The 244,042-nt window shown below is 32.3% G+C and overlaps 1 protein-coding gene across 1 annotated transcript; it reads right to left on the bottom strand.

Annotated features, from left to right (window-relative positions):
- Positions 1-11,255: 11,255 nt before the first annotated feature.
- LOC143239027 (protein turtle-like) lies at positions 11,256-223,845 on the bottom strand. Its single transcript, XM_076479760.1, has 17 exons — positions 223,527-223,845; positions 92,514-92,849; positions 90,443-90,553; positions 80,221-80,424; positions 74,305-74,598; positions 63,525-63,815; positions 60,973-61,260; positions 47,161-47,463; positions 40,289-40,417; positions 39,306-39,336; positions 38,322-38,425; positions 36,056-36,243; positions 27,188-27,429; positions 25,948-26,069; positions 25,326-25,369; positions 13,017-13,148; positions 11,256-11,501 (listed from the first exon to the last, which is right to left on the bottom strand). Exons 1-13 carry the CDS (start codon positions 223,636-223,638, stop codon positions 27,235-27,237), a joined length of 2,586 nt encoding a protein of 861 aa, XP_076335875.1. The 5' UTR covers positions 223,639-223,845; the 3' UTR covers positions 11,256-11,501; positions 13,017-13,148; positions 25,326-25,369; positions 25,948-26,069; positions 27,188-27,234.
- Positions 223,846-244,042: the final 20,197 nt, after the last annotated feature.

Here is a 244,042-nt window from a genome sequence, read left to right as displayed (position 1 = left end):
CATTTAACTTGCTCTCAAGGAACTCTTGTTATGTACTACAAGCTGAAATTGCCTGAAACTGAGTTAAATTGCAGTTTAAATTTAAAAATTAAGTAATGTCGATATGTATTCAATTTGTGAAACTTGCCAACAAAATTGATACACACAGTTTCTTTCTTTTTAATATAAATATATTTTAATATACAAACAATAATACAATTTACAGTGACGGTTATTACAAATAATGATTTTTATACAAAAGTTTTACAAACTTACAAACAATATTGAGTCTTCTATTTGTTTTGAAATTGGATATCTTTTCGAGGGCTCACAATGAGCGTATTAATTTGGAGTTGATATAGGTACAGTTCACCTAACGGGGAGCTAGCTAACTCTTCACTGATCACACGTGAATTTTTTCACAGCTGAAGTTATTTAATATATTCTTAAAAATGTTAACGACCGTTGTTAATCCACTGAAGTTAAGTGATTTTTAATGTTCGAAATCTATGAATGTTCCTGTCAAATATCTCATGTTCCCCATGAATAAGTGTTACTCACAGTTATAATTTCCGAGTTTTATTGTATATTAACTATATCAATAAACTATGTATGCTATCTTTTGGTGCGTCGCCTTATTTGCATTTACAGGCGTAAGAAGAGTGTCTACAAACTTCAACCTGTACAACAATACTTACGATACACTAACGTTTACGTACACTAATATGTTTTTATTCTTACACTCGAGAATCTTCTACAAATTTAGTGAATAGGCTGGAATTTCAATACAGATTTAACAGTATAAGTTATTTTCTTTTTTAAATATAACTTTAACTTAACCACACATAGATATTAAAATAGATATGTAATATTAAATATGTCACACTCTGTAAACTGGATTTTGATTCATTTGCAAAGTCAAAACATTTATTGTACATAAAAGTTTTATTAGCACTGAATTGCCAGCCGCCAGTTAAAGAAAGGAGAAAAAAAAAAAGAATTCAAGATGAATTATGCCGTGCTTCTAAAACCCTAAGTCGTGTTGCAATTCAGTTTGCCTGAGCTTTCAGTATGCTACTAAATAAGTTATTTGTGAGAACTTGATGTCGAAACACTTTTACGCCTTTTATAAATGTTAAATGGGATAACCCATCCATTAACTTTAAATCAGTAGAAAAACAGTCCATAAAACGAGAACTTGAAAGATAAAGTTTGATAAGTATTGCTGTACTGTTTGATTGAAAAATGTTGAATTTACTATCTAACTTATTTTTTGAAATGAATCTTTAGTTCGTAAAAGTCAAACAAAAATGAATTTTATGTTTTTTGAATGCATTTTATTAAGAATTAATGCTACCTTCAATTTATTTCGATAGATGGCAATAAATACCTTACCTGAGGAAGATAATTTGTTAAATCTTGCTTTTGAACTTGATAAAAGAGAAAGTTTTATTATTTCGGTGTGTCGAAGGAAAAGTAGCTTAAATTTCTGTTTTATCTAAATGATTTCAGTGCATCTGAAATTAAGAAATTTGAAGCGAAATGACATACAGGTAACTTTAGCTGCATGAGGATTACTTGTAGTTTAATATAAAACCCAGTTCATAAATAAAGCCAGATTATTTTGAAAAAAATACTTTGGATTTATTTGTGTGCACACACACACACACATACATACATATGTGTATACATACAGGACGGAGCCAAAGATGCTATATATTTGGTAATATACGATTGATATTAAAGAAAATCGTATGAAGATAACTGAAACCGACCTAATTTTTGTTTATTTCGGAGTAATAGTTAGGATCCAAACTATATTCTAAATTAAAGAACCGTATACTGATGCATATGTATAAATGTGTATATTTACAAAGCGAGATGTGTATGTGGGTGTGTACGAACTGATTATAACACATAGATTTGTATATGTTTATATGTCTGAAACCTTAAATATATTTTCTTGGTGTTACAGATGCTGAGTTCAAGGCAGTTAATTACGCTGTCTACGTGCTTACCACATACGATTGTCAGGGATATTTTTTATATATGTTGCTTTCGATCATTGGTTCGTCAGGTATACAACGAGAACGACAGACACTAATCTGTTATGTTTAATCACAGAACATTTTTGTTACAGCTTGTTGAAGATACTAAAATTTTGTAGGTATTTGAAGCTTAAGGAAATAAGCAAGTTTAACCATGAAGAATTGTAAGTTTAACCATGAATAATTGCAGCATAACAATATCAAATTAGTCATATAGATTTTTTTATAAAAGTTTTTGTTTTGCTCGTGACGTCTAAATAATTGTTTAGTATTTCAGTTATTATCCTCAATCTATCAACTAGCGTTATGTATGAAAGTAGTTGACCATACTGAAATAAAAAATGGCTCATAAACCATAGTTAAAAGTGTTGGATTGGTTGGGTAAAAGGTAATAATTATTAGGATTTGGTCATAGTTGATGAAAGATAAACATAAAGGGTCAAGGATTGTTTCTAAAATAATAATTGATGATACATTTAGTAAGATTAAATTGGATTTATTTCGAAAACAATCTTTAGGTTTAAGCAATGTTGTGTTTTTTTTAAAGTAGTAATTCCTTTAATATAATTCTTATGTGATATTAATATTCAAGAAAATCTTTATTTGAGACTCTTTGTATGTCTACTTATGGTCATATTTAATATACTCTAATTCTTATACTGAAAAAGTGAGAAAGGTACATTCACCATACAAACTCTAATTGATTACATTCAATATACCGTTTTTATTTTATTTTATTACAGAATATTAGGAGCACTATTCAAAAAATTATAAACACTTTTGATAGAAAATATGGAAATCACAAAACTGATACAAATGTAAGGGATATTAATGAAATAGATGTATCGGTCGAACAGTCTGGTCTGTTCTTCGAGCAGTAACAAATTGTTCTAATACGGTGGCACAGCAGGTACTACAGAATCTCCATATTTTCTAATCTTAGAAATAAATGTCAAACTGTACTTGCAATACTAGAAAATGCAATAAAAGCAATCCGGATTAGTAGTGTAAATAAACTCTGAATGAATGGAGTGATGTTTGTTAGTTTTTAACTAAAAACATTTTGCATAATGATTTTACCAATATAAATACTTTGTAAAACTTTACTGACCAACAAAAACACAATCAAAAGTATCACTTTTTGCCAGCCACGATGTTAGAACACAGCTCAAGTAAAACCTACTCTTATTTCACATCGAACAAGCGGAAAAACCTCAAGTCTGGATTTTACTTCACGACATTCGACTTTAGGATACAGTGCAAAATGAAAACAATTTATTAATGATCTAACTAAAGTTTTCAGAGCTCGAAATTTGATCAGTAATACCTTCCTTACAATAGCAACTCAAACTTTCATGATTGTAATATATATATAGATATATGTATATGTGCGTGTAAAAAACCATCGTTTACAAAATTTGGGGTAATTGTAATTCTTTAGCATTGTTTTTGATTGGTTTTTTTCTTACTTTCACAATAGAAAGCAATCGGTTTGTATCCATAATAATTATAGTGATTGGCTTACAATTAATGTTGGAGTACCACAAGGTTCTGTTCTGGGCCCTTTATTATTTCTCATTTATATAAATGATATTCTTTACCAACAGTTTTTTGGAGATATCCAAGCCTATGCCGATGATATTGCTGTTGTTTATAGTAAGCCAAATCTAATTAATGAAGCCATTATTTCTAGTGATCTTAATAAAATTAAAAAATTGGCTTTTCTGTAATGACTTATCCTTAAATATATCTAAATCTTTTCTTCTTCAGTTTAACCTTTATGGTGTCATTCCAGCTTTTCCTTCTATTTTTTATCATTCTAGTGATTGTTATACTTACCCTAATTGTAAGTGTCCCAAATTGACTCAAGTTTCCTCTGTTAAATATTTAGGAATTATTTTAGATCGAAAATTAAATTGGCAATTTCATATTAATTCTTTAGTTAATAAATTAAAATATAGTTCTATGCTAATTTTTGAACTTAGTCATTGTGCTCCTTATCATATTTTGTTAAGTGTATATTATGCTCTCTTTCAATCTTTCTTACAATATTGTATTTCAATTTGGGGTGGCACATATAAGACTTTTTAATTCCTATTCACAAGTTGCAAAAAAGTGTTTTCTCTCTTATTTTACTCATAGGCTTGATACCGATTTCAGTAAATTTAACTCCCCTCTTTCATATGATAAACTTTATTTATATTTTTTAGCTTTATCTACATTGCATGTTTCTTTTAATAGGCCTTTTAAAGTCACTTCATATTTTACACGACTTCAATCTTTTTTTCCAATTAATGTACCCACACCACGTAAAACAGTTACACTTCATCAATATCTTTATTTGGCACCTCGTATTCATAATTTTATTCCTTATAGTATAAGATCTTCTATTAATCATGTTAATCAAAAGAAATACTTAAAACAATGGATCTTAAATACTGATGATAATATTCTGGGAACTTTATATTGATTTTGTAAGTTTTGATTTTACTTTACTATGTGTTTGACCATCACAGGACGAGTTAACTCTTTGTTGATGGTTTTATATTGATATTTGATTTTTTGTGTCTAATTTATTGCTTAATAAATTTATTATTATTATTATTATTATTAAATTTTTAAAGCCGTGTATGAATATAAGACAATTATTAATAAAATATTTTGAATGGTAATAAAATAAGTTCTGCCGAAAATATATTTTCTTCCACAGAAATATATTGTATATTTATAGAAATAAATCCTTCTATTAGGTATTCATTTTAGTAATAAAATGGGAATGACTGTGCTCTTAAAGGAAGATTAGTAGATTAAGTGAATAAATTACGAAAACAATACATGAAATAAGTTAAACAAAGTGTTACTTTACGGAAGAGTGAAAATGAGAGTGCTGTGTTTATAAGGGTACACAGTATTAAAAGGTTAAGGTTATACTGACATGTTCATTTAGCATACAAGTACCATTTGAACCCATGGCTATTTGTAATGAGGGGCTGTTTTTATTAAGGACATTGTTAAGGGTATTTGTAATAGGGAGCATAGAACTATTAAGACTAATATTTGCTTGTCGGGTGCTAAAGTATAAGACACAGAGTGTATTGAAAATGTAGTTGCTGTTTCCAAGGGATGTTGTGTTTGTTTTTTTTTGCAGTGCATGTAAGAGCAAATAAAGAAGGAAAAATGTAAAGCAAAAGTTACTTAAAAGCCATAAAAATATTTTTAGAGGTTCAGGGACATTAAGAGACGTGTGGCCCTTTCAAAAGTACTTCCCAGGGCTAAATGCTGAAATAATTATTTTACAAAGTCTGTTTACTGTTAGGCACAAAAATACATAATGGGCTAACTGTGCCATGCCAATCACAAGTATCGAAACACAAGGCAAAGTGTTATAAGTATATTTTGAGAGCAATATACGAGCTGGTTGAACTTGTGGGATATAGGACCCATTTAAGCAGGTTAAACTGTAGGATGTTTGGGGCAGCTCTAAATATAGTTCTCAAAAGATAGTTGTTAGGTTCAACTAAATTTGCATGGTGTAGTGGAGCTGTTGATAAACTAAGAATAAACAGGATGATAAGATAGCTAGGGTAACGAGGGGTCCAGAAATCAGAGGTTTAGAGCACGGCAAGTTTTACAATAATTTTAAAGATCCAATAGGTTCTAATTTTTGGAGTGTTAAAGCAAAAGTGAATAAGTTCAGAGATATAGTGAAAATGATATAATGGAAATTACTGTGACTTGGTTAGACAAGGAAAACACTGACAATAATAATTATTTTGAAATTACAAGTTATACGTTTTTTAATAGTGATTCTTTATATACGAGATAAACTGCAGCTTTCAGTGATGTCGAGAAACCCACTTGTTGAGAAATATATATGCAAAAACGGCTCGTTTGGGTTGAGAAAATATTTTACGTAGAAGAGCGAACAACGTTTCGACCTTCTTCGGTCATCGTCAGGTTCACAAAGAAAGAGGTAACTGACCGGAAGCTGACCACATGTTTGAAAGGGGTTGTGTAACTGAGTGTCGGAATGTAGAGGGCGATATTAGATGTTTGAATATATAATTTTATTTATTATATTAATATAGGTATAAAGGCGTTCCTTTATATTGGTTTATTTTGGGTTTAAGTTGTTGTATAAGTAAGGCTTCTTTAATTTTGCGTTTGTTTATGTTTGTTTCTTTATTTAGTATTTGAGTGTTTTCTATGGTTATGTTGTGTTTATTTGACTTGCAGTGTTCGAAAACGTGTGAAGGTGACTTTTTATGTTCTTTGAATCTGGTTTCCATTTTTCTACTTGTTTCTCCAATATAGAAGTCGTGGCAGTTATCACATTGTATTTTGTAAATAATGTTGGTGTGGTGTTTGTCAGTGTAGTTTTTACATAGTATAGACCTCAGTTTTGAGAAAATATTTTACATAGAAGAGCGAACAACGTTTTATATATTTTATACATAATTTTATATATAATTATATATATAAACATCTAATACCGCCCTCTACATTCCGACACTCAGTTACACAACCCCTTTCAAACATGTGGTCAGCTTCCGGTCAGTTACCTCTTTCTTTGTGAACCTGACGATGACCGAAGAAGGTCGAAACGTTGTTCGCCCTTCTATGTAAAATATTTTCTCAACCCAAACGAGCCGTTTTTTGCATATATATTAGACGGAGATTAGAATCCACAACCCTCATATTGCGAGTCAAGCGCCCTAACCACTTCGCCATGCTAGGTATTTGAAATAATAGACTAGGAGGAATTTACTTCTAACCACTGGACCTCTCTCGATTATTTAAGAGGTACAGTTTTTAAACTAGCAATCTTTATAGGCGTACTGATCATACAAACGAGGTCAATAAGAATTTGTATAATAGGAACAGAGTTGTTATTAATAAAGATATTGTTGTAATAATTATGAAATTCTTCAATTATAAACATATTTACTAAGATCAAATAGAGTCAGAGAGTGAGGGAGAGAAGTATACTGAAGTGATTTGGAGTTTGCGGACTTGTGCTTCTAGAAACCGGGATTCGATACCTGTGATGGACAGAGCAGAAATAGCTCTTTGTGTAGCTTTATCCTTAATGCAAAAACATCAAGTCATTTGGAATATTTTTTTCTATAACAAATAATTAGATAGCCAACTAGGGATGCAATGATATTTTAGATGTTTGTTAAACCATTAATATGTTATTTTTTTCTATTTTATTTGGTGTTAGCTACAAAACTACACAATGGGCTATCTACGCTGCCCCGCTGCGAGTGCCAAAACCCGATTTTTACTTGTGATCCACCGGGGAACAGTCATTAATGAGGTTGTGAGAGTTGAAATAGGGACGTATTTGAAGAAAAGTGATCATTGTATTATTTTGTTTGAAATTAGCATATGCTAAGATAAGAATAGATGAAATTTTATTCCGCAATTTTCAAAAAGCTAATTTAGAAGTCATGAGACAAGAGTTATCATAAGTGAACTGAGATAATAAATTAAAAGATTATTTAAGATAAAATTTGGAAAAGTTTCAAAATACATTACTTTTAATTCAAGACAAGAATGTTAAAAATGAGGAATATATCAAAGGAGATTTGAAGAAAAAAAGGTTACTGTACGTTTTTTTTGCAATTGTGTAATTATGGTGCTTAACTAGGTACTGAAGGTTTCAAGTATCAATTATATATCAAAGAAGACTAGACCTAATTAGACTGCTAATGAAATAGTGGAGGAAACAAGGATGAATGGCATAAGTTTAATAAGTCGAAACTGAGAGTGTGAGAGGAAATATAATATTTGTAGAGCTATAGAAAAAGTAGGATTATGATCTAAATACAATAAAGAAGTACAATTAGGCTTATGAGAGACATCTGTTTCATAATGGTAAGGGCCTGGCATGCCCTAGCGCGTTAAGGCGTACGCTTCGTAATCTGAGGGTCGCGGGTTCGCGCCCGAGTCGCGCCAAAGATGCTCGCCCTCCCAGCCATGGGGGCGTTATAATGTGACGGTGAATCCCACTTTTCGTTGGTAAAAGAGTAGCCCAAGAGTTGGCGGTGGGTGGTGATGACTAGCTGCCTTCTCTCTAGTCTTACTCTACTAAATTAGGGACGGCTAGCACAGATAGCCCTCGAGTAGCTTTGTGCGAAATTCCAAAACAAACAAACAAACATAATGGTAAAATTAAAAGTAAGTTAAAATTAATCAAAATGTTAAAATGGGAACGGAATCCTTAAAGGATTTTGGTGGCAAAGGTTTTGTTGAAGGTTATTAAATGGTTTATACGATACTATTTTTACGAAAATAGATTTTATCAATGTTTCTGACCATGACCATTCTATGAGAAATAATGTAGTTAAAATAATGTAATTATGTAAACGTGAATAATATATCTAGAAGTAACGCAATTAATAATACCTTGCTTACGAGTTAAAAAACTGAGATATTAATAATGCATAAAGAAGGTAATCAGATGAAATTTCTTTCAGAGTTTTTAACAATGTTAAAGGTCTAGTATGCGAGATTATTTCGTTTTCGTAGGTCAGTAGACACTGAGAGGGCGCCTGATTCTTGGAAAGTTACTAATGTTACTTCTATTTTTAAGAGGATGATAATATTTGCCCTGGAAATCACATATCAGTTATACTCACTTCTACAGAAGAAATACTATGATGAAGGAAGCAAGACAGGATTGCTTGGTGAAGTAAGACACTAAGCCAACATCTATTCAACAAAAAGAAATCATGTCATTATAACATGTAATCTTTTTTCGAGTGTGGTTCTTCTTCTTTGAACGATGATTAGGGTGTGGATCTGGTGTACGAGAATGTGAAAATCATTGTAAACTGGTAAATGGTGTGATTGCAGATCTTTTATGGTCAGTAATTATCACCTAGTTTCCTGTTTTGATTGGCTCCTACTTCACTCTCGCGAAGTCATGTACGGATTACTCAACCATGTATCTGTATGAAATACATGCTCATTATACGGATTATTGATTAAATTTCCCGTTGCGAAGATCAGTCACAATGAAAAAACCATCGATATCTGGACTAATGAGGGTTCATTGTTATTGGATTTTCAAAAGGCTTTTGATAAGATGTCACAAAAAATTAATCAAGGAAATCTTATCGGTGGGGGTTAAAGAAAGACTAATCACTTATATTGTAGAGTAGCTGGAGAGAAGAAAGCAAACGAGACCTTTGTTTCTAGTGAAGTGTCTTAAGGGTTAATGTTTGCCCTCTTATTTAATTAATGATATTGATAGGACAAAATTAATAACTTAATGGGCCCGGCATGGCCAAGCGTGTTAAGGCGTTCGACTCGTAATCCGAGGGTCGCGGGTTCGAATCCTGGTCGCATCAAACATGCTCGCCCTTTCAGCCGTAGGGGCGTTATAATGTGACGGCCAATCCCACTATTCGTTGGTAAAAGAGTAGCCCAAGAGTTGGCGGTGGGTGGTGATGACTAGCTGTCTTCCCTCTAGTCTTACACTGTTAAATTAGGGACGGCTAGCGCAGATAGCCCTCGAGTAGCTTTGCGCGAAATTCAGAACAAACAAACAAAAACTTAATGGTGACACTTACTATTGTGGATTTCTCCTATATAATTGAGAATATTAAAACATTACAAAATAATTTTTATCAACTGGCAAATGCATCTCCAGCGGACTAAAGCGGTAAATTTTAAGGCTTACAATGTTAAAAAAATGAGTTTCGATACTCACTGTGGGCACAACAAAGATAGCTCATTGTATAGCTTTGTGCATAACAACAATGAATCAACTAACAAATTGGACATATATTTTGTAAGTAGCCCTTAATGCATAGTAACTACAAGGGAATGCATTTGGTATGTCATAATTTGGGTCACACAATAACTTACTCGATAGAATTACAGAAAAAAAAGGATTTTGGTATAGAGATGCTAAACTCATTCAAACCGCTGAAGCAGCGTCCTGCTCCTGTAGAATGTTGGAAATATTTATAAACATAGTGATCACGAGTGAAAATATATAATTATCTCTCTATACAAAAATCTAGTTAAACTTTACTTGGAAGACTGTGTACAGTTATGGACCCATTATCTAAGAAATGACACTGAATTACTAAAGAGTATTCAGAGGAAGAGGTATTTGAATGATTCCGAAGTCAAAAGGTTTATGTTTTGTAAAAGGAAGAGCAATAGTTGATGCTGTTGAATTTTTTAAAGATTATCTGTTGATCGATGGGATAAACAAGCATTTGTATTTTATATGCTATATTCAGAAAGTAACAGAAAGAGAGAAAACAAGTTTAAGATTTGGAAACAACAGTCAAGACTTCCATTAAGATAACTCATAGAATAAATTGCCATAGATAGCATTGAAACTAGCACTGAATAGGAGTGGATCTGATAAAAGGATGAGTTTAAACTTGTACTTTTCTCAAGGGTGAGTTGGAAGGATTGGTTTGTTTTGAATTTCGCACAAAGCTATCTGCTAGCGTCCCTAATTTAGCAGTGTAAAACTAGAGGGAAGGCAGCTGGTAATCATCACCCACCGCCAACTAATGGGCTACTTTTTTACCAACGAATAGTGGGATAACCTGTCACATTATAATGCCTTAACGACTGAAAAGGCGAGCCTGTTTGTTGCGACGGGCATTCAAACCCGCGACTCTCAGATTACCTTAACTACCTGGCCATGCCTGGCCGAGAGTTGGAAAGACAGCCTTAAAGAACTAAATGGTCTATTGTTGTCTTAATGTTAATAGGTAGCAAACAACGTATTTTTAAGGCTGTTATTTTGAACTGTAGAATAATCAGGAAATTACTAAAAAAGAAAGTAATTTTTATTAACGTTGAAATTTTACTGTCTTACTTATGTTTTACTTAATATATGAGCAGTATTCTCATACGTAATTCAGAAGAAATATTGGATTAAAACAAATTAGAGATTAAAATACAATGAGTGATCATTTCACCTGTTAAGATAAATTATCTTAAGGTTTTTAAAGAATGTATGAGAGTCATTTAGTCCTGAATTACAAAACTTCTTATCTTGTAGACTATTATCAGTAGTAAATTTCGTACTCTATATTTACTAAATATTCTTCAAAACCATAAGTAACAAAAAATGTACATTTTACTATCAAAATCACTCAGGTATTCATTAAAGTTGTCTCTTTCACATTTACTTATATTATTATGTATAGTATAGTTTTTAAATATGAAATTAACGAAATATTACAAAAGAATGGTATAAATATACCTACTTTATTATGCTAAATACAAGGAATACGATACAAAAAAGGTTATTCACAAGATACCAAGGGATTCAGAAATAACTAGAAATAGGTATGATGATCGGTTATATTTCTGCGCGAGGACATTCCACAAGCAGATGAAGAATTCATTAAGATATAAGCACACAGTAAAAACATGTCCATCACACTTGAGCCAAAATAAAGCGTGCACTTTTATTTTTTATAAAATATTACTCTGAAAAAGAAATAAACAATTATTACTAAATATAAAGTCGTTTCACAAAAACAGGGTCATTAATTTATGATAAAACTCCAAACATACGGATAAATTAAATTGAAACTTATAAAGTGCACTCCAAATACACAAAAGAAATTGTATTTTGCTGTAGCTAAAGTTAAGGAAGATTCAGTAACAGTTTCCCTTAGTTATTTTTTATCATATTAATACAAAAACAACAATATCAGAATATCTATACAATTCCTTTGTCAAACGTTAAATTTTAAAAAGAGCTTTTATATCTATATATTGGAATAATCATTGTCTCTTTAAACAGTGGATAGAATACTTAGTGGAAATCAACAAACTATATATATACAGTTTCTTCAAGGAAAAATATATACACAAGCAACGCTGTAGATATCGAGATAATGTTGTAATAATAGACTGTAAGACACAAGAGGTAAGCCAGATAATTCGCAACGACAGTTTTTGTCATTAAAATACAAAAAACAAACAAAACGAGCACATCAACAGAAACAATGTAATGTGTAGCATATAGCATTTTGGGTTTAAAAATTATTATAGTCAATTGTAAAAGTATATCGATCACTTAGCCTATTTCTTCCAACAAAAAGTAACATTTTTTTCGTCGTAAACATTTTTTTTTTTAAACTTAGCCTAAAATAAATGACTAAAATAAAATGTACAAATAATTTTATCGGAGAGAAACAACCTATTTTAAGCTTTAGTTTTGGAAACAACAACACGATATCTTACACCTTTGAATTAAAGCACATATATTTAAAATTATACGGCACACAACAGAAATATAAGTTATCAATAAAATCAGTTTTATATGATATCAAATAAGCATTTCAACAGAAAAATGCCAGGGTTAATATATTTTACTTTTCTTTTGAAGTTATTTTCTAAGATTGTATTCTTTCCATCTCATTATTTTTTTCATAATTTTACAATGTAAGGTTATTTATATATTTTATATCAATAATTTATACATTAAATACTCTTTCCAATAGCAAACGTATTTATATTGATACGTTTAATTGAAATCATTATAAAATTGTAATTGTATTTGAATATATTGAATTTTACATAACAACATAATTGAGGACTAATTATAGTAATATAATGCTTAAAATTAACATGCAATGAAGAAGTGACTAAGCGACTTTCGAATGTTGGAAAACTATATGGTATATTATTTCGAGCTAATTGTGAATAATTAAATTTCATAATGATATCACTTCAATTATCATTTTTCTTAAAATAATAAAATTATCACTATTAGTATAATCGCCCGTTAACTTATTTTATAGTTAAGCAAAAATTGGCCTTTTTAGTTGTTTTTTTTTTCATCTTTGATATTAATGTGGTTCTAGAAAGAAACCTCCGGTGTGACTAACAGGAAGCATAATTACTACTTTTGTTCCGTCATTCATGTCATTATTGTATTGTAATTTAAGAAATATAAGTTTATCAAAATCGTGTAAATTCTGTAATCTCAAACACCTTAATTGTTCCTTCGTGGATAGCATCTGACTTCCAATAAATATTTCGCTTGGTCAAAATCATTATGGAAGTCAATCCCTCTTCATATCCTTCTTCTAAGAACAAAAGTTTTGTTGTTTTCAAATATATTTCCTGAAAATATGAATAATTTTCACGTGTTTACAAGATATATGATAGCTATGAAAGGTAGTAATATCGTTTACAATACTGATACCACACACTGATTAATGAGTAAGGACGAGAATGAACATATTTAATTTTGAACTTTTAAGTATTTAATTTTTAAAATGTTAAAATATGAAGTTATTATAAAACATCGATATCGCTGGTTGTTATCTTATTACTTCTGAAGTAATTTAAAATAACTACATTGCATAAATAGTTAAAGCAGTTAGGTATAAAATGATACAGAGATAATTTGTACGAGGTCTTAAAAATACATTTGCATAGTAACTTATGTGAAGCTCTATACTATCAACTTATTTCTAGTAATCAATATAAGCATAAGTAGTAGCCGAAAAATATAGTCTCGCATAGATGATAGATCAGTGGTTTTTAACCTTGTTGGAGGTACTGAACCCCGGAAGTTTCGTACTTGCATTCACTGAACCCTTCGTAATTGGAAAAATAAAATATGATTTTTTTCAAATTTAAAACATGAATAGATATTTCATTAGTGCACAAAATGACCCATGCATCAGTTGCACACAATATCATTGTATTCCAAGAACAAAACCAACAAAACATGAATTTCACACAAAAACATAACTCAATAAACATTTACTGCAAATCAATGTGACTTTTGCTGTTGCCTTTCAGAGACAAGTTCAGAAACGCGCGGCTTCACCTTTGCAAGTGCCACTCTCATATAATTTTCGCAACAAAGTCTGTTCCTTTTCTTCGTTTTTATGTCTACCATCCTCGAAAAGGATTGCTTGCAAAGATATGTTGTAACAAACGGTATGAGTATCTCAAGGGCTTTCTTAGCAATAAGAGGGTATGCTACGATTTGGTAACACCAAAACGTTGAGAGCGTTGTTGTTCTGAAAAGTTGCTGCTGAACCTGGCTCTGCTGAAGTTCAGTGATTTCGTCAAAGTATTTATCATTGACATCTGCTGTCGCAACACTAAACGTGAACGGCTGTCTCACCCATGCTTGAAATGACTCTCTGGTGGGGAAGTATTCGTCGAGAGACTTTGCGAGTTCATCTAAGTGCATGGCAATTGCTTGCTTCAGTTCCCCGGGTACAGAAATGTCTCCGATTTCAAACACATCTTCGATCTTACTTACACAGTCGTCCAGCAGGGGAAAGTTTGCGAAGTTATCATTCTCTGTTCGTCGTTTCCATAACGGTAGCTTTTTTTGAAAAGCCTTCAGGTTTTCTTCCGCTTTGATGATGTTGACTCCACTGCCCTGCATCTGTTAATTGAGAACATTGAAGATATTGGTCATGTACGCCAAAATGAGAATGAACTCAGACTTTTCGAAGCAATCTGCATGACAATGTTGGTGCTCTCGCAAAAACAGGGCTAATTCCACACGCATGGCAAAAACACGATTCAGCATCTTTCTCCGGGATCACCACCGAACGGTAGAATGGTACAGAAGTACCTCGAATTCAGAGCCCATTTCATTACACAGCTCTTTGAAGATGTGGTACTTCAGGACACTATTTCGCACAAACTTCACACATTCCACTACAATTTTTAATACTTCTGCCAGTTTTGAAGGCAAGGTTTTTGTTGTCAACGCATACCTGGGCAGAACACAGTGCGTTACAATGATGTATGGTGCATCGACTTTCACCAGCGCACCAAAACCAGAGTTTCGTCCCAGCATGACTGGAGCTCCGTCTGAACAAACTGCAGAAACCATATCTCACGAAAGATCATTCTCAGATGTCATCCACAAGTTTCTTCACGTCGGCTGCCTTAGTTGTTGTTGTAAGAGGCTTGCAAAATAAAAAAAAATATTCTTTTATCTCATCGTTCTTCACATAGCGCATGAATACAACAAGCTGGCTTAGATTGGAAACGTCGGTGGTCTCGTCGAGTTGAGGGCTGAATTTTGCTGGGCTTGAACTCAGATCTGCAACTACTTGAGCCAGGATGTCATTGCTCATGTCATCTATTCTGCTACTGATGGCGTCATTTGAAAGAAGAATTTGGGATAAGTTATTTTCAGCAACTTTTCCCAGCATGATATTCGCCATCTTCAACGCAGCTGGTTTTACGAGTGCTTCACCAATAGTGTGTGGTTTGCCCTGCTTTGCGATCAAGTACGCAACTTCGTATGATGCTGTGAGGATCGGTTTGTCGACGGGTACAAAGCCGAGAACAATCAAAGTAGCCTATTCATCGAACCTGGCTCTCTTTACCTTGAATTCAGCAAGCGTTGTGTTCTTGTATTTCACATCTCCATGCAGTTTTAGGGAGTGTTCTCTTAGTTTTGCCGGTGCCAGACAAGAATTGCTCAATTTGGCATTGCAAACCATGCAATGAGGACGCTGACTCCCATCATGTTCCGTTATAACGTGAATCCATATTGTACGTATTCGTCCGACCACTTTCTGTTTTTGCTCGACATAGTTAGTATGAAGGGATTGAAAGATTAGGGAAAAAATCACAAATGACGCACGACTACTACAGTCACAGGTCGACTGCTAAGCGCACAATGTTTCCTGCAGCACAGATATTAAGGCCAAGTGATGTAACGTGATCAGCCGCAGCCAATGATAGCCAAGTAAAGCATGACGTCACGAATCATACGAGAGGGGTGAACGGAACGGACACACACACAATGTGTGTGTCTTGACCTCAGCCGAACTCCTGAAACTGACTCACCGAACCCCTGGGGTTCCATTGAACCCAGGTTAAGAACCACTGCAATAGATCAAAGAATCTGCAAACTTTCTTCTTGCTATTCTGCTGTCCATGTTTGATTAGCAAAATAAATTATGAGTTTTTCATTCAGTTTTTATTATCTTGAAATGAATTTCGAATCTACCTACCGTTGAATTGAAGTATATAACAAACGAATTTCAATTTCAATGAAAAAGCCACTTTTTCTAACGTTCAAACGCTGTTAGAAGTCCTGAATATTTTTGTGAAGGCACACAGTTTTACAGTTTCTTTGAAAAATAATTTAAAACACTTCTGACATTGACGCTCTGTATGGAATCAGGTAAATATTTCTTGTACTAGTATTTCTTTAAACAATCAAAATGAGCCCGACATGGCCAGGTGGTTATGTCGCTCGACTCGTAATCCGAGGGTTGCGGGTTCGAATCCCCGTCAGACCAAACATGCTCGCCCTCTCAGCCGTGGGGGCGTTATAATATGACGATCAATCCCACTATTCGTTGGTAAAAGAGTAGTCCAAGAGCTGGCGGTGGGTGGTGATGACTAGCTGCCTTCCCTCTAGTCTAACACTGTTAAATTAGGAACGGCTAGCGTAGATAGCCCTCGAGTAGCTTTGCGCGAAATTCGAAACAAAAAAACAAACAAACCAATCAAGCAAAATAATATATATATTTATGGTGTTTTTACTTTACGTTTGTTTAATGCTAATAATAAAAATCTAATAATAATAATAATAATAACCAAGAAATGTGAACCTTTCAGTCGTCAAGTTAACGCGTTCCAGCATCAAATGAAAACAAACTTAATTGCTAAATGTTCGATTGTGGTTTTGCTGTGTTTCATTAACTCCCGTTTCTCAGATAATATGTATAAAAATAAATGTATTTAGGGCATTCAAGGAAAAAATAAATTAACTTTACTAACTATATATAGTTTAACTTCAATTAAATATTTGGGCATGCTTTATCTCGTCTGCTTTTTTTCAGACATTAAACAAATTATACTTTAATTAAAAAAATAGTTAAAAGAAATACAAAGATGGTGAAGTGAAAAAGTTAAAAATTAGCGTTAATAGTGTTAATTTAAAAGCAAATTCTTAAGAATTAATATACCATATAGCAAACGTTATTATATTTCAAATATTCTCATATATTTTGTCAGCAGAATATTATAAAAACTACTTGTTTTATAACTGATTTATCGAATTTTGTTATTTGAAAACTGGACTCAAATTAAAAGCTATTTTATGTAATAATCTTAAGTCCTTTGTTGTATGTGGATATTCAGAGCAGTCCAAGACAACAGAATTTATTCATTTAAAGTATTTTGTTTTTGAATTCCGCGCAAAGCTACACGAGAGTTATTTGCACTGGCCGTCCCTAATTTAGCAGTGTAAGACCAGAGGGAAGGCAACTACTCATCACCACCCACCGCCAACTCTAGGGCTATTCTTTTATCAACAAAAAGTGGGATTAACTGTAACATTATAACGCCCCCACGGCTGAAAGGGCGAGATAGTTTGCTGTGACGGGGATTCGAGCCAGCGACCTCGGATTACAAGCCGAGTGTCTTAACCACCTGGCCACGCCAGGGCTCACTGAAAGTAGCTTGTCAGCAGTGAAGGTTTTTTTTGCTACAGTGGAAAGCTACACAGTTGGTTGTCACCGCTTTGTCCACTACGAAAAATCGAATCAAGGATGTTAATGTTGTAAGTCAGGCAACTTACTGCTGATCCACTGGGGAACGCAAGGAAGGAATTAGTTATTTTGTTGTTGGCGATGAAATTCTTCAACATAGAGACATTCATTGAATTCAAGCATTTGTATCTTCTTTATATGTGCTAATTATTGCGTGAAAAGTACAAGTACATAATAATATTATTTATTAAATGTTATTCTATTCATTGGATGACAAACAGTAATTTGAAATTGCGCTCTGCGTTTGCGCTTTTTCGTATAGCAAAGCCACAAAGGGCTATCTGCTCAGCCCACCGAGGGGAATCGAACCCCTGATTGTAGCGTTGTAAATCCGGAGACATACCGCTGTACTAGTAAGGGGCTTGAAATTGTAAACGCGTGTAAATAGGTAAGATACAAAATTACGTTTTTTGATTATATGAATTTAAATTTTTGAATTTCGCACAAAGCTACTCGAGGGCTATCTGTGCTAGCCGTTCCTAACTTAGTATTGTAAGACTAGAGGGAAGGCAGCTAGCCATCACCACCCACCGTCAAACTCTTGGGCTACTCTTTTACCAACGAATAGTGGGATTGACTGTAACATTATAACGCCCCCACGGCTGAAATGGCGAGCATGTTTGGCGCGACGGGGATGCGAACCCGTGACCATCAGATTACGAGTCGCACGCCTTAACACGATTGGCCATGCCGGGCCTTGATGGTATGACAATTATGTGAAAAAAATTACTTAAGAATACTGTGATTTCAGTTCTGATTAATTTCACAAATCGAAATCACAAATATCTTACTTATCACGAGTTCCATAAACTGGACAGAGAATCAAATCCAATTTTCTGCAAACTTTTTTACTATTTTGTGTTTATAATTCATAATTTTTACTTTTGCGCCTTCTTTCATCTACTAAATCATAAAATACGTAATTGACATCCAGCAGACAAAAGTGTAGAAACAGGTGTTTTGCATCAATGTATTATTTTATTTGTACACTAATAATTCATACTAGATCAATCAAAATACGTAAGAAAAGCTCATGCATATAAGAATACTATCGCTTTTACACTAGAAAACTCCTACAATTTCCATTATCATTTATAGGTATTTTGTAAAGAGAATATATCCTTTATTTTTCTAGCTTTTGTAACCACTCAGTGCACGTAAAATTACCAGGCACCTGTGGTAGGTTAGATTTGAACGCCAATCGCCTCTCCCAAGTCACTCCCCAAGGTGCTCTATGCTTACATGTTGAGTTTGATAATAATCGGCTCAGTGTTTCATCAGTTTTAAGCGTACATACAGTCTTTTGTCAAATAAAGGTTTAGATTCATCTTCCATATAGTACTCTGCTTAGTTGAAGACATTATTCAATGAAAATATCTCGGTACATAAAAATAATATAGAAAACACGAAAGCTTAACTTTCAGTTGTGGATATTTATATTTCTTGAACTCTATATGACATTGAAGGTAACAAGTTTCATTACACTGCCAGATGTAATCCTTAAAAAAAAATTATAAACGAATAATCACAAAACGTAGTGCACTGTATTATTGATCTTAATAATTGTACATTTTGTATTTACTTCAAGCGATAAGTGAATTTTAGTTGTCATTAAAACTATTTGTTCATTCAATGAGTTACTTAGCATGAAAAGTTAACTTACATCACTCACACGTCTTTTTTTTTACAAAACTTGTCTGAATAATATAATATGTTTTTATTCTTTCACATGTGAAATGCAAAAACACATTTTCGATAGATAAGATTAGCACTTAAAATATTGTGTTTTTGTTGAAATTAAAGCTTTAAACTTATTCGCCATGTTTTTATATTATTTGGTATATACGAATAAATAAATATTTAAAGCTTTAATTTATGTTCCATAACATATATATATATGTTATGGAACACATGATGATGACTTTAAATTCTTAAGCTTCGTAGCCAGAAGTCTTATTCTTTTCATACCTAAAGCACCAAAACATTATTTACTTGAGGTTAAATTATAAATATTATTTTTCGGTCCACGTTCTGTTAACATCAATTCACTTTTAATGTTCAAATAAAATAAAAGTGAAACACATACAAAAAGTGTGATTAAGAAGTTAGCACACAGGATCACATACAAAAGTTGTCATGGTTTTCAAACGAGAACCAAAACCCGAGAGCTTTCGAAACCTAACGTTATTCTTCTAATGTTTAATAAGTGTATTAAAATGGATAGGCATGGTTGTCAACATCACGTAAACCGAATGTTCAATATAAGTTAGTCTTGAGAACTAGTCAATCATAACCTGGAGTTTTTGGTGTCAGGTTTAGTTTATGCCGAAGAAATGTGTATACATGAAATGTTAACCAGTTTTTATAAAGATAAACATTTCAATAACTACAAAAGGTGGTGGGAAATAGGAAAAATGCTAACGTGACGTAATATATAGGAAGTAATATCAGTATGGAGAAATTAAAGCATGAATAACGTTAACGATATAAAGTAAGTTTAATTATGAATTTAGTTTTGAAAATATTTTCGGAAACATTCGAAGGTCAACAATCCTGAAATTGAGATTGATGTAATTTGGTGTTACAGTTTTTATTAGTGATATCCACTAAACTTCGTTAATTGCTATCTTTCTTAGATGTATAATTTGTCTCTATACCCGTCAGTTTAATGTCTTCAAGAGTGTCTAAGCATGTTAAATTGTTTTGCGATTGGAAGTTCTTTGTTTTGATTGTTGACTGGTGGTTACGAAAACGTTCCCCTATAGTTGTGTTGGTTTAATCTACATACTGGAAGTTGCATTTTCGCCATTGGATAAAGTAAATAACGTTTTAGTAGAGCAGATTATGACTTTAGAGATTCTCAACTGTTTTTGGTTGTCTACACAGGAAAGTTTGCCCGTTTTCGGCATGAATTTACAACCATGAAAATATCTAAGTTTTTTATCTACTGTGCACTCCTCTTTAACACAAACTAAACCTGAGACCAACAGCTCTTGGTTATAACTAGCTAGTTCTCAAGGGTAATTCATTTTGAACGTCCAGTTTAGTGACGTTGACATCCAGGTCTATATATTTCATTACATTTATTATACACGACACTTTGTTCTTCTGAAAAAGTAAAGTGATGTATTTGAAAGCCCTTGAATATCGGGTAGCGCGTGAAACATATACAAAAAGGATGGTCACCATTCGGATCGTTTTAGCCCTAAAAATCTATTGAACAATAAAATAATGAGAAAGGTGCTTTTGTTAGTTCCTGAACCAACAATTCTTCTATCGAGACCATATGAACAGTTGTGTTTGTGTGTACTGAGTGTATATTATAGGCATTATATCGAATTCTGCCAAAAATCAGACATTTACACACAATTGGAATTGTTTTAACCTCTAACACATGCACGTACTACAACAATATTTGCCAATGTAATGAGACCAAAGAGTATGTTATACGCAAACGAATTTGGTTTGTTACTACTTAGTACATAAACAGTCTGAATACCTCTCACGAACATATATAACAGAATGATTATAACGTAACTACAATAAGAAAGTCACGAATGTTGAGAACCTCGGCCACTGTGAGATGTATGACGTCATATATACTCAGACATTTTAAATACTGTGACATTAAATAGTCATAATGCTTTGTTTTTCAAGACTGACCAGCAGACATGCCTAAATATGGGAAATGCGATACCAGTCTACCATGATTTTTGGAGACATTCAAGATCACATCACTAATGCGATATGGTAAAGTAATATGAAATATACGTTTGGATTTGAACATTTCATAATGTATGTACTCTTTAACATCATATTCTTTCTTTATGTTCTCTAAAGTTTCGTATTCTGTGGTTTACAGAAAAACATAGTGATTTTACCTGTTCGTTTCTTCTGCAGTGTCTCCATTAATAATATTTTGACAAAATGATCAAAGACTTTTTGTACTTGGTACATGCCAGTTTATCACATGTGTTCAAGTTATTGAAATTTATAGTAGGGAATAAAAACAGTTATTATAGTGACCCATCATTTATAGGCCTAAATTCAGATCTCAGATAATTTGACTATTTCGTACTTTGAGTTGTTGAAATAAGAGATTGGTCCTGGAGTGTGTTGCAAAGTTTACCACGTGTTGCTAAACACAAACGCACATATGTGTATGGGTAAGTGTGTATCTATATAGGTTTGTGTGGTGTATATTACAGCAACATGATTCGTGCATCAGTCAACAGTGAGCAATAACCTAGCAATATTAAATCTTTAAACCTATCAAGTTTTTCAACGTTAAACATAACTTCAATCGAGAATTAAACTAGATAAATTCACCTCACTTTAGGCAGTAGGGAGAAGTTTGCATTTAAAGACACACAGAATGAATTTCGAGAAAATAGTCCTTTGACTTAAGTATCACTTGCTAACAGCCCTTTAACGTACTGAAAAGATGCATGTTTTTTCGTTTGTTTGTTTCAATAGGCTTTCAATCAAGATAATTACTTTAATTGTCTAGGCCACAGAAGAGAATACTGCTCTGGCTGTTTTGTAATTAGAATAATTATTATTAAGTGAAGTAGGATTCCATTTCTCTAAAAGTCAACTAAAAATTACAGATAAAATTATTCGAATGAAGTTATATTTTTTAAATAACAATTAAATGATGTATAATTTTTGTTAGCCCACGATATTAACTGTTCAACATACAAACTAAAGCAACGGTTCATTTGTTTGTAATTAAGCACAAAGGTACACAAATGGTTATCTGTGCTCTGATCTCTAACTTCAGGTTTCAGGAAGTTTATATTCAAATTTGTTCGAGAAAAATTCCTAGAAAACTTCTAATGATTCTTTTTTACAAACAAAATACACCAACTCTAATAACAGTAATATATTTTGACATTGTATTGGAATAACATTTCGGTATCATAGGAGCGTAGGAGAACGTACGAGAATTTGGTTGAAACCTTAACTAAAAAACACTAACACGCAACTTGGTATCCATTTAATATACTGAATGTCATTAAACATTATAAAATGTTAAATCAACATTTATGATCTTATGTCTTTTACTATGAAAAATAATAGACCATGAAAATTGTAGTATCTCTTAATAAAATTTGAAGTAGCATTTAGGGACATGTCTGTAAACACATTTTGGTAAGTGCAATATAATTAAAAACCTGTTTTCTAGTAAGTTCCAGTTTTATATTAACTTATACATCAAACAAGTGTTTACGTAGTGGATAATCAAAACAATTATCTGCATTACCATCTAATGAGCTTTTTTTTTAACAAAAGCTATTGTCCAAAAGTAGGGGAGCAATACCTGTTATGTTGAAGATAAGTTAACAGATGGCCCAGCATGGCCAGTTCATACCAAACATGCTCGCCCTTTCAGCCCAAGGGGCGTTATAACGGTCAATCCCATTATTCGTTGGTAAAAGAGTAGCCCAAGAGTTGGCGGTGGGTGGTGATGACTAGATACCTTCCCGATAGTCTTATACTGCTAAATTAGGGACGGTTAGGGCAGATAGCCCTCGTGTAGCTTTGCGCGAAATCAAAACCAAGCAAACAAATAAGTTAAAACATTTATTTCAGATCTGCCAGTATGTTACTTTCTGCCAGGTTAACGGTGATTTCAATCATTAATTTGCACAATATAACAAATATATTAAACTTATCATGGCATCAATCATGCACATTAATTAATTATTAGTTTCTGGTTATAATCACTTGTCTAAAATTATATAATTAAACAAGTAAGGTGTGTGCGCTCGTGGGAAGCTTTTTGAACGCCATTACATTACGAGCACTGGAAATTAGAATTAACAGGGAAGAACAAACGATATCATCATATGCGTAAGGGAAGAGTAGCTGTAGATAGCACACTATGCTTTAGGCTTCTTAGTTTCGCTAGCTGTGAAGCTTCTTACTAAATAAGTCTATCGGTTTGTCATTTGTTTTATCAGATTATTCGACTCAGAGTGTCTTTTGTACTGGAAATGTTTGATTGGTATCACGTGTTGTAGAATAGGTTTAACCAACTTAATTTTAATCTTTAGTCACTGAGACGCCCCGCACGGCCATGAGATTCATTCAGGACTATAACTAACCTCATACGTGAGAAATCTAAGTAGGTTACTGAACGGAACCGTTAAGTGGACCCAAAGAACCATATTAAATTATAACTAGGTGAAGCGTTGTGCTTCATTTACGAAACATATTTTGATTGAGGTGTTTTGTTTTTGAGCGCTCAAAGTTGTTTAAAATTTAAAATCAGTATTGTACATTTATAATAATTAAAACAATATTTAATAATGTTAGTGGTATTAGTAGTATTCCCCTAACGGAAAGTTAAACTGTATACCCTTCTCATGGAATTATTGAATAAATGAACAAAATTCTGGCTGTGGTTTAATGACTTTTAGTTTCTTCATGGTTGACTAATTAGAATTTAACTGTTAATAATCTTGTGATTATCCAAGACTCGTGGATATGAATTTTAAAGTAGTCTTTAGAAAGAAAGTATTTGTTCTTAGGACATAGTAGTTGAGGGTTATGTGGAAAAATAAATATACAGAATTTTAGGTAGGAATTTTTCCAATGAAATTTGAATCAGGTTTGAGACAAAAAGTCATTGTAAGGTTAAAACCAAACTGTTGCAGTTTTGCACACAAACATTTTGTTTTGTTTCGTTAATTAACTTTGTGAGACATTATTTTGTGAATTAACTGAAACATTATTTCCACCAAACTCTAAATTAGTTTACGTTATTGTTTTAAAGTGAATTAAAAATATTTATTACCAGATATATTAAAGGAATAGGCTAACTCCTATCTAGGCAAACTCCAATAAACGTTATCCATATTTGTAGGTTCGTCATTATCTGATAACCAGTAACAGATATGTTAATACAAATCTGGTTAAAAGAGTCTGCATAATTAACTCTGTTCTCCATTATAGAAATGACGTGAAATATTTTAAAGAACCAAACAGGTGTCAAAAGGGTCGACTTAGATTCGTTTAACTTTTTCTAATCATCAGCTGAGTAAAATGCCTATAGAACAAATAACAAATGAAGTATTTTATAGATCCAATCGATTTAGACAATTTCATTTCTACGTTGTTAAGGCTTTTATTTGGTAGGTTGTTAGACGTTAGGCAAGCAAAATCAACGATACGTAACAAATCAAATTCTCTAAATAATTACCAGGTTTAAGAACCTTCAGCAATAAAAAAAAGTGTTCAACATTTTTGCCTGTCAGGGTTTTCAGTACCTACTATTAAAAAGCAACATAATGTGGAGATTAAGAAGTAAAATATTTAGAAGATCTAGTCTGGTTAAAGGTGTAGCAAACCAGGTGCTCATAATAGAATTACAAAAATGCTTGAAGTGATTTGTGGTAACTGAGCCCTGTCGTTAGCTGTCACTTGATCACAGTTCTGAAGCACTGCTAAGAGTTATTTTGCTTAGCGAAAAACGAATGGCGTGAATGATTAAAATAGGACAGTCCAACAATTTCCTTGTGGAAGGCCAAAATGCTGAGGATGAAATATTGGAGGACCATAATTTTATATTTAGATGAGTAACTAAATGAAATTTTTCTTTTAAAAATGGATTTTTGAGTAGTCTTAAAATCACCTTCACAAACACCCACAAATAACGTGAAATGAATATTCAAAAAACGATCCTCAGTGGCTCAGCGATAAGCTTGAAGATATATAACGCATAAATGTGTGGTTCGATACTTACTATGGACTCAGCATTGATACCTCATTGTACAGCTTTTTGATTAACTATAACGAAAACAGAAAACATTCATATCTACAAAATTCTGAAAATAAATTATAAAGTTGATTTTTAAAATCACAATGTACAAAAGTGCAAATCGATATAACGATCGACATTATTATATTTTCGGAAGATAGAACTTGTTTTTAAGGTAGAAAGTTATATTTTAAAATTTTGGCTTTCTCTTGCAGTGAAACCAACTAAAGTGCGTTAGTTTAAACATTTTATGAATGTTCTCTGAAGTCTTGATTTCTATGAAATATATTTATAGTTTTAGTTAAAACATCGTTTACTTTAAGATGAGAAAAATATTTCATCGTTATAACACGCCATTAAGTCTTCTAGTGCTCACGAAAAGGTAGTAAAAGTTCAAATATTTTTACTACCCTTCATCAAGATTTATAATAAAGTATGATAGATAACTAACAACGTAGTAGGTAATGTCAGAATCACAATGAAATGAAACTAGGCATACTTTTTTAGTATTAAACTTATATTATTCCCAGTCTTAATTAGATAATGCTTTGTTTATTATAACTAACATTTACAGCACAAAACACAGAAAACATATAAGTTTACTTACCTTGTATATTTAATCCAATGGCTGTTAATTTGAAGTTAATTTGATACTGGTTGCACAAGATTCTTTTACGTACATTTATTTCACCATACACATAGGAGAAATGTTGAAATCTGTGAAATATCCTGGAAATGTTAGAAATTTTATCATTTTTAACAGGTTAAGAATTTACAGAAATAAGCACAGGAGGGTTTTATACGTAACATGTTGATACAATTGAATATTGTATTACTATATGGGTACTTGTAGCTCCTTTTGATTGAAGAAACGGCTATCGTATTGTCTTTTGAAAAGTTATATAACTTAAGATGTTTCGCTGTTTTACTCAAATACTACTTACACGAAGACAAACGCAGAAAGACAGATGATGCAGTGACAGTGGTTCTTATACATATAATTATTAGAATTATGTGGAAATGAAGGATTTAATTGAAAATCTATACATTTATAAATAATGCAAATATCAGATTAAGTTATTTTACGATGTTATCATTCATTAAACACTGCAGGGGATGTTTGAAAATATTCTTTGGTTTAACGTATCCAATTGTAAATATCTGAAAAAAATTAAACTGAAGGTGATAAAACATGAAAAACAACTTGTTTCTTATTAAGCGCAAAGGTACACAATGGCCTACCTGTTATTTATATATCTGTAAGTTCACTGCTTAACCATCGGAGAAGTCACCTTTTCTTTCTAATTAACTACATGTCTTTAATGTTTTACAATGCTCAAATAATATATAAAAGCTTTACACATAACTGTAATTACTCGGTGTCTTTGTCCTTTCCTCCTCGTGAAAATTTAATCAACCGTGACTTAATTATTGTTTAGATAAATTACGGTTGATATCCAACCATATTAAATACCACACTAACGCATATACAATTACAATAATCATCGGTTGTTCTAGGTAATATTAGTTTTTTACAAAATGAAATGAATCCGAGCATTATAACTGAATAAAGCTGAATAAATTACAATTGGGAATATTTTTACAATAAAGTACCATAATACTCGAGAAGCCATTTTGTTTTTACTTATTTAAGATAATAATAACAATAACGTGTTTCATAAGTTATCAAGAGAAATATAGCTACAAAAAATGAAAATAAAATAACTGAATGTGAAATTTAAATACCATGTGTAATATATATACCTTTATGAGTTAATAACCAATAACAATTTTCAAATTATATGTACAGTAATAGCTTTTTGGAGGTCTCAACTTAATTCACTTACCAAAATAAGGCACTTTGAGCAATAAAGTTAAAACGAACTAGTCTTCGTCACACTGAACTTTCTTGCCTGCTTTCCATTAAAGGTGTTTCACAGGTGGCGCCACTTTCCTCGTTGCTCTTCTCGGAAATGTGACGTCTCAATCTTGTCTCAGAACATTCTGGTCTTGAATCATGTGATATGACGTTTACAAAGCAATGCGTCGCTATTGCTGGTGTTAGTCCTTCGTAAGTAATGTCGTCTCTCTAGTAAAAAAGAACGTCCAAGTAGTATCCCTTTGACCTCGACAAATATAAACTTGAACACATCACTTTTAAGTTAGTTATTATATTTCTGTTTACGTTTGTTCATGAAACCGTTTACAAAAGATGGATCGAATTTTTTTTTTTGCATATTATTGTAAAGCTAATCAAGGGCTATCTTCGCTAGCCACTCCTAATTTTAAATTTACGGACTGAGTACTGACTACATAGTTGTTGAATATTTAGATAAGTTGACACAATGCACACTTCATCATAGATGTACACTTAATTATAGATCTGAACAAGACTTATTGCTTACAAAGGTAATTCGTTTTGCCTTATGATAAAAATTATTGCGATTTGTTTCATATCAAAATGCCTTGTAGATGCATTTGTTCGGATTTTATATGAAAATATGAAACATAAAGGTGTTTAAACTGGAATAAAAGAAATATCAATTTTGAAAATTATCTGTAACATTAAAGTGTTAAACTAAAATAAAAGGAGTTAAAACAGAGAACAACAGAGTAATTCTGATATTTCATATTCAAATTGTATGGTCAGTGTAAGAATTATTAGTGATAATTAAATTATATAATATGTAGTTTGTGAATTAAATGTAAAGTAATCATACTTCAAACATTTTTGTAATAATGTGCATATATGCATAATCTAATTTAACCATTTTTATACGTTCACAGTGTGCTGATAATTATTGAAATTATTTTCGTACAAAATCGTTTATGATGTTGAAAATGTTAATTTCCTTTACTTTTAGAAATATTTGACACTAATAAGAAATTATATGAAATAGATGACACTAAATATTTTACTTTGTGATCACAGCAGAAAGTTTATTCAGGAATCCATTTCACTGCAGAAGCGTAGATTGATTAGGAACTTTCCATGTAATCTTGGAAAAAAATCTTTATTTTCAAAGAATGATATGGATAGGAAGACAATGCCGATAAAATATATTAGTACATTATACATGTTTCTGTGTGTGTTTGTAAATACGTTTTAGAAAAAGAATAAAAACGAAAAAACTAGTAATCAGTCCACAAAATCAACTTCTTTCGAAGTATCATACAAAAGTAAATTGTTTTTTAGTTGCATAATGCTGTTGAGTATAGAATAAAGATACGGTAGAAAACTAATTAAATTACAAATAATTAACCCGTAGGTAACGGAGAATTATTTAATAAAGTAAGTTAGTAACTGGTAAAATAAATCATATTAATAAGATTTTGATAATTATGGTTAAAATAGTTTTCGAATATTTAAAACTAATCCACAGCACATGCATATAAAATTACAAAATTTGAAAACAATATAGTAGGTGAAAACATTTGGGTAAACAAAAGGGAAACATCTATGAAATTATCAGCAAAGTGGTGCATAAATGTTCTAAATCGTTACAAAATATTTGAATTAATACAAAACATTAAGAACTGGGAAATTAATTTCGAAGTTAAAATGAAACTGATTAAAAAACTAATCTAATGTGTTTCAATAAGTGTTGAAAATACAATGGAACTTAGAAAAGTACTATAAATGAAAATTTTGCCGATTAAGAAACTCGTGCAAAATTGTAGTAGAAAAGTAAAACTTCAGTGGTAAGGAATGAACTTCTTTTGTGTCTAGAATAATTTTAGTTTAAACTTGAGTTCACGTTAAAGTAATTGACATTATTATGAAAAGATGAAACCATTAGTTTGTTTCACGATGCTTGTATGATTCATTGATATTCATAATTTACTTGAACGGAAAACTTGGTGTGATTCATTCGAATTCAGAATATTGTTATTTAATTTCAGCTCAATTACTGAACAGTAAGTGTGCTAGGTGTAGAATTTCATTAGATTAGTGAATACGGAAACAAGGTATTTCTTCATTCTCTGCTATTTAAATTTGTGCTACAATTCGAAAGTAACGTTTCTAAAGCACTTCCAAATGAAAATAATTATTATCAGCAATTAAAAAGGTAGTTGATGTTGGTCTGGAGATTTCGGTGCAATGAATACAAATATATTGTTGTTTCCCTTTAAGATACTAACCATTTAGTATCATGTTGACAGTTACCGTAAAAGAATTACTGAAATCATGTTTTGTGTGCAAACTTAAAATGTTTCATGAACTCAAATTTATTTTAAAATTAGCAGCTTAACTTACGCGTATTTTGATTGTTTGTTATTAAGCCCAAAGATATACAACTGTGTTGAGCCACTGAAAGACAAGTACGTATATTTATGATTCACCAGACAAACTAAGATTTAATAAACTCAAGTTAGAATCACTCACGCACATCTCTTAATGCATTTTCTTAGTGTAACATATTTTCCAATTTTAAACAAGAAAGAATCATCAATAACCATAACACTTAAAATTCGTGCAGGCAGGACCAGAGTAAATTAACCTACGAGACTTTTTTTTTCTTATCTATATTCTTGTGCGCTAAGAATCCCAAACGTGGGTTGAGTGTGATTTGATTTTATTACTATCCAGGATCTCTATTAGCTCAACTTGAAATTAAAATTATTTTAGGCACGATTAGAGTAAAAACAAAACTGCAGTGTGCTATTTTACTTTCGATATTACATGAATGATTCTGTTTTGAAGATTATCGAAAAATTGTGATCGAAAGGCTTTGACATGCTGAGTCCAAAAGTGAAATTAAATCTCAAATAGGTCAAGAGATAACGAAGTTTAAAAAGCCAGAAAAGAAAAAAAATTAGAACTAAATTTATTAATCAAAACTGATAATCTCTTATCAGTTACAAATCGTCTAACTGAACTGCGAAATGGTTGATCGTCAACAGATTTAACGATAAAGCTGATAGAAATTTCGATATGCATTCCTGAAATGCCATAATTAAGACGTGAATATAAATTTTAATCAACACACAATGAAATGGGTTAACGTTCACGTTGAAAGATTTCATTTAACAAGCTTTCTCATGATAGTCAACTGAACAACCCTGAGAAAACTATTGACCGCAAAATGCAGGTCTAGAGGTTGAGTGACAAGTACTCGAGACCATTCGAAACAACAAAAAAACAAACGTTGTTCAAGTTGTTGAATAATGTTGCTGAGGCAAGATCGAAAGCTTGATAATTAAGAAAATTTTAACGTGAAGGTAATCCCGTTTTGTGTGTAATAATTACATTTTTGATTTGCATGTGCTGGATCAAAGTAACTGAACCCATACATTCTTTAACAATAATATTATCTTGCTTTTAGTAACGCTAGAGGATAATTCATATGTCCTATTGATTAACTACACTGACGTCTCATTTCTGTAAGTATCACGTATTAATTTATACACTTTTGACTTTTACAACAATCTCAACCAAAATGATAATTTCCCTCCTCTAATTATTTTCCACATAAACAAATATTCAAATGACCCCTCGCTCTAATATAATCCTGCAGTGTAGCCACAGAAAGTGAGAACAGAATACGTAAAAATAATGTTTATAATTTCGAAACCTGTTAGTATAGATTATTTGAGATCCAGCATTTATTAAAAACAGAAAATTGCTATAAAACGATATGAACAAAGAAGCATGAAAATCTATATTTAAACGTCTGATCAAGATTAATTATTGATCAAAGCTAACTAGTTAAATTAGTGAGGCGGCATCGATTGCTCCAGGAAAAATTATAATTAATCACTTGAACGCCTTGAAGGAAACGTAAGACGTATTGGCAGATGATAAAAAGTGAAAAACGTTTTGTTTTTTTTCACAAACTTGTATCTGCAATGTGTTAATTTACTTTCGACATTATATGAGCGATTATGCTTTTGAAGATTATGAAAAGTTGTGAATGATAAATTTATAACAAAAATATAAAAGAAAACTGATTTTTTTATAATACATTAAGTGTAAATTAATGCAATTCAACACGAAAGAACAATCAATAACACATAGAGAGGAATGTACTAAAATAATGTTGTTATTATTTCTGTTTCATTTTCAAAAATTATAGAAAATAACTTCTTATTTCATCATATACCTAACGTTGTTGTCAAAGAATCGAATATTGTTATTTTTACCACATTCATTTACAGTTAAGTTCTGATAAGTACGAGAATAAACAAGAGCAACGAACTTTTTTAACGATCATTCTGAAAGGACGAAAATGATGATAATAATACGAACTTCCGCAAATTGTTTTTTTTTTTCTTGTTTTAATGTGTTTAACAGCCAATACCCCAAGAGCGACTGAGAAGATTATTAAACACATTTTCCTCGTAAATTATTTCAAACGTTTTTGTTTTAACATTCATGCACACGCCATTGTAATAACTGTATTTCAGGAACCAATTTAGATAAATTATCATTACTTGGTGTGAGTGTTAGAACATAGTTTGTGTTCACTGCCATTTAGCATATGTAATAAGAATATATAAAGAAGCAAAATAAATTACCACCGTACAGTAATGGCTTAATTTACTGCTTCTTACGGGGTCGCATCTTGAGGATACTTCCCTGATATTAACATTGTAAGCGCGAAGAATTTTCATAATGTATACAGTATTCATAAGCCACAACAAAAACGGCGAATGTTTTGTCTTTTTTACGTGAATTAAACGACAGACAGTCGAACAGTAATTGAGGAATTACTTGTCAGATTTCACATGTAATTAAAATCAATTACATGTCTTTAAAGTAAAATTTATGTGATTTTGAATAAAAGTGGGCAATGAGTTTCTATAGAGATGAGAACCAGTATATTCAGGTAAATAAAGCAATGAAGATTCGTCTCTAAGCTATCACCGTCCGAAACCAGACAATCAATATATTTTTGAGGTACTTGATCAGAAGTCAGTGATGGGTGTAAAATTAGAAGAAAGTTTGTATGTGCGAGAAGTAATGAACGGTGTTTTGAAGAAATAAAAATATATTTACAAAATTTAGCTTGTTCGATAAATTGAAACTTCCTCAGCTTATACTAAAAAAAAAGATTGTAGTATTGACTATTTGCACGAAGGATTACAGACAGATAAACGACGTCTTGTAAATATGATAAACAAACGTTCGTATACTCTTCGCATATTTGATAGTAATAACCGTATAGACTGACAAATTCCATAATTGTCATTAATGTACGATACGTAGATTAGCGTTTTAGAAATCGTAAAGTAATATTTAAAACCACTTATACCAAGTAAATATGAAAACAAATTCAAAATAATCCAATGGTTATTTATGAACTATTTATTAACTATGAATACAGAATAAAACTCCTATAATTATATATACACACATATTTATATGCTTATATATTTATAAACTTAACAGTAATGTTAATTCTAAAAATCTGAAAAGAAAGAAAATGTAATACAACAATGACTACCTGCTTTAGATGATTTATTTTTAAAATTCGAAACAAATGGCTTTAAAACAAAACGTTGCACATGCATAACAGACAACCAGATAGAAGAGAGAAGTTATAACGTGGGATTGTATAATAAGAGGGATCCCAGGAAGGAGGACCCTACGTAACATTTATCAGATTTAAACTTTATTTGAGCTACCAAATGTTAAATGAAATACTAAAACAAAAGTAGAACCTACAAATTAGAAACAGGCGTAAATATATATAAAATATTGCATTTAAAATTGTTTATCACCGGCTGTAGTCAGATGTTATTAAGAACACACTAATGGCCCAGATTCCAGCCCCAAATTAGCCACATATCTGTGTAGACTATAATAAAACCTGAAACGTCCAGCTAGATAAATACTACCATTAAAATACAGGAAATTTATTCTCTTAAGTCTAACACTCTGGTACATCACTCAATTTAATCACTAATTTGTATATGTTTCTAAAAGAGGCTCTCAGTGGTAATAATATTAAGTTGTACGCATGCTGTTCAACACGCATGTGTTTAATATCCAATATTACTTTTATCCGTAGGAAAAGCAAAGTTTCATAGTTTTGAATAAAGTTGATCTAACATCATCGGTTCGGAACTGCGTAATATTTTAAAATAATTACCTTTCAATAGTCAAACATATCTTCAGAAATCATACTGTCAAAAATTATTACATTTATGTATTATAAGATGTACGATAGAATAATTTGAAATACATTAAGAAATCATTTGTACATAAATGTATTGTTTATTTAAGTTTTTTAATTAAGAAATCGTTTGAAATCCTTTTTTTTTGTGCACACAGCTAAGACCTATTTTTATAAGTCGATAACTAAATATCGACAATCATATAAACGTTTTTGGTATTGAAAAATGAACAGATATTGAATATGAAACCGATAACGAAAAGTATTTGTATTTATTCAGTGCAATAGAGAATAATACGATAGTGTCATGGTGACGTGCGTAATGCGTTAGTTCTCTTCAAATCAAATAGAAGTCTCAATATTGTTTGCAAGTTTGTAAAACGTTTGTATATAAATCGTTTTTTGTAACACTGTTATTATAAATTATATTATTGTTGGTATATCAAAATGTATTTGTATTAAGAAAGAAACTGTGTGTAACAATCTTGTTGGCAAATATTATAAACTGGATACATAACAACATTTATTTAACTTATTTATTTAATAATTTAACTGAGGGTTAGGTTCTTTGAAATCGTATTAATAAAATAATAAATTGGGAAGGATCATCTGAGAAAAATCGTAATATGTGACAAGAGACACAAATGATTCCCTCCCTGACGGTAAGATGAAATTATAGGTCCTGAACTCAACAGCTTATAGTCTTTCGTGATGACGAAAAACTCATTTGAAGTAAAAATGTATTTCAGAATGACTGGTATGGGTATTACACTTTTACTTTATTAGTAAAATTGTAATACCCATACCAGCCGTCCTAAGATACAGCTTATAGTCTTGTTTTAAAAGTATATATTTATTTAATTAAATAACTAGCTAGCTAACAACCTTCCATGATGACAAAAAAACCCAGTTGTAGAGAAAATTATATATTTAAAAACGGCTGGTATGGGTAGAGAATGCACTGGTAGAGTGAACACAAAAAGTTACCTTCACACGTTTTTGAATACTGCAGATCAAATAAACACAACATAACCGTAGAAAACACCAAAATACTAAATAAAAAAACAAACATAAACAAAAAGCCTTACTTATACAATTCAAGCCCAAAATAAACCAATGCAAAGAAACACCTTTATGCCTATATTAATAAATGCATCCAAAATTTAAGCACGCCCTCTACATCCCTAGACTCAATTAGACAACCGCCTTCAAACATGTGGTCAGCTACCAGTCACTAACCCTTTCTGTAAAAAAAAATATGTAAAAACAGCTGGTATGGGTAGAGAAAGCACTATGTAGCACTCGATCATCGTCAGGTTCACCGAAGAAAGTCGAAACGTTGTTCGCTCTTCTACACAGTGCTTTCTCTACCCATACCAGCCGTTTTTACACATATATTTTTCTCTACAAGTGGGTTTTTGTCGTCTTTAGGGATCCATAAAATGAATTTGTGATGTATTCACATAACAACTATTGGTAAAAAAAATCAGTTATAATTAACAACTTCTAATATATAGAAAAACCAATTCGTTTTAGTAACACTACGTTACAACAATGGTTTTTATGTCAAGTTACTTAGCGAACAAAAGAATAACTAAATATTGTTGTTATGCTACGCTCTGAAAATATAAAAAGAGATGTATAGATAATAAAACTGGAAAAATATTTGTTGATTTTCAAAATTTAGAATCGCTGTTGATTGAATAGTATTTGACATGAAAAACGTTGGTAACATAACAAATATATATAGACTAACTTAATAGAGAAAATATTTAAATTTAAAGTTCAATCGATATTTTTACTTTTGTAGTAAATGTTATGCATTTGGCTCTAGATTAGGTGATTTCACATCAAGTCTTTACTTTAGACTTATTATAACAACACACATTACACTTACAAGGTTTCATGCTCTCGTCACTAAACTCTAATGGAAAAACAGTAATAGAAAAATTCAATCTGGACACGTGCATTTTTGTTTTTTATTACAAAGAATTTGGTTCCAAACTTAATGTATCGAATGACGACAGCTTTGTGTTTTCAACATTCTTCCAACAGTTGAGCTAGTGTTTAAGGCAAATGAAATACAGCTGAATTAAACGATAGAAAAAATATAAAACGATAATGTGTTTGCTTGTTTTGAATTTCGCGGAAAGCTTAACGAGGGTTATTCGCGCTAGCTGTTCCTAATTTAGCGGTGTAAGACTAGAGGTAAGACACTAGTTATCATCACCCTCCATCAAATGTTGGGATACTCTTTGCCAAGGAATAATGGAATTAAGCGTCACATTCGAAAGCCCTCACTATAAATTACTAGCTCATAACCAAGAAATGACAACACTTCGTATACACATACTGAAAATTTATAAATTTTATATAAATTAAAAGTTGGAATTTATCATTTTCAAAAGGTTTAGAAGTATGCTAATATGTACAGTGAGAACAAATGTACTAAGTTACGTAAATGATAACCCATTTCTATTTAATTCAATCACAAGCTTTTAGAATTTCATTAAGAATGTGAACAGAATATGGCATTTAAGCTCTCTTTTCTTTCAAATCAAGGAATGATAAGGAAAATGCTAGAAAAAATCTTACTTTTGTTGATAGCGTAAGGGGATGAATAGATACACTTTCCGCAGGAGTCGAAATGCTGTAACAAGCTTCTTTTGGTGAAGAAGTTCCTTCTAACAGGGAAGAACTTCCATAAAAGGTCTCCATGGGGCTAATTAAACTTATGGATTTTTCTCTTTTTTCGTCGTCTTCGCCCGTCATAAAAGAAGTATCTGAAATGAAATGCTCTTTTTTTTGGTAGAAAAAACATTTGAAAACAATTGGAACCAAAATTGAAAATTTTACTCAGGGAGTAGATTATTCATATGGAAAAGATTAAGAGAAGAAAAATATAAAACTACATTCATAAAAACAAACAAAAATGAAAACGCGATATCAGGACAGAAAAAAATTCTTTAAATTGTTATTGCATGTACGTGGGTTTATTAATAAATGAATAAATTCAAATAGTTTTTGTCTTCTTGAAAGCGTAAAGAAATATACTAACCTTTTAATTAATTAAAGTATTATATTATAAAACACGATTATTTTTAAGCAATAAGTTGGAGATAAACATTATACTGTTCTTTTTTGTGTGCAATTAATGTTTGAGTTATACTAGCATCATATATATTGACATTGTCAAGTTAACTTTCTGTTATTCGTAGCTTCTTTTTCGATAAGTAAACCCAAGTTATTATTCACCAAAAACAATGTCGATTTGAGTATTTTCCCTTGGACTTTCACATGAAATAACGCTATTTCCTTAATTAGGTTATAGCCATGTTGACTCTTACGCCAGGAATGAATAATCAGACAGAGAAAATAACTACATTTACCCCTATTGACAAATAGTTCTAATATGTACATAAAACTTCTTCATTCAATACTTCACATGGATAACTTCATTAGTCACGAACTCATGCGATGCCAATAGAAAATACATATGCATATGAAAGGTAAGAAACATGCTCAAGAAAAAAAAATGTTACACGAAATTTGTGTTATCCATAGGAAAATGTGTCAGAGAGTCTTGTTCGTTTTTAATACTTGTCTGACACACGTGCCTAATATAATCAAAGACTGAATGAACAGCAAAGTTTTAATAGTCCTTGGAAAGCTAAACTTTACTAAAGAAAAATGTGTTTTCATTTTTTGTATTTTTTATTAAATAACAAATTTGCTGCGGAATTATATTGAAACAAATTCAAGAGAGAGTAAGTAAGGGCAATGACGTGTTAACAATATGGCTTAAATATTAGTTTATTTTTAGCTTTGTTGATAATGAAGGATATTTTGTAACATTTAACTTAGCACCAAAATTAGGCTCTCAGTTAAACTTACACAGAGAAAAATTGATATAAATTTAACAAATCAACCAAAATATGGTAGCATACTACTGAACTAAAACAATCAATAATATTGCAACATTCTATTTATTTATTATAATGTAAATAACTAAAATTTATTTTAGTAGTGTATAGTTTAACACAAGTTTATTTAAATACATTTCGTAGGAGCTCAATATTTACAAAACAAAGGTTTTGATTTTACAACATCTTGTATATATATATATTAATTTTTTTATGCAGCTTTAATACAAAATATTCCAAGAAAAATAAAATTCAGACACTTGTATAACATCATACTGCCTAGATAGTCTTTGTAACTTCTAACCTAACGACCAGAGTATAACGAATTCTTTTCTGAGTACTTTATTTTCAGTGACATTCACAGGGAAACCAACTCTCAAATAAGCTTTTTCACGTTACCTCATTTACATACGAATACGAGAATTAAAGCGAAAGCTTTGTTCTTGCTATACCTTCTTATTTCAAGTTGAACCTCTTTGTTCGAGAGTGTTAAGAATGTGTAGATGAAGATATGTTTTATTTATTCGTAGTGATGACTGTTTGTTTTTCTCTCTAAAGTCCTATAGTTCCTACGTTTCTTTACAACAGATTGAAGCCATCATTTTAAATGCAAAATGACACTGGCACGCACGTGAGCTGTGTTGTGTGGATAAAGAGTTTTCATTGTCACTTTATTTCTTAGAAATTAAGCTGAATTGGAAATGTATTTTTTTTCCAAAATAAATAATTAAAGAGAAACTAGTGTAAAAATTCTCATCTTAAAAATAGTTGAATGGTGCCTAGATAACTTTTTATGGTCTGCTTTCTGTCTAGATAAAATGGAATTTGCGTTAGAAACTATGGTTATCATTGTTTCGTATTTAAAAATCCATTGCTTTTTTTTTTTTGGTTAAGGAATATCTTATAAAGTTGTATTACATGGACGTATTTATTATTACCTCCAAACGTTGACCTGCTGAGAGTTTTTGCTGGGATTATGTCAGGTCCTTTATCATCTAATTCACTTAAGTCACTCGCTTCTTTCCACAGAGGAGTTTGAGACCTGAAAGGGAAAGAAAAGCAAAACATTTAGAGTGGAGTTGACAAAAAATTATAGAACAATATAAAGTCGCGACATTAGTAGATTACTTAAGAATTTACAAAAAAACGTTAAGTTACTGTAGCTCTATAGAAATATATATTTAGTTGGAATGGAAGGTGAATAAGAGATACAAATATTTCTTTTCTGTTAATAAGCTCTACTACTAATGTCTAACTGTACAAACTAATGCTATTTTTATTTTTTGTTTTAATGTGACTGGTATTAGTTGTTCTAAGTTCTTGCGTAAGTTTTATTTAACTGATTTTATTAAACTTCACTAAAACACTACCATAGAGTAACGTTTTCCAATAATTAAAAACAAGCTTATTTTAAACGTAATTCAGTTTTCAAAATAGTCATATTTTACGTTTACGTATTTGCAATAAAAGTTATAGCATCTTCTCAAATTGCAGTTATGCGTTTAACAAATGTTTTGTAGTATATACTGTTTGTTTTCGAAACAAAAGTCAAGATTAATTCTTTTACCAGTCTTTTATTTTCTCCTTCTATTAGTTCTGTTGTCTCTAATTATTGGATTTACTGTCATAACTTGTTTACATAACTTTACTGTAAGTTATTATTTTGAATAAAAATGTTGACTTAAAGAAGAGCTCATAAAATTACCTTACGTAACTTATAGAGAGTATATTAAAACAGTAAGTTTTTTTAATTTCACATTTAATTTCACATCATGAATTCTTTACGTTTCACGCAGCAATTGGGATAAAAATTTAAAAACCTCTTTAGCATCTGAGGTGAGCAATACCTTCAAATTTATGTAATTCTAGTTCACATTTTTATTTTAATCGACCAGAGAACATAGAAATATCAGTGAACTTACTTATCTGGATGAGTTCTCCTAGTCTGGCCAGCTTGGAATGATAGATTAATGTGAAAAGTGGTCTGAATTTTTCTTCAGTGTCATTTTTCATGTTAGATTGAAACAAGAACGAGTTAAAAGCTATAATCTACGACCTCTGAGTAAAAAAGGAATGACATCTTTCGTCCTTCCTTTGCTTCTGACTGATGATTCAAAAACACATAATAGCAAACTATATAAAGGGAAAGAATATACTGCAAAGTTACATTGATTTTCTTTGCCTCTATTATTTAGAAAAGACCTTGAAATACTAAAAAGGTGACACTTTCTATTTTTCCTTAAGAAAAGGTTTTTGAAGTTTGATCTGCAAGAAGAAACTGATGAATGTTTATAAAACGGAACGTAGTAGTCTGTTAATACTCAGCCATAACATAATATAATCACACTGCCTGCCTATTATGTTACAGAAATTTGAAACTACATTTTAATGTTGACAGCAAAGGTTTATAAAAGACTACTTACACTATTATACACATTAAAGATGGAAGATTGTTTCTGATTTTTATCTCGACGATATAATTTTTTTTTAATTTCATTTTTTTCTAATGTATAGGTTAACTTATTGTAAGCACAAAATAATTTACTCAAATATTTTGGTCACGAGTTACTACTTTATCAAAATAAATATCTGTATTAAATTTCATTTTTATTCAAATTCTATTACTAGTTCCGTGATTGTGCTATTATGTTTCACAACTTAACGTTTGCGAAGCTAATTGCTTTTAAGCAAATAAAGTCTATCAGTCAATCATTCTATCTTTTTTCTTCATATCAACAATCTTAACTACCAATAAATCTGCAGTAGCCTCATTGTTATTAATACCATAATTATAATAACAACTAAGTCTGATTACTGATCATCCAAGTCTGTGATACCTGCTAGTTTCTGTATTAACTCTATATCAACAAAGAGTTTTACTACATATTTTGAATCATGTACTAACCTTTTCCTTTGCGCATATTTTTATACTTGATAAGGATGACAACAATGACAGCTGCTACAACAAGAGTAGCTACAACAGCAATAAGAGCAACTAACACAGGTCGAACAATAACTGACTTTCCTGTCTTTCCTAAACCAAAGAAAAACATTTAGAAACCAAAATCAATGATTTTTGTAACATCCTTTTTCGATGATATATACAATGACATCCCTGCTCAACTAATAAGTTAGGTTTTTGTAAAAAGAGAACATTGTTTTTCTCATTACTGAATTAATATATATATATTCTGAAATTTGCTTATGTTATCTATTCTTGCTCTTACAGAAAAAATAAGTGTGCAGATAATGCAAAGTATCCACTACATATGTTATTTTGTCTAAAAATCAACAACAATTCTAACTTTTACCATCTAAAAGTTCTCACTTCTTGTTTTTGCAATAGGTTTCACTCATCTCATAACTTAATTTGTAAGAACAAAGGATTATACATTTATTTCGGAAGTCAAAACGATCTAAAAACGAACCGACTGATTTCCTCGTGTTTGGTGGGAAGTTTCAATTGAAGAGAAAACTTATAACTGTAGCCCAAGAAATGCTTAGTTAATCTTCAAGTGTGTAAACAATACGAACTACATAGAAAGAAACATACAAGTGAAAGTAGGGAAACATGCCGTTGTTTAAATACAGATACTTTTATAGTGTATATATTAAAAGGAAGACTTGTGTTTATAGTGTATAAATATTAAAAATCATCAGTATGTGCGCATTACACTTAAAGTTACTGACTTTATTTTAGAACTATTCCTGTAAGGTGATAAACTCCCATTTGACTAATGTATTTTCTCACATTTCTCTTAATTAATCCTTAAGAGCCACACAATAGTGGTCAGGAAGTTTTTTCCTTTTTCAATACCAGAAGTCATCAATATCATTTTGTCTATGACGGCCAAACTTATATCTAGAATTACACTCTTGTCGTAGCACAAGATATTTTATGCAGTGGAAAAATAAGCTACATCTCGAAATAAGTAAAAGATTAAATAGGGTAGCGGAAGAGAGAGAGTTATCGGCATCCAAATGTGATTGTAACCACATTGAACTTGTGTGCAATGCATATACATCTCCAAAGCAATTATTGGTGTCTACATCCACATAGTGTTTCTGCTAATAGGCCGACAATTATACGAGAAATTCACACAATTTTAAATGTCATCGAACATTTCATTTATTAGATATCGATACTTAAATTAAATAGTGGAATTATAATTTTTTTAAAATGAAAAATAAGATTAAAGACGTTTGCGAATGTCTTATTATTGTATAAAAGTCTCACAGCAGGAAACGGTCTGCATTCTACTCCCTTCCCAGAACTATACCAATGGTATTTCTAGTTTATTAAGCTATTGAATTAGATCTCACACAAACTGCCTTGTACGTTGCTTAAGTGTTTTTAAGAAATCAAAAACGACTGAGTACGTCTGAAATTTTGTATCGTGAAAGGTAGAAATATATAAAATACATGTCGGACATTCGTCTAACTTAAAAACTTCATAAATACTTTCGTATTTATTTGTTGAGCATGCATTTATCAATGGTTATAGAATAACCAACTTTTCCGCATATTTCTCTGATGGTAAAATTTCTCATTATTATGGAGAAACATGCTCAGAAGTGTTCAAGTAGTTTTGAAAACGAAAATTCATATTTCTATTTTATGCATAGAAGTGCTTTTTAATCTGTGTTGCATAAATAAGGATGCATTATATAACAAAAGTTAATTAATGCTCAAACTTTTCAATAAACTTCGGGCGTAGAATATTTCGTTAATTAAGACAATATGTAATAGAGTAAGCAACAGAAGAAAAATAATTTAAGGGTCGAAGATATAATTACACTACAGCCTCACGTGATGCAATCATTTGTTTATTTTAATTCGTTAATTTGGGCACTTAAACAGATTAATTCGCCTCACTACAGAGGCAATGTGAACTGAATAGCTCTGACTGAATTAAGTAATTTATTGCAATAAGATATATTTAAGTAAATTTCTGCGAATTATGTAAATTGGTTTTATTGATGACTCACTTCGCTTACTATATGGTTTGAAACCTTCAAACCTATAGTTACAACGTTACCTATTGAACTGATAAACAGCAGTAAAGAATAGAACAAATGAATAGAACCCGCGACCCGCAGATTACGAGTCGCACGCCTGAACCGACCTGGTCATGCCGGGCCGTATGCGGCAGTATAAGATTTTATAGTGAATCTGACGATGACCGAAGAAGGTCGAAACGTTGTTCACTCCTCTACGTAAAAAAATTTTCTCAACCCAAACCAGCCGTTTTTACAAATAAGGTTTTATAGTACTTGTTTCTTTGAATTTATTATTATTTTGTTTGTTTGTTGTTGGTCTAGGCTGTGCTTATAATTTTTCAACTATTTTTAAAGAAATTTTGTTGATGTTGATGAAGTGTTGTTTTATTTTGTTGATTTCATCGTTAATTTTATCGGGTGAGCAAAATTGTGTGTTTGTGTTTATTTGGTTTCTTAATATCTTGAGGTTTTGTTTTGTTCCACGTGTTCGTTCCCAAGAAATGTATAGTCCGGTACAGGTGATTTTTCTGTGAGTTTCTGTTTTGAATTGTGTATCAGTTCTTGTGATTTTGAAGCTAAGAAATGTTATTTGGTTAGTTTTTTTTTTCCATTTCGCAGGTGAACTTAATGTTGGAGTGTATAGAGTTAATGTGTTTGAAAAAAATTAAGTGTGTATTCTGTAGTTGTGAATCCATCAATTGTATCGTCAACATATCTGTACCAGTATAGTGGTGGGCGTAAAGCTGAATTGATCGCTTGAGATTGAATTTGTGTCATAAAAATCTTGGCTAGAACTGGTGACACGAAATTGCCCATACTTAGGCTATTTATTTGTAAGTAGTTTTGGTCATTAAACATAAAGTTAGTTTTGGTGGTAGTGAATTCTATAATGGTTGCTAAATGGTTACTGGGGATGTGTATCTATATTGAAGAAACAAGCAGAAAAATAGAAACCAGATTGAAAGAATACACACACAAAAAAACCCACCTTCACAGGTTTGTGAACACTGAAAAATAAAATAAACACAACATAACCATAGCAAACACTCAGATACAAAGTAGGGAAACAAGTATAAACCAACAAAAATCAAAGAAGCCCTGCTCAGAGAACAACTAAAACCAAAATTAAACCAATATAAAAGAACACATTTTTACCTATACTAATTAATAACCTAACACCTACAATCCCGCACACCTTTAACACCTTTACACTCTCGTCCCTAAGACATGTGGTACTTTATGGTATAGCCGATGGATATAACTTTATTACACAAAGTAGCTCAAACAGTGAACAAGATGTCAGTATAAAATAAATCCTGACAATAAAAAACTCAAATCTACACTGAATTCAAATTAATCGGGCATATAAAATATGCTATTAACTACTTTTTTATGAGTCTCGGTGAATATCAGTTTACACCACCTTTTTCTTCGATAATGTTTGATTTGAATGTCAACGACTATTCTAAAAAAGTTATATAATCCACATTCTCCAACAGAAACGTTCCCCACACAATTACACCCCTTCCACCAGCCTACACCGTCGGTACAAGACAAGAAGGATGACATATCTCAAATGATTCTCTTCATGTTTTACCTCATCAGACTACACAGGATGGGATAAAATGTCACTAGTAAGGCCAGATCACGTTTTCAATCGTTCATTAACCGCGGTTTTTCTTTTAAGCATCATTAAAGCTGTTCTTTCTTTTTTGCTTCTGAGAAAAGTGGTTTTTAGGCTTGTCAGTTACCATGACAGTTTTGTAAAGTCCTTCGCAAGATGTGGTTAGGCATAATAGTCCTAATGACTGTTGAAGTTATCGATCAATAGGAACATGCTCTAACGTCTGTTGTACTTTACAAGCCCATCCATTGGCCTTTTATGTCGGTTAATTACTAGCAGCTGATGACATAGTTTTTCTAGTGACAGACGCATTCCCTTTGCATTGACACTCTTAATAGAATGTAACGACAGATGTCTTTGAACAGCCAGTTAGAAAATGGTCTTTGATAATAAATATACTTCTAGACAGACAGCTGCTAACATACATCCTTCAATAATTGAAAATCTTATTCATTCCATATTCAAGCAAAATATCGGAACACTTCTACAATTATAGTGCTCAAGCGATCATATGATACATCACTTGATTTGTCTATACTGATTGTAGATCACTGTGCATATACATACGTTTGTGTACTACGCTTTTAGTATCAAGTATGTCACTGGCTTTGAAGTTTTGGTGTAGTTATTAAGTGTTTTCACTTTGTATGGAATACGCTAGTCAAACACTTAAAACTTCATTATTTGTAGATGACATTGGTTCACTGATGCAGTATATGTATAACTGTTAGAGACTTCAGGATACTTATCGAATCTAAAAGAACGTTAAAACAGATCAAATATCAAACAAAGCACGTTATGTTTTTATCAGTGTTTAGAGTATATTATGATATACGTTAAAGAGCATTTAAATATTTGTTTGTTTGTTGTTGAATTTTGTGCAAAGCTGCACGAGGGCTATCTGCGCTAGCCATCCCTAACTTAGCAGTGTATGTCTAGAGGAAAGGCAGCTAGTCATCACCACCCACCGCCAACTCTTGGGCTACTCTTTTACCAACGAATAGTGGGATTGACCGTAACAATATAACGCCCTCACGGCTGAAAGGGCGAGCATGTTTGGCATGACAGGAATTTTAATCCGCAACCCTCAGATCACAAGTAAAGTGCCTTAACCACCTGACCATGTCAGCCCAGTATTTAAAGAAATGTCATAATATTATAAAAGAAAGAACTAGTATTAATTCATTCATTTTCATAGTTACTTCTATTGAATGTAAAACTTTGAGTAAAAAAAATAAACTTTTGATTTTAGTAATCTTTACACAAGTTTTCCTACATGTAAGAATAAAAAAATTTATAAGCATTTTCGGGATATTTTAAAAATCCCAGTAAATTAATGTTTTGCGTTAGTAATCAGAAACCGTTCTTATTATATTATTATTGATACAAATTATTACTGTTTGTAATAAATCTAATAAAGACTACTACAAATATTTGCACATTAATTGTGCTTGTAGATATATCTATCATGTTCTTCACTGAATTATCATCGTTTTCTTGACATAGCCAAATACAGTTGTTTACCAGATCTCTCTATGGCAACTTAAAACGTTAGAAACCGGGTTTCGATACTCGTGGTGAGTAGAGTACAGATAGCCTTGTGCTTAACTACAAACAAAACATATGACCTGGATATAAACGTTGTCAACCAAGCGTGGAAGATTAAAAGTTTAACAAAATATACTTTTTTATTTTGATGTTATAAACTTTCCACTTCTGAGTCAGCTATGCTACAATGTCTACCATTACATCTTATAAGTTGCAGCAGAATTTATACAACATTACAATATTTCGTTGACAAAGCTCATAAACTAATTTTCACATTTTTTTTACAAAATGTTTACATCAAATAAGTTTTTATTTAGTATGTAATTTAAATTAGAATATTTTAATATTTAGATGACCTTATTATTTATTTAATTGTCAACTGCATAACCTTTATCTTTTTGCTTTACAATCTGTATTGTTATACTACCAGACTATAATTCGAATCATATGTGTCACTAAAATTTATCTCAGGAGATAAACTATTCAACAATTACACTATTGGAATCGGTGAGAGTGTGTTTTCTAATAGCAAAGCCACATCGGGCTATCTGCTCAGTTCCCCGAGGGGAATCAAACCCCTTAATTTTAGCGTTGTAAATCCGTAAACTCATCGCTGTACTAGCGGGGAACTGAAATGTGTTAAGGAGTTTTTTATGGTCACTAGAAGTTGTTAGGGGAGATTACAGAAAGATTCGCTTATATGGGTGTTTCACGTTTAAAGGGACAAAGAATCGGTGATAATATGTGAAATAAATTTTATGTTTCTTTTGCAGTACCTTCTCTTTATCGTTAGTGGCCCGCCATTGTAATGTGGTTATGAGAGCTTGATTCATAATCTGAGGGTCGTGGGTTCGAATTCTCGTCACAGACAACATGCTCGTCTTTTCCGCTGTGTGGACGTTATAATGTTATGATCAATTCCACTATTCGTTGGTAAAATAGTCGCTGAAGATTTGGCGGTGAGTGGTGATGAGTTCCCTCCAGTATTACACTGCTAACTTAGGGACGGCTAGCGCAGATAGTCCTCGTGTAGCTTTGCGCGAAGTTCATAAAACAAACAAATTTTATCTTTTGTTTCATTTAACAGTACAGGTCAAATTCTTTAATATACACCAAATGAATTTTATTAGTATCAATTTTGTGTCATTTATGATAATTTTTCAGCATTATTAGCTTAATATATGAATTTTGGGCTAACAAAGAGCTCCTAAACTGGCCAAATTTATTGAAACATTACCGTTTTTACGACTGAAAATATCCTCACTAGGGAAGGTTTTTTTCATGTGATAAAACAATGCTGAATAGTTAATTACGGTATATTAAATAAGCTGTATTCATTATCAAATAATTTTTTTGTAGATTCACTTTATGTGGAAAGTCTGTGTTGATTAGGAATTAATGATAAACTTACACGGGTTATTATTATTTCTTGATTGTCGTAATTTTACATTGTTCTTTGATTTACGTGTAGTTTTTAACTATGTTTTTGACAGTTACTATATTTTAAAAGGAAGGTCTCATTACCATTACTTTTTGTTCTATGGATTCGAAATACTGATGAAATAAAACTAAAGAAAGTTAAAGCATAAAAGCAGTTTTATTACCGTTGTCAGTAAGCTTCTCAGCCGGTTTGAGGGTACTGGCTGAAATGATGACAACACTGCTTCTTCCCTTCGCGTTCCATGCGTATACATGCAGTCTAAATAGTGTACCAACAGACAGGTTAGAAAGTTTGAAGCGCGGAGACTTTGAAGTTAAATTGGCTTGTAGACTGTTGTGTTCCACAGTGTACACTTCCAGAGAGAATTTCTGAGTCATCCCTCCGTCGTAGCCCTCTAGACATTCAATAGAAATCTGATCTTGAGTTTGATTGAGAACGGAGCAGTTCTGCAAAGGATTTGGTGGTCCTAATTGTAACGAGAAAAGTTTTGTTGTAAACAACAGAAACAGTCAAATAAACAAACTTATTCGATTTCTCATGTGTGTTTTCCCATGCGTTAAACTATAGTTTCAATGTTTCCAGTTTCAGTGAATTATAATTATAAACAATCATATTAGAAATAAAAAAATATCAGGTATAAAGATTTGTTTTACTGGCCTTCGTACATACCTACTCAAGAGTTATTTGTATTAGCTGTCCTAGTCAACATCACTTATCGCCAACCTTAGGCCTACTCTTGTCGTACAGAATAGCATCTAAGATGCAGAGAACGATTTTTTTTTTTATGATAAGGGAACGTGAACTATGAAATTTCTGCTCCACAATCTGGAAAGTTGACGATATTACAGATTATCCACTGAGTTATGGCCAAACCAGACTCGTACAGATAATCTGTTTGGCTATGAGTAAGATATTAATACTGTATCTCTGTAAATTATAGATCATCTATTGAGTTATTGCCAAACATACGAGACTCTTACAGTAAGTAGTCTGAAAGGTTAAGAGTAAGATGTTGATATGTTATCCCTGTAGGTTACACACTACCCTTTTGTTTCCAGGAAATGTATATGAATGATTAGACTTTTCACTTCGAACACTAGTTCAAGTAATAATCAGTAACGCTTGTCTACACAGTACCGTATGGATAGTTGAGGTTCAGTTTTCAGCAATAAAGCTATTAAAAGGACAGGGACTAATAATGTATTTTATTTTTTTATTGTTGAGAGCTTAAAATTAAATAAATGTTGTATTTATCAAAGAGCAAACTAATAGATTTAAAGGTCGAATTAGCCCATTTAAATATCTTTAAAAAGAAATCGTAAAATGAAACTGTTTCCTGTAGCAGAATATTTAACATTATTTTACATTTTAAAATCATTAAACTCTTTTAATTTTATTTTCTATTTATAACACATGATTATTATGATTAACAATCTTATGTATTCATAAATGTATTAAAAAACTCGTTTAAGATTTAACATATTCTTCTTCTCCCTTTGTTTAAAAGTTTTAAAAGTGGTAATGTTTTAACCTTTAATTTATATCTGTTATCCATACAAATAGACATAGCCAAACCTGATTTATAACTTCTAACTATAAACAATGATCACGGCGTCAGGAACGCATATGCAAACATACAAAACTCTTTAGCACAAAAATTGAGAAATATGTCGAACTTCGGATCCTCAGTTGTCCATCGGTTCATTATACGGTGTTTATTTATTGCTTCGTCTTAAATTATTGTTCGTGTATTCGATATAAATTACAACACTATTTTTCTACACCTGAAATGACTACAATTTTATTATCGTCTGAAATGGTACACAAACAATAAAGCATATAAGTAAAAAAATGAAATGCGTCGCAATACACAGATCATTGCTACGAATACTAAAAAGATACACTGCTGACCAAAATCTTAAGGCCAATGAACATAAAGATAAAATAGCATTTTGCGTTGTTAGACTCAACCATTTATTTGAGTAGAGCTTTTGAAGATGAAAATAAGAAAAGGGAAAATAAAAATAAAAAACTTCTTTAGCATTTAATAGGGAAAATGTGAACACTATGAAATTAGCCTAAATACTAGCTGATCAAAAGTTTAAGACCATACTGAAACGAAGCGTTAATCGGTAAACACGTAACGAAATTTAGTTATTTGTGTTCAAGCATTAGCGTTGTCAACATCTCCCACTGGCATCTCCTGTGTTACATTGGGTAAAAACATGGCAAAGGCTAAAAAGTTGACAGAGTTTGAAAGTGGCAGACATGTCGAGCTGCAAAAGCAAGGTCTCTCTCAACGTGCCATCGCTGGTGAGATTGGACGTAGTAAAACTGCTATTGCAAATTTTTTAAAAGACCCTGAGGAATACGGATCGAGAATTTCAAGTGGTTGGCCCAAAAACATTTCGCCGGCGTTGAGCAGGAGGATTCGACGGGTTGTCCGGCAAGACACCAGCCGATCGTCGAACCAGGTTAAGGCCCTCACGGACGCAGAATGCAGCTCAAGAACAATAAGACGGCATCTACAAGAGAAAGGCTTTAAAATAAGTAAACGGCCATACCTCCTTCCACATGACGAAACAGCTCAGTTAAACTATACTGAGAAGCACTAAAAATGGGACGTAAAAAAGTGGACGAAGGTTTTGTTCTCTGATGAGAAAAAATTTAACTTGGATGGTACAGATGGCTTCCAACGTTACTGGAACGATAAGGATATCCCACCGGAGACATTGTCTACAAGACACAGTAAAGGAGGTTCCATCATGACCTGGGGTGCTTTCTCCTTCCATGGAACAATGGAGATTCAGGTGATACAGGGGCGTCAAACAGCAGATGGTTACATTGGCATGTTAGAGAGAGCATCCTTATTGACTGAAGGCCCTCGCTTGTGTAGAAAAGACTGGATCTTTTAGCAGGACAACGCTGAAATCCACAATGCCTGCAGGACAAAGGATTTTTTCACGGCAAATAACGTGATTCTTTTGGACCATCCAACGTGTTCACCCGAACTGAACCCCATTGAAAATGTTTCGAGGTGGATGGCGGGGTAAGTCTATAGAAATGGTCGTTAATTCCAAACAGTGCATGATCTTTGTGCAGCCATCTTCACCACTTGGAGTAACATTCCAGCCTTCTTCAAACGCTTATATCGACTATGCCAAAGCGAATGTTTGAAGTTATTCGCAATGACGGCCGTGCAACTCACTGCTGAGATCTCTTGTTGAGCACTCCCTACCCTGTTTAGGACTTCTTTTTGGTATGGTCTTAAACTTTTGACCAGCTAGTATTTAGGCTAATTTCACAGTGTTCACATTTTCTTTATTAAATGCTAAAAAAAAATGTTTTTTTATTTTTATTTTCCCTTTTCTTATTTTCATCTTTCAAAGCTCTACTCAAATAAGTGGTTGAGTCTAACAACACAAAATGCATATTTTATCTTTATGCTCATTGGCCTGAAGATTTTGGCCAGCAGTGTATATTCACAGAAAAGTAAAAATCTTTATGGTCGAGTATTTGATGCTATTAGCCGTTGCTTAATTTAACACTCTAGTAACCTTTTGTACTTTAATTTCATGAGATACTAAGCGAAGTTTCTGAATATAAAAGTAGTGTTCAACCGAAATATGGCTACCAGAATTCAAACTTTTCTTTATTTAAAGGCAGTAAAATATTAAGATTGAAGATAAAAAAGCCTCATTGCCAAATAGTAAAACTGTTGAAGGCAGCAGTTTACTTCGTTCTCTTTCACTCTATTATTTCTTTTCTTTTTCAAGTCAGCTTTATGCTGATTCAAGCAATCCGTAGCTTATGTCAATTAATCACTTGAAAATTTTATAATCTCCTTAATTTGCTATTTGAATCTTATATCTAGTCTGCGATAATGGACGATATCCGAGCTTCACAAGAAAAATACTGACTGCTTTTTGAGTGAAATAAACTTCAAAACAGTTAATTAGATTTTCATCCGGAAAAACATATCCAACATCTTTGAAAAAAACATAACATTTTGTATGTATAACCACATGTGCTGCTTCATTCTTGGAGAAAAAAAGTTAATATCAGGTAAAAGTGTAATGTGCATTATTCAGAAAGAAGATAAAAAGACTCATTACTTTAAATTAAATTTAATACAAATTATAGAAGAAGAAACATAGAATTAGTAATTTGTTATTTCAATTTAGAGATTTCAATACCAAGTTAATAAACTAATGAGTTTACTTGAAACATATACATATATCTAACATAAGAATTTTAAACTTTCATAATGGCATCATTAGCTGCATTTTGTTGATTTCAGCAGACGGCGATACAATAATTCCGACAGTTTTTTTGTTAAATGGATAATATACAAAATAAAATTCAGAAAATGAAGTTATTTTGGTTTAGTCATTATACTATAATACATATTTCTCTTTCTTCTTAGCTTAAAAATTACACAATTATAGGTTTTAAAATATACATTAATAATCACTATACAGTTGTAACTGATTTCTGTTTATTTTCTTCTAATATAATGTTAATTAGAAATATAATAAATTTTATTTTCGTTAAGTGTTTCTCAGCCTAATGGAAAACGTTATCGATTATTCAGTTATTACAAAAGTAATGTGTCGTTTTTCACCTTCCTTATCTAATAGAATAGTAAATTTCAGTTTATTTTCTGTTAACAACAGAATTCTTTTAATGATTATAGCTAGTTTTACCTTTTGCCAGAAAAATGATAAATTTCAGATTATTCTTGTTTAATTATTATAATTTTGAGACTGATTTTCAGTTTCTTCTCTCTAAACAGAGCGAGAAAATGTAATTTAGCTTTAGTTATTCACTAGGTTTAAGTCTTTTTTTTTGATAAAATGAGAAACTGTAGTTTTACGTTAAGATTCCACAGAAATATGTTATGGAATTAATTGCATCTATTCCAGCTTACTTCTTGTTAGTCAGGAGAGCACTATGATTATTTCCAATTAATTTTACGTTGAAGAATAAGAAAGAACTCGCAAGATGAATGAACAGAAATCAATATGAGAGTTAGAATTTAAATGTCACTAGTTAACAGGTACCTGACACACTAAAGCTGCCCTTCATTGGTGGGTCGCCAGGTGAGAGGAGATCAAAGATTGTCGCATCAGGGTTATATCATATGTAAACTATGCTGAAACATGAGGGTTTCACAATTATTACGTAGTATATACATATGCAATAGTTCTACAAAGTGAATTGTTGTTGTTTAAATTTCGTGCAAAGATACACGAGAGCTATCTGCGCTAGCCATCCCTTATTTAGCAGTGTAAGATTAGAGGGAGTGTAACTAATCATCATCACCCACCACCAACTCTTGGGCTACTCCTTGGTAAAAGAGTAGGATTAACTGTAACATTATAGCTCTTCCTTGGGTGAAAGGGCGAGCGTATTTGGTGTGACGGAGATTCGAACCTGCAACCCTCAGATTACGAGTCGATTCTCCTAGCCACCTGGCTATGCCAAGCCCTCCGCGAAGTGGCTCATTGTTAGGATCATAGTTACTTGAAATGGAACAAGAGGGTGAGTTAGTATCAAGTGCACAGATAACTCGCCATCGAATCATCAGAGGGTAATATAGATAAACATATCATTATTTTTTTTAGTAACAATCAAAGTTTCAAAATTAATATTGTATCTAATTTTCCTAATGTTGATTTACAATTATCAGTACTGAAAAGTTTTTAACACAATTACTGTTTCGCTTCATAAGTAATACTTACATCAAATATTATATTTTAATCTCTTTCTTATCAACAATACATTATGTTAATCTTACAAAGCTGGATTGTATTATTAAGCAATTTGCATGTGTTTTTTAACGAAGGCGGAGAGTGCTACGATAGTTCCTACCCATGAAACTTGACAGAGAGTAGTGTATGTTGCTAGAAGATTGCAGGTGACATCATAGTTCAAAAGCGACTTAACAGAGATATTCGTAGAAGCCATAGTTCTACAAAGTGAAACCAGCTGACGGATTGGAATGATGAGTGGGCAGATAGTTCATCATCTTCATAGTAACAATCAATGTCTTAAATTTAATATTTCATTTAATTTGCATAATGTTGTTTTGAAGCTATCACTACTAAGAAACCTTTATAGGTTTTTAAATTATATTAATTACATTAAACTTACATTAAATATGCTATTTAATCTCTACTTCTTACCAAGTTTATATTTTTGTTTATATTACAGTATGTTCGTCTTACAAAAGCGGATTGTGTTTTTGTAGGCACATGGTATTATTAAACGTCTGTAGGACTGCATACAGATTTCAACTCATCTCAGTTTATATTTATAGCTTTAATTTATATATTTAACTGAACAACGTGGGTTTTATAAAGGTGAGTAGTGTTTCTAGGTGGATGGCATTTCCTGGTGAATTGTGTTAACAAGGTTAGTGCTACTAAAGAGGATGACATAGTTATAAACAAAGTTCAGTAGAAGAGTCTAACTGAATGTAAAGTAATGAATAATTGGATGCTAATTGAAACGCACTAGACTTGTATGAAAGTTAATTTCATCTTGACCATACAGTATTTTATAATTCATACATGTTTCAGTTTGTGTTATTCCCAATTGTCGAAGGATATCGAGCTGTTAGGAGAATCTTTCCCTTTGGATAAATTTTAAGAACACAACCAAATGTAAGATGGACTATACTCTTATTGTTTTACATATCGAATCAGTGATACAATGAAGAAGTTAGATTATGTATAGATCTTGATAATTTATATTTGTAAAACAACAGTAGTTTTAAACTACACACACATACATATGTGAGTTCTAGATCTAGAACAGAAACTAGTGACTTCGTAACGTCCTCTTAAATCTTAAGAATGTCATAAATATACATTTACCTTTCTATATCGTTATTTCACGTACAAGATTAGATAAATTTGTTTTGTAGTGACTGCCAGTTTAGTGGCATACAAAATCTGTTATTTATTGTTGGACTTATACACATTGAATGTGAAGTGTATTCTGTAATGATGAACAGCATTTATAAAATTTGAAAGAATCGTCATTTATTTGCAGACCTCAAGAAGCAACAAAATTGACATATTTTGTTAAAAAATTTATAGATTTTGTTCTTAACAGCTTCAAACGTAGAATGTATGCACCTTATTTGTGATAAATATTCGATAAATTCTGATTTTTCTAACTTAAAGTTTTGCTAATCATTACATCAGTATGTGTGATATTTGAAGAGTCTGTGATTTTTACTTAGACAAAACTGACAATAGCATATTAGGCTATGGTGAAATCAAGGCTGATTTAAGTAACAAGGGGAAAAGTAAATATATAATGTTTCAGCAAAATAAGGGATAGTCCTGTTAGTTATGGGTTTCAAGTGTATGGTATGTTTTGCAGAATTTCTAAATGAAACAAAAACTTTCTGAAATCATATATCATAATCACATTGAGAAGTGAATGAGCCTTGTGTTTAATTTATGGTAATTTATTCTATTTCACTAATAACATGCTATATATAAGTATATGTGGCAGGTATTATTACACTGAGCTCTAGGTCAGTATTTTACAAACTCATGTGTTTACATAAATGGTACATAAGTGTAAATAAATTTTGAAGTTTTATTGGTAAACGTTTGAGTATGCTTCTTGAGTCTATGACCTTATATATACATTAATGACACCATATTGGGCTATGATAAAACATGAGTTTTATGTAAAAAATAAAAAATTAAGATTTGTTTTAGATATGTTCAAACATACTTGTTAGAACCTAACATACTTGAGATGTAAGTTATCATAAAAGACTAAGCTAAACACATATTTATCTGGCATTTGGTCTTTAATCTGAAAAAGAGTAGAATAAATTTGTTACTGAATTAATAATATCAGATGAGTGTAATTATATTTTCTGATTGACTCTGTCTAAACGTTTGACTGATTACTGTGTGTTATGTTCAGCTTAATCTTATTGAGTAGTGGGTACAGAATATTATTGTCGTGATGTATGATGAAATCAGCAAAATAACTACAAGAACCGCACACTAGTTTTTCGTTTATGAACTACATGAAAAATGTTTCATACCGGACTAAAACGAGCGAGTAGTAATATGGCCATAATGAACAAAAGTTGTATGAAAGCTAATCCATTATCTTATAAGTTAAGATCTTTATAGTATATGAGCGTATTTTGAAGTTTTGTCAATAAATCCTTCAGTATGCTTGTCAAGTCTGTGATTTTACGATGTTGTTGTAATGATAAACAGTAAATTTGTTGGATTTGCTAAACGATAATGAATTGCTACTTGATTTCAAATCAATGGTTCTTCTAAAATTATGACGGTTAACTCTTTTTTGGTTATAAACTATGTTCATTTGGGAAGAAATGTATTTGATGTTTTAGAGAACTATTATGATTAAATGTTGTAGTGTAAAAGAATTTTTAATTTGTTAATAAATAATTAGTATATATGTTTGAAAGTGACATGACTTTAGTCTTATACATATCATTACAAACTAAAAATAATATTTTTACCAAAAGCTGCATGTTTGTTTGTTACACACTACTATAATTCCAGTTCTTTTAATATTAACCTTTTATTCTACCAGTTTTGAGAGTGGACTGGTTATTTGACCAAATGACGATGTCTCTTGCCCTCTACATTTCCCAAAATCAGAGTTTATCGAGCCTGTCAGAAGTCTTAGTATTATAGTCTTAGGCAAATATATTATTTTGGATGTGTCAGTAACCGGGTTGACATAAAGTTTCAAGCCTGCAAGGAAAAAGCTCTATTCATAGATTAACAAAGATATCTACAGGAAGGTAAGAATAGTAATAGTTAAGAATAACTATTTACATAGATACTTTAACTTTAGAGGAATAAATCTTATAAAGCCAAACATAAAATCATTGTATATCATTTAGGGACTAATTAGCATCCTTTTCAGGGCGAATAGATGTGTTATACAGTATATTTATTATAAAAAAGAATAAGCAATAAGTGTTTTATATACAAAACACCATGAAATGGAAAACGTATGTCATGCAAACTTAATATAGGAGATATACTATAACCAGTAAGTTAAATGCTTGGTAAATTGATACTTAAAACACAATCAGCTATACTAACTGTCTCATTCAATTTTAATAAACGTCATGCATAATGTATCATAAAATTCATTCATGACAGATAATTTTAAAGGTATATAAAGTGAATTACTTGATATGTTATCAAATAATGGATATATTACGAGCGTTTTTATCACACATATTAACATATATAACAGTGTTATAATAGTTGTTTCACTAAAACAGTAGTTATACTTGCAGCATTTTAGGATATAAAATTAAATCAAGAATATGTAATTCTATGTTGAGACACACAATGATGAGCACATCATCTTATTTAGCAATCCATTTATAGAAATACCATCCATTCTAGCAACACTACCAATAGTAACGTAATTTGCCAAGTAATACCATCTACCTATATAACTTCAGTAATACCATCTGTCTTCGTAACACATATGCAATTCATTTAAATATATTAATGAAAACTAGTAACATAATTTGAAACACAATATACAAACACTATTGTCCCTCACTGGCACAGCAGTACGTCTGCAGACTTACAACGCTAGAAATTGGGTTTCAATACTCATGGTGGGCAGAGCACAGATAGCCCAATGGATAGATTTATGCTTATCTTCTAACAAATAAACAAGGAAATACCATCCGCGTTTGTAAAACACATATAATAAAGTTAAATATGTAAAAGAAAACTATAAACATAAGTTTAGACAAGTTTAAATAGGTATAGAAATGTAATATCACCATTCGCCTATAGACCCTTGCCAATACTGTCTGCTTTCATAAAACACATTGAATATGTGTAATAGTAAGACAATCTGCCTACACCAACACTACCCTCAGTAATACTGTCCAACTATAGTAAAAGATCTTCTGGCATCAAACTATGACATTATTAATCTTCTAATGAAGCAATGCCTTCTGGTGTCACTTCGTGAAACTGTGACATCACCCCTAGTAACGCGCCTTCTAGTACCTTTTCTTAGAACTATGACTCCTAGGAACATATTCTCTGTTGAGTAACAATTAAGATATGATGTCTCACAACATCTCTTAGAATTGCACTCTCTGACCACAGCAACTTCTGTTATTAAGTGACATATGAAGTACAGTAACATTACATGCCTTTGTAAAACATACATAATATGACTAGCAAAACCATTTGCTTTGTAACACCATCTGTTTATACAAACTCTATCCTTAGTAATACCATCCGACGATAGAACGTCAGCAAAATGTTTGCTTATATTACCTTGTTAACATCATCCAGGTATAGAATCTCCTTTTGTAAAACAAAGATACAAGCAAAAACAATAAAACTGATAATAATGATATTAAAATAGTAGGTTTGATGTAAGTTTTACTTATAAAGCAAAACTGTAATTGCAATAAAAACATTTCAGCATGTAACAACATTATGCAAATTATATAAACAATTAATTTTAAGATTTTGATTGTTACTATAAAGATGCTGATGTATTACCGTCTAAGTGGTTTTGTGGAGAACTATCTGTGTGCTTATGATATAAGTGTAACATATGGTTCACTTTCGTGGAACTATGACCGTTGCAACGAGCCCTGTTGTTCCACTGCATGGAACAATGACGTATGTATTTACGTAAAAATTATGTAATCCTCATGTGTCGGCAAAATTTGCATATCATGTAACTCCCAGGCTCCATCCTTTGATTTACACTCATCTGGCAACCCTCCACTGAGGTGGCATACTTTGGGTACCAGGATATTTCAATAACTATTAGTATTATTCAAAGACACACGGAAAAGAAATTGAAAGTTTTGACCCAAAAATAAGTGAATGGGGTCAAAAGATATAAAATGGTGAATGTTTGTATTCTGTCTAGAAAGGATGCTGCTGTGTACATAAGACGTTTCTTCATATGAAAATAAATTAAAAAATTACTTTAGATGTTTGATCACTGGAATTGAATGTAGATTATATTTCTATTTTAATATTTTAACTTTTTATGGAATTACCTGCGGAAAACAGAAACAAAAAGGAAATATACTACCGCAAATGTTAAAAATCACTACCATTTCCTCATCGTTTATCATAGTGTTAAACACATAGTTTCTAGGTTTCAAACTAGATGTTAGCAAATGAAAACATCTTAATACAGTAATTGATAATATATTAAATTAATTAAGCAATATCAGTTTAGGGATTTTTGAAATTCGGCTGTAGTCAATAGTCAAGAAGTCCATGTGGGTATGATAAGGGAAAATGATACAGTACTATTATGGACTATTTTTTATTGTTATTAAGAACAAGAATAATAATTTTGATATCTTAGAAATAAAGATGGTTAGTAGGTAAATATGTTTTAAATATTTATAATCTTAAATTCATTAAAAATCTAATAACAGATAAAAAGTGCAATAATCATCTAGCTATTCAAAGTCATCTTTATTAACCCAAGAATGCGCGCAATATGGTCAGAATTAGACGTGGGACGAGTGTCTTTCATTATTTAATTTAAACATAAGCCAGTCTGTCTTTCGGAAAATATTCTTACTTCTTTATTACCTCGTTTCTTATCACTAATAAATTTAGTTTGTCAACCTGTATGGTAATTTTTTGAAAGCAAAGATTGATCAATGGTTTATACTTCACCCAGGGTTCACCGGCACCTTAAATCGACACTGCCTCAGTGGTATCTTTAGATCGAAAGTAATTCATTTTTTGTATTTTATAACACGTAATAATTATAAAACAAAGCCACATGTATATGAAAAAAGTTTTAAATAATCGAAACACGACATTTATATAGTTACTCTTCATTATGTTCACATAGATTTCTTGACATTTGAACTCTGTATGTAATATATTTTCAAATTATATTGATAAAACATTCTGAAGACATTTTTCTCTTAAAACCTAGTTCGAACAATGATAATTGTGGACTTAACGTTATGGTGAGAATGTCCGTGTTTTCTTATAATAAAGCCACATCGGGCGATCTGTTGTGTCTACCAATGGAATCAAAACCTCCTGATTTTAGCGTAGAAAGTTCGAAAACTTACTCTGTCTCACTGTAGAACGTACGGTACAAAATTCCAGCTTTTCTTCGGATTTTTTCAGAAATATATTATTGTAAAAATTCAAAATATTCAAATAATTTGATTTCAATTTCGAGCTATGCTAATCGAAGACTATCTGAGATAAATATCATTAATTTATCAGTAATAGACTAGGTTGTTGTTGTTTTGAATTAAGCACAAAGCTACACAATAGGCTATCTGTGCTCTGCCCACCACGGGTATCGAAACCTGGTTTTAGCGTTGTAAGTCCGCGGACTGAGCCACTGGGAGGCAATAAACGATGAGGAAGGCAACTATTCAACAACAACAACCACCAGCTCGTGGGATACTCATTTACAAATGAAAAGTGGGATTAACAATCACTTATACTGCCTTCATGGCTGAAAGGAATATAAGGTTTACTGACGGAGATTCGAACCTATGACCCAAAGATTGTGAATAGAGCTCTCTAACCAACAAACCATGGAAGGCTCAGATCCGTATAGAAACACAATCTACTAGTTTTGTTATAAGTTGAAAAGTGACAGATGTTATGGACAAAAGGGTAAACGTCCTTAATTTTGTTTTTGTTAACCCCATCGACTAATTTTTTTCTAAGTACTTTAACGGGGCTCTAACTGAATATTAATTTACATATTGACTTATGGTCAGTGAACTTGCCAGATCTCCTTTAGTTATCAGTTCATTTTTTCAAATTATATTGTCTTACGTTAATCACAAGTGTGTAAATGTCTTCTGTTTACCTGCGGGCCTCGAGTTCGAATCCTAAGATGCTCACACTTTGAGTCGAGGGGATGTTATAATGTGACTGTCAATCTCACCATTTGCAAGTAGCCCACGAGTAGGCAGTGGGTGGTACTGACTAGAAGCTTTAACTTTAGTCTATTACTTCTAAATTAGGGTTTACTATGGCATGCAGACCACGAAAGTTTTGCGTGCAATTCAGTAAACAAACAAATTATATATTTCCTCATCGATTCGTTAATTGTGTTATAGTTAATGACAACAGTCTTATGATTGATTCAATTTGTTCCCTCTGTTTGTTTACGGACTTATAACGCTAAACTTTGGAGTTCTATTCCATACAGACGACAGAAAGCATCAACCCATTGTATATCTTTGCAATAAAGCGGAAACAATCTTATAAAATTATTTTTTCGAAGAGAGCTGTGGTTAAAATGATTTTCTAAGTTTAGACTTTTCAGTTCATTTTGTTGTATTTAAAGGTAAACTTTATTAGTCTTGTACCATTACAGTTATTTTAACTGAATATTACTTAGTGTATTTTGTTGTGGTCTTGCTCAGTGCTACAAATAATCTATTTTATTTCATAAATGTCAGGTAAGACAAATATTAGAGTGAACCTAGTTCTTAAAATCCTAATATTTACTTGTTACTGATGAATTAATTACATTTTATTTAGATTTCTACAAAGAAGATATTAAAACAATTTTAAAAGTATAACTTAAAATACAGAAAATAATAGATTTCTTTTTAAATAAAACAAAAATGCGTGTTTTTGAACAAGCTCATAATTATTTTGGGATAATATTTAAACCAATCAAGCAACTTTCAACAAGCAAAAATCAAGGTGTTTGATTCCCGTTAGTGAGCACAACAGCTAGTCCGATGTGGCTATGCTATAAGAAGAACACACACACACACACATACACTTCCCATTTTATCTTCATATCTCATCTGCAGTGATAACTTATATTTGCTAAAAAGGTGACACCTATATACAATAACATGTTTCAGTTTTAATCTATAATTTAGCACGCTGTTACGAGTAACGAATGTTTAGAGTACACAACAGGTTCTCATACTCACCTGCAGGAACTATAGTAAAAACACAAGGAATGATCTGAATACCAATATTGTTCGTTCCCCAACAAAATAGGTTTCCAAAATCATCCTCTGTCCGGGGTATGTAGGTTGCAATACTCTCTGTCTGATCGCTGGTGTATTGTATTGTGTCTGAATGTTTCGTAGTGGTGTTAAATCTCCAGTGAAAAGTTACATCTGATGGGTCAGCATCTAACCGACACAAAACTTCAACTGCGTCGTTTATCGCCACGCCGTATGTAGTTTTTTGATTAAGATCACACCGAGGGACATCTTTGAGAAAAATAAACGGAAAAGAGTTTGAACTTCTGTGAGCAAAACTTCAAAAATGATGAACAAGAACGACAACATAGAATTATTGGTTTGTCGTAAGAAAACACTAAAATCTCTATGTGCCTAACTGTGGTTTTGCGTGATGTTTTTTGTACATTAAACACACGTATTTTCTAAAAGATGAAAAATGGAAAGTTTGAAGAACTTCGTACTTTCAACATTAACTTACTATACATTTTTCAAAAGTAGGAAGACTCATGCTGGTATTGAGTTGTAACAAATGCACGCGATGCTTCAAGTAGACGAAAAACTAACGAAAAAAAACAGAACTTTTAATAGAACTATTTTTCTATGTTATTTAAACGAGCAAGAAATAAGAATTACAGAACTTATTTTTTAATTTTGTTGTTTAAATCATAAATCCAATCCACTATTTCTTTAAAAGCATAATCAATATACACCATTACAATAATTAGATTTCTTGCATACAATCAAGATACCAAGCTAATGTAATTGAATAGAATCATTTATTAAAAAGTCTGACGTTAGTATGATGGTACGTAAGTGGTACTGAACACGTACAAAATAATCACATATATTGTATTGTTAATGTAGGCAAGCGATATCGTATGTTGTTTCTTTCATAAAAGGACTGAACAATTTATTTTCGAAGGAAATTAATTCCTGTTAAATTTAACATACGTTTCACTTTTTTATGCATGTATTTTATTCCTGAAAGAAGAAGAATACGCGTGTAAGATATTTTCATATTTTATACAAGAAAAAATATTTAAACGGTTTCATTGATATTATTCCAAAATGAAGAAACGTTTGGAGCGAAATTTAAATGTTCTGATATGTCGTAATAACACTTCCAATTACGTTGTCGTATTTTCTTTCGTTATTTTGATAAAGATGTTATTTATTTATTTTCTGTTTTAAAATATAGTTATTTTCATATAAGGTTTATGAACTCGAATTTCGCACAAAGCTACTCGAGGGCTATCTGTGCTAGCCGTCCCTAATTTAGTAGCGTAAGACTAGAGGGAAGGCAGCTAGTCATCACCACCCACCGCCAACTCTTGGGCTACTCTTTTACCAACGAAAAGTGGGATTGACCGTCACATTATAACGCCCTCACGGCTGGGAGGGCGAGCATGTTTGGCGCGACTCGGGCGCGAACCCGCGACCCTCAGATTACGAAGCGCACGCCTTAACGCGCTAGGCCATGCCAGGCCCCTACCCTAATGAAGAAATATTTGTACGAAACTACCAAATACTAAAATGAGGATTAATTTCAAGAAAAGTGTTAGACAAGTATATAACAGTGACGATTATGGTGAAATATGTTGGTTTCATTTTAAACAAATCTTTTTTTTTTGGTTAAAGCATAAAAGTTCTTTTTTTTTCTACTATTCCAACTAGTCATAAAAATGGCACTTCAAAAGCAAGATAGGATTATCACTGATTTTAAAACATTATATGTTGCAATTTTGCTGAATTCTAACATTACCGAAATGTTACAAGCTCGGACGCAACCATATTGCCATTGCGTTGACGTACGACAGAACAAGTAACTTTTATAGGTTACTAACACCGTCGTACATACTACATGCGACTACTGACTTTTCCAGAGATTTTGTATTTAGCTACAGAACTCTGACAGACTGGTTAAGCCAGCATATTCTACTACAAAATGTGTAATTCATTCTATTATATTGAAATGTGTTCAATATAATCATAACACACTTATCTTTAAAATCATTAGCAAACAAATGTACTAAAGGTTATATTACACAGCAATAAAATGAACATTTATCGCCGTATTTTGTATAAGATATTACTTTGAAACATGTCTTGAGATATTCTTCTCATTGTTCTAATCCTCGATTAGCTTCTGTAATGCGTGTAGAATATAAATACTATATTGCATTTTCACTTATTGCTGACTAGCAACTTCATCATACACTGCAAATCGATGGTTTATGTGCAAAGTGAACATAAGGAATGTTAGTAAAACACACACAAACATATATATGTATCAACAGCTTCTGTATAGTGTTTGTTATAATTACGTTACCAGGGAGTTTTGTTAATAGCAAATGTGAAGAGAAAGTGAATATGTCGGTTATTTAGGGCGCTTCAGATATGATGTATACGTGTATGCACTTATATGAGGCTCACATTACACACGTTAAGTAGTCTTCTAATATTGGCAAACTGGTATCGGAAGAATAAAAAGATGATATTATACACTAACGTACACTTAACCTTCAGAAAGATCTCATTGCTGACACCTGGACCTTCCACGTTATGTGCAGAGCAGGAGTAACGCCCTCTAAATTCACGTCGTACGTGATGTATGACGAGAGTTTGGTTGGTAATGATGATGCCTATGGAGGTGTTGGATGTCAGAGAACGTCCTTCAAAGTGCCAAAATACTTGAGAAGCCCAAGGGTTTGCTCGAATGTGACATTCGAAAAAAACATCGTCACCTTCTTTAACCTTTTCCGCTTTTCTGTTGGCTCCCAGTTCAAGTGAGATTTGAGGTTTATCTAACAGAATATTTCAATTATTATTTAGATAGCTGATTATCGCGTAATAACAATGCATAATTTAACTACCATTCTAATAACATATAAATAACTGACTACTATACTTTGCAAAATGTAAAAAAAATCGTATTGTAAACACACTATGAAACAACAAAAATATACAGCCAATTGTTTCATAATTACAATTTTTGCTGACGGTTTATGAGCGATTCATGCTTTGATGCTGAAAACGAGTTACAGTTTTCGTATTATTCATTACTGATCCTAAATTATCATATAAACTCAGTATAAAATTATAGTATTCAACTACTTTACTGTTACGTCATGGAACAAGCTAGTTTTTATATAACACAATTTAATTTCGTTTGACTAAACAATAAATATTTATACGTGCAACTAAAGTTATGCAAGTTCTTTATAGAATTATAAATATTCGAGCTTACAAAATCGAATATATATGTACAATACTGTAATAAATGCATGAAAAACAAAACCGAATTTGTTATGACCATAAAACCGAATATTTTTTTTTTTAAATATAATGACAATGAAATTCGTTCACCTACAAAACGATAAAATCTTATAATCCGAGAACTTTCGAAAAGTAGAAATTTATTCTTCAAGGGTAAACTATTATAGCACTACATATTCTTACGACAAGAAATCTTATTAGTATTTTAATCATTATTTCTGTCTCGTATTCCCTGAATACATAAGAAAATCACCTTAATAAGAAAATAAAACTGTCTTAGCTTAAGCTTAACTCCTCTTTTTCAAATTTTAAAGCTACCTCCTTTCGCACATTGTCTTAAAAATAGAACACAAAGAAATCAGTTTTTTTTATCCTTTCGATCTTCAATTTGGTACTCAGGGGATCCTAACCTTTCTCTATAACAACGAACTATTCCATTCTTAGATTCATCCTGGTAATTCTGCTTTTAATCCTTTGCTATAAAACAGTATTCATTCTTATTTATTATAAAGCAGAACTGTGCATATCATTCCAAGTGAAACCTGACGAGTAATTTATTTCGATAAGTATCTGGTAGAAATACAGATGAACACTGCAAGTTACACATGCCAGGTGACAACTCTTTTAGTCATTTTTAAAAGAATGACCATCAAGGAGAAATAGAACGTTTCTTGCTTTGTGGAATGTTTTGTGACATGACAGTTTTATTAACCGTCAAAACCTTTACAGCAGCACCAGTTTATTGAACAATACATTAGGCTGTTACACGCCTTTACGTGTCACACTTAAACAGGTTACGTAGCATGTGTATTACAAAATAATCAACTACTATAAAACATATGTAGCTTTAAACTGTGAATACAACTGCACTTAATAGATATCTCTCTTATGTCTGAAAAGAATATTGCCTATAGATGTTTGAAAATTAAGCAATAAAGTATGGTATTACATGACCATTCGTTATCCATTATTTGATGGTGGTTCCTCTTTGTTAACTGTAGACAGATGTAAAAGCTATGTTAAAACAACTATTAGAAAAAAAATTAATGGTGTTGATGTAACAAATATTCTAACATGATACTTTTTTGGGGACCATAGTGGCACAGCGGTACATCTGTATTCACAACACTTGCCTCCGGGTTTAGATACCCTTGGTGGGCAGAGCTCAGATAGCCCAATGTGTTGCTTTGTGCTTACCTTCAAACGAACAAAACCTTTGTATAATGTATCTATGTAGCATTAGAGGTTGTATCTTTTTATTTGTGCGTGCTTTTTTAAAGACTTGCTACTAAAATAAATGAGCCTTGAAATCCAAAATTATTAAACTTTCCTTTATGCGAAACAAGGTTGGATAGTTTGTATAGAACAAGTGATATTTTCTTTGCTGGAGGATTGATGCGCAATCTTTATAAATTTATGACATACTTATTGAGCAGAAGGTGTTTAAAGAAATAAATATATTCTATTGTTGAGGACAGAAAGGAAATAAAACCATAAAAACAAAAGTTGAAAACGAAAAGTATCGTAGAGACAAACTGTGCGAAACACTAGATATGTACGTTAATGTGCATGTGTGACTTTCCTATTTTATGCTACAAATATATATAATAAAAGGACATGTTTGTCGGTCTGTATGTGACTGCCAATACTCCAGTAAAAGAAAGAACCTACAAACCTGAAATTTTGCACATATACAAAGTAAACAATGAGGGTTTGCACTTGGGTATTCTTACTCTTCCATGTCTTGTGCACGGACGCAAGCGCATCTGTTTAATGAGGTAAGCTTGTAAAACCCAACAGGTTATAATATGTTATAATATTATATAATACCATCAAGAGCAAAGAACATAGAAACTTGAAATTTTGAACCCATACCAAGTGGAATTTGTGTGAGTGTGCACTTGGTTTATTACTTATCTATGTGTATGCGCATCTTTTTATGCGATAAACTGCATAGAGAAAACGTGACTATTATAGCTTCAAGACGAAATAATTTAGAAACCTAAAATTTTACATCCATATTAAGTGGACCCTGAAGACGTGCACCTGGGTATTATTACTTATCATTGTGCTTGCGCGCATGCGCATCATTTTATATGGCAAGATAGCAAAAAAAAAAAAACAATAGAAAAAAGTATGATCACTATATTTCTAAGAGGAAAGAACTTAGACACCTAAAATTCTGCATTCATACGAAGTGGACCTTGAGGGTGTGCATCCGAGTATTACTTATTCACATGCATGCGCATCTTTTTAATGAGACAAACTATCGAAAAATCTTACAAAGCAGAAACGATTCTTTATATGACAATTTCTAATATAGTTTTGTTTGTTTGGGAATTTCGCACAAAGCTACTCGAGAGCTATCTGTGCTAGCCGTCCCTAATTTAGCAGTGTAAGACTAGAGGGAAGGCAGCTAGTCATCACCACCCACCGCCAACTCTTGGGCTACTTTTTTACCAACGAATAGTGGGATTGACCGTAACATTATACACCCCCACGGCTGGGAGGGCGAGCATGTTTAGCGCGACGTGGGCGCGAACCCGCGACCCTCGGATTACGAGTCGCACGCCTTACGTGCCAGGCCTTCTAATACAGAGGAAAGCCAGTGCGTTTTACTAACAATACGTTCCAACAACGACTTTTATGTCAAGTTGCTTGGCAATAAAAGTATAAAGGCTACACTTTTATGCTAAAATTGATTAGGAATACACTCTGACATAGTTTTCTAGAATGTATTAACCTAATAGCTCGAGCGTCGTCGGCTATAATCACTTGTATATATTAATAATAAATAGTAATTGTGTGTGCTTGTATGCGTAATTTTAATTTCGAAGCTAAACAAATGATATATATATATGTGTGTGTGTGTGTGTGTGTCTATACTGCAGTCATAATTTCTGCACAACGTTGTGAAACTGTGCAGGAAAAACCTTAATTACAGGTTTGTTGTAAAAAACTAAAACGGCGGTACGGCTACACCGTATAATAAATTTAACCTTTATTTGCAAAGCTCATATGTTGAAGGAAAAGGAAGAAGAAAAAAAAAGAGCGTCTACAACCAATTATAAGAAAGTAGATGCTCCTAATGAAGGATAATTATAAAAGTAAAATTAAAAGTGTATTAGAATGAAGCTACTTAGGGTCACAGGTAAAAGTTGTCTGTTGAATATAATATATCAGTTCCCATCATAATCACATATATTATGAACAACACAATGTAATAAAAACGTAAAATGTCCAAGTTGAAAATTTCTGCTATTAAACAAGTGAAAAATAGAATTAGAAAACTTATCTCCAAGATAAAGACAAAGAACTAATAAGTTCATCCAATAAACCATCCCGAAGAATATACTGTTAAATAATATGCTCAGTTATGTGCATAATCTTAAATATCTTCGAATTCTACCTATTACGCCTTTGGCAAATACAAAAGATAAACTGGGTTTGCGTAAAAGCAGACATGATTAAACTGAAGAAATATATATTTTAAAGCGATAAAAATCACTCTATTTCTGACCATTACAGATACAGACAACTCTTCCACTTCTCTTGCTTTCAGGTTTCAGTAACATTTTATAATACGTATCATCAAATATTTTAAAATCGTCAGCTTACCAAAAGTTCTACATTTAGAAGAAAGAAAGTATTCTTCTTTATTAGAAATTCTGCATAATCTAAGTAACTGAGAGATCATATTACTATGAAATGAAATAAATCCATAAATGTGAAAAACATTCTTGCCTTATATATATATGTGTGTGTGTAAATACTTTTTTCATTTTAGCTGCACCATTTTTTTTTTTCATGCCTGAAGCGAAGCCATGTGTTTGTTTACCAGATATCACAGTATTTATTTTTCAATTTGACAACATATTTTCTCGTTATCAGATGCTTTGATTATTTAAGCTACTTAATCTACTGCAAGTTAAAATAAATTAATCTGAGTTTAGGGCGTATTTTATATAAAAACTTTCGTAAAAAGAAATTTGTAAATTTAAAACATTAGATTGTTTTTTTTTTAATTTCGCGTAAAGCTACTCGAGCGATATCTGCGCTAGCCGTCCCTAATTTAGCAGTGTAACACTAGAGGGAAGGCAGCTAGTCATCACCACCCACCGCCAACTCTTGGGCTACTTTTTTTACCAACGAATAGTGGGATTGATCGTCACTTTAACGCCCCCACAGCTTGGAGGGCGAGCATGTTTGGTGCTACCGGGATTCGAACCCGCGACCCTGGAATTAGAAGTCGAACGCCTTAACACGCTAGGCCATGTTGGGCCTAAAATATTACAAGAAGAATGCCTAGAGACATCAGATAATTTGTTCATTATGAATTGATCTTCACCTTATATTAATTATTAATTATTTGGCTTTATCCAGAAGCTAAAAAGAGTTAATGACATTCGCAAACTTAATAGTAATTTTAAATTTAGTGCCTTTAATTCTGAACAAAACGAAAAGGCTAGCGACGATTAATACAGTTTTTGCTCTTACTACCAATTTATTTAGGGTAACAGACTTAGTCATCGGTCTTTAACCAACAAATTTGGGATCAAATACGTTGGCAATAGTTCAAAATATTTTTTTATTCAATGGTATTCCTATAAGACACACATTTCCTGCATAATCGTTCACAGAACAATTTCAGTTTAACAAAAAGTAAAGTTATTTATTTCTATTCCTTAGGTGTGTTTCAAATAACTTAAAAAACTTGGTTCAGGATGGCTAAAAGCACATTTTCCAAAGCTCCCAAGTTTTGAACTCAAACTAGGTGACGAATTATTTACTCTTTTTCAAATAAATATCCAAAATATAATATCCTGGTTATACGTAGAAAAGTGATTTCAATGTTTGAACATATTTTTACACAGGAAAATCAGGCAGAGAAAACAATGTTAGATTAAACAAGCATCATAACCGCTTTCATGTTCTCGACCACGTGAAACTGGCTAATCGTAAGTTAAATTTTTATTATGCTTATCTCATTCACAAAAAAATAATATGAAAATTAATGAATCATTATTTATCAACTAACTACACTCACTCATCATTAAGTATCAAGATTTTCAACTTTGCTTTAATATCCTATACGCCACCATACTGAAACGTGCTTCCAGATATTATATCACCTTCTGTCTTAGTTGTTGCATAATGATATCCGATTTATCCTTGAGGAAGTATAACCAAATTATTTAGTAACTACTTTTTAAACTGTTTTTATAAACTTAAATTTATACATTAGACGTCATTAAATATTCAACTGTCATTTCCATCTAATTATTCATGTTCATTCTATAATATTATTTTCGTTACTTTTTTGGTTGGTATTCTATCTTTATGTCCTTCATAAGGAATGCTTTAAAATTTTGAATACAAATATTTCAAGTCATTAGTGTAGTACAGGAGGAGCAGTCTGTATTTAAAGACTTTATTCAAAACCAGGGAAGAAATGATTTCCTAAAACACTTTAAGGCATGCTGTAAAGAAATTGTGGTACTAATTTTTCCCCTGAACTTTCGAATCACACGACTGTCAGAAAAACTACAAAAAACATGACAGATTTTCATTAAGTCAAGTGAAAGTAATTCCATTTAGTAATATACACTCGGAAGTTGTGTAACATACCATTGTGGGTTTTAGCATAAGAACATCTTCAAAGCTTTAAAGTTTCATAAGCTTTATTTAATCTTGTTCGTATTTGCATACATGTTGGTCAATATTATTGCAAGGAGCAGACCTCCAGCTAACACGATAAACTATATATAAATTGGAGCAAAATCCTTATGACTGGATGTGTTAATGATTATTCCATGAAATGTTTCTCTAACTCAAAGTGAATTATTTAGTAAAGGCAATTGTACACTTATTATCGGAAATCAAAAGTAGAAAAGCTTACGTCCACAAATTATATTGAATACATGTATGTGTGCTGCTAAAAGTCGGTCAATTCATAAGATTGGTGTAATAAACGGGATGAAAATAATTTGTATATGTCATTTTACCTGAGTGAAACATGGTATAACGCATGTTCAACATGTTATTAATAATGTATTTTTCTTATAGCCATTTGTACTTATATGGTTAGAGAAGTATTAGTTCTAGGTAAGCAGGGCAATTTTTAATCCCGATGAATAACATGTATTACAGTGAAAAATTATCTTGAGCACACAATCAGGAAGTTATCACACTTAAGTTTAATTTGAATACCGCACTGTTCACATTTACTTCATAATATTTTAAGTAATGCAATAATACTTTGAGCTACTAATTCAAATGTTAATTTGATAAGCCATTTAAGCAAAGTAAAGTCTAAGAAAAGGAGTTACATACATTTGTAACTTTATGTTTATTAGAGAATGGAGCCCTTTGTTATAAACTGATAATTTAGCAAATTTGTTGACTATTCATATGTAAATGATAAAAACTGGGAAGCCAAATGAAATTAGTTTAAGCTTTTTATATTTTTTAAAACTGTTTTGAGTCCTGCTACACAAATTAATCAAGCGCTGGTAAAATGACTATAAATTACAAAATGGCCATATTTACAAAGTTGCCATGCGTTCGCAAATGAAGATGCGAGATAAAAATAAAATTTTCATTCGGCAATTTCAGTCATAGTTTTTGACTCATTAATAATGTAGGGGTCCGACATGGCCAGGTCGGTTAAGGCACTCGACTCGTAATCTGAGGGTGGCAGATTCGAATCCCTGTCACACCGAACATGCTCGCCCTTTCAGCCGTGGGAGCGTTATAAATGTGACGTTCAATCCCACTATTCGTTGGCAGAAGAGTAGCCCAAGAGTTGGCGGTGGGTGGTGATGAATAGCTGCTTTCCCTCTAGTCTTACACTGCTATAGTAGGGACGACTAACGCAAATAGTCCTGGTGTAGCTTTGTGCGAAATTCAAACAAACCAGACCAATAATGTAGGTTTCTAACTAGTCACAAATGAAAATTTTAATGGAAAATTTAGTGCTGAAAATTTGAAATCTATATGTTTGGTCATGATTTTATAGAAACATGTATGGTAATTATGATTTTGTATCAGTTTACCTTGGCTGAGAGCATACAAAATCCTGATAAAATTCACACGCAAATATACACATGCAAACACATTTAGATTTTGTAACATACATGGAGATGTTTATAAACATGTTTTTTATAAAGAAACTAAAGTCAAATTTATCCTTCTACGGTGTTAAACAAATTTTGTAATACGAGTTGTTGTTTTTTCTAGATTAGCAATAGAATCAGCAGAACCTGCGAAATAATTATTAGTAATCTACCATATCAATTATGTATAATTATGAGGGTCTATGCTTTTTAAAAAGATTTTCTAGTCATACAACAGCTTTCCAATAATAATTTTATAATTTTAGCTAATATAAGGCAGTAACGCTTTAACTGTAAATATGTTTTTACATATAAACAGATGTAATATAGTGTTTTACCACACTATAAAGGTTTTTTTTTATCAACAGCGGTAAGTCTACAGATTTACAACGCTAAAATCAGGGGTTCGATTCCCTTCTGTCGACTCAGCAGATAGCCCGATGTGGCTTTGCTATATGAAAACACACACACACACAAACACACTCTTTTAGCAAACCTGATTAGTTTTCAATTTATCGATAAATTTATTTATTACCGTATCCATTTCAAGTACTTTATGATACAATGACACAGCGGTGTTCCTGGGGATTTACACTGCTAGAAACCGGGTTTCGATACCCGTGGTAAGAAGTTCAGCGATAGCTTTACGCTTAACCTCAAACAAACAAACTTTGACAAATAATATTTACAAACAGATTCTTTAATATTATATCAATAAACAACCTGTTTATAAGCATTATTAATGGTATATCATTCTAATGCTCAGAGCTTATATCTATATTTTTGCAAAAGTTTGTTCATGAAATATATCGTAAAGTTAGATATATTTATTGTGATTCACAAAATACATAGACAATTTAATCCGGTAAATTTTCAAAGTAGTAATAACTTTATTGGTTCCATATGTCATGTTGGATAGAAATATAAAATACTGAGATGTCTGACACAGAAACATATTTCTAAAATTCAGGTAAAATAATCAGAAATGGATTAGTTGAATAAACTACTTTTGAGAGAATTTTCTGTTCATATTTATTGACTTTCTTCACCAATCAGCAACATTTTTTTTTTCATCTTTAAGCAAAATATAGTATAGTTATTTAATTACTAGGATTTTCGTGATAAACGAGTTTATTTCCTTACTAATCTAGACGTTTTAGTTACAAGATTTAAGCATAATGCCTTTCCACGTTATAATTTAAAATATTTAACAGTAAACGTTATAAAATTTCACTCAAGTTGAAAATTATAATACTATAGAAGTTTCTCATAAAACTGTCAGTTATTGTTATAGCATAAAATGAAACATTTTTAATTGAAGGTATGACCGGGGTGATTTAATAGCTGGGATAAAGGGCTGAAGATCGAAACATTTAAGATATGAGTACATAATACGGCAATAAACTTGTTGCTTATTTTAAGCTGTTAGCATGATATAACCGTTATTCTAGATATTCTTCTGCTAATGTTATAAATTTACAGATTTCTTTTTACGAAAGTTTTTTATATAAAATAAGCCCTAAATTAAGATTTATTTATTTTAACTTACAGTAGATTAAGTAGCTTAAATAATCAAATCATCTGATAACGAGAAAATATGTTGTCAAATTGAAAAAGAAATACTGTGATTTACAAGAAGTCGTGGTATGAAAAATGTGGCATCTTGTAACAGGCGAGTATCCATGAATGCAAAGATCAGTGTAAAAAAACAGTCCACGCGCCGCAGGTAACAGTTTGTAACATAATAAAATGATTTCGTCTGGAAAAGCTACGCAAGTTGATGATGCAACATATCTATTCAAACAGCTGAAGTAGCCTATTGGCTCCCCAGTGGCTCAGCGGTATGTCTGTGAACTTCCAACGCTAAATACCGGGTTTCGATACCCGTGGTGGGCACAGCACAGATAGCCCATTGTATAGCTTTGTGCTTAATTCAAAATAACAACAACAACAGTTGCCTATAGATTTCCGTATGATTAAATTGTTGAAGCGGGCAGCGGTGGAAAGTATCGTCCTCATATATTAGATGGATTATCGAACCAAACAGGGACGAATGATGAGATTTTTACATGATGTCTTCACAAAGAATCTTTTTCTAATGGAAACTAGGCTGCAATTAAGATACACTGTGGTCAGTGCTAACGCTTCAGAATCGTTTTAGAATAACTTACCCAACCTTTGTACGCAATCAAAGTGCAACATTTGGAAAGCATAATTAAAAGTTCACTCTGATTTTGACTGGTAACATTTTGTTTATGCACTTCTTGGTACAAAATTCCTTAGTTAAAGAGTTTTCGCATGGGATATAAATTGTCTCTTATAAGTAACTATATATTATCTCATATAGATAAGAAATCTAAATATTGACTACTTCTTTGCTCTTATTGAGTAAAAACATTTCCCTATACTATACCAATACGGTAAACACTCATCAGTACTTTTTGTACATACATTTTCGCCAAAATGAAAATATCTATAATACAAATATGAAACTTCACGTTACAACTCAGATGGTAAATAAATAACTGGCAGTAAATAAATAACGCAGTTCCATATTTGTCATTAATTTGAGAAATATTTAAAGGATCTGATAATTAAATCATGTTACATTTTGTACAACTCAGTATGAAAAATTATTAAACTTTTCTTTACTATAACTTTAAAGCTCCGATTTATCAGTCAGGCCCTAGACTCTCTTTATTGATTTCGCTAATGATAAACAGTTTGCATTGAATTAAACAACGTTATCTCGTTATTTGGCTAAAGCATATTCAGCTCCACATTTTGCTTGACTAAGATGTCAGTAATGATGATATTTTCATGGGAAATAACTTCGGATCATATTGCTCATTATTAAAAAAAATGTACATAGACAAAATATTATTTTCTCAGAACAACTTACAATAGATTTCAAGTTTCCAGCCGTCTTCTATAGCACTGTTAGGAATGAGTGGATTGTCAGCTCTGCACGAAAGGTATTTTCCATCGTCAGTGATGGACGGTGTGAATGTAAGGATACTAGTTTCCAGCCCGGCGTTATCAACGGTAAGCTTTGTTTGCTGAAGCTGTTCGTTTCCTTTCCACCAAGTGATGTAAGCCGTAGGTCGGGAGCCACTTGAAAAACAACGGACCTCTACTTCTTCTTCGGCAGAAAGAGGGCGCATTGCGGACTGAATCTTTACTGTAATAGGCTTCACTAAATACAAAAGTGACAATAGAATAATTTAATTTAATCCAATGAATAACAAAAACGTATGGAGGAGTTAATTGAATAAAACTCAACATAATGTTTTGGGGTAAAACATGGGACCTATTGGTCCATCTCGGCTCTTCCATTCTCTAAACTAAACTGTTTATTTGTTGTTGTTTTTTAATTGCGCGCAAAGCTACACAAAGGCAATCTGCGCTAGCCGTCCATAATTTAGCAGTGTAAGACTAGAGGGAAGACAGCTAGTCATCGCCACCAATCGCCAACTTTTTGGCTACTCTTTTACTAACGAATAGTGGGATTGACCGTTACGTTATAACGCCCCCACGGCTGAAATGGCGAGCATGTTTGGTGTGACGGAGACTTAACCCACGACCCTCAGATTACGAGTCGAACGCCTTAACCCACCTGGCCATGCCGGGACTCTAAACTAAACTAAAAATATTAATAAATCAATGTAGGAAAAAAAATTTCAAGCCACTCTTTATCATTCATACTCTAAACAAGCTTTATCTGAACCTCATTTAAATTTACAGCCCCCACAAAATCAGAAGGCAACCCATTCTATAGGCCAATTACCCAATTTGAGAAATAAAATAATCCTAGTCGAATACCTTGCCTAAATTTATATTTATGTTCCCTAGTTCTACAGTTCTCGCTGTTCAGTTTGAAAATTGTTAATGCATTAAATTTTCAGTTCCTTTTATTATCTCAAACATTTCTAACGTTGCAGTAATAACAATTAACCGTACACTGATAACTACGTCTTTGTTATTTCCTATGCTAAACTGTTTTGCCTTTTATTCGTTTTCATTTAGTTTATCCTGGCCATCCACTGACTAGTCATATTTTAAACTTTTCTTATAGCCGAGAAAATAGCTTTGGGAAACAAGCTATTCCCTATTCTATTTAAATGCAAACAATCCATCAAAAAAGCTCCTTTCTTCCACTGAATTGATCCCAGAAGTTCAAACAGCCAATCTGCCCATCCTTACATCCTTAAGTTTAGTATTTAGCCCTACCAACTGACACACATTTGATTCTGGACAATATCTACGACAAAATTAGATTATGATCCTTTTCTATAAATGCTTTATCATCTCCTTCTACTTACTAATTAACTCCTGTGACTTACCTTTTCTCACATCATTCGCCCCTATATGCAAAGCAAAAACTGCAACTTTCTCATCCCCTGCTCTGTCAGATTATCCTTCACCGATGCCCATGGGTAGCATAACCTAATTCCTTTTTAACCTACAGACTATCCTAGCCACATGCCTTATTAAGGAATCACCCACTGCTATAACTTCCTTAAGTTTATTATCTATATCCTTTTGTGTCCCTTTTGTTTTCCTTCCCTCAAGTAGTTCTTCGTCTGCAGAAGCCAAGGGCTCAGAACAATTATATCCACTACTTTTAATCCTAATAGTACTCTTTCTAAATTCCCGAAAGCCATTATTAGATGATGTATGCTTTGCATGTAAAAATTTAAGCTTCTCTTCAAATGTGCTGCCATTTTCTACAGTCTACACTTCTCCTTATCTATTGCCTTTATTTTAATTAGTATAAACTCTAACTTCTCTTTCAACCTACAAACTTTATATATACCTTGCACATTATATATGTAAAAACGACTGGTATGGATAAAGAAAGCACTATGTACAGGAGCGAACAACGTTTCGACCTTCGTTGGTCATCGTCAGGTTCACAAAGAAAGAAAGAGGTAATCGACTGCATAATTAAAGAAGCCTTACTTATACAATAACTCAAGCCCAAAATAAACCAATACAAAGAAACACCTTTATACCTATATTAATAAATATAATTCAATATCTAAGCACGTCCTCTACATTCCTACACTCAATTACCCAACCGCCTTCAAACATGTGGTCAGCTATCGGTCAGTTACTTCTTTCTTTATGAACATGACAATGACCGAAGAAAGTCGAAACGTTGTTCGCTCCTCTACATAGTGCTTTCTCTACTCATACCAGCCGTTTTTACACATATAATTTTCTCTATAAGTGGGTTTTTTCGTTATCACGAATTTTTAATTTCACATCTTCATTACAAGCTTCTTTAAAAGTACATGCCATCCCCGGGTTCCCATATAAAACTAACTTACTGCATTCATTACATCTAACAAACTGTGAACCTTATTTCCTGCAACAGTCGTAACCCCTGTATTTATATTTATGGCTTGAAAATAAACATTTAATAACAAATACCAGTATTCAATTGTCAAAACTGTTATTTTGAAATTTAACATCTAAGAATCAATTATATTTTTATCATTACTTTGTTTTTAGACTAAAGTAATTTGGTTTACCTTCAATTATATAGAACTTTATTTGAAGTAACAATAATTAGTATTTAATTTCATTTAAATACATATAATGTCGATATCCCAATGTATTTAATTTGATTTATAACTTCCCTATAACTATAAGATGAATTTAAACTAATGGAACTATTCTAATTTCAGGAAAAAGAAAACAAATTAATCGTTAAAACACAAGGAAACTAGTCTTTAGACTGTTTTTACATAATCAAACAATGTATTAACCCATTTTATGCTTTACCTTTACGTTGAAATACAACTCATCCTAAAGTATCGTTATACTTACTAAGCCTAAGTTACATCACTAAAGTGTGAGTTAAAACTATGACCGTCTCACTAAATCTAGTTATTCTTTTGTTATTTAACCGAAATTACTACAATTACTGAGAAAAAAAACAAAAACACTTTAGCCCCAGAAACATATAAGTGCAAATATTTATAAATCTATTTTTTTCAATTTAATAAATATGTTCTAAGTTATACGAATTTTCTATTTTATGTACAAGCTGTCTTTTCATAATTAAAATGACACAAAATGGGTATTTATTTGCACAATACATGTGCGTATTTAATGATGATAAAAGGAATTCCTTTGATAGATCGCTATATAGTTCCACAGAAAGACTTAATGCTTGACAAAAAATATTGTGTCCAAATGGCTTAGAAGTACGTTTGATTAATTGTAATGCTAAAATTCAGGTTTCGATACCAGCGATTTGCACAGCACAAGTAGTCCGTTGTGTAGTTTGCACTTAACAATAACATATTAAAATAAAGCAATAGTGTGTGTGTGTATGTTTCTTATAGCAAAGCCACATCAGACTATCTGCTGTGTGCCAGTAAGGAATCGAACCCTTAATTTTAGTGTTGTAAATCCGTAGACTGACTACTATCCCTGCAAGGAAAAATAAAACACCAGAAGCTAGGGATTCTATTTATGAGTATTGTTTTACATTTGAAGAACATAACAAAAGTCAATAACTGAGTTCATCAAATATCATCAAAATGGATAACATCTTCAATAGGGAATATGCAGAATATTTACGTGCTCAAACCTTTCTTGAAAATATAGACAGGGGATTGTTTTTAATTTCGCGCAAACATACACTAGAGCTATCTGCAGTAGTCGCCCCTAATTTAGCAGTGCAAAACGAGACTAAAGAAAAGGCAACTAGCCATCACCACCCACCGCCAACTCTTGGGCTACTCGAATAGTGGGATTGACCATCACATAATGACGCCCCCACGGCTTAAAGGGCAAATATGTTTGGTTTTATGGGAATTCGAACCCTCAAATTACGAGTGGAGCGCCTTAACCACCTGGCTACTTCAGGCCATACACAGGGGATATCTTTTCCCATCAGTACATAATTTTGAATTACAAAGACTAGAGGGAAAGCAGCGAACCATCTACAACCACTGCCATCTATTGGAAGTTGTCTTATTACACTGAATAGTTTGATGTGATCTTCACTCTTACAGTGCATTAAAGGCTACAAAACGCGAAATATGTTTTTATGGCAGTTGGATGTAAACCACAAACGTTCATATTCATACTTCGGGCACGATGATCATTAAGTTACGTTTGTTCTATCATAATGTAACTTTAACTTTGAGACCAATGTCATGTGAATGGCTTCTTTGGTTTTCTAGATTAATTATGCCAGCTTTTAATATTTTAAACTTAAAATAGGGAAAGTCAGTATACTATAAAAATACAATACATTTAAGCTAATATCGCACCAGGTAGTTAAGGCACTCGACTCGTAATCCGAGGGTCGAGAGTTCGAATCCCCATCACACCAAACATGCTGGACCCGTTGGGGGTTATAACGCAACATTCAATTCCACTGTTTGTTGGTGAAAGAGTAGCCCAAAAGTTGGCAGTGGGTGGTGATGACTGGCTTTCTTCCCTCTAGTCTTACAATACTAAGTTAGGGACAGCTAGCACAGATAGCCATCGTGTAGGTTTGCGCGAAATTCAAACCAATGCAAACCATACTATTTTAATTAAGATATACAAAATAATTTTCCCACTAGCCTAAATCATATCTGATTATTTGTTGAATTTCTAACAAAGCTACTAGGAGGCTACTACTCTTATCTGTCTCTAACTTAAAAGTGAGAGATTTGAGGGAAAGCAACTGGTCAACCCTGTCCAAACTGAACGTTTTCTATGCTCTTTATTAACAAAAAGTGGTATTGGTTGTCATTTTTTATCACGTCTACGGTAGGAAAGAGCGATAATGTTCTGTCACAAAATTTAAACTCGTGATCTACAGTTAGCACTTCTGGCGTACTTACTGCCACCCGTAGTCAAACTCTTAAATAATGAAGGATTAGATCTCGAAATGACAAAAAATTAGTGTACATATATGTTTCAAACTTTCGCATAAATCTCTCATAATAGATACTTGCGGTTAGTCGAATTTTGATCTGTTAAACTGGCGGAAAGAAAGCTAAACAACAACATCTTCAAAAAATGGCATAGTTGAATCAAACTATTACTTTTATATCTCACTCAAAAGAAAGAAAGAAACATTGTTCTATATTCAGTGATGTCGAAAAAATCCACTTGTAGAGAAATATATATGTTCATGAACCTGACGATGACCGAAGAAGGTCGGAACGTTGTTCGCTCTTCTACGTAAAATATTTTCTCAACCCAAACGAGCCAATTTTACATATGTATTGTTCTATTTTATTTCTGTTACATTAGTTTACTTTTAATTTTTAGAACATAATGGATAGTCAATAGACAGTATTTTCAGAAACTGAATGGTTAAAGAATGAAACTAGAGGGGCACTCACTAAAAAGTATGTCTCAGCAACGCATCATTGTTCATATTCGGCTGTCAAAATATACAAAATGGTACTTGTTTGTCTGTCTTTATAACAAACACAGACCATTTATGGTACGACAATGGGGTATACTATTATACATACGTCCATCACATTTCATCAACATCCCACAATGTTTGACCAATTTATCGACCAAGTAGTGTGAAAAATCGGTCCCCACGTTAAGAGATAGAGTATTTTTATTTTCGTGACCTTGTTGTGACCTTAATCTTTGACTTCAATACTATAAATTAAAGACTTATAAGTTGGTTCATAGTCCAAAATCCATTTCAGCCGTTTTGGAGAAATCTTGCGACAAACATACAAACAAACAAAGAAAAACAGGGATGAAACTTAACCTCTGTCCGTCTTTGACGGTGGAGGCAACTATTTTAGAAGAAGAAAAGTCGTTTTGCTTTGTTACTTACAGTTTAAATCGAGAGTAACAGAAGCTGAGCCGGGTACAGTAACGTTACTGTTTGAGGCTTTGCAAGTCAGTTCAGAAAGGAGATCCTTCCGTTTTATGTTGGTGATAGTTAATTCATTGTCAACGACATCGTGAGGTTTGAAGGTGTAACTGTCGTCGAGCAAAATATCTTCTTTCCACCAAATCACGGAAGGTCGAGGTTTTCCTACAGAGCATAGATTAAAATTATCTTCGACGTTTTTCATCTTCCGTAACAGGGAAAAACTTCAAGAACAATACAAAGTTAAATACTGGTAAAATGATTGAGACATAAAAAAATATGCTTATCGTATTTCTCGAGAAACCCATTTTCCTATATATGGTATATAAACTTTACAACATTCCAAAGAAAACACAAATAAGAAATTCAAAAGGTATATTAGAACCAAGGAAAGAAAGAAATGGTACTTAAACATTTCATTAAAATGTTTTTATGTGAGAAAAAAGATATATAAAATAATTCTAATATATTCTAGGTTCAGATATATGAAGAACTGTAAGCAATACGATTAGAAAAAGAACTGGAATGTTCAGTACAAAAAAAACGATGAAATTTTGTACGAAATAATTTCTTTTATATCTGAAACTTGACTTTACATAAAAATATACAAATATGTGCGTTTGAATCTGTGTAACTACAACAGTAATAGTTCGGAATCGAGAATTAAAATAAGCGCAAATGTCAGGTCTTTTTACCAGTAAGGTTTCTAATTTGTATCTCTTTTTGAACTGAATTTTACGCAATATTGCAATTCTCAAAGTAAACGAAATTTCATAGTACTACTTCTTGTACACTTTCAAACACACTGCACATATGAATTAAAAGATAAACATATATTATAATATTTAATCTGTGATAAAAAAAATGTTACAAAAATAACGTAAATCGCATTTTTCAGCCTATTTATACAAATCAAATCAGACATTTTATGAATCATCATGTTATCTGAAATGTAAATGCCTGGTCATTCAAGCTATTTTTAAACATCAGTACTTCGTAGAGGTAATATTACACTGCATTATAGAGACGAACTTTTATTTTTGAATGGGAGCTCTTACATTTCCTAAGCGTTATTTGTTTTAGTAGAATTACATGTCTGCCTTAAGCGAATTTCGTTTCACTTGTTTGTAGCTTTAACCGTCTTCTATTAAATTTTATTTAAGTAGATTTTCAATTAATATATACGAATGTTAACATTCACTTTAAGAAGCGAACAATATATTTTAAAGAAAATTTATGAATGTTTAAATTTCGTAAATTGGTTTTGGTATTAAGGTAACACTTGAACTTTCGGCTTAAACTTATTTTGAAGTTAACAAAATTTCAGTAGATTTATTGTTCACAATCCAGTTTTTTGGGGTTTTCTTTTACTGTTAATCCATAGTCTAGTTTATATTACAAGGGAGAAATATGTTAAATTGATAAGAGTTCATTCAGTGAAATTTTAATTTCGTGTTATCAGCTATATACACTCATTATCCACACGTTCGAGTGCTTTATTGTATTGTACGCTGTTTAATGGATGTAAATTGTATAACTCTTACAAAATACTTGCGATTTGAGCAAAGTCGTGTCTTGTCTCTATTTGTGCCACCTGAGTGTTACTGCTCAAATGGAAATATGCATCAAAGCTCGAAGTCAGAGAATTTCCAGTTATTTATGAGTCTAGCTTCCCTTCTCAGCAACATATCACAATATCTTCAAAGCACATGATATTTAATTTTAACAATGTTTATCACAATGAACAATGAGAGTTAAGCACTGCTATTTCATACTTAAAACTGGAGTGTGTTGTTGCTAGAAATATAAAGAATAATTCTTCTTGAGAAACTTGTTTTCAAGGGATTATTAGTGTGTGATATTATTTGACAATATACGTCTCCATTTACTAGATAAAAATGAAGTTCAGTAAGGATGCACTCTGTTATCAACACCCTCTCTTTCAAGGAATGTTTCGACGAGTTTAACAGTATGTGGTCAGGCGTTACATTACACTGAAAACATGACAAAATGTATTAATTTATTGCAACAGAAATAGTTGTAAGATATTCTCCTTATAAATTCTTGTACTAGTGGTACTAATTCATACGGTGTAAGAGTTGATATGCTCACCACTACTTAGTTATGTTACAATTATGCTTCCATCACTAACATATACGTGAGGTTCCTATTCACTACAAATGGCATCTCATCTATAAAAATAATAGTTGCAGGTGAGGTGTATTTTCCTTTATTGGGCTTCCATCATACAAGATAGCCTTGTAAGGTCTAGTTCTAATAACGTGTACTCTGACAAAGCGTCTTGTTTCGACTGTAAACATTTAATTCAGACTTGGATCATCTGTTCTTTGAAAGTGTTGAACAACAATTAGAAGTACGTCCCTCTTCATGTTTTATGAATGGTAGATGTCATCTATTTGAGGAAATGTGCCACAGGAAACTGTTAACTATGCTTTGGACCACTGGAAGGGGCCAAGTTCTGATGTGCTTAGCTGGCTTCCATTTTCTAATACCAGATGTCTTCTTTAAAGTCCAGTTATAGATATAACAAAACAAACACATTTTTGTTTATAAACAATTAGAAAACTTTAATTTCAGGTTACATGACTGCCTATTATAATGTCTGCTTCGAGTAAAATGACCTGAAGACGTGGAGATGATTGGCATTATATTATAAACGTGAATTTATTTCTGTAACTATAATAGTAAAAAGTTTTTTCAAAGGTATTAAAACTTCAAGTTGTAAGAAGTAAATAGGGCAATAAAATGTCCACAAAAATTATTTATGCTTGCATCTTAAAAACATATTCTTCGGAGTGTTTTGCGGCTTCATTCATGAATAATTAGATCTTTCTCGCCTTTATACAAACACTGTTGACGAGTAACCAAAATACGATTAAAAAGTAACGACTATTAAAATTAATTCAAACAAAGTAACAGTGAGGACAACTGTTTTTCAAACTAATATATAAGTCTTTATTTAACAAATCATTCTACAGAATACAAACACTTTACATTCAGTCGACTGGTTTCTTGTTTTGTATAATTAAAGTTTATACAGCGAAGCTTAAAGATACTATGTTTCTGTCTATTGAAAATTTCATTAAACATGAACATTAAGTTTTTATAAGTTATATCAACTTAAGCCTAATCTCAGACCTTAGACATTTTTAATTTTAGTTTCTTTTTCGAATCGAAAGAGAGTCTTGTCATTTGCGTGAAGCCTTTCTTAAATTGATCCAAAAATTGAAACGAATGTCTATAATAGATATTACGACAACTCTTTTGCTGGTCGATTAATTTTTAAGCAGAGACAATAACATCACTGTATCAATACTCATTCGAAGGAAAAAGTAATTTTAACATCAATGAATAATGTACCAGAACAAAATTACATTGGTATGTAGGACTCATTGTAAATTAGTGTGAGATTGCTATTAACAAAATTAGATTATTCTACAAACAAGATTTAATCATTTAATTTGAGAGGTTCACTTCATTGTTAGAAGATTCTTCTGTCTTAGTGAAACTAATAATGTTGAAAACGAATTCGCACGAAGTTACAATTAATTTTAAGTGCAATGTTGATACGAGTGAATTGAATTATACTGCGTTTTATTTATTCAATACGCATCCTGTATTGAAAAAAAAAATTAATCTAAGTGTTTCTATCTGAAACAAAACAAGCCAATTCCTGACGTACCGAAATAGTCATTCTCAAACAATGGATGATTTTTATTACATAAATAAAACTAAACAAGATTACGTACCTTTAAGGCGTCAAATCAGAAAAAAATACAATAGTTATAACTTGATATCTAGGCAATTAAAGCAATGGATAAATTTAACGAAATTAAAGGCTTTCTCTTGTAATATTTAATTACGAAAATATGTCGTTAAACTAAATGATGTTAACTTTAAATTTGAATTAAACTGTCGCTACTAAACGTCTCATGTTTTATCTAAGAAAGTTTGTTTGTTTTTGAATTTCGGGAAAATCTACACTAGGGCTAGCTGCGCCAGTTATCCCAAATTAGAAGTGTAAGACTAGAGGGAAGGCACCTAGTCATCACCACCCACCGCCAAATCTTGAGCTACTCTTTTACTAACGAATAGTTGGTTTGACCGTTGCGTTATAGCGCCATAATTGATAGAGAATGTTGTTGTGACAGGAATTCGAACCAGCAATATTCGGATTAAGAGTCGAGCAGGCCCGGTGTTAGAGCGCTCAATCTTTATCCGAAAAGTGGAGGTTTGAATCCCCGTCACACCAAACATCTGGACTTTTCAGCCATGAGGAGGTTATTATTTAACAATCAATTCCACTATTTCTTGGTAAAAGAGTAGCTGAAGAGTTGGCGGTGGGTAGTGATAACTCGCTGCCTTCCTTCTAATCTTGCACTGCTAAATTAGGGACGGCTGGCACAGATATCCCTCGCGTAGCTTTGCGCGAAATTAAAAACCAACAACAACAAACAAACAAAACGAGTAGAGTGGCTTAACCACATTGCCATGTCGGGCTGTTTTTAAAAGAGAAGCATTATATAATACAGGAAAATACTGAAAAAACGACGTGTGAATAATTTGAACTAAGTGGACAGTTTATCCCTATTATAGTCCTTCAGTGGTATGTTTGTGGACTTACAAAACCAAAACCAATACCCGTGGTATGCAGAGCGCAACACCCCTTTGTTTATTTTGGTTTTTGAATTACAAACAAGTAAACAAAACCATTATTACAAAAATACTAAGAAACACAATCAAGTTTTATAAATTACTAATCCTTCGTATCTGTTTTAAAGAAACTTGTACACTTTACTTTTATTCTACCATAAATTAATTAATGTACAAACATTTTTTCTAACGTTCTGGATTACTCTTCACAATTCTAGTCAAATTCTTTGGTTGCCATTTAACCTTCTTAGTTTTTATATAAGCCCATGCAGTTTTAATAACATACATAGCAGAACCTCGTGCAAAGCAAACCATGCTTGTGAATTTATCCTCTTTAATCTTCAATGGTTCGTGCTTAGAATCACTAACAGTTTTGCTCGAAGACAAATCCCTGCCCGATAAGTAAGATAATCACAGGCAATATCACTACAGAATAATCATGTACACGTAGAGAGCATAGCTTGAGTTACTTAAACTCGCTTTTGAATAGCTGTTACTCTCTCTTTCTGTTAATCACTTCCATTATCAAATGTAGTGGTTTCGTACACTCTTGTAAGTATTCACGTATTCCTATTGAAACAGAATTTGTCTTTAATCTGCCTTATACAGTAACCTTTAATAGGCAAAAGTTTGAGAGCTATATATTTACCATGTGGTATTTCTGGTTGGGGAGCATGGATTTGTTCAACAAACTATTACTGGGAGCATGAATACATCGAAGTTGACAGAGGTTATTTCTTCACCCCTGTGTTTGTGTTTTTGTCAGACATATTTCTTGAAAAAGGCTGAATAGATCTTGAGGAAAGTTGGTATATGACTGGACTATGACCCAACTCAGAAATGATTAGTTTTTGAGGGTAAAGGTCACAGTCAAGTCCACGAAAATCCAAATAATCTCTATCATTTAATGTGAAGATAACGTTCTATCACAATTTTGTATTTACAGCTCAATTACAAATAATTAAACTTTAATGAAATTTGGTAGACACATGTGGAATATTATTCTTCATTGTCCTGCCAAAAAAAAAAAAAAAAAATCGGCTGTGTTTATTGATAACGACAGACATAAGGACATATTTTCTGAAGTATCGATGACCGCATATAATCAACGCTAGGTGGCAGACATATGTGCTACCTTGAGTTTCCCTCTAGTTGACTGTTCTTTTATAGGCATTATGCTGGTGTGGCACTGTCTTATTAGAGGAATGTCAGCCAATCACAGAGTAAAATATCAGCATGTAACTGTACGCTAGTTTTCATACAATAGAATCAGAACAATTTCCAAAATGTTTTTTATAAAAAAATAATAATATTTTAAAACCCCAAAAGTGAACGTATTATGTAGTATATACATGGGAAGAATGTGCAAACTATACTTACACGAAGTTAGCAGCTTACTCTAATTTGCTTGTCTTGTATGTGTTGTATCAATCTGTTAATAAGCTTGGTTAACCAATTGAAAATATAATATTTCAGAAATAGAAAGCAGAAATGAAACATACTGCACATAACATGAAGTTTGGTTTGGTCGTTATCGAGTAGAAAGCTACACAATGAGCAATCTGTAGTCTGTCCACCACTGGTATTTAAACCCAATTTTTAGCATTTTAATTATGTAGACTTAGCGGTAAGCTACTGGAAGCCATAAGAGAAGAAAAAGAGAAGACACGGACAAACGTAAAATATAATCTAGTGAGAGAATCAGTTGCAAAAGTAAATTAGATACGTATACAGTGATGGGGATACATCGCTCATCAGGCTTCTATTTATCCGCCTTCTATGTGAAATAATATTATAACTCAAAAGTTTAACCCAAATTATTTGCTGAAGAAAGAAATGTTGAAGGCCACAATGTTCTAAATCTACAGTTATTTTCCATCATCTGCTATCGCTTGTGAAAAGGAATGTTATTGCTTCCAATCAAAGAGGAAAACAAAGGTAATTGGTTACAAAGTAAAATGAAAAAAATGAATATAAGCGGACTACTGGGAACGATAAATAAAATTTATTTCCTTACGTTGACATTCTAGATTCCAGAATTGTCGGACACTTGTGTGAATAACAGTAATAAAAAACTAAAAAAAACTTCGGTATATAATTACATATCTTAAAAATGAACTTTATTTTTGCAAATTCAAAGTGTAGAAATACACACTGCCTTCTCCGCGATCAATATAGTCCCTACGTTGTTTTGTGTTTGTGTTTTTTCATATAGCAAAGCCACGTCGAGCTATCTGTTGAGTCCACCGAGTGGAATCGAAACCCTCATTTTAGCGTTGTAAATCCGTAGACTTACCGCTCTACCGGCCGGGTACTCTTACGATGTGCGCTTAGTTGTGTAATTTTAAGCATTTGCGAGCAGCTTAAAATGTATTTTACACTCGGTGAGCATGAAAATTCCGTCGCACCAAACATGCTCGCCCTTTCAGTCGTGCGGGCGTTATAATGTGACAGTCAACCCCACTATTCGTTGGTAACAGAATAGCGCAAGAATGGGCGGTGGATGGTGATAAATAGCTGTCTTCTCAATAGTCTTACACTGCTAAATTAGGTACGGCTAGCAAAGATAGCCCTCGTGTAGCTTTGCGCAAAACGCAAACACAAACAAACGAACAGCATGAAAATAGGCTTGATTTCATTTGAAGTAAGTTACACTGAGATCTTTTATTGTAGGGTTTGAACCTTTTGGTATACATCTTGTTTTTCATTATTGTGTATTAATTTAAATAACATTTTACAATGTTTATTTACTTCCCTGTATGTTCAATGCCCATTTTTTTTCGCCCTAATTACATGATTTGTTTTTCTAAACAACATCTGAGATTGGGTGTAATTTAATGATTGTTTTTTCTCTGAGTGTTGCCCGTTCCCAAATGTGCTCACCTTTTTTATCACTTTAAAATTTTGGGCAGCTACGACAGACAGCCATCAAATAGCTTTGCGTAAATTTGAATGAACAAAAATATTCTTTTAGGTGTTCAAAGTGAACATAATTATTATGTAATCTTTAGAAAATCATATATATGCTAAAGTGTGTAACATACGGTAATATATAACTTTAGTTTCTCAGTAAACGTGTAATACACTAACAAATAATTATCTAGACGCAGTATTCTGGTCTCAGATATTAAAGATACAAAGGAGATTTAACGTGGCTTAAAAATGAGGTTCATAAAATAAAGATTCAGTAAGGTCCAAAAATATCATATATTCCAAATTGACGATGCTCCATCTTCCATCAATTAGATCTTCAACGTTTCTCTTAAAAGGGTAAGAAGTTTATTCAGAAACTTAGTTTTTGCTGCATTTTTGACATTTTTCGGAAATTTGTTTTCTTATTATTCACACACACATGTTATTTATTCATTTTTATCCATGAACTGTCTTGCTAGTGAACATACTTAGGTATTGTATTTAAAGCTATTGTTATATTGTCACAATTGCCTACTGTAGGCTAGATGTTTTTCAAATGTAGAAATTAAGTGTGGTTTTTAGTGACAAAATGTTTTTTTTGACAGTCTAATGGGTAATAACCGTACCAGCTGCGGACGGTGGAGAGATAGGTTTTGGGACGTTGTGAGTTAAAACACCAGATACATAACCCTTATTTGACCTTTCTTGCCAAATGTTTTCTCGGGTACCTATGTTATATCTGACAGAAGAAAAATCACCAACACATTTTAGAGCTATTGTTGCAGATATGCTATTTTAAAATGCACATATTTTACAGTTTCTTAACAAATGATACATTAGTAATTAATATTTTGTTTTGCGTATGTATCAAAGGGGACAATAGTGAATCTCTTTTATTTATATTTTTTGATAAATATTACAATTTTGAATTTAATTCTTAGAGTGTGTGTGTGTTTTCTTATAACAAAGCGTCATGGGCTATCTGCTGAATCCACCAAGGGGAATCGAACCTCTGATTTTAGCGTGGTAAATCCTTAGTCTTACCGCTGTACCAGCAGGGAACAATTCTGAGAGAAAGTTGAGTTTCCGAGTGTAATTCTTGTATGATGCTTTTGGTTTCGATGATTTCACATCATTGTTATATGTGTTGAATTTTCACTTAGACGCTTAAGACGGAATTTACACTATTAAAGTAGTTTTATATATATATATTTGTTTAATATAAAGTAACTCTGTGCGAAACATTTTTAGGACGCTAAATATATAAATGTAGAAATATGATAATGTTACGTTAAACAGGAAACTAAATAAAAGTGAAAGAAGAAAAATTAAATTAAAATTAATACAAGTCACGCATTTCCTCAAACCTTTGTTAATTCGACAAGGAAAATATTGACTTCACTTATGTGACTTTTACCCATAAGATATGTTTGTGTACATAAATCGATGTACTAGACGATAAAGAGCATCCCTGGTCTGTACTTTGATTTTAAAATATCGAATCTCTTTTAACAAAGAGAAATATCTGAGAATATCAGAGGAAATGAAAATTAATCTCTATTAAAATTGTTCTATTTGAATTATTTCCAAAATTTTAAAACACTTTTAAGCAATAATGTTTACACCGAACCAAACAACCAAACATATGCTAAACATTTGTTGTTTCTCAGTGATTCTTCTATTGTTATTTTCACGTAAGCTTTAGTAACTGAAAGCAATATGATAAATAGTGAGAAGAATATGCTAACTATAAGTAGCAATAACCTTTTTAACTACCTGCGTTTATTCACTCGTTGCGAAAATGGAAATGTGTTGTATTACGAAAACAGTAGGGTCCAGCATGACCAGGTTGTTGAGGCGCTCGACTCGTAGTCCGAGAGTCGCGGGTTCGAATCCCCGTCACACCAAATATGCTCTTTCTTTCAGCCGCGGTGGCGTTATAATGCTACGGTCAATTCCACTATTCGATGGTGAAAGAGTAGCCCAAGAGTTGGTGGTGTGTGGTGACGACTAGCTGTCTTCCCTCTAGTCTTACACTGCTAAATTAGAGACGGCTAGCGCAGAAAGCCCTCGTGTAGCTTTGCCGAGCTCCCCAGTGGATTAGCGGTATGTCTGTGGACTTACAACGCTAAAAACCGGGTTTCGATACCGGTGGTGGGCAGATCATAGATAGCCCATTGTGTAGCTTTGTGCTTAATTCAAAACAACAGCAACAGCTTTGTGCGAAATTCAAAACAAACAGTAAAATTAATTATTAAGTTGAAAAGAATTAATTTTGAGAGGAATTTATTTTCTAACGCTTCTTTAGTATTTTCGGCAACGCTTTCCAAATACGCAGATAGTTTTATTAAATTAGTGTTCACGGAATGTTTTACAGTTTCTACAATTCAGCAGAAACACTATTTTGTGGTTGCCCCGAGCATGCAATGTTTTTTTTAGGTTACATAAAATTAATTTACTCTGTGATTTATAACTCTTTTCTTTATTTCGATGTTAAGTATCAAAAACTAAAATATATGTTCTATTATTTATAATACGCAAATAAAGCATTAATATGTAAGAGAAAATGTGGTTCAAAAATGAGTAGTTTACCTACCTCCGATGGATTTACATAAGAGTTTGATGGTTTCACCTTCATTGAAAGAGCCTACAATTCCTTTGAGCTCTTTTCCTTTTTCGTTGAGCACTAAAGGATCACCAGGTGGAACTAAAGACGAAAAAATGTATTAGATATTTTTGTTTATTGACTCACACCTTTTATTCTTATTTTGCACTCCTAAACCGTTAAAAAAAACTATTAAATTTGATGAGCATGCCCTTTAATAATAAAATGAATATGATATATTTACTGCCTGAATATATCAGGGATGACAAGCAGTTACTCTCTTTCTATGTTTTGGGAATATCAAGAGAATAGGTCATCAAAATATATAATGCTTTTGGTGAAGAGTAAACTGCGAAATCTGTCATGCGCCAGTATGCAATATCAAAAACATCGCATTCCAGTAGGCCTTTCAAAACAGATAAAAAATGATAAGGAACATTCACATTTTCAATAATATAAAAATATCTGATCATCTAGCACTGTGAAGATACAATAATGTTTTGTGCAGATTTACCTTTCACAACATATATATGTGTTGAATAAAATGAAACTTCTTCATGTATTGGATTCGTCGAACAGCGAATCATTTAAGTATGATGCAATTTGGAAAGGCATATATATACTCAACTGCCACTAAAAATTTCATAGTTGTGGAAAAACGAGAAATCCTTATATATACATAGATTTCTGGCAGTATTCTCCATAGTAGAGATTCAGTGAAACAAAAGGCAGACTATATTACAACGCTTTCCTTTTCTTCTATTTAATTGGAGTCTTCCCCATTACCACTTTTGTCAACGAAAATAGATAAAGTATTTAAATGACGATTTAAGATAAATTAAATTTATTGTATGGGATTTTATGCACGAACGCGATCTACATATCTTGATCTTCAGTCATGTCTAAAAGTGCCTCCAAACAACGCCACTTAAAATGATCTTGCAATATTACGCTGTCATGCTTTTTTCAATATACTAATGTTTAAAAAAGAGAAAACGATATTTATAACGTTATTTTACAACATTAACCAACACTATCGAATAATGTGTCAATGAATAAAATGTTGTTGTTTTTTTTACGGAAAGTTAACAAAATTCAGGGTATACACATTTGACGCAAAGCATACACTGTATTCATTTAACGAAATATATTTACCAAAAACTTACTACGTGATAATAATATTATGATAACGAGAGGTTGAATACGTTGTATTAAAACAATTTTGGAGTCTCATCACGCAGTTATAGTACATCTCGACTATGCATGTCTCATGATTATTATTTTGAAAATAGTCTTTTAACGCATTTTCCGTTGCAAAAGTTCCCATCGTAAGACTGTCATGTTCAAAGTATAATACTCTTACTTACTTGCTTTCCATAATTCATCCAGTGTACGAGGGCTGTATTTTTACCCTTTCAACATTCAGATCGAACAAAAATCCATAGGCAACTTGATCAGTAGGTTTTGGACTGTAATAGCGCGAATACTCATTTCAGTCTCTAACTTCTTGACGTATGCGGTGGTTGAGCGGATACGCCCTCGAAGCAATTTGTGTGTACCCTTGATTTATGTTTGCCAGATGGAGATCCTTTTTGTTTACACCTCATACAATTGCCTGCGGCACGTGAATGGCGTTTACCACTGACGCTTTTGAAATCCTCGATCCGAGTGTAAGGATAAGCTACGTAGGAAATTTTTAGTATATTCTCTTCCTAAAAGTGTTCAATTTGTGTTGACATCACACTATCCACGAAAGACGATATCATAGTGTAGTTTGGATAGATTATATTCTACCGAAAACTTTGTATTGGCTGTGGCTGTGACACAAATTACTGGTATGCGTATTTAAAATCGCTTTTTATAACGTACTCAAACCTCAATATACCATAAAATACTTCGTTTTCATAAAAATATTTTTTGACAAATATGTGTATGGATAGACATTAAATTATCAGCATTGTTTTACAATAGTAATGATGATAAAATAACAGGTAAACAGAAATTGGCTTGAAGTCTTTTCGAGAATAAGACAATTGTGAAACATTGCTTGAAGCATTCTTACCAATGACCTTTAAGGTGATAATTGTATTTATAGTTCGAGCCTTGTGAAAATCTACACGACATCTGTATTCTCCAGCATCGTCTAGCCTCACGGGGTCTAGCTGTAGAAAGGCAGGTCTGTTAATCATGTTGAAGTAAGCTCTGTTTTCTAGCTGAGAGCTGACAGATTGCCGAGCTTGCTTGACTTTACCTCTTCGAGCGTCGAGTGTGTAGATGGGTTGAGCTGACTCTCCCCTATACCAGAGAATTAGAGCAGCAGAATCGTCAGCAGCTGGGGAAGATATGTCACATGGTAGAGCTACTTTCCCCCCAACTACAGCAGTGTACAGGATAGAGGCTATAATAAAACAAAAGAAATAGAAATCTGTCAATATCGGTTTGGAAATCTTATTAGGTTAATAACGCTAGGATATAAATCAGCATTTTCGACCCATTGAACAAGAATTTGATGAAAGAGTCCAATGTTGAAGAGTTTTGAGCGGTTCTGATGTAGCAGGAGAAAGTGAGTTTTTCATCTCTGCATTCAAGAAAGTGTAATTTAAAATATTAGTTAAAAACAAGAAGGGTTGATATTTAAAAGGGTAGTAAAATGAATGTTTAAGTGCAAGTACGTTGAATGAGAATGGTTTATTTAAGTGTAAACTCTTATGGTAAAAATGTAAAATATCGACAAAATACGGATAAGAATAAATGCAGTTCAGCTAAAGCTAGTGCTAGTTGCAGGGATATTATCATTGGATGTGACATGATCCGTCAAAATATAACAAGATAAAAAAATAATTTATAAAAAGCTATTGAATACACTAATAGCGCATGCAATACATAGAGAAAACAGGAATTTACTTAGAAACTCAGAAGATATTAGATTAAAATATATGTTAAGGGATATCGGTAAAATATTTGTTAAAGTAGATAAAACACTGGGCAATTGTTATGTGTTTAAAATACAGATGACATATTACAGAAAGATAAAACACTGGGACAGCGGTAAGTCTACGGATTTACAACGCCAAAATTAGGAGTTCGAACCCCATCAATGGACACAAAAGATAGCCCGATGTGGCTTTGCTATAAAAAAAACACCCTCTCTATTCATACGCATGATCATCACTTCGTCTTTATATTGAGCAGGTTTTACTGTTTTGAGATTTAAGTGACTGTCCGTTGTGATTGTCTTTAAGTTCAATGACAAACAGGTGTTTTTATTTCAGATTGGTTGGTTTGGCATTTTATGACGCCAAGCAACTAGGCCATCTGCGCCTTTTATTTTAGGAACTTAAAATACATAAATTACAGACTCTTTGGTTGATACTTAGTGAATACGTAAGAACTATTCATAAAATACAAAAAGTATACAAAATTTTAACAATCACATTTAAAGTGCTGTAACAATTAGAGTGTGACAAAATTCAAAATGTCCGAGAAGTTTATCGACACTTTTTATATTTTTTATTTAACAAAAGTAAAATAAAATGTATTAAACTTTGAAGCAAAATGTTTGCAATAAAATTCATAATTTTTGGCATATCTATCAAAACTTTTAAAACAGTGTTAAGAACTTGCTAATTTCTAAAGGAAATATTGGGTCAGCATAGCAAGGTGGTTAAGGCACTCGACTCGTAATCCGAGGGTCGCGGGTTTGAATACCTATCACACCAAACATGGTCGCCCTTTCAGCCATGGGAGCGTTATAACGCAATGGTCAATCCAACTATTCGTTGGTAAAAGACTAGTCCACGAGTTGGCGGTGGGTGGTGATGACTAGCTGCCTTTCCTCTAGTCTTACACTGGTATATTGGGGACGGCTAGCGCAAATAGTCCTCGTATAGCTTTGCGCGAAATTCAAACCAAACCAAAAGGAAATAAAAGATAAAACAATAAAGCAACATTTACTAAGGATGTACTAATGTGACATTTCCGTGAACGTCAAAACAGTTTTCACCGCAACAAAACTTCCGAGAGCAAATATTTCACTGAATCTGTATTATAAAAATCAATATATCAATAATTATGTGCACTTTTTTGCATTTGTTGTTATTAGCATTTACTACATATCAGTTTAAAGTGCCATACCACATTTTATATTTAGATTCGATCATTTTACGATTTATTTGTTTTTGTTTTTCATTTTGTATTTTAGATGTTTTCTTTTAATTCTAGCAGTGTTAGAGTTTTCTGTTTTACTTTTTTTTAAAGCATAGACTATCAAAGAGATAAGTGATAGCTCATCTTAGTTTATTCATGTCTTTTTAAGGTGTAGCGGGTATACAATCAGATGGAAATTGGAACAACTGTCAGTGACCACATGGTTAGTCACAGACCTTATGAACTACTGAGAGGTTGAAAAGACCTATTTCAGCTTCACAGTTGGTCACACAGTTCAGAGGATCTACACTCTGTTCATGGATAACAAGTACTGGCGTTAATGTCATTGTTTGCCTGTACCTTTCACAGGTGAGAAAACGTTTTATACCCCTACCAACGATCAACAAATTCGTGTTTGTTTAGTTAGAATCTTACAAACTAAGGAACTTACTGGATTTTCCAGAATCGAATTTACTGCATAAAGTTTAGACGACGTCAGAAAGCCTTTTGATAACTTGATTAATAAATAGAACAACCTCGGCCAATATGGTACCTTCTGACCGATCAGATGTGTGTCCCATAAATGCAGAGCAGTCTCAATGCTCGGAGGTCTCTAGTGAGTACCTCTTGTTCTCAACTATTGCTATTCCAGACAATATGATTCAATAAGATCTCAAGTACAATCTCTGTACTGTGTCCATTAGTCGTTCCTGATTGTGAAGGGATGGAACAGAGGGAAGGCAGATAGCTAGTCAACAACACTGTCAACAACTGGATTTCTCTTTACCACAAATAGTAGAATCAGCCGTAACATTATAACGCTTCCACTGCTGAAGGGGAAAGCAGAATCGTAGATATGATATTATAAGTGACACCTAATTCACTAATTGAATTAATGGAATAAAACATGCTTTTTAAATGTGTTTTAATTTCAGCTCCCTTTATTCAAGTGGTGAAATAATTATTCAATTACAAAACTTTTCCTAATTAACTTCCTATACTCTAATTTATCGAACGTATTCTATTATCTTGGGATTATTATTGTAGTTAATATATTTATCCAAGTGCTAAGGCTGACACAACATACATGAATTAAATTTCCATTTCAGAGCAATTCATTAAGACAAGCAAACATATCAGGTTCTTTGTTTCAATCATTATTCACCAAAAGAATTCATTAAAACGTAATCAACTTAGATTATTGGATAATTTTTGTGAAATCACTGGATATGTTAAATGAATGTGTTAAATGTGTCAGAAATGTGCTGCTGCGTGCCTCATTAACAGATCCGACATGGTTTAATGTTTCAGTGTGCTGGACTGTGGATCCGATGTTCTATAATTCGGTCCCATTGGTGGGTGCTTGTTGACTAGCCGCCTTCTCTCGTCACCTGTTCAAAATTAGGAAAGCCTAGCGTAGATAGATTTGAGTAGGTTTTGTTTTTTTTCCGTTACAATCGAAATATACAAATGTTGAATACCCTCTTTAAAATTTGTAGGTAATGTTATATCGTCAAAACCTCTCTAATTCTAATCTTAAAGAGTAGTGTCATGTTTCAAGATATAATGTACCCCTCCAAACAATATTTTGAATTCATTGTTGCATTTTGTTTCGTAGCTTTTTATTTTCGCAGCTTAAACTATTTTTGTAAAACCTCTAAAGGGTTATATTTTAAGCACTACAAGATACTTTCAGTGAACTAACGGTAAGAACCTTTCACTCTAAATCAGATTAATGTTAGCAACTGAAAAACTGCTTTGATATTTCTTCACTATGAGTAGAGTGAAGAGAAATCACTTGAAAACTCAGGAGATTTGTTTGTTTTCTTGTGTATTTTTTAAATAGAGAATGGTCTAGTGAATTACTTTGCTTTTGAAATAAAGCAGATACAAAAAAGAGCTTCAACACCAAAATCCAAAATTGTGATAAAATTCGATGAATGATTTCCTGTCATTCTGAGGACCGCTTCCTTGCCCTACTACTTTCAGATCCTTGCCGTTATTCACGCTCGTTTCTATGCCCCTTGGAGAATTTTGATCAATAGAATGAAAAGTCTTCGGATGGCCTTCAATCGGATCTCGTACTTTAGCAGAACAACCCGGTTCACATCACTGGTGGGAATTCGGGATGTTATAAAAGGAATTCAAAAATGTTAGAATTTACGATCCGTGTCATGGGGCCTTCTTTTATCTATATCAGTTATCTCCTTTCAGTTTTTGTTATGGCTGAGTTAGGCTGGTGTCATTAAATAAAACCATGAGAAAAGGATTAGTTTACAGATATTGAAATCAATAACAAGTAGATAATTTTATAATATACTCCAATAATTACGGCTGGAGATTTAAAGTATTTAAATTTATAAATTTCTCATAAACTTGAAGCATTAGAAACTTGAAAAACGAATAATAAATGTTATAGCTAATACTTACATCGTTATAATTGAAAGAAAAATACTTAGTGTGTGATAAGTTGGTTTAATATGACACGTGGGAACTTTTATTTTGATTGCACTCATAAAGAATCGACTATACGGTTTTAAAGACGAAATATATTGTACATGCTTAAACTGTACATAAATTCAACATCGAATAGATAATCTAAAATTGATATTGTGAGAGGACTAACATTATTCATGTGAGCTGATTGTTCATTTTGATATCTTTAAAGGACATATTTTATTTCAACGACAATGAAGAACAAAGAGTGCCTTATTTACACCTGTTTAAGGTGAATAACTTTCATATATAAAATCATATCACTTAGCTGTTACGATTTCAATACTTTTAATAGCCCATGATTTACTACAACTTAACAAATTACTTGATTGGTTAAATATCCGCAGAGACTTTTCAAATTTTGTGTGTTCTAAAGATTCGATACATTTTGGTGTTTTGAAAACATAAACGAAAATAACGTCAATATGTGATAATTACGTGCTTCAAAGATGCAGTAAATGTGTTATTATGTTATGTTATACGACTAGCTTTGTACAGTAAAACGGTATTACTTAATTATTCTTTTTTTTTTTCAAAATTAAACTATATTTAGATAACAAAATATTTTGGACTTCTGAAAATAATCTCTGAAAGTACTTAATTACGTTGAACTATAATTACTGGATGTAATATTGATCTTACAGTTATTTTCTCAACATGCAATTTTCTAATGTAACTAATTATCTCATATGATGTTAAACATACATAATATGCCTAAATGACACGAACAAAACAATCATTGTATTATGTATATATCTTAACGTGCATTTAACTATGTTATTAATTAACAGTTTTTAGAGATTTTAATTATAGAGCGGATTTATTCGCGAGAATTCTGATTTTCTGAACGTCAATTAATCTCACGAGTTTAATATATGCCTTTTATAATATCCAAAGAACATAATCTGAAAATAAGGTCAACAAAGTTTGACAAATACCTGTAAAAATAATTTGGAAAAAGAACAAAATATTTTCAATCTAGCAAGAAAGCCAAAATAAAAAATATAGTTTCATGAAAGTGAAAGTTTCTTTCTTTCTTCAAATCAAGTAAGGAAGGCAAGTCATGAAATTACCTGTGTTTAAACGACGTGAATTGACCATAGTAAATCTACCTGTGTTTTTGGATTTTATGGGGTTCTCTTTTGTCGAAAATATCTAAGACGTGACTTCTTGCTATCATTGAAAAAGGACGTATAACAATTTTTAGTGAGTACTAAGTTGATGCTGCTACATATAATATCTAAACATTTCTTTGACATTTAGAACTTAGTTATTTTGTTAAAGTATTTTCGCTTATTTTGTTTTTGAGAGGACGAAACATTTCTGTTTCGTGGGTTGTTTCTAAAATAAATTGTTTTTTTGTAGAAAGAAAGTTGACAAATCAGAGATTACCATAATAAAATCTCATAAAATAGTGCCATAATAAACAATGATATAAGGAAGCAGATGGTAATGGCTTCAGTGCAAATCAATTGACTTAAGTTGATTTTTTTCATAAACATAAACAGGTGTGCTTAATATTAGTTCACGAAAACTAACACTACTCAATGCTATAAACGGATTGTTTCTTAATTTTAATATCGCACAAAGCTACACATGGATTATATGCGTTAGCCGTCCCTAATTTAGCAGTATAAGACTAGAGGGAACATAGCTGTTTACCACCACCCACCACCAACTCTTGAGCAACTCTTTTACCAACGAATAGTGGAATGGATCGGTCGTCACATAATAACGCCACCACAGCTGAAATAATAAGCATATTCGAACCCGCGAACTTCGGATTACACGTTGAGTGCCTTAACCTCATGGCCATGTTGGGCCGCTATAAACGGAAGATCTGTTGGTTTTTGTATAAAGGGCAGATGTTTCAAAGGTAGAAACAAACATTTGTATGGTCTCTTTCATGAGAAAAAAACCAAAGACTAAACTTGTCGAACTTACTTGTATTTTTTACATATTTTAATAATTTTTATTTTTAGTTTTTAAACAGTAATTAAAAGATAGATAATCAAATAAATATGTAATTCAATATCTATGATATATAGAAGAGAAAGAAACCGTGATTAAAATGTAACTTATCACTAGGAATCTAAAAAACACACGCTAAAACAAAGTAATTAAGGTTTACTATTATATCTAAAAGAAATATAATGTTCAACATATAATATTCACTCTTCTGTGAATAAAGTTAAAAAAGGCAAAAAATAACAGTATACTCTTCCTATTTTTTTGTTTTTTGAATGCTTTTAAAATCTGCACACAGATAACTTCTTATCAATAATAACATCGTATCGAAGTTTTGTCTGCTATAGGGTGCTTTATTTACAAAAAAAATATTCCTTAAAATATTCAACATTAGTAAATAGAGTTTATTATCTCTTACAACATTCATTTAAAGTTTCTACGCAAGTTCTTAGGTGACCATAAAAATCTTTATTCAATAAATATTAAAATAACTTATTGTCTGATTTTAGAAGAACGCTTATAGTTAAATAATAATACAAACATTCAGCGTAAAAAATTGTAACATTTTAATTTAACTGTTGGAGCTTACTTTATGCTCACTGTGTGAGATTTATTCTGAAAAATGTGTAAATGAAATTATTTACAAATATATAAAATGCTTTGTCTTAGATGCTAATAATGGCCCGGCATGGCCAGGTGGGTTAAGGCATTCGACTCGTAGTCCGATGGTCGCGAATTCGAATCCCCATCGCACCAAGCATGCTCGCCCTTTTAGCCGTGGGGGCGTTATAATGGTACTATCAATCCCACTATTCGTTGGTAAAAGAGTTGACAGTGGGTGGTGACGACTAGCTGCTTCACCTCTAGTCTTACACTGGAAAATTAGGGACGGCTAGCGCAGATAGCTCTCGTGTAGCTTTGCGCGAAATTCAAACCAAAACAAAACGTATATATCCCTCCAAATGCTAAGGGTTGAGTACGATATAATAAAATGATTTTGAATGTTCATGTCAGCAAGCCACGTGAGAGCCTTAGCTGGTAGGAAATCGTAGAAGAATGACTAGTATCAGTGTGCATCTTGAAATTGCTTGGCGTTACGTGGATAATGTCATCGAATATTGATCGCCCTTGAGAAAAGTGTGTAACAGCCCTTTCCGAATTGAAATAATCATGCATTCAGATCATAAAAAAGTGTTCAAGTCGAGGATTTAGAATTTGCAATAAGGGGATGTTCAATGTGTTTATTGGAATTTAAAAACCAATAAATATGGTTTAACTTGGGGTACCAAGACTATACAAAAAGAAGCGTGTAACAAGTCTTGCCTTTGAAGTGGTAAAAAGGTGACGCGTCTTTCAGTAGTTGGAATTGTAGAAACACACCTGAATGGCAAAAGCCATCCACGAGCCCAAAGCCACGACACTCAAGATAATCAAAAAGTATATCTGTTTGAAAAGCGACACAAGTCGCGTATACAAATATTGCTTGCACAAATATCGTTGTTCAACATCGCATACCTCAAGCAGCTGAAAAATGAAATACGGCCCTCAGATCTCTCTTAGCAGTACAGACTATAAAGACGCAGTGAAGCTCCAATATCATTTTGATATGACATACTTATTTTCTTTAATTATAAACCACTATTTAATATTCCTGATAAATTATTAAATCAAAAAATGTAAAATTATGTTGTTCTCTTAGAGTAGTATACACCGACTTAAATATTTATCACCATCTCCATCCTTCTGCAGCGTTTGTTCTGTACAATATTAATGAAACTAGTATTACTTACTTTTTTCAGTTGGATGTGTTTATTTGAAGTTAAACATAAAGATACACAGTGGACTATCTAATATATGTCCACCAAGGGTATAAAAACTCGGTTTCTAACGTTGTAAGTCCGCAGACATATCGTTATGCCACTGGGGGACTTTAAAGTTGAAACACCGTATTTAAAATTTTGGAATAAATCTGTTGTGGTGATTACTTTCATTCTTTTGTCATTTAGATACCGCTTCATAAAATGAAAGATCTAATTGTATTAAAGAGATGTTTAACTGCTTCTATTTAGTGTTTTTATAAAGAACTTACTTAACTAGTTCTCATAGGGCAGGTTAAATTTCTGTGGTATGCGGCCAAACAATGTTTTCCTTCCATCTATAGTCATAGAATTTACTTAAATTATTGATTATTTTATTTCCGCACTGTCATGGCGGCAACACATAGTTCAAGATGTCTAATATTTTCTTATTATATTTACCTTAAGCCCTTTCTTCTTTTGTTAGATGACTTTTTTCTGTTCACAAGGATGTTTCAGTGTATTTTGATCCTGGATTAAAACTACTTAGAACTTGAATATCTTTTGTCGGCCGAATATTGATGTCAACTGAATCTGATAGCTGACCAATACCGCTCTCTGCTTGACAAATAAGGCAAGTTAATGTTTGAAATATAGACGCTTATTTTGTAATAGGTTTGAGAAAAAGAAAAGCCCTTTTGAAATTATGTTAACATTTTAGTGCGTACGAGCTGTTTCCAGCATGTTTTTGTGTTTTATATGAAATAAGGATTTTGTTTATTTTATTTAAGGCGTCCAGGTTTTCTTATTTTCACACCAATTCCGAAAAATCAGTCGAATACCCTGCTCGGGAAGTTCTCTTATTAAATCACTGGGTCGAACTTCCAGTTAATCGCGGGTATCTTTTATCAAAGAAAGTTTTTGAAAAAATTAGATTTATCTGAAAATTCTAAGACCAAAGCAATGTATTCTGCAATCTAACTTATATATACAGCATTTTTAAAACTAACAAAACCAAAAACCTCACTGGAAATTACTGTTCAATCCAACTTTCATCATTATACTTACACATATTTGTAATTTTAAGCAACCAAAAGCATTTAATGCACGAATATAAATAAAACTAAAACAAAAGGATTTACTGCCTTTGTGCGGGTTTCACATTGACCGATTCTGGAGTTTTCATTTGTGCCAAAAGTCATAAAGCTATATAAAATAACATTTGTTCAGATGGGTAATCAATCAAATGACGTAATCACATTGACAAAGCCACCGAACTGCTCGTTTTTAATATTAGGACTGTATCCAGTGCTTAAATTGATCCATGTGGTAAAAAACTGAATTTTCAACTAGAATAGAATCCTATGCTCGCTTAGACGAAACAACAAAAAAAATACTTTAAAATTCAGAGGGAATATAAACAGCTAAAAAGAACATGTCATCTGGTTCTTTAAATTAAATAACAAGATTGACTGTTATTTTTATAAAGCGCCTAAACCTGAAAGCGCAGACCACGTTCAGTAGCTTCAAGTCTCAATCCCTGGACTTTTCTATCTGCTGCTTCACAAGCTAAACATTAGGCCACACTTCAATAAGGTTAAAGCTGTAAAAAACAATTAATGTCTCTTATTATTTACACCAATAACTATATTTTGTAAAATGTTCGAAAAAATTGTTTGTTTGCTTTGAATTTCGCGCAAAGCTACTCAAGGACTATCTGCACTAGCCGTTCCTAATTTAACAGTGTTAGACTAGAGGGAAGGCAGCTAGTCATCACCATCCACCGCCAACTCTTAGCCTATTCCTTTACTAACGAATAGTGGGAGTGACCGTCACATTACAACGCCTCCATGGCTGAAAGGGCGAGCATGTTTGGTGCGACGGGGATTCGAACCCCTTAACTCACCTGGCCATGCGGGCAGTACGAGAAAATATATTAATACTTTGTTATTTTCAATCAATAAGAAATTACTAAAAGATGAAATCCGATAGTTTCTTCTATTTCAACACAAAGTAAGTAAAATGTAGAATTTCTTGTGTAATTTTAAACAACAAAAGTTCTACTGCAAATATAATTGTTTTTCCTTAATATTTCACCACTGTTTGAATCATAGTAAATATTTTACTGGCTTACTTCACTTTCGGATCAAGCTGCAAATTTTAAGGATTTCGTTGATATCTTTCTTAGAATTTTATTTATTAATGAATTAAGAATAAAAATAAAGTTAATTAGATATGCCCTTTATTTATTTTCTAACTGACGTTGATTGTCTGTGATATGATACTTGATTCATTACCCAATTATGAATTTAGTGAGATTTAACCATATTTTAAATTTCTCTGTATGTGCATAAGTGTGAGAGTGTATTTTACAAGTACCTGAGCAATATGTGTTCACAGAAGGCCGCGTAGAACGTAAACTATATGTTACCGTGGGGTTCAGTAGCCTTGGTTGCTAAGTTAACTACAGCAATGGGATTACACATCCTAAAGTAAACTAAGGGCCACTGTATTCTAAATAGATCTTACGGGTTTTCGCATCTACACAAAACTAAGGGGTTCTATATTGTAGACAGAACGAAGAGTTGTAATATACTAAGGGGTTATATGTATAACTAGCCGAACTAAAGAACTATGGGTTCTAGACATAACTAAGTTGTATGTCGTAAACGATCTGATATATGCAACTGAATAAATACAACTTTTAAACAAAGAGGTAATACAATTGGATCCTAGAGAGGTTTCGGACTAACAAAGTAGTGTAATGATTTCAGGTTTTGTATTCTTCTCGAAATGGTTTTTCACAGATATGCTTAAATATTCCTCTCAACGAAATAAAACATTATTCTGTATTCATCATCTATTTAGTGGAAGAATGTCTCGTGAGAGGACAGCGGTAGGCCTAAGGACTTGCAATATTAAAATCAGAGGTTCGATTCCTCGCAATGAACACAGCAGGTAGCGTAATGTGGCTTTGCTCTAAACCAAACACATACTGGAACAATGCACGAAAGTACGATATCTAAACAAATAAGCCAATATATAAATAAAACCTCCTTTTAAATTCAATAATTCTCAATGAGCACTGGTGAATAATAACTGACTTCTAGTTACTAATATTTGAAATGGAAGGCCAAAGTGAAGCGATAATGTAGTTTTAAACAATTATAAAAAACACTGTTTATATAATATCGGTTACAGTCACGAGGTTAAGAATAGAAGCCAATCTAATTGTTTAGAATCTTTTATTTTAATTGTTAAACAAAATGTCCAACAGAATAAATAGTGTTTTCATCAGTTATATTAGTTATGTTACGTTCAATTATTCTCTTCCAGCGCGATATTGTAGTACTTTCATGGCCGTAACTAAACATCGATCGGAAACTGTCTTATCACCCGCTGTAGTCACGAATGAAGCATTGCAGGACTCTAAGTACAATTACTCAAATAACAAAACTAAGGTTTTTTTAAGGAAGTGAATTACACGCCCACAACTCAGGCTTCGTGTGCATTAAAAACTGAAATCACGTATCGTTGTGTTTGTTTGAATGAAAACACAAAGCTACTCGAGAGCTATCTGTGCTAGCCGTCCCTAATTTAGCAGTGTGAGACAAGACGAAAGGCAGCTAGTCATCACCACCCACCGCCAACTCTGGGGCTACTCTTTTACCAACGAATAGTGGGATTGACCGTCACATATAACGCCCCCCACGGCTGAAAGGGCGAGCATGTTTGGCGCGACGGGGATGCGAACCTGTGACCCTCAGATTACGAGTCGCACGCCTTAACACGCTTGGCCATGCCGGGCCAAAATCACGTATAATTTTTATTTGAAAGTAATTCTTATAACGGCATTGTCTTGCGAGCAAAAATCAAACAAACAAGGCTACGTTTCAACATCATGGGGCTCGGCATGGCCAATAGTGTTAAGGCGTGCGACTCGTAATCTGAGGGTCGCGGGTTCGCATACCCGTCGAGCCAAACATGCTCCCCCTTTCAGCCGTGGGGACGTTATAATGTTACGGTCAATCCCACTATTCGTTGATAAAAGATTAGCCCAAGAGTTGGCGGTGGGTGGTGATGACTAGCTGCCTTCCCTCTAGTCTTACACTGTTAAATTAGGGACGGCTGGCACAGATAGCCCTCGAGTAGCTTTGTGCGAAATTCAAAACAAACAAACAAATCAACGTCACGTTTAAAGTTTTCTCGAAAAGTCTGGACGCAAGTAATGTCCTTTTTGTTTCATGGCAGAAAAAGTTAATAATAGGAACTTTAATTTTCTTGCTTATCATACTGTAGATATAATATATAATACTCAGAATATCTTTAATCAGTCGAGGAAAGCTATTCACTCACAAACGAACAATGTTCGTGTCAGAGGAAACCAAAATTATAGATGTTATGAAGAACAGCAGATTGTGCCTTCTTAGTATTTTCTTAAGTCAAACGAGTACAGTATAGAAACTAAATTTGAAGTTAGTAAATTTAGTGATATAGAAATACATTATAGTTTTTAATAGTAGATCGATATAACAGTAATAATTAAAACTGAGAAAACATAACCCACCAAGTCTTCTAATTATGGTTGTTTTTATATTTTATAGCTTACAATATATTTTAATATATAATATTAAACTACTAATTTTAAAATATCTAACTTATTAAAGTAACATTATGTGAAATTTTACAGGATTGAAATAATATATTATAGTTATCTCGCAAACATCAGATGATTAAACCTATTCTTATAATCTCGACACACAGTTATTAAACAGTTATTCAATGTATTTTATGATTGATTATAGGTTATTAAAGTACTCAGAATGTTCCTACATATATCTAGGTATATTGCACACTTGTATTAATAATTAATAATATTTTTATTAGCAGAATTCCCGAGGTAGTTCAAAGCAAGGCTCGTTTGTGGTAGTTTTAGTTCTTTTGATAGATCGGCTTTCTCAAGCTTCATTTATTATTTTTTTTCTTTTGGAAAAAAAATATAGAAATCTAGATGAATGTATGCTGCTGAGAGAGGAAACACGCGCTGTAGTTTTTGATAGGAAAAAGTAAAATAAACTAAGAAAATCCGCAGGAGGTGGTGTAGCGTTTTCGTGGAGTACCAGTACATGACAAAATGTAAGTGTATACTTTAGTAATGATATAGTTCTCACAAAACTGTTTGATTCCATTTTTATTTTTCTTATAGATACAAGAAAAAAGGAAGAATGACAGTTCCAGCTCAGCACCAACTTAGTGTCTGAGAAGATGAAAATGGAAGAAACTTGTACATTGCTACTTACATTGAGTATTACAAAATCAGTGTGTTACAGCTGTGACTTAAGTTTCAAGACGAAAAAAAAATTAATGACACGAATACTTAATATAATACTTCAAGCCTATTCTTGGCATGTTTGTATTTTCATCTGTGATCACAGCTATGAAGGAAAGAAGAAATGATTGGTTGCGCCTGTAATTCTAGCTAAGCTTGTCTTAAAATTTTTCAACGCAAATAATTACATCTTTAGCAAGACTTCCAAAATCAGTAGAATTTGTCCGAGTTGGATTTTCATTACGCGTAAATGCACATACTCAAAAAAGCATTTAATTAATATGTATATAAGGCTTTGAAACAGTCGAGATAAATTTTAGGTTTAGAAAAAATGGCCAGCTGCTACAATGAAAAGATATGAATAGCAAATAGCGAAAAATATAACCGTGAATTCAAATTAAAAGAATAGTAAATGTGACTAGAAAAGCCTATACGTCTGCGGGAATGATGTTGTTTTCATGACAAACAAAATTATATAATGAACCAAAGTTATATAGGAGTACCATCACAGATAGGTAATGGAGCATGAAAACGTGTTAAGCCCATAAAAGAGTATTATACAAAAACATATTAACACTCCTACGAAAAGAGGGGCCTTATAGGCCCCAGAGCAACTTGAAAGGTTATTAATATTAGGCTAATAATTTTGTATTTAAATGAAATTGCTATTTAAATCCATTAATGAATGGATACTAATGTCTGTAAAAAGTTTAACATTCCTACGAAAAGACGTTTCTAGTCCTGATTTCTAAAAGCCCGTTCCCCTGGCAGTGTTTTCGCTAGATTGTAGATAGGGACAGTGGGAATCTCGTTAATCCATTTCGTATGGAAATCCAAAATAAATCCTTATATAAATACAGGTTAAAGTTAGTGCTAAAAACAAAAACAAGATCTTTTGAGTTAGGCCCAACATAGCCAGGCGGTTAAGCGTTTGACTCGTAATCTGAGAATCGCGGGTTAGAATCCTCGTCGCACCACACATGTTCGCCCTTTCAACCGTGGGAGCGTTATAATGTTACAGTCAATCCCACTATTCGATGGTAAAAGAGTAGCCCAAGAGTTGGCGGGGATGGTGATGACTAGCTGTCTTCTCTTTAGTCTTACACTGCTAAATTAGAGATGGCAAGCGCAGATAGCCTTCGTGTAACTTTGCGCGAAATTCAAAAAGAAATAAACTTATGAATTAGGATTGGTAAGAGCCTTATCCTTTAAAGAATATTCAAATATTACACGAGTGTTAAAAGGGGACAAAAGAATATATATATTTCTTGTGGTCGATAATTTCACTGGATGCAAGACGAAGATTAAAGACTTAAAGGCAAAAAAATGGAAACTTTTTATTTTGTCATAATTTATATTAGTATTGTTGTATACGCATTTTATAAAAGAAGTACTTAATCAACAATTTCAATATAATTAAACAAGTCATATAAGTTAATGCTTTGTGTAATTACATAATGTTTGTTTGTTTTGAATTTTGCGCAAAGCTACACGAAGGCTGTTTGCGCTAGCTGTCCCTAATTTTGTAGTGAAAGACAGGAGGGAAGGCAGCTAGTAATCACTACCCACCCCCAACTCTTGGGCTACTCTTTTACTAAGGAATAGTGAGATTGACCATCATATTATAACGCCCCCCGGCCGAAAGGACGAGCATATTTAGTGTGACGGGAATTCCAACCCACGACTTTTAGATTACGAGTCGCGTTCCTTAACCACCTGACAATGACTGGCCTGTTACAGAAGAATGTTTATATAATGTAAAAATCATCATTATTCCACTATCAACGAATTCTTAAGTGATTTTGCTCTCCTTCAGAATACTTTTGTCAAATTTTGCTAACATGTCTTACGGCATGTGTTTTTTAGCTTGAATTTCTATTCGAAAAATAAAATTTGTAAATTTGTTTGTTTTTTAATTTTGCGCAAAACTACACGAGGGTTATCTGCGCCAGCTGTCCCTAACTTAGTAATCTAAGACTGGAGGAGAGTCAGGTAGTGATCATCACCCACTGCCAACTCTTGGGCTACTCTTTTACCAACGATTAGTACGATTGACCATCACCTTATAACGCCCCCACGGCTGAAAGAGTGAGCATGTTTGGTGTGATGGGGATTCGAATCTGCGACCCTCAGATTACGAGTGGAGCGTACTAACCACCTGGCCATACCGAGACAAAACATGGTAAATAAAGCTATAACAGAATTTTAAATATTAATTACGTTTATGATACACTGACGATATTCCTTTGCCAGTTTCTTTAGATTACTTTTTTTTAATGTTGTTATACTTAGTTATTTACCCGAACTCACCCTGGATAAAACTACAAAGAATGTACATAACAGAAACACACATACAACCATCATTAATCAAACGTCCACGTCTGAAATGTTAAAGAAATCGTACTTATGATTTTTATGCAATCAATTTTTCATATTTTGATATAAATATTTTTACATCTCATAAGACACAATATAACATGTTTAAAATTACAAAATTTTGCAGTTAGAGCTCATTATATTTTACTTTTCAAACGAGGTTTCTTTAACTGTATTTTGTATGCCAAGTCCATTCAACTTTGTGGTAAATTCAATACCCTTCTTCCTAAAAATGGGATTACAAAGTCTGCAAAATATTATGACATTTCACAAAATGTGATGACTATACTCTACTTTTTAACAATTTATTATTATTTTGTAATTCAGTTAGGAAATAATGAATAATGTTGGTATTCTGCGATCTCCTCCAGCTATTGAAAATTATCTAACACATTATTATACATTATAACATGACTTCATTACTTTAGATATATTAGCGACGGGGTGAAAGGAAGTCATAAGTGTTTGATTTAAAGAACTTAATAAATAAGCCTAAAGTAAAGACGTAGTGTTAGATAACCTAGCCGACAGCAAAGTTCATTAAATTTATTATGCATATAAACAGATCCAATTTTAAAATTTTCTGAATTTAATCAACGTAGACTCTAGATTAAAAAAATAACATTTGTAGTTTATGCATTTTATTATATATTTTCAGTTTGTAGACTAAACAATATAAGGTTATACTTGTTTTGCAAATATACATGACATAAAAGCCATTGTTGGAACACGCTGTTTGCAAAACGCATTGGCTTGTCTCTATGTTAGATGTTGCTACATAAGAAATCACTTCTTCTCTATTTGGTTTTTTATTAGCTTGTTTTATTTTAAAAAATGCGCACGCGCGTGAATAAGTGATAAAACTCAGATGCACATCCACATTGTCCACTTTGTATGGGTGCAACGTTTCACCTTTATTGGTTTTTTTTTTCCTCTTGGAGCTATGGTAGTCAACACACTTTTTATTATTACAGACTACTGTCATTTTAATATTTATAGATTCTACTGCATATTTTCCACCACACATTTGAGAATAATTTGAAGAGTTTCACTTTATTTATTACTTCCGAATTTTTATTGTTTAACTGGATTCTTCCCAAGGGTGTGGAATTGACGTCAGACAGATTGTTTTGCTAGGTTGCTTCAAAGTTATATGTGACGCTCAATGTTAATACTATAACTTTTATTTTTAATGTATTCATTAATTTTAATATAAGATTTATATCTTATATTTACTAAACTGAATTATTATTTCATTTGATTAATTTATATATACAATCATAACTTTCCAGTGACATATGTATGAAGCTACTCATATTTTACATCAGTTATTAAAATACAATGTTGTGGTCGAACGGTCGGTTTTTCATTGGTTACTTACTGTTAATTTGTCTATTTTTTTCAGAGCAAAGGCCACGTTGTACTGTCTAATGTGTTCACCGAGGAGAATCGAATCCCAGATTTCAGTGTTCTAAGTCCGTAAACCTACCAATGTCTCACCAGAGAACATTACTGTTGATTGGGAGAGTTAAATGGAGATATAGTGGCGTGCCCTATTTTTTTTTTAAGGAATCCATGATGGTGCATAGGAGTACATAACAGTGTTTTGTAAATAATGGCACGCTCTCCGTTTTCTTTTAAAGTTGGTTTCCTTAATTAATTGGTTATGAACTATATAAATCTAACAGTACTGTCTATTCTCTGTTGTACGTCCATGTAACTACTTCGCAGGGTGTAGATTCACTTTCACCAAAATTGGTTTAGAGGTTCATTAGGTCCATAAGGGTGTATATACGCATTTTTAGTTTTGCATTTTGCTTTTTGCGATTTTTATGAGCGTTTATGCATTTTTTACAATAACCTACGAGGGAACCATTAACTGACACAACTTCCGTTTAGGGTATTTCAGTTAGTGATATAAATAATTTTGGATATTTTTTCTTACTATTGTTATTCATTATTTTATACTCATGAACATTGTTTTACATTGTAGAATAGTATAAGAATTTAAAAATAAGTATAAGGTGGCCGACTCTCGTGAGATGTTGGGTTTTACTGTTGAAAGCATCTTTGGCTGCGAGAGTATTTAGAATATGAATTACATTTCCAAGAACGGAAGAAGAGAAATATAGAAAACCTGCCTATTCATTGTTCGTTGTATATCCTCAAACTATGTAGAAAACGTGTTCAAAATATGTTAAAGAGTGTGGTATGGTTGAACATGTTCTTTCTTACTAGTGTAGAATTAGGCTTGGTTCTGTCAAGAATATTTGTTGATAATGCCACATCAGGATCAGCTTATCAAATTAAATATAAAGAGCATGATTGATGGCTCTTACATCGGTGAAACTAATCGACATCTTCTGAGAAAACTGAAAGAACATTTTAAAGCTCCCTCTCATGTTTTTGAACATATTGTTAAATATAATCACTCTTTGGAATTTTTCAGATGTCGAAATCATTGGCAAAAAACCCCATAAATCATAGAGAAATTAAGATCTCTTAATAACAAAACAAAAATCTATCGTCATTAAATATACAAATGTTTATCTATTTAATGCATTTTTCTTTACCTAGCTGATGTTGATTTCTATTGCATTATTGTTTACTGATAGTTGAACACACAAGAGATTAAACTTTTACGAGTTCATTGAAAAATTGCCATATTATGATAAACAAACCCAGCAAAACGCAGTGATTTAAAAAAAAGTTTTAATCACATTTACCTACTTATCCATAAATGAAAACAATTACTTACTCTCTAATGTTCAATAAGAGGAGTTTGTTAGAGCACTAAATATATTCGCTTTCAGATTATCCTGTATTCTTAAAAATATTCAATATCTTACAAGAATATCCATCAAGGAGGCCAAGCACGGTCAAGTGATTAAGGCACTCGATTCGTAATCTGATGGTCGAGGGTTCGAATCTCCGTCACACCAAACATGCTCGCCCTTTCGGTCGTGGAGGCGTTATAATTTGACGGTCAATTCTACTATTCGTTGGTAAAAAAGTAGTCTAAGAGTTCGTGGTGGATGGTGATAACTAGCTACCTTCCATCTAGTCTTACACTGCTAAATTAGGGATGGCTAACGCAGATAGCCCTCGTGTAGCTTTGCGCGAAATTCAAAAACAAACAAGTCAGTGAAGCATTTTTAGTTTGCCGCTAGGGAATGGTATTCACGATCATTTTAGCACGCTCTATATCTCTATATATTTCTGATTTAATGATATTCATAAGTGCTATTATGTTAAAGCTAACACTTGTGGGAGCTAAAGAAAAAATCTTTAGTAATTAGCCTAGGAGTAGGTATCTGCGCAATTTTGATCCGCCTTTGTGTTTTGAGGTATTAGAAAAATATTTCCAATTTGCTGATAGACAGAAAAATATTTCAAAATAATTGAAATATTCTAGTAAAAGATGATGAAAACTGAGAAAGTTATTTTTGATAAATTAGTTTAATTTGGCAAATATAATATTCCAACTCATTATGTTTTGCATTTTTACCTTCAATTGAAAAAATATATAATTGAAATAGAAAAGTAGCATTTATTGTGAAACTAAGCGGACTGTAAAAGTACGTTTGTTGAATTTACATAGAGCAACCTGCGCTTGTCGTCCCTTACTTGGAGGTGATAGATTAAAGGGAATGAAGCAAGTCAACATCGCCCATCGTCAATTCTTGTGATACACTTTACTAACAAAGGGTGAGATTGACTGTAACATTATAATGTCCCTCTGGTTGTAAGAGTCAGCATATTTGGTGACGTGATTCGAACCTGCAGCTTGCAGATTGTGATTCGAGTGCTCTAGCATCAAGCCATCAAGCAGTAACTCAAATATTTACCTGGTAATATCTAGGCTTCAAACAATGTTAGTGTAAAGTATAACAAAGTAGCTTTCAGAAGGCGTAAATCGAAACTTTGTAATAGCTTTCTTAGTAAATAGGTTCAGATGAAGCTGTAAGCAAGACTTTTAGAAAATATAATTTCCTGTAAAATGCAGAAATGTGGTAGCGGTGAAAGTACAAGGGGATAAACCAGATACAAAATAAGTTACCGTGATTTTTGGAGCTACTAGTCATTTATTATCAATTATTATTTTTTTTTATATATGTATGAACTGGTATATAAAAGCCCGTCAATATGACGGGAAACCATTGTTGAAAATTATACAATTTCGATTAAACGAATTTGTCTGTATTTCTAAGATGTACGTACAACTTACATATTTCATCAGTTTCGACACAATTCTTTAATCATTACATTTTTACTGAAAACTACGAATTTAATTGAAATGTTTTCATGAACGAAAGTACGTGAGCACACTGAAAGTCAAATAGTACTATTGAGACTTTTTACTGTATTCTAGGTCATGAGATAGAAAACATAATACAAAATTACAATACATTTTCAATACTTTGAATTTTACAAAGGATGAAATATACTTGCTAGTAATGTTTATTTTGCTTTACGTTTTAAAGCCAAGCAGATAATATATGTGCTAAAATACCAAAATAATTTTTACTAATTACATTTATTCAATAATTTTAACTTTTTAAACACTTACTTTATGACGTTACCAATAGTAGGGTTATTTGAAATCTAATTAACTTCATAAACGTAACCTTTTTTTTTCGCTGAAATATCACTTGGTAAATTTTATTTTGCTCTTGGTTACAAAATTAATATAATAAAACGTCAGAGTTAAAACTATTTTGCTGTTCTATCACCAAAGTTACAAAAGTAAAGAATAAAAAACGAACCGTTCTAATAATATTGTTGAATATTGAGCGTTCCACGTAAACACCGCAGTAGTCTAAGAATAATCAGGTGATAGTTTTGTTACTAGGCGACGATATACATTGTTGAGTATTACCATAAAAGGAGCGTGGAAGTATTTTCTACAGAGTGCCAAACGGAGTAAGCATTTTACAGTTAGTAATAGCTGGTTGTTATTGGATAGTACTTACAGGGGCTTTCACTATGAATTCATAAAAAAGGCTTATTCTGAAACAAAAGGTGTTAATGAAATATTGTGTTTTAAGAATATATTAGTCACTAAATCTAGGTATGATTGTGTATGAATGTGTCCAATTACGCATTCAAGTCAAGACAAACATTTTTTTTTACAAACCAAATACTTTTAAATGCGTTAATGAATTAGTTAAGGCGTGTCCTAGTGATTAGTGTATCGAATTATGGATCCGAGATTATTGGTTGAAAAAATTGGTGTTATCACACAAGCTTAGTGGTTTCAGATGTGGATACATTTTAAGAGAGACAGTCTTGTTATTCTCTGAATATGGTGGGTGCTTTAGAAATTTTGCCTTCCCTTTTGTCCTTGAATTCATGAATCGTAAGTTTTTTTGCATTGGTTATTTTGCCCATTGTTCATAAAGTGTTGTTCCGCTGAACGAACAACAAATTGATAAAAACAGCATTGCATAATTAAAGATGTTCAATTGATGTAATAAGAGTATAATTAAAGTCACACGTTTGGGCTTTTGATGTGTCAGTGAGTAAAAGAAAAAAAAATGTTATTGAATGAAGACGAACTTTGCGACTAATAGATTTTGTTTGTTTGTTTGTTTGGAAATTTCGCACAAAGCTACTCGAGGGCTATCTGTGCTAGCCGTCCCTAATTTAGCAGTGTAAGACTAGAGGGAAGGCAGTTAGTCATCACCACCCACCGCCAACTCTTGGGCTACTCTTTACCAACGAATAGTGGGATTGACCGTCACATTATACACCCCCACGGCTGGGAGGGCGAGCATGTTTAGCGCGACGCGGGCGCGAACCCGCGACCCTCGGATTACGAGTCGCACGCCTTACGCGCTAGGCCATGCCGGGCCCCGCGACTACTAGAAATAACTGACAAGCTCATGTTGGTGTTTTTTACTTGTTTCGTGAATCTTTTGCTCCAGTACGTTTCGATACAAAGCGAAACACAAGTGTTAAAGAAGTAACTAGTGCGTAGGATTTACCCTCTGTAAAACTGTCATGCAAACTTTCTGTAGAATTAACGCTTAAATAACGTTTACCCTTCTATATTTGTGCAGGCTTATAAGTAGTTAATATAAGCATATTAAAACCAAAGAGTAAAGTTCTTCTAGTACATTATTTTCCCTAAATTTCCAACAAGTGTTAATTTGGTAAATATATATATATATAATATTTAGTAAACTATCGCAGGAGGACTCCTGTCAACTAATAGCCGGCTGTAGTTTCTTGATTGCAATCGGCTCTATAACATGAAAGGCTTGTTCAATTCAAGTAGTAGAAAAAAGGTACAACCTTTCGAACACGTACAAAAAAACAGTTATATTTATGAACAATTACCGTTTTCGACAGTGAGGAAGAATTTTATCTCGAGATTTATCACAAAGGATAGGTTTGGGTTTTTCTTATAGCAAAGGCACATCGGGTTGTCTGCTGTATCCACCGAGGGAAATCGAACCCCCGATTTTAGCGTTGTAAATTTGATGACTTACCGCTGTCCTAGCGGGAGACATCAGAAATGAATGAAATAACCATAATCATATCATATGTCTTTCAACCGGAGGAATATTGATAGGATGTTCCTTCTTTGTTCTAAAGTTTGTTACACTTAAATGCTGATGAAATCTAGAGCAAAACCAATTGTTTAAAAGCACTTTGCCTCATAATAGAAACTGCTGTTGGAAAAAATATCAGTTGAAGCCAAGGTCTGCTGGTGGCAAGATGAACAGCTATTGCTCCGAATTACGTGAGAGTTAAAGAACGTAGAAAAAACGCAGAGAAAATGAGCATAAAATGCAATTATAACTCTTATTATTTATTAAAACAGCCTATACCATCATGTTGAAGTGAAGTGCCCTTGCTAAAACTGTCTAAAGCTTCTGCAGTAAATGTAACGTAGATGTGATGATCCATTTTAGCATTATTGTTTCCGACTTCCAATGAGCAAAGGCGCTTATTAAGACTTTGCGTTCAATTTTTAGTGTATTGAAGTCTCTTGTGATATTTCATTGAAGTGGTAATACATTCGACATTCAAAATTAATATTGTTTTACTAGTTTTGTTTTGAGTTTACTTACTGAATATAAGTATTATTTTATTAAAAGTTACAGTTTTTACAGTAAGGAGGAATATTTTAGAAAATGTACAGCGTTTCGGTCACTGATACGATCATTTCCAAATGCAGAAGTTTTAACGGTAAAGGTGTTAGTATTTAAATCACATTTTTTATGCAGCGTTAAAGATCTACGTTTAATTAATTTTAATTAACGCGTCCGTTAGTTGTAATTAGACTCATAACAACACAATTTGTTAGGATTTTTTACCTTAAAACGTTTAAGCTACGGTTGAGTGTAATATCAACAAGTGTTCTAACTTTCTTGCTGATATTGGTATTAATGGTGAAGTTATCATACCAAGGAATTGGTTAATTCAGTGAAAACTGCGTTTTGAGAAAATAGCTGTTGCGGTTTCTTCCGTTCTTAAGTGTCAGTAATTGTTTTGTACATGTGAGCATTTACCAGATTTAAAATATTTCCATCCTAGTGTAGGCACAAGGAGCCGTTATAATTTCAATTTTTTTCATATAATATGCTCCTTAAATATGGATGTCTGCTTTTTTTTTTTGGTAGCAGCTTCTTCAATTGTAAGATCTAATTGCAGGCCTTTAAAACAGTTGAGGAGGACCTTACAAACATCTGGAGAACTGTAGGTTACCTAAATAATATTTAGTAAACTCTGATGACCAATTTGGTATGACCGAAAAAGGTATTACCAGATTTTCAAACATGATATGACGGTTAAACAATGGAGAAAGACTAAATTGGGTAGAAAAGGTTTGTGGTTCTTCTATGTGTATAAAGTTATAAGTATAACAACTGCAAATGTTCCTGATGTTTAAGTTGTAATTTCATTTTAAATTTAAGACAATGTAAACAGAAGTGAAATTTTATAGTCCGTGTGTATTTGGGCCAGATTAAGGTTTAGTGAGTTCCTATTTGAGAATAATAATAACTCATTCTTGTCTATATTCTACTAGTTTTATGAAATATAATTTTCTCACTTAGGTGGGAGGCCTGGCTCAGGTGAGGTGAAGGCCCTAGGTGGCTTATGTGTTAATCCGGTACTGATGTGTCTCCATATTTCTGAGATATTCCCTTTTTTGGAATACTTTCCGCAATTGCTTATCTGTACTCAATATCCTATTAATATATATTTACTTCCTGCCCTATAATATATGCGGTGCTTTATGTTCACAGATAGATATATTCGGTGATATCGAGAAACCCACTTGTTGAGAAATTTATATGCAAAAACGGCTCGTTTGGGTTGAGAAAATATTTTACATAGAAGGTCGAAACGTTGTTCGCTCTTCTATGTAAAATATTTTCTCAACCCAAACGAGCCGTTTTTGCATATAAAGATAGATAGATTCATATTTCTGGGAAACGTAAGATATTACCTAAATTTATTGCAAGACATTTAAGAATTTCTTGTTATTCATAATGAAAAAATGGGTTCTTTTATGCATCCAAAAGTATAACTTGGAGATGCTAAATATAAAAAAAAGAATATATAGTTATTCTCTATGTTTCTGACGTCTATTTTTTTTCTTATTAAATGAGACTGGTCCAAACTATTATTTAAAATTAGATAAGTTATAATTACAAATAACTCTATATATATAATAGTTTTTTGTTTTTTTTTTTAGATTTACAAGAAAATGTTCGGAATGTAATTCTACAAACATAATTCTGTAGAGAGAGAAGTTAGAAGGCGGTGCAAGAAAGTAGTGCCACTCTAGAAAAATAAATCGGTTTTAATATTTGGTACAATTGTTATAATGTTAACCCGCAACTTGCAATTCTTAAATTGAAAACAAAATGAAAAATAAGCATTACTCAAAGGCAATTAATTTTTCAGATTTATATTTTATATTAAAAACCCAACCAGCCACGGCTCTTTCATAAATTTAAATGAGATTTGGTACACAAGAAGCGACGTTTAGCATTTGTCACAAACCTATGTATCGCTAGTAGAATTAAGATGAAATTCTAGATTTAAATCGATTAATATCGCTAACTATATTTTGAAAAAAAAACAAAACAGAAACATTAATCGACGAATATCGCTTAAAACAAAAACACAAAAACCACTAATTAATATATAAAGAATTTTCTTAGTTTTGTAATAACTTAAACGTTCAGGGATAAAATGGTCGTTAACATGTAGTTCTGGAACTAAGCAATAGATGCCATTATACAAAATTAAGGGTGTATGGAGTAGCTCATGTAATGTAGACATAAAAATATGTTTCAATCATTTCAAAGAACCAATGCACTTTTAGGAAACAATAATTTAGTTTTGATAAAGTAATGCTAAAACATGAATATTTCATTCGTAAGAGCAGCTTAACACAGGATCTCTCCCTCAACCAGAAACATCTCAGTGGCAGGCATCATACATGAAACTCTGGGACTTACCTGATTTCAGTGAAACTTATTAAAGACGTAACATATGACAAGTATATCTTACGGTTTCTAAACTGGATAAAAATTGACTGAATTATAATTGACCACATCATCAACAGAAACCCTAAGTTATTGGCAGCATTTTTATTATGTAACCTGCGGGTCCACTACTCGAGTTTTCTTCGTCTTCTTTTTGCCCACCGTTGCATTTGTTTTTCAGACTCAAACCCTAATTCATGTTTAGCAGATAGCTCCATACCTGCTGATCGTGAAGAAAATTTGATACTCATGTCGTCATCAATCACTATTATTCATTCCAAGGTTTATTCTTAACGTTTCAAGATGTTCGATTCGAAACCTGTGTACTCACTACAGATGCAATAATGATAGACTTTCTGACAGTTCTTGTTGAGACAAATTCATCCGTCAAGCCTATGGCAGCACTCAAAAACAGGTTTGTCTTTGACATGGATGGTAATGACAGTAGTAGTAGCAGCTGTCCGCCAGACCAATAGGTCAAGAACAAAATTTCCAAACAGACAATGAAGAAAGGTCATATAATTTTATTTGAGAATCAAATAAACGATAATCTATTTGTGCTTGTGACCGCTGCTGGTAAGATGGTATAGCCACTCCGAAAACTTATGTTTTTTCGATGATTCCTAACTTTTGGCTGAGATCCATCATATGGATCGCATATTTAGATACAGCAGGTTCTTACGGTGTACTTATTACTTTCAACAAGTAATTACCAGAATTTCTCATTGCTTGCTCTACATTCAAAAACATTACTTGGCCTTTGGTTGAGGGAAGGATTCTGAGTTAATATGTTTTCATTCATGTGCTTCCATATAGAACTTTTAAAATGAAATGGACAAACAATAAAAAATCACGAGCCAAAACTACACAAAATGCCTGTTAATCGCTGTTGTGCTATTATTAGTTATTTGTATTTTATCAACTTTAATAATTATGGAACACACAAAGTAATCTTTTTGGTAAGTAACGAAAAGAACTGATGAAACGATACACAATGCACATTACGCGGTGTGTATTATTAACTTTAACAAATATGGATACTGTTTGTTTTTTAATAACTAATTGGATTATATCTTTTTATGGAAATGTTAAAGGGATAGCTTGGATAAAGGTCGACATTTCAATGAACTCACGTGAATATTCGTCAAGAATGTACAAATTATTATGTCGTATACAGAATTGCCTGGAAAAACATTTGTTCATTAATATATTTACATTAACTCACTAAATTTATAATTTTATCTCTTTAGAGAGAAATATCTTATAAAACTCGCGAGTGATCTATTTCATTATTTTCCATAAGTGAATGAGGTTTAGAAAATAGATTTCTATAGTATGATGTTACGAATTATGAATTTCAACATATGAACGGCAAAACACGGTGTCAGAAAGAAGTTTTATTTTTGCCGTTGAAAAACTAATGTACGTACTAAAATCTAACACTATCTTATCTATAGAAATTTTAATTTCTGTTTTTTTTCTGCTAACATTGTACATTTTCTAGAGCTAGATATTATTTGTTTGTTTTTAAGCGCAAAGATACACAATGGACTATCTATACTACACCTATTGCGAGTATCGAAATGCGTTTTTTAACGTTTTAAGCTTTCAGAATACCGCTGAAGTCACTGGGGGCGCCAAAATACGTTTGTTTCATTGTTAGCAGTTAAGCATAAAGCTACTGAATGGGATATCTGTGCAATGTCCACCACAGGTATTGAAACCCGTTTTTTAGCGTTTCAGGCCTTTAGACTTACTACTGAGACTACTGAGGGCGCCAGAGTAAGAAACTCTTTTCTAAGCATCTCCATAAAGTAGCACATATTTTAATCAGTACATTACATTTTTAGAGAAAGAATAAATATAAACAAGAAAAAAAAACCCAAAAAACATGAGCAACATGATTCATAATTTTTCCAAGTCAAAATCATTTTCATTTGTCAATTATCCATTCATTAACCTTTCTTGAGTGCAAATATAGCTTATTTCAAATAATACGGCTTGTTTCTATAAATTTTAAAAGAAATAACTTCTTGGACACTTTCGTAAAATAATAAATGTATAAAGCGCTTCTGAATATGACGTCAAAGCATGTCAAGCGGTGGCTACACATCAGCCCAAAATATCAAAATTTTTAATGTACTCATTGTTGATGTGCTTAGAAATATGAAAGAATACTAAAGCTGTTCGATATATTGCACAGTTTAGAACTGTGCAGATTTTACTATAAAGAATAATGTGCATAAAACATTTAACTCTTCATTGCATAATATTAGAATATTCATTCATATTAGTGACATAATGTTTACTAAGATTTGTCATTTTATAATTATTAGTGATGGTTATGAAATTACTAAAATTGTATACAAGTATTTTAAGGTTGCTTCTCAGCGATAGAGAGAAAACAGCTCATTCTGTAGCTTTGTGCTTAGCTTCAAACAAACAAAATAATTTTAAAGTTACATCGAAAACGTCGATTCCTTTTGGTTGAAATTCGTATCTGTTACTTTGGAAGTGAACGGTGTAGTTTCTGGAATAACTCGTAGTGATAAAATCGGTGTCTTTAATTCTCTCGTAAACAAGAAACTGGAAATTTAACAAGATAGTGGGGAATATGTTTTTGCAAAAACTAAGCTACAAATCAGTTTACTATAGAATTTTTAATCGTAATTGTTTTAAATTTATAACTTAAATATTAAACAGCAGTACCTTAAGTTAATTCAATATTTTTTTTATGAAACAAAAAAATTATTCATGTACGCACAAACACTGATGATAATAAAAACTGCGGAAACCATCTCAATTTTGAGCAATAAACCAAATTATTAACGTGCTAATTAATGCTTAATATAATGAAAATGCAGTTTTTATCAAGTTCGTGAAAATCGGATAATGCGTCTTACCAGTTTTTACCAGCTTTTTTCTGAGCATTTTTTAAAACTAAATCGCAACTTGTTTGCACTTTTTTTTTAATTGAAAGTAAGCACGTGAAATTTCACGAGTGGTTTAGAGCAATACTATGATGGCAAATTGTGGGTTGCATCATTCTTACGTACGCAGTGAGTTGTAAAACAAAATCAATCTTCCTTAATGTCGTTTTGATTTAGCCACAGCTAGCTGGAAGACATGTCAGTACAAAGAGACTTGAATAATTTCTGTTCAGAACATTATCCAAGCTTAGAGATACTTTATGGATGGATTGTTTAGACGGAAAAACTTTTGTCTCTTTGCACCAAGACAATTTTTTTGGAGGTTTTGCCTCACACATGAACGGACTGCTATAATACAAAGAACATATTGTTTTGTTTGGCAAAAACGAGGTGTTTCCCCAGCACAGAGACAAATCAGTCCCTCGCAATGGTAGGAGTACTCGTGCTAACTGACGTTATCTATGATGAATGCCTTGAACTTTCAAGTGGTCTCACATGTGAGCTTCGTTTCTTGGTTTTACCTCATTTAATGACGAGTGCTCGCTCTATGGATCTCACACTCACTTTCTGTCTCCACGTTTTTCTAACGCGTCGATGTTATTATTTTTGCTTTAATGTATATATATATATATGTAGTGCGTTTTCCCTACAAGAAACATGGACTTAAGTTTCATCAGAAAGTATTACCTCCTGGGAACTGTCAAATCTTTATATTACCCTTTCAGCAAACTAAATAAATATGCTTTCCCCCCCTTTTACTTATGAAATTTTATTACTGTGAGTAAGTTTTTCCCTTTATATGTTATTATTATCATGAAAGTCTGGTTCAAAAGAATTTCTAGTACGTGTAAGAACGTCAACTAAAATGATATTTATATATATCGTTAAGTCCTCAATAAAATGGGATCACAATTTTTGAGAAAGAATATTTTGGCTAACTCACATTTATATTGAAAGGTACAGCATATTAAAGGTTCAGTGATAAGAACAGATAAAGAATTTGTAAGCTGTTATTGATTAGACTTATGTGATTGTACGTGATACAAGTCATAAGATAAGGAGATATAATAAAGATTATGATTAATACAAGTAAAATAGCCTATTCCATTAAATATAGGCTACTAGCATTGGTAACGAGACAAAATCTGTTGACAGGGAAAACACGATATTTTATTCTGTGAAACTGCTTTTTAATTATGTGTTAGGTACATTACGTTTCTGTTTATTTATGTATGGAAGGATATGGAGCTACAGTCCTTACGATGAAGTGAACCTGTGGATTCACCATAAAAGTGATACATTGGCAGAATGTATACTTGCTATTTACTGTTTAAGTTTTGTAGTGTGTACTACACAACGAGGTCTATAGATGTTTGTTATCGTTACACATATACGCCTATAAAACACCAGTGGAGTTTTTGAATGCCCATTTCATCTTTGATAGAAATGAATCTTCTGTGTTCTCAACATTAAATATTTTAATTAGCAAGATGAGCTCCACCTCAACGTTTCTATTCTAGAAGTTTGAAATCAATAACTACTACTTGGGACATAAAAGTAAATGAATATTTCATATTCATATGTTGTTTGTTTGATTTTGAGCAAAGCAATTTGAGGACTATCTGCGCTATTCATTCCTACAGTGGTGGTAAAAGATAAAGAATGCAGCTAGACTCAACCTACGGCCAACACTGGGGATACGCTAATCGCATAACGGGATTTATCATCACTTTATAACGCTCACATGTTGATAGATTAAGTATGTTCGTTGACGCAATTCGAACCAGGGACCCACAAATTGCGACTCGAACACCCAAACTACCAGGCCATGCCAGACCCGTATCCAACTTAAAATGATATGTAATATGTTTGAGCGTTAAATTTTAGGTAAAAATTCTTCCATTTGTGATTTAGTAGTGAAAATACTGAAATTGTAGTTTTTTTTTTATATTTCAGTCAGTTTGTTTGTTTGTTTTTGGAATTTCGCACAAAGCTACTCGAGGGCTATCTGTACTAGCCGTCCCTAATTTAGCAGTGTAAGACTAGAGGGAAGGCAGCTAGTCATCACCACCCACCGCCAACTCTTGGGCTACTCTTTTACCAACGAATACTGGGATTGACCGTCACATTATATCGCCCCCACGGCTGGGAGGGCGAGCATGTTTAGCACGACGTGGGCATATTTCAGTTAACATAACTATATGTTATTTACTTAGAACGATAAAACCTAAGTCTAAAATTCATATTAAATTATTTCTGGGAAAATATTAATTTCATACTACAAGCTATATGCTTATATATGATTTTAGAGAAGTGTAATAGAAATAGGCGTGTGCCCGTTGATACTTTTACAAACCGATTTACTTGAACATCGATAGCGGTTCGTTGATATGAAGCTTATTCACAATTTTGGTTGCCAAACGTTTAGATTACAATAATCTCTGGATCTCGTGCTACATATCTATACTCATTCACGCGTGATCAAAATATAAAAAAATATATATAATATAAAGCTCAGAGAGTCTCTTTCTGTAATAAAACCTAAGAAATCAATAAATATCGTTACCCCAAAAATTCTTTACTAATCTAATCAAATTTTCTTTAACGCAGTCTGCTCTCTTGCGATTAGGAGTAAAATCATCAGTGATTTAAATCCACCGCTTACGGAAATGCCTTTGAAACATTTGGACGCGTCGTTAAAATTAATTGAAGAATACATTGTGATGGTTAAAATTTTACGATAAAATGGGCTTATATGGTAGAATAAGGTTTGACGTACCCTTTTTTCTAACAACGACAGTACACCGGTTCATTACTACAAATCGTTAATGTTTTTGAAATAGATCCAAAATAACTTTATTAAATAACATCTTAAGTAACATATAGAAATCACAGTGTTTTTTTTAATTAAGCACAAAGCTGCACGGGTATCTAAATCCGGTTTCTAGTGGTGTGAGTCCGCAGACACACCGCTGTGCCACTGGGGAGTGAAATCTTTGTGAAGGTTTGTTTTTTTTTATTTCGCGCAAAACTGTACGAGGGCTATCTGCGCTAGCCGTCCCTAATTTAGCGTTGTAAGACTAGAGGGAAGGCAACTAGTCATCACGATCCATCGCTAATTCTTGGGTTACTCTTTTACCAACGAATAGTGGGATTGACTGTTACTAAATAAAGTCCCTCACGGCTGAAAGGGCGAACATGTTTGGTGTGACGAGGATTCGAACTCGCGACCCTCAAGTTATGAGTGGAACGTCTTATCTACCTGGTCATCTGCCGGGCCTCACAGTGAAGGCGGTGTCTTGGTTCTGCATCATGCACAGAAATGCGATACTTTATTACAAACTCGTTGTTGTAAAATCATGAACACTGCAACTGATAATCGTATACATAAAATATGTAATAAAACAACTGAAAACAGCTCCTTAGAGAAAATTATTCTTCTGTTTTAAAGTTCAATGTGAACTAACAAGTTTTACAAGATTAAACATACTAAACTGAGCATAGAGTGAATTTGGATTTTGTCAGGTGTAATAAAATATAAAACTTGTACTAACCTCAACACTTAGCTTTTGTTTCAGTACAAGTAATTTTCCGATATATTATCTAGTGGATTAAAACCGTTATGTGTATCATAGAGAGAACCAAGAAAGCTCACAACGTACATTAAAAATAGTAAGAGGAAAGTTTCAGTGGATGTAATAGGAAGGTAGCAAGAAAAAATCTTAAAAGAAGTAAACGATGGAGTAATCAATTTGATACCGAGAGTTTTAACTTGAATGAAGTTGGAAGTCCTGATAAATTCAATAAGTATCAAACATTTATGAGGGTTACAGAATGTTAAGGGCAATCGATAGTCTAAAAGTCAAAATATGTGATAACGAAATAGGAATAAAAAGAATTATTTGTTTGTTTGATCAAAGTTCATCACAAAGCTACACGATGGGCAGTCTGTGCTCTGCCTACCACGAATGAGTATTGAAATTTGGTTTCTAGCATTGTATATCTGCAGACATATTGGGGATGGGCGGAAAGAATTAAAGGTAAACCAAATATTGTGGTTAACACAAATATAGAAATTGATTACATAGGCCTGAGATGATTTTGCTGTATTGAACTTTTTACATGTTCTATAATAAGTTTTTTGCACTGAATCCTAAACTTTCTGCATCACGTTTAGATTTTTCACAAAATGTCATGAATATATACATAACTGAACCATTTTCATTGAAATCGGGTCACATTTTAATGTGTTTAAAATGTTGACAATCATTGATTGTAGATTTCTGTAGACCAATCACGACGTTATCTTTTGGAATAACACTTGTGAACTACAAATAATCATGGATAACGCATAAAGTTTTCACCGTTTGTGTTGAAGAGTGCAGACAATGGACTTATGGTAAAAATAAATCTTTGTCGTTTGGAATTTAAATGGTTTGGAGTGAGCCTAGATACAACTGAGATAACTCCTATTTTTGGTCATGTAGTGTGCATAGCTACAACCCTCAAAATAAAAAGTACATCTTTTATCAGAACTTTCAATCTGCTATAAAATTTATTGCACATGAACTTGATGTACCTGCACTTACTCCACTAGAGACTTTTGTACAGTATCAGCTGTTTCTGAGTCCAATGTCAATAGAAATGATGATAGGAATTGTTTTCAACAAGGCGTCAGATAGTTGAAGAAGAGGTATCAGGAAAGGTGGAACATCAGCACGATAGCTGATTACTGATGGTAATCGAAACGAAATGAAAAGGTAATCCCAGACGCAATAGAAAAAAGAAATCAGGATGAGTGGGAATACATATTCATTTGACATGAATGCACTTACGTCTTGTTCAGTTTGTTTGCATTTTTGTTAACAAGCATGATAATAAAAAAATGCCTATTTTGGTAAAAAGAAATAATAATTTGATCTAAGTAAGTTTTCTTTCCGATTTGTAAAAAAAAATCTAATGTAATAGAAAACAAAATAAATATTATTTTCGAAATATGCGTAAATGAATTATAAAATTTGTTATTGAAACCAAAACAACTTTTATGAGGTTTAAATTCTTAGTCCTGTGTTATTAGAATGTCAAATTTGAATGGTTGTGATATCAATATACATAATTTATCAATCAACAAGGAATTTGGGGTTGTGGAAAAAGACTGTTTAATTCAAAACTATTTTCTGTGTCTGAACATCTTGACCTACTTAGTTCCAATAAGGTTTCAATACTATTCATAGCTATATACTACTACAATAAAAGAAAGCACAATAGCATTATCGAAAGTTTAAATACTGAAGTCAATATTTGCAGTTAGAAGAGATCTGTTTTTTCTTTACGAAAAGAGTTCATAGTCACTTAATTTCCACAAGGCATGATCTGTTTTTGTTTTTGAAAACAAAATAAAAAGAGGATGGTAATTGGAAGAGTTTAAATTATCTTAGAAGAAACATTTGGCAGTTATTTGTGAAGTATTTTGAAGGCAGAAAGAATTCATACATTTCACAACAGGTTATAGACGAATCTTTTAATGTCATCTCATCTGTTAAGTGGGAATAAATTTAATCCTCTTATGAGATGTTATTCGGCGTGATACGGGCCTAGAGATCAGAATGATATCAATGGATTTAAATAAGAAAATGTGTTATTTACGCAAAGTAACAAATAGTTTTTGGAAAAGTTCTAAAATCAAAACTTTCTTCAATTAATATTTTTGTGTATTTTTGTTATTACGAAGCTGTTCATTGGTTTATTTGCGCTGTACACAATGTAAGGATTGAACCTCAAGCTCACCTTCGACTCACAAGGGTATCAAGATGAAAGAGTTGCATCATTTAAAAATAAATGCAGGAGGGGTTGGTTTAATGACTGTCATGTGACAAAGATGTGATAGTAATATCAAACAATAACTTTTAATGTTGACTCACAGTATATGCAAGATCTGTTAAAGAAACAAGCGATAGAATATTTTTAATTTTGTTATTTATATCATGTGTATCGTCGTGACTTGTTACACAGTGACTCAGCGATAAGTCTGTGGACCTGAAGCACGACAAATATGGTTTCAGTATTCGAGAAGGGCACAGTATAGATGGCTCATTGTGCAGCTTTGCACTTAACAGCAACAAAGAAAAACAAACTTTTGACTTGATTTACAATATTTGTTCAAATCATCTCTAAAATTTCACTGTTAATACTTCAAAAATATTATTAGTCAGTTACAATTAATACGACTAGTAATATACAATTTCTCGTATAATATATTGTTTTAAAGCGAATACGATATTTTTATACAGCTACGTAGTGTAAAGGTACAATCTCACTTAATAAGAAATAATAATGTATTAAGTTAAGGCTCTGTAGGTAGTTACATATTAAAACTGAAATAGATTTAACAACAACAATAATTCATTCGGTATTAAACTATTGAAGTTTAAATTCAGAAAGGAAATCCCTGAACGACTTAATCAAGATTATAGTAAGCGTCTCTGGGAGTTTCCACACCTGTTCTATAAACCAATCATTTTGGACACCTCTGACAAATAACACTGTATATAAAAGGAAATATTTTTTCTATACATGCTACTTTGGAAAATCCCCCCAAAAAATTTATACTTCTGGTTTTCCCAGCTCTACAAATAATCATGAACCATATGTGATGGAACAAAGATATGTTCATGAAGACCTATAAGAGAAATCGCAAATAAAACTATGTGGCTGATATACGAGCCGTAGCTACCTCATGCAAATTCTGTTTAAATAATATAATGAGAAACGTGATGATATTTTCTAGTACCTTACTAGTCTTCGTTGTTAATATTTTGAATTTTTAAACATTGTAGCTACAGGAGTATAAAATAGCATAAATCATTCGCTGTAATGGTTTTTGGTCTATGCAATCAACTGAGAGTATTTAAATAGTAAGTTTAAGGTACATGGTTAGCATGCTGAGCAGGAATTAAATGGTTTGCATCCCATAATGGCCAAAAAAGTGTGTTCTGTGCTTAGAATTGTGGGTTGTTATGAGGATAGCGATCAAATTCAACGAGAATGGGAAAGAATGATATAATGACCAGCTATTTTTCTCGAATCTATCACTTCAAAATTAGTGACAACTAGTCCTTGTGTAGCATTGCGCGATATCCTTCAAACAAAGAATTAATAACTTATTTTTACAGTAATTATGCTTACAGCAAAATTTCCAAAGCATAATGTCTGTCAATTTATTGCTACATTCTTATTACTAACCGACAGTACTTTTAATTATTAGTTATTGTACTCTTATTGAATATCCATGCAAAAGTGTTAATATAATTGTTGTGAAATTAATTTTAAAACACACACACAAACATATATATTTATATATATATTAGTTTGTTATAATCAAGAAACAAGTCGAAAAATAAATTAAAAATAATAAACACAAAACTCTGCACTAATTAAAAAGATCCCAGGGTACAAGTGCAGAGTTTTATGTTAATTTTTTTGTTTCGGCTTGTTTTTAGGTTAAAACAAGCTAATACAATTAGTCAAAGGTTTGAAGTTGCTGTTTGTAACGTAGTCCTTCCTTTTTAATCTTGTTTACCTAACTTTATCAATTTTAGTTTTTTCTAGCATATGTATATATAAATACACACACACACATCAACTAAATCTGTTGCTATCGACTCAATTTTATCTATTGTAGTTTTTATTGACATTCTGTTCAAAATCAACTTGTTATACACTCACATATTCATTTCACTCACTAATACAAAAGAATCAGTAAATTTTATTTATACAAATATAGACATAACCAAAATGATTCAGTTATTTATGTTCTGAGTTCGATAACAATTTGAATTTTATCCTGTAATTACCAAAATCTGCACTTAATAAATTTTTGATCATGTATTTAAACTTTTCTTCTGAAAACCTAATTTATAGACAATACGATATTCCCATTTTATTATTACTGACAGCTATCAAATAGGAAAACGCCAATGACTCGAGTTAGCGGAATGATCCATTTTTGCACTTCTTCCTGCGCAATGAGGTGTAATAAATATCTTAAAATTTCCAAAATAGTTTATAAATCCAATTTAGGCAAGAAAGATAAGTTTCTATTAATTGTATTCCTTTTGTACTTTTTCTGGATTTAATTTAAATTAAGATAAATATGTCAGATATGATCAGCAAGGGACATGTTATGCTCAAAAGGATTTACCTTGGAATTTAGTTTGGTGAAAGGTAATCTCAGTTATTAGACACTTCTGTCGATGGTTCTTGTTAAGTAGTTTGATAATATGAAAATGGAAGTAAGAACAAGGATGGAATAGGGTTGAATGAATGATGGTCTTATATTACTGGGTACATGTGCAGTTAAATTATCTAACGGGTTTAGAAAAAGTTGAAGAAAGTAATTCACGTGCTAGTGACTTTCAATATAGATCGAACATTTGAAGCAGCCTTCGTTTCCGCTTTAATGTTTTTTTTGTTTTTTTTTAACTATAGTAGTACCTATCACACGTCGATACAAACTTGAATATATATTTGAATGAAATTAACCATGATGCCTTAGTTTCTTTAATTCGCAGTAACACATTATCTTATATCATATAAAAATACTTAATTCTTTCTTTCTTGGTGTTGGTGGATTAGACTTGTTTTGTACGGAGAAAAATTTAAATTTTTTCTATCTCTTTGCATTTAACAGCTAATTTGTTTATATCTACCAGACCACCATCTCACCTCGCTAGCCTTTTTTAAACGCGTCATTTGAAATAATGAAGTCACTTATTTATTTTTATTTGATACAACAGACTATTCTTTAGATAACTCTTTCTTTTGCAAAGTGCTTTAACATATTAGAGAAACTTTAACCCATTACAGGATTTTTTTTATTATGCAAGGTACACAATACGTGGAAAATTCCCCTTCTGTATTAGAATTTTATTCACTGAAGTTCCCAGATCACTTTTTTATAATATTTAAAGAATTAATAATAAAATAAATTGTATGAAATGAGTTTTAATAATTTTATAAATGTTCATCTGCTAAAGAATAATTTATGTTCTTTGTAGTAAAATAATAATGTTTTATACTGTCTAGAAATCTGATGAAAAAGCTGCATAAAGCAATTAGATACATCATTATATTTTGACATAGCCCAGAATTTGAAAATAAGTAACAACTGTAATTCATTGTTTCTCATAATTAATATAAGATATTCTACATAATTATTAGTTGAACCTTTAATTTAATGACACTCAACTTGATATATTTCCAACTATATTATTTATCAACAAATTGCATTTCCGTATACCTAAATTAAAGATATTTCTTGGGTGTTAATAACTGTATTGCAAAGTTGGAAATCATGTGCAATTCTGATAGTTGATATATACTACTAGACTATGTATCATTGGACATCAACACATCTTTATTTTAGGAACTTTGAACAGGACTTTCTTAATCGACGACAACTAGATGTTAACAATGATGTATCAATTTTCTGGTTATATTGAAATACATTTTTAATATTTTACTTCTAAAATTAATTGTTATTTTTTAACTATTCTAAGAGTCATTCTTTTCAAATATCACATTGTTGTTGACTGTCATCTCTGTTGCATACGCTATTGTTTAATTGCTGAAATTACCGTTCCTGCGATTTGCACTATTGTTTAGTTAAAAAGTTAACGAAATAGGTAATTTATAGATTAACAAAGTCTATCCTAAATATTAAAGTGCTCAGGGTAATAAATTAATATACACAAAAACTAAGATTAATATGATTAGAATTCTTTGAGATATCAGTCAGGCATCATTGGTGTTAATCATATTTTGAGTTGTAATCTCAGTTACTTTCTTAAAATGTTCGACTTACTTACGAAATGTAGGTTATTTATAAAATCATATATAATCCTTATAAGTGTGAAATGTAAACAAAAATAATAAGAATGATATTACAAGTAATTTAAAACTCACTAAAGAGTAATGCTGATGAAACAAACTCTAAAGAAAACTGGAGTAAATCAGTACTTAGAAAGAATAAACAATAAAAAAAACAACAATAGTTGATTCTATAAGGTTGAAATCCTTAAAACGAATGAAATTTAAGTAATTTTTTCTAATGGATATCAGTTCTATAACCTTTAATATTTTTTAAACTTGTTTGTATTGTCATCCCTATGATCTTCAAACGATTACTTAACTGTTGGTGTTTATTATACCATTTTCCAGTTGTTTCTTTCTGATATTGTCACTTATAAAAACTTCATTATTTTACAACTGTTGGTACTGTCATTCATAGAAAGTGAATTATTGTTTATTGTCGGGGTTATCATTTTTACCATTTGTATCATTAATTACTTGCTTAGTTTCTCTTATTATCTCCACTGTAGTTTAATTCACAATGTAATCTTTTATTATCTGTTCTGATGTTAGTTGTGAATGCCATTTATCTTGAAGCACGGTAGTGTGCTCAGTCGAGTTAGAAGGAGGAGTAACACTGCCGTGACTTTATATCCAAGATCGAAAGTTCAGTCAAATCTGTTGTAAGTGCCGAAATGCCATTACTCTTGTGGTTTTGAACACATCTAAACACTTAGATCACTTTAGAAATAGTTTCTTTATATCCGTTTTAACAGAGTTATAAGGAGTAAAAAAGTTGAAACGTTATCGATGAATAAACAAAACATATTGTAAACTAAATAATATTTGCACTAAACAAATCTCCGCTTGCAGATATTAATCTAAGCTTTTATAGGTGTAAAACATAGTAGCAGATTTTATGAATGTGTTGTTAATTTTTAAAATTTAATGATAATTTGTTCATCACAGTTACTTGGTTAAAATACTGGTGGATTAAGGCTTAGGCTTAGATAGACAATATGAAATGACAAAATGGTGTAGTGGTAAAAGCCTCTGCATGACAGACGTGTTTTAATTTCCGATGCTTAGTGTGATAAACCTTAAGGTTAATTTACTAAATCTTTTACAGCTTTTACAGTTTGATGAATTTTTAGAACTGGTACGGAGTTTCGATCACTGGTGCCGTCATTATCAACCACACAAATTTTTACAGTAAACAAAGTTTTATGGTTAGTTCTAGAAGTTAAATATAATACATTGTTGGATTTTGAATGTTGCTTTAAATACTAAAATGTTCTTTACTGTAAAACCCGTGTACTTGATAACGATCGCACTAGTGATCGAAACGTCGTACCCGCTGTAAAATTTATCTTACTTTCTGTAAAAGCTGTAAATTGTAAAAACACACGTTATCAACAACTAAACTCAAAAAAGAAACTATTAACTCACCATGCTTTCAGTCATATTTAATATAATATTTTATTTGCTTATTGTTTTCCTGTTGAAATGTAATAACTTTGTATAATCGGAATCTGGTACTGAAGTATTGAAGTCAGGCTATGTCTTGTGAACATTAATTATAATGCTCAGAACGATTTTCGTTGAATCTACATTTTTTAGTCATAGAAAAGTTATTGAATGCAATTATTCCTTAATTTGAAGAATCCTTCAGTTCATTATTTAGATACAAACCAGGAGGAAATAAGATAACTCTTATCTTACAAGAAAACGTCGAGTTATTTATATATAATGCTCTGACAATTCGTGGAGTTAATTCTAAAGTTGAGGGTATAGTTAATAGTACTATTACAGTTTATTTAAGAGGATGCCAGAGTACATTATGGGTAATATAACCATTAAAAATTTAAAAATTTCAGTCGCAAAGTCAAATGAGATGGGATCTGAAATACACAGGAAGGTATATATTTTACAAAAAATATGTTAGAATAGTCCGATTATCAACTAAAAGACCAACATATATGAGCAAAGTACTTGATCTCATGGGAAAAGGTGTTGCTTTATATATAAAACACGACCATCAATGCATATATGCAAATTATGTTTAACATAAGTTCACATTCACTGAGACTTTTCACACTTGTTTTAAGTGTGAAAAATAAATCAATAATACGAGGAATTATCAATTACAAAATAAACAGGCTAAAGATAATACAACTACGAGTGTAGAAAATCAAAAATTAGATAAAGATAGTCAAACTCGGGATGTTGTTGAATGTGGCGAAAAAGAGTGAAACATATCTCATGAAGTATCTATCGAAAATATGTCTCGAGCAAACAAAGCTTGTACATAATCGTTTCGCTCACGCAAAGAAAAACCTGAATGGTGAGCGAAATCTAACGAGCGTTATAAAAGCGTATCAGTAGGATGTAATAATAAATTTGCATATTTAACTGATTATCAACAGGTTGACATCAGTGTGTTACCAGTTGATCAAAAGACAGATACAATAAATAATTATGAAAAGATGGTAGATAGATAGATATGAAAATAGGTTCTTCTAAAGGAAACGCCGATATTTTCGGAGAGGTTGAAACACCGAAGTCATAAAGCCAAAATAACAGAAAACAAACTTTCAGTTCTTATTTTATTATAATTATGTTAAAAATAACAGGTAATTTTAAATTAGTTTAAACATGTTTACTAAGTTTTTCTTGTGGTCAAGAGACTCATTTTAAAAATAAAAATATTAAAGATGTTCAGAAATTTTGGATTGGTTTCGCTTTTGAATGCTATCTACGCTTGCCGTCCCTAATTTTGCAGTGTAAGACTAGAGGGAAGACAACTAGACATCACAATCCACCGCCAACTCTTCGGCTGTATCTCGTTAGTATTTATTGTCCTTTATATGCTAAGTGTTGAATAAAAAATGACTTCAACAGACGATTTGTTTATATGTTTGTTGGATTTGGCGCAAAGCCAGTTCTCGGGTGTCGGTAATAACCATCCTCAATTTTGAAATGTCTGATTAAAGAAAAGGCAGCTAATTAATACAACCCATTTTTGACTCTTTGTCTACTATTTTACTGAAGAACACATGAAAACTTTCCTATCACTGAAAAGGTAAGGATGGTTGGTAACAGATTGGAACCCGTGATCTATAGATTGTGAATCAAGTTCCAAAGTATCAGGACATGTCAGATATTTGCTAATGCAACATGAACAGAATGTCTTTAATTTATGTCGTTTCTACGTAAAATGAGTTATTAGCCTTTTAATACCTATCTCTTATCAGATGACAGTAATGTCTAAACTGTAATGAAAATTACTGAAATAAGTAAGAGATTACTATTTTTATAAACAAGATATATCTTGAGTGGTATGAATAATTAAAGGTAGAAATATAAAAAAAATACTGTTGGATTTTAGTGTTTGAAAACCATATAATGTCAAGAAGAGCTATAGAGTTTTTTGAAGTTATAGATCGAAACAAATATTATATTTTATCGAAAATCATTTAGAAGAAAATAATATTAAAAATCGAACTAAAAATTTTGTATTAGATAGTTTGAAGAATGAGCAGCAGTCAAATTATTATTCTTTAAAAATTGAATTTGTATATTTTTAAATTAGAAGGGAAGATAGGTAAAGGGTGAAAGATGTTGGCAAAGAAGTTTGTAGTCATTAATCTAAAACTTATGATTCTCAGGGTGTTCGCCATAAAAAAATGGATAATGTTATGTGTTTGTTTTTGTAAAAAAATAGAATTTTTAAATTATTATGACAGAAACCTGCGTGATGTTAGTATGAGTGTTATAGAGATCAGAATTGCATTATTATCGCTTCAGAACAGAAAACTGCCTGGAGGTGATGGATTCACAATTGAATTTTACAAATTATTCTTGGGTTGTTTTATTCATAAATTTGTACAAGTCCTACAACATACACTTATTAGAGGAAGTTGATTCAACAGTACGAGAAGAGGGATAATAAAATTATCCTGAAAGAAGTTGATGGAAAGCGTATATAGAATTGACGGTCATTAATTTTACTTAGTGGTATGTATTAAATAATTACAACAGTTTCGACTAACAGGCTTTCAAGTATAACATGTAGTAATATATCATTAGATTAAATTAGACTTATAAGGAGAAGATATGTGGTCGAGGTTCGTATAAATGGATCAAAAGAAGACTTTTAAAAGAAATGAATCAATTATCTGTAATTTTGAACAAATTTATGTTTGGCCCAGCTTTTAAACATATATATATATATATTTACCAATACTATACACATTAAACCAGGCATAAGATATGAGGGAAGTCCATTTTAATAATGCGTTCATAACCAATACAAATATTAAGAATTGTCAAATATTAGCTGGTAACAGTTTTGTTTGTCAGAATGCTAGTGACATCATGTTAACGTTAAAATCGTGACTATTGAAATAGCAAAAGAAGTGAATGCAATCTTTACTAGGATTTAAGGAATCGAGATTAATTATGATAAAATATGGGAACGGTGGACTGATAGATGGGTGGAAAATAGTACATAATTAATAGAAAGTTTTATGATATCGAATGATACGACTAAAATATTGGGAATATTTTTCATACAGTGGAACAGAAATAAATAGGCGTAAGATATGTGAACGGAAGTCATATACGTAGATGTTTTACAGACATGGATTTATTTCTTTGGAAGGAAAAGCTTTTATAATTAATAGTTTTATAAAAGACTTGATATGGTTGATATTTTATAAACGTTTTAGCATTGAATAATCTACTATGTGGCGATGCTTGTAAGAAATTAACCAATTATTGAACGAATTTAGTTCACATTTGTTGAAACTATGCTTTTATATTAAAATTAGTACAAAAATTACATGATAATGTTTTATGTACACTGCGAGACTATTTTAATAATACGAGTTTTAACAATAGTTTATGAGATAATTCCTAGAAAGAATTTGAGTTCGTTACTTTAAAATGATTTTGTAGCCTCGCAATATTGTTACTGTTTAACGATAGTGCGTCTTGACAAGAGCTCCACAATGTGGCTTTCATTACAAAAGGCCATCATATGGCTGTCATGTCCAAAACATACCACTCCTCTCTGACCGTAATGCATTTAATTTACAAAAACAAGATTTAAGCAGCATCCGTTTCAAAAGCTGGTCGTGTGTAAATCCAAAGGTGTTACGTCCAGCGATTCGACTGGCATGTGTTTGGGTAAAATAACACAACCTTTTAAGGTATGCAGTCGTTGTGACAACTTGTCTACAAGTGACTTGTGTCGTTTTTTGAGGCAGAGATCTTTCTTGATAATGTCATGGACTATTCTTTGAAAAACGTGAACGGTTTCTGATTCTAACTTTTATGTTTGTGGATTCTCACCTGTTACATGATGCTTACCTCGACTGGAGATACGTCTTGTTATTGGTCTATTTCTTGGTGCCTGAAGTTGACATTTGTTCCAACGTTTACCAGTTCCATTAAGTACAACATCTTGAAAATTTTAAATTCTTGATTTGCACACATCTATATAATCTCATGGTAGAAATATTTTGCGGATGTTACGTATTATTTTCAAAATTAATAATTTTTATAGCATCACACTGTTAAGATGTGTTTCTAATATATTCCATTCCATAGCGATTTTACATTGGTTGTGGTTGTCATGCGATTTATATATTTGCATATTCAAAATCGTTTAAATTTAACGAATTCAATTATTTATAGGTATATTAATTGGTAAATTATTGCTGAGTACAGTCCAATGGTTAATGTGCCACTATGTAGATCTGAGGCTATTCAATACAGCAATAATTACTGCAATAAGTAAAGAGTTAATATTAAATAATGACATACAAATAATAAGTTTTATGAAAAAAGGTTAAAAATAGGATTATTTTGATTTAAAAAATGACAAAAAGTCATGATAATATAGAAAATTTTAATATATATACATATATTTCATATATATATATATACTATGCTTTATCGATAACATGAAAAACAATTAAATATTTTGTAAGGTCATTTATTTATATTTTGATTTATTGAATCAAAATAGTTAGTATACATCTACTAAATCATACTTATGTAAATATATTTATTGATATCTATATTCGTTTGCTGTCCCCATTATAACAGCAAGGAGATAAAGAGAAAAACAGAGCACCTGTCTTTGTAGCTTCATCTGATCATAATTAAAGTCTGAATCCGACTTCGGTTTGATCTTATCTTTGATTAATTTTAGAATAATGAATCACATTAATATGTATTATGTCTTTTACACGTTAATAGAAATAAACACTCAAAGAGCCGTAAACGTATGGATATTTCCTCCATTAGCCTTCTTGTTATTTTTTGCAACATCAATGTCAGATGCCTTAATGGACTTAACGTTTTAAACAAGGTAAAGATAAGGCTAATTTATTTTAGAAAGTACTTTTACTAAATAAACAACGTACGTTATTTAAAACAAATCTGACCATTCATGAAAATCATTTAATATTTCTAAACACAGAACTTTAAAATCTACAATATTATTTAGTTTACACGTATAAAATACTTAGAAAGCTTGAGTAACTCAGTTGTTGCTGTGTATACAGTGAGAGACGTTTTGACAAATCTTGAATATTGACTCACCTCTTACTTATAATAGAATGTCAATGTTCTCATGATTTTGAACACGTATAGACACTCACACAAATCAGTAGAAGCAGCATTTTTATTTCTATTTAAGGTTAAGAGAAATTGTTATTAAAAAATGTACAGATTTTTCTCTCCTTTAGTTTTCTGTGGAAACAAAACATAACGCAAACACAGTGCGGATTTCACAAAAAAGACAAATAATTGGATATTGATTTAAACAACGGAATGCGTCAATTTGACATCTGTAGTATGTAAAACTATGACATTTCATACTTTTAATGATTAATGCATTCTACAGCAACTATGAACATAAATACGATCGTAACACAACTGAGAATGTTTTTAGCGTTCAGGACTAGGTGGAAAGCTTGTCAAAATATGGTCTGGTAAACAAAGATTAAACATCCATTTTTAAGTGTTATTAATAGCGTCAATTAAAATGTCAATATAAAAAACAAAGTTTGAAATATGATAAAAATGTTTTACATATATAGAGAGAAAATTAAAAAAGTGAAAGTACTTGGATCACTTCAGTACAGCAACATTATTTTAAAATTGTAAGTTTTCCAAAATGTTTTGTGTTTAACTTACCCATCTTTACATTACGTTTCCGGAGGATTTGTTTTGGTATATAGTTTTTCTCACTTTTAATATTACTTCTTTCATATTTCTGATCACTTCGATATAACTTGGCTGTTTTTGTTCGTGTAAAATGTTTCAAGCGGACATTATCTATTGTTTCACTGCTAGTATTACAATTCACATCTCTTACAACAATGCTTGTTGTACGAATTGTTATAGTATGATTGGTAGCACCATAGTTGTTGAGTGTCTAATTTCTGCACTTTTGTGCAATTAATTCATGTAATCCTTATTAATCGTACAAAATGTAGTTGAATGTCATGTGTGTCACCTTAGCATTATTTATTACGTGTGTTTTTATCTTTCGCCTTCAAAGAGAGGTTGAATACTTCCAAATTGTTTCCTAACTGTTTTCTTATGATTTCTTTTTAATATGAGCTACTGCACAAAAATAAAAAAATCATTATTTTATGAATTTGAATAATTGGAAATGTTGGACTAAATTTTATCCATGTAATTCAATGTTAAAATGACAACAAATTGTTGGCAAATCATCTTGTGTTGTTTGCAATGGAATGGCGCTGCTTTTTAAACGTGATTATCATGCTTAATTCGCAGTAATAATGAAACAATAACTACATAAATGAATAGCGTCTTTTCTATTTAGCTGCTTTGGAAAAGTATCTATAGTAGTGAATAAAACAGAAATATCGCAAGCTTATTATACGCCCATCCTGTGTACTGAACCTCATAAAAATCAACTTTATGGCTACTATCAGTGTGTTTATATCACTCGATATATAATTAATATGTATTACACAGATGGATACGTGTTTTTATTTATTTCATGTTATTTTCAAAAAAGTGTTGAAAATGGAAACAGCTGTATAGGAGTTACATCCATGTTTAAATACTAACACCAGTGCCAATGATTTGTTTGATAAACACAAAAGTTATTTCTGTAAATGACTTACCTGTTTATTAAAGAGACTTTTAGTTAGATTTACCTTTATATAAGGTAAATTCTAAATTTAGTTATCTCAGTTTTCTACATTATATACTTTTCAAACTTCTGATGACTTTAATTCTCAGTTGCATACTCTGCGGGAAAAAAACTGTTTAAAATTTGTACAGAGAAGCAAGACGTTGAAATTCCATGGAAATAGTAAATTATAACTTCCCATTAGTTAAAGATACATGATAAACTTTTGTGTAAAACTTGAAGACATGTTGCAAATAGTTTAAGGTGTTTCAAAAGGTAATTGTATTTTTAAGAAACTCGATTTTCAGATTATGCGACCTTATATTGCAAAAAAGAAAAAATGTAAAATATGATTATTTTTTTATTTTAAGCAGTATCATTTTGAAAAAGCAATTAGTTTTTAAAACCATTATGTTCAAATACGATAATATATGACAAGGTTCAAATCTTTACTCGTTTTGTGAATAATAATGTAATCCGAACTTTTACTATAAAATTAAACAATTTGACGAAAGTAGTACAACATTGAATATGGTTTAATAAATGGGGTAAGAAAAGGGAAAAAAAAAATTCTGATTTACTAATGCTTTACTTATTCATTCTATCTATCTATCTATACTTTTAAATTTATTAGCAAAATTATTTAAACAAATTTTAATGTGTACTGTTATATGTACTTAATTTTATCTCTTAAATTTAATTATATATGTATATAGATATACAAGCCAGAAACAATATAATAAAATTGAAACTCAAAATTATGTCTCCGTTATCATTTCTTGTTTTTATCTTTAAATCATAATGTCTGTGGTCATAGCAGCCAAAAGCATTGGATGTATTTAATGTATGAGGCAAAATCCAAATGCTGATGTAAAACTCGCCAGCAAGTAAGGAGAATCAATCACTTAAGGGCTACGAGTTGAATCCTCGAACCCATAACGTCTCAACTCCATCTGCCTTTCGCTGTTTGATAGTATATATAAAAAAATAATATTCTTACAGTGGAAATGAGCCACCCATATAAAACGAAGGAGGTGGGGAGTTTCACTTTGTAGAATTTTTTTGGGTTCGTTTAATACTACGTTAAAGCTATTTTTAAGTATCTAGGACAACTAACTGCCTTCGAACGACTGGTTGCAGGATGACAACAAGGAATGATAACGGAGGCACATTTTTAATTTCGATTTTATTACATTGTTTCTGGTTTATATCAAATCCATTATTTTTATAGTGTTGATTTTAACCACGTACGACAAATTAATGTATTGCATAACATTAGGAATAGTGATTTATGTAATAAAATATCTAAAGTACTTATGGCTATTTTGATTTATTATTTCTGTTTAATAATTTAGCATTTTAAAACATGAATAACAAAGTTTGTTACAACTGAAAAGAAATATTTTAAGCGTACAACATGATAATATAATCTATTTTTATTTTCAACAAGGTCTAGTATTCTGCTAACGTTTTCTAAGAAACACACAAAAAATTGAATAACATAAATTTGAAGGGAACCTGTACGAAATTAAATTATAAAACTTTAAACGGTGATAGAAATATTTTACTTTTATATCCCAAGAGAAACGTTTTGAGTTCGTTCCGATGTACTTATGTATGCTTAAAACATCTGAAACGGTACGAACCATAAAAGATTCAAACAAGTTGAATTTTTTTTTTATGTACCTACGGTTATACTTTGAAATCTGCTTCAAACGGTAACACTAGACTCATAAATAGAAGAGACAGAAAAATGTTACGTTTAAAGTAAATTTCAACATAGTTTTACACTGGTTGCTTGAATCTTCCCATATATCGACAAGTCGATCAGGAAATTTAAATTACCAGAGAATGGTGTTAATAACTATAACATCTGAATTTTGAATCACGAATCATTGAGTAATATTGTATTTTTAGAATATGACAAAAACATTATACCAAATAACAAATAGCACATATTATGCGTTCTTTAAGGAAAATTTTCAAAAACGGTAACATATGTCAAAAGAACAGTGGTGTACGTGTTCAATAAAATAAATTTGTTTTGGAGTCGACAACTAGAAACAACACCCTATGCTTTGATATATGTGTAATGATTTATATATTTTCTTTAAAACTATTATTTGTGATCTGTATAATATCTACTAATGCATTTACCGAGCTCATTAAATTAAATATTGAAGAAGATAGAAAAAAATCACTTAATACCTCATATAAAAAACTGCAAATAACTACTATTTAGTAAAGTGAGATTGTTTCAGTAGTTACTTCAAAATTTGGTACATTATGAATTTTTATCTAAACTTTCATACCGTAAACCTATTGGCAGCCTACTGAAGATGAAATTAAACGACCATGAACTCCATATTTTACAAGAAGTTTTTATTTGCTCGACGTTTCGGCTTTACGCTGTCATCAGGAGCTTAAACTTCTATAGCAAACTCCCTATCGCTCAAATTAAGAACCGTTTCAAGGAGTTTCATTTTACTTAGTGAATTCTTTATATTGTAATTAAGAAGGTAATACGTGTAGTTTATGTGAGTCATGTGTTGCGTTATCGGTTTTCACAAAGAACTGCATATTAAGACATATAAAATTACGCAATCACCAATTCCTGAATATTCTTCTACCTGAAGGCTTGACATATTTTATTTTGTAAGTAGACTTACAGGCTTTAGCGTAATATTTTCGTAAACATAATTCGAGATCTATCCACTTAGTAACATTTGTAGCATCTACCATGACTCCTTCATTTCCTTTAAATATCCTAGAATAACTTCCTCAGCAGAGGTTGAAATCAAAGTAGCATTTAAGCCAAATTGACCTTTAGATATATAGTAATTTAATATCAACAAAGTGTTATAATTATTCATCCAGGTCCTCCGCTGGCACAGCGGTAAGTCTTCAGATTTACAAAGCTAAAATCAGAGGTTCGATTCCCCTTAGTGGACACAGGAGGTAGCCCGATATGGCTTTACTAAAAGAAAAATACACTTATTCATGAAACTGCTACTGGAAAGTTTCAGCAAGACATTTTTTTGAATATTAGTGCTTTGCAACGCATGATCTTAATAAGGTTCTGACGGATGTTTAATACAATTTTACTAAATTTAGTTCAAAAACTCAACTACTACTTAAGACAACGCTAAAGTGAAATTATGCAACGCAAGCTCTGAATAGTGATCCCACAGGTGTTTGGTAAAATATTACTTATTTTAAAAGCTTGGCCGCTTGGTAGCAACTTAAAACTTTTGACATAACGTTTGAATTAATACCTCCAGTTCTCTTCAAAATGTTCGATGGTAAGTCTACTTTTAAACCAGGTACAAGTTGTATGTAATTAGTTAGAGAAAAAAAAGACTTCTGACCGAAAAACTTGAAAATAGCCTATGAAAAGATTTAACTTAAAATTGTTTTATATACTTAGGTACTTACATATTAAGGTTTGTATATATATAGTTTATAGAGATTTGATGCTCTATGAATAAACGCAGTCGAATTGTTTGTCTGCTTACCTACATATATATATATGCATATACGACATTGGCTTCAAACTGAAGTAATTATCACCATTTCAAACAAAGTGCAATCAACTGAGTAATGTACAGTTAGGGTACTTGATCCTTTACGTGCATTGATGAAGAACAAGCTGTATAGACATTACTGATGGGGGTGTCACGTTGTTACAGTGTTTCACTAAAATCAGAATGAAGCTTTAATTTGTTAAAGATTTATTTTCCTTTCTACAAAAGGTAAATATGAAAAGAAAATAGAAGCTTGATTCATTGCTTGACACACAGCACCCTCTGCTATGTACTGCAGTTTTGTCTGTTCAAGGATCATCAGCACCGTGTGGGTCACCAAACCAAAGAAACACGGTGAGGTGAAACTGAAAAGAGAGCATGTGACGCGATTACACATTCGATGAAAAAGAAAATAAATCCGTAACGTATATATATACAAACCGTTTATCCACTGTATGATATTAAATGGTGAATTTGGTGCAATATAATAACATCATTCACACACCAAAATTAATTTAGCTTACTTTATGGTGATTAAAAAAAACAAAATCTTAAAAACTCCATAATGAGAGACATAACTGTGTTTATCAGGTTTGTTGACTCAATCTATCAAAGAAAACGTTAAGCCTTCATGTCACAGATTCTCTTTACAATTTTACCTTTGATGAAAAGGAAAAAAGAAAAGCTGTTGTGCTGTAGAATATCGTATAATTAATTAGGTACAATGTCATAACATTATTTACATAACTTATACCAATTTTGGTTACTTCACGGTGATTTGAAAAGGTCTTAAAAACGTCCAAAAAACGCAATTAATTTTTACAAAAAACAATTTCAGTACATTTTTATGACATTAAGCAAGCGAATGCTTTTCTTCGCTTTAACAACATCCTTTAAATGTTATACTATTAAATTCCTGATACGTTCTGAATCGTCTCATACAAAAACAGACACACACATATAACCATGCATTGTAACTGTTTCACGTATGGATCTTTAATACTTTAAGAAGCCGACATTCTTTTCTCTCACTCAAATTACTGTAATTCATGACGTTTGACATCTTGTAATTAGATAGATGTAATTAATCTGCCGATTTGACGTAAACCTATATATTTATAATTTGGGTAAAAATCTCCTTCGCAAAATGTTTTAGGTGAGTCATATCACATATAAAATGGCTGATCAAATACATTGGGCATGTTAACACACATATCCAAACGATTTCCTTCCTTGTTGTTCCAGGTAAACAATTTTATTTTTTAAACAAATATCTTGACTTCAGTTCGCAATATTCTGCTAACATTTTTTGAACTTACAATGAAACTTACTAGTATGAAATCAATGTAAGTTAACGGAGACCTTATGTCTTTGAATAATGCGTAACAGGTATTTAAAATATCTGACATAATCTCTCCAAGTGGAAACATATACAGTCGGTTGATATTTTTGTAATATCTTAAGAAGTGCAATCTAATCACGTTAAAGTTTTCTTTGAAAAAAGAAACACGAAAACGAACAAGCATATTTCAGACAAAAGCGCAAGCATAAAAAGATACGAATCATAAGAGAAAACTTAAAAATACACATAAGTACGTACAAGGATCAGTTTTACACAGTTTAGCAATGTAATATACTCATAAGCACGTACAAGGATTAGTTTTACATAGTTTTAACAGTGTCAAAATACACATAAGCACGAACACGGATCAGTTTTACATAATTTTAACAAAGTAAACCTAAACACGAAGTAAATCAAATAACAGGGAACAAAAGTATTGTAACTAAAGTCTTATGTATTATTTTAAAACTTCTCTGTGAATAAATAATCATAAATGCACACGGAAATCTCACTAAATTGCTATCTCGTCTGTAAGTTACATAAAGAAAAAGTATTTTGATATTAAAAAGATAAAGATAAATGAATATTTTTTCTAGTTATAGTTTTCGAATTTTAGAAACATAACTGCTTGCCAAGTATTTGATCACTTAAAGAAATACAATCGTTTGTCATTAAGATGTCTCGGAGGTAATAGAACCATCTTTATCAATACAAACGAAAAACGTTGTATTAACGATGTATTGTAATTTTTAATTACTATTCTTCTCAACGATATATTTTAAGTTCATATGAGGTCATCTTTATTTCAGCCATTCATAGGTGGAAACATTACAAGCCACTCAGTGGCCTAATGGTACGTCTACAGGTCTTTGACACCTGTGGTAAGCAGAGCACAGATAGCCCAGAGTGTGGCTTTGTGCTTAATTGCAAACAAACATTTCGGATTAGTTAAAACAAATAAAGTACTTTTGAATAAGCTAAAATTTGTCCAGTTAATGAGAAGTCCAAAAGAAGTAAATTGTTTGTCTGTAAATTTGCGCAAAGCAATACAAGGGCTATCTGCATTAGCCGTCCCTAATTTATCAGTAAAAGACTAGAGGGAAGGCAGCTGGTCATCACTTATACCCACCAACTCTTCGACTACTCTTTTACCAACGAATAATGGAATTGACAGTACATTATAACGCCCTCCCGGCTGGAAGGGCGAGCATGTTTGGTATGACAGGGATTCGAAACCGTGACCTTCGGATTATGAGTCGAGTGTCTTAACCACCTGGCCATGCCGAGCCGAAGTAAATTGTATTTATGTAGGTGTGACCATCACTAATTTATTTTGTAATTTACATCACATATTGTAGTCGATATTAAACACGATTAATTAGTCAATATACCTTAAAGTTTATCACAAGAATAAAATCTGAGAAACACTTTCATACCCATAAACGGAGAAATCGGTAGTGAGAAAATATATTAACGTAAAACCCATATTAATGTAAACTTATTAACTCCAGATTTTTATAAATACATAAAAGTAGATAAACAGAATGAACAGTTTTAAAAGTCAGAAAATGTTAATTTTGTTACATTCGAACAGTTGTGTGACTCAGAAAAAAAAAAGACTTCCTCATCAAAACTTCTCTGCTCAGTTAACAGCACATAGTAAACGGTAAATCAAATAGTGATGAAAACGTCGTCTCGATGAATTGAATTATATATAAAAAATGAGTATGTTTTCGATCGAAGAGGCAGCTTTTCTCAGTCCATTGATTTTAAAGCGCCAGAAAACTACACACAGATAAAGTAGATCTTACTCAATCAGAAGCAAAGCTTCTATTAAATTTTTCTTGTTTTTGCCCATTAAGGTTAGCTAGAAACTCGTCGCAGATGTGTCTCTTATCTAACAACTCGTGCGTCCAATAACTGTTTTCTGTCTAATGTAACATGCTTGTATGCTGCATACACAAAGAAAGAACAACAAAATATCACAAAACAGGAGATACTTAAGCGGCACCTGTTCCTAGACAATCCGTTAAAAGACAAGGAACGCTCAGATTCCAAGTATTTCAATCTCTTTGGAATACGTTTTAGTTATGATATATACATCTATAAAGATAATGACATTTGCTGAAATGGTTTTGCAACAGTTGCCTGGATCACGAACGTTTAAAAATAGAATTGTATTTCATTGTGAATTTCAAAATAAAGTAAAGTGCACTTAATCATAAGTATATTTAACATGCACACTTATTATAACAGCTTTACCTTAGCTTGTTTTGTGTTCATTTTCCATTACTTTTTAATTTTATCACAAGTTATTAGGTTTATCAAAAAGAAGGAATTTTTGATATTGTAAGAATAAAAATACATGTTCATTTTGATCTTATGCAAATATAACCAAAATGACGTATGTTCGCAAATTAATATAAATAATGTTACTAGAATTAAAATGGGCAGTAGGAAATTATTTTTAGAGAAAATTTTTGAGATAATTATGTCTTTAATGAGCTTTAATAAATAACACGCGTATTTTTTCAGATAAATATATATATAAATAGATAAAATAAAATTACTGTAGATTTGGTTACACTCAAAACTCAAGTTTGAGAAAATGGTTGATCGGTTGTTTAAAATTAAACACAAAATTACGTAATGAACTATCTATACCCTGCCTACCACGCATATCGAAACCCACTGCCTAAGAGTACTAATCTGCAGACACAGAGCTATGCCACTCGGAACCGTTTGAACACCGACTGAACATACATTTAAATTATAAAAAACAATAAAATACTTCTTTAATAACTTTTAGTGAAACGTTTATTTTTGCATAAAAATTACAAAAGTTACAAGAAATAGAACATTCTCCAGATTCACGATTTTCTTTCAACGAGAAGAATACACCTGAACTGCTCTAATAACCTATTAAAACATAGGTTATTAAACTCAAAAAAGTTTTATTATAGTACAATATACTATGACCATATTTCACAAAGACATATTTAGGTGGTGTTGCCTTCTACAGTATTTTAATTTAAAAGACGTTTTGGAATTTCTGGAAATATTGAAACATTCTATAAGATATTAATTTCATATATGCATTTACATATATTGGATAATAAGCACAACTCATTAGATAGACATTTAATAAACAAAAATATTGTTGGTTGCATCGTTTTGTAATCAATGATTAAAATAATTTAAAATATTATTCAAGATAACTCCATACGAATTCTACTGAACCAAATAATACATCTTGGTGTTATTCTATACACCATACATAGAGCTGATTATAACAATTTTTATGAACATGTGTGTATAGGCACTGGTAATTAAAGGTTATAAAACGAATCAATATCCCTTATAATGTTCACGAAACAAATCCGGAAGCTCTTTTTTTGTTATTTTTTATTGTTGCTTCATTAAAATGGTAGGTGGATTAAATCCTAATTTACCACGGAAAGAGAGCATGATACCTTTGGGTTTAGTTAACTCAGTGTTATATGTATTAAGTAATAAAATCACTTATAGTTCCGAAAGAAAAGCTGAAAAACTATAAATCACTATTCAGAGTACATTGAAAACTTCAAGTGATAAACAAAAACTAAATTTTTGTTCATTGCTCTTAAAATATTAGTGGCACTTATAGCAGATTTACTATTACATGTATTTTTTAATATCTATTTTTCTTTCAATTTAATATATATATTCAGAAATTCACGTAACTTGCATTGTTAAATGTGTATTACGAAAGACCCTTTTATTTCTAAATTTGATTTAATAAAAATCTCGGAAGAAAACTGTGATTAACGCTTGCTTATCAATCCGAGAACTACAGATAATTGACCAGGACGGTCTATAGAGTTCGAGTATTATAATGGCCCAGCATGGCCAAGTGTGTTAAGGCGTTCGACTCGTAATCTGAGGGTCGCGGGTTAAATCCCGGTCACACCAAACATGTTCGCTCTTTCAGCTGTAGGGGCGTTATAATGTGACGGTCAATCCCACTATTCGTTGGTAAAAGAGTAGTCCAAGGGTTGGCGGTGTGTGATGATGACTAGCTGCCTTCCCTCTAGTCTTACACTGCTAAATTAGGGACGGCTAGCGCAGATAGTCCTCGTGTAGCTTTGCACAAAATTCAGAAACAAAACAATCGAATATTATAAATTGTTTAACTTCAGTGAATCTATTTCGGACATTAGGATTTCTACAAAGACATAAGATATATTCATCAGAGAAAAGTGAAATGGTAAACCGTGTGAGGCTAGCCAATAAGAGAAATGTAACAATATCAACACAGAATTAATTCGCTCTAGCCCCCAGAGGCACAGCGGTATGTATGTGGTCTCATACTGCCATAAATCGGGTTTCGATACCTGTAATTGGTAGAGCACAAACAGCCTATTGCTGAGCTTTTTGCTTAAATTCAAACAAAAAATTAATTCACCCATCGTGAACCGTCGATAAAATATTTAATTTTAGACCACAAAGAAAAATCAGTATAGTTTGTGAAATTTTTGTATGAAAAGCTATTTGTAACAATAGATTTTGTAAATTGTATTGTTATTTGTATATTAAAACATATTTGTGTTAAAAAGAAATCTCTGTGTATCAATATTGTTGGCAAATGTCATAAATTTAATAAATATTGGCATTTAATTAACATCTAAATTCAAACTTCCGTTTATTTGAAATCGTAATACGTAACATAATAAATATAAAACTCGTCTGAGATAAATTATAATTACGATATCTTAAGATCTTAATAAATTTGGAATTAGTCCTGATCATTGAAAATAGACAAATAGTATTAGATGTAAAATTATATTCATCAAATTTGCGTTTATATATGTAAATGGTCTAAGATCTCTATTTCAAATAACTTTTTCTTATGACGAGGTGTAACGGATTTACTTTTACATATTTATTTTAATGTTTACATTTTTTTCAGTTTCATATATATTTGGAAATGCATGTCACTTGTATTGTTAAATATGTATTGAGAAAGTCCCATTTATTCTCTAAATTTGTAGAAGATTCTCAAGCATAAGAATCAGCAATGTATTATGCATATTTGTAAAATACTAGTGAGTTCCAGCATTATTGCAAACTGAGCTTTCGAGGACCTTACCTTAAAGCTTATAAGAGATAACCAACGCAATGCGGAGAAGTTTTATATTGTTGGTTTACTACAGTCAGTCTACTATAAACTTTGGAAGCTATAATTACAAAAAGCGCTTATTAATCGGAAAACTACAGATATTTGGTCAGGAAAATTTATACCTTTCGAAGATTATAAACTATTTAACTTCACTGAATTAACTTTGAACGTTAGTATTTCAACGAGGACATTAGATATCTTAGTCAGAGAAAAGTCCGCGTGTAAACCGAGTGAGGCTAGCCATTAAGCGAGTGTAATAATATAAACATAGAATTAATTCGCTCATCGCGAATTGTCGATAAAATATTCATTTTCGGACCAGATAAAAGACTCAGTATTGTTTGTAAGTTTGTAAAACGTTTATATGTACATCACTTTTTATAGCAATGGTATCATACATTTCATTGTCATTTGTGTATAAAATATATTCATGTTGAGAAAGAAAATTGTGTGTATCAATCTTGTTGGTAAATATCCCAAATTTTATATGCATCAACATTTAATTAACTTCTAAATTAAAATTAAAATTTCCGGCTATCTGATATCGTAATACGTAACATAATAATAAATTATAATACGCAACACGAGAGATAAACAAACCGGTAAACAAGTATTTTGGAAACGTAGTTAGACGTACTAAAATTCCTGAAACTTTTATTCTGCTTCAAACTCGCTTTCATATAACTTTCAATTGAAAACAGAAACATAAAATTTAGAGTAGTAAATTAACAAACAACGACTTGTACGCAAAATTATACTTGTTGTACAAGATGTTTATGTTTTCTACACAAATAACATTCTATTTACAACTAATGGTGCAGTAATTTACTAGTGCATTAACGTAGTTCGCTTTTGTATCTCAGAACGGCTGGTATGGGTATTAACACTTTACTGATAAGGATAGAACAACGTTTCAACCTTCCAAGATCATCTTCAGGTTAAGAAAGAGAGAGTTTAAAAGTGACCGTTGCCAGATACATGTCTTAGGGACGAGAGTACAAACGGGTACAGGATTGTAGCGGGAGTTGCAGGTGGATGTTAGGTTACTAATTAGTATAGGTATATAAACATATTTCTTTATATTGGTTTAATTTTGGTTTTAGTTGCTGTATAAGTAGGGCTTCTTTGACTTTTAGTTTGTTCATATTTGTTTCCCTACTTTATATCTGGGTGTTTTTCACGGTTATGTTGTGTTTATCTGATTGGGAGTTTTCAAAAACGTGGTGTTTTTTGTGTTCTTTGAATCTAGTTTCCATTTTTCTGCTTGTTTCTCCAATATAGGTGTCGTGGCAGTTGTTGCATTGTATTTTATAGATTATGAATCTAGTCTATCAGTTGACTTGCTGCATTCAACCAGACATTTATGGATTCATACAAAGCAACATCAATCAACTCAATAATAAGAATGACAAAGAAAATAAGGTCCGCCACAACAAGAAACTAGATACATTAAGGTGCCTACAACAAAAATAGACGTCAATACGATGAACTACCAAAACACCTCGTGATTAACAGCTCCGACCGAAAATTAAGCAATGAAGAAATACATCTACTCAACAAAAGACTCAACTTCGTAGTAACACTTTGAAATATTCCACCCATCGAAATGAAAGCCTGTCTGGAAGACCTAGCTAGAAAGGCAAAAAAATACCTTCACACGTTTTTGAACACTGCAAATCAAATAAACACACCATAACCATATAAAAAACCCAAATATTAAGTAGGTAAACAAATAGAAAAAAAACGCAAAATCAAAAAAGCCCTACTTATACAGCAACTAAAACCAAAATTAAACCAATATAAAGAAACATCCACCTGCAACACCCCTACAGTACCGTACCCATTTATACTCTCGCCCCTAAGACAAATTTTAACAGTGTGAGTCCGGAAACATCCCGCTGTGCTACTGCGAACCTGTAATGTGTTTCCTTCCATACAGAAGTGTAAAATTTAGAGCTAGTTTCTCAAAGTATCTTCGTGTTGTACTTCAACTTACGTTTAGCTAAACAATTATTGATGTTAGTTTCAATTAATGAAATCTCATAGTTTAAAATTCATCTCAATATGATCTTGGGTATTAATTTGGTCAAAAGAGTTGAATATTTATTGAGGCATAAACTTTCATTAGACTACACAGGATCAAGAATAATTTTACTGACACGTTTTTTAACAAATTCGGGTGTCTTCGTGAGTCTAATATATTCATATATCTCTAGAATATTGATACTGAACAGTTACGCAAACTAAAACAAAATCAAAAGAAAGAAATGCGTTAAAAACAGCAAATCCAAACCTTTTATCAATGTTAGTTTCCTATAACCAAAAAGAAGCCGAAAGAAAAACCGCTGAACTAATTGAAAAAATCCCAGGATGCAGGTTATAATGTGGGATAGACAATGTCTCCTAGATTTTGGAGGTTACTGAAATAAGGACCCAAACTATGGTGGGGATACATTGTCTATCAGTCTAAACCTCCATTTGCCAGTTTCGCATAGATATATAAAATAAAGGAACAGCAATAGAATTGAAAATAATATATATATATATATTAAGAGAAATGGGAATTATAATAAATATTAAACGTCTGAAATACTTTAAACTGGATTGTAAAATTTCCTAAATGTTTACATTACTGTCTTAATGCTACATATAATGATTTGATCTAAGTTTTTTTATTATAAAAACATTTAAAATGCTACACATGTGATATACTACTTCTGTAACAAAAGTGTTTACGCTTACTCATATTAGTGACTCTTTACTGGTATAGTTTAATTATATTAATATAAATAATCGAAACAAATGTTTGTCCATACAGCTCTTTGTAGTTACAGATAGTGTAGCAAAGATATATTTTTATCAAATGTGATTGTAATATACACTGTACCTATTAAAAGATATGTCACTGAAACATTAGATCGATTAATTATTTAAAGGTGTAAAAATTAACAATTTACTCTTTATGCTGCTGTAATCAAATTCAGTAATTATGGTGGTACAACGTAGCCGAAAGGAAGGTGTGTTAAACGCTTATAAGTTTACAGTGTTACTAGTTGTCAGTTATTGTTAAATATTTACCAAATTATATTACGACCTTTGGCAACGCTTTTAAAAAGCCTTATTTATGTCAATTTGAGATTAAATGTAATCTAACCAAATGAATGTTTAGATTTAACTTGACTTTATTTTTTTCTCAAATTTAAAATAAAGAATATTTTGGTCTGTAAATAAACTTGCATTGTTTGTTTTATTGAAAAATTCATAACTATAAGGATTTTTTACTTTATATAGGAAAATACCGCTTCTGCTAGGACATGTATATGTGTCTTTGCTTTTAAGCTTTCTGGAACAACTGCCTTCTTTTAATATTACTAAAGCCACGTGAATGTTTATTAGTGTGCATAGTTATCACATTGTGATATCTATAAAACATGAAAAGCAGAAATTGAAGTTTCTAAAGACAGTTTTTATTGCACAGGTTTTTACATCGGCTTAGGTACATTTATTTGTGTTGTTTTTTTTGTGACTGATCAGAATGATGATAACGAATCTTCACACAAATAGCACTTTAAACAATGCCGATGCATATTATATATATTCTATACTACACAATACTCTATAATAAGGTAAAATAAATGTATAACACGTGTAAAAATTTCATAATTGAATTATAAATTAGTTTTTTCTTGGGGTTGACAGTAGGGTATTATTCTAGCTTCCCAGAGACACACTGTACGCCTACGGACTTACAATGCTACAAACCAAGTTCCGATATCCGTGAGAGGCAGAGTACACATAACACATTGTGTAGGTTTGTGCTTATCTTCAAACAAGATATTCGTTTAAGAACTTACTGCGAGGTATTTGTGTATCTTGTCAATTAAGGTACGTTTGCAGAATTTATATATAGATATAAAACGATGACGATGCAGCTTATTTCTCTGATCGAAATATCGAACAATTCTATGTAACGTTTGCAGTATCTTGGTTTTCAAGATGCTTAACATGAAGAATGTATCAGTATTCAAGATGGACGTCGTAACCTTCATCCTTAGTAAAGCTTAAGCCAACGTGACTGGACTGAAAAAGTAATGCTGGTAACAAAACAATTGTGTGGATATATTACGTTACAAGAAAGTAAGAAAAAAGCCGAAAGCAAACATTTATTTATTTGTGTCTTTATCTACCTCGACATCTAGTATTAATTCTCTATTAATCTAACTACTGATGATATTGTTTACCAGATGATCGATTCTTCTACCCTAACAGATGAAGTTATTCTCTACGTTTTTTGTATTGTCAGTAAACGTTTTTAATCAACCAGGAGTTAGCATATTTAAAATAATGCTAAAGTGAAATGATTCTTAGTGGCGTTTGTTAGCATAAAACAAAACTTAGAGTCCCAGTCTTTACCAACTATTATCGTGATTAAACAGGTATTGGCTAAGTGGGGTTCCCCATTAAACTGTAAGTACTCACAACCATCACGCAACAAATTTACAGACAGTTGTGACTGCACTCATTAAAACTGCCTCTGCAGGGGTATTCAACAGTAGCTGGCGTTAAATAGATAGTTATAAGGTGATGTTTCAACAGCTGTCTCTGTCATTATGTTAGAATTTCTAAACGTCGGAATATTACATCATATTGATTAATGTCACAGTAAAACTGCTAACATTTGTCTGACAGGCACGCTTAAGGCTTATGTGGTCCAGTATTTAACAAATTAAATGTTAATACAAATTTCATTGTTCCTTATTTTTAGTATACAAACCGAGTACTTTTGCATTGCTAAAAATAGTATTGTACACAATTTATTGGGTGCATGAAATCTGGTTGTATTAGGATGTGCCTATATCTATGTTAGCTTAATCAGATTAATTTTGCATTCTTATGAAGTTTTCATGGTTTGTGTGAACATATAACACATACAAAAATCCATTATGATTTCAAACAAATCAAAACACCTTATTCACTTAAACGTCGTCGCTAACTTTACGACAATTACAATTATTTCTCTCTCTTATTCTAGGAAAACACATATTATGTTATTCAGCTAGAGGATTGACTTCAATCTTTAAAATCTTAAAGAAATATTCAATTATGCAGACTCCCTTCTTGATATAAATTTTAAATGTCTGAACATCAAAATGTGTTTTTAAGCTTCTAAAAGCTGACAGAACCTTTTAATAAGAGATTTCCCTTTCTTCTTACTGAGCGATTTCCATTGCAAAGAAGGTGGTAAGAAAATGTTAAAATTCCTTTTTCTCGCTTAACCATCAAGTGGAATCTTGAAGATGTACATCTTAATCATAAACTGAATATAAATTTACATCATTTGTAGCTTTTATATTATGCATTAAGATCTGTTGCATATATAATATTTTATTATAAATTCTATTTGGCCGAAAAATAAAGCTTTCAAAGGTATAAATAATACGTATGTAAGCAACAATCATCAAGGTATCGGAAATAACCAAATGTAAGTTAATTCTTACATGTCCATTACATGTAAATCATAATAAGATTTTGGGACGAGGGAAAAATCTAAGAAAGTCGGGCAGCGCCTGATGATTAACTTTTTCTATTTCACGGTTAGTGGCCCATTGTTTAAAATAATTCCCTCCGCACTGTATAACTGTATTTATGGCAAGGCTGATAAGTTGGTCTGCCTCTATTCCTATTTAGAAGTGGTAGGTGGTGATATGTGGCTGCCTTCTCAAGTAATCTAATCCACGCTAAGGAATTGACGCACCGCTTAAAACGGGAAAATAGTTTGTGGATTTACAAGGCTACTATCGCGGTTCTCCAGTTATGAAACAAAACTATGTGGCGTTATAAAAGAAAAGTTTAAGTTTCATAATTATGTCAAACAAGATCAGCTAAATAATTAGTGGTCAGTGCATTTGATTCGTTGCCTTTCTTTTTGACTGTCAGTTAAAAACTAGGAAAACCTTCGCATAAATTCGGAAATAAATAAAACTAATGTAGAAAATTTACAATTAATGACACTAACAACTCAGTCACGTTCATCATGCTTTGAATCCGGTAGAGTAAACTAAACTCATCCTATCCTATTTCCATATGAATTAATACTTACAAATGACAAGCCCCCCTCAGTAGCGTAGCGATATGTTTGCGGCTTTACAACAATAGAATCAGGGTTTCGATACATGTAGTGGGCAGAGCACATATAGCCTACTGTGCACCTTTGTGCTTAATTACAAACAAATAAAAAATACAAATGGCGTAGTTCTTATGCCAACATTTCAAAAGTAAAACATTTAACCGAGCATTTACTCAACTTATAGTTCAATATTACTAAGTATCTTCAATAGGTTGAATAACATATTTGAAAATAATTTCTAATCAAGTACTCAATGCTGAACTTCGGAGATTCTGTGACGCATTCAAATTGTATTGAACAAATATGCACTAATCTACCTTTTTCCATTGCCCATTTAAAAATATGCGCTATAGTCTTCGAATCTTATTGAATGACCATGCAGAATGTTAGTTAAAGTGTTGTAGATTTCGTTCAATAGCTGTTCCTTTGTTCAGTATACACATGGCAACTCAGAACCGTGATCAAGATGCAAATTCTTGAATTTGGACCCAGTTTTCTGCAGAAATTCTCCTCTGATATTTAATGATAAAGTATAATAAACCGATTTTGCTTCAACTGAATTACTTCTTCTGAGCTGTGAGCACATAATGAAGAAAAAAACAACATACTGATAGTTAAGAGTAAGAATGAATATGAGTAGATATTAAGCTTTATAGTAATGTTTCATATACAAGAACGTCACAAATAAAATTAGGGCAATGAAGACCGAATTTCATGCAATAAATAATAACAATCTGTACTCGTAGTTTGTAATTTATAGACTGAGCTGTGAGGAACAAATTTATATGTATATTAAATCTGTGCCCCCTGCTCGTACAGCGGTAAGTCTACGGACTTACAACGCTAAAATCAGGGGTTCGATTCCTCTCGGTGGGCTCAACAGATAACCAGATTTGGCGTTGCCATAAGAAAACACACCCATTAAATCTGTATGAAGAGAAAAGTAAAGCAATCAAAACAAAATAGTTGCATTACAATTATTCTTTGTTATAAAACCAGAATATTTTCATCAACAACGCTCTGAATTCCTAAAATGTGATTCTAAAAGGTTAGATTTGATAATAGTGCAACGATATTCTTAGACTTTATGATAAGATTTCTAAGAAAATTGCATCTAACAGTTTCAAATTTCATGCTTAGCTTGTCAGATATATATATTATTTTGGGTCAAGACATATGAAGTAACAATACAAACAACAAATTTGGCTAAAACAATATTTTAAAAAATGACGTCGTCTGGCTGTTATGTTTTCATGACATACGTCAACATTTTTGGAATAGTGAAAATAGGAGTATTTTTAACTGAAACACAACATCAACAAATTTGCATGGTCATGACTTAAACTTTACATTATTAAAAGTAGCCTAATTTATTATCGTTTAATGTTGTATGCGTGCATTAAGAAATTAGGCCTTGCTATAAAATATCTTGTAATTAGAATTAATGTATTTCTTTTTAGGAGATATTTGTTTGTCATTTTATTTTAGTAACTCAATAACTGTTAGACATTAAAACAAGCGTCACATTTGTGAAAAAACATCCTGAGAAAAATGAATACGTTGAATAAATCTTCTTACTTTGAGTACACTTAATGTTATACTTTTATTATATACAGAAAATATTTCAATGATTATTAATACTTACAATAGTTTCAAGAATGACGCAGAATCTTTGAAATCATTTTGATGCCCGAAGTTTAAAGTTTAACATAAAATAAAGCAAATTTAAGTGTTCTTATATCTTCATAACCATTGAGATCATAGTCAATAGTTCTGAGCATTGAGTTTCTCATGTTAATTCTAGCTTTTTGCCAAAGATTACATCATGTTTCACATACTTCAAATTAGTCACGACAAAATAAAAAAAAGAACAATAAACAAATTTCACTTCTAATTTATGACCTCAAAGATGTAATTAAATAATTAATTACTCTTGTATTCTACAAAGAAAGAACTCTCAATAATAGGATATGGTAAGCCTGTATATGTCACGCTATCGCAAGTTTTGAAGCACAATATGGCTTTCGGCGGCTCTAATTGTAGTTATAAATTTTAGAGAAGTATATTATGCTGTATATTGTATTATTGACGCTAATAACAACGCGTAAAATATTACTTTAATTAACATTTAACAAATTCTAAAAGAAAAAATTAAGGAAAATTTCTGAAAGTTATATTTTTTAGTCGCAGAAAATAATGCTTGTAATATACCGTTTGATAAGGCATGTTAAACTTTTAATTTAGAGAAAATTTTTCACTACTTAAATTAGTATGTATTTTGTCCAGTATAATAAACAAAGACGTTTTTAACAATCGGATACACGAAATAACTAAGTACAGGACATTTCATGGCGTGAATGATACCTAGTGATATTGCGTGTTAAATATGATTTTGATTATAAAATACAGTAATTGTTCTCGGCAAGTGTTTTGATTCGTTTTAAGAATTTAGAGCAGCTTTACAGTAACTATAGATATTATGAAGATTGTCATCACATAAAGTACTGTTTTTATAAGTAACAAATGTGGTGCATTTAATATTATATATTTATTTTATTATCTCTTTTTGTTTTTGTTTAATATATATATACATATAGAAATGCAAGTAACTTATATTGTTAAATGTGTATTGCGAAAGTCCCGCATGTTCTCTAAATTTGTAGAAGAATTCTCGAGTGTAAGAATCAACAATACACGTTTTAATCCGTGATGACGAGAAAACCCATTTATAAAGAAAATTGTATAAGTAGAAACGGTTGGTATGGATAGAGAAAGCACTATGTAGAGGAGCGAACAACGTTGTCGAAATGTTGTTCGCTCCTCTACATTGTGCTTTCTCTATTCACACTAGCCATTTTTACTTATATGTTTTACATTGTTGTCAACTGAACTTACGAGAACTTCGCCTAATGATTATAAAAGGTAGTCATCGCAACACGCGGAGAGACGATTTAACATTGTGATTTGCAAACAGTTAGTATACGAGGGCTGTTCAAAAAATATGCGGACTGACGTCATAAAACAAAATGTACTTTATTTAGAAGTTACAGGTCTAGGACCCCTTCAAAGTACTCTCCTCCCCAATGCACACACTTATCCCAACGGTGTTTCCACTTGTTGAAACAGTCCTGGTACGCTTCTTCTGTAATGTCCTCCAGCTCCTTCGTCGCATTTGCCTTAATCTCGGGAATCGTCTCAAATCTTCTTCCTTTTAAGGGTCTTTTGAGTTTGGGGAACAAGAAAAAATTGCAAGGAGCAAGGTCAGGTGACTAGAGGGGGTGGGGAAGAACAGTGATCGAGTGTTTGGCCAAAAACTCACGAGTTCTGAGGCACAAATTTCGCAGCAACGCGGTGCATCTTCAATTTTTCGGTCAAAATCTCGTAACAAGATCCAACTGATATCCCACATTCTTCAGCAAGCTCCCTGACAGTCAGACGTCGATTTGCCCGCACCAGGGTGTTGATTTTATCAACGTGTGAGTCGTCAGTTGACGTGGAAGGACGTCCAGGACGCTCAATACCTTCAATGGACTGTCGACCATCCTTAAAACGTTCATGCCACTTGAAACATGCCGTACGCTTTATAGCAACATCACCGTAAGCCGTATTAAGCATAGCAAAAGTTTCAGTCTCAGATTTTACAAGTTTAACACAAAATTTCACAGCAAGTCGTTGCTCCTTCAGGTCATTCATTCTGAAATCTGCCAAACGAAAAAATCGCACTTCACTTAAAACCGCGTAGCTAATGCACAAATGAAGATATCTGCAATCGGGAAATGGTGTCGTAATCAGCTGATCTGTGCAAACCTAGCAACACAAGCGGATTCCCCTGAAACCAACTGGAGCCGCGCAATTCAAACAGTCCGCGTATTTTTTGAACAGACCTCGTACTATAAACACGGAGAGACAATTTAACATTGTGATTTGCAAATAGTTAGTATACTGTAAACGCGGAGAGACAATTTAACATTGTGATTTGGAAACAGTTAGTATACTATAAACAGGGCCCGGCATGGCCAAGCGTGTTAAGGCGTTCGACTCGTAATCCGAGGGTCGCGGGTTCGAATCCCGGTCACATCAAACATGCTCGCCCTTTCAGTCGTGGGGGCGTTATAATATGACAGTCAATCCCACTATTTGTTGGTAAAAGAGTAGCTCAAGAGTTGGTGGTGGGTGGTGATGACTAGCTGCCTTCCCTCTAGTCTTACACTGCTAAATTATGAACGGCTAGCGCAGATAGCCCTCGAGTAGCTTTGCACGAAATTCAAAAACAAAATACTATAAACAGCGGAAACTATAACTGTGATAAGTACTTATCAATCGGAAAACTACAGATATTTGACGAGGAATGTTTATATGTCTCAATGTTTGCAAACCGTTTAACTTCAGTGAATTAACTGTGAACGTTAGTAATTGTAAGAGGACAATAAATAAAAAACTCACGTGAGAAATATCATTTTTAATGTTTGAGTGTCAACATAGAATTAATTAGCTCCTTGTGAATCGTTAATAAAATATTCAGTTTCAGATTATATAGAAGACTCAGTGTTGTTTGTAAGTTTGTAAAACTTTCATATATAAATCATTATTTTTAATAACCCTTATTATAAATGGTATTTATTATTGTTTGTATATTTGTGTTAAAAGAAAAAAATGTGTCTATCAATTTTGTTGGCAAATAACATGAATTGGATGCGTATGGATATTCAATTAACTTCTAAATTAAAATTAAAACTTCGGCTCTTTGAAATCGTATTACGTAACGTATGTAATATGATAAATCGAAGACTGTCCGAGATAAATTATAATGTTACACAAATATCAATGTCATTAGTATACTTTGTATTATGTATTTTACAATTATAAAATTTGATTATATGTATACTCTTAATAATTACATATCAATCGCACCGTCTACCTCAGAAAATAACAAATAATATCAAGTTACATAATTTACAAAAGATTGAGATGATTAGTTATCATATTTAATATCATTATTAACTTCTAAATAGAACAGGCTAGTGAGTATAGCTGAAAAAATACTTTCCTTACGTCTTTTCGTATGAAGATTAGAATGTATTGTTTCATCAGATGGAAACCTCAGCTGTTAACGATAAATGCATGTAAACCCAGTAACATCTTGCAAGATTCGACAAGCTTAGGAGGCTTAGGTTAGTTTTGAATATGTATATCAGGCTTACAATGCAAAACACCTCTATAATAAAAGTTTAATAATATATTAAAAACTTAAAATCAATATATATATATTTTTTTTACCGTAGGAAGCAATTTTGGAGCGATTAGACCATTATCATATTGCCATTTATAGGGTCGGGAGACCTGAAGGTATGTCATCCAGAAATGTTTGAACAGTTAAAGCTTTGAACTTGATTCGTGAGCCATTTTAACTACAATACTGATTACACACAAACGTAATTTATTAAATTAAAAAAGCAGTTTAAATACAACAGTTATAGCTATACATGCCTTGAAAAGTGACAAGGCCAAGGCTTGACTTGCCTTACCGTTTCCTTAGGCTCTGTTATTAATGAAAGTAACAATAAAGATTATACCTGACTATAGTATTCTAATACTGTCAAAGATGTAATGTTCCTTAAACAATAATAGAGTATACCTGACTTTGGAATTCTAATGTTGTCATAAATTTAATGTTCCTTAAACAATGTAATTCTAAAAACCTATGAGTGAAAGCAAAGCAGAATATGTTATAATATGACAAACATACCACACCTGCCATCTTCAATGCTAGCGAGGCCTTTTTCCCAATATTTTAATTAATTAGGCCGACTTCGATATGACAGACACAGAAATGGTACAGACGCTAATATCAGCGTAATCACGTATAAGCCAAACTTTCCACAGTCCTTCCTAACACTATGTCTTGTGCTCAATAAAAACTCATTAATTCCTAACAGTGTAAACTAAAGAAGCGTGCAATTTAAATTATTATGACATATGCCATGTTAAGATGGGAAATCAGTATCGGGATGGTACAACAGTAAGTCTGTGGATATACATCAATAAATTCTGGGATTCGATTCCCCACGGTGGCCTTAGCAGATAGCCCTAGTGGCTTTGCTATAAGTAAAACACACATATATAAAGAGTAGACCTCAAAATTAATGTTTTTGAAGATACAAGATAATAAATATGAAATTGATACTTGAATGGTGCAATAAATAATTATGATACAGGTTATTTAAATAAAATGTAGCAATATTTAATTTGATAAAAAGAAAACAATATGTTAAAATGCTTTAAGGTGTATCTAGTACAACTATACTCGCTCTAACTAACTTCTGTCACTTAACAAAACCTATAGAACAGGCAGTAATATATAATGTTAACACTTCTATAAAAGGCGAAATGTAAAAGTGATAATCGTGGAGAAAGTTCAATAATAACTATACTAAGACGTAGAAGAGAAAGTTACAGCAATGGTAAATATAGAAAATAAAACATTGAGCAAAACTAATGTATCTTAACTGATGATGTAATGTCATACCATACACGGAACAGTTACGCAGCTGGTTTTAACTGTAAATAATAAGACTTCATACTAAGTCGAGGTGAAACCAGCAGTGGTCAATACACTAATATAGTTAACCATAAATAATTTACAAAAGTATTAGAGCGTAGACGTGAAACTTTTGAAAAGTAATGGTATTCGTAAAACTTCTAAGCCAATAATCAGGCTATACGAAGCAAACTCTTTACAGATCGACAAAGGACATCACTATCTGAATTAAATTAATTCTAGTTAAATCACTAAACGTACAAAAGACGAGAAGACGCGTTTTCGCTGTTGATTTGCAACGGTTTAATTAAGCAAATATTCGTCCTGTTTAATAATATTTGCCCACTGAATTTCTAAGTACCTCTATAGAAAGTGGTTAGTGGTATTTTCGTTTATTAAGAGTTGTTGAGAACCTACCATTCAAACGGTGTTTGTATGTGACATCTCAATTGTATGCACATTCGGATCCTTATGTTTTAGGTAAAACGTATGCAATAATTCATATCTTTTTATATTTTTCGAAAGAACGTGTGCTATATGGTGCACATAGATCATTTTTATATTGAAAATAAATTTCTAGCTATATTGAAAATAATTAAATTACTAGCTACGAAAATGTATAACTTTATTAAACTTTATTTGACAATATATATATTTTCTATCACAACTGTAACGCTAATTTCACAGAATTGGTATGTTAACATACATGTTTAGCTCGATAATTCTAGTGAATCTGTTGAACTACATCGGTATGCAAATACTTATTTATCTTACAACAGCAATGCCGTCGTATTTATTTATATACATGTTTACGTCAATGTTCTCGTACTTATTAATATATTTCAATCTATTTCTGCTTGTCTTTCTACTTAAATGTGGTTATGCTTGTTTATTTATGCAAAACAATGTGTTCATGCTACTCCACGTATCTCAACAAATATGCTCGGATGTTTTCTATCCGCCTCTCCTGCTCTCGTGACCCAATGGCAACATTGAAGGGTTGTAACGCCAAGATTTGTGTTTTGATACCGGCAGTGGGCAGACCACAGATAGTTCTCTGTGTAGCTTCGCGTTTAGCGACAACACAAATAACCGTTTCTAACGCCAGTAATCGCGATGATACTTATTCTTCTATTTCTGTGTGTGTTATTATGTCCAGTTACCTTAACAACTGTACACACTTCGCTGAGCAGATCTTTCGTGACTTATGTTGCTGTCAACTATTATATAATTTCTGGAGAAGCTTTAAGTTTTAGTTATATTTTTTTCAATAATTACGTGAAAGCTAAGTAATATGTCAGCTGTGTGAACGCATAATTAATCTCTTCTTTTTGACTACATAATTAATCTACTGAAATAATGTGAATACAGTTTTGATAATGTAATGATTACTTCTCGTTGTTTGCTTAGTATGTGTATAAAAGTTTAACTTAAATCTTTTAAGTTGATTTAATGTTGTTTTTGAGATTACGTTAACTTATAATGGATTAATTTTGGAAGAATGTGATAAAACTGCCTACATTTAAGTATGATTTCTCTCAATTCTGAAAGATTAAAAAAAATATAATGTAGATCGTACTCTTTGTCATTTAACAAAAGCTAAGTCTGAGTATCGAACTTACACATAATTCAATGAAACTAAAATACCAACTTACACATAATTCAATGAAACTAAAATACCAACTTACACATAATTCAATGAAACTAAAATACCAACGGCAAATTTCGCTTCCAGCATTAACATTATATTTCCTCAAAGCAAATGGTTTGAATTTGTGAAAGAGACTAAACAAAAAGCATTTTAAATGTTCTCGAAATTAAGCAGGAAATATTGATGTGTCTGTATATATAGTTTATTATGATTTCCCATTAACGACGAATCGCAGGAAGCCTAATCGAGGGATACATACAATGATATAGTTCCACGCATACAGTGAGAATGTAGACTTAATACCAAGCATTAATTTTTACCCAGTTATCAGTCACGATTACCGAAGCGTTATCAATCAAAAGGTTTTACATAAAAATGTTGCTTTTGTACGATATGAAAAAGCCAGACGATAATTCAGAGTTGCTGACAGATATTCAATATTTCGCTGGCCTTCTTCATTTCTTTTGCGGCCACCACATAGGAGCTGTTCACGCTATCGCTTTCTGCTTTTCTTTGTCAAATTTATATAGGATATCGTTATGGATCAGCTGTTCAGTAAGACAGGCATGAAGCTTGACTCTAATGATCATCTGTAACAAGATGTTTATGAAGGAACTTATTTTAGAACAGGTATAATTTTCCTAAGGCAAAATGTGAGTTTTATGTCTTCTACTTGTGAGAAAAATACAAAGAAAGTCTTCTGTGTTAACTTCACTCTTAGTAAGAAGGTCTTAACTAAATCTTTTAAGACGGTAAAAATAAATTTACATAACGATAAACTTGTTTTACGATCTGTTCTCAAGTTATTCACTTATCACTTATTTAGTTATCCATCTATTAATATATCCATTATTGATCCTTCTTTTTGTTTTCTGGATCCTTTCATTCATTGCAAATCTATCTGCCTATCTATATGCTAATACAAATGTTTGTATAATATTTCGAATAAAAGAATCACATTATGCGAAGGACTTACGAAAAAAAGGCTGTCATGTGCGACTTGTTTTAAACCCCAGAATAGCTGGCTTCCTGTCATTTTCTTCAACGCAGTATCCGTATGGTTTCTAACAGGAATATTGATTGGTTGCGAAGGTATACGCAAGAAGGTATATATCTAAGGTATACGTTACGTTAAACATGCACCACAAATACCTACCATAATTTTTTGTTTGTTAAGAATAAAGAAACACACAGTTGATATGAGTTTTTGTATTTAAAAAAAAACAAGACTCAGTAAATCGAGACGTTTTATAGCCCAGTTACAAGCCTAAAATGTTGCACCACGAAACCGAGATTAAATTTTCTGAAACTACATTATTAAGTAACCTGATCAGAATGATTTGTATAGACACACACATATATATTTATTTTAAGAAGAGAATATTTTGTTGGTTGCTGTAAATTTAATGATAGTAAACAAAAAATAGTTTATCGGCTTTATTTCACACACGCCGGTATAGAAATAAACTAAGGCTTTACAGAATTATATTATAGAAGTGTTACAACGTCAGAAAATCAAACTTAGAAAGATTGGATATAAAAATTTATTTATGTGGTCGTTAAGGGTAAAATTTATTTTATATAGGAGCTCGTGTTGTAATTATGGTGAGCAATGTGTATGCTAAGAAAGAAATGGTAGGCCAAAGAAGGTAGAAAGTAATTACTTTTAGTGTTGTTAATTATAGCGCGTTTGATAAGAAATTACTTTAATCGATAATATATTTCTTCGTAGCTCACTGAAGCAAGACAAGTACAAATCTACTCATAGTTATAGTAGTGCGGTTTGCTTGTTGCTCATGACATACCTAACAGCAGAGACAGAGCGTACAGTTTATAGGCTAATCCGGTTTGACATGACTGATTAGGTACACCAAAATGGAACATGAAGAGGTTAATGAGAAGCAATGTGGTTTAAGCAATTTTTTTTTGATTAAACGACATTACAAACGATAAATAAAATGAGAGTTTTGTGTCGTTTTACTAAATTAAATAAATTTACGTATGTTATTTTATTTGTTATTAATAAAAAAGCTACGCAATAGAATATCTGTGTTTACCCTCCGCGGGTATAAAAACCAAAATTGTAACGTTATGAGTTCTCACGTTTACGTCTGAGCCAGTAGGTGGGTTGATTATATACATTTTGTTTAACCTGAGATTCAATTTTTATAAAAAGCCATTTTTTAATTAGAAAATCATTGCTTACTTTCCAAATTCTTTAAAACAAAAACTCTTAGACGAGTTGATATAGCAATTTTGAAATATGAGCCTTTTAACCCTTGCCTATTTTTTTGTTGTATAACTTATGTGTCACTCCTCTTATCTATAATTACTGTAAGTACATTGAAGCTTATTAATGATCTGGCTATAAGATCATACATTCTATTTTTGAAAAATCCGCGCTGTAGAATAAAAATATTTTTTTCTTATCAGGATATTATTTTATTTTATGTATGTTTGGGACAATCTCACATTGTTTTATGATTCATTCATTGTTTTTCTTTGATGGAAGTATGTTAAAAAAATGAAACAAATACGTAATTTCAATTTTTAAAATCCTTTAAATTAAATACTTGATTATGAACATATGACCAATATTTCCAAGAAACGACAATTTGTATCTTCAAATTAATTTGTAATAATGGAAAAGAAAGTTAAAATATAAATAAAATCATTCATATGTAAACAAACTATTAGATTCAGAAAGTCACATTTCACATTTTCTCTGCTATTAGATGTCACAAAAATATGCTCTAAAATTATTTTTCATGAGAAATACAATAAATTTTCGTTTTTTTCTGAATAAAAAAAACATGAAAATTAGGCTAATCAATATACTGAAAATAAATTTGAAACGAGTTGCAAAATGTAAGGTTTAGAAACACACAGTTTAATGTAGAGGTTACTGTGATTTCGAATGTAACGATAACATTCTTTGGTAAAGAATTCGATTTTTAAAGTGAAAATGCATTCCTTACAATTGTGCGTAAATGTAAATCTGTATATGATTATTTTCCTACGGTCAATGTTGCAGTTTATTGCTTTTAAAAACATATTATTGCGTATAGTTGGTGTTCTTTTTCAAAGTATCGATATTATTGTTGACTGAAGCGTTTAAAACAATGACTGCTGAAAGCTCCTTAGTTCTCATTTTTCATTCTATTACTATACCTAAATTTATATTAAATTATTCCTTAGTGTCTTAATTTTAAAGAAAAAACACGTTTATATTTTTACGTTGGTAATCAACTAATACTTAATCAAATTATCTTAAGTTTTTGCTTCTCATGAGAAAACAACTAAAAAAACAGACATTTAGTGAAGCAGTCATTACCAACAATGTTTGTCACTGATTGTGAAATGTATAATTGGATTGAAATATTAAAATACGACTATAAAATACGTCTGAAACGTCACCAATGTAGATAAATTACTCATAAAGTGGGAAATTTTAACGTTGTTAGATTGACACAAAAGTGATACAAATTATCATATATACACAAATCAAATGTTAAGATGGCCTACTGAAGGAATTCGTAATACGAACAGTTCATTTTTGAATCCATATCAAATGTTGATTATGAATTTGTTTGGATTAAAACTGCTAGTGAAGACTGAGAATATATGACGACTGGAACTGTGTGTGAATCGTTACTTTTATTGTAAATAAATATATGTATGTAACAATACAATGTTGCGTGTAATATATTGGTTAAAAACCTCTTAGATTTAATCACCTTTTACTGCAGTACTGGACAAGACTTAGCACTGCAAAAGTTTCATTCAGTGTAACACCTATTGCACCAGAAAGTGCAAAGGGATATCTTATATATTTTTTTCTGTTTCATGTTTGGTTTACACTTCCGCTAATAAAAATCTGTAGAAAAAATAAAAATGATAATAAAACGAAACAATAAGAAAACACTGCATGAAGAAATCTTTGTTGCAATTTAACCCAGTTACTTGCAAGAATACCCTTAACTTACTCTCTAACTGAAGACACAGGACGCAGAGGCTGGACTTAGTTGTTTATTTATGGGACATATCTTCCTATTAATGTCAAATATTAAGTAAATATTCGTCTGAGCCTAGCGTTTATAAATATATAAACAAAGAGTAACCTGAAACTCTATGAGAACTCTACTATACTTGATGTTTTACTACGCAGTTTTGTTGAAAACACAAGTAACACTGTATTCAAATACTCAATCAATATCAAGAAATTTAAAAGTGATTTCTATTGGATAGTTTTCTACCTATAACCGAACTACAATATTATAATTCGATTGATTATAATTATTAACAAATCAAATTGTGAATAGCAACAAACAAGTTGTTAAGGGGGCCGTCTTAAATAATAATTCATTATTAGCTTGAGTTGCATCTAAAATATGTTATTACAGATGATGACGCATTCTAACCCAAATGTATTAAAACAAACAGGTGTGAATAAGGAGATGAAATGTATTAATATCAAAATGATATTAATAATTTATTTTGTTTCAACAATTAATGTACATTACAAAAATACCAATAAGATCCCGAATGTAACGGGGATAAAGTATCTGTGATGGATTAACACTAAAACTATTGAAAATGTTTAGTAAAATAATAAATAAAAAAAATCTAGATTCAGCTACCGCTCATCTATCGGATATCAGCGTTGCAGAAAGTTCGAGCTTCATAGGGAAATTACATTGGCATTTTTGGTAGCTTTCAATAATTCACGTGAATGCATGGACTACTATTAGTACATTGATTAGATTCAATGCAGACACAGATACAAGTAGAATACGTCAAAAAGAAGTGTTGTCTATCAAATCATTCTTGGCATTTACATACTGATCATACTTTCAACTTATAAAACCTATACTTCATTAAAAAGTACCAAAACATACCCAAGGCTATATAAATAATGAGATAATATATAAATACACATTCTAATAATATAATTTTAAGGGTACTTTAGTATTTGATGTCCTTATATTAATGTATTCTACGAGTCATGGATATAACATTTTCTTTTGTTTATAGCTGTTTCACCTTTATAATTTCTTATTGCAAATCATGTACAAATCAAGTTAGTATGAAATAAATCTATTAATGTTGAATTGTTTGGGCCACGGACAAATTTTTATTTCTGCAAAAAAATATAGGAAGTATTTGAGTTAATTTATACTGGCTGAAACTTCGAAGTGAAAGTGGAGAGATTCACAGTGGCACAGCATTATGTCAGTGAACTCATACGCTAGAAAACGGGTTTCTACACTTGTGTTGGGTAGGGCACACATAGCTAATTGTGTAGCTTTGTGCTTAACTACAAACAACCAAATAACAGAGGATAAAAAATTGCACTAGACGCCAGTCAAGACTTAGATAAAAGCCTGCCTCGTAAAACATCAGCGAGCCAAGACTAGTATTATTCTGTATTAAGAAAATATTCGCTGAAACCCATTTATAACTGTTTCGTCGTACACTTCTGGTATGCACAGTTAAACGTATACTTGCGATATGTACCTTATGCATACCATAAAACATTTACGCAATTTTATCTATGTTTGGTAAATGTTTGAAGATGTTTTACAATAATGATCTTCTGCAGCACCCAATGAACATGACTTATAGCATCTTTTCTTGTTTTTAAGTACCAGATACAAATGAAAATATTATAAATTAATTCTTTGAAAACTGTCAAACTCCCATGCTGAAATTATGAGAAATGCTTTGTGCAATAATAAGTGTTTGAGAGGTAACTTTTTAATATAGTTCTTTTATACGTTACATTACAATTTCTACTATAAGATTTAAATTAGCTATATGCCAGATTCAATGGTTTCTGATGTCAGTTTATAACATCATCAACGTCAATATTTCAAATCGAATGATTAAACCTGATGGTCTGCATTTTGTTATTTCTAAGAAATATATTAAAATGAGTTTTTTTTTACTTTTGTAAATGATGAAAGTTTGTGATTATATTTTATTTCATAATCATTTTGAGCAGAAAAGTATTATAGTTACCATTGCACTATATGTATACAAGACTAGTTTAATGATTAGACTGGTACGTGAACCATTTTCCTTTCCTCATGTATTAACTCTTGAAACGTGAAGCAAGAGAAAAGAGTTGTTGAAAAAATATGCCTCAAGGCTTAAGATTTCAGAGAACGTGTGCTCATATATAAAAACAATGTTGATACTTGATGTAAATAAGATGAAATATTTATCTTCAATCTGATGCAAGTTGCAATGATTTTGAAATAAAAAGCTGGTTATAGACAAAAATAACTTCGATTTCAGCCTGAAGCTGTTTAATCAGACAAATCTCAATACTGACGCAGTTTAAATTTTGAAAATTGCCTTGAAACACGAAATTTTTGAAGAAAGAAGGAAATATAGTTACTTGTGATGAATACTTATAATAGAATGACACACTTTGTATGGATTTTGGAAATGTTTTAAAGTTTCAACAAGAACGTTTTGGATGAGCGGATAAAGTTTCTGCTGCACAACAGGCTGTGACAAAAATGCTGAGAAACATCATTCTAAAATACAAATTACACATAATCCCTACATATATGTCAAATACTTATTACCATTTTGTGTGTACTTCAAATTCATTGTTTACTATTTTGTTAAAAGCATACTTAAATGACATGATGATAACTTTATAACACATATGTATATAACTATACGTGTAAATTCTCGGGACTAATTTAAAAACAAAACAAAACATTCCGAACCTGATTAAACAGTTAACTAAAATTCGAAGTTATATGCAGAATTTCGTATAAAAATTTAATCGAGAACCTATTTGAAATTCAAATTGATCATATAAATATAGTCAATTTTGAAATAGCAAACACGTGTTACTACTTTAGATACTTTGTGAATTCAGAATAAATAGGAAAACTACTGCAACTATTGCACATTTACTTAAATGAATAAAATACGTAGAAATTCAACAGATCATTCATTATTGTAGATATTTAGTTATTGAGAGAAATGTTCTAAAATATCTTTTACAACTGCATGTTTTTCATAATACAGTATAATACTTGTCTTGCAAATACTTCACAAATCAATGACACATATGAAAGACAACGTTATTTCTGCAAATACTTGCTCAATCAGTAAAACACATAAAAACACGTGTGTTACATCTGTTGCTACTTGGTATATCAGTGAAACACACGAAGACGTCTCTTGCTCGCATAAACTTTGGTTAGTCAATCAACAGACACATGAAAAAGCTTGGTTCTAGTATTAAAGTATGATAAATCAGAAGAATACACAAAAACGGCTTTTACTGTGATATAAGCTATATGAGTCAGTAAAATATGCAAAACGTATATTACTACTATGAAAATATGATAAGTCAGTGAAAACTGTGAAAGCGATCATGTAAACTTTATAAATTAGTGAAACATATGAAAATACATCTTACTAATAATAAACTTGGTAAGTCTGTAAATACATGAAAGTATCTTTTAGTATTGCAGGTACTCGATAAACCAGAGAAACAGCAGTATAACCACGATACTGAAAAAATAACGTAGGTTATTTGTTGAATAACATCCTTGATTGCAAATAATGTGCATGACGTTTCGAAAAATTAATTTCAAAGATTGGTGGTTAATTCAGTTCGTCCGAGAATATCTTGAAATGTGACATATATACATTAAAACATCTTTATTAAACAATGAGAAAGTTGTTTTCAATTAAGCACAAAGCTGCACAATGGGCTATCTGTGCTCTGTCCAGCATGGGTATCGAAATCCGGTTTTTATCGTTGTAAGTCCGCAGACATACCGTTGAGCCACTTGAGGGCAATGAGAAAGTTTTCGAGCTGTTGCACCAAAAATGTTCAGCATGTGTCGCGTTATTAAGAGATATTTACAAGATTAATAAGAATGATAATAAATAATAAGATACAATAAGCTACAATGTTCAGCATGTGTCATGTTATGAAGAGATATTTACAAGATTAATAAGAATGATAATAAATAATAAGATACAATAAGCTACAATGTTCAGCATGTGTCATGTTATGAAGAGATATTTACAAGATTAATAAGAATGATAATAAATAATAAGATACAATAAGTGAAGAAAATAAGTTTGCCTATAAACAGATGAACAAATTAAAATACAGTGTAAACATTGTTAGGATTGCTCTGGTATTATTTTTGCTAATTTATTTAAATTATAACAAAAGTATAGTTGGATGTGGGAATGCAAATCTATACTTACGCCTCTTTCTCATGTTATTTCTGTGTACACGTCATAGAGAATGGTTTGAAAAGAGGATACGTGTTGAGTTCTACATTTTCACAATATACACACACAAAGTCCTTAATAAGACAAGATTGGTAAAAATAAGTAATTAGTGAGCAACGATTTGTATCTTACACACTTTCTCAACAAACCAATCCTCAGAGGTTGTATCTCATTAGTTATCAAATGATTTTAGTAGATGAACGGGGGACTCTTAGAGAACAGAATGAGCTTTGCTTAAATTAAGTCATTAACAAATGGTTGAGTGGGGACTCAGTTAATTTTGGTTTCTTGTTATAACATTATTCTAGTCATCAAATGGGGAAATATCAAGTAGAGAAATGAATAAATTAAGTTCAAATATATATTTAATATTTAATATACCACTTTTGACTGCAATTTGAAATGTGGTAAATAACTTTTAAAAAATGTACTTCTGGACCAGTTTGTTGTTATGTATTTATCAGAAGTTTCCAAATCTTTCATGGACTTTTCTTTTCAGACGAGAAACATTTTTAAGTTTAACAAAAGATTCAGCGACAACAACATCTAATGTATAAGAATGAATTTCTTTGTATATTAGCACAATAGATCGCACTCTACACAAATGCTTAAAAGGTAAAATTAATTGCTTAACTAAATACTTCTAAAACGAAGTTACGGCTCATTCTTTGTTCTTGTTTAGATTTGTTTCTCCTTCTGATGTATAAAGTTTGTTTCATGTTCTTTTCTGCAGTGGTTTACTGGGTGGTTGGATTCCCCAGTGTATGTGTGTGTGTCCATGTTGTGCACTCTTCTGTACATACAAGAGTGGACAAAAATTGGTCCCCCTTGAAAATGTTATTTGTTACACTTTTTATTAGATAACAGAAAAATATGTAAAACTACATGTTTTTAGAAGACACTCGGCTAAATTTGTTCAGATATGATCTCAAATCCTAATATTAAAACTGGCTTTCGTTAACACTTGAAATCTTCATAAAAAGTGTTGTACACCTTCTGTAGTTTATTAGAGCTTCTTACTCCAATTAGGTTACAAAATGTTTAAGTTTCTTTACAATAATCGAATGTTATAATAACTTTTCGTATTATTTTAGAAGACTATCTGATATGGAAAAAAATCAAAAGCAGTTATTTTTGTGCTCTTGCAATAAGCCATATAGTGACGTTGTAAGCCTCGTCCTCGTAATTCTCATTAAACATAGTAATATAGATGATAAATGAAATATTTTGTCACATGCAATAGCAATAAACACTATAGACGACTATTAACTGCAAGTGTAGAATGTTTTGTTTTTTTCTCACGAGTGAACAAACCATAATTTGTCTCCTGTTGACTATGTCTCTCTTTCACGAGAGGGTGATTATCAGACAACCAACTTAATTGATGTGATGGAATGTATGGGACAAATGACATTCAAACATTGGAAACCTTTAGACATCTATGATAATTTTTTAACTTGGTGCTGAATATGTGCAAATGAATTCAAATCTAACATCGTCTTTGACACCTACACTGCACTTTCAGTTAAATACACGAAAAAAAAAAAAAAAGAATACGAAGATCCAAGACTTTCGTTCAGGAAACTTAATTGCGTATAGAAATATATCGTCCTGTAATCATTTGAAAACATAACGAAAGTTGATACGTTTCATACAAAATGGATCACGGTTAACTCCCTGTGTAGCTGCTCTGGTGTTGAGATAATCTGGTTGGAATAGTTCGGAACCAGCCAATACATTATAAGTTCATTCATCAAGCAGTGTCATCCAGAGCTTGATATTGATAATAAAGAGACTGACGCACGCTCGGTTTCACGTGCAAAACATGCATTTTTTTTTGCTTTAAAAATAATAGCATATAACCCTTTCTTGGAACGCTGTTGTACTAATCATAATGTTACTTTTTTTAAAAATTTGTTTTAGCGTGTAGACTACTAAAACACTGGAAAAGGTGACTAAACCAGATACATTGATGTTCATGCATTGGCAGTGACAATTAAGGTAATATGCAATATGTTACGAGCTTTGTATACTTTTACTAGATGCGAGCTTACAACAAAATGTTTACTCCAAAGTGCAGCAATTAAAACAGATCTAACTGTACACCATAGGAATATCTAGGGCAATTCATGCAATACAAACATAAACTTAATCCTATTAGACGCTGAAATGTACCATAGTATAATGTCGAAGCGCTGAGAAGAAAGGAAAAAACTTAGATGAACTTCTTTAATGGATGTTTTGGTAATGTCATATAATGGAAAACAATTGCCTCTTACTAGCCCTTGAACAAGAGACCAATCCTAAGTGTATACAAATTCTGCGAAATATCTACAAATGTCATATCTCTACAATTCGTCAATTAACCAAATAGTACAAGGTTTTGAAGAAGCTGACGAAGTTGTGACGTTTTTACGACCTGGGTACTTGTCCTACAAGATTTTACACAGACTGCAGATGCGTGAAAGGTGTAACTATATGATACTACTGTAGGAGACACGATGTTCCATACTGCAAATTATGCAATTGTCATGAAGTTCGTCAAACAGTTTATGCTACAGAAGCCCTTTTCGTTACATTAAGAGTTCCACTGGGACTATCATGACATACTGCAGTAACAACGTGTTTGCAAATAATTAAAATATACTGATCCGATACTAGTAATTCGAAGATAAAAAAATAATATTATTATTGTAATTAGTCTAGAGCTAAATATTTGTAATATTTTATGTAAGTAGCAAGTTTACCTCTGACAGTGACTCTTTGATACATTTGTGAAAGCCCAGTTACCAAACAGTTTGCAAATTCTTCAAGTGCAACCTTTAAATGTATCGACTCTGTTAGTATTTATTATACGGACGAATAGTTTACTACTTCTACATAATTTTAAGAGTTGTAGTAGCAACATACTGACGTTCGTGCAAAATTTCATCGAGTTTGATTACTCCAAGCTAACATGTGTAATTCAATTATGGAGCAGTTGTTTACATTTCAAGGTCTCAATTATGAAGGTACACACTTCTCATAGTTAAATATATTGTACCTGAAAAGAGTTTTTATCATACGATACCCATACAGCTGTCTTTAGAGAACTATATACAGATATCCTAGTTGGAGTAAGGTAAACAATTGGAAGTGGCATATGACGTCATTATCTTACATTTTTGTCGTGATACTTTAAGTTTACCTTGATTTTTCCCAATCTAAAGAATTTCAAGGACAAATTCTTTAAGTCTGTAATAGTTCTATTTGCCATATCCTCAATCTCACTTCATTCGCTTTCTTCTGTGTAGCTTGAGTGATGATCTACAACAGCCAACTCTGTTTCATCACGAAAGGTTTCAAATGAGGTGAACCTCAAGAGGTGTATTCCTTTTAATGAAATATTGTTTTCCAAGATTTCATTTACATTGTCAATAATATTTTTTGTGTGCAATTTTTGGTATCGCATATTTAATTTTGGATTAAAATGTTTTGTAATTTACGTTAAAGTTCTGAGAAAAAAAAAAAGAATATGACAGTAGTAGGTAGTTTGTTATTGTTATTTCTATTTAGATCAGGATTGTTTAACTTTCCCTGTCATCTCTTAATTTTTCATAAGAAACTATGATATCTTATTATTTTGGTAAAGATACTGTGAAAGTTTGACGTAATTAGAACTGAGTATTGCCGAGATGGAAGACTGGTAAGACAGGACATGAGATGATGTTTTTCTCAAGATGTTTAAAACAATGGATTTCAAAGCTGAAACACTAAGGCTTATATTTTTGCTTTCGGTTTTCTTTTATTTGGAAAATATAAAGGAAAGAAAGTTTATCGTCATATTTCGTTTGACGGAATTGGTTGTTAAGTAATCACAGAGCATTTCCAGATAGAAATAAAATTCCATTCACATATTAAAACCATAGATGAGGTTGAAAAAGCGAAGAATAGATACTAGGTCTTTCATCCAACCTGCTGTCTAATTTTACTGTCCTTCCAAATATGAAGAAGTAGATGTGCGAACTTCTTGCAACATTATAAGTGAACGTCTAGACAAATACGTTCGTAATGCGAAAGCCTCATCATTATCAACTTTCTTATGAACAATTATAATATCTTTTTTTCCTTATTCTAGTGAAAAAGGACTAAATTTCCAAGTTTACTATCGAATATCCTTCACTTGAAGTAGTTTCAGAATTAAATCAGAAAAGTCATTAAAACGTGTGTCTGTTTGGAATGCAACAGTGCTAAGGCTGACAAAGCTAGCAAAGTGAAGAGCAAATGTCTAAGATAGCTAATATAACCTACCCTTGACCTACTTAGCAAAATAAATTTAAGTATTTTTGGTAATACATACAATTTGGGTGATGTACATTTAGAACAATTAAAACTTAGTTTCTTGCGAATGCTGGCTTTAATATCTCCTAGTTCACGTTTAATTTCCTTTCACTGTTTTAATAATATATATTTATCAGCTTGTAATCAGTTTCTGTGAGTATTATGCTGATACATTAATTCCATACCTAGACATGCCAGTATTTGTAGGAATATAAACAACGATTTCTTTTTTTTAAATCAGAATATTCTGTCTAGAGTCATGTTGTGATTAATATAAAATTATGTTTCATTTTTAGTGTTTAGATGACGCCAGACTACAAATAACAATGCTGACATAAAGAACGTTGCATGCAAAAATGCCCATTATTCTTTGTATAATGGCTGGTATTAAAAATCATCACTCTCTTAGGGAATCTTTAAGGAATAGTTCGGTACCCTATCATCATTGTTCAAATCAATGCATTATGCCCTAGCAGAACCATTATGCATGTTCAATATATCCTTTCCTCATCAGCGAATCTGTTCTCAACAGTGTTATACGATGAGGTACATTACAAGAGAACTTACAAAAGAAAATGTTTCCTCAAGAGTAATGCCTAAACGGTCATAAAGCTTATCAGTCTAATGAAACTCAGCGAATTAATCCGTTTCGGTAGAGCATATTACGTGTATTTCCAATACTAATTTATTATAAAAGACATCTGAAAAATAATTACAAACTGTCGTCTGGAAAACTTTGTTTTATTTCATTATCTTTAAAAACATTATTAAATTTCTCCTGTTTAAGCTACGATTTACTTTTTCAGTTAAAGTGCATTCGAAGACTGTGTTTTGATATTGTAGTTTCAAAATGTTAACACGCGCCAAGTTAACCTGTAAGAGTTTTTATTAGTTCTCTAATGTAATTTGAACCAAATGTTTTAGGTTTCTCAAGAGCTTATGAAATAACATAAACATTTTATAATTAATAATTTATCCATATATTTATATATAGAGTGCGCTCTCATAAGTCATATCTATCATCCTTCTATTTTAATACATTTCTATATAATATGTGTTTGGCTCATAGATATAATTACCTGCATTCAGGATCTTTGTGCCAGGTATGACAATATCTAATTTGATTTATGAAATAAGTTATGAAAGCAAAGTTGCAATTTGCTATTGAAATATAAATATGTGCAATATAAAATACATACACGTAACGTTTAGAAGCCACTTCAAAAATATGATAAAAGCTTATGTTTTCCATGTAAGAAAATATTCTAGGAGAGGATTTCTCAACCTTTTGTATCTCCAAACTAACTTAGTTATTTGGCTAAATAGTAAACATCCACATGTGCAGTTAATGTCTCGTTAGTTTAATTTAGGAAGTAGTTGTCTCGACCCACAACTCACGACTCACCATTTGAAAATCACTGGTCCAGAGGATGTTATTTTTTAATAATAGTTTTTCATCGTAACAAATTAAATATAAAAAGTGAGCGCCTTTAAGCAGTATACTAACTAAACCAGAATTTAGTATATCAACTAACCAACCAATGAGGAAATCTTTTGCTGTAGAATGTTCAGTACTTGTATCTAACGCCGACAAAAGTTTAAGACTACAATCTAACTACTCGTTGTTCTCTTATCTCCTTCACTGTCGGCAGATACTGTCATAAGAAATCGTTAAAACAAACACACAGATTAGTTTAAAGTAGTTTCAGAACATATTAATAGGAAGGTCATTCTTGAGTTATTGAACGAAGATAATGTAAAACAAATACATTAAGACCTGGTAATGTTTAGTTTTGATATATCACCGGTGGATTATCAGTATATCTCAAAATTTATAATGCTAAAATTCGGGTTTTGATACTCATGGCGAGTGGGTCACGGATAGCCTACTGTATAGTTTTGCACTTAACTATAAACAAACTAAAATTTCGAAATAACACATCATGCACAGTTGTTCTGGGTGAAATAGAATACAGTTAATCGTTTGGTGGTAAAGGCTTGAAAAACCAAAAAAATAAAAAATAAAGAGAGAGAGAAAAAAAAGCGCGAAATATAATTTGCTGACATACTCCTTATTTCTTGTTTTCGTTAAATAGCACATAATATAAATTGTGTTATTTGCTTAATTGTAACTATGGGATAATATTTATTGATAGATGCCATGTAACCAACATCTTATTTTGTTGGATTACAATTAAAACATTCTAGTGCGAAAACATACAACAAACTAATCAACACATTTTTATTTTGTTTAACGTATTATATTTGAAAATCCAATTCCTATTCAGTATGAATCCTATATTATCATTCATTAAGAATAACGTTGTTAGATATTTTGTCAATATTTTCCAGTGATAGTCTTACTTTTACAGCAGTCTCTACCCAATTACAAATTTCATATAAAGTGCAATTTTGATTGTTATGTTTAATGTTGATTTTAAACACCACGTCAAAAAACCTAAATCTTTTTAGGATGAACTGCTCCTATATATTTACAGATTTGAAAACCAAAGTGTGATTATTTTTAGGCGAAACAAAACAACTGTTTTGTACATTCTCTTTTAAACTGACACTTTTAATTTTATTTTTGGATTTATCAAGAGGGCAGTGATTGAGTTACAAACACACAGACAGTGGTAGAGTGACACTCCACTGTAACATCAGGAAAATGTTATATACCTCGAAATACCCTATGTATTATGCATTTGTCAAGACATATAACGTTAGGGTATCCCATAATGGTTGTCTTAGGTTTATGTATTTATACTATGTTATTGAAGATGATATGCGAAGGCAATTAGCACGTCAATAACTCCACCAGACTACGCTAATAAGGTTCTAAAAATGTAAAATACTTCCAGATGTGCTCCACAAGTCACAACAAGAGCCTAGTGTAAGGGATAATGAGTTTTCTTTTCGTATGAAATTATGATAATCGAACTCTTCGTTTACATTTTATTCAAAATTCAGGTGTTAAATTGTTAGTTGTTGTGTATGGGTAAAAGGATCATTTGTGAGTTGTAATTATGATGCCAAGCTTTATAAAGAATACCAAAAAAGAACAGTGCATATCATTAAGGTTCAAATCTAATAATAATTTTAATATGAGTAAGAAATAAAAGTTTTAATGACTAGATTTTCTTTTCTTATACATATATACTTTTCATATATTCGTAGTTCTAAGTATGTTAAATATCAAAATAAGTCTTAAAAGTGTAATTTTAATTTGGCTTCAACACAATAAAATCTGTGGCATAATAACACAGCAATGTCTTAAATTTTACTTACGGAGGGGAAATCTTCTCCCATTTACATGTAAAGGTTAATATGTTAATAGTCTTAATAGTTATTTTTTCAGAAATATATATAAACAAAATATTAAAATACAAAAATTATCTAGGAATCATAAAGATAACTAAGATAACTATAATTTTAAATTTTCCATATTTAAAGTGGTTTGAGATACTTTTTCAAACATTTTAATATTTACTTTGATGAAACTTTGAAAAATAGCCAACTATATCAAAACAAAGGATGAAGAGAATGAACATTTGGTTTTATGCCATAAAAACTTTAGCGGTTTTTAAGAAAGACAATTATCTTATAACTCTGTTTAATTTTTTATATAATATTTATATTTTTAAAAACAATAAAGACTTTATACTTACGGATAATGATGATATTTACTAAGGATATTCATTCGCGTATTTTATTCTCAAAACATAGAAACTTACGCATCAAAATTCTAAGACCTTTTAGTGTAAAATTCCACTGATCACCTTAATTAGACATTTTTCTCAACTAATGTAGAAGTCCACGTCTTGTACTAATTAGGTCACTATATAAAATATGGTAAAAACCACTTCCTCACATTTTAAAAGGCCAAGCGTCACACAATTTATACATTGATCTGAGTTCATGAAGAAACACATAAATCATTATTTAGACCTTGATTTGAACTGATGAACATACACATAAATCACTTTACTTAGACCTTGATTTGAGCTGATGAACAAACACAGAAACTACATTATTTAATCCTCGATTTGAACTGATGAACATACACATAAATCGCTTTACTTAGACCTTGATTTGAGCTGATGAACAAACACAGAAACTACATTATTTAAACCTTGATTTGAAATGATGAACATACACATAAATCACTTTACTTAGACCTTGATTTGAGCTGATGAACAAACACAGAAACTACATTATTTAAACCTTGATTTGAAATGATGAACAAATACGTAAATCACATTAGTTAGACCTTGCCTTTATGTTAATTTAGAAACTACGCCAGTTGCTTAAACCTTGATGTCAACTAGTACCGAAATTCAGGCATTACTTATTAGATCTTGATGCCATCTGAAGTCTATTCAACTCGTTATTAATTAAGCCTTAAAGCATTAACTAAAGGAGAAACCCACTCATACACTAATGGCCAAAATCTTAAGGCCAATGAAAATAAATAGAAAATATGCATTTAACGTTGTTAGACTCAACCACTTATTTGAGTATAGCTTCGAGAGATGAAAATAAGAAAAGAGAAAATAAAAAAAAATTAGCATTTCATAGGGAAAATATGAACACTATAAAACTAGCCTAAATACTAGCTGGTCAAAAGTTTAAGACCAGACCAAAATGAAGCTCTAAACAGGATAGGAGATGCCCAACAAGAGGTCTCAGTAATGAGTTGCACGGCCGTCATTGCGAATAACTTCAAACATTCGCTTTGGCATGGTCGGTATAAGCGTTTGCAGAAGGCTGGCTGTAATGTTATTCCAAGTGGTGAAGATGGCTTTACGAAGATCATGCACTGTTTGAATTTACGTTTATTTCCATAGACGTACCTTGTCATCCACCCCGAAACATTTTTAGTGGGGTTCAGTTCGGGCGAACACACTGGATGGTCCAAAAGAATCACGTTATTCGCCGTGAAAGAATCCTTTGTCCTGCGGGCATTGTGAATTGCAGCGTTGTCCTGCTAAAAGATCCAGTCTTTTCCACACAAGCGAGGGCCTTCAGTCAATAAGGATGCTCTCTGCTGTTTGGAGCCCCTGTATCACCTGAAGCTCCATTGAAGGAGAAAGCACCCCAGATCATGATGGAACCTCCTCCACTGTGTCTTGTTAAAAATATCTCTGGTGGGATATCCTTATCGTTCCAGTAACGTCGGAAGCCATCTGGACCATCAAAGTAAAATTTTTTTCTCATCAGAGAACAACTGCTTTGTTCACTTTTCTATGTTTGATGCTTCTCAGCAAAGTCTAACCGAGCTGTTTCAAGGTGTTGAAGTTTATGCTTTTTAAAGCCTTTCTCCTGTAGATGCAGTCTTATTTTCTTGAGCATTCTGCCTCCGTAATGGCCTTAATCTGGTTCGACGATCGGCTTATGTCTTGCTGGACAACCCGTCGAATCCTCCTGCTCAACGCCGCCGAAATTTTCTTGGGCCGACCACTTGAAATTCTCGTTCAGTATCCATCAGGGTCTTTTAAGAAATTTGCAACAGCAGTTTTACTACGCCCAACCTCACTAGCGATAGCGAGGTGAGAGAGACCTTGCTTTTGCGGCTCGACAATTCTGCCACGTTCAAACTTTGTCAACATTTTAGCCTTTGCCATATTTTTACCCAATGTAACACAGAAGATTCTGTGGGAGATGTTGATATCGCTAATGTTTGAACACAAATGACTAAATTTCGTTACGTGTTTACGGATTAATGCTTCGTTTCAGTATGGCCTTAAGCTTTTGACCAGCTAGTATTTAGGCTAATTTCATAGTGTTCACATTTTGCCTATTAAATGCTAAAAACTTTATTTTTTCCTTTTCTTATTTTCATCTTTCGAAGTTCCACTCAAATAAGTGGTCGAGTCTAACAACGCAAAATGCATATTTTTTTCTTTATGTTCACTGGCCTCAAGATTTTGGCCGGAAGTGTACGTCTACATAAACCTCAATGTAAACACAAATCAGAAAAACAAACAAACATCGCTCTACTTGGACCTTGGTTTCAGGTAATGAAAAAAACGTTTTAAAAACACAATACTTAGACATTGATGTGATCTGCAACAGAAGTTCACATATTATATCGCTTAGACTTTGTTGTTAACTAATGTAATCGCTAAAGCATTATTATATCTTGATATCAAATAATCCTCCACTCATCACACTACTTAAACATTATCATCACGTAATGTAAGAGCTTGCACATTACTAAGAGTTATTGTAAACTAGTATTTTACATTATTTAGACGTTGATGTCATCTCAAATAAGAAACTCGCGCATTATATTAACCAAACCTTTATAATAACTAACGCACAAAAACCTACTCATCACATCACCTAGACATTTCGTCTGGTAATTAAAAATCCTATGAATCATATTATTTAGACTATGATATCCCATAAAGCAGTTACTCAATAAGAAATTACTTATATCTTCATATAACTAATGCACTTACCCGCGTATCGCATTACTCAGTTATTCGTACCATTTAAGGCATCAACTAAAGAAGCTGACGTTACGTAGTGAAAAACCCATACAGCACATTATTTAAACTTAGGCGTCAATAAATGAAGGAACCCATAAATAATATTACTTAGACTCCAACGTCACGTAATGCAGAAAAATATTCATTACTTAAACTTGAATGTTAACTAATGTAGACACCAGAAGTTATGTTACTTAGACGTTAATATTATATAACTCAGTAACTGTTTCGTGACTTTACTTAAAATTCTGATGTAAACTGATTGAGAATTTCATGTATTATATTATTTAAATCTTTATGTTAACTAATTCAGACACGTACACGCGTATTGAATTCTTGAATCTTGATGTTACGTGTAACAAGGGACACTAGAATGTATACTTTTCGTTAAGGTGATTTTTTTCGTTCCTAGTAATAGTTTTAATATCCCTTTGTAATGTATTTCCTAATGTATATAAATATATATCACCAACCCCCAACTCTTGGGTTACTCTTTTATCAACGAATAGTGGAATTGACTTTTACATTATAATGTCCCCACGGTTGAAAGGGTAAACATGGTTGATATAACGGAATTCGAACTCGTGACTCTCACATTACGAATCGAGCGCCCTAACCACTTGACCATAAAAGGCCCAAACTTTAATGTTACTGGAAAAAGAGATAAGAATGGAGAAGGTTCAGCAAAAATTTGATGTTACTAGTAATAAAGATGAGAATTAAGTAGATTCAACAATACTTTGATGTTATTGGTAAAAGAGATAAGAATGAAGTTGGTTTAACAATAATTTGATGATACTGTTGATAATGATAACAATAACTTTGTTTCAGCAATAATTTGATGATACTGTTGATAATGATAACCATAACTTTGTTTCAGCAATAATTTGATGTTGTTGATGATAGAGATAAGAATTAATTTGTTTCAGGAATAGTTTAATGTTATTGAAAACAGAAATAAAAACCAAGTTGGTTCAACAATAATTTGATCATACTGCTAACAATGTCAAACTTTTATATTATAAATACAGCCAGAGGTCTTCTGCAAAGGCTCTTTCATTCATTAGGAAAAATCGTTTTACCATAGACATTAACCAAAAGATCGATTAAAAAGATTTTTGCGACCAAGACTTCATCGAAAAATCCATGAACTCGATCTCTTTCTTAACCATAAAGTTTACTTTACACTTGAGACCAGATAGCACTATTAGAAAATATGTTGATTTGCAGCTTTCTTTCGAAAGGGTCTTTATCTCTCATAGTAACTTTAATTATTTCACTATATTTTACTACATTTTTAAATTTAAAATTAAAATTACATCCTTAAGCTCTTACAGGACATTTTTAAACCTATAACGTCCATCACTTTTCATCAGAGATCAACACATGCTATTCTCAAAGTCAAATGTTACTCAAAAGTCTATTTATCATCCTATCTTTATCAGTGAATTATCGGATCCTCCAACCTATTCTATCTTTGTTATTCGCTGACCATCGGAAAAACCTTTAGGGTTATATTTGCACGGAGGTTACTGATACTGTGTCTTATCTTCTCTATTGATTCTTTATATCTAAATCTATTCACTCCATTGATCTTGTGATACACCGTTGCTCTTCCAACCACAAACATTTCTTCTCTGAGATATAGCCATTGATTTCATTACTTTACAAATCTTGAAACTCTTTCATTTCGCTTTGTGAAAACATCTGCATAGCCGCCTTAATTTTTAAATAGGCATTTACTAAAATTAACACATAACGAGATAATTTCAGGACAAAAGTTTTTTTGTTTATTTGTTGTTAAACAGTTTCGCAAGAGGCTATCGGTGTCTTGCCCACCGCAAGTATCTAAATCCCATTTTAGCATCTTAAGCCTTCACTCTAACTGCCAAGCCATTGATTGAGGATGAAGAAGAAGGAAAAAAAGGCGACCTAATGGAAAACGCATTAGATCATCCGTCACATCAGAAATCTGGATCATTGTATAAAGCAAGAGACAACAACTGATTTTCTATAGACAAATGTACGTGTGTCTATTATTGTCCACGTGAAGTTGTTTTACTTTTACTTAAAAAAAAAGCTGTTTTTATTCTTCCACCCTATATTACACGCTTACTTGTAATACCCAATAAAACAGCACTACTGATATCGAACAGAACAATTTAGCTGAAATTTTAAATTATAAAATATATCCAATACAACGAGATCTAAGTAAATATATCGAATACTGAGTGAACATTCTTTAAGTATTTGAGCAAAATAATATGAGAGCTCCATGAAACTAGCTCTTTTCTTGATAAATCTGTTTGTTCTTGTCAAGCAATGTGTACAATGTGCAGTGTAATGTGTACACGCAGTAGGGATCGAACCCCCGATTTTAGTATTATTGTCTTAGAAAGAAAGCAGCAATGCAGTTGATTACACCTTTTTAACAAGAACAATCAAATAATTTGTTTTTAGCTGGAGATTACAAAAATGTAGAGGAAGCATTCGATTAAAAACTTAGAAGCTTGTATTATCTTTCTAGAAACACTGAATGATACACTATCTCCTGTCCCCCGCTGGTACAGCGGCAAGTTTATGGATTTGCAACGCTAAAATCAGGGGTTCGATTCCCCTTTGTGGACTCAGAAGATAGCCCGATGTGGCCTTGCTTAAAGAAAAACAAACAAACAATATCTCCTTCGTTGTCACTAATATCTTACCAGGATAAAGAGCCAAAGTTATTGTTGCCTTAATGAGCTGAAAATTAAACAAGACTTGGATTATATATATAATATATTACTATTAGGCTCCCCAGAAATAAATGTCGAAATTCTCACGATGACATTTACAAGCTGAATATTGAGTTGGTTTAATTAAACGTTTGTCTACTATTCCAACTCTACTCACAGTAAATTTTGCAACCCCAAGGCAGCATAGACAAGAAGAACTTTCTTCTGATTTTCCTGTGCGACTTCAAACTTGGAAGAAAAACTACCAAAACTATACGGAATATCAACCAGGTATTTGGCCATGAATCTGTTACTGAACGTACAGTTCAGCGTTGGTTCCAAAGGTTTGAACATGGAAATGAAAGTCTTGAAGACCACGAAAGTCGTGGAAGAAAGCCATTCTTAGATGAAAACACATTAAGGGAAGCAGTTAAAACAGACACTTGCACAACAGTACGTGACTTTGCAGAAAAGCTAGGCTCAAGCAAATCAAGCATTGTCAACCATCTAAGTGCAACTGGGAAGACGAAAAAGTTGGATAAGTGAGTTCCGCATAAGTTGACTGAAGATCAACAAAACTGGTGTTATGAGAACTGTCAAGGATGACACTCCAAAAATTGAACGAATTGGGAATCAAGGTTCTGCCTCATCCACCAGACTTTTCCCCCTACAGATTTTCATTTTTTCAAGCACTTTGACAACTTTTTGAACAAAGAAAACGCTTTCAAAACCGGGCATCTGCAGAAGAAAGTTTCATAGAAACTGATTTTTGCAGCAGGGGCATGAACAGCATCGTTACCCGTTGGTAAGAGTGTACTGAAACAAGTGGTGCTTACTTTGGCTGAAGCATGTTTTACAACACTGGTTTATACTTTTGCAATTTTCGCAATTTAAAACCGACACTTATTTTTGCGCATCATTTAATTATTTCAATATATATTTCAAACCTAATACATTCTATAGTATCAAACACAAGTTAAAGTTGTAACATAAAAGTGATGAAATCTCATAAAATTATTTTGAAAAATAAACCAACATTTACTTTATCACTTTTAAAGGCGCGACCAAGTGACAAGGGCGCTCGACTCGTAATCTGAGGGTCACAGGTTTGATTCCCCGTCACAACAAACATGCTCCCTCTTTCATCCGTGGAGGCATTATCACATGACGGTCATTTCATTATTCGTTGTTAAAAGTGTAGCCCAAGAGTTTTCGGTGAGTGGTGATGACTAGTGACTAGCTGCTCTCCCTCTAGTCTCACACTGCTGAATTAGGGACGCAGATAGCACTTGTTTAGCTTTACGCGAAACTAAAACAAAGCAATCAATTTGGTTTTGATGCTAATTCCACCAATTAATTTAGTAAACACTAAGCTAAGTACTCTATATTTCTTCCTTCTACTAAAAATCTACTTTTCAACATACTTTATAAAATATTTTATTGTCTTTTACAGGTAGTGTTCTTTCAAAATCTTGACTGAAATCTCCTTTGTTAAAAAATATTAAAGAATCTTTACGTACGTCTGTTTTAATTGTCTTTTGTTTAAGTCCCCCAGTGGCTCAGCGGTATGTCTGCGGACTTACAACGCTAAAAAAGGGGTTTCCATATCCGTGGTGGGCAGAGCACAGATAGCCCATTGTGTAGCTTTGTGCTTATTAATACAAACGTCTTTTGTTTTTTGTTGTATTGTGTTCTAAAATACTTTATAAATAAATATGTACATGTATCTTCTATGGTTTGTAATGCAAACTTCTATCTGCTGAAAAATGCAATATTAAAGAAAAAGTAATCTCAGAAAGATATGGATTCGAAAACTGTTTACCCTAGAACGCTATGATTCGATAAAGGAATGGACATTAGAAACTGAAAACCGGAAAAGTACTGATTGTGTGTATTCTCTGTTGTGCAGGAAATATTATGAATCCAACAGTTCAGTTAATAAACAGTTCATAATTTTTAAAGGGAGTCCCCCCCATCACTATCAACCTTTTGATTTTCGTGTTGATTACTGTAGCGTCCATTTAACCGACCTCCTTATATTGCTAGGTATTAAAACTTTTTATTTGGCTACAGTTATATTGATAACGCTGAATTTGCAGGAACAAAAACTGGTGACTGCATTAACTGTTCTACTCTCTTTTCCTTACTTTTGTTATTAAGCTTCAGTTTAAGAAATGGATTTATAGCAAATTTAATAATCAACTTATTGTTTTTATCTTTTATTCATTACTATGATTTTTATCGCAACTGCATTGACTTTTCGCGCCCATAGTCTTATTAACACAACTTATATAAGTGCATTGATAAAATAATTACATTGAAAATAATAAATTATACTTACTACGTAAAACACATTTCGACATGGAGTAAAACTGTATTTCAGGGCGTGTATCAATATTTTAGCAGCAATGGATATACGGTAATAACGCTTATCTCGAATTGTTTTATTTAGAAATTCCTGAATTATTCAAGTACTCTGGAAATAGGAGTTATAGATGAGCTAATAACTTTAACAATCAATTTGAAAGCTCTTTTATCAAAAATTCCTTATTTCGGCTCTTTTAAACAATATTTTCTCATGAAATGTGTTCAATTTGAAGAAATAAACTGCTCCAGTCGGTGAAAGACACATACGTCTATTTGATTTTAACCAAAAATAGCATCTCATTGGTATCAGCATAAAACTGTAATAACATCTCCAGGTCAGAAGATCGTAAAAAAAGAACAGGAGAAAAAAAAATCTATTCAGGGAAATGATAAGGGTTGTATTCAATGAAGCTCTATGGTCGATCCATCTCTCGGACAGGTGCTCATCCAAAATCATTCTTGCAGCTCGACATAAATGGGCCTGAGTTCAATCCTGTACTGGAACTCGTGGCCTCGATATGGATTAGCTGTCATGCGTTGACCAATTCTTCCTCGCAGAAAAAATTCATAGTGTTTCTAATCATTCAGTAGAATTCTTTCTTACTCAGTGGAAGATAAAAAAAAGAAAGAGACAATGAAAGTTCGAAGATAAATTATGGACTCCTAAGAATTAACTGCAGGTCAAAACGTAAGACAATCAGGTAAATAGACCTTTATCATCTTCAATAAAGCTTATATATCGTTCATCACACTTTCTCTTCAATTTACTATAATTTCTAATAAGATAATTTTATAAAAGAAATTTTTAAAGAAAATATTGCTTGTGAAAGTTAACGGCTAAATGCAGAATAAGCTTATTTTTGAAGGTCTTTGTTATTACTATCATCTTCTGGTTCGTTGAACAATATGCATTGAACCTGTGTATGGGTTAGTACAATTAATGCATCTGAAGGAAATTCGTCATGTTTAGATATTTATACATAATAAGATTTATGTTTCATTTTTTCTCCAAGACGGAGTGATATATCGTAATGAAATTATCGTGCCTCTCGAGGATATGCATTAGGTAAACTATCAATATGAATAATAACATTTTATTTTTAAAGTTTCAAGCAAAACTGCACAAAGAGTTACTGCGCACAGCCGTTACTAATTTTGAATTTATAGACTAGAGGGAAAGCAACTAGTAAACAGCATCTAACGCCAATTATAATTTTGTCTGACTGAATAGCAGGATTCTTCCTTCTACTGTTGAAACAAAATCACAGACTTTGTGGTTTATAGTCATCATTAGGTTACTCTTTCGTAATTACTTCTCATTGTTTGATACAATATATCTTTTACAAATGTGTACACAATTAACAATGAAGTTCACATTTGAAGTGATGAATAAAGGATATGGTTTAGTCCCCCACTAGACAACCGGTAAGTATACGGATTTACACCGCTAAAATCAGCGGTTGTTAGATTTTGCGCCAAATTACTTACGCTAGCTATCAATACTTTTCGGGAAATAGACAATTAAAAAGGTACCTTGTCAACACCACTCTTGGCAAATGAAAAGAAAAGAGAGCTTTGACTCTCGCTCTTATAACGCTTCTGAGATCACAGAGTGCGGAGTGTGATAGTATAGGCGGTAATAGATGCGAACTACGGAAATCCGGTTCCACAGTTCCAAACACTAAACACTATATCGTGTTTGGCTGCACGCTTAAAAACGGTTTGCTTATACCAATGTAGCAGTGTGTTGTCACAGATGTGAGTTGTGGCGCATATGTTTTGCAACTAAATATGCATTTGGTTCAAGAATAATCCCAGCTATTCGACATGTAATGCCGTCACGTATAAATTTATGATTTGTTATATATGTCTGAAGAAAGATATTAGCATAGCGAGATTGTTAAGCAATGTTGAGCCAAACAACACAAAGTAAAGCGCTTACCTCAAAACCACACATCAAGTCGAACAGGAGAAACGCTATGGTTAGAAAAGTGAAAACGTCAAAACAATAGCTCAGGAGAAACATAACTTTTAATAATTACATTTTATTGGCAATTTAATAAAAATTTTACAAAGGTCATTTGAAACTAATTAATAATTTGATAAAGTTCATCTGAAACTAACCACATATGAAAAAAAAACTACAAAAACACTTGATCTTCCTGCGTATACTAAAAATTCACGATAAAAATAACAAAACATTGTGACGTTGAAGGTGTTTTTATACTTATATTATTAATAATCTAACAAATAACTACAACGCCCCTACATTCTTTTATCCGTTTACACTCTCCTTCCTAAGATATGTATCCAGCAAACTCTCTTTGTTAACCTGAAGGTGACCTAAGAAGGTCGAAACGTTATTCTGTACTTTACTTTAATTAAATCTTTAATACCCATACTAGGCGTCTTTATAATACATTTATTTTATATTAAATCGCTATATTTCATAAGGAGAATATTAACAGTTGACTGTCCCATATAAAGTGGAGTAAAGGTTAGTTCTTAATTATGTCCCACGCAATAAAAGTTTGTAGCCGGCACAACCCATTAAGAACAGTTACTGTAGTTTAAAATATTAAATAATATTTAAAAAACACACACAACAATAATAAAAAGCAGTTCCTAGTTACACTTCACATGTAACTGGCTATTGATCATGAACCATGATTGTATTTCTTACTGGGGATTAGCACAATATCTCACAAATGTTCTTAATAGACGTATGGGCAAAAACTGTCTTAAAAAGCAGACTCTTTCTAAAAAACAACTATTAAGACGTTCTATCTCAATGCCTAAAGCTGCTAAAATATTAATAACAGCAAAGAAGTTGGTTTTTTTATTGTTATATAAAAGTTATCCATATGTTGTTCATAGCCCGCCAGTGGCACAGACTTCGGAATTATTACGCTAGAAAATGGGTTTCTATATCCGTAGCGAGCATAACACTTGTTGCTCTTTGTGTAACTTTGTTCTTAATAACAAAAACAACTTTTTGTTCATATTATCATTATTCTTGTTTTAGAAGTTTAAATAAAAAACGGCTGTAAATATTTTTTACAAACCTGAGCAAACCAACTAAAAACGTTTGTTGATTCTTGAAAGTTTTACATCATTACTGGTCAAGTTTCTCTTCGTAGCAATTCAAGCACCGAAGCCAATATCAAAAACGGTTGGATATACTTCGTCAAAATCTATCCACAACCACTAAACTCCTGCGAAGGTTGTAGAATATCTTTTTAAAGTTGGTTCAAATTGGTTCTTTAAGGTTGAGATTTAAACCCTCTAAAATTTTCAAAGTTCTTCTTCGCCACGAACAGAAGGTCTTTGAAGCCATTTAAGCGTTCTTTACTAGTCTCAAATGCTCCTTTTTATACTAGCCCAAAATGCTTCATTTTACAGAAACAAATAATGTGTATATTTATTACAGTATCTTAGGCCTTATTTTGTTATTGATTATAATTTTACAAACCGTTCTACCAAAAATGATTGAGAGTATTTCAGTGAAACATGGGTAATAGTAATGAAAGCAGTATTGGATAAGTGATAGGGCAGCTTTAAAATAAACTCAAGCGCATGTTTTGTCGCCCTGAAGAATTTTTCCAAGCCGTTCACTTTCCGCCATTCAAAAAAAATCTAGTGTTTTACTACTCTACATTATTGGGAAAATAATTTATGCAACTTATAGCTCATTAATTGGAAACTGCCACGTTGAGAATTCAGCATTTCTTGAGTTCACTATTGTACTTTATTTCTAGATGTTTTTATTATTATTTCAGTAAGTCTTCTGACAGTAGATGATTAACATAGTAAATTTCTCAACTCTTGTGAATGTTGATTTGTTCTACTGATTTTCGTACTTTGCTGAAAAGTTTACCCGATTTTATTGTTATTGTTTGCACTTTTGTTTCACAAGCAAAACCAACTGGGTATTTTGCTCCAAAACCTAGACAGATGTACTATATGCAAATGTACATGACTTTTGTAAAACTTTAAATATTTTTCTTTGAAAGTTAATTTACTTGGCTTTTGGTACATAATATATGCAGTGTTACTGTGAGCTGCTTATTTTGTACTCGGTACTTGTTAAACGCGTGTTTACACGAAACGTCAGGAAAAAAATCATCTGGTTGAGTGAAAAAATTCAATGCAACAGTAAACTGTTGAAAAACAAGTGACAATAAATTGAATGCATATACATGTACGTATCTTAAAAGGTATTATCCATAAAAGTACATAAAACTTAAGAAAAAAAGACAATAAAAATTATTCATTTAAAGGGGAAATTAGGATCGTGAAAAATATATAGAAACAAAATTGCATCAAAATGTACAGAGTCTAAAAAGTAAAGATATTAGGCTGGAAGTAATCTATACATTATTTGCTCAAGCTAGAAATCCCTATTTTAACTTCACTAAAATTGATAAGTACTATAAGTGAAAGGAGTCAAAATAGGAATTTGTAGCTTGAGAAAATAATGTAGAGATTATTTCTAGCCTAATTTGTTTACTTGTTTTAGAGTCCTTAGAGCTTGGAAATATAATCTTTGCGTTTTAATTCAACTTATTATTTTACTTTTTTGCCACTTTTATTTCCTTTTTTTATATTAACAATTTTTAATTACGTTGTGTAAAATATTACTCTTATAGTTAATTGCTATTTTTGTATAACATATAGAAAATTCGGCCCTCCGCTAGTACAGCGGTATGTCTACGGATTTATACAACGCTAGAATCATTGATTCGATTCCCCTTGGTGGGCTTAGCACATAGCCCGATGTGGCTTTGCAATAAGAAAACACACACACAAACACATAGAAAATTGACTGATAGTTAACATGTGCCATTTAAAACTGCTTTTATGTTAAATATAATCATTTTTAAAAGCATAGTAACTACATATAGCCCACTTAGAATCGGTCACTAGCACATAATGTTCCGTCAGAACTAACTACTAGCTTAACTTAATAAAATTTAAACATAGTCCATTTGGAGCTAACTACAACCTTAATGAAGGTCATTTATAACAGCACTATTAGCCCAAATTATTCCACCTGGAACTGACAGTTAATTAAATATAGAATATCAGACAAGGCTTCCAACATTTAGGTAATTTTGATATGATATTTTATACTTATTTGTTTCAGTTTGCCATGTTCTATATTTTACGATCATATTTGAATAAAATCTAGTATTTGACCTCTGCATTATATAAAACATAGGTCATAAAGTAAAGTTGAGACACACACGAGTCTATTTTATAAATAATGTATACAGGCTTAGCATGTTACAACAAAACGTTTATTGGTTATTTCAGAAAAGAGATCCATGATAAAAAATGATTTATATATATTAGAATTATTGTTCTGTTCAAGCATTTTTCTCATAATGTATTTTACAGATAAGAAAAGATGAAACAGGCATCACCTAAAACAAAGAAGGAAAATAAAGATAATATGGAATTTGTTACTTCACCCTTAATTCCCAAGGTAAGCATCCTACTGTTAATTAGGTAGCTTACAACTATATCTATAAATATCACTGTGATGATGACAGACCGTAGGATGAATAATAAATAAAGAAAACTCAACGTTACCTAACCAACCAACATTAAAATCTCAAAGCAGTTCCCGAAGGCGCCATAAGGAAATCTTCCATTTAGTTGTTCGTTTATCCCACCGAACAACTGGATTTACTTATGCACAATACGGAGAAGTATAAGCTTTTCTTTACACTGAGCTCATTAACCATTTCGAAAACTCTGTCGGCGATCTTAATTAAAGAGTGTTAGTTAGAGTCTACTATCGCAAGAGTCAAGTTTAATTTTACGTAGAACGATTGCTTTCTCTGTGCCACTTATTAGTATTTTATCAATTAAGCACAAAAGTTTTTTTTTTTTTTCATGTTGATATACACTTACTTTTAGCAATACTATAACAAGCCGTTTCGCTTTGGATCAAGAGCTAAGACAAAATAAAATAAACAACCTCCCAGGTTCCATTAAACGTAATCCAGAAAGTGAATCAGCTTAGAGCACTTAAATGTTCTCATAGGTAAACAGATCAAGAAATCATGAAGTTAATCTTCGACACCAAATAAACTGAAAATAAATAAAACTTTAATTGCATAACAAAGTATTATCGGATGTCTTTAAGTAAATGGACAGCAATGCCATTAGTGTCTTGTGTCTGCCGGATTAATTCATAGCGCAAATATCCATTACAGGAATTAACATACATTCATGTTTACATAAAGTAAACTATTGGACTAAATATGAAGCATTTTATATTTCTGTTTTTATCTGTGACTGGTTTAATAATAATTGGACAGAATATGAAGCATTTTATATTTCTGTTTTTGTCTGTGACTGGTTTAATAATACTTTAAATTTTCATGTCACAAAGAAAAAGTTTTAGCATTATATGAAACAAAAGTGTTTTAGCATCTAAGCTTCGAAAATTGGATGTGTATATATTCTTAAATAGTCTTAAAGTTTATCCATTAAGCTGAAATGCTAATAAGGATATGATCTTAGGACACTATGCACTCTTAACATGTATCACGTATATCAACCTCAAAGGCCCGGCATGGCCAGTGGGTTAAGACGCTCGACTCGCAATCTCAGTGTTGCGGATTCGAATCCACATCGCATCAAACATGCTCGCCCTTTCAGCTATAGAGGCGTTATAATGTGACGGTAAATCCTACTATTCGTTGGTAAAATAGTAGCCCAAGAGTTGGCGAGTAGAAGTGATGACTAGCTGCCTTCCCTCTAGTCTTACTCTGCTAAATTAGGGACGGCAAGCGCAGAGCCCTTCGAGTAACTTGGCGAAAAATACAAAAAAAACACAAGCAATCCTAAATGTTTTTTAATAAACGATAGCTGGTCTTTACAGAGGGATATACTCGCAACAGCCCCAGTAATTGACAAATAAACATCTGAAAATTAACATGATATTAAGTTTTTATACATTCATAATATCTGTTTCATGCTAAAAAACTAAAAAAATATTATTTTGCTATTAAAAGTATGCAGTCTTTAACTAACATGAATGAAATCAAATAAACGTCTAATACGGTTCCATACATTTATTCCACACCACAATTGAAAAGTACCGTCACGCAAGTTTCAAAAGTTAGTATTTTTTCATGTTTGTGTTCATCATATTTAATTATTAAAATTCTTGTAGTATTAAGTACAGAGAAATTATATAACGAACATTGTAGAATAACCCGAAAATTGGTATCGTACTCACATGATAGAGATGATGATAGAAATAGCAAATTTTCTTCTGTCCATTCCAGCTAACGGGTTCTCTTTACGCAACTAAAGGTCACGGGTCGCTAAAAAATAACCATAAACCTATCCAACATTCACATCTTTGTATTTTATTCAGGTAGAAAGTTTTACAGTTTTTATATTTGTCAATATGTACTAAACGTTTGATTATTGTGATACGAATTAATAAGTTAATGAATCTATGTCTATTTTACTTCCTGATGGCTCTTTGGAAATCAGTTCTGAGGGCTTATAACGCTACGAATCAAGTTTCGATACTCGTAGTGGCTACAACGCAGACAGTATATTGTGTGACTTTGTGATTAAAAAAAATTGTATCAGTCGACTCAGAACTGTGTTCTGTTAAGAAATTCAACTAAGCTTGAACTGGGCAAAATAAATTTGATATTGTTAAAAGAACTGGATAATTTAATAAAAAAAGGCCGTGAGAAACTGGTATCATTTATCAGCCTACACTGCCGATGGTTTGGTTTACTCACATCACGGTGACGGGGTCTAGAAATCATGAAGCTAGAGTCTCTAATTCCAACTTTAAAGATCAAAACGTATTTGAAACTCATTTATTCATCGGACGAAGTTGCATCATACTTGGCAGAAGAAGATGGCTTGTTCGGAATCATTGCGGGTGTTGCCACGAAAGTTAAACTTCCCATCCCTAAGTCTGAACAAAGATTCGGAACATATCATTCTAATTGGAGAGATATGGAAAGAAAAACTGGAAAAGACTAGCCCTGCAATGGTATCATGCAGCGTTTTTCAAAGGTTCAACATCTGCCAAACACTGGTTACCTAAACCTGTTGGCATGAAAGCCCATCAATGGGTGAAGGGTCTGGCTTTAAGGGTAAATGTATACCCTACAAAGGAGGTTCTCGGCAGAGGCAACCTCAGTAAGAACAAGGAATCTGCCAAATGTAGGGGCTGTACAGCCACGAGAGAGACCCTATGTCATCTTATGGGTCAATGTCCTAAATTGAAGTGGATTAGAATACGTCGTCACAATAATATCTGTGACCTCTTAGTAAAAGAGTCCTCCTATAAAGGGTAAAAGGTGCTACAAGAATCCAATTTCGAGACAGAAAATGAAAAACGCCGGCGACCTGATATGTTTTTCCATAGTGATGACAAGACGTTGGTCGTTGACGTGACGGTCTACTATGAACTCATGTATGACTCGTTAAAAAAAGCATACGAGTCAAAGATCTCTAAATTTGAAAATCTAGCACCTTAAGTAAAAGATCTAACATGTACATCTTCCGTTATATTTCATGGTCTCCCTCTTCGTGCCCGTGGCGTCTGGTTGCCTGAAAACACGGAATTCTTAGCATACCTGGACATAAAGTCCAAATATTTTGAGGAATTTTTGTGTAGGCGAACAATCCTCTACACGCTTGACATCCAATGAAAAGTAAATAATGAAGAACATCTCGCTTAGTAGAATTGTCGACTTCGTCAGAAGTATCCCCGCATCACGTCCATTTCATGTGTAACAACATCCGGTATCTGTCGGTATCGTCGACCCTGACGTAAAATAAGATAATTTGAAATATCGATAGCCAAATGCATCCTTATCTGATTAGTGACGCGCATAAATGGATTAACGAGATGCCCACTGTCCCTATCTACACTCGAGCAAAACTGGGGCTGTTTTCAAATGCATTCCTCTGTAAAGATCAGCTATCATTTAGTAAAAATATATTCAAGATTGTTATATGTGATGATTCGGCATGCCAAGTGGTTAAAGCGCTCGACTCGTAATATGAGGGTCACGGGTTCAAATTCTCGTGACACCAAGCATGGTCGGCATTTCAGCCTTGGTCGTTATAATGTGACGGTCAATCCCACTATTCGTTGGTAAAAGAGTAGCCTAAAAGTTAGCTGTGGGTGTTGAAGACTAGCTTCCTTCCTTTTAGTCTTACACTGCTGAATTAAAAACGACTAAAGCAGATAGCTTTGCGCGAAATTAAAAAAAAAGAAACAAACAATATGTGATACGTGTGAGGAGTGCATAGTGTCCTAAAAGTACATTTTTATCAGCATATTGTGTGCTTAAGAACAAACAATTTTCAGAAGTAAAAGGTAAAATATGCTGTCCAGTGGGTGGAAAGTTCTAAAGAGCAAGAAATCACGTAAACTCTGAGGTAACGGATATTAGTTCTACAGACTTCCACTACAGAAGGTTTTGTTTTTGTACTAAGTTAAGAATAAAGCAACACAATGGGGTGTTTGTGCTCTGCTCACCACAAGTATTTAAACCCGGATTCTGGTGTTGGAAGTGAACAGACACAACGCTGTATGATTGGTGGGACGGGCATTAAACATTGACCGCTCTAAGAATTTCTATTGTTTTAATTATTTCTATAAGCGTCCATGCCCCCCAGTGGCTCAGCGGTATGTTTGCGCACTTACAACGCTAAAAACCGGGTTTCGATATCCGTGGTGGGCAGAGCACAGATAGCCCATTGTGAAGCTTTGTGCTGACTTCAAAACAGCAAATTATAAGGCCTGGCATGGCCAAGTGCGTTATGGCGCTCGACTCGTAACCCGAGGATCGCGGGTTCGAATCCCCGTCGCACCAAACATGCTCGCTCTTTCAGCCGTGGAGGCGTTATAATTTTACGGTCAATCCCATTATTCGTTGGTAAAAGAGTAGCCCAAGAGCTGGCGGTGGGTGGTGATGACTAGCTGACTTCCTTCTAGTCTTAGACTGTTAAATTAGGAACGGCTAGCGCAGATAGCCCTTGAGTAGCTTTGCGCAAAATTCAAACAAACATAGTATAAACGTCCTCACATTATCTATTCATAATTTCTCTACTTTATAACAGTATATGTATAGATAATTTCAGTAAGAACAGAAAGCTATGAATTTATAAAACAATAGCATTTATAGATTAACTAAAGCATACATGTACATAGTTTTCATAAAATACTGCAAAAATATTGACCACATCATTATTCCACTTTCCGAAACAAAACAATGAACGAATAGATGAACCTTTGTTTTAATTAAATATGTTAATTAATATAGATGTCAATATTTCGTGAGAGAAATCATGATGAGCATTTTCCAATATATTATAAAAATAAAATATTTCAGCAAAAAGAAAATGTTATACGTATGCTCTTCGCTAGTACAGTAGTAAGTCTACAGATTTACAACGCTAAACTGTGACTTTGCAATAATAAAACACACAATTATACGGATGTCTGTACAAATTATCTGCGAGATAATCTTCAAAATGCTCTCGTTGAAGTTTTTTGTAATAATCTATCAATTTTATTCAGATAAGGATTAATTCGTAGGTACGGTAAATAATGGGGTGAAAGTTAATTTTGAAATAGGGATTGACGTATGGTTTCGAAATTCGAGGTACTGCTTAATCTCTACTATTCAAGCTATTTACTGTTTGTGGCAGTAAATTGCTTGAATATAAGAAATATTTTATATAAGTCTTAGCTATGATTTGTTATACACCATACGTGAAAAAAAAAAGAGTACATACGGTGAGCGATATGGGAAAAGGCTACTAATACTTATACGTATTATCTTCAATGATACATGTTCTTTAAATGACCAGAAATTCGTAAAAATAACGAAGAAATATGGAAAAGGTTTTACGTAGAAGTTGTTGAGCTCCTTGAAGATTCAAGTGTTATTTTATTTAATTGTTGGGGTTGCAAGGTGAATTTCAAGTTCAGTTCAAAACAAAAGAAATAAACACAAGTTTAACACCTTATAGTATGTGTAGCACATTGCTGCTTACACTAAAGCACAAATTTTCATCTTTCAACCAAATATTTTTCCAACAAAGCTGTTTATTCAGTATTAGCTAAGAGCAATGTAAAATTACATTATTTTTTCCTTCTCTTTTTTGTTCTTCAAAAAACAAGTTTTTAATTATCTCTTTCTTTATATCATTGAATGTAGAATGATTTTCTTTCAATTGAGAAATCGTGCGGAATTTTCAAGCTTAGCCAATTATTGGTACTCAAGATAAAATTCATTGAAGCATTAATCCAAGATAATGAGCTGCATTGTATTACGTGGTCGGGGTTGTCATCATCAACCTAAGCACCTACTATACAATTATTAACTTCTAAAGCATGTATAAAGGTTTCAAAGTTGTTTCTCTTGTCTAAAAAAGTAATTAAAACATACTTAATTATTGATTTCTATTATTAATTATAGCCTTATTGTAAACATTAAAAAAATATAGCTTAATTGTCCTTAAAGTGAAAGACTCATACAGAACTCCATCTTCAAGGAACATTTGTACATAGCTGTAGTGATTTCTTGTACCTTAAGCACGTAGTATTTCTTTAATTTTTCGAAATACCTCGTTATATAATTTCTAGTACAACAATTATAACATGCACTTTGTAGTGATTTCAACGTGCATTCGCCCCCAGCTGAAGTGTAATAAATTTATAATTTTCAAAGATATTTTCATTAATAAAAGTCTAACTTTGTCAGTAAGCGACATAACTACTATTGGATATTTATTACCGGAAGTTTCTTTGTTTGTTCTTAAGCGCAAATCTACACAATAAGCTATTTGTACTCTCCACACCGCAGGTGTAGAAACCCATTTTGAGCACTATAAGCCCACACACTTACCGTTGGGCCATTGAAAGAGAGAAGACTACAGGAAGTTAGCATCAGAGACCATTTCATATGTATTCACACATGTCTATAGCAAGGATCAAATATTATTAGTCACAATAAATGCTTTTATTAACCTTCAATCACAAGCATAGTGATTGGTTGTGCAATTAAGTTACCTGTGCATATGACGAATTTTTATGGTAAAATAATATTTTAGATTACCTTACGAAAACAATAAAATGGATGCAGGCGTTAGCAAACGCGAGACCTAAAGCAACAGAACAATCAAGTCGTACAGTCTACATATAAGTTAATTTCTTTACAATTAAGCCTTAGATTAGGTTGTACCTGTTATTATAACAGATTATATAAAATCGATATGAAACAAGTCTTACTTGTGATTGAGGCCAGCATTTATGAGACACCAATTTGTAATGTATATCTTTAAAATGTAAAATATTAATGCATTATTTATTCATATGAGACGCACATACTAAAATGTATAAAATTTGTTGGCCATAAAAAAAGACGCGATTTCAAGAGAGATCTATGTGCTTATTTAATGGCGCAAAAAGTTTGAATTACTGTCATCATATTATAGTAGAATATATTAATAAATATTACCCATAACTACTGGTAAAGTTCCTTACTTGTAAGTTGAGGAACCGTCTCAATGGAACACTGTCGAGAATGAAAGCAAAGGATACTGGCTAGTAGAAAATTCTAAGAGAGCAAGAGATCCCGTGATTTGTTATGTCATAGATTTTAGTTCCTCAGTTTGGACTGTTTTGAATTTCGCGCAAAGCTACACGAGAGCTATCTACGTTAGCCGTCCCTAATTTAGCAGTGTAAAACAGGAGAGAAGACAGCTAGTCATCACCACCCATCGTCAATTCTTGTACTACTTTCCTACCAACGAATAGCGGGATTGGTCGTAACATTATAACTCCCCCCCCCACAGCTGAAAAAGCGAGCATGTTTGGTGTGACGAGGAATTGACCCCGCGACCCTTGGATTACGAATAGAGTGCCTTAACCACATGACCATCCCGGACCTAGTTCTTCAGAGTTCTACAATAGAGTGAGAATTTCATAGTGTGCCGCTAGAAGCTGGATAGCTCACACTGTGTACAGGAAATGATGGATAATTCTATAAAGTGGCAGCATAGACCTGGTAGCTCATATTGGATCCACCAGAGGGTTAATTATACCGTATTGATTGTTAAGATAATCCTGCATTTTCATGAAAATATTGATTGACTTTTGATTATGTAACAGATCTGTAGATTCGATTAAACCTTTAGGTGAGAATTTATTTTCATATTACTAAACCATCTGATAAAAACGGCATTATGAATTTTTAATTAAAATATTAGATGATTAATAATACAATAAAATTAGATTATCCATTTGACCAAAGTATAAGTATCCAATACAACTATTAGAAAAATAAATTAAATTTCACCTTGGTTCAACCGCACTCCAAACTTCCAGATATAATCTTTATTATTTTAATGATTATCATGGCAAACTTTCTAGCTTGTAATTTTATTTAACTATTCACATATTCAAAAATTAATCATGCGTTTAAATATGTAAAAAAGAATTTCACGTTCCATCGAATCTCGTACAATTTGACTTTTTGTGAAGGGGGTTTCTTGTGATTTATTCATGTAATTATTCGTACTTTAGTTTATTATACAATTGCATCAATGCGTTACTAAAACGTGTTATTTAGTCAGTAAACTTGGTATAAAGTAAAAAAAATATATATTGTCTTATGAAAACGTTCCGCGTTCGACTCGTAATCTAAGGGTCACGGGTTCGGATCCCTGTTGCACCAAAATGAGAGCCTTTTCAGCCGTGGGGGTGTTATAATATTACGGTCAATCCCACTAATCGTTGGTAAAAGAGTAGCTCAAAAGTTGGCGGTGGATTCTGATGACTAGCTGCCTTCCCTTTAGTCTTACACTGCTAAGTTAGGGACGACTAGTGCAGATAATCCTCAAGACAAACAAAAAACTTCCAAACAACAATACAAAATTATATTCAATACGAAAAACGTACATAAACTCATATACTATTTTTACGTTCTGCGCTTTACTCTGTTCGTGGGTAAAAATAGTAGTTCAACATCTGGAAATGGATGACATTAACTAACTGCCTTTCATTAGTTTATCAATAATAAACTTGAGACAGCTTCCTTAAGAGGATAAGATTGCTACCAGGTAAAACCTACCCAAAAATATACTGCGTCCTCGGTAACTCCACTGTAAGTATTAAGGCTTATAACGCCAAAAAGCAAGTTTTGAAATCTATGTGTGGGTGCACATTGTGTGACTTTGTGCTTAGCTACAAACAAATCACTGATAATGAATAAGTAACTTAAATACTCCAACATTCCGTAAGTGATCTTCGGGCTGAAAAAGAAAACAATAAAAACTATCTTTGCGCCCATTTTGCTATATACAAAGTAACAAACGTTTGGGCAAACGTCTAATTTTGTCTAAACAACGTTATTTATTTTACGCTGTATGAAAACTTTATTTTAACATTTTATACATGTAGCGGTACAGTTTTTCATTTGTAATCTAGAGGTTTATGTAAATCCGCCTAGTTAATAAAATATCTGATTATTCATTTCATCAATTTATTTTAAATTGATTTTAGTGATATTCACACATAGTTCGTATATTTCTATGTTATTTAGGCGTTTTAGTTACATTCATTTGTATGTTCGCAGAATGATTAATTTTGACTTTGAAGGTTTTAAGGTTATTATAGTGGATAAGGAAATGCAAATTAAGTTGAAGAAAAACAGGTGTACTCCTTAACAAAAAAACAACAATAGCAGAAAACCTAATCAGTGGCAATGGATTTGAATCTATTATAGAATAAAAAAAAACACTATGTAGGAATTACGTGATCATTAGACCAAACAGTGGAGACATTAACTTTCTCTAATGAAAGAGTAGAAGTCTTCAGAATTACAACTCTAAAACCAGGGGTTCGATTCCCTTCGGTGGACACAGTGGATAGCCCGATGCGGATTTTCTATAAGAAAAACACACATACACACACACTTAAATGATTAATTAGACAAATGATTGCTCAGAATAGGAAAAGTAAAATATAGGCTAGTAGGTGTGTCAATTACAACTGTACAGGGCTTATTGCCAGGAACCACAGATAAAGCTTCTCATCTGTTTCCTCAGAATGGAAGAAGTAAACGACTGGCCAGCAGATAATTCAAGCACAAATTAAAATGAAATATTTCTAAGAAATGCGGTCAAAATGCATTTAAAAATTAAAAACTGTTTCCAAAGGACAACAAGAAAATGAAAGTGCTATAAGTGTGAAATGTCAGCATCACTTTCGAGACAGTGATGAATCAACTATTTATAATAAAACATGGAGACGATGTACTGAAGATGTGAATACTTTTTATACTTCGTATGGTAAGGAGTTTATTACCAAAGAAAGCAGTCCACAGGTCAACAAAGGCATTTATGAGAAACCTTGCAATATGTCGATTGATAATGTTTCTACAGTTACCATTGCCGACCCGATGAGATAATGAAAGGTCAAAAAGTATCACAAGGGATGAAGCAAAAAAATTGGATTGATGTCACAAGAAAACAATCGCAAAGCTTCATAAAGAGAAAAGTTATAAGTCACCCTCACAAACAGAAGTGTTTGGATTATAACCTGATCTGTGGGGCATTGAAATAAAATAAGAGTTAATACTGGTAATACGCTTAATGTGAAAATCTAAATACGATGTCAGATTAGATCCAAACAGTTTCACTGTCTATTACCAGCAAAACTTTGTGCATTACACGAAAACTGCGCCAATAGACGCTGCGCTTCCAGTGGCAAGAGTATAAGATAATAACGACAACCAATTTAAGCAATCAAAATAACGGCAAAACAGAATCCAGAGAGACCAATGGTCCAAATTAAGGTCAGTCAACTTTATTGTCTTTGGTGTTTTATACATAGAAGAATGACTAACTGGCTAGATTCAGAGTTTTGTCGAAAGTAATTCAAACTGTTGGAGAATCCGATGTTTCTCTAGCCACACTTTTAGAATATCAGTAGAAATGGAGCAAAGAGTGAATCTTCCCAACCATTCACTTGAAAAGAAATCCCCCTTCCCACATGACAAGACGACAATGAAAACCGTGATTAAGTAAAGACGAAAGATCTTGTTCATCAGAATATTTATCACACTTTGTTTCACACATTTAATAATTGATATAATTATTATAATGTATGTAACTGGGAATATTATTGTTAGTTATCAAACATGCTCATTCTTTCAGCCGTGGGGGGCTTATAACGTGACGGTCAATCCCACTATTCCTTGGTAAAAGAATAGCCCAAGAGTTTGCGGTGGGTGGTGATGACAAACTGCCTTCCCTCTAGTCTTACACAGCTAAATTAGAAACGGCTAGCGCAGATAGCTCTCGTGTAACTTTACGCGAAATTCAAAACAAACCAAATTATGTAATAGTGTTTCTAAATTTTGACAGTCTACAAAAATTTGCTTATAATTATAGTTATTCATACTCACAGGTTGCGTGAACTTTCCACAGAATTCTATTCATCGGCGATCAACGATTACAATAAAATATCTGGATGGTCAAATTATTGGTAGTAATGATAATAATAAATCTTTAAAAATGGACTTCAGCAATGTATACAAGAGTTATAGTAGACTATGAGTAAAGACCTTAAGTTATTATAAGGTAATCTGAAAGTTTGGGGAGGAATAATAATGAGACTACTCTGATTATAAATCCAAACTAATCATAACAGAAGAAAAATTGAAATTGTGGCTTTTTATCCGCAATAAAATAGATCTCCAGTCTACATGTATGGGCGTAGTGTATATTTCACAATGTCACGCAATGCCGTTCAGTCATACGACTTTTATTGCCTTCAGAATGCAGAGTGTTTTCTTACTTCTATAATATGCAGTATATATTGAATATAATAGTGTAATGGATAGTTGATATTCCTGAGTATTCTAATTAATGAAGATAAGAGGCTACAGTAAAGATTTCATGCACTCTAATTATCCGTGAAAACAGGTTAAATATTCTAGTTATTAAATATTAGAAATTACAGTGTAGACCTCATATCCATTGTACCATTTGGCATTATTTGAGTTTTAATCTCGAGAATGTGTGCTTGTTTCTGAATTTCGTACAAAGCTACTTGAGGTTTATTTGTGCTAGTCCCCTACCTAATGAACAAGAGAGAAGGCAGCTAGTTCACACTACCCACCGCCAGCTCTTGGGCTACTCTTTTACCAGTGAATGGAATTGAACGCCACATTGTAATTTTATCACGGCTAAAAGGGCAATAAGATCAATTTAAGGCATAAAAAATGACAGTAGGTTTGGTGAGTTTGAGATTAATCGCAAAGCTATAGAACAGAGTTTGCGCTCTGTCCGGCGCAGGAAATAAAACATGGGATTTTAGAGATGTGACTTTGTAAGCTTACCGCTGACCTACTAAGAAACAGTATATAAAACTGAACTTTCAAAATTGAAATTTTGAAAGAAAAATGCTTTGGGTTTATTTAAGTTTGTTTAGTTAGAGTAAATAAATATATAAGTACGGATTGATTTAAAGTGAAATTTAAAGTTACAAGCAGACTATTTCTAAAATCAAGTCAGGGTAATTGGGTAGATATGAGAAAAGGTAAAGTTATGTTACAGTTGCTCCTCTCCATTCCTTTCTCAAGTGTATCTGAAAGTAGTTAGTCTAAACTATAGTGAAAGAAACAAAAAATACTTTAATAGAAAATAATCTCCATATTGCCATTATTTAAACTGTGTTATTGTTATACGAGAGATAAGAGGAGATGTTAATTCCGCTGTCTGAAAGGATGACTAATCACTGGAAGAAAGACCTTAGAATGATTTTTAATAACTTACTTACGAATTGAAACACCAGCATTTAGGGATGATGAGAATTTATATTTAAATTAACGCATCAAAATATCCAGAAGCAAAAAATCATCTGGGTTCATTATAAACATATAATTACTACCTTTAAAAATAATTTCTAGGATACTTTTATCAAAAAAATTACGTATTTATTGCACCAAAATCTAACGTTATATCTATGACAATACGTATACAGTTCTAAGGTCTTTCTAATTTATAATTAAAAATGAAATACAAATCATGACCTTATTCTATTACTTAGTGAAGACGCTTTTACTTTCAATAAATCACTTTATAAAATTACAGTAAGGCTACGACTAAATATTTAATCATTTCACTTTTTTTCATAATTACTAACATTGTTGTAAGCCATAGAATTTAAGGATTCTGTTGCCATAAAATATTCTCAAAACAGCGACTAAATTATTTTTTTAGTTTTAAAAGCCTGTGTAACGGAGAATGTATACATCTGTATATAAATAGAGCCGAATGCGACCTGGTGGTTAGCATGTCGTGCTTTTGATCAGTTAGTTTGTTTATTTTAAATTTCGTGCAAAGCTACACAAGAGATATCTGCGCTAGTCGTCCCTAATTTAGCAGTGTAAAACTGGAGGTGAGGCAACTAATCATCACCACCCACACTACTAATCACTACTACTTTAGTAGTGTAAGACTGGAGGTGAGGCAACTAATCATCACCAACCACACTACTAATCACTACTAATTTAGTAGTGTAAGACTGGAGGGAAAGGAGATAGTCATCATCACCCACCGCCAACTCTTGGGCTACTCTTTTACCAACGAATAGTGGGATTGACCGTCACATTATAACGCTGCCACGGCTGCTAAAGGGGAACCAAGTTAGATGTGACGGGGATTTGAGCCCCCTAGGATTACGAGTCGAGGGCCTTAGCCACCTGGCCATGCCAGGCCGCTTCTAATTAGATTTCTAAGATCCACACTGCGATGTCACCACGCTTCATACTTTCAGCTGAAGGTGTGTTAAAAGATTGACATTGAATCCTGTTTATTGGAGTTAAGCCAAGCAAAGTCCTTAAGAAGGCTGGTGCTACTACTCATTGGCTCTCTTCCTTTTGACCACTGACTGCTAGTTTGAAATTGGAGATGGCTTTGCCTGAATTCGAGGACTTTTAAAAATCGTGCTCATAAGACGCTGTACGGGTTGAAAATACCAATATTTTAATTTCATATTTTCTTATTTTTGTAGTCAATATAATAATTTCTTTCCTGACTTCATGGTATACGAAAAATTCCAACAGCCAAGTTCTATGAAGCTCCTGGACTTCTCAAAACTGGGAATAGGTTACTACTATAAAGAGGTAAACCATTGTGGATCCCCAATTACAATACACCGTGCATTGTGTCCACAATGTTAATGTAGAATGCTTTTTCTAGTCTGATGACAAGTGTCTGAGATGTAAGAGGACCTCTTTCATTATTATGTAGATATTCGTTTAAAACGAAAATCTCAAGAAAATGAGCTAGTTGCCTGTCCTACTATGTAAGGCTTTGTAAGAAAATAAAAAAATAATTAGGAGTGAAACAAGATAACTTGGATGTGCTCTCTGAGGAAGAAAAAAATGAAATCTGGTAGTGAAGTGTAAAACAACAAAATAAATTAAACACTTATTATTTGATATATTGCAAACTGTATATATTTGTTTTTAGCCTGCGTTGTTGCCTTCACTTTCAGAGTAGATTCACTATGTGTTCTTATCAATGTCTGAGATACAAAAGAAGCTTTCTTAACTTTACAGATTGGTTCAGTATCATGTCATTGATGTCAGTACAAACTTAGCGTTTTAACTCATAAATTATTTCGTTTTGCGCTCAGGAAAAAAAAAAGAATAAAAAGAACATTTTGAAGTTAATTTTCTCCTGAATTTTTCATTAGTTACGATTTGTGCTTACCTAATAGAAAACAACAACAACTTAGGCAACTGGTATATATTTGGGCCAAATTTGTTCTCCAGGAATACAATAAAATTTTATATACAGTTTCACGAAACAAAGCAGCAAATTATTAAACAGAAAATGAATTTTTGTTTTTGTAACAAAGAACACATTACTCTTTAGAAACAGTGTTTTCTTATAGCAAAGCCACATTGGGCTATCTACTAAGCCCACCGATGGGAATAGGACCCCTGATTTTAGCATTGTAACTCCGGAGACATACCGCTGTATTAGCGGAGGGCTACTCTTCAGAAATAAACAACCAATATTCTCAATGGTTATATTTATATGTGAAGCATTTTCTGTTTGTTTTGTTTGTTTGTTTTCGAATTTTGCACAAAGCTACTCGAGGGCTATTTGTGCTAGCCGTCCCTAATTTAGCAGTGTAAGACTAGAGGGAAGGCAGCTAGTCATCACCACCCACCGCCAACTCTTGGGCTACTCTTTTACCAACGAATAGTGGGATTGACCGTCACATTATAACGCCCCCACGGCTAAAAGGGCGAGCATGTTTGGCGCGACGGGGAGTCGCATGCCTTAACACGCTTGGCCATGCCGGGCCTGCATTTTCTGTACATTAGCTCAAATGTTAATTATGTTAATAAAGTAATTAATGCACTTAATACCAATATTTAACAGGGAAATCTATCTTTTAAGACAAGTATTAATACTGAATTTTTTTTGGAAAGTAATTAAAATGAAACATTACTGATCGAAAGTAAAATTACAGTTTCAAAATCTTCAAATTTATCTTTAGAATGATAGAATGATATTAGATTTAAGCTTCACAGTTATAACACAGAGTGAAAAGTTGAAAGATTTGTTAAAAAGGAAAACATTCATGTTTTCTAATTTTGTTTTGTTTTCTACTTCATAATTATTTTACACCACATTTTTATTCACTTTATTCTTTGTTAAGTAACTGTCTCATTATAACATTTTTTGCTTTTTCACTTTTGGTTTGTTTGTCGTTTCACTGGTTTTCTCATTTCCTATACTACTCTCTGTAAGTTTTGTTGCATATCTCTTTCTGTATATTCCTTTGCTTCAATTTCACATATCTTACCTGCGGCCATTCACCTGCTCTAGTCTTTCTCTCTTACACACTCTTACTACTAGTCAACAACGTTAGTGTGTGCCAGTATCACTCCACATATCGCTGCCTTTCTTAGCAAAGATGCATTATTCTTTATACTATACGTTTTGACTTTGTGACAGAAAGGAATATTTATCTTTTCCAGTTATCAGGAACTGAGCTTGTTTCTTGTTCATTAATAATGCAACACCCCAATAGGAATAAATTTGGATACTAAAAAGGCTGAAGCAAGGCCGCATAAATGTCAAAAAGCTGTAAAAGTTTGTTTATTTGAAGTAAACAAAGTAGAACACCAAGGAAGAGTAGCACACACACACAAATATATATATATATATATATAATACATTCCTTTACTATGCAATTATATCAAATTCAAATAGCTGCGGCACATATATTATTCAACAAACAAACTCTCGCTATTCAGAAACCAAGAAGTTTCAAACGTGTTTGAAATGTTGTATTTTTATACTTACGAATAAAATAATGAGTATTCTTACCAACCTATTTAGATTTTTGTGTACTATTAAAAGGAATAAAAATTAGCACGTAAACATGTGTTGTTATATAGGTGTTTGTATTTTCTTATAGCAAAGCCACATCGGGCTATCTGCTGAGTCCACCGAGGGGAATCCAATGTTATATAGGAACGTCACAGATCAAAAACTGAGATAAATATAATTTATTGATTGTTTGTTTGTTTGTTTTTAAATTTCGCGCAAAGCTACACGAGTGCTATCTGCGCTAGCCGTCCCTAATTTAGCAGTGTAAGACTGGAGGTGAGGCAACTAATCATCACCACCCGCCGCCAAATCTTGGGCTACTCCTTTACCAAGGAATAGTGGATTAGCGTCACATTATAGTGCTGTCACCGCTATGAAGGCGTAGATGGTTGGTGTGACGGGGATTCGAACCCACGACCTTCAGATTACGAGTCGAGAGCCTTAACCACCTGATCATCCCGAGCCTTCTTGATTGTTAGTTATGCTATTGAAATGTAACGAATTCGATGTTTAACATCATTCAAGGAACGTTATGAGTAAGGAAAGTAAACAGTGCATCTTAACGGCAAATATATAGATGTCTATATAAGAGCAATATTAAAATTACCGAAAAATCATCATTCAATAAAGTGATCGCAGGTTCATCTTAAATACACACAAAACAGTTGTTACCTACATAGAAGCAGAACACTTGTAGACGAAGAAACAAATATATATAAACCTAGGAGAAAAATAAAAATTACAAATGTACAGTCGTTGTCGTATGATGCGTAACGTTCAAGAAAATAGTTAAGGACTAGTATCTAGGATACTCCAATATTAAATATATATATATTGTTCAACCTGACCAGGAGAGGTAAAACGCGTCAACTTTCATTGTTGGAACTTCCTATTTTTAGTGTTCGTTAGTATCATTTAATAATTAATATTAAATTTTAATATTTATATTTTATACACATACTTCTTTGTTTATCTTGGTATTCAGTTTCAGGTTTAAAAAAATTATTTCAAAGTTAATCAGTTTTTTCTTAGATGGCTGATTTTTTTCTTCACTCCTGTTTGAGATAATTGATATTTCTGGTCCTCATGTAATAAGAAACCACTTACGGATATAAAATAATAATAAATGTGAAACAAATATTCAAATTTTCTGTGCTGTTGTGGGAGTAAAGATTAATAAAGCAAGTTTTAAGACTGTTATTCTTAAGAGCTATTTGAAGAAATACTACCTATATTATAAATATATATGCGTACACAGAAAGTATTGTACCTTACAAACACTTGAGTGGTTAGGTTTTATAATACATTCTTTTAATATGTATATTTAGTTATTAAGAACTGAAATAAGCTCTTAAATCTGTAATGTTTTGGATACGATAACAGATAATCCAATTAAAAAACTTCTTTAATGTAAATGCTGAATTCTATACTTTAGATATCAAATCGAACTACTTTCTTTCTTGTAACATATGAAGACGACTAGCTGAGCCCTGTACGTTGATATTCTAAATACATCTGAAGATCACTTTTAATCTGTGGTAAAAGATAATTCTTTATATAGGAAATGTTTGCTGAAAGGTTATTTTAAGCTAATTAAAGAAATGTTTATCGCCTACTCATACGATTATTCAAGTGTTTCCTGCAAAATATTTTAAATATATTTCGAATAATACTAGAAGCACCAAGGGTGATTTGATTTGACTTATATCTGTATAAACGTGACACTATTCCTCTGAAGGTAAAGTGTATCTGAAAATGTTAAAATAATCTGAGTGTCATACCCAAGTTTTACTGATTTTACAGAGGTAAATACGTTATATTAAAACGATTTTGGAGCCTCACTACATCAATAATGATCTAACTGACAACTGTGCATCTTTACAATAGTTGTTCTGCGTAGATTCATTGCACGATGGTCAAACGTAAGGCTATCACGTTCGAAGTACACCCCTACAAAATATTTACTTCCTATAATCCATCAAGTCTACGAGGAGAGCGGTTGCCCCGTCTCCGTTTCAATAGGCCGATGCTAAGAAATCCATTGGACTGTGTTTGTTGACTTGAAGAAAACGTCTTCATATGGAATAACATGTAATAAACACGTTTATTATCTGGGTGCCTGAAGTATGCAGCTGTTGAATTGATATGTCATGAGAGCAATTTTGCTTTTCCAGATGAATTAGAGCACGTGGAAGGATTTTGCTGCTGTGTGTGGATTCTCACTTGTTACAAGTCTCCACACTTTGCTTATCACGGCTGGAGTGCGAATATTTTCGAGATATCTGCTGTTAATAATTTATCCAAATTCCTTTGTTTTTCAATGGCATTAAGAAAAGGGATATTACAGTCTAGTATATTTTGAATCCCGAGTATGAATATTTCGTGTAGGAAAGAAACTTTTATTTACCTTTCCCCAAAAAGATCAGTTCCAGGTGGCAGCACACTACGTAAAAAAGACAACAACAATAAAAACACCATAACAATGTTAAAATATAGTTCTGATACATGGTGTTTTACCATGATTTCATATCGGGTGTGACTTTGATGTGACTTGCCGATTTTGCATATTTAAAGTCATTTTAATATAACGTACTCAACTGTGCAGAAAGAGATATTTTTTTCCGTTTATCACCACACATTAAAGTTACTCTTAAAAGATTTCAACGTGTCCGTAGATAATGAAATGCTTAAGCTATGTAACCAAAGAAAACTGGTTTCGCGACTCTAAAATACATTGAAATTTTATATACATCTATTGTAGTGATCAGCAACTTATGGTTTAAAAGTTTTTATTCGATATAAATATAAAACCATCAGAATAATGTCTCATACAAAATTGTTAGTGACAGTTTGATTTAGTTGTCGTTTGTCATAAAAATACTAAATGTGACGGAATTTCACTTGTTTTATTGCTTTATTAACCGACACTAACAGCAATATTACCAAATGACAAAAGCAATTTATATATTTATTGTGAATAAATGGTTATGTGTTTGGCTCAGTATGATCTTATATAGGTGCATTATATAATTTGTTTGTTAATGTTTAAAGGTCGATTTAATACTTGGTGTTAAAATCCTAGAAGTTTAATGTTTTATAATTAAGGGGTAATAATGGTACCGAAAATGATTACACTCATATGCTATATTTGTATTTTATAGAACATTGTGTATTAAACTGTAGCTTGTTTTCTTGTTTGTTTGTTTTAGTTTCCTGTCAACTGCATTATGGATGCCAACAAAATCAGAGATTAATATGAAAATTATATTGCAGTAAGTATCCAATAGACGTTTTACAGCACCTTTTCTTGACACTGCAAATACAAAGAGGTAATTGCACACTTTGTGAGAACACCGTTTCTGGTCTAGTGCAGCTAACTAGCTGCCTTAGCCTTCGTTGTTTATATTCGCTTTAAAGGCCACAATTATACACTCTACTATTATATTGTCAACCACTGCTACGTCAATTGTAACAAGCCTCTACGACAAACGACAAAGGTTACTCTTAGACCACGCATTTTGACAACCTTTCCACAGATCCTCCACTCTAATTGGATGTAGTTACAAGACAAACGTTAAAGCAAACCAGTATTTCACAAGTCTATAAGAGTTGCTTCCAAGAGCATGGCAGGTATTGGTGATAGAATAGAATTGCTGTCATATTGATGTCTGTTGTCAACTTTATTACGTAAACAGCGTTATTTTCGGGGTGTAACTGAAAACTTGTGATAGAAATTTTCTCGGTTTCAAATCCTTGTTTATTATCTTGTTAAAGATATCAGATTACACGTTGAGTCTCATCGCAAAAGCTTTATTATTCGGAAAACATTTTGTAACCATAATATTCATTTTATGCGTGAGGGCGCTTCTCTGGACTTGTATGACTTATGGTTTATAAGTGTGTTGTTCTTGTTATAAAATGCTCTGAAATAATTGTAAATGAAATACTACTGAAATGTCAATGGTCGAGGTTTTTCGTGAACCAAATATACAAGTACTTAGCATATATTCCAACGAGTCATAACTTGTATCTCTGGTCACATGTTACTACACTGGCATTGATATATATATATAAACATATTACCAATATATTATGATTAGCATTCTCTAAAAGAAGACAGTTGATTAAAATAACAAAATACTGGTCTCGAACAACCAAAAAAGTTCCAGTGAACCTTTACAAGAGTGACATCAAGTTTTTTTTATAGCTTTGTATTATTTATTAACTATTACAGACCAGTAAATTAACATCTACGGTGAAATTAGTATTCTTATTGCAACAGAATTTACAAAATAATTCTAATCGCGGATATCGAAATCTACAAGTTCATTTGTTTTAGGCCTGATATTAGTTGAACTTTTTTTGAAGAACGGCCTGTATTCAATAAAAAGAGATAATAATATAATTTGTGAGCGCTTTTGTTTTATTTAGTTGGGCTAAAATTTACCGTACTTAAAATTATCGTTAAATAAAAATTATTATGTTATTCTATGAGCTAATCTTTGACACTTTTAAAATCTTGATGTACTTTTGATATGTCGTTGTACAAAGAATCTACTGAAATATTTTTTCCTCCGTCTTAGCCTGGCATGGCCAGGTGGTTAAGACACTCGACTCGTAATCCGAGGGTCGCTGGTTCGATTCCCCGTCACACCAAACATACTCGTCCTTTCAGCCGTAGGGACGTTATATGTCACGGTCAATTCCACTAATCGTTGGTAAAAGAGTAGCCGAAGAGTTGGCGGTGGGTGGTGGTGACTAGCTGCCTTCCCTCTGGTCTTACACTGATAAATTAGGGACGGCTAGCGCAGATAGCCCTAGTGTAGGTTTGCTTGAAATACAAACCTCCGTCTTTTTTTTACATTGGTTGAAAAAGGTGTGCGCGAATGAGCATGTATACATTTTCAAGACAGATACAGATGTAGCATTATCACATATTATCATAACTTTAACTTTGCATTTCAGATTGCAGTATAAGTGTAGATATGATTTTTACAATTTTATTTTATATACCGATTAACATAACTAATATATATATCTATAGCTTTAAATGTATAACAATTGTGAAAATGTTTTATTTCGAATTTGCGTCGAAATTCATTTCAATACATACAGGTGAAGGAACGTAAGCACACTATTGTGTAGTTTTAAGCTAAAACAGGCAAATAAACGCTAACAGCCTAACTGCAACACACACTTAAAAAAAAATCTCTATTTAAATCTCTGAGAGGTTTACGACAGTAATCGTAGATATTGAACTGTTTATATTTAATGAAGTTAAATACATATATTCAAGTTCAAACTAGAGGATTATTTTACACATCCTTCAGTGATATATCCGCGAACTCACGCCGCTTAAGCCAGATTTCGATACCCTTGGTGGGCATAGAAATAGAAACAAACTATTTTAAACATTTCTGTCACACCTTATGTTCTAAACTAACTTTCTCACCACATCAACTCTGAACCTAATTGTACTACACTCTAAGTTGAAAAGTTTATAGTGCGTTAAACGAATGGGAGATCATAAGAACAGCGAATTCTGTTCATAATGTGATCGTAAAAGATGTTGATGCAACATTATTGGACGTATGTTGTTTATTCCCTTAGAAGGTGAAATTTCTGAAACAATATTAGCATGATATTAAGTAATTTTTGGAGATCTATGACCATGACAAATACTGTCATGTGCAGTATTTCAGCAGACAGAAATATTTTGCACTTATATATAGATGTTTCAAAGAGTATCATACGTTGTGGTTGCAGGTTCAAAATAATTAATTTCGGTGTTTATGAATTGCAAAGAATAGAGAACATTTTAATTTAAAGATCAAATACTCAATGTCCAAGTATTTGACAAAAACAAAAATCAAAATGCCTTCTTTTCTATTACCTATTTAGCTAAGACTGGCACATTGTTAAACCTCCTGAATGTGGGTTAATATTCATTTTTTCTATCTTCATTCAAAACCTCGCCGTGGGAGCGGGTAGAGTGCACCGAACGAGGGGCCTGGCATGGCCTAGCGCGTTAAGGCGTGCGCTTCGTAATCTGAGGGTCGCGGGTTCGCGCCCGAGTCGCGCCAAACATGCTCGCCCTCCCAGCCGTGGGGGCGTAATAATGTGACGGTCATTCCCACTTTTCGTTGGTAAAAGAGTAGCCCAAGAGTTGGCGGTGGGTGGTGATGACTAGCTGCCTTCCCTCTAGTCTTACACTGCTAAATTAGGGACGGCTAGCACAGATAGCCCTCAAGTAGCTTTGTGCGAAAAAACAAAGAAAGAAAGAAATTCATTCAAAACAGAGTTATGTATCTTTGGTTCCTAATAGGTAGATAATTACCCATGATTTATCATCTACGCTTTAATTCATCGTTTAGGACTGAGTTGTTAGTTATATTAAGTGATTAAATGTTTTTTTTAATGTATCTTTCGATAAAATTGTATTTCTTTCCTAAAGAGAACTTTTCTTTGCTATTAACAGTTTTTACACTTCACACGTCGACGATACCTTTCCTTCATGGCTTGTACTTTTGGTCAATAAAATTCATTGGATTTCGGCAAGTAAATGAAATAAAAATAAACTGGGCCTGTTGGTATATGTTTTATTTGTTCTGTGAAGGTAAAATAACCCTTGGTGTTTTGCCAAATTCACTTAACATAAAACACCTTTCATGTTATCATATCCTATTTCATGTCTTTATCTACAATCGACTAGTCTTTTATTGTTTAAAAAGTCTATACTTAAAATCTTGCAATACTATAATTTAGGGTTCGATACTTACAGAGCACAGGAATTGCGCTAAATACGAAAAGAAATAAGCAATTATTTATGCGATGGTTGTTATAGTTATATTTTTGTGTAAAATAATATATTATACATTTTGTGTAATCTTATACTGTGATCTCTTTTTGTTCCTGAAAATACATTTACGATACAGTAGAACGTTTTGCGTAAATATTCAAGGGAAACTAAAAGTTATTCTATGTCTTAGTCTTTTATTCTGTCTAAAAAAACGTCTTTCTTCACATCGAGTTTAGTTTGAAATTTCACATGTTCATACTTAAAGAACTATTATTAGCCAAAGCTGCTTGATTTTAGTTTTCATAAATGCTACACAGCAGCGTAAGATATCCTGAATGCTGCAATATCGATGAAACGTGAACTGTAACAATGGCACATTCCATGAAATAACGTAAGTATGAGACGTAAAATATTGTCTAGATGGTAACTTTTAATTAACGAAGCTTATATTAAAAGTCACATACCTTGTGAAATAATCCTAGATAATGATATTATCATTTACTATGTACTTAGAATAGGTTTGGTTTGTTTTGAATTTCGCGCAAAGCTACATTAGGGCTATCTGCACTAGCCGTCCCTAATTTAGCAGTGTAAGGCTAAAGGGAAGGCAGCTAGTCATCACCATCCACCGCCAACTCATGGGCTACTCTTTTACCAACAAATAGTGGGATTGACCGTAGAATTATAGCGTTTAAGATCCTGTTCAACTAAAGTTGATAAAATAATATCATACTATTTCATAGTATCAATTGAATATGTAGATCAATAAAATATATAAGACAAGTATATAAATATACATAATTAGTAATATATAAATCCTATACACATTACTTTTTTTCAATCAAGGAATATTTACTCAAAATGAATGAACTAGAGTGACAAGAAAATGAATGAACTAGAGTGACAAGCTCAGATAATACACGTTTGTTGGAAATACATAAATTAGGGCGAGAATCTCTGGAAAACGATTAAAACAAGTCAATTTCACACCAAGGTAAAGGCAAATCAAGTAAGAAGGTTTGCTGGTAAGCAGGTTTATGAAAAGATACCTGAAATACAGTCTAAAAATACTCCAGATAACTTCAATTTTATGTTTCAGACCAGTTTGTTTTGTAAAGCACAACCAAGCTACACAGTTATGGAACGTAGAGTTTTGACTCTTTTTAGATGATACCTGATGCTATCGAGACTTCTTTTCGTATAAACTTTCCGTTCCGTAATCGTGGATCTTAACTTCATTTTTGATTATTTTACAAGGTATTGTTTACTTACCTACTATGAAACTGTTTTGATTTTATATGAATTTTTATATCAGCTGTGCCACAGAGAAATGTCTAAATATTTTATTAGCTGAAATGCGAACTTAAGTATGTGAAACTAGTGAGAAGAAAAAAACAATAACTTGAATTTACTGAAATGAAAGGAGCACATTGTGACGTCTTTCAACTCACTCACATTAAGGATTATGAAGTCTTCAGGAAATTCACATTTTTTTTAGCTTGGAGTCAAACCGTACATGGTTATTTTCTGACATTGCCGCGTCATTTCATTATGCGCCGATAAACGCAATGAAAATTACGCTGACGAAGGAACAGTAAGTGGGACGAAACATCGCTGACCTGGAAAGTTGTCTTACTGCGTGCGTACTAAATTAAACGATTATTTAGTGGTAGTAATTCAGTAAACCTCAAGTAATAAGCAATTATATAGCAAATTGTTCAGAATATTAGCTAAATATTTATTGAATTAAATACTGATATAATTAATATTATGGTCATTAATGTGACAAACAAATAATCGTTTGGTTGTGTAAAGAGGTTTTTATTAGAAAATACTCAACATAATGGTAAGCTTATAGTCTATTGTTGCCATCAGAAAGTATTCGACATTAGTAAATTGATCATATGTTTTTTCCATTATAAAATACTCTGCACAGTAATAAGAATACTTACTGTTTTCCGTTAGAAATTACTCGATATATTACTTAGTTTGTGTTCTACTTTTCCAGAAGAAAGTCTCTTAACAATCGATCGTTCACATGTAGTCTTTGTTTAAATTATAAATTACCTGATCCGTTCATTTTTTCTCTCTACTTTTATTTGCCCATTTTTATTATTTTTATTTGTTCTTATTAGGGGAGTCATTACATATGTTTAATAGTGCTGTGGTAGGATGACGTGTGTCGTTACAACTTTTACTGTATCATTTGGTTTTGGTTGCTGTCAAGCAGAAAACTACAGAATGGGTTATCTGAGCTCTGCCCATCATGGATTTCTAAAGTCCGTTTTGTTTGCGTCTAAAGCCTGAATACTTACCGCTGAGCCACTGGAAGACGAATCATTTATATAAAGTCAATGTTGTGTAGGTTTTTCATGCGATGTTATATACGTTATGTAAACTCGTTACAGTGTAAAGATAGCCGCATAAATATATATCAACGTTATATTCTTACCTTAAAGAATTTGTAATCAGATTTTGTTAACGATTAAGATAGCATATTTATTTATAACTAGCAATATATAGTTGACTCATAACATTCCTATATAATTTTACAAAACTACGTGGTTCTAGGGTAACTTATTATGCTAACAATAACTTTTCATCATTTAATGGATCCAACAATATTCTTATATTGTTAAATAGCCTCACAAGATATTTTATTCTGACAATAACCACTAAGTTTCCAATTGCATTATTCTCCATTTTTACATTGTTAAATAACTTTACCTTCTTATTCATGTGATTCAATAAATTTTCACGTTAACATAAACTTTCTAAGCATTCATTTAGTTCCACTGTGAAAGAACATTAGATTAATTAGTTTACTTAAATATACACTAACGTTTAAGATAAGTTCCCAAGATTAAGTGGTTTAACATTGTACTAATATTGTTCAGTTGTTTGTATTCAGTTTACGTAATATCAGTGTTATTAACTTTATTAAATTTTCAGATTGTTATACAGGTTACGATTTATTTTTATTCTAATAGCTTACATAATTTTGTTCTTAGGTAATTTAATCTAAGGTGATATTTGGAATTATTCACCACACTGAGGTGGTTCAGCTTCAATAATTAGCGTTTTCAAGTTGTTACAATACGTGTGTTTTCTTATAGCAAAGTCACATCGGACTACCTACTCTGTCCAACGTGGGGAATAGAACCTCTGATTTTAGCATTGTAAATCTGAAGGTTTACCTATATCCCATCGAAGGGAACTCTTACTGCATGGGATCACTTGTATTATAAAAATATTCATGCTGAGAAGAAACAAAGATTTTGCATGTTATTTTGCTTTATTTTAGATTATTTTAATATATTTAACTTAGTCTCGTGACGGTGATTAAAACAGCACCAATCAAAATCAAGTATCTGTTAACAGTTATATTTGACATGACTTATAATGCTTAATTACCTGTCTTGCGGATGAACTAAAAATTTTAGACATCGTTCCAAATACAATATTCAGTCAAAAATCGAAGTTCAATGCAGATGCTAATAAAGGCTTGCCATATTTCCATTTATAGGCTTAGCTCGAGTATGTTCTAGTGCTAACTTAATCACTTCATGTACGAAACAAGCTTTTCAACAATATAGCGTCGAACTGTAGAAAAACTATTTTAACTATGTTGGTTTAATTCAGAAAATCCATGGATATTTATTATTAAAATTACTGAAACAAATTACGATTTTCGTTGTCACACCTAAGTATTAATGTTTAAATATTTCACTTGTTTCATCCTGCTTTCTATTTAAAGTTAGAATATTTTATTCATTTTTTATTTGTATTGAATTTATAAACTAAGTAGGATTGGACAGTTAAGTGACATTTTTTTCTCTTTTAATGTTATTTTATGTTAAAAGCGTTTTAAAAAGGTATAATACACTTTACGAAAGTACGCTATTAAAGTTCTTGAATATTTTTAAATTCATTATTTGTTAGGCCTGGCATGGCCTAGCGCGTTAAGACGTGCGCTTCGTAATCTAAGGGTCGCGAGTTCGCGCCCGAGTCGCGCCAAAACATGCTCGCCCTCCCAGCCGTGGGGGCGTTATTATGTGACGGCTAATCCCACTTTTCGTTGGTAAAAGAGTAGCACAGATAACCCTCGAGTAGCTTTGTGCAAAATTCCAAAACAAATCATTACTTGTTCCTGTGATGCAAAACATTTTAATCTCGTATTACCTAACAAAACTGATAACTCGATACGAATTATACAACACTGTGACACAAGCTTTATGTCATACCGAAAGATCTGAAGCAAAAGTGAATCTAACATCAGCAAGAGCCATAGCCAAAGAGATGTTTCCTTAGAAAATAAAGAACACATCATTTAGTAGGGTGTGTAAACAACTTTTATTTGAAAATGAGTTACTGCTATTGTTGTGATAAAGATAAGTTCGAAGAGAAACACACTGTATATTATTACAGAACGAAAAAGTTGTAAGCACATACCTGGTTACTTTTCTTTGTGCTTTGAATAATTCGTAATATGTTATACATTCAATACAATATGAACAAACATTTGCATGATAGTGGTAAATCAACAAACAACTATTTGTTCTTACAGCTCTTTGTTTACTAATTTACTACAGTATTAACACAATGTACTTCCTCGCACATGTATTTTCATGATAAGATCAAAGTACAGAACGAAGAAATAGCAAAACTGCACACATTAAGCTTTTCTCGATCATTTTCATTATATGTTAAATGTTCAAAGTTACAACAAAATTCTTATTAAAACTGACATTACAATATGTAACATAAATTTTGTTCCTGGATAGTATGTGTTATTTCTTAATTACTTATGTTGTTAAAGTACAGAAAATGACCATTATTCCCTTCAAATTTTGCTTTTGTGACCTGGATAATGAAATTTAGGAATTATTTTCTATGTAAAAACGGGCAAATTTGCATAACATCTAAATAAAACTACACATGAATCAAGATTTACATGTATTTATACTAAAGTTATACAAAAATGAATAAAAAATGTTTAGAAGTCAGTAGTTGTTCGAGATTTGCGACTGTAATGTAAATCACTTTCACATATCAGCCCCCAAATATAGTCTCCCATCATGTTTTCATTATAAGCTCCCAGGTCACAAAAGCAAAGTTTGAAGAGAAAAATAGGTCTTTTACATTTACTTTAGGCATAAGCAATTGGGAAATAACACTTTCTGCCCAGAAGCAAGGAAAAGTAAAAATTTTTTTACATAGTGTTATTCACCACGTTTTTAAAATATATCTACTTTAAATATTGGTGTTTTTTAACAATATAATATCATTTAATATATTTTGTAATAAAAGTTTGGTTCATTTGTTTTTTAATTTCGCGCAAAGCTACTCGAGTGGTATCTGCGCTTCCCGTCCCTAATTTAGTAGTTTAAGACGAGAGAGAAATCATCTAGTCATCACCACCCATCATCAACTCTTGGGCTACTCTTTTACCAACGAATAGTGGGATTGACCGTCACATATGACGTCCCCACGGCTGAAAGGGCGAGAATGTTTGGTGTGACGAATATTCGAACTCGTGACTCACATAATACGAGTTGAGTGCCTTAATCACTTGGCCATGCCGAGCCTTCTAATAAAGAGATTAGGATTATGGTAGTTTGAATTAATGGATCTCATACAGTTTTTTGTTTTTCGTTGCCTTGCAGGTCTGTTTTTTGCTCTTTGTTCTGTGACTAATGAAGGATAAAACTTAAATATTATAAGTTATTTTTCTAACTTCATACTCATTACTGAATGTGAGTATTGGAACTCCTCGGTGATTAATAAAATCAAATAATCTTATTATCCATTCCTGAAATTTGTTATCTTTATCTCAGTTTCTAAAATACGCGCAATTAGGAATTCAATATCGTTAAGTGTCTGATAATTTTCTAGCGTTGAATAAATGAGAGGGAAACGAGGTAATTACAATTCAGTCGAAAAAATATCAGTTGAGAATTATTATTCTTATATACAAACGATTGTGGAAAATGTTTTGACAAACCTTTCCTTCTCGTACTGATGAAACATAAAATAATGTGGGTTGTATGGAATAAAAATAAATATATTTTATAATTTTACCCTAATAAACTGTCGTGCAAATAAGCGAGGATCATACAATTTTATAACTGATCGCATTATGTCCTTTAAGCCTACCAGTTTATTTTGGGTTGCGAAAATCTGAAGTTTATGATAAAATATGTATTGTGAGTAACACTTTTATTTATTAATTTATTTGTAGTTAAGCTCAAAGATGCACAATAGGCTATATGAGTTTTGGTCATCATGGGTATAGAAACCCGATTTATAGCGTTGCAAGTCTACAGACATATTTGGGGGGGGGAGCAGCACTTTTGACGAACGTTATCAAAGAAGAGATGTGTTGTAAGTAATAGAAGGTTTTAAGGAAAACTAAACGGTTTGTGATAATTAATGCACAGAAGATTGTTGTTGTTGTTGTTTTGAATTAAGCACAAAGCTACACAATGGGGTATCTGTGCTCTGCCCACCACGGGTATCGAAACCCGGATTTTAGCGTGTAAGTCCGCAGACATACCGCTGAGCCACTGGGGGCCAGAAGATTGTGAACCATTATAATAATTTCTGATGCTGTTCAGTAATATTTAGCATTACTTTGTCCCCACCATAATAACAAATGTGTAAACTAATCAAGATTTGAAAGGTATATTATGGTAAAATTCTTAATTCGTTTATACCTATATTAAATGCTAGAGTACTTTTCTAACTTGGATTTTATAAATTCTTTCTTATCTATGTTAATTTTTTTCACATCTATGTGAATGGACATTCATTTCTAATTATTGGATACGCTTTGAAGTTCCTCATCGGATAAAATTTACTTAGATTTTGTTATCTCACGAAATTTTGCTGAATGATTGTTGGAGCTTTTGGAAAGACGTGTAGAACAATACTTCCAATCCGCGCTTTGTTTTTTATTATCGTGAATTCTTTAAAGCTGATTTCTCTTTAAACGCACGAATGATCTTTTTGTTTGTTTTTTCTCAGTGTTATCCTTAGGGTATAAATATTTGCGTTCGTTATATATATTTATATTTATATCATTTGTTGGTTTAACGATAACAAATCACTTAAGGTGTAAACTGTGATAACTTCGAACCCGTGCCATGGGTTTCTAAAATTTAAATTAATTTATTCAGCCACGTTGAAAGTATAAACAACTACAAGAAATAGAAAAATGTTGACTTATTTAAATATCCAAAAATATATCTTGTTCTTAATTACTTTTAAAAAGCGATTCATTCTTAATTGTGTTTCTGACAACACACATACGCCTATTTCATGGTTGAATTAACAAATCCTGATGCTGGATCACATTGGTTAACGTTTTGTAGATTTGTTTCGAGAGAAGGACATAAGGAGTAAATTGCGTTTTTATCAATAGTTTCATGAAACTATAGTATAGTTAACATCTAAACTTCTTTCGACTGTAAATGAAAAATGTAGTAATCCCATAAGTATATATACTTATGAAGATTTAACACAATGTAAACAACACTATTGCATTCATGTGGTTTTTCTTGATCTACATTCACGTTCGAAATAACTTGAATTTAAAACATCAAAATGAGACCGAACAGTTTCACAAGGCTGATAAATTCCTAGTTTTGAAACCCCAAGTTTATGCTTGTATCATTTTCACATTCACTTCTTCCTTGAGGTAAGGTTTCTGGTGTAATATATTTGTTAAAAAATATAACTTTACTTACCGTATGGTTTCTCTTTAGATGCCGGCTTCTGCTTGACATGTGCGCCGAAAGTCAAGAGCCACAGTTGACCAACGAAAACAAAGCAACATGAAAACTTCAATGCAGCATACATAGTAGATTGAAGTTCATAGAGGTAATATTAATACTAACTGTGATAAGATTAGCAGTGCTTATCAGTCACTGTCCAGAAAGCTTAATGAATTAGTCTGAAAATATACCACTGTAGTCAGTTCTTGGAATTGCTTATAGCGATACTTACTTGATTACTGTGGTCACAAGATTGACAGTATTTGGAGAGGAGGTGGGCAAACATACCTTATAAACGAACTTCACCGATCGATTTTCCTAGCGTCATGTTGGTTGCTCGATAGGTGGCGACACGTGTTATGGTTTTACAGTTTAGTCACAATATAAAATCGCAGCTTGTTGATGAATTTCTTTACGATGCCACTTCAAATTTACAAAAAAACTTTGAAGTTGAGCTTAGAAGTAATACACCTTGAAGATTGCAAGCTACAGTAAGATATATTTGTTATAGTAGTAGTAATCGTCTGTAGACCACTTAATGTTCTGTGCAATAAATTGTTCAAATTTCTCACACAAAACAAAATTATTATTGTTATAAAAGAAAAATTGAAATCCAGGAAATATCTAAGAAAATTGACTTCAATATCTAGATGTTTAATACGAGTTGTAATTATTTTTGTTGTTAACTGTGAAATAAAATTTATAAGATATTTATGACAACTAGATACAACTTAAAGGACAAAAAACAACGTTAATACCTAAAAATATATCATATTATAGAGAAAAATAAATTGCAGTGTAATTTATATATCAATATACACAGTTACATATTTGTGTGTGTATGTAAAAAATACACATATAGAGGTATATGTAATTCCTCTGAGAGCTCAGTAATTCCTCTGAGCTAGCCAGAGTGGACTAGTCCACTATCGTCATTTTATATAATCAACATTAAATGAACGCGATGAACATAGGAAGGGTGGTATTCAAGCCTTTTTCATGAAAATAATTCAGTAAGATTTCAAACAAACAAAAAATTATTTATATTAACTTTCCTCATTTATTGAACCAATTTCAGTGATTTATTTTATTTTCATGACATTAAACGTTGTTGGTATATAGGTAATATTAGGAACTCACACATTACGTTTGCCCATGCCCTCCAGTGGCACAGTGGTGTTTGTCTGCGCACTCACATCGCTATGAACCGGTTTTCAATATCCGTGTAAGACAGATCACAGATAGCCGATTGTGTAGCCCTGACTTTAATTCCAATAAAATAAACAAGAGTTTGCTCATGAAAAAACATTTAAAGATAACTGGAATCAATGGCTTTGCTGAGCGAAGGTATATGCCATAATAATTAGAGAAAATTATGCACAATAATTTACCAATGCTTAGTAACTATTTCTACTTGACACTTTATTGTGCTAAAAGCTTTGAAATTTCCTTTTTTATGTCCACAAATGTTCGCTTTTGCCACCGAATTTCTTCTGGTATGATGTAATCCTGGTGGGACAGTGGTAAGTCTGTGGATTTACAACGCCAAAGTCAGGGATTCGATTCACCTTAGTGGACACAGAAGACAGCTCGATGTGGCTTTGCTTTAAGAAAATAAACAGTCAGGATGTTTCCTTCAAACAACATTTGGATATAGTGGAATTCTGACCTTTCGGAGCTTTTGTTTTTCTCAGTTGTTTGTATCGAAACATTTATAATTTTCCCCTTTTTTCTTCTTCAAATTAGTAATTATGTATGAAAATTTTCATACACAACACTCAGAAAGAACAAATATCATAATTGTTTTAGTGTGAAATATCGAATTGTCGAACCAACAAATATTTCTTACCAACGCTAGAATCGAAGTTTCGATATCAATGGTAGGCAAAGCGCCCATTGCCCTTTGTTTACCTTTGTGGTTGACTTCAAACAATAACAATATTTTTTCACCAAACCATGTCTAAATTTCATGTAATGTACTTTCTTGAGTTACGAGTTTATAGGAAACTGAATATACATGTATATAAACGTAAAAGATCAAGCTCATCACATGCCTTTAAGCAAATGTTTTTTTACGGAATAATTTTATTTTTGTAAAACCTTTAGCAGTGTTTGCAAGGGTTTGGTTTGTTTTGAATTTTGCGGGAGGGCTATTTGCGCTATCCTTCAATAATTTAGCAGTGTAAGACTAGAGGGAAGACAGATAGCCATCACCACCCACCGCCAACACTTAGGCTACTCTTTTACCAACAAATAGTGGGATTGAGTGTCACATTATGAGACCCCTACGGCTGAAAGGTCTAGCATGTTTGGTGTGGCGGGGATTCGAACCCACGACTCTCGGATTACGAGTGGAGTGCCTTAACCACCTGGCCAGTTTGCAAAGGTAAGTTGTAACACGTTTAGAATTACCGAAATCTTAAGGATATAAAGCTTTTGATGTTATAATAGTGAGCATGTTTAAAGAATAGTTTGAGAGTTTCGTATTTAAAACAATATGTAGCAGGAGAAATAAACTTCGCAACTATCCAACAGGTCTAGCTTTTGTGATATATACCATGTACGTTGATACAGATTATTTTTATATATTCCTCTTAATTTGTCCAGTTTTGATTCTAAATCAAAGGTGTGTAAAAATATCTATCTATTTATCTATTGTTTCTTAAAAACAAGACACACGCATGCGACCAAACCAATCTACAGGACACATTGGATGTTTTATACAATAGTGACAGTTTAGTAATTTTCCACTTTCTATACCTCGGACTGAGTTAACCCAAACTATAAAATAGTTTCCGTGAATGTTTTTTTACTGGAATATTATCTCACAAGCCAAATTTCAATCAATCCATTAAGAAACAAGCGATGATATAAAATCTTCAGTTTTGATTGAATTTTATCCTTTTTTTTTTCTTTGCACCGAAACTTGATTTGATAGAAGAACATTCTTAACTTTTATGGATTTTCTCAACATCGGTAAACCTGTAAATACATGTACAAATTACAATTAGGTGTCAGATTTGATCTAGGTATAAACCACAAGTGCAAGGTTATTCCACACAAATCGCTTAATTAGAAAGTCACGTGAGCCTCCGATCTAACCTAATTAACACAGTTTCAGCAAAGAGTAAAGGTCAACAACTTTACATTTTTGTCATTGAGATTAAAGGCGGCTAATGCAAAGCAGCAAAACTGTAAATTGATTGATAACAAGTGTCGAAACATAAGTACTGATTTGGCCAAGCAAACTAGATTAGCAGTTTCTAGTTTATGTTGTCAAAAGAATATAAGAGTGAAATTCTTCTAATTAAATTATATTGAGCAGTTGATGTAAGTAGTAATGCTTGATACGACTGTACTGAGTGCAAACGGGTGATGTCAAGAAACTGTTAATTTTATTTCCGTGGGATTACTATAAAGGAGTGCATGTGTGTTTGCTTATAATAAAGCCGCATCTGGCTATCTGCTGATTTTAGCGTTGTAATTTCAAAGACCGCTGTTCTAGAAGGGGACTACAGTAAAATAAATTATTAATGGTTAGTTTTTGTATTTCTCGCAAAACTGCACGAGGACTATCTGTGTTAGCCGTCTCTAATTCAAAAGTATAAGACTAGAGGGAAAGCAGCTAGTCATCACCGCCCACCTCCAACGTTTGGGCTACTCTTTTACCAACGAATAGTGAGATTGACCGTCTTATTATAACTCCCCCACGGCTGAAAGGGTTTGTTTTGTTTGTTGTTTTGTTTTTAATTTCATGCAAAGCTACACGAGGGCTATCTGCGCTAGCTGTCCCTAATTTAGCAGTGTAAGACTAGAGGAAAGGCTGCTAGTCAGCACCACCCACCGCCAACTGTTGGGTTACTCTTTTACCAACGAATAGTGGGATTATTCGATACATTATAACGCCTCCACGGCTGAAAAGGCAAGCACATTTGGTGCGACGGGGATTCGACCTTACGACACTCAAATTACCAGTCGACCGCCCTAACCACCTGGGCGTGCCGGGTCTAAAGTTATCAATTATGTTTTAGAGAGGAAAAAAAAACTACCACCATGTATTTTAAAGAATCTGGTTAGTTCTATTAAATATAGGTATCATCCAAATAATAGAGTTGCGATCTTAAAGCTAATGTTGGTTATTATCGAGTGTCATTTTTCTTATTTGATGCGGTTTGTTGGTGTATATTGACAAAACGTTATGCTATTTAATCATAAACACCTTAAGTGTAAAAAAGATTCAACTAAAAAAGGAATAACTGTGCGATTTAAAATAATGAAATAAAAAAATGAAAGTCAAATTGGTGGCTATCTACACGTGTAGCATTGACAAGAATTGTTACAACAAATATTCATTCATCAATTATTTGCGGTGCGTATTTTGGTTTGTTCATCAACATGCTCCAAGTTGAACAAATGACCAAAGTTATACAATAACAATCACCTAATGGCTTTATCTCCAGTGATAACGTATTATAACAAAACATCTAATGACTCACTTGTAACTCCAATGACATACAAAATGTTAATATCTAATTTATAGCACAATTGAAATGTTTAAGCATCAATCTTCATAACAAAGTAAATAATATGAATTCGAACCCACAACCCTCAAATTAAGAATGAAGTGCCTTAACTACCTGGCCATGCCGGGCCTATACACATGGAGAAGACAGAAATGAATATAAACTCTATAATCTGAGCGCTTTCGATAGGTGGACCTTTCTTCTTTTGGAGAAAGTTGGGAATGTTTTATTCATTTCTATCGAGTATTGAACTTACGAGTTCTTCTAATATTATGAATGTACCACCACGTGAGGAACATGAACCCAATTCAGGTAAGCACACTATTTTATTTCATAGCATAAGTATTTTAGGTGATTCAACGCTTAAGTACCTACATCGGCACTTAACCTTTATTAACGGACATCCAGTTCTGTCAAAATCCACAAATGGAGCTAATATAAACAGTGCCATAATCCGTGATGACGAGAAAACCCAGTTGTAGAAAAAACATATATGTAAAAACGGCTGGTATGGGTAGAGAAAGCACTATGTAGAGGAGTGAACAACAATGACCGAAGAAGGTCGAAACGATGCCAAAGTTTTTACCAATTATCTTTCCAAATCCGTCCGATTTCTGATAATTTACTTTGGTACTAACGACCTGAAACAATTCGATAAGACTGCTGAAGACTATTTCTCAGAACTTGAAAACACAATAGCACATATAATCAGCCTCAGACCACACAATAAACTGGTTATCTCTAGTGTAATGTATAGGTGGACTTTCACTGATTACAACACACAAAACAACACAATAATTAAACATTTCTTGCACGATATGGACTTCATCTTAACCTTTTTATTTTTTACCCTGGCCTCGAACTTCAAGCATTTTATATCCCGTAACATTTTCCCACTATTGTTTTCCTCTTCTAATCACCCCAATCATTTCTTATTCGTACTTCTAATAATTTTTCTACATTTCTCCATATTTCTGAAGCTACTACCGTCTCTCACAATGACACTCAGTTTACCCAACTAAAAACTCATACACTCTCTCACAATGATACTTCAAGCTCTGCTAGAGGGCAAAACACAAATCACACTTTTTTCAAAATATTACTTTCCACTCACCTATCTCTAGAACAACGCCAAATCACTATTAGTTTACCAATGTCTTATAGAATTACCTTCATTAGAGCATAGTAGTCATTCTTCTGTTAACATAGACTCTCAGAACGACAAGAAATACATTTTACACTCTGAAAAATATAGTTACTTCCCTCATTTTACCCTTAAACATCCTCTACCTCATGATTATAACGATTCCTCAAACCAATATCTGTCAACATTGAATGCGAACCAAGCGGAGAATCACTCAGGTACAGCATAAAACAACCATATTAAACAAAAAACCTTCTAAAACTCACTGAAAAACCCACAAATTGTTATCAACATTCTAAGTCGCTAGAGCATAGCATAAAAAATCGAAACATACCTCAGTCTTTTACATTAAAAGCATCAATAACAGCAGGAACACATTAACAGAGCTTTTGCAACAGATCCTTGAAAACAAATCTTAAAACTCAGGAATATCACTAAAACATATTCTCGATATTCTAAATAAAGAAATGTCCTAATATTGTCACCTGTACAACACTTCGCTAGAAGAAAAAAGAAAAATTTACAAATAAAACTGATACATTCCTTCTCAAAAGAAATAACAAAACTCATCTTCTTACCAATAATACCAAATCAAAAAGCACTTCTGACAATACTACTTTTTATCATAAATAAACTACCATAGTATTAAGTAACCTACAAAAACTGCTAAAACCTCTTTATCTCACAATGAACAGCCTAAAAACAAACGTTTAAAAACATTACATACTGTAATACGCTTAAGCCTTCTCAAACTAACAGCTTTGTTCAAAATAACAGTGACCTTATAAAACGTACAAATAACGATTACCACTTCCGACATATCTCTAGCATTATTAATCTTTCAGGCATAACTCTCTCTGAAGCAGGACTCAGTCTATTTAGTAAAGGCCCCAACATCTGAGAAAATAACAGTTATGTTAATGAGCCCTAACTTCTTTCTGACTTTCATGAATCTCTAGTAAACTTAAACTTCGCGCATCTTTTTCACAACAAACTCCACCCAACTGAAAATCAACATACATCGAACTTTAAAGAAAAGTCTATATAGACACCTTCAAAGGTCCATATTTAAAGAGTTAGATAAAAGCTGTAGAAAATGACACAATACAAACATTGAAATCTTCCAAGCAATGTCTGGATAATATTAAACCAAAAAAAGAAGCGCTTTAAAGCATTTGAAATCGAACAACAATATCATAATAGAGCCAACATACAAGGATAGAGTCATTGTTATTCTTAACAAAGATGACTATATCACAAAAAACTAACCAACAACTAAGGGCACTAGTTCTACAAAACTCTCATGCGTTCTTTAGTTTATTAAGACCATAACTCATAAGCTTAAAGAACTTATCTGAGAAAAACTCCCCAGTGGCACAGCGGTATGTCTGCGGACTCTCACCATGGTGGGCAGAGCACAGATAACCCATTGTGGAGCATTGTGATTAAATCTAAACAAAACAAAATCTCTAACAAATAAAATTAACAAAGAAACAATCTGAAACCTAGATAAGCTTTTTGTGATAGATTTTATCTCTTACCCAAAATACACAAATCAAAGAATCCATAATTTCTAATATAAACATGGCTACTTAAAAGCTGTCTGCTTTTGTTGACCAACACATAAAATATATACCCTGTACTCTCCCTCTTACATAAATGATACCACCACTTTCTTAATATTATAGAAAATATTAATACTGACGGACAGTTACCACCCAATAGTCTTTTTTGCACGATAGATGATTTTTTTTTTCCATTTACACTAATATTCCACTTGATGAAGAAGTAGAAACTATATAGTTCCATTAAACCTTTCTAAATCATCAGATTCTCAAATAGTAACTGATCTTTCCAGCCTGGTTTTGACTTTGAACAACATTGAATTTAATAAAGAGCTTTACATTCAGGTTAACGGTATTGCAATTGGTACCAAAGAGGCTCCCAATCATTCCAACATTTTTTGGGTCATATTGAAAACAAACCTTTAAAACTCAATACTGTAAAACCTCATATATGTAAACGTTACACAGACGATATATTTCTCATTTAGACAGTCGGTCTTAAGTCACTTAAATAATTTATCATACATAAATACTCCTCTCACAAAACAATCAAGTTTACCTGCGACTGCGCGCCAATGCTCCCAATGGCTCACAATTATGCTGAAATTTTTATAGATTTCCTGTTGGTCCCTGAAGAATAAATGTCCATCTTTCGAAAGAGCTCGGGTTATAGAGTTTTTATTAATTACTATCAACACATCTTGAACCTACTTGTTTTTTCTATCATCATACATGTTGAAGATGCTTATGAACTCTGATAGAAAAGTACTATTAAAGTCTAAGCTCTGACCATTCTACACACTTAGCAAGCAACATCTTAGTTGGTCGCTAGTAATTAATGAATGTGCATGTCCAACATATTTCATCTACTTGATCGCATTTTCTAGCCAAAAAGTGCAACATTTCCCAAAATCGCTAAATCATGATCCAAGATGCAACAGAAAATTAAGACATTTCGGCTTTCTGTATCATTGTTGCATGTTATTAGACTTTCTATAATAGTTAAATGTTTTACGTCAGCTCGTGTAAAGATCACACAAAACTTTAAAAATTTTTACTTCATGTCAGTTTATTGGGATGATTAAGACAATAAATCCAGCATGAAGCCTTTAACAAAAGTGCTGTATTGTAGAACTACCAAATACGCCAAACTCAAAACTAAGCCGATGTATTTACGGAAGAAACAAATATTTCTTACCGATCTAACAAAACGTGAAACACTTGATATGTTGCTGAAAGTATTATTATATTCGTTATTTAAGACAAGTTTAATAGATTGGTGAAAGAAGCAGCTTTTTCACAAAACTTTTGATAGAGATGTTTGTTTGTTTTGAGTGCTATCTGCGCTATCCATCCCTAATTTAGCAGTGCAAGACTAGAGGGAAGGCAGCTAGTCTTCACCACCTACCGCCAACTCTTACGCTACTATTTTACCAACGAATAGTGGGATTGACCATTACTGCCATTTGGTTGTCCACTAACTAGCGTATCATGTATCCTTTTAAGGATTTGCTTAATATAACTATTACAGTTGATAGCTGATATGATTACCAGAGTTTAATTACCATTAGTTACTAAGCGTATTATTATTATTACTACTTGCTAATTAGTTTACATCCAAATGTTTGACCATCAATCTTTTTTCGTTTTCAGGAAAGCTGTTATATAGTGGCGTGGTTTAAGATTTGGTGGTTGTTGTTGTCAGAAAAGCTATGTACGCATTATTTCCCAATAGAACTTGAATCAATTAACTATTTGTAAGATTGGTATGCAGTTGTTACTCACCTCACTGAGAGCTTTGTCAGGTAAGTGAATTTGGAAACTTTTTTACTTCTCTTTTTCTCGTGTATAGTTTAATTCCTAGTGCTTTGATATAAGTGATTTCATTTCCTAGTAAGGATTTCTTGGTGTATTATTGCATATGGAATGACATCGCATTACAATCATGAAATCTGTTCTTTTTGCTCCCCTGGCTTATTAAAGTCAACATTCATCAGGAATGCTATAAATTATGTTTTTTTTTTGCTTTTTATTGAGTTTTATAGGTGTTGTTTTGTGTGATAAACTGATTGCGATTTTATTGTGGCTTTATGATGTTTACTTATTCAGTTATGTTTTCAGAAAGACTTATGGCATCGAGGAATATATAATTTTCTTCCTACGCAGTTTTGGTGTATATCCTTTTTATTCTTCATCTTTAATAAACGTTCAGAGTGTACATTCTCAAGAATAAATTTAATGATGTGTTTTCTTTTTAGAATATTTTGTATTACAAAATTTGTTCTTTCTAAAGTAGAGGTATTATGCCACTTTTTACACTTTTGTACTGGTTTGATATATGCAGGATATTTACCAGTAAGTGTCGATGACTGTAACCTAAGCCTTCTTGTTGTTAGCAATAGTTATCTTTATGCTGGATGTGTATTATGTTGGTGCAGAAAGTTCTGAGTTTCAAGATTGTGCAAGTTGTCAGTTAGGTGCGTTCTTCGAGAATGTTATCGTTTGCAAGTTATCAGTAGATACACATAATTTTAATGGTTATTACGTCAGAGAATGGTTTCATATATGATTGTTATTTCTCGTAAGATTACTATGGTTGTTATCATAACCTCTACAAAGAGGTCTGAATTATTAACATGTCAATATATTTTTACCGGTTAATGGTGGCATTATATGAACAAGATATCTAGCTAAGGGATGACATGATGAACCACCGCAGTTAGCTATTCTAAGTACCGTAAAACGAGCGATTAGGATTCCCCAAAGCAGATACGTCTACGGTTCTTAATTCTCATACTATAGCTTGAAGACAAATAACACTGGTGGATTGGTGACACAACTGTTGCTTAATAATGTAGCCCTACTGTATCTTATAGAAATATTGTAAGGCACAAGACTATATTTTAAGAGCCAAGATAGTTTACACAATGAACTTCCCTCATAGGACGTATTTAACAATAATGGACGTAATGCATGTACTAGACACTAAATGTTTTAAAAAGAAGGTATATAACTGTAAACTTGTGAATATTAGACACAATAAAAAGCAAAATATAACATCTACCAAAGTAAATTTGTGTTTCACTGAAAGCTTAGGCATTTAAGTTACTATTATAGAAACTGTGACAATCCAACCAATAATTGCCGTGAAATTAATATTAAAGTCAAATGAAGTATATTTAGTTCTTAATTAACACACGGTCCTTGATAGGCTCAGCACGTGCCACATGTTCTTTTTCGTGAATTAATAAGTAATATAACATGTGCCTTTTTGATGATTAACTAAGACATACAGCTTTTCTTGATGATTAACTGAGACATACAGCTTTTCTTGATGATTAACTAAGACATACAGCTTTTCTTGATGATTAACTAAGACATACAGCTTTTCTTGATCCTCTAATTCATGTACAAGTTATTTTACAAACTTATAGATAGTATATTGTTTTGTTTGTTTGTTTTGAATTTCGCACAAAGCTACTCGAGGGCTATCTGTGCTAGCTGTCTCTAATTTAGTAGTGTAAGACTAGAGGGAAGGCAGCTAGTCATCACCACCCACCGCCAACTCTTGGGCTACTCTTTTACCAACGAATAGTGGGATTGACCGTAACATTATAACGTTCTCACGGCTGGAAGCGCGAGCATGTTTAGCGCGACGCGGGCGCGAACCCGCGACCCTCGGATTACGAGTCGCACGCCTTACGCGCTTGGCCATGCCAGGCCTATAGATAGTATAATACGTAGCTTTTAATTTATTATTCATTAGTAAAACTTATGCTTTTTGCAGTTAATTAAGAAGTTTAAAAGCGCATTTAGTGTGCTAACTGAAATATATTTAAATGTATTTAGTTTATAATTAGTCTTGTGTGGATGAAATTACAGTTATTGTTCATTAGCGAAATAATATACCCTTTAAACATGAATTTATGTGTTTTTTCTACTGTGTGCTATATTACAGATTAATTCTTGTTTGTCGGTTTTCATTTAAATATTGGAGTGCATATACCTAGTTGTATTAATCTAACAAAATACAATTACATGAACATCTCGATTCTTAATAGAAGCTAAGAAGGAAGAGGCATTTGTTTTAACTTCTATCGATAGTGACTCGATCTATGTTTCGTAAACACCTGTCGCAGGTTATAAAACGTGTTAATAAAATATTTTATATAAATGTTTTGTCGTACCTCAGATCAAAAATAAAATAATCATCTAAGATCAAAGATAAAACAATCAACGAATCGGAAATTTTATATTCAATTATCAGTTACCATAATTAGCATGTAAGCGGATTTAGTTCAAATTTCTTTCAGATGACTTGAAAGAATGATTAAGTTTATTCTTTCACTAAGTAATACGACTGTATTAATAACTTACCGGTTATTAAAAATTACATTATACTAATTATAATGAAATATCCGAAATAGATTAATGTGCAAGTTCAACCCTACTTTAAGTCTTTCACAAAATTCACCTATGTTCATGCATATTTTGTTGATTCATTAACACAATTCTTAATCTGTGGAACATTTCTTATAAAAGCAATATTAAAAGTACAGTTTGTATTTTTATATTGTTTGACAACCTTAATTACTTACCACCTCATTTTTTGCTCAGTTCTTTATACCTAAATAGCTTCCCCTCGATACCGTTTCTATACACCTGGTGGGCAGAACACAGATAGCTTTGTGCAGAACTACATTGTCCTCGGTAGTATAATGGTGAGTGTCCCCACCTATCACGCAGGAGACCGGCGTTCAATTCCCCCTCAGGGAGCATATGTATTTTCTTTGGCCCGACATGGCCAGGTGGGTTAAGGCGTGCGACTAGTAATCCGAGGGTCGCGGGTTTGCATTCCCGTCGCACCAAACATGCTCGCCTTTTCAGCCTATGGGCGTTATAAAGTGACTATTAATCCCACTATTCGTCGGTAAAAGAGTAGCCCAAGAGTTGGCGGTGGGTGGTGACGACTAGCTGCCTTCCCTCTAGTTTTTACACTGCTAAATTAGGGACGGCTAACGCAGATAGCCCTCGAGTAGTTTTGCGCGAAATTCAAAAAACAAACAAACAAACAGTCTCAGAATGTTTGTCAATACTTCTGAACTCCTCCTACCCTTTCGTAAAAAATGAAACAATCAAGTGTTTCTTACAGCACAGTAACTCGCTGAAATAGATTTATTTATAATGTCTTCAATCATGAAGTGTATGAAATGTTCGTGGACTTTATTCTTATGTACAGAATATGGTTGTTTTATCAATAAGTGTGTTTTGTTACATAAACTGGAAAACTTAAAACAAATATTTCTCGTCGTTTGTCTTTTTTGTTGTTTCTTTATTAAAAACCTATACAGTGGATCATTATGGTTGTTACTAATGCAAAGATCGAGTCCCGAATTTTCGCGTTATAAACCTTCAAGAGGAGCAATTATAAGTGTTCCCCTCTCAGTGGCACTATGATATGCCAGTAGACTTAAACTGTTAGTAACTGGGTTTCGTAACTCGTGGTGGGCAAAGCACAGATAGCCCTTTGCGTAGCTTTGTGCTTAGTAACAAAGACCGATACAAATGAGTTTTGTTTTATTTTTAAGGGGCAAAACATAATCTTAATTGTCTGATCTAACATCGTAATTCAAGACATCGATTATAGATAGATAATTGTGACTAAAATCCACATAATCGCATTTAAAGTAAAGGTTCTGATCAATTTGGAATATGGCAATGACAGTTAAAGATATTTTTAGAGGTAAAAAAACAATAATATAATCAATGACTACAAATATGTGTAGTAACTGTTTGAGTTAATTAAGGCTAAAGGTGATTTTCAAGACATTCATCTCTCTAATGAAATGAAAGGATTTTATTGAATATATATATCACTAAACGTATCGTAATGAGAATTTATTATAAATACAATGCCCTTGCTATAATATTAAAACAATATGAGAACGAGGTACTGAATGAAAAGTAGGTCCATAGTTAGAATACATCATGGGTGAACGTAAAGAACGACGTATACATAAATTTATTTCAATCCATTCTCACATAGTCTGATAGTTACGGCGTTCGAATAGCAAATCGCGGGATCGAAGGTCGTAACCGGTAATATTGGAGAAGGTAGAGCAAGCGCACGTGGAGAGTAGTGTTAACAAGTTTATCAATCCTAAATCAAAAACGTTAGTTTTCGAGGAGCTATGCACGAAATTCAACAAACGAAACAAACTTCTTTGCATGGCATGGCCAGATGGTTAAGGCACTCGACTCATAATCCGAGGGTCGCGGGTTCGACACACCAAACATACTTGTTCTTTCAGCCGTGGAGGCGTTATAAAGTGACGATCAATCCCACAATTGGTTGGTAAGAGTAGTCCAAGAGTTGGCGGTGGGTTGTCATGATTATCTCCTTTCCCTCTAATCTTACACTGCTAAATTATGGACGGCTAGCGCAGATATCCCTTGAATAGCTCTGGGCGAAATTCAAACTAATCAAATGGCAAACGTTTTAGTACCTAGTAAACTGTCAAATAACTTACGTTAGAGTACTTAGTGGCACACACTTCGGAATTTAGTAACACATAAATGACACACGTTTTCATGCTTAATACACAATGAAATCATACGTATTATAGTGCTTAGTAAACCATAAATGACACATGTTATTGTGCTCAGTAAATAATCAAAAGGAGCATGTTGTAATACAAAATGAATTATGGAATGGCACATATTATGCCACCTAGTAAACCATTAAATGACACGTATTATTGCACTTATTAAATAATAAGTGACAGATGTTACTGCGTTTAGTCAACCTTCAAACTGAATTTGTTATAACATCCCATATATTATACCATTTAGTATAAACTGTAAAATAACACATCATGGTAGGGCCCGGCATGACCAGGTGGTTAAGGAACTGTACTCGTAATCTGAGAGTCGCGAGTTCAACAAACGTACAAACAAACAAAACAAACACTATAATATTTAAAAAGTAAACAAAAAAAACACAGTAAAAATATTGTGGAAAAGTATGTATGAAAATATTGTAAAAAATAATTTAACTGTATGGTAAAGTTAAATTGCAAAACAAAATAAAGTTGAAAATATCATTCACAAAGGTTGTTCATTTGTTTGTTTTGAATTTCGCGCAAAACTACTCGAGGACTATCTGTGCTAGCCGTCCTTAATTTAGCAGTGTAAGACTAAAGGAAAGGCAGCTAGTCATCACCACCCACCGCCATCTCTTGGGTTACTACTTTACCAACGAATAGTGGGATTGTCCGTCATATTATAACGCCACCCACGGCTGAAAGGTCGAGCATGTTTGGTGTAACGGAGATCTAAACCCGTGACTCTCAGATTACGAGTCGAGTGCCTTAACCACGTGGCCATGTAGGGCCCTATTCATAAAGAAGAAGAAGAGTAGTAGTGATAGAAGAGGAAAATAATAAAATAAATGGGGTTAATAAATGTAAAACTTAGTTTATTACTGTGAGAGAATACTTCGTGTGTATAATTCAACAATGGTTTAAATGAAATGTTTTATTTCAATTAAATGAACATTTTGTGTCTTTGTTAATTCAACCTTCTGTGTTTTTTATCTTTTTTTTCTCTATTACTGTTTTTAAACATTTTCAAGAGTATTATATTCACCTCGATATTTATTTTATTTTGCATTTTAAGTTAATTATACAGATAACCTTTACTTTATTTCATTATGAGTTAATTTTAATATGTATGTTTTTATCCACGGTATTTTATTGCAATTTTATTTGATTTTTTTTTCAATTAACGTGGTTTTTATTACGAATTTTGGGTTTATTGGTTTTTCTTCACATCGTATTTAATTTGTGTTTAACGCTACGCTAACCCAATGTTTTATTTTAAAAACTACATTTTCGTTCTTTTCCTCCTATTTCTTCAAACTTTTTAGTTCCGTTTGTGTACACAGTTTGTAATTGGTTTGCACTAGTTTAAATTCTTAGAAAGGCCGTACAGCCGAAACGTAGTAAACAATCGTATTTTTATTTCGACGTGTCAATAATCTCCTTCATTAACTGCGTATGGCAGCACCTAAACCTTCTGTCACACTTTCACGTAATAACAAAAACATTTTCTCATACTACTGAACACCATTATTGCATTACACGTTTTTCACTATCTTTAGGAATATTGAAGAATTATTCCTAATAAAGACTAAACTTGGATGCTTCAATGAAGGATTGAAAACGAAACTTTGTCTTCACATTTTATCGTACTTTATCACAGAAGATATATTATAATGTTAATTTAGTTGTTATAGACAAATACAAAGAGAGCGTTATAGGCCACATAACATTTTAGAAATCAGTGTATCTTTGTTTGTTTTGTTGGTCACATTTGTAAGAAAACAGCACAAGAGTGAAAGAAAATGAAAGACATTATTTTAGAAATAGTAATCCAAATCAATATCAAAATGACTTCCTTACTGCGAAACGTTTACAGTACCGAAAATATATTTAAAACCAGTTCTTTTATTTTCGATGACTAGTCAGCAAAACTGTTTTGAATTTATTAATTTCATCATTACAGTATTGCTATTCTTCACAGTAGCGATAACCAAAATACTCCGAAAGGAAACTTCTACTCGTAGTTCAAAGTCATCGAAGTCAGCCAGTTGTGCATGCTTAACACTTGAGTTAAGTCAATAGTGATTTCAGAATCTTTCACAAACATTTATAATTAAAATATGTCTAAATCTATTGTTTCTGCTGTAAGACACACACCGACATGACATTACATTATGATTTCTGTCACACATTATCAAAGGCTCATTGTTTTAGCCGACTGTTCAAAGACATGTGTTTATTAAAGTATTTTAAATATCAAAATTGAAAGTAACTACAGTTACTACTATAAGAACTGTTACCCCTAACCGCTAGTGACGTATCAAAGAAAAAGATAATTGGATAAACCTTCTAGGGCAAAAAAGTAATAAAGAAAGAAAAAAGCTGTGTTATTGTCGATCAGTTCGTCAAATACTTCGACAGCATTCATGATTCGATTATCTCCAACTATATCATGGGAAGTGCATCATAAAAACTGTAATCTTACAGACACCAACTAGTCCCAAAACCACTAGTATGCGTTACATCATATGAGATGTGTAACACTCATGTTTTTTTTTCAAAGATCAAGCTCATGATATAATGATATGAGGAAACTCCTAGAAACAGATACTGGGTTCTTTTCTCTTCCCTTTAGAAAGGTAAAACAGTTATAAAATGTTTCAAATTAGTTGTCGATCTTGTTCATCTTATGGTGCTGTATGGAAAATAATTTTTCACCACACTTGAATCTTCAAAATTTCGTAGCGATGTCAGCAAATTTTGCTAGCAGCACAATCAAAGAATGTTATTCAATTAGACATCCTTATAAGGAACGTCAACGTTGCATTTGCTTATTATATCTTCGAATTATAGTTGCGATCCAATTGGATTCCATATTTTTCAACTATCAAAATTAAATACAGTTACTTTTCAATCTACGTTATAAAAACACACCTACAACAATCTGTAAAGAATAAACAATGATTATACGAAACATTTTTTTTTTACTTGTTCTGGCAATTCATCACCTTTGACAAGTTTTCGAAATCCACTCATAAATCAGTGTTATGGCTCACACAAGGGAAACACGACCGATCGACAAAGCCATCGAAATTAATAATTTGTAACTAATGCTTATGTAGAAATGAAAACTTGACAATTACTTATAGCCTGAAATCAAATCATAAGTATTTTCAATAATTTTACCCGTAAGATTTCTATAAAGTTAATTGTTGACAATACTTGGCCGTGAACGTCGCAATTAAACTCAAAATTAAAAAGGAAGTCAACAATAAACATAATCTACGCTTTAAAAGCAATAATAATATGTAAACGTATATTTTTCGTAATCGTTAAACAAAATTAAGTAAATAAAAACAAAATAAACGAAAAACATGACCAATATACATGTAAATAAAATAAATTACGTTTAATAAATGATTGATTTGTGTTGAGTAGCTCAGTTATAATCCCAAAGATTAATGAAAGTAAAATACATCCTTTTCCTAAGACTAAATCTTAAAGAGCCAACATGTAAATACAAACTTCATCCACAGTGGGTTTCTTTTAGTCAGAAAGTGTTTGCAGCAGTACGATAGTTTGAATATATCAAAAACAAGTTGTAATAACTTTCTGAAAAGTTTCCCAAATATATTAACAAGGCCTTCAGTTGTTAATGTACGGCTAGTAGATGATACAAATGTGAAATAGTCAGTGAAGCTAATCCAGTAATGTTTATTTGGTTGATGTCCGTAGAAGTAGTTGGTGAGTCCATTTTCATTGCCAAATGTAATCAGTAATGATATGTAATGCGTATTTATTACTACTAGTATAACACACAGATCTGGGATCAACTTCAGAGATGATTTAATACATATTTCAAACACCACATGCAATGAATCAAGTGGAAACTGTCTTGACCGCGATGAAGAATAACATTGTTCCCAACTTTATCCAGAAGGTGTAGTGTAGATAACTATGTTGTTTATCACATTTCACGCAAAAATACAAGAGGGCTATCTGCGCCCTCCATTCTTATATTAACAGTGATAGATAAGTGGGAAGGCAGATACTCAACATTACCTACCGCCAACTCCTGGGCTACTATTTAACAACGAGTAACGGAATCGAACGTCACGGATGAACGGGCGTGCATGTTTGATGACAGAAATCGAACCCGCGAGTCTAGCGCCCTTAACCATCAGGCTCTGTAACGATATTGTAGCTCATGAACATACTGAACCATGATATTCGTGCTGTCTCTTACGAGTAGAAATTGACAAGGTTATCATTGTCTTCGAGATGTTATATGTTCAATGCTTAATGCGTTATGATTTTGTTTTAATAACTCAAATATTTCGTTTTCTTTAATAGCCTGGGTGTTATAATTTAGTTACTTGTAAAATATACGCCAACAGCATGTATACGTATTATAGGTAGGTTTTGTAACATGATACTTTAAATATATTTGTATAATTTTTCGTGCTGAATTGGGGTTTTATTATAGTTTGGGCTGGTACAGTATAGTTCTTTAAGAAAAATATAAACATTTTATGAGAAAAACTCAATTATTCATATGGCGTAACGTACAAAAGAAGAACTTCATTACAAAATGTTTCAGATTTCTACAACTAGAAGTGAGCTCAAGTCGGTAGTTTGTTTGTTTTTGAATTTCTCGCAAAACTACACGAGGGCTATCTGCACTAGCCCTCCATAATTTAGGAGTGTAAGACTAGAGGGAAGGCAGCTAGTCATCACCATCCACCGCCAACTTTTGGGCTACTCTTTTACCAATGAATAATGGGATTGATAGTAACATTATAATGCTCTCATGGTTGAAAAGGCGAGCATGTTTGGTGTGATGGGGATTTGAATCAGGGACCCTCAAATTACGAGTCAAGCATCCTGACCACCTGGCCATGCTAGCCCCAGGCAGTTTCGGAACATTTTATATTTGATAAATAAATGCTACAAAGATAATAAGGAAGAGAGAGAACAGTCAGAATGTTCTTTATGATGAATTTTTCTCTTTCTTAGCAGTCAGTCTGAGTCTATAGTGGGAAGAGTACAGATAAGCCAGATTTCTAACATTATGGGTCGAAAGATACACCACTGTAACACTGGTGCGCAGATAAGTCCGACAGCTTATGATACATTAGACCGAGTTCTGATGTCTATCTATGTTGGTGCAAAACACAGATAGCCTTAGCCTTTAAGTGTAGCTTTGTATTTGACAACAAAGATACGAATAAGAATAGTTTATGATGAAAATTAGGGTGAAATTGTTAAAGAACACGATATCTAAAAACACAACGTCAAAATAATTGGTAAATACAACTGGAACTAGGAATATTCATAGAAGGTGATTCTAACTTAATTCTAAGAATTTTTCAATCTAAGATTACTGTAATTAGAGCAACATTTAATATTTAGCTTTAGTGGCAATAAGACTTTTTAAGATTACATTATTACAAAGGTAAAACAAAGAATACCGTTTAGTCATACGAATTCATCGAAGTAAAAATGTGACATTGGATAATTGTGTGTGTATCAGCCATCGTTACCTTGAATAGGATGAAACAACAACCCGAGATTAAGTGACATCTATTGTCAATAAGTGTTACTAGTTCAACGAAATAAAGCTTAAAGAAATAGTTCAGTTTTGAAGTAGATGACCAAACGTTTGGTCTTGCAATTAAGTCTTTTAGTAATAAATGGAACTTAACAATCCATATAAATAAAGTATTTTCCCCTTGGATTCGTTTTGATAACATAAACACATATATCTGATCGATATTTAACACTCACTCACTTAATTCGTACAAATAATTTATTAATCACTTAATACATTAACTTGAGAAAATAATCTCACAGTGTCAATAAATAAGTACTAATAGTTTAGATGAAATTACGAAGTTTAATTTAAAGACAATTCTTAGATACGATATACTAGTGGAATTATGTTATTGAATTTAACTTATATATTTCTCTCTCTGTTTTTCTCAAACTTATTACTAGCAAATAACGTTTCACAAGTAGTTAAGAAAATACATCAGTATAACACAATGTACTTACAGCGAGCTGCCTTCCATTTTATAACCGTGGAATAATGGTTAATAATAAATTATTTGATATTTCCTGAGGGAGTAATGTCTATTTTAATTTATTGTTAAAAAGTGTTGAAACACTTTATCTCAATACCAAATGAAAAGCAATTACCTTAATGAAAACAAATGTAAAGCAATTATCGTCATAGAAAAAAACTTTTTTACTTTCACCATACGTATTCGCTCTCGCAAGATATTGCAAATATGATATGAGATACAAACTATTATTACGAAGTAGTCTAACATGTGAAAAACTTAACGAATGATAATGCTACACATGACATTCTTTTAAAAATAACAAAATGTAAAAATATAGCTTCAATATTATCTAAGCTATCGCTAGCTTGAAAATAGTTTTACCATTTTTTGTAATTTAAAACAAAACTAAATAGAACGGGTATGTCATCGACCTGATTAAGTGTTTCTGAACATTGCATTATCATTACCTTTAAATGATATAAAAAGACACTTGTGTAAAACATCTACATGCAATTAAAAAGAATACAACATTTAAATCATTTTATAATAAATAATTATTAAATTAGTGGCATGCGCTATAAAAGATTCTA

The sequence above is a fragment of the Tachypleus tridentatus genome, chromosome 13 (assembly GCF_004210375.1).
Source record: "Tachypleus tridentatus isolate NWPU-2018 chromosome 13, ASM421037v1, whole genome shotgun sequence".
Taxonomy (NCBI): Eukaryota; Metazoa; Arthropoda; class Merostomata; order Xiphosura; family Limulidae; genus Tachypleus; species Tachypleus tridentatus.
Note: the sequence above shows the minus strand (reverse complement) of the source record. Positions and strands in the feature narration are given on the sequence as shown.

Bases quoted from the DNA above. Each gene is read 5' to 3' on its own strand.
- LOC143239027 (XM_076479760.1), bottom strand. From the start codon at position 223,638: ATGTATGCTGCATTGAAGTTTTCATGTTGCTTTGTTTTCGTTGGTCAA. The intron at 61,261-63,524 runs GTACGTTAGTGT...TTTTTCTCAAAG, and splicing joins GATCTTTCTGAAGGTTAAGT to ATGTCCCTCGGTGTGATCTT. The intron at 38,426-39,305 runs GTAAGTTCACTG...TTTCCCTTTCAG, and splicing joins AGGAGAACTCATCCAGATAA to GTCTCAAACTCCTCTGTGGA.